At 43.6% G+C, this 288,358-nt stretch overlaps 1 protein-coding gene across 3 annotated transcripts; it reads right to left on the bottom strand.

The window, feature by feature from the left end:
* Window positions 1-126,424: 126,424 nt before the first annotated feature.
* Window positions 126,425-249,675, bottom strand: SCGN (secretagogin, EF-hand calcium binding protein). 3 transcript variants are annotated; one of them, XM_077492301.1, is made up of 12 exons: window positions 249,429-249,660; window positions 247,475-247,542; window positions 219,121-219,213; window positions 210,744-210,833; window positions 202,219-202,275; window positions 178,336-178,413; window positions 174,396-174,451; window positions 173,890-173,935; window positions 151,571-151,630; window positions 141,305-141,373; window positions 128,833-128,951; window positions 126,425-127,025 (listed from the first exon to the last, which is right to left on the bottom strand). In XM_077492301.1, exons 1-12 carry the CDS (start codon window positions 249,496-249,498, stop codon window positions 126,977-126,979), a joined length of 855 nt encoding a protein of 284 aa, XP_077348427.1. In that variant the 5' UTR covers window positions 249,499-249,660; the 3' UTR covers window positions 126,425-126,976. The 3 variants fall into 3 exon arrangements, with proteins under 3 accessions (XP_077348427.1, XP_077348429.1, XP_077348428.1); XM_077492303.1 differs by lacking the exon at window positions 202,219-202,275 and having other exon boundaries at window positions 249,429-249,675; XM_077492302.1 differs by lacking the exon at window positions 128,833-128,951 and having other exon boundaries at window positions 249,429-249,636.
* Window positions 249,676-288,358: the final 38,683 nt, after the last annotated feature.

Raw genomic sequence — 288,358 nt, 5'->3', positions numbered from 1 at the left:
CTGGCAACTATTGATTGAACCTACTCTGCAAACAAGGCGAAAGTGTGTGTGCCTCTGACACGAGGAACAGGACTGGAGGGAGAGTGTCACTGAGAGTCTGGCTGTAGGGTACCATACAGCAGGAGGAGGGGTGAGAGATTTCACTGACACTGCTACTGTGACCAGTATCTACTATAACCACCAATGCCTTAAGAGTGAAGTTTTGCTGATGTGAAGTATTGCAGTGAATTTGGAGTGCTTGTTACAAGTTTTTTACATGTGAGTGCATTACTCAGTGGCTTTTAAGTGTGCTATTAAAGTTGTTTTATAGTATTACACCATGGGAAGCCTATGTTTTTCTTTTTGAGGAACTTGGGGAAATACTTCTATTGGAATCTGCAAAGAGGAATGAATACTCCCTGAATATTGTGTGCTGGACATCTGTGATCCTCAATTAATTAATTTGCAACGCTTGTTGAGCCTGGTGCGAGAGTGCTAGGCATTCCATCTGGTGAGTGCTCCATCCATAGGGGGTCACTGTTGGTGTGGTGAAGGATTTTTATCATCTGGGGACACTCATAAGAAAGCACACAGGAGAAGGATGTGCTGATTGTTGATCCATCACTACCTATTGCTTTTCTTTGGGACACTTGTATTTTGAGGACTTGTTTCTCTGCTTGTTTAGGAAATAATTGTTATTTTTGAGACACAAATAATTATTTTTTTCTTTTATGCTAAAAAACATATGTAAATTTTTGGGACACCTATTTGCATAATATTTTTTGAATACACTGTGTCTTTCAAGGGATATGGACACAATTGAATGTGCTATTTAATAGTATTTATTCTTTGCATATACACTTATTGAGTGATTTAAGGTTATTTGATTTTGTGATTTATATGCTTGTATTTTTCTTTTTTCTTTTTTCACATATATATATATATTTTGTTTGAGAGAAATTGAACAAAAATTGGATAGTTTCCTCTGTGTACCACCATCAGATACGTTTGGAGGTGTCTACAGGGGGACCGATCTTATATATTTATTTAGCGCCACAAGGTGATAGTAATTTGACACAGTGAAGTTGTGAGGTTATATTTTCCTTCTGATTGATTGAGCGATATATACACAAGTGGCAGCTGGGGGAGGGTGGGGGCTGGCGCAGTGTTGACACACATAGGTGGCGATATTTGAGGTGTGTATAGTTTGTTGGCATATCACCTTTACTGCCCACTGGGTGAACCTTCTAACGGCCATCAAGCATGTAACCCGTGGCACCCGTGTAGATTTGGTTTTACCGCCACAGATTGCATGCAGGCCTGCCTCTTCTTCTCCTCCTCCTAATCCATCCTCTTCCCTCTCCTCCTCGGCTGACTCCTCCTTTTCCGCTGCTAGCGTCTCTTCCTCCGCGCCGCCTAAGCTCCCCAGAACCTATTCGACATGCCAGGTGGGACGTTGCCATGCTGTGCTGCGTCTGTTGTGCCTGGAAGCCAAGAGCCACACTGGCCCGGCACTCCTTTCATCTTTGTGTTCACAGGCAGATCAGTGGCTAACACCGCTCAATTTGACAGTTGGTAAAGTGTGTGACAACGGTGCCAATCTGCTTAGCGCATTGAAACAGGGCAAAATTACGCACGTGCCATGTATGGCACACGTATTAAACTTGGTCGTGCAGCGATTCGTTGTCAAATACCCTGGGGTCCAGGACATCTTGCGGCAGGCAAGTGAAATCTCGGCCCATTTCAGAAGATCTTACACGGCCATGGCTCGCCTTGCTGACATTCAGCGGCGACACAATCTGACGGTCAGAAGTCTTATTTGCGATTGCCCGACGCAATGGAACTTAACCTTCTATATGCTTGATAGGCTGCTCCAGCAGAAACGTGCCATTAACATCTACCTGTACGAACTCTGCGGCAGAACAGGTTCTGGGGAGCTGTTTTTTTCCACCGCGCCAGTGGCTGCTCATGCATGATGCATGCAGACTTCTGCAGCCATTAGATGAGATCACCAAACTGGTCAGTCGCAGCCATGGCGTCATCAGTGACATGGTACCTTATGCCTTCTTTATGGAGCGTGCATTGCGTTGTGTCATTGATCAAGCCATGGAGGAGCAGGAGCAGGAAGATGAGGAAGTCGCAATGCTGGATGAATTCCCAGGGGGGGCTACTCTATCTGAGACAAGTGAACAACAGGTGCCTGAAGAGGAGTCAGAGGAGGAGTGCCGGGGCGGATGAGGAGGAGAAAGAAGAGCATGCTTTAAACCTTTCTGGGATCCCTGTTGTTGTGCGTGGATGGGGAGAGGAGAACGAGGAGGATGACATTATCCTGGATGATGAGCAGGAGCCAGGCCACCACACCGCTTTCAGTTTAGTGCAAATGGGGGCCTTCATGCTCCAGTGTTTTAACAGGGACCCCCGTATAAAAAGCATAAGGGTCAAGGACCAGTACTGGGTGGCAACGTACTTAGACCCCCGGTGCAAACACAAAATGGCGTAAATGTTACCACCGTCACAGAGGGCTGTCAGAATGGAGCACTTCCAGGCCTTGCTTCGATAAATGCTGCATTCTGCTCTTGCGTGCGCTGACAGAGGAGGAATTCCCACTCCCAAAGAAAGAGTTGCGGGTACCAATCCAACAGCGCCTACAAGAAGAAGGCGGTTTGAAGATGTGTTGGTGACTTCTGATATGAGGTCATTCTTTCAGCCGACCCATCGACAGGTCTCATCCGGATCCAGCATCAGGGAACGCCTAGACTAACAGGTGTCCGACTACATCGGGTTAACGGCCGATGTGGATGCTCTGAGGAGTGATGAACCCCTGGACTACTGGGTGGGCAGGCTTGACCTCTGGCCAGAGCTTGCCCAATTTGCAATGGAACTGTTGGCTTGCCCCTCGTCCAGTGTCCTGTCCGAAAGGACGTTCAGCGCAGCAGGGGGGGATCATGACCGATAAGTGCACTCGCCTAGCTTACGACAGTGTTGACTTCCTCACATTTCTAAAAATTAATGAGGCATGGATCTCGGAGGAATGCAACACGTGACCAGTAGACCATGTATATCTCTATAAACGATTTATTTAATCAAGCACACAGACCTTTTTTCTACCTTTGGGTCACTTCCTTGTACAAAAAAGCACACCGTACTATATGCCCATACCCTCCTGTTTGAAGGGGATGAGCGGTGTCATATTTTTGGGGCCCAGCAGCGAGTTGCTGGTATCAGTGCTGCTGTCAGTGCTCTCTATCTCGGTGCTGGTGTCAGTGCTCTTTATCACGGTGCTGGTGTCAGTGCTCTCTATCATGTTGCTGGTGTCAGTGCTCTCTCTCTATCTCGGTGCTGGTGTCAGTGCTCTCTCTCTATCTCGGTGCTGGTGTCAGTGCTCTCTATCACGGTGCTGGTGTCAGTGCTCTCTATCACGGTGCTGGTGTCAGTGCTCTCTCTCGGTGCTGGTGTCAGTGCTCTCTATCACAGTGCTGGTGTCAGTGCTCTCTATCCCGGTGCTCGTGTCAGTGCTCTCTATCACGGTGCTGGTGTCAGTGCTCTCTATCACGGTGCTGGTGTCAGTGCTCTCACGGTGCTGGTGTCAGTGCTCTCTATCACGGTGCTGGTGTCAGTGCTCTCTATCACGGTGCTGGTGTCAGTGCTCTCACGGTGCTGGTGTCAGTGCTCTCTATCTCTGTGCTGGTGTCAGTGCTCTATATCATGGTGCTGGTGTCAGTGCTCTATATCACGGTGCTGGTGTCAGTGCACTCTATCATGGTGCTGGTGTCAGTGCTCTCACTGTGTTGGTGTCAGTGCTCTCTATCTCGGTGCTGGTGTCAGTGCTCTCTATCTCAGTGCTGGTGTCAGTGCTCTCTATCTCAGTGCTGGTGTCAGTGCTTTCTATCACGGTGCTGGTGTCAGTGCTCTCACGGTGCTGGTGTCAGTGCTCTCTATCTCGGCGCTGGTGTCAGTGCTCTTTATCACGGTGCTGGTGTCAGTGCTCTATATCATGGTGCTGGTGTCAGTGCTCTCTATCACGGTGCTGTGTCAGTGCTCTATCTCGGTGCTGGTGTCAGTGCTCTCTATCACGGTGCTGGTGTCAGTGCTCTCACGGTGCTGGTGTCAGTGCTCTCAGGGTGCTGGTGTCATTGCTCTCACTTTGCTGGTGTCAGTGCTCTATATCACGGTGCTGGTGTCAGTGCTCTCTATCATGGTGTTGGTGTCAGTGCTCTCTCTCTATCTTGGTGCTGGTGTCAGTGCTCTCTACCACGGTGCTCGTGTCAGTGCTCTCTATCACGGTGCTGGTGTCGGTGCTCTCACAGTGCTGGTGTCAGTTCACTCTATCACGGTGCTTGTGTCAGTGCTCTCACGGTGTTGGTGTCAGTGCACTCTATCACGGTGCTGGTGTCAGTGCTCTCTATCTCGGTGCTGGTGTCAGTGCTCTCTATCTCGGTGCTGGTGTCAGTGCTCTCTATCACAGTGCTGGTGTCAGTGCTCTCTATCTCAGTGCTGGTGTCAGTGCTTTCTATCATGGTGCTGGTGTCAGTGCTCTCACAGTGCTGGTGTCAGTGCTCTCTATCTCGGTGCTGATGTCAGGGCTCTATATCACGGTGCTGGTGTCAGTGCTCTCTCTCTATCTCGGTGCTGGTGTCAGTGCTCTCTATCACGGTGCTGGTGCCAGCGCTCTCATGGTGCTGGTGTCAGTTCTTTCTATCTCAGTGCTGGTGTCAGTGCACTCTATCACGGTGCTGGTGTCAGTGCACTCTATGATGGTGCTGGTGTCAGTGCTCTCTATCTCGGTGCTGGTGTCAGTGCTCTCTATCTCGGTGCTGGTGTCGGTGCTCTCTATCACAGTGCTGGTGTAAGTGCTCTCTATCTCAGTGCTGGTGTCAGTGCTCTCTATCATGGTGCTGGTGTCAGTGCTCTCTCTGTGCTGGTGCCAGTGCTCTCTATCTCGGTGCTGGTGTCAGTGCTCTCTATCACGGTGCTGGTGTCAGTGCTCTATATCACGGTGCTGGTGTCAGTGCTCTCTATCACGGTGCTGGTGTCAGTGCTCTCTATCTCAGTGCTGGTGGCAGTAATCTCTATCATGGTGCTGGTGTCAGTGCTTTCTATCACGGTGCTGGTGTCAGTGCTCTCACGGTGCTGGTGTCAGTGCTCTCTATCTCGGCGCTGGTGTCAGTGCTCTTTATCATGGTGCTGGTGTCAGTGCTCTATATCACGGTGCTGGTGTCAGTGCTCTCTATCACGGTGCTGTGTCAGTGCTCTCTCTCTATCTCGGTGCTGGTGTCAGAGCTCTCTATCACGGTGCTGGTGTCAGTGCTCTCACGGTGCTGGTGTCAGTGCTCTCAGGGTGCTGGTTTCATTGCTCTCACGGTGCTGGTGTCAGTGCTCTATATCACGGTGCTGGTGTCAGTGCTCTCTATCATGGTGTTGGTGTCAGTGCTCTCTCTCTATCTCGGTGCTGGTGTCAGTGCTCTCTACCACGGTGCTCGTGTCAGTGCTCTCTATCACGGCGCTGGTGTCAGTGCTCTCACAGTGCTGGTGTCAGTGCACTCTATCACGGTGCTTGTGTCAGTGCTCTCACGGTGTTGGTGTCAGTGCACTCTATCACGGTGCTGGTGTCAGTGCTCTCTATCTCGGTGCTGGTGTCAGTGCTCTCTATCTCGGTGCTGGTGTCAGTGCTCTCTATCACAGTGCTGGTGTCACTGCTCTCTATCTCAGTGCTGGTGTCAGTGCTTTCTATCATGGTGCTGGTGTCAGTGCTCTCACAGTGCTGGTGTCAGTGCTCTCTATCTCGGTGCTGGTGTCAGTGCTCTATATCACGGTGCTGGTGTCAGTGCTCTCTCTCTATCTCGGTGCTGGTGTCAGTGCTCTCTATCACGGTGCTGGGGCCAGTGCTCTCATGGTGCTGGTGTCAGTTCTTTCTATCTCAGTGCTGGTGTCAGTGCACTCTATGACGGTGCTGGTGTCAGTGCACTCTATGACGGTGCTGGTGTCAGTGCTCTCATGGTGCTGGTGTCAGTGCTCTCTATCTCGGTGCTGGTGTCAGTGCTCTCTATCTCGGTGCTGGTGTAAGTGCTCTCTATCTCAGTGCTGGTGTCAGTGCTTTCTATCTCAGTGCTGGTGTCAGTGCTCTCTATCATGGTGCTGGTGTCAGTGCTCTCTCGGTGCTGGTGTCAGTGCTCTCTATCTCGGTGCTGGTGTCAGTGCTCTATATCACGGTGCTGGTGTCAGTGCTCTCTATCACGGTGCTGGTGTCAGTGCTCTCTATCTCGGTGCTGGTGTCAGTAATCTCTATCATGGTGCTGGTGTCAGTGCTCTATATCACGGTGCTGGTGTCAGTGCACTCTATCACGGTGCTGGTGTCAGTGCTCTCAATCTCGTTGCTGGTGTCAGTGCTCTCAATCTCGGTGCTGGTGTCAGTGCTCTCTATCTCGGTGCTGGTGTCAGTGCTCTCTATCACGGTGCTGGTGTCAGCGCTCTCTATCACGGTGCTGGTGTCAGCGCTCTCTATCACGGTGCTGGTGTCAGCGCTCTCTATCTCGGTGCTGGTGTCAGTAATCTCTATCATGGTGCTGGTGTCAGTGCTCTATCACGGTGCTGGTGTCAGTGCACTCTATCACGGTGCTGGTGTCAGTGCTCTCTATCTCGGTGCTGGTGTCAGTAATCTCTATCATGGTGCTGGTGTCAGTGCTCTATATCACGGTGCTGGTGTCAGTGCACTCTATCACGGTGCTGGTGCCAGTGCACTCTATCACGGTGCTGGTGTCAGTGCTCTCTATCTCGGTGCTGGTGTCAGTGCTCTCTATCTCGGTGCTGGTGTCAGTGCTCTCTATCTCGGTGCTGGTGTCAGTGCTCTATATCTCGGTGCTGGTGTCAGTGCTCTATATCTCGGTGCTGGTATCAGTGCTCTATATCACGGTGCTGGTGTCAGTGCTCTCTATCACGGTGCTGGTGTCAGTGCTCTCTATCATGGTGCTGGTGTCAGTGCTCTCTATCTCAGTGCTGGTGTCAGTGCTCTCTATCACGGTGCTGGTGTCAGTGCTCTCTATCACGGTGCTGGTGTCAGTGCACTCTATCACGGTGCTGGTGTCAGTGCTCTCTATCTCAGTGCTGGTGTCAGTGCTCTCTATCACGGTGCTGGTGTCAGTGGTGCTCTCTATCTCGGTGCTAGCATCAGTGCTCTCTTTCACGGTGCTGGTGTCAGTGCTCTCTATCACGGTGCTGGAGTCAGTGCTCTCACGGTGCTGGGGTCAGTGCACTCTATCACGGTTCTGGTGTCAGTGCTCTCTATCTCGGTGCTGGTGTCAGTGCTCTCTATCTCGGTGCTGGTGTCAGTGCTCTCTATCTCGGTGCTGGTGTCAGTGCTCTCTATCTCGGTGCTGGTGTCAGTGCTCTCTATCACAGTGCTGGTGTCAGTGCTCTCTATCTCGGTGCTGGTGTCAGTGCTCTCAATCTCGGTGCTGGTGTCAGTGCTCTCTATCTCGGTGCTGGTGTCAGTGCTCTCTATCTCGGTGCTGGTGTCAGTGCTCTCTATCTCAGTGCTGGTGTCAGTGCTCTCTATCACGGTGCTGGTGTCAGCGTTCTCTATCACGGTGCTGGTGTCAGCGCTCTCTATCACGGTGCTGGTGTCAGCGCTCTCTATCACGGTGCTGGTGTCAGTAATCTCTATCATGGTGCTGGTGTCAGTGCACTCTATCACGGTGCTGGTGTCAGTGCTCTCTATCTCGGTGCTGGTGTCAGTGCTCTCTATCTCGGTGCTGGTGTCAGTGCTCTCTATCTCGGTGCTGGTGTCAGTGCTCTCTATCTCGGTGCTGGTGTCAGTGCTCTATATCTCGGTGCTGGTGTCAGTGCTCTATATCACGGTGCTGGTGTCAGTGCTCTATATCACGGTGCTGGTGTCAGTGCTCTCTATCACGGTGCTGGTGTCAGTGCTCTCTATCATGGTGCTGGTGTCAGTGCTCTCTATCTCAGTGCTGGTGTCAGTGCTCTCTATCACGGTGCTGGTGTCAGTGCTCTCTATCACGGTGCTGGTGTCAGTGCACTCTATCACGGTGCTGGTGTCAGTGCTCTCTATCTCGGTGCTGGTGTCAGTGCTCTCTATCACGGTGCTGGTGTCAGTGGTGCTCTCTATCTCGGTGCTAGCATCAGTGCTCTCTATCACAGTGCTGGTGTCAGTGCTCTCTATCACAGTGCTGGGGTCAGTGCTCTCACGGTGCTGGGGTCAGTGCACTCTATCACGGTGCTGGTGTCAGTGCTCTCTATCTCGGTGCTGGTGTCAGTGCTCTCTATCATGGTGCTGGTGTCAGTGCTCTCTATCTCAGTGCTGGTGTCAGTGCTCTCTATCACGGTGCTGGTGTCAGTGCTCTCTATCACGGTGCTGGTGTCAGTGCTCTCTATCACGGTGCTGGTGTCAGTGCTCTCTATCTCAGTGCTGGTGTCAGTGCTCTCTATCACGGTGCTGGTGTCAGTGGTGCTCTCTATCTCGGTGCTAGCATCAGTGCTCTCTTTCACGGTGCTGGTGTCAGTGCTCTCTATCACGGTGCTGGAGTCAGTGCTCTCACGGTGCTGGGGTCAGTGCACTCTATCACGGTTCTGGTGTCAGTGCTCTCTATCTCGGTGCTGGTGTCAGTGCTCTCTATCTCGGTGCTGGTGTCAGTGCTCTCTATCTCGGTGCTGGTGTCAGTGCTCTCTATCACAGTGCTGGTGTCAGTGCTCTCTATCTCGGTGCTGGTGTCAGTGCTCTCTATCACGGTGCTGGTGTCAGTGCTCTCAATCTCGGTGCTGGTGTCAGTGCTCTCTATCTCGGTGCTGGTGTCAGTGCTCTCTATCTCAGTGCTGGTGTCAGTGCTCTCTATCACGGTGCTGGTGTCAGCGTTCTCTATCACGGTGCTGGTGTCAGCGCTCTCTATCACGGTGCTGGTGTCAGCGCTCTCTATCTCGGTGCTGGTGTCAGTAATCTCTATCATGGTGCTGGTGTCAGTGCACTCTATCACGGTGCTGGTGTCAGTGCTCTCTATCTCGGTGCTGGTGTCAGTGCTCTCTATCTCGGTGCTGGTGTCAGTGCTCTCTATCTCGGTGCTGGTGTCAGTGCTCTCTATCTCGGTGCTGGTGTCAGTGCTCTATATCTCGGTGCTGGTGTCAGTGCTCTATATCACGGTGCTGGTGTCAGTGCTCTATATCACGGTGCTGGTGTCAGTGCTCTCTATCACGGTTCTGGTGTCAGTGCTCTCTATCTCGGTGCTGGTGTCAGTGCTCTCTATCTCGGTGCTGGTGTCAGTGCTCTCTATCTCGGTGCTGGTGTCAGTGCTCTCTATCACAGTGCTGGTGTCAGTGCTCTCTATCTCGGTGCTGGTGTCAGTGCTCTCTATCACGGTGCTGGTGTCAGTGCTCTCAATCTCGGTGCTGGTGTCAGTGCTCTCTATCTCGGTGCTGGTGTCAGTGCTCTCTATCTCAGTGCTGGTGTCAGTGCTCTCTATCACGGTGCTGGTGTCAGCGTTCTCTATCACGGTGCTGGTGTCAGCGCTCTCTATCACGGTGCTGGTGTCAGCGCTCTCTATCTCGGTGCTGGTGTCAGTAATCTCTATCATGGTGCTGGTGTCAGTGCACTCTATCACGGTGCTGGTGTCAGTGCTCTCTATCTCGGTGCTGGTGTCAGTGCTCTCTATCTCGGTGCTGGTGTCAGTGCTCTCTATCTCGGTGCTGGTGTCAGTGCTCTCTATCTCGGTGCTGGTGTCAGTGCTCTATATCTCGGTGCTGGTGTCAGTGCTCTATATCACGGTGCTGGTGTCAGTGCTCTATATCACGGTGCTGGTGTCAGTGCTCTCTATCACGGTGCTGGTGTCAGTGCTCTCTATCATGGTGCTGGTGTCAGTGCTCTCTATCTCAGTGCTGGTGTCAGTGCTCTCTATCACGGTGCTGGTGTCAGTGCTCTCTATCACGGTGCTGGTGTCAGTGCACTCTATCACGGTGCTGGTGTCAGTGCTCTCTATCTCGGTGCTGGTGTCAGTGCTCTCTATCACGGTGCTGGTGTCAGTGGTGCTCTCTATCTCGGTGCTAGCATCAGTGCTCTCTATCACAGTGCTGGTGTCAGTGCTCTCTATCACGGTGCTGGAGTCAGTGCTCTCACGGTGCTGGGGTCAGTGCACTCTATCACGGTGCTGGTGTCAGTGCTCTCTATCTCGGTGCTGGTGTCAGTGCTCTCTATCTCGGTGCTGGTGTCAGTGCTCTCTATCACAGTGCTGGTGTCAGTGCTCTCTATCACGGTGCTGGTGTCAGTGCTCTCTATCACGGTGCTGGTGTCAGTGCTCTCTATCATGGTGCTGGTGTCAGTGCTCTCACGGTGCTGGTGTCAGTGCACTCTATCACGGTGCGGGTGTCAGTGCACTCTATCACGGTGCTGGTGTCAGTGCTCTCTATCATGGTGCTGGTGTCAGTGCTCTCACGGTGCTGGTGTCAGTGCACTCTATCACGGTGCGGGTGTCAGTGCACTCTATCATGGTGCTGGTGTCAGTGCTCTATATCACGGTGCTGGTGTCAGTGCTCTATATCACGGTGCTGGTGTCAGTGCACTCTATCACGGTGCTGGTGTCAGTGCACTCTATCACGATGCTGGTGTCAGTGCTCTCTATCTCGGTGCTGGTGTCAGTGCTCTCTATCTCGGTGCTGGTGTCAGTGCTCTCTATCACGGTGCTGGTGATCATCTCCTGCACCCTCTTCATAGCCTACCCTGACCTTTCCTCTCCTCCATTGGCTTCATGTGCTCCTGAGTCCTGAATTGTCAAAATTTCACAGATAAAAAAGAATGCTTGTCGTTGTCGATCCCAGATTCACTTCATACTTTTGTTATGCCAGTGGCCATGTGGTGGGAGTATGTGTGCACAGCTAGTAAGTATTTTGTGGCTGAAAATATGACCTGTAGGTTTTTAACGTTCGCCTGCCATTGAAGTCAATGGGGCCCGCCGCAAACTTTGCGTTTCGCAAACTTTTGGCCGCGTTCGCGGTTTGCATTCGCGAAACGTCCCATTGGAAGTTCGTCCATCTCTATTTATAGAGGCTCTGGCCACTGTATGTTCCATTTATGCCCATATACATTTAGCAATGGCCCCGGCCCCTAGAGACCTTATGGTGACCTCCAGAGTCAGGGAGAGCTGACATCCTTCTTTGTAGAGTGGGATACTAGGCATAGTGGGTGTAATGAAAGATGGAAGATTAGGACGCCAGTCACTTTTTGAAACAAAAGAGATTCATTGTCTCTTAACTAGAACTGGGGGAGAGAGGGTTAGGGCCTGAACACCCTTAGGCAGATGCAATAGCAATTAGGGCTGAAACGATTAATTGATAAAATCGATAATAATCGATAATGAAAATCATTGTCAACGATTTTCATTATCGATTAGTTGGTCTGCTAACGGCACGCACCATCTTCCCTGCCTTTCAGTCCCGCGTCCGTCCGAGTGTTACAATCCCCTGTGTAAAAGGCCGACGCCGCTGTATACCTCTCATAGTGGCTCTCACGTAACCAGGCACGTCCGCCTCTCTCCTCCTCTCTCGGAAGTCAGCGTGGTATTCTCAGACCCGCTTGCTTTGCTGCCTCGAGGGAGAAGGAGAGAGAGAGAGAGAGGAGAAAAGCAGCCAGTGACCGCTCACGTGAGCGCCAAGCTGCAATAAGGTAGCAGCTAGCTTTTAAAATATAGTGATCTTTGCAAACCATTCATCTTGATATTTATGGGAGGACAAGTGCCCCATCAGTGTCCTGGGGGGGAGTGCCCCATCATTGCTGTTCCTTGGGGGGGAATAGTGCCCCATCATTGTGCCCCATCATTGCTGTTCCTGGGGGGGAATAGTGCCCCATCATTGGTGTTCCTGGGGGGAGAATAGGGCCTCATCATTGGTGTTCCGGGGGGGGGGGAATATTGCCCCATCATTGGTGTTCCTGGGGGGGGGGGAATATTGCCCCATCATTGGTGTTCCTGGGGGGGGGGAATAGTGTCCCATCATTGGTGTTCCTGGGGGGGGAATAGTGTCCCATCATTGGTGTTCCTGGGGGGGGGATAGTGTCCCATCATTGGTGTTCCTGGGGGAATAGTGCCCCATCATTGGTGTTCCTGGGGGGGAATAGTGCCCCATCATTGGTGTTCCTGGGGGGGAATAGTGCCCCATCATTGGTGTTCCTGGGGGGATAGTGTCCCATCATTGGTGTCCCGGGGGGGGGGGGGGGGATAGTGTCCCATCATTGGTGTTCCTGGGGGGATAGTGTCCCATCATTTGTGTTCCGGGGGGGATAGTGCCCCATCATTGGTGTTCCTGGGGGGTAGTACCCCATCATTGGTGTTTCTGGGGGGGAATAGTGTCCCATCATTGGTGTTCCTGGGGGGGGGCGGGAATAGTGTCTCATCATTGGTGTTCCTGGGGGGGGGAGATAATGCCCCATCATTGGTGTTCTGGGGGGATAGTGCCCCATCATTGGTGTTCCTGTGGGGAATAGTGCCCCATCGGTGTTCCTGGTCCGGTCCCTCTGGCCCACTTTGGTCCGCTCCCTTGCCCCAGCCCACTCCCCACCTTTTGGGTCTGGTTCTTTGTATAACCAAACTCTCTTTCTATCACAACCCCCTCTAGTCCGGTTCCTCTCCCACATGTCTCTCTTCCAAACTCCCTCCCAACCTACTCCATCTAACGCTTGGTCTCCAAACTAGCCAACTCCATTGCACCCTTCATTACGGTCACCTCTCCCATTTAGGGCCAGCCCCCTCACTGCATTGTCAGTAATGAATGAGGAATTGACTTTGTTATTTTGTGATGCAGTTTGAGTGTAACACTCCGTTTTGTCATTATTATTTTAAATAAATAATTTTTTTTAAAATGATTTTATCCAATTAATCGAAAAAATTATCGGACGATTAATCGATTATGAAGATAATCGTTAGTTGCAGCCCTAATAGCAATTGGCAGACTCCGAGACAAAATAGGCAGACAGCTATACAGGTTGAGGACCTTTAAGCTGGTTGCAGCACTGTATTTGTAGAACTGCTGTCTCCTATGGCAACTGAACTTGTAGGCTGATTTCAACACAGATCTGTACACATAGCAGACTTGGTATCCCTATTGCATAGGACCTGGCCTCCATGTCACAGCCTCTCACTGAGCTCCCAGTCTTCTCACCAGACTTTTAGATCCCAGCCAACCTGCTGTACACTCCAGCATCACCCATGCTACCTGCTGGGTCCTTGGCTTAGCTCTCAGCTAACCTGCTGAATCCTCTTCAAGTGTTGCCCACGCTCACCCGCTGGGTCCCTGACTTGAATGCTGAATCTTTCCCAACTTGTTCACTGTCCCTGGCTGGTGAAAAAAGCTGCTCTGATACTACTTCAGACATCACAAACCTGGCCTCCAATAACAGGAGTGGTTGTCCCTTACTGGCGATGGTGTCCCCTTTATCTCTGACCTCTGGTTCTCACTTGCCTCTGGTAACAGAAATGGTTGTCCCATGTGGCAACTGCTTCTCCTTAACCTTGGCCAACACTCGGTTCACCGTCTGGCTGAACCTCTACAACGATCAGGCTCCCCTCGGGCTGGGCTTCTACACACATGGCTAGGCCTCAGGCATAGGCCTAACCTTCATCTGCTGCTTCACACACAGCCCACAGGCCTCAGCCTGGGGCTAAAAGAACACTGATCACATAATTCCCTTTAAATAGACTATCCCAGCATTCCAAGTAGCTTCTCTGATTGGCTGAGAAATGATGTCTATTGACAACCTGAACTCACTGTGGACTTGTAATTCTAATGCCAAAGGCAGCAGTGCCACCTATTGACAGAAGAGAGAAATGCACCAGATTCAGGCTTAGGGCACAAAGTCAGAGGACGCAAATACCAATTAGCCAGACTAGTTACACTTAGCATAACTAAATTTGTTAGCTACCCTGCCTAATACTCGGGTGCTATATGCATAAGCCCTATTGTTGAAATAATGTGTGGTGACCCCAACAATGTAAATTTTTTGTCCTTGTCAACGTGGCCCCCCCCAGACAAGGTACATCTAAATGTTGAGAACATGTGGCCTGGTATGGTGCAGGAAGTGAATGGGGCCAGTGATGTCACTGGTTCTCAAGGGCTCAGACCGGTGTCCTTAACCACTTAAATACTGGACACGCTGCCCCCCCCCCCCCTTCCTGCCCAGGCCAATTTTCAACTTCCAGCGCTGTTACACTTTGAATGCACAATTGCAACACTCTACCCATATGATTTTTTTTTTTTTCGAGACAGATAGAGCTTTCTTTTGGTGGTATTTAATCACCACTAGGTGTTTAATTTTTTGCTAAACAAACAAAAAAAGACTGAAAATTTTGAAAAACAAAAAAGTTTCTGTTATAAAATTTTGCAATTAAGTAATTTTCTTCTTTACTGATGTGCGCTGATGAAGCGGCACTGGTGAGGCTGCACTGATAAGGCTGCATTGATGTGCACTGATGGGCACTAATGAGGCTAGACTGATGAGCACGGATAAGCTGCACTGATGGGGCACTGATAAGGAGGCACTGATGAGGTGTTACTGATGGACGCTGATAACTTCCACTAATCAGTACTGATTGGCACTGATGTGGCTGCACCGCTAACCAGGGCACTGATGATCAGTGCCCTGATTATCAGTGTAAACTATGTATTGTCAACTTTGCTGGTTATCGTTTCTCCTTTCCCCACAGAGACAGCATGTGAGTAAAGGAATGCCGATAACCAACAAGCCAGTTTACTTGTGATCATCTGTGATTGGGCACAGCTGATTACATGGTAAAGGGCAGTTGTGATTGGCCCTTTACTGCGATCTGTGATCAGCTGTGTCCAAAGGACACAGCGGTCACAGAGCACACCCGATGCCTGCCCCAGGGGAGGCATAGTTCTGGGATGACATCCATGGATGCCCTCCCAGAAATGGAGAGCCACGCTGTTCCCGTCTTTCAGCTATAGCACAGACAGAAGGGGGTTAACAACCATTGACAGGAGAAAGCTGTTATGTATTATCAAATTATAAGCTCTTATACAAATGATGCTCGGCTCCCACAGAAAGGGTACGTGTTCCTTGCTGTGTTTGTACTGCAGCTTAAAGTGATTGTAAAATCTATTTTTTTCCCTATAAAAATAACAAACATGTTCGACTTAACTGCTCTGTAGTGGATTTGCACAGAGCAGCCCAGATCCTCCTCTTCTGGGGTCCCTATTTTGTGATCATGGACTCTCCCTCCTGTTCAGTGCCCCCACAGCAAGTCACTCAAGTCGAGTCACAGATCCCTGTGTCTATTCAGACATAGCGACCGACCCAGCTACGCAGCAACAGTCAATGGTGTGTCTCAGCCAATCAGGAGAGAGAATCTCGGATGGCTAACACACTCGTGGACATTGCTGGACAGAGAGGTACACTCAGGTAAGTGTTAGCCCTTGTACACACAGTCGGAGATTCCGACGGAATGTGTCCGATCGGACCTATTTGTCGGATATTCCGACTGTGTGGTCTGCATCGGACTGTTTCCATTTCCATTCCCCTTTTTATTTTGGATAGGGAGAAAGTGGTGTATAGGCCTAGGACTTTTTTTTTGTTAAGGCATATCTCCCAATATTTTGAGATGGGAACGAGGGACACTTATTAACAAAAGTATGTAGGTTTAGGACACAACCCCTGCCGCGCCGCCTTAAAGAAGAATAATAGAAAACAAATTACAAGTTAAACCCACAAGTGCTTTTTTTTTTTTACCTCTACTATTTCTTTATATTGGCTTTTGAAATTTACAAATGCAGCAATTTAGAGGTTGGATGAAAGGTTAAGCACTGGGAAAAACTTTTTGAAAGATGAATAGTACATTTTATATACAGCTATATAGATCAGGCCAAAATGAGGGACAAATGAGGAAGAAAGGAGGAACAGAGGGACTTTGTTCCGAATCAGGGACCGTCCTCAAAATCAGGGACAGTTGGGAGCTATTATGGTTAAGGGAGTGCCCAGGTTGTATTTCCATCCCTGCCTATATATACACAGCTATCTTTTTCAGGTTTCATATTTTTTTGGAAAGGACATAGCAATACATGTCCAAACGCGCAACTACAAGCATATACATTTTTATTAGAACAGGGAGGACATCCAGGCTAAAATTACAGCAATTAACACTCAGATTGGGTGGAGGTTGGAATCACAACCTTTTGGAGTAAAAAACCCTTTCTCAAGGGAGACCCATCTGTCTGCATGTGGCAGACCCCTGACTGAAGTGATGTCATATCCAGTGCAGGAAGTTACACTTAAACATAAACAATTACAAACAATAGATTTATATTTATACCTGGGAGCTCCCCCTACTTTTAAAGATATGCGTGAGATCTCCCTTAAAGTACTTAGTCTTTGATCTTCTTGTCTTCGCTAGCTAAAGTAACTCTTTGTAATCCACAGATTAAAGTAAGTTAAGTTTAATTAAAGATACTCCTGATGTAGCTTCAGTAACTATGCTACAAAACTTAGAAACGTCAGAGTAGATAGGCCTCAAACCTGCTCAGTGTCAGTTACTCGACTCCTCCTTTGTGGAACTATAAATCCCAGGTGAGGCCTGTGTATGAGTGTCTATCTGCGTGTAAAAGTTAACAAACTGTGGGTTGTGACCCGCTCACCAACTGGATCGGAACTCCGTGTGGTAGCTTCGGTCCGGTGACTGTAGCTTGCTCTTCCATCAACTGGCCCCGTCACTCCGTTCCACTATGCTGGGTGAACCCGATCTTCCGATGCTCAAACGAGTGTCTCTGGATGTCTCCAATCCGGTCACTGTGTCTCCTGCACCGTCAGGTCACTCACACAAGCTGTAGAAGTTGCGATCTGTGCTGGCTGTGGGCCCCTTCTAACGGGAGGCCTCAGCACAGATGCTCTCAGGCTGGCCACTCGATCTGAAGAGAGCTAAAATGGGCAGCTCGAGTTCCTTTTATGTCCTACCCAGCATGCACTGCTAGAGAAAGTGTTCATGGGTAGGTCATCAAGCCTCCTGGGTAAAAGGGTCAACCTTCTAAACAAAACAACAGTCACTTCCTGTATTGTGTTTAACACTTAAGAAAAACCAAAGTTATCACAGTCCACTTCCTGTATTTGACCACTAGATGGTGCCAAATACTAAGCCATAGAATTGTCCATAGGCTTGCATTGTAGAATATTTACATCACATTAATAGGTCAAAAATGTGTCAGCACTACATGTATATATCCTATAACCACTGTGTAGCATTTAAAAAGCACATGCCCCAAATACCAGCACTTAGCTTCAAATGATCTTTGTTTGACAATGCCATAAAAATAACCTTAAAAACATTGATTTTCAAGTGGATTTAGATTTAAAGTGTATTTCTACTTTTGCAGTGAGGTTTGAGAAAACCCCAATATCTGTTTATTATGCGTTTCCATTCACACATCATCCCTAAAAATACATTTCAAGAAAATGTTTCTAACTTTTGTGGGTGTTTGTAACACACCTTGGTCAGACTGCAAGCTTCTCTGAAAAATGTTAAATGAGAGGAACTGTGACCGCAAGGGAAGCACTGAGTTTCCCCTCACCCTTTGTCAAGACAGTCAGTGCTCACATCTAAGTTACTACTGATAATGAGATCTGCCAGCACATTACTTACAGGGTCAAATATAGTAAATCTTACCTCCCTAGCCTCCTCTGCAAAGCAGAGGAAAAACTTCAGTTTTGTAATTTTCAGAAAAGAGCAAGTAAAATGTAATCAGCAATTTAAACTTTTTTAAGTTATGATAAGTGAATGAGAACATGCAACAAACATAAAATAAATTTAATCCCAATTTGGCTGCTAAAATTTTCAGCCTTAACAAGGGGTTTGAGGAACTCCCTGCTCATCCCTTCTGGAGGACACTTTCTGTTCTTGTTGCTGTACTGAAGATTTCCCCCTAATAATACAGATACAAGATTGCTTGCTCTGTCACTCTCTATGTTCTGGGAAAACCACTGTAACTCAAAATAGTTGATTTACTAAAACTGGAGAGTGCAAAATCTGATGCAGCTGTGCATGGTAGCCAATCAGATTCACACTTCAGCTTGTTCAATTAAGCTTTGACAAAAAAAACCTGGAAGCTGATTGGTTTCTATGCCGAACTGCACCAGATTTTGCACTCTCCAATTTTAGTAAATCAACCCCAATGAGACAAGTTTCCCCAAACTTGCCAATAAAGCCCACTATTGCAGATACTTTCTGTTTGTTTTGGGGCTTACATAACTGCCCTTAGTCTACCGCATTGTTCCATAATAGTTACTGGTTGGGAATTAAAGGGTGATGGAGGATGGGTGAAGGGTGTAAGCCTCAGCTAAGGTATAACATGACAGTTAAAGCGGATCTTCACTGCATCTGAGTAAAACCAACCAAAAACACTATTGAATTCATTTTTAACATTAAAAGCAAGCCCCTCCCATCCATCCATGTCTCTATGCTTTATTTTGTTAAGAAATTACTTTAACCACTTCAATACAGGGCACTTAAACACCTTCCTGCCCAGACTAATTTTGAGCTTTCAGCGCTGTTGCACTTTGAATGACAATTGCGCGGTCATGCTACACTGTACCCAAATGAAATTTTTATCATTTTTTCCCACAAATAGAGCTTTCTTTTGGTGGTATTTGATCACCTCTATTTTTACCTCTAAAAAAATACCGAAAATTTTGAAAAAAAAAAATTTTTTTTGTTTCAGTTTCAAAACTTTGTAAATAAGTACGTTTTCTCCTTCACTGATGGGCACTGATGGGGCTACACTGATGGGCACTGATAAGGTGGCACTGATGGGCACCAATGTGGCACCAATGAAGTGGCACTGATAGGCGGCACTGATGGGCGACACGGATGGGCGACACGGATGGGCGACACAGACGGACACTGATAGGTGGCACAAATTGGCACTGATAGCTGGCACAGATGGGCGGCACGGATGGGCGGCACGGATGGGCATGGATAGGCGGCACAGGTGGGCATGGATAGGCGGCACAGGTGGGCATGGATAGGCGGCACAGGTGGGCACCCCTAGGCGGCACAGGTGGGCACTCATAGGCGGCACAGGTGGGCACTTATAGGCGGCACAGGTGGGCACTCAGGCAGCACAGGTGGGCACTCAGGCGGCACAGGTGGGCACTCAGGCGGCACAGGTGGGCACTCATAGGCGGCACAGGTGGGCACTCATAGGCGGCATCGGTGTTATAGTAATGGATGCCAATCAGTGCCAAACAATAATGCATGCCAATCAGTGATGCCCATTGTGGCCACTGATTGGCATCCATTATGGGCACTGATTGGCACCCATTGTGCTGACTGGCACCCTGGTGGTCTAGGGAGGATTATGGATTTTTATTACCTTTTCCCTGGTGGTCTAGTGGTGTCCCTGGTGGTCCAGTGTGGGCATCCTCGGGGGGGCTGTGCTGATAATCGATCAGCACAGACCCCCCCTGTCAGAGGAGCAGCCGATCGGCTCTCCTCTACTCGCGTCTGACAGACGCGAGTGAGGGAAAGCCGATCACCGGCTCTTCCCATTTACACTGTGATCAGCCGTGATTGGACACGGCTGATCACATGGTAAAGAGTCTCCGTCGGAGACTCTTTACTGAGATCGTAGTTGCCGGGTGTCAGACTGACACCCCGCAACAACGATCGCCGCGATGCGCGCCCCCGGGGGCGTGCAGCGGCTCATAATCCTAATCACGTCATATGACGTCCGGTTAGGATTATGAAACCACTTTGCCGCCGTCAATTTGTAATAGGGCGGGCGGCAAGTGGTTAAAAGAACCACCCTCTATCAATTCTGGCCGTGGCCATCTTGAGTAAGGGCAGATGATTCATGTAGCATTTACTTCCTGGAATCCAGTTTTCCTTAGCTCAAGCATGCATGCAGGAAAGTGGGCTTAGCTGAGAAGACAAACACTCCTCTTCTCCCCTCCTGAAAACTCCTGGGATGTACAGTATCTCACAAAACTGAGTACACCCTCACATTTTTTGTAAATATTTTAATATATCTTTTTTATGACAACACTGAAGAAATGACACTTTGCTACAATGTAAAGTACTGAATGTATAGCTTGTATAACAGTGTAAATTTGCTGTCCCCTCAAAATAACTCAACACACAGCCATTAATGTCTAAACCGCTGGCAACAAAATTGAGTACAGCCCTAAGTGAAAATGTCCAAATTGAGCCCAATTAGCCATTTTCCCTCCCCGGTGTCATGTGACTCATTAGTGTTACAAGGTCTCAGGTGTGAATGGGGAGCAGGTGTGTTAAATTTGGTGTTATTGCTCTCGCTCTCTCATACTGGTCACTGGAAGTTCAACATGGCACCTCATGGCAAAGAACTCTGAGGATCGGAAAAAAAGAATTATTGCTCTACATAAAGATAGCATAGGCTATAAGAAGATTGCCAAGACCCTGAAACCTAGCTGCAACACAGTGCCAAAGACCATACAGCTGTTTAACAAGACACGTTCCACTCAGAACAGGCCTTGCCATGGTCGACCAAATAAGTTGAGTGCACATGCTAAGCATCATATCCAGAGGTTGTCTTTGGGAAATAGACATATGAGTGCTGCCAGCATTGATGCAGAGGCTGGGGGAGGGGGGGGGGGTCAGCCTGTCAGTGCTCAGACTATATGCCGCAGACTGCATCAAATTGGTCTGCATGGCTGTCGTCCCAGAAGGAAGCCTCTTCCAAAGATGATGCACAAGAAAGCCCATAAACTGAGACTGGGCTTCAGGGTGGTATACTAACATAACGACCCCAAACATACCTCCAAGACGACCACTGCCTTGCTAAAGAAGCTGAGGGTAAATGTGATGGACTGGCCAAGCATGTCTCCAGACCTAAACCCCATTGAGCATCTGTGGGGCATTCTCAAACAGAAGGTGGAGGAGCTCAAGGTCTCTAACATCCACCAGTTCCATGATGTCATCATGGAGGAGTGGAAGAGGACTCAAGTGGCAACCTGTGAAGCTTTGGTGAACTCCATGCCCAAGAGGGTTAAGGTAGTGCTGAAAAAAAGGGTAGCCACACAAAATATTGACACTTGGGGCCAAATTTGGACATTTTCACTTAGGGGTGTACTCCCTTTTGTTGCCAGGAGTTTAGATGTGAATAGCTGTGTGCTGAGTTATTTTGAGGGGGTCAACAAATTTACACTGTTATATGAACTGTACACTCACTACTTTACATTGTAGCAACATGTAATTTCTTCAGTGTTGTCAGATAAACAGATATAAAATATTTACAAAAATGTGAGGGGTGTACTCACTTTTGTGAGATACTGTATCGTGAAATACTGTATCATTTGCCTAGGCAAGAAACCAGGAAGTAACTGAAGAAATGTTTAAAAAAAGTTTAAAACATGTAAATATGATATACTTTCCTATCTATTTACTAATGCTAGCAGCATGATGATTAAAAATGATCAATGTTGATTGGGCACTTTGCCTAATTGACAGGGAACACTAAGCCCCCGTACACACGGTCGGACATTCCGGCAAACAAATCCGTCGGATAAATACCGACGGATTTAGTCTGGAAGTGGTCCGGAAGTGGTGTTGCATACACACGGTCGGACTAAGTTGTCTGAATTTCCGGTTGCCAAGAACGGAGTGACGTAAGCCGCGTATGACAGGACTGGAAAAGGGAAGTTCAGCACCATGTGCTGCACCCTTTGGGCTCCTTCTGCTGATCTCGTGTTTATCGCGTGTTAGTAGAAGTTTAGTGAGAGAGGATTTGCGCTTTTCAGATTTGTGCTTCAGTTCGTTACTGCTCTTCAGTTTGTGCTTGTCGGTGCGTATCTGCTTATCAGTGCGTGTAGTCAGTAAGCATTTGTTGCTCATTGTGGACTATATCTTGGTATAGTACGCTTTGATTTGCATTGCTTATTGTCTGCTCATTTCTGCTTTTCAGGTCGTTCTTTCAGGCATTGCTGTTTATCGGTGCGTTCTGTTGTCCGTTCTGACCAGCCGACCATTTTAAGCCATGTTTCATGTTCGTACTCGTCGTAAAGTTTGTGCTGTGCAGGGGCTTGGTGTTAGGCTTTTAGCTTTGACACAAGCCCGGTCCATGAACAGGGCGAGGAGGAGTTTGTGGACCAAGAATTTGTTGCGCCAGCGTGACCAGTTATCGCACATGCCTTTGCTTCGTGAGATCCGGGAGAATAATCCTGATGATTTCAGGAATTATCTCCGGATGACGGACCCCATTTTTCACCGTCTGCTGGCTTTGCTGTCCCCTTATATCAGCAGGCAGGATACCTGCATGCGGAAAGCCATTACTCCGGAGCAGAGGCTCATCGCCACGTTGCACTACTTGGCGACAGGGAGAAGCCTTCAGGACCTCAAGTTCTCCACAGGCATCTCCCCCAGGCTCTGGGGATCATTATTCCAGAGACCTGTTCTGCCATCATTCAGGTCCTGCAGAAGGACTATATGAAGGTAAGTTTTCTCCTTTAACATTGCATTCTATGTATTTAATGATTGCTAATGTATTGCATTTCTTTCCTCATTCCCTAATTACCATGATTGCAATATGCTCTAATTGATATGCTGTGCCCCTTTGTCCTCATGCATGCTGGAAGCTTTTCAAGTTCCTTTTTTGTCCTTCATGCATATTTGCCTTCACTAACTTCCCCAGCATGCTCTTCTGGGCCCATAAACCTATAGTCTAGTCACTTAGCAATGTATTTTGTCAGCTCCATAGTATTGCTTTCCCCTAAACACCCCCTAAAATGTGTACAAATGTTATGTGTGTGCTTAAATTCATGCAGAGTGCCAGATTTATTTTTTTGGTTGGGCCAAACTCATTAGGAACCCCCCTCCCCCCAACTGCTAGGTCAGCTGATAGCAATCCTCTATCTGCTGACTTTGCCAAACCCAATACACACTATACTTACCTTTTTTTCTGGTCAGATTTATGGACAAATTCACCAAAGCATGTAGTGCAAGGGCCTGCCTCAATACTTTCAAATGCTACAGTTTCAAGTATTTTTTCTCATATTATTATCTTGATAGGTAAGAGCAGAATGTCAAAATGTGCTTCCATTTGTTCCTTTTTTTTTGGTATTATGACACTTCTTACCTGTCCGGTGGGCTGCCAATAGTGTAAGTAAGGAGGGGCTGGCCAAAGTATCACAGATTATTTATGCATTCAGCTCTCAATGAAGGGGAGAGGGTTACCTGTCCAAAACATCCCCTTCTCATTTTTTGCAATGGCCCATCAGATGGGGGGATGGGGGGGGGGGGTGATGAATCTGATAAGGGGACCTTATAATTTAGGCTTTAAATACTAATTTCCCAAAATGTTATACTGATATTGTCCAAAATTGTTTGTGTCTAATCTGCTTACAATGTTGATGTGCAAAATTACTAATTTTTTTCTTGTTTCACTCCACAGTTTCCTTCAACGCCACAGGAATGGCAGACTGTGGCCTCCCACTTTGCCAGCCGTTGGGACTTTCCCAATTGTGGAGGTGTAATTGATGGGAAACACGTCTGCATCCTCCCACCCCCCAACTCAGGGTCCTACTATTATAATTACAAGGGGTTTAATAGTATTTTGATGTTGTCGGTGGTGTCAGCGACCTATGACTTCCTTTATGTGGACGTGGGGAATAATGGCCGAATGTCAGATGGTGGAGTGTTCACACGGACGGAATTCTACTGGCGTCTCCAGAGTGGCAGTCTGGGCTTGCCACCTCCAGAGGAGAATCTGGAAGGACTCCCGTTCATTTTCGCCGTGGATGAGGCGTTTGCTCTGTCAAATCATCTGATGCGGCTTTTCCCGATGAGGACCCTCACCCCGGATCAGAGGATCTTTAATTTCCGGCTGGCCAGAGCCAGAAGAGTTGTGGAGAACACTTTCAGAATACTGGCCAGCCGGTTCCGCCTATTTTTGACGCCAATCCACATGGCGGAATATAAACTAAATCACATTGTGCTTGCCTGCTGCATTCTGCACACTTTTTTGAAAAAACATTCAGCTAACTATGTAGTCTCAGTTGGCCCAGATGCAGACTTGCCGGAAAATGACAACCTCACGGTCCTTGAAGCTGCTCGTCCTGGCTTGCCCCCCCAAAGCGCCCGCGAGGTCAGAAACCAATACATGGAGTACTTTATGGGTAGGGGGGCCATTGATATGCCAGACAATGTCTGAGAGGCATTTTTTAAATACATTTTTCTTTGAAACTGCAATAATCTTTGTTTTCATTTACTGCTTGGCTTTGTTTTAGGTGTCTCAAAGGTATTTTTGCTGTTTTTTTGTGCCTTTTTAACAACAGTGCAAACTCAAGTTCTGAGCAAGATGAGGTGACAGTCTCTTCTTCAGATAATCTTATTATGTTGTGGGTCTGCTACACACACACCTTATTTTTGTTGATAATGTATGTAGTGCATTCCTGACAAAAATATTGCTCATTTTCAGCACCATGGCAAAAATATGTGGGGTCATGAAAATGGCATGATTGGGGAAATTTAAACATCACTGTGGGTGTTTTTTTACTAAAGGCACATCCACTATGCACTACAAGTGCACTGCAAAAGTGCACCTGAAACTGCACTTGGAGTGCAAAGTGGATTTGCATTTAGTAAATAACACCCATTGCCACAGAAACCAACAACTTTACTCCAAATACTGCTTTTAGGCATTGAAAAAGAAGCCACACATCCTTGATAATTTCACTTTTTACTCAAAGCACATTCACATGTGCGTTTAGAAAAGGGTTTTACAACAAAACAACATATTTGGTGTATAGAAAACATTATTTTGGGTAACATTTTTATAACTTGCCGTTTTTGTGTGAACAGGCATGTATCAAAGCATAACATACAGTACACAGGAACTTACAAAGTTCAACTTTGAAAAGTGAAGACAATATCAGACATGAGTATGTACAAACTGTGCTGATATTGCCTTCAGATGGGGTGTCACTCCTGGAAAAGCCAAATTTGGAAGATGCACACACATTGAGAATACAAAAGTGGCCATTTTCCACATCACCTAAAAAATAATAAAACACACCATGTATTATAAATATGCAGACATACATTGATTAGCTTACCGGAAGCTCTGGTCTCCGACACTCACCTATAGTGGTGACAATTTTTCCAACTTCAACAATCTCTCCTTCCTCCTCCTCCTCCTCTGCTTCTGGTTTTGGAATTTCCCCTTCTTTGGGAGGTGTGGGGTCCCTGGTGTCCTCACATGTCTCGAGTCTTCTCTCCCCTATGAGAATGTAAAAAAGGAATACTTGGCAGACAGAGGGCAGAAATAGTAATATGAAACATTGCTTGGAAGTGTCATACAATTGTGTTTTTTGGCCGAGTTCAAAGGTGAGAACATTATTTTGCACACTTTCTAAAGCTGGAATACTTACCTGCAGTGTGAAGAAATGTAATGAAGTGTAAGTTGGTAAAACATCGTTTTGGAGTGGGCTAACGAGCGAAGTTTATTACACATGGAGCAGTATGCAAGCAATAATAATAATATGAACACACGACAACTACTTACTTTTTTGAAGAACTCGCTGGATCCTTCTGTACTGATCATGCTCCCTCAGTTTCAGGTCTGACCAGCGTTTTCTCAGTTGATCCTTGGATCGTCATACCCCAAAATTCTTCTGAAGACTCTTCACAACTTTAGTCATGATCTTGGCCTTTCTGATATTTGGGTTTGGGTAAGGTCCATACTTCCCATCATAGTCGTTCCTCTTCAATATGTCCACCATCTGCAACATCTCTCCAAAAGACATATTTGAGGCCTTAAATCTTCTCCTCCAGGATCGGGATGTTTCAGGCTCCGAGCTTTCCTCGCCCTCCTCCTCGTTAGTGGAACTATTATTAGTGAGCACCTGCGTTGTCTCCGCCATGTGCTCTCCCCACTGCGCTGAAAGAGAAGGGGCGGGGAATAGTCTAGAAAGAACGCCAGGGGCGGGCAGAATACTGCGCACTGTAGATAAAACGCAACACGCGTGTGTCGTACGTACGATCTGTGAGTAGAGGAAGGAGGAACTGAATCACTGATCGTTCAAACGAAGGTACAATTTTAACTTGGTACATCACTAGCCTATACTGCTTCTAGATTGAGACCTATATTGGCACAAGATTATATAGAGTTTAGTCTGACATTATTAGGTTTTGTCTTGTGTTGTGTCTTGCAGACAAGATGGATCCTTTCAAGGAACCCCATTTTCTCGAACTAATCATTGATATGCTCAGGGAGCTGCCCTGCCTGTGGCAGATGAAAAACCCCCTTTCTAAGGACGGAAGAAAGAGGAAGGCAGCACTGGAGAAAGTGCTTGGTTTGGTGAAGATCATGCTTCCCACGGCAGACATGACCTATGTGATGGCCAAAATTGGTGCCCTGAGGAGTACTTATCTCAGGGAGCACAAGAAGTTCCAGGATTTCCTGAGATCGGGAGATCCAGATGCCATTTATATCCCCAGGATGTTGTACTATGAGAGGCTGCATTTTCTGGCAAACCAGGGCGAACCCAGGCCACCACTCTACAGTCCTACTTCAAGGCTTCCTTCACCCCCAGCTGAGGCTTCCTATGTCCAACCTGGGCCTTCCAGGCAGCAACATGTGGAGGGGCCCAGCTTGAGAAGGGTATAGCATTGTTGAACATATTTCTTGTCGTATATTTAATGATGTTAACTAGATGTTATTATTGATTAGTAAGTTGTGATTTAACAAAGTGGTTTACATCTCAATAGACAGTAGTGACGAAAAATGATTGGGACAAGAATGAAAAATGCTGGGCTCAGAATGATAGTCTGTTCTATTTGTTAACATTCAATTTGCAACAGTCATGAGAACAAAATTGTGTGATTGATGACCAAAAATTAAAACTATGTTTATTTGTAAGTAGGCAGGTACATTTCAAAAATACAAAGTCAAATGAATAACAAGGGGCACCAACACCAAACAACCTCCTGTAGATTAAAAAAGAAAACAATAAATTAAAAAGATAATAATGGTGTTGTGGTAAGTTGACACACAAAACACACCAAAAAATGCAAAGATGAGCAAACTGTCAAAAAGGAGATGTTGATTAACCACTTGCCGACCAGCGTACGCCGATGTACGTTGGCAGAATGGCACGGGCAGGCAAATGAGCGTACCTGTACGTCCCTTTAAATTTGCCGCCCTGCCATCGGGAGCGCGCCGCTGGCGGCGCGCTCTTGCGCTGGTCAGGACCCCCGTAAGTCCGGTCGCGGGACCCGCGGACTCGATCGCCGCGGGCATACCCGCGATCGTCTCTCGGAGCGGCCGAATGAAGAAATGCCGTTGTAAACAGCATTTCTCCATTCTGCCTAGCAACTAGTGACGCTGATCTCTGCTCCATGTAATTGGAGCAGAGATCAGTGTTCACTAAATTAAAGCCCAACCCCCCCACAGTTAGTAACACACCCCTAGGAACACTTAACCCCTACACTGCCACCCACTGGTTAACCCTTTCACTGCCAGTGTCATTTACACAGGAATCACTGCATTTATATAGCAGTGATTACTGTATAAATGACAATGGTCCCAAAAATGTGTCAAAAATGTCCGATGTGTCCGCCACAATGTCGCAGTCACAATAAAAATCGCTGATCGTCGCCATTACTAGTAAAAAAAAGAATAATAAAAAATTATTAATAAAAATGCCATAAAACTATCCCTAGTTTGTAAACGCTAAAACTTTTGCGCAAAGCAATCAATCGCTTATTGCGATTTTTTTTACCAAAAATATGTAGAAGAATACGTATCGGCCTAAACTGAGGGAAAAAAATAATTTTTTATATATTTTTGGGGGATATTTATTATAACAAAAAGTAAAAAATAATGCGTTTTTTCAAAATTTTCGCTCTATTTTTGTTTATAGCGCAAAAAATAAAAACCGCAGAGGTGATCAAATACCACCATAAGAAAGCGCTATTTGTGGGAAAAAAAGTACGTCAATTTTGTTTGGGAGCCACGTTGCACGACCGCGCAATTGTCAGTTGAAACGACGCAGTGCCGAATCACAAAAAGTGGTCTGGTCTTTGACCAGCAAAATGGTCCGGTCTGTAAGTGGTTAAAAAAACCAACCACAAAATAAAAAAAAATTAAAAAAAAAAGATTGGGGAGATGTGACGAATTAAAATATTGTATTGAGGAAATGAGTAAAAAGAATAAAGAAATAAGTTTGGGAGAAGTGTGTGTGAATATGAGCAGCAAAACAACTTTGTTCTTGTAGCATTGTAAAGAAAAAGAGAATGCGCTGCATAAAATCATTTTTAACATTGCAGCGTGACGAATGTGCTATATCGATTACTAGTGGTAGTTTTACCTGAGCGAGCGCATCCGTCTCAGAATTTTATTGTGAGCATGCGTGGCCCCTTGTCCGTCGGACTAGGCTACACACGATCGGAACTGACGCGATCGGATCATGTTGTCGGAATTTTTTTTAGCCCAGCTCTAAAACTTGGTCCGTCGCATATTCTGACGTAAACAGTTCGATGGAGCCCACACACAGTCGGATTATCCGACAACATGGTCCTATAGGACATTGTCCATCGGAATATCCGACCGTGTGTACAAGGGCTAAGAGGGGACCCTGGTGAGGTGGATTAAAATCAGGAGGTATGTAAGTATTTTTTAGGCTTCTGAGTTCTTAAAGGCATGTCAGTCTAGCTTAAAGGCTAAGTTCACCTTTGACCTTTTCTTTTTTTCTAAATTCCAGATCCTCTATATACCAATATAAAATTGCAAAAAAAAAACAGCTTTCCATTAATTCAAATCCGGCTTACCTCACTCTTTTCGTAGACATTTGAAAGACATTTGTTAAAGATGCAAAAGGGGCAACTACAAATAGCAATTCAGTGCATTATGGGTGTGAAGGCAACGTGCAAAATACATTCATGCATGTTTTCCCATCCATTGGTTTAAAGTTTCTATTGAGACACTTTTTTAAAGTTCACCTTTGTTCACCTTTTTTTGGTTTCTAAATTCCAGCTCCCCTGTGTACCAATATGCCATTATGGTACTTAATTTGCAAAAATAAAGCAGCTTTCCATTTATTCTATACAGGCTTACCTAACTCTCTTCATAGCTGTTTAAACACACTGCTTGATTACTTTGGCCTTACTTCCTGGTCAGACTTTAGGTCATGACACAGGAAGGAGTTGACCAGCTGAGGGTAGATGATGCAGGATGTGTGACCAGCTAAGATCAGCTGGTCAACTCCTTCCTGTGTCATGACTTAAAGTCTGACCAGGAAGTAAGGCAAAAGTAATCAAGCAGTGTGTTTAAACAGCTATGAAGAGAGTTAGGTAAGCCTGTGTAGAATAAATGGAAAGCTGCTTTATTTTTTCAAAATAAGTACCATAATGGCATATTGGTACACAGGGGAGCTGGAATTTAGAAAACAAAAAAAGGTAAACAAAGGTGAACTTTAAAAAAGTGTCTCAAAAGAAACTTTAAACCAATGGATGGGAAAACATGCATGAATGTATTTTGCACGTTGCCTTCACACCCATAATGCACTGAATGGCTATTTGTAGTTGCCCCTTTTGCATCTTTAACAAATGTCTTTCAAATGTCTTTCATAAAAGCTGGAAAAGCCAGAAGAAGCTAAAGTCCTTGAACATGCAGCTGGCTTGAAATTTCCATATGCTGTTATAATTGCTGACTGAATGTACCATTGTGTACAGCTAACTTTGTAATAGCCAAAAAAGGAACAGATTAACAGAAACACTTTTTATGTGTCACACTCCCCTCTCTGTAGGGAGCCATTGCTTATTAGGGTACTTTATTATGTGTCCCCTGATGTGCATGAGAAGAGAATGGCGGTGGGTGACATTTGTGGACTGCCCAAATTGTCTCTTACTTTGACAGGTTAATATGAGGGTGCGTTGATGTTTCAGTACGGCTGTCATATTCCTCTGCCCTACAGTTTAACTGATTTGGTAGCATAGCCGATCGATTTAAAAGACAAGTCCAAATATGATTAAGAATCTATATAAAACTGCAAATGCTTTACACAATATAGCTTAAAATGATTTGTTCTTTAAGAAAGTTCAATTACTGTAATTAAAGAACAAAGTGTGTCTCTATAGCAAGAATTCTATACAATTAGGAATTAGTCTTCTATACAATTCCATATGCAGTATGTTACTGAATTGAAGGCCGTTGAATTATTTATATGTTGATAAGTGCCGTGACCTTTTATTGAATTTTCAAAACTTTGAGTAGGTCTTGCTGTTTAGTTCTGGAGAAAACTTTAGGGGGGCTATACTTTATGATTTCCACATCATTACTAACCTGCTGTGTTTTCTAAGCCATATTTATATACCATGTGTTCCGGACAGGAGTGTACCATGCTACCACCACATGGTACAAAAGTTTTGAATATTTTTTCCACAGCCTCCCAGTAGTTCATTGACCTTGGCAAGACTTGTAGTAGAATTGCATACTATGTTTTTTCCTGTGAAAACAAAAATCGAAATGTCATGGCGCCTGAAGAAAGTCAGTAACAATACAAACTGTACTTTGTTAGGCTACTAATAGTCATGATAAGATATTAATGGGATGGTTACAGATTATAATAATGAACGATGACAGGAGTACCAGAGGCTTAACCTGGCTGGTAAAACTATGATGTACAATGAAAAATGTCCTTGTAATGTATTTATGTTCTAATACAAATGCATTAATAATTTAGGTTACTTTATCTTTGGTTTTAAAATATTTATTTTAAGACATGTGAAAATTTGTTCATTTATTACCTTCTTTCACATAGTTTCCATGCATTTAGAACTGCTGGTCAATAGCACAACTATATCCAAAATACAGAGCTAAAAGTGGAACACAAGGTAAAAAATGTTGTTTCTGACTTGTGCTGTGTACAAAGAGGCAGTGCCAGAACAAGGTCGTCCAGTGCCCAGGGCAAAGATGCCAAACTGTGCCCCCTCCCATTCATGATGTGCAAGCTTAGGGGCTCCTACACCCAGCAGTCACTCACCTATGAAAATCATTGCTGCTGCCACTACTCCTATCAGTCTTGCAACAAAAGGAAAGCGTCCCATCCCTACAGTAAACCATTGCACTCAGGGAAACCACCTCTCCTGCCTACCCCTTTGTCCCGGGCCTCCAAAGAAGTTTTCTCTAATGATAATTATTCTAAGTCTGAAATGCTTCTGTGAAGGGTAAAAATTCTAGTTTCATTATAGAAAGCACAGCTAGTGCTATACTTTTGTGCTGTAGGTATTAGAGCAATAAGAGTTGTGGCTCTCATACAGTGAAGGATCCTGTCTTTTACCCACATCTCCTCTTACTTGTCGCTGAGGTCGCCATGGTGACCGGGCCCCATTCTGCAGGGAGCCCTTGAGGGCCCCCTGTATACCTTGATAGGAGGAGCGACAAGAGCGGCTGAGACCGAGCTCCCCGATCCTCAGCTGAATGCACAGAGTGTGCTGTGCTTTTTGTCTCCCCCTACAGTGCAGTACCCAGCAGGAAGAGGTAAGGTAAAGCACTGCCATTTTTTTTAAAGGCTATTTATTTACTGTATGTGTTGGTGTATGTAGGTGTTTGTGTGTGCATGTGTTTATATGTGTGTGTGTATTTATACAGTATATGTGTATGTATTATGTGTGTGTGTTAATATATGTGTGTGTGTTTACATGTATGTATGCACATTTTATGTATGCGTGTTTAATCTTGACCACTACATGTGTACAATCAGAACTGATTTTTTTTTTCTTGCTTGTTCATAGTACCAGCAAAAAAATGCTGTTCTTCTGAAAAGCAATCCACGCTCAGATCTCTTTTCAGAGGCATTTGAGAGTCAGTAAAGAGGCAATGTGTTGCCTCCTGACCGCCTGTTTAACTCCTTAAATGCATCATCACTATGCTGCAACTGCATGCAATGTACACCGTTGCAGGGTGCTTGCAGTGCAGCCCCAATCACCTAGGGGTGTACTTCAAGGGTGCCCTGACTGGAAAAAGATTGAGAAACACTGGCATAGAGGAACCGTTCTCTCCATTTTCCTCCTGCAGCCGCTGAATGCCTGTGGTAGGGAGAGGAGGAGAAATTGAGAAATTGGTTCCTTTATATGCAGTCACCTACCTGCAACCGGGCCCTGTTGTTTCGCCACTGGGTTCAGAGGAAAGGGCCCTGTCAGGGGGGCCCTTCATGGTTTCTTGCATCAGGGCCCTGAAGGTTCTAGTTACGCCACTGTTCCTGACACTCATTAGAACTAAAGAAGTTATGCGGCAATGTGTTCAAGACTACACAGCAAGGCCAGTTACAGCAAATGTGACTAACATCTGTCAAGAAAACAAAACGGCCACATGACATATTAAAAATATATTTTTAAACCCAAGACCAAAAATGTAATATATCTCAGATCACCAATCATTGGATGTGGTGGCTGCATCCGCTTTCTTTTCTTTTGCTTTTTTTCTTCTGTTTTCAACTGGTGATCTGGCCAGTAACACAACTCCGGTATTAGTAAAGCCCCATACACACTATCAGATTTTCTACACATTTTTTCCTTCAGATTTACCAAAACCCTATAATATGAGGTAAAACCTTAGGAGTTTCAATTTGTATGCAATCAGGCAGGCCTTGCACTACATCTTTTTGGTAAATCTGAAGACAAAAATCAGCAGAAAATCTGATGGTATGGGGCTCAAGACACAGCTCTGGAGGAATGAGAATAGAAGGTACAGCAGACAGCAGCATTGTCAGTCTGGGGGTAGGGTAGTGTTAAAGCATTAAAAAACCTACTACCCTGCATTCACTATATCTAATCTCCCACAGTACACATAACATGAAAAATGCAATAATTTTACTAAATATAAACTGCTAAATACCTTTTCTCATCAGCAGTATATATCAGTCTTGTGACTTCTATTAGTTCCTAGTAAAGCTTGTAGGAGGATATTTCATTCTGCACTGACTGTCCTATCAGGATAAAGGACCCCTGACCCTCTGTCTGGACAGTGCTGTTTGACCCTGTGCTGATCACATACAGTCTCCCAAGAAAAAATACAACCAAACTGAGCATGTGCAGCCTGACTCTAAAAGATCTGTTCTATCCGGACCTTTTTTGGAGTCAGTGGAAGAAGAGGAGGATCTGTGCATACAGATTCAAACAGCCTTTTTAGACAATATGGAGTATTAACCCCTTATGTTCCACAGTGAGTATAACAAGCATGCTTTACTGCATATACAGACTGATTTTACTGTTGTGGGTTTAGTAACACTTTAAACATATTAGCACAGGGGCCTCCAAACTATGGCCCTCCAGTTGTTCAGGAACTACAATTTCCATCATGGCTAGTCATGTCATGGCTAGTCAAATTTGCTTTGGTACGCGAACACCGCTTCGGTTCACAAATATCTTCCCTGCTCTGACACGTGGTCATGGCTTCCTGTAGGTGAGATTGCGGTCACAGAGAGACACTAAAAGTGTACTGTGAAGACACTTACAGTATTGGGAAGCTTTTTGGTGTGCTTTTTAGCACATACTATACAGTACTGTACTATACACCCCTGTGCACACCTGCTGTAAGTTTTGTTTGTGTGCTTTTTATCACATAATGTACTGTACCAGAAATTTAGAGCAAGCATGGTGGTAAGAAGAAAGTGCAGAGCAGTAATGAAAATGACAAGACTGTTCAGAGCAAGCATGTTATTGAAAAAGTGCGAGTGGTAATGAAGGTGACAAGAATGTGCAGAATGGTAATGCAGGTGACAAGTATGTGCAGAGTGGTAATGCAGGTGACAAGAATGTGCAGAGTGGTAATGCAGGTGACAAGAATGTGCAGAGTGGTAATGCAGGTGACAAGAATGAAGATCTCTTTTCATACTGTACTCTGCTTTGTTTCATTTTTTTGTGCTTCAAAAAAAAAAAAAAGTTCAAAACGGATTAACCTGGGGTAAATTTGCCATGGTTCGCGACTGGAGTCATGGAACGAATTAAGTTTGTGAACCACGCTATCACTGTATTAGCAAACTGGAGTATTCCAGCAAGGACTACGTCATATACAACATACTCTTCAGAGTCGAAATATGTTTTCTATTCATATGCATTCGAGTGGAGAATACAGCTAGTTCAATATTATTCTGAAAACTTCTAACATACTCTCACATTTCCATCCAGTGTGTCAGAAACCATGAATCAGACCGAGACAGAAGTACAGTTAAATCACATTTGTTTAATAATAATAATAATAATAATAATAATAATAAAGGTAAACATAGCCAGAGTTCAGGAACCAGAACGGATAGTCAGATAAGCCAAAACGTCAGGGAGCCAGATATCAGTGTAGTAGAACAGCAAGCGGGATCTGGAGCCATAAGGAATGTCAGCCAATCAAGTCTTTAACAGGAACACAGGAGAGCATCTCTAGAGATGTGACCAAGGCGAAGGCAGAGATCATCTGGGCTGGCTGGCTTAAGTAAGTGTCAGAAAACATGAAATCAGACCAAGACAGAAGTACAGTTAAATCACACTTGTTTAATAATAAAAGTAAAAAGAACAAACGTAGTCAAAACATAGCCAAAGTTCTGTAACTGGAATGGATAGTCAGCCAAGCCAGAAGTCAGGGATCAATGTAATGAAACAGCAAGCAGGATCTGGAGCCAGGAGGGATGTCAGCAAAGAAAGTCTTTAACCACTTTCAGACCGGACCATTTTGCTGGTCAATGACCAGAGGTCTTTTTACAATTTGGCACTGCGCTGCTTTAACTGGTAATTGCGCGGTCATGCAATGTTGTACCCAAACAAAATTTGCGTCCTTTTCTTCCCACAAATAGAGCTTTCTTTTGATGGTATTTGATTGCCTCTGCGATTTTTATTTTTTGCGATATAAACGTAAAAAGACCGCAAATTTTGAAAAAAATGATATTTTCTAGTTTTTGTTATTAGAAAAATCCAATAAACTCAATTTTAGTCATACATTTAGGCCAAAATGTATTCAGCCACATGTCTTTGGTAAAAAAAAGTCAATAACTGTATATTTATTGGTTTGCGCAAAAGTTGTCACATCTACAAACTAAGGTAAGTTTTCTGGAATTTACGCAGCTTTTAATTTACGACTGCCTATCTCATTTCTTGAGGTGCTAAAATGGCAGGGCAGTACAAAACCCCCCCAAATGACCCCATTTTGGAAAGTAGACCCCCTAAGGAAATTGATAAGTGGCATGTTGAGCCCATTGAATATTTTATTTTTTTGCCTCAAGCGATTGAATAATGACAAAAAAAAATTTTTTTTTTTTTTTTACACAAAGTTGTCACTAAATGATATATTGCTCACACATGCTATGGGCATATGTGAAATGACACCCCAAAATAAATTCTGCTGCTTCTCCTGAGTACGGGGATACCACATATGTGGGACTTTTTGGGAGCCTAGCCGCGTACGGGGCCTCGAAAACCAAGCACCGCCATCAGGCTTTCTAAGGGCGTAAATTTTTGATTTCACTTCTCACTACCTATTACAGTTTTGAAGGCCATAAAATGCCAAGATGGCACAAAACCCCCACAAATGACCCCATTTTAGAAAGTAGACACCCCAAGCTATTTGCTGAGAGGCATGTTGAGTCCATGGAATATTTTATATTTTGCCACAAGTTGCGGGAAAATTACAAACTTTAATTTTTTTTTATTTTTTTTTTACAAAGTTGTCACTAAATGATATATTGCTCACACATGCTATGGGCATATGTGAAATGACACCCCAAAATAAATTCTGCTGCTTCTCCTGAGTACGGGGATACCACATGTGTGGGATTTTTTGGGAGCCTAGCCGCGTACGGGGCCCCGAAAGCCAAGAACCGCCTTCAGGTTTTCTAAGGGCGTAAATATTTGACTTCACTCCTCACTACCTATTACAGTTTTGAAGGCCATAAAATGCCAAGATGGCACAAAACCCCCACAAATGACCCCATTTTAGAAAGTAGACACCCCAAGCTATTTGCTGAGAGGCATGTTGAGTCCATGGACTATTTTATATTTTGCCACAAGTTGCGGGAAAATTACAAACTTTTTTTTTTTTTTTCACAAAGTTGTCACTAAATGATATATTGCTCACGCATGCCATGGGCATATGTGAAATGACACCCCAAAATAAATTCTGCTGCTTCTCCTGAGTACGGGGATACCACATATGTGGGACTTTTTGGGAGCCCCGAAAAACTTTTACGGGGCCCCGAAAACCAAGCACCGCCTTCAGGCTTTCTAAGGGCGTTACAGTTTTGAAGGCCATAAAATGCCAAGATGGCACAAACCCCCCCCAAATGACCCCATTTTGGAAAGTAGACACCCCTAAATTTAGGGGTACACTAGTGAGACTAGGTAATAAATGGCGGGTGCCCTGAAACTATAAAAAAATAACTAACCAACCAGCGTCACCTGTAACAGTTATATGGTGATCACTGGTGAAAGGGTTAACTAGGGGGCAATCAGGGGGCTTTATGCGGTAGTATATGGGGGTCCCTGGCGCTATAAAAAGCTGCGGCGAACCTAAATACCTACCTGCCTAACTAGCGTCACCTGTGACACTAATACAGCGATCAGAAAAACGATCGCTTATTAGGCTGGGTTCACACTGGAGCGATGCAGGAACGCCACAAATCCGCGGCGGGTTCCCGCATCGCATGCCTCCCGGCGGCAGTTCACACTGCCCTATGCGAACTGCTGGGAGTGTCAGTGAAATGTTAATGACACCCCCAGATCAGTTCGCATATCGCAGTACGATCTGCAAACTCGGATCGCATGGTGTGAACACCCATGCGATCCGATTCTGCTGCGGACCAAAAAAAGGGACCCGTGCGAATTTGCGGCGGGTGCGGCGCGAATTCAGCCATACTATCTGTATGGCTGAACTCGAATCGCACAGAGATCGGATGTGATTTGCACTGCAGTGCGGTGCGAATCACATCCGTTCTCATAAACCGCTGCAATGTGAACCCAGCCTTAGTGACACTGGCGACGGGGGGTGATCACGGGGTTAAACCTTTATTGGGGGGGTTAGGGGGTACCTTAGAACTAAAGGGGGCTAACCCTAACTGCCCTAACAGTTATTACAGTCACAAATGACACCCGCCGGGTGATCAGGGGGTTAAACCTTTATTAGGTAATAAATGGTGGGTGCCCTGAAACTATAAAAAAATAACTAACCAACCAGCGTCACCTGTAACAGTTATATGGTGATCACTGGTGAAAGGGTTAACTAGGGGGCAATCAGGGGGCTTTATGTGGTAGTATATGGGGGTCCCTGGCGCTATAAAAAGCTGCGGCGAACCTAAATACCTACCTGCCTAACTAGCGTCACCTGTGACACTAATGCAGCGATCAGAAAAATGATCGCTTATTAGGCTGGGTTCACACTGGAGCGATGCAGGAACGCCACGAATCCGCGGCGGGTTCCCGCATCGCATGCCTCCCGGCGGCAGTTCACACTGCCCTATGCGAACTGCTGGGAGTGTCAGTGAAATGTTAATGACACCCCCAGATCAGTTCGCATATCGCAGTGCGATCTGCAAACTCGGATCGCATGGTGTGAACACCCATGCGATCCGATTCTGCTGCGGACCAAAAGAAGGGTCCCGTGCGAATTTGCGGCGGGTGCGGCGGGTGCAACGCAAATTCAGCCATACTATCTGTATGGCTGAACTCGAATCGCACAGAGATCGGATGTGATTTGCACTGCAGTGCGGTGCGAATCACATTCGTTCTCATAAACCGCTGCAATGTGAACCCAGCCTTAGTGACACTGGCGACGGGGGGTGATCACGGGGTTAAACCTTTATTGGGGGGGTTAGGGGGGTACATTAGAACTAAAGGGGGCTAACCCTAACTGCCCTAACAGTTATTACAGTCACAAATGACACCAATGCAAAAAAAAATAAAAATGACATTGGTGTCACTGTGACTGGGGGGCAGGGGTAATTGGGGGGGTGATCGGGGGGTGTGAGTGTGCCTGGCATGTTCTACTGTGTAGTGTCGTGTTGGTGCAACTCACCGATCCTCTCTCCTCGGTGTCGGAACGAAAAATACCGACACGGAGGAGAGATTACATCACTTCCTCTCCTGTGTTTACATTACAGGAGAGGAAGTGATGTCACGGAGCATTTCTATTCGTCGGGAGCGATCGCGAGGGGGTGGCCATGAATGAATGGCCGCCCCCTCATCCCGGATCGCTCCCGAACGAATACCGACCGCCGCAGGCACCGGGGGGGGCCTGATCGGGCCCCCCACCCGCGGGAAGGCAGGGACGTATATATACGCCCATATGCCTGCCCGTGCCATTCTGTCGACGTATATCGTCGTGCGGCGGTCGGCAAGTGGTTAAACAGGAACACAGGCGATAGTCTCTGTGATGTTGACCAAGGCGAAGACAGAGATCCACTGGGCTGAATGGCGTAAGTAGGCAGGACTGATGAGCAGGATATCCTCAACAGCTGAGTAACTGGAGAGATTGGAGCTGGCAATTAGCCGACAGCTTAGTGGCCAGCTCTGAGAAGGAAGGGCTGAGCCAGCCCTGACAGTACCCCCTCAACGAGCCCTCCCCCTTGGAGGATCACCAGGCTTGTGGGGAAAAACATCTATGGAAATCATGGAGGAGAACAGGGGCATGTACGTCTGAGGATGAGACCCAAGAGTGCCTCTGGACCGTACCCCTTCCAATGCACCAGGTACTGTATGCACTCACAGAACCTACGGAAGTCAACAATGTACTGTACTTCATATGCCTCATAGTTCTCGAACTTGTACAGGGTGAGGACAAGGCACTGAGGTGGTAAAGCGGTTGCAGACCAAAGGTTTTAATAAGGAGACATTAAATACATTAGAAATACACATATTAGAAGGAAGGTCTAATGCGTAAGCCACTGGGTTAATCCTGCGAAGAATACGAAAAGGCCCAATAAACCGAGGTGCTAACTTCAGTGAGGGAACACGAAGTTGGAGGTTTCGAGATGACAGCCAGACCCTGTCCCCAACCTGGTAGGAAGGCTCAGACAGGAGTCTGCGGTCAGCATGGAGTCTGTACCTATCATTAGCATGATGCAAAGCCTCCTGGACTTGTGCCTAAGTGGAACGAAGACCACGGAGATGCTCCTCTAACGCGGGAATAAATCTGATTCCTGTTTTGCCTGGCAGTGTTCAGGAACAATATGTTCTGTCTCATAATATAATTTTATTGCTGGGATTGTATTATACAGTACAGTAGCAAGATTTTATACTAGGTTGTCTTTTTATATCTACAGGAGAATAGAAGCAATTTAATAAACGTATACTTAGTGAACTCTTTTCTACCTCTCATGGACATTTTGGATGTTCCAGCATCTGCTATTGCTTTTCCCTTTAGAGTAGAGTAGAGTTCCTAATAATGGGCACAGTAGGTGGCAGTCCCAAGAACTCAAGCACACCTATCTCAGTCGTAAAATCCCAGGAAGTTATTTCTGTCAGATTCCATTATCTACCAAGAACTATCTCTCTTGGTTGTTTGTGAAGGTTCTTATTTATCTAGGTCAGTGTTTCTCAACCATTTTTCAGTCAAGGCACCCTTTAAAATATAAGGACGATCTTGAGGCACCCTCCAAAATGATGTACAGTCTCAAGGCACCCTTTAAAATTATGGACCATCTTGGGGCACCCCATTCTAAAATGTAAAAACTATTCTAATAGGTTTACATAATGCAGCAACATCCACACGCTTAGGACACCCAATGTTAGAGGTGATTTATTCTTTCAAAGCAACTACACTTTTGCAAACTGGTACTGACTAGTATTTCAATGTTTCTCACTTAGCTAATCAGACCCCAAAGTTGATGGAAAGAGGCAAACAAGAATGCTATACAGGTGATTGGCATCCTCATCAACTGATGATGTCATTGATCGTAAGAAGGTCAGCAGCTAAAAGGTTTTAATGGTGCACAATGAAAACCTGTGGCTTTGTATAACTAAAAGGCAAGTTTCATCCACATGCCGGCTTGTATACAATTTTTTAGGAATTTTGTCAAGGCACCCCAGGGTGCCTAGGAACCCTAGTTGAAAAAGGCTGATTAAGGTCATGGTAGACAGAGCACCTGTAAAGAAATCCTGTAACATATTTTCATATCTTCTAATAAAAAGTCAGGGCTGTACAAATGTCATGTAAAACATCCACATTTATATATATTTATAATTAAATGATCAATATGAAGGGCCATGTTTGACAGAGCGTGTTATCCAAACATAAATATTATCAAATTTGCATTTCTTTTCTAATGCAATTGACTGGTAATTTGCTGTACACTGTGGCACATTCAGTTTAAATTGCATGATGTTATAAATAGAAATGTAATTTGTATTTAAATAATATATGCATTGAGACTTCAAACAATTTATTCTCAATTTCTAATGTAAAAGCTAAAGAAACGCAAGTCTAAAAATGCTATTTCAATACTTGTTTATAAAGAGTGGAACACAGACGAAAATGAATTTGAATTACTGGCTAATTAAAAGCTAGAAGGATGTAAAACATAATTCAGATTCTAAGCAGACATGTCTGTCTGTGGTTAGGAGATCAATATCTCATTTATTATATGATAGTTGCCCATTTATTATTTTATGTCAGGCATTAGGTCATTCAGAACCACAAAATTACAATCATAACAAAATAAATATGCAAGCTGCTCTTTAACAAACATATACAGTATAATAATAACAATAATATTTAATCAAACCTCATAACAAACATATACAGTATAATGATAAAAATAATATTTAATCAAACCTCATTTAAAGAAGTTATCTATGTAAAATTATAAAAAATGATATCCTCCCAAAAATTGAAATGATGCATTCATGCTACCCAATAGGGACCCTGCTACTTGAGGTCCACAAAGTAAGACAGCTTACCCTGCAGATAATATAGAAGGCATCCAAGGTTATAGGAATTGCCTATGTGCCCCTCATACTTTATTTGGTTGATCACTAACAAGAAGCTCTAATACTGTGTAGCTCTGACTCCCGAAGGAGGGGCTGATTTTAATGGGCTTACCGTTACCTTCTTCACCTTGATTTGCATCTAGGGGTTTCCCGCGGTAGATGGCCCAAGAACTATAGAGACTTTCGACAGATCCTCTTAAAGGGATTTTTATTTGCAAAAACGTAGTTAACAAACAGTCTTTCAGTATAGGATCAGAGGGTTTAGGTGAAAAGTCCAGGTACTCTTAATGCCACAGAAAGTATAGGAGAACTCTCTTACTTTGAATAAATGCAGAGAATAGTCATTCACAGCTGGATCTTCACCCTAATTGGATAGTCCTTCTCTCACCAGGCCTAGCAGCCAACAGGGTGCTTGAGTCAGGAACAAGTCTCTGCCACAGACTTTAATATAGAACACGTGTAAGGAAACTTGAAAACTTGTAGAACGCTCATGTGGTACCAGTATCTTTCAGCCTGTCCGGCGATACTGCACGAGATTGTATTCACTTAGGTCCTTCAGCTTTACCAGGCTCTTGTTGAGAAGCCCACCCTTGCGTGGCCTTCTCCCGAAGAGTCCTCCCCTGGATAACTTCGAAGTTGCTGGACCTCTCCACAACCTGAGATGGCACCGGACCCCTCTGAATCCTTCCTTTAGTTTCCTCGCCTCGGGCTAGCTAGCCCCAAGATGTAAAGTCGGGTGAATCCGCACCCGAGGCCATAGGTATCCTGGGGACTGGTCAGGAGGACCAGGACCATGCAGTCAGAACATACTTCTGGACCGGAACCCCGAGACACGTGACGCACGATTTTAAGTACCCTCTCCCAGAAGGCACAGCAAGAGTGACACTCCCACTGGGCTGACTCCGAGAGAAAGTAACCTTAAAGCACCCAACCAGACTGTGTTACCATGCCTGCCAGAAGTGACAGTGCCCCCCATGGCCAGGCAGAACACCTTGTAGTCTAGTCAGACTGATGCTAAGGTCAAAATTTTTAGTAATCAAACCCAAACCAAACTGCGATTTATATTAAACATTACATTTCAAAAACACATAGCGTGTGCTCTTCAAGAGCTGGTGCTACAACTGGTACTAAGGGATTTGGAGACTCACACGTCATTAAACTGGCTTGTCTAGCAGCATTTTCTTGAGATGCCCCTTCATACTCTACATTGCCAATGACTATCATAGCAGTGCCAGTATAGAATGAGGAATCAGGAGTGCAGCTGCTCCTTCCCCTTCCCTCCTGAAAGATGTGACCGCAGTGGATGATGGGACATGTAGTCCCAGGGAAAACATGGAGTGAATAGGCTGCAAACTTTACCTCCCTATGATACCTGGGAGAGGAGGCGAGGGCATGGAGTTTCCCTGAAAATGTGTGGAGGTCTACCTGAGTGTGCTGACCAATTGTGGAGAAAGCATGGTGGGAACCAGAACCGTGTGCTGTGTCCATAGAAGCTGAGGACTGAGCCACCGAGGGCCTCTTTTACAGCAGACTATGTGAGGTACACATCTGCTGCTCCTAACTGTCTTTGCCCACCTTCAGAGAGACTGAACTTTAGAGAGCCAGAGGACTGAGTTATAGAAAGGTGCTGGGACCAGTGCTGGGGAGACCTGTTGCTGTGTGAGTGCCTGAGTCCGTGAGAGAACAGAGCATGGTGGGGACCTGATCATGAGGACCGAGCCACCAGGTACAACAGACCACCAAGTGTTTTGGACCAGACTAGTTGGGTAAAAGGAGTGGTGAGCTGAACCAGCTATGCCTATCCCCCTACTACCCGCAGTTAGGACCAGTAGAGCCTATCCTCAGCTGCTTAACAGTCATTCACTGCATTCAGTTTAAAAGAGACAGTAACGTGCACCTTACAGATGGGCCCCAAACATTAGCCAACTTAAATTTGTTAATCGGGCACCAGGTACTTTGCAGCCATCCCCAGGGATACTGCCACTCGGGAACGTATAGACACCCTCACTCTTAAAGATGTATGTGCTGAGTGCACTCTGGGGCACTTTTTGAATATTTTATCCAAATTTACAATGTGACTTTTCTTTGTGCCATTGATGCTTTTCATGGTTGATGTTGTTCTTATCAATGCTGTGTATAACAGTATACTGTGGTTTAGTCTTATTGTCATAATTGAGGCAAGTATTCCCTTCAGTTAATTTAACACATTCAAGTATATTTATTGACTTGTTTATTGCACTGTGCATCATATTTTGCTGCCCTGTAATAATACACTTACTTAATCTACCATCAAGCAGTCTGTAGCCTATTTCTGTATACTAACATTCAAGTTATAACCAGGTGTGTCAGAGGGTACAGGATGGTTTACAGTGTTGTGGCAGAACAGAGGATCCACCATATCAAGCGGCTGCTGTGGGGGTAAGAATTACTCTAGGAAGTAGGAACATTTCCATTTACCATTTCCATTTCTGAGAGCTTGAGTATGGAAATTTTAAATGTATTGGTTGCTGTTGGCAGCACAAATAGTTCTCATTTAGGACATATTTATAAATGAGGATGAGTGTTTTATACATATAAAATCTAGAGCAAAGCAAAGTAGATCCATCTCTTGTTTCAAAAAATCACATCAAGCTGTCTTTTTAGGGATAGATTAAAAAATGAAAGCAAACTGACTGGTTGGGCAACATCACTTTCCATATCCAAACAAAAGAACTCGCTGCTCCAGGTGAGATAGGAAGCCTAATGATATCACAGGTGCCCGCCCCGGCTCGCTTCCGCATACCATCAACACTGAAGAAATGGCTGCACTCCAAGATCCATCAAAATTCTTGTTTAATAAAGAACATCCCAAGTGTTACAGACAGTACAAATGGTAGAAGCGTTTCACACACTAACAGGTGCGCTTATTCATTACCAACAATCACTTTCCATAGATAATCTTAAGTGAGACATGTGCAGTGACGTAATGTGATAGACCAGTATCCAACGATCAATCAATCATAAAACAGTTAAATAAAGTATTCTGACCAGCAGCAAGGAGAACTGTACCCATTTCATAATATGATGGCGTGAACTTGTAGCAACAATTTCTGCAAAACAGTATCAAAAGGTAAAATTGTTACTATAGAGATGGACCACACTTGTAGATGCAATCCATGAAAAAATATGTAAAATATGAAGCAGGCACCAGGTGCATTCAGCAGGACTTACAACAAGAGGAATTTTCCAACAACTGTGTATGGCAAAGCTGTGCAGCAATATCATTCATGTTTATATAGATAAGAGTGCTGTATCATCTGAAAGTTAATTAATTCATGCAGATAGAGACTGCTCAGACTTATGATTTTGGTGCTTCCCCTTGGTAGGGTAAAATGTCTTTTAATTAATCCACTAAGCAGGTAAATCCAGTTAAAAAGTTTACTAATGGAATCTGACATGGTTACAGAGTGTTGCCATGAAACTGCTTACTTGTGACCAGCTAGACAGCATGCCTGAAAGAGAGTCCTGCACATGACTATGCTTGTAATCGGCAATAACCTGGACTGTCAATCAATGTTAGGAGTAGGGATGAGCCGAACACCCCCTTATTTCGGTTCGCACCAGAACTTTCGAACGGACCCCAAATTCGTACGAACGTTAGAACCCCATTGAAGTCTATGGGACTCGAACGTTCGAAATTAAAAGTGCTAATTTTAACTGCTAATATGCAAGATACTGTCCTAAAAAGGGTTTGGGGACCTGGCTCCTGCCCCAGGGGACATGGGTCAATGCCTAAAATGTTTTTAAAAATGGCCGTTTTGGCGGGAGCACTGATTTTAATGACGATTAAAGTGAAAAAAAGTGAAATATTCCTTTAAATATCGTGCCTGGGGGGTGTCTATAGTATGCCTGTGAAGTGCCATTTGTTTCCCGTGTTTAGAACAGTCCCTGCACAAAATGACATTTAACGGAAATAACGTCATTTAAAACTGCTTTCGGTTTTAATGTTATATCTGGTTCCTGCAATATGGTTGAAAATCATTGAGAAAAATGGCATGGGTAGCCCTCCCTGCCCATTACCAGCCCCTTTGGGTCTTGTACGGATATTAAGGGGAACCCCGTACCCATATTAAAAAAAGGAAATACGTGTGGCCCCCAGGCCCTATATACTCAGAACAGCAGTATACAGGCGGTGCAAACAAGACAGGGACTGTGTAGGTTTGTTGTGTTAAGTAGAATCTGTTTGTAATTTTCAACTGGTAAATTTTTAAAGTGTAGCTCCAGTCAAAAAATCTATTTTTAAGCTTTTTGGAAAACATAGGGAAGGGTTATCACCCCTGTATAATTTGTTTTGCCGACCGTCTTTTTTCATCTCACTTGCTGTTGTCTCCTTCCGTTTGCAAGTAGGAGATGTTTGTAAGTTGGATGTTTGAAAGTAGGGGCCTGCCCTATATGCTCTGCAGAAATGGCGGAACAAGGTGTTGGTTTTGCCACAACATTGTAAGCCCTCAAAGTGACTCTTGGTGGGTGCTGGAGCGCCCTGCTGTGAACGATTATATCAAGAAATTGTAATTACATGCCATTGTTGAACAGTGGTAGAAAAAATGACCTTTGGTGGTTGTGGTGCTGGTGCCACAACACTATAAGACCTCACAGTTATTCTGGGTGGGCACAGGAACGGGTCCTCCTGTGAAATATTATATCAAGAATTGTAATTACATGCCCCTGTTAAACAGGGGCTGAAAAATTGGGCTGCTGGCACTGGTGCTGGTGCCACGACACTGCAACCTCTCCCATATACTCTAGTTGTAATGCAGGAATGAGCCCTGCTGCAAAGCATTGCATCAAAAATTGTAATTAAACGCCCCTGTTAAACAGGGGCAGAAAAGTTGGGCCTTAGGCACTGGTGCTGGTGCCACGACACTGCAACCTCTCCCATATACTCTAGTTGTAGTGCAGGAATGAGCCCTGCTGCAAAGCATTGCATCAAAAATTGTAATTAAATGCCCCTGTTAAACAGGGGCAGAAAAATTGGGCTGGTGGCATCACCCAGAACCAAAAATGTTCTTCCAACATATCAGCGGAGGAGGAAGAGGATAGACAATCAACATAACAGGACAGTCACTCAGCATCAGCATAGGCAGTCTTGAAGGGATGTGATATTTCAAAAAAAAATTATTCAGTTACATCAGCTTCAGGTGCTTGGTAGCTGTGGGTGATCCAAGACTGATTCATCTTGATGAAGGTCAGTCGATCAACTGAGTCGGTGGACAAGTGCACCCTGTGATCGGTAACAAAGCCACCAGCAGCACTGAAGGTGCGTTCCGAAAGAACGCTGGATGCAGGACAGGCCAGTAGCTCAATTGCATACTGTGCAAGCTCTGGCCAGTGATCCATCCTCAAGACCCAGTAAACCAGAGGATTTTCAGTTGGAAAGCTGTCCAAGTCTGACCTTGCTCCTAGGTATTCCTGCACCATGTAAATCAGACGCTGGCGATGGTTGCTGGAACCGATCATACCTTGGGGCTGCGGACTAAAAAATTTTCTGAAAGCATCGGTCAGACGGCCACCTTCTCCACCGCTCCTTCTGACCGTTGTCCAGAACCAGGAGTTTGTGACCTCCCAGTCTCTGGGAACGCGTTGCACAGACCTTTCTGCAAGGCCTCCCGGAGATGTCTCATCCTATGCTCCCTCTGCGACGGCAAGATAAGGTCGGCAACCTTACCCTTGTACCGTGGATCAAGGAGAGTGGCCAGCCAGTAATGGTCCCTCTCCTTGATCCGAAGAATACGAGGATCCTTCCGCAGGCTTTGCAGGATCAGGGAGGCCACGCAGCGTAGGTTAGCTGAGGCATTCGGTCCAGAGTCCTCTGGGTCACTAAGGACAACATAATCTGCAGCTACCTCCTCCCAGCCACGTACAAGTCCACGGGTTTCTTGGGACTGTAAATCATCCCTACAAGACTGCTGCTGCTGCTGATGCTGAGTGCCAGCCTCCACCTCCATGCTGACAGAATCATCCTCCTCCTCCTCCTCATCCTCTTCTTGTGTGATGGGTGGCACAGCAGAAACACTGTCTGGATAAAGGGGGCCTTGAGAGGCAAGGAAGTCCTCCTCTTCCTGCCTCTGTTCTGCCTCAAGTGCCCTGTCCATTATTCCACGCAGCGTATGCTCCAAGAGGTGGACAAGAGGTACAGTGTCACTGATGCATGCACTGTCACTGCTCACCATCCTTGTGGCATCCTCAAACGGTGACAGGACAGTGCATGCATCCCTGATCATGCCCCACTGGCGTGGTGAGAAAAAACCGAGCTCCCCTGACCCTGTCCTGGTGCCGTAGTCGCAGAGGTACTCATTGATGGCCCTCTGCTGCGTGTGCAGCCGCTGCAGCATGGCCAATGTTGAGTTCCACCTGGTGGGCATGTCACATATAAGGCGCTTCTTGGGCAGGTTCAACTCCTTTTGGAGCTCAGCCAGTCGAGCACAGGCATTAAATGGTCGGCGGAAATGCACACAGACTTTCCTGGTCTGCTTCAGGACATCCTGTAAGCCCGGGTACCTGTCCAAGAACCGCTGCACCACCAGGTTAAGGACGTGAGCCACACAGGGCACATGGGTCAGTTGTACCTGTCGGAGGGTGGAGAGGAGGTTGGTGCCGTTGTCGCAAACCACCATTCCTGGCTTAAGCTGGCGTGGCGTCAACCACCTCTCGGCCTGCCCCTGCAGAGCTGACAAAACATCCGCCCCAGTGTGGCTCCTGTCCCCCAAACAAACCAGCGCAAGCACGGCATGGCATCGTTTTGCCTGCGTACTTGCGTAGCCCCTGGAACGCCTACGGAGCACCGCTGGTTCTGAGGCCAGAGCACTGCTGGACCATGAGTCAGTGGTAATATGCACCTTACCGCTGACCACCCTGTCCAGCGAGGCAAGGACATTGCCTTCCACATGCCGGTAGAGAGCCGGAATCGCCTTCCCTGAGAAAAATTGGTGTTTGGGGACCTGCCACTGAGGAACCGCACATTGTACAAACTCACGGAAGGGGGCCGAGTCTACCAACTGAAAAGGCAGCAGTTGAAGTGCTAGCAATTTAGCCAAGCTAGCATTCAACCGCTGGGCATGTGGATGGCTGGGAGAGAACTTCTTTAGCAGCTGGGGCAGGGACATTTGCCTGCTATAATCGGACGTGGGTGTACTGCTAGCAGAGTGCCCGGAAGCACTTGGCTGTGACACACCTAATTCTACACCTTTCCTCTCAGAGCAGGTTTCAGAGAGGACTGAAGGTCTAGTGGGACTGGAGATCCCAGCTGATGAGGAGCAAGGAGAGGTCCGCTTTGTTCTTTGGTGTGGGTCTTTGAGGTACGCTTGCCAACGATCTGCATGGCAGGTCAACATATGTCTGGTCAAGCATGTGGTGCCCAAGCGGCTGATGTTTTGGCCACGCGAGATATGCTTGAGACATATGTTGCAAATAGCAGCGGTGCGATCTGATGCACTCGTCTCAAAAAAGGCCCACACCAAAGAACTTTTAGAATAACGCGCAGAAGCAGCGCCCTGCACAGGCGGAGCTCTGCGGTGTGATTCAGTCGGTGTGCTGCCCCTAAGCTGGCCCCCGGAGGGCATCCTGCCTCGTTGGACATGTGCCTCCTCCTCCTCTCTCCTACCAGGCACCCACGTGGAGTCAGTGCCCACATCATCCCCTCCCTCTTCATCGCTGGAGCAAACCTGGCAGTATGCTGCAGCTTGTGGAACATGACTGCCAGATTGCTGTCCTTCTTGAGCATCCCCTCTCTCTGCATTCACGCTACTGCCTTCCTCTAGCTGAGTATCATCATCAGAGCCTACAAAACACTGGGCATCCTCCTGGAGCATGTACCCAACACTGTGCTCAAAGAGTTCAGGAGACTCCTCAGGAGGACATGGTGGGTCTAGGGAAGGAGTCACTGATGATGACATTGAGAGGAGGGAAGACGATGCATTGGCAGCTGCTTTGCTAGTACTCTGAGCCTGGGTGAGAGAGGATGAGGAGGATGAAGAGGGCTTGGTCATCCACTCTACCAAGTCGTTGGCATGTTGCAGCTCAACATGTCCAGCTGCTGAAAAGAAGGACAAGCGTGTCCCATGGCCACGTGCTGATGATGCCGATGCACCGCATCCACGACCAGCACTGTTGTCTTTAGACACAGAGCCTGCTTGCCCTCTTTTATCGGCTCGTGCCTGTCTGCCTCTCCTTGCTGGCCTTCCAGACATGGTAATGGCCTTAAGGGAGATGGGAAAACCAGCAATTGGGTAGTGTATATTGTGCTGGAGGCACACACAACATCCACTAACTCCTGCAGATGGCAGATGGCTCAATTAGAGAAGAGCTATGTAGGTGGATATAACGGTGTATACTGGGTTCAGGGCACGCAGACAGCACGCACAATCTCCTACAACTGACTGCAAGCTCTATTTAAAAAGAGCAAGATAGTTAACTATATAGGTGGATATAGCGGTGTATACTGGGTTCAGAGCATGCAGACAGCACGCACAATCTCCTACAACTGACTGCAAGCTCTATTTAAAAAGAGCAAGATAGCTAGCTATATAGGTGGATATAGTGGTGTATACTGGGTTCAGAGCACGCAGACAGCACGCACAATCTCCTACAACTGACTGCAAGCTCTATTTAAAAAGAGCAAGATAGCTAGCTATATAGGTGGATATAGCGGTGTATACTGGGTTCAGAGCACGCAGACAGCACGCACAATCTCCTACAACTGACTGCAAGCTCTATTTAAAAAGAGCAAGATAGTTAGCTATATAGGTGGATATAGCGGTGTATACTGGGTTCAGAGCACGCAGACAGCACGCACAATCTCCTACAACTGACTGCAAGCTCTATTTAAAACGAGCAAGATAGCTAGCTATATAGGTGGATATAGCGGTGTATACTGGGTTCAGGGCACGTAGACAGCACACACAATCTCCTACAACTGACTGCAAGCTCTATTAAAAAAGAGAAATATAGCTAGCTATATAGGTGGATATAGCGATGTATACTGCGGTCAGGGCACGCAGACAACAACCACTACAGAAGAGCAAGAACGCAAAATCAGCCGATAACGATCGGTGTATACTGTGTTGAAGGTATACAGAACACCCACTAACTCCTACAGACGCCAACACACTACACAAGGCTGCCGCGCTGGCGGCCTTATATAGCGTGGGGCGTGTACTACACAGCCTGAGCTATGATTGGCCAGTGCATTGTGGGCTGTGAGCGCCACACGAATGTGGTGCGAACGGCCCATAACGTTCGGAATTCGCCGAACGGGTGAACAGCCGATGTTCGAGTCGAACGTATGTTCGAGTCGAACGTATGTTCGACTCGAACGTATGTTCGACTCGAACACGAAGCTCATCCCTAGTTAGGAGGGTGTTCACAAGTTTCTCCCCATATGGGCACCTTGGGAGTACTTCAAGCCATGTTAAGGCTCATATGATACTTACTTGATTGCATTAACACTTTCAGGCTAGAAGCTATATTGCACTTAGTAGCACACCCTCAAAGAAGGATTGTGTCTTCCCCTTCATCTTGCCAGCTGGTGACATGCTCTGTTTCTACTTGTCCTGACATATTATTCTGAAGCATTTTAAGAAAGTATTGCTGAACAAGTATATAACTCCGCCAGCATGTCTAACAACTTCATTCTGCTACCTTGATCTATATTCCACCCTTGAGCATATAGGGAAGCCATCATACTTCGCAAGAACACTGTTGTTGTACTTCAGGCTCAGTACCTGGTAGGTCCTTTACCGCTGTGGTATCCAATATGGAAAGTGGGGAACATGAAATACTAACCCAGATAGCAAGGATAACTTGCCAAAAATTTGTGGCAGTGTTGAATTGTAAGTCTGTTAACTTCCTGCACATTTTCGCTGGCAAGTTGTACACCTGCAGAGCACTTGAAGCACATGCTCTAGTTGACACTTTTCCAATTTGTAGAAAATTTGCATGGCAAGTCTCTAGCAAGAGCTAAGTCGCAGTGTTGAGTCTACAGCAAGAGCTCTGAAAGTGTACAGCATGAAAATTTTGTCACAGTGACCTCTGTGCTGGGATGACTATTGCACAACATAACTGAACCAGAACTTGCAGCAGACTTGCAGAATGTTTGCAAAGAAAGTTATGCAATGCAGACTTGCTGCAATTGTGCAACAAACTCGTGAAGCCTGGCAAGTCTAACATAAGCTTAGCAAATCATTTTCAAACGTGCAGCACAATTGCTTGCTATCTGGGAAACTGTTCCCTCACTACCAGGACTTCTGTCCCCTGCCACTGTCATGACTTCGACTGTCAGCTGGCTGTTTCCCCTTCTGTTTGTTTATGCACACCTTAGAACATAACCGTATGCATTGACTAGAACAGGGGTTATTGCGTGTCTCACTCATCTTCCTAAAGACAGGTACACACAGGATGAATGTCAACGGGCAGTTAAAAAAAAACTGTCCGACATTCGGCCCATGTGTATGTCGGACGTGCATGCTGGAAAACCAGCATCTGACACCTGATCAGGGCTCTCAGCCAATGTGAGAGATCTCTGATCTAAGAGTTCTGTCAGAACACAACAGTTCAGTGGGGAGATCGCTGCGCTAATCTCGCATGGTTAGTACAGCGGCTCTGACTGGAGCTAACAGTGTGTACACGGCTTTACCCTGAGGGTATAATGTAGTTTCTCTTCAAGTTTCCAGTTCTTTGTGATACACCATAACAACACCTTACTGTAACACATTAATGTTCTCTTTCCCAATAAATGATATAGACAACTTCTCCTTTGCATTAAGACTCCATTTATTTACTTAACATTACCATGATCGGCTTATACTGTATGTATACATATGCCCTACCACAGCCCTCATTTTCCACACGCCCACTGGAAAATTGTTTCTGGCAAGTGTAGACTGCCTCTAAGTGAGGGTGGGGGGGGGGTGGAGCACTGGCAGGCAGGATTGAGTGGGAGCTGTTCTCCCAGCGATCGCCCCTGGGGGAAGAGAGAGTGGAGGAAGAGGATTGCCCGATGTAACAGCTTACATTTGAATTTCCGTCTGCTCATGGTCATACAGAGCCCCACCTCCTGACCGGGCGGAGGCAGGCAGGCGGGAGAAGGGCTCCCTTGTGGAGACAGGCACTGCGGGCGACCCCCCACAGAACCATACGGGGGAAGCCTGTGGCTGAAACCTCCCTCCCCCTCCCCTCCAGCAGAGGCAGCTGGAGAAGGAGGCAGGCGGGAGAAAGGCTCCCTCGTGGAGACAGGAGCTGCCGGCGAACCCTCCCCCGGGCAGAAGCATACGGAGGAATCCTGTGACCTTCTCCCCTCCAGCAGCGGGAGAAGGAGATGGGCGGGAGAAAGGCTCCCCGTGGAGACAAGCGCTGCAGGCGAACCCCCCCAGCAGAACCACACGGGGGAAGCCTGTGGCAGAAACCTCCCTCCCCCCTCCCCTCCAGCAGAGGCATCCAGAGAAGGAGGCAGGCAGGAGAAAGGCTCCCCCGTGCAGACAGAAGCTGCCAACGGGTGAACCCCCACTTCGGAGGAACACCTGGCAGAAAAAGGGCAGCTGAGATAGACGCCCACGAGCGGAGCCAGTAGGGGCCAAGAACACCCCCATCCATGTGCGCCAGAGCAGCCGAACGTCCTCCTCTGATCCGCCGGAAGTGACGTCAGCGCGAAAGCCAGCGTCCACAAGAGGAGGAGGCAGAGCAGGGCAGGCTATATGCAGCCTGACTCCTCCTACAAATACAGGCTGCCTGCGGTCAGCCTTACACTTGTATGACTGTTCGAGCTGTTCACATAGAGTTGATTGACTCAATGGACACTTCCAGCTTTATCAACGCTCTCAGGTACTCCATTGCCATTAGAGGTCCCGTTAAGCACATCCCCTCTAATAGGGGCACCAACTTTGTTAGAGCAGCCAAGGAACTTCAGATCCTTTCCAATCTAGACAACAACAGCTTGGAAAGGTATCTCAACCAACAGGGATGTACCTGGACATTTAACCCTCCTCATTCTTCCCATATGGGTGGTGTGTGGGAAAGAATGATAGGCGTAGCCCGCAAGATCTTGGATTCTATTTTCCTTCAAATGGGAAATGTCAGACTCACACATGAATGTCTGTCCACCTTCATGGCCGAGGTCTCAGCCATCATAAATGCTAGACCTCTGATCCCAGTTAGTAATGATCCAGAAGATCCCATGTTGCTGACACCTGCAACTCTACTCACTCAAAAAACCAACATGGTCAGTGCTCCAAATGGAGAGTTTACTGATAAAGACCTTTTAGACGTCAATGGAGACAGGTGCAATGCCTAGCCAACACTTTCTGGGACAGATGGAGGAGATATTACATCCAAAAGCTACAACTCAGAAATAAGTGGCAAGTTAACAAACCAGACCTGAAGTCAGGAGATGTGGTGCTTGTTAAAGACTGCCAAGCACACAGGAATGACTGACTGTTGGGACTTATCACACAGACATTCCCAAGCAAAGATGGACATGTCGGGAAGGTTGAAGTTAAGATTTCCAAACAGGGTGAAGTAAAGTCATTTCTCAGACCCATATCGGACTTGATTTTACTTGAGTCCAATGACGCTGTTAGTGGCGTTGGTTAACACCAGACAGGGAGTGTTATGTCTCCAGGATACCTTTCTCTCTCCTGAGGTTCAGAAAAGAGAATTACCTTGTTATTAAATTTATATATTGTGTTCCTGCATTATTAAGCTATAAATTATGTTTGTTCTAGGTTAGCTGTTACGCTTGCGCCACCTACTGGCCAAACATTAATATAGTTTATGAGAGAAATTATCCAGCCACTTAGGAAGTGATGTAAAAATCGTCATATCGTCTTTAGTCAGGAAGTTAAACAGACACTGGGATAAACATGTTTAATCTCATGGCAGCAGCCTAAATGCTATCTCTCCCCATCCATGGCATCGGAGGTAAGTGATATTAACTTTCCTCCTCCACAGGCTATCAGGGAAAGGAGTTAGTCATTTTAGTTATTATTTTATATGATGTTTACTATTGTATGGTAATGTTATATTATTCCTGTTGTTTTCAGTTTTACCGCATATCACATGTGTCATTCATGTGTATATTAACCACTTCAGCTCCGGACCAATAAACACCTTAAGGACCAGAGGTCTTTTTGCAATTTCGCACTGCGCTGCTTTAACTGGTAATTGCGCGGTCATGCAATATTGCACCCAAACGAAATTTGCGTCCTTTTCTTCCCACAAATAGAGCTTTCTTTTGATGGTATTTGATTGCCTCTGCGATTTTTTTTTTTTGCGATATAAATGGAAAAAGAGCGAAAATTTTGAAAAAAAAAGATATTTTCTTCTTTTTGTTATAAGAAAAATCGAATAAACTAAATTTTAGTCATACATTGAGGGCAAAATTTATTCAGCCACATGTCTTTAGTAAAAAAAATGTCAATAAGCGTATATTTTTTGGTTTGCGCAAAAGTTATAGCGTCTACAAACTAGAGTACATTTTCTGGAATTTACACAGCTTTTAATTTATGACTGCCGATCTCATTTCTTGAGGTGCTAAAATGGCAGGGCAGTACAAATCCCCCCCAAATGACCCCATTTTGGAAAGTAGACACCCCAAGGAAATTGCTGATGGGTATGTTGAGCCCATTGAATATTTATTTTTTTTGTCCTAAGGGATTGAATAATGACAAAAAAAAAAAAAAAAAATTTTTTTTACAAAAAGTTGTCACTAAATGATATATTGCTCACACATGCCATGGTTATATGTGAAATGACACCCCAAAATACATTCTGCTGCTTCTCCCGAGTACGGGGATACCACATGTGTGGGACTTTTTGGGAGTCTAGTCGCGCACGGCACCCCGAAAACCAATCACCACCTTCAGGATTTCTAAGGGTGCAAATTTTTGATTTAACTCCTCACTACCTATCACAGTTTCGAAGGCCATAAAATGCCAAAATAGCACAAAACCCCCCCAAATGACCCCATTTTGGAAAGTAGACACCCCAAGCTATTTACTGAGAGGCATGTTGAGTCCATGGAATATTTTATATTTTGCCAAAAGTTGCGGGAATATTACAAACTTTTTTTTTTTTGCACAAAGTTGTCACTAAATGATATATTGCTCACACATGCTATGGGCAGAAGTCAAATTACACCCCAAAATAAATTCTGCTGCTTCTCCCGAGTACGGGGATACCACATGTGGGGGACTTTTTGGGAGCCTAGTTAACTAGCTACCTAGCGACACTAGCGACACTGATGCAGCGTTCAGAAAAATTATCGCTTAGTGACACTGGCAAAAGGGGGTGAAAGGGTTAACTAGCGGAAATCAGGGGGTTAAAACCATTATTGGGTAGTATATCGGGGTACCTAGCGCTATAAAAACCTGGCGGTGAACCTAAAAAAATAACTAGCTACCTAGCGACTGTAGCGACACTAATGCAGCGATCAGAAAAACGATCGCTTAGTGACACTGGCAAAAGGGGGTGAAAGGGTTAACTAGCGGCAATCAGGGGGTTAAAAACATTATTGGGTAGTATATCGGGGAACCTAGCGATATAAAAACCTGGCGGTGAACCTAAAAAAATAACTAGCTACCTAGCGACACATGCAGCGATCAGAAAAATGATCGCTTAGTGACACTGGCAAAAGGGGGTGAAAGGGTTAACTAGCGGCAATCAGGGGGTTAAAAACATTATTGGGTAGTATATCGGGGTACCTAGCGCTATAAAAACCTGGCGGTGAACCTAAAAAAATAACTAGCTACCTAGCGACTGTAGCGACACTAATGCAGCGATCAGAAAAACGATCGCTTAGTGACACTGGCAAAAGGGGGTGAAAGGGTTAACTAGCGGCAATCAGGGGGTTAAAAACATTATTGGGTAGTATATCGGGGTACCTAGCGATATAAAAACCTGGCGGTGAACCTAAAAAAATAACTAGCTACCTAGCGACACTAGCGACACATGCAGCGATCAGAAAAATGATCGCTTAGTGACACTGGCAAAAGGGGGTGAAAGGGTTAACTCTAGGGGCAATCAGGGGGTTAAATCTTTATTGGGGGGTGATAGGGGGCTACCCTGGACCTAACACTAACTGTCCTGACAGTTTTTACTGTCACAACTGACACTGAATGCATTGATCAGTAAAGAAATGATCAATGCAATCAGTGACACTGTGACTGGGGGGGGAGGGGGGGCGGGGGGGGGATCGGGGGGGGGATCGGGGGGGGTTTGTGTGCCTGTGTGTACCTACATGTCAGTGTAGTGTTCGTGCAGACTTACTTTTACTCTTCTCCTCGTAGTCCGGTCAAAAAGACCGCCCCGAGGAGAATGACATCACTTCCTCCTTCCTGTGTAAACAATACACAGGGGAGGAAGCTTCTCATTGGCCAGGAGCGATCCAGAGGGGGTGGCCGAAAACGAACGGCCATCCCCTCATCACGGAGCGCTCCTGGACCGAATCGGACCGCCGTAACCAGCGGGAGGGGGTCCGATGGGACCCCCCACCCGCTGGAAGGCAATCACGTAGATGTACGTGATTATGCCTGCCTGTGCCATTGTGCTGACGTACAATGGCAATACGGCGGTCCTCAAGTGGTTAAAATCTGCAACGTGCCAATAAGAAACAACAGTCAATTATTGAGTGCGCAGAAAAAGGTTATCTGCTTGGATAGCTACCCATAGACTCCGGGAGTATGGGGGGCGAGGCCAGGACACAAGGCGACAAAACCATTATGCAGACTTTGGTCTTAGCTTTGTAGAGACAGACAAAATGTGTATGTCTATTAATATTTGGAATATAATTATATCATGCTGCAGGTAGACATAACACAACTCCAAATGCTAGGCCACAATATTAAATGATTCTGTTTTGTATATGTCAAAACAATTCAATTACCAAAAGGTATAATAGGGAAAGATCAATACTTTACCAAAACTCTAAGCCCTTGTACACGCGGTCGGACATTCCGACGGAAAATGTCCGATCGGACTGTGTTGTTGGATAATCCGACTGTGTGTGGGCTCCATCGGACTCTTTCCGTCGGAATATCTGACGGACAAAGTTTTAGAGCTGGGCTATAAAACTTTCCGACAACATGATCCGATCGGACTTTGTCCGTTTGTGTGTAGAGAATTTCCGATCGGACAATGTGCCACGCATGCTCAGATCAAATTCCTAGACCAAAGCTATTGGCTACTAGCCTGAATGTAGTCCCGTTGTAACGAAATAACTTCACCACGTTCTTTTCCAACAACTTTGTCTGACCATGTGTATGCAACACAAGTTTCGGACAAAATCCAACGGATTTTGTTGTCGGAATGTCCGACCGTGTCTACAAGGGCTAAGAAGTCTGTCATCTTGAGAAGTTTCAATAGGCAAGTCCCAAGGGGACTCCTTCCAATCTCCCTACATCTCTCCATCTTTCAGTGAGCTATAGACTGCTCCCTGGAGATCTTTCCTTCAGCCTCTATAGAGATGGAATCGTTCAGCCATCTTCCAATCTCTCTCCCATCAGACTCCAGATCTGTGATCTGTAGCTACTTTTATCTCACCCTAAAAATGGGCGTGTATGTCATTTATTATTGTCAAATGACGATGGAGATTCCACATCACCATAACATGCATGTGCGGCCATCTTAGATTCTTACTATTTTCCCCTCTAGGGGGCAGTATTCTATCAGAAATTACCTTAAATGTGTTTGGCATGACCTTCTGACCTTGGCTTAGCAAAACACCATTAATTGTCTAATACTGTCCAACATGTGTTAATTTCCTCTAGCCATCCTGGCGCTTTTTAAAATATATGGGTATGAGAACCTGTACCCACACAATTAGTTAATGGTTTGTACATTCCTAGAACCTGAAGTCACCAGAATATAACTCTTAGCCTAAAAAGTTATTCATGAACAAACTCTTCATAGGACGACATATTTGCAACCTTATAATAATAAACAGGTTTATATATGAATAACTAATACAGATATATGTATAATCATATTATAAAAGAAAACATTATTTAAAATACATAATACAACAGCTATTGTGAATAAACCCTCTGGTTTCTGTAGCTTATTCTGAAAATACGATTTAGGTTTGTGATCTGTGTAAGTCTGTACCAACTCCCCTTAGAGACATAACCTTTAAATTATGATCTGGGAAGGTGGTACAGACAAAAATTACAGACTTTGTAAGACATAAAATAACTTTTGTAACAATGCCTATTAATGGGCCATGAACGCCGATTCAACTCCAGAGCCAAAATGGCTCTTCTCATGTCCAATATATATGAATATGAAAAATTATACAATATGTGACTTTATATACATGAATATAAATCATTTTAACCCCAAATGTTCTGACAATATATAATATAAAACTGCAGGCAGGGCACTGGACAAAGCATTAGGGAGGTGAAATGATTTGATACAGTAATAATGTAATCTGTAAGATGTGTTATGTTTTTTTTTTCACCTGTTTGAAATTCCCGCCAGCTCCATCCCCATGCGTCGCAAAGCTCGCAGGGAACGGAGACGGGAATACAGTACATTGGGCAGAGGATCCGGCCGCCAGACACAGCGGGGAGACATCGCAGGATCCTGGGGACAAGGTAAGTAGCCTGTACCAGGATACTGCGATGCAGTCCCAGTTTCTCAGGGTTACCGCTAATGGTACTGAAATTTAACCCCAAGGCACTCTCAGGATTACCACTAGGAAGGTTAAAAAAGGGAATGGCTTCAGGATATCGTGTGGCATATTCCAGTATGTGCTGATGGCCCTGGGCAGAGATTACTACTGGTCCCACCAGATCCATGCCAATTCTTTCAAAAGGTACTTCAATTATTGGTAACGGTACCAGCGGACTACAAAAATGGAGCGATGGTGCGGAGTACTGACACTCTGGGCATGACTCACAATATTCTTTGACATCTGCATGTAACCCAGGCCAAAATAATCTCTGGGTTATTCTCTCCTTGATTTTCTCTATACCCAGATGTCTACCCATTACATGACCATGGGATAAATACTAATTCTAATACCATCCGGCGATACGGTTTGGAGACCACTAGCTGCTCTACCTCCTTCCCCCTTGCTTTACCACCTGATACAGCAAGTTATTTTTAAGAGCCATGTAGGGAAAAGATATCCCTACATTAGGTTCCACAGGTTTCTCATCCATCATTATAACATTTTCTTTGGCTCTTTTGAGTGTGGTGTCTCTAATGCCGCGTACACACGCTCAAACAATCCGGTGGAAAAGTCCAGTGGACAATCCGCCTGTGTGTGGGCTCCGGCTGACTTTTTTTACCCAAAAGTCCGGCGGACTAAGAAAGTAGTTTTGCACCAAAATATGTCCCAGAGGATGCTGGGACTGTGACATCATAATGGGCGGGGACATCATCCGGTGATGTCCCTATATAAGTCACCGCAAGCCGCGTGACTGTCATCGTGGCCAGAGACAGCGACGGGGCAACAGCTCAAGAAGAGAAGAACAGAAGGCCAGAAGACAGCAGCGACAGAAGACCGGGCCACCGCTTGTAAAAGAGCTAGAAGAAGGCGCGGAGGCCCGGCAAGAAGAACTCAAGAGGGGGACAAGACCCCCGAAGTCGAAAAAAGAGGGCGACGATGAAGAAGAAAGCCGGGCTCCTCCACTAGTAAAAGAGCTATCAAAAGAGCAGAAGATAGCGGAGGAGTCCGGCCAGAAGACCCCCGAAGACGGAAGAAGACCCCCCCGAGCTGTGAAATAAACTATTTTTAACCCTTGTGTGTTGTGTTTTTTTTACATTTTTTTCACAGGTGAATGGGTAGAAGTGCATTGTACCCCATACTCATTCACATAGTGTGGGGGGCCGGGATCCGGGGGCCCCCTTATTAAAGGGGCTTACGGATTCCGATAAGCCCCCCACCCGCAGACCCCGACAACCAATGTCCAGAGTTGTCGGGAAGAGGCCCTTGTCCTCATCAACATGTGGACAAGGTGCTTTGGGGTGGGGGGCCGTGCGGCCCCCCTTCCCCAAAGCACCCCCCATGTTGAGGGCACGCGGCCTGGTGCGGCTCAGGAGGGGGGGCGCTCACTCATCCCCACCCCCTTTCCTGACCAGCCGGGTTGCGTGCTCGGATAAGGGTCTGATATGGACCTGGGGGGGACCCCCACGCCGGCGTAGGGCTTCCCCTTTAACTCCATACCAGGTGACGGGGCCAGCGACGCTTCCTTCGCTGGTCCCGGCTACCTGGAGCTGCGCTCAAAATGAACGAACTTTCCTCCATGTGTGTGGGCAAGTCCGTTCATTTCAAAAGTACAACGGATACGACTTAGTCCGCCGGAAAAGTCCCATGTGTGGGCAGGTCTGCTTGCTCGGACAGTCCGGCGGACTTCACGGTGGTTTGTCCACCAGACTAAGTCCGCCGGATAGTCTCATCGTGTGTACGCGGCATTAGTTGTTCCATACAGAAATCATCTTTCATGACTTCTAAGTCAGGCACCACATTCTGCCCACTCTCACTGTTAGCCCTTGTACACACGTTCAGAGATTCCGACGGAATGCGTCCAATTGGACCGTTTTGACGGATATTCCGACTGTGTGTGGTCTACATCGGACTGTTTCCGTCGGAGTATCCGACGGACCAAGTTTTCCAACTTTTTCATAAAATTTTCCGACAAAATGCTTCGATCGGACATACTCCGATCATGTGTAGAGAATTCCGATCGGACAAAGTGCCACGCATGCTCAGATCAAATTCCTACACCAAAGCTATTGGCTACTAGCGTGAACGTAGTCCAGTCGTAACGAAATAACGTCATCACGTCGGATTTTCCGACAACTTTGTCCAACCGTGTGTATGCAACAGTTTCGGACAAAATCCGTCGGACAAAATCAGACGGACAAAATCTGACGGATTTGGTTGTCGGAATCTCCGACCGTGTGTACAAGGGCTTAGAGTCCGAGAAAAATTCTTGTTCATTATCCTCAAGCTGGGGGCGGCATTCTAGCTCCCTGACCCTTTTTGTTTTCCCACAAACTCCAAAAGTGTGGAAAATCTCTCCCCACTAGGGCTTCATGAAGCAGTGAGGGTACTACCCCCACTTAATGTGTCACTGTGCCCCAAGGGGTATCAACTTCAACCACAACAGTCTGGTAGTCACGTGTGTCACCATCTATCTATTTACACAATCCCCTTTAACTAATGTCACAACACTACCAGAATCTAACAGAGCAGTGACTGGCATTCCATCAACTGAAATCACACACATTTGTTTTTCCATGCATCCCTGACATGATGCAGTACACACCATCTGTACAAAAAGAGACATGCGTTTTTTCAAATTATCACATTGCATTGGTTTAACAGTTAGGGAACAGTTAGTAGCAATATGACCTAACTCATGGCAGGGGTAACATTTTGGTGTTCTGTACCCAGTCCTCTAAACGGCCTTAGAGACCGTCCTAACCAATTTGACCGGTCTCCAGGTCCTAAGCCCATAGTCTCATTATCTGTAGCCACAGTCTTGTAATTTTTCCCCAAGCACTTAAACCCTGGAACAGTCTTACTGGATCCCCTGGGTGGTATTTCACCCTTAGAGACATTGAGCTGGGTCACAGATGAGTTCAACAAGTCCCCAGCAATCGTATATATCTCTCAACCAGGTCCGCCAGTTGATTTGCAGAATTAGGGTCCCCATTGCTGACCCACTTCTTCAAAGTGACAGGGAGCACATGCAAGTAATGGTCCATTAACCGCACGCTCTACAATCTTGGGGCCTGACAAAGTCTCTGGCTGCAGCCACTTTTTGGTGAGGTGTACCAAGTCATACATCTGGGTGTGGGGTGGTTTGTCATTACTCTATGCCCACCGATAAACCTACTGAGCCTGGACTGCAATGGTGACACCCAGGTGTGCAAGTATCTCAGCTTTCAGTGTCTCATAGTCCAGGACGGCATCTGGTTCTAGGTCAAAATAGGCCTTTTGGGGTTCTCCAGTCAGAAAGGGCACCTGCAATTCTGCCCATTGCTCTTTTTGCTATCCTTCCCAAACAGCGACTCTTTCAAACGTTGCAAGATAAGCTTCCACATCATCTACAGGTGTCATCTTCTGCAGGAAATAGCTGGCACGCATCATTTTCTATTCCACTGGCAAAGGACCTGTGGATCCCTTCTTTAATTCAACCAAGGCCTCCGCAAACTGGTGATTCACCTCCTGCTGTGCTGCAGTGGCCTGCGATCTGGCGGTTGGCTTCCTGCTGGGTCTCCGCAAACTGGCGATTCACGGTCTGCTGTTGGCGGTTTGCTTCCTGCTGCTGGTGATTGGTTTCCTGCTGGTTTATAGTGGCCTGCAGCAGGGCTTTTAACACATCCTCCATCTTGTTCAGGAAGATGCCTGCCCAAATCCACCATATGTCAGGGTTTAGCTCAAAGGGGGTCATCTTCCTTGGGAAAAAGGTAGTCCAAATATATATATATATATATATATATATATACAGTGCCTTGCGAAAGTATTCGGCCCCCTTGAACTTTTCAACCTTTTGCCACATTTCAGGTTTCAAACATAAAGATATACAATTTTTATTTTTTGTGAAGAATCACCAACAAGTGGGACACAATTGTGAAGTGGAACGAAATCTATTTGATTTTTGAAACTTTTTTAACTAATAAAAAAATGAAAAGTGGGGCGTGCAAAATTATTCGGACCCCTTGCGTTAATACTTTGTAGAGCCACCTTTTGCTGCGATTACAGCTGCAAGTCGCTTGGGGTATGTCTCTATCAGTTTTGCACATCGAGAGACTGAAATTCTTGCCCATTCTTTCTTGCAAAACAGCTCAAGCTCAGTAAGGTTGGATGGAGAGCGTTTGTGAACAGCAGTTTTCAGCTCTTTCCACAGATTCTCAATTGGATTCAGGTCTGGACTTTGACTTGGCCATTCTAACACCTGGATACATTTATTTGTGAACCATTCCTTTGTAGATTTTGCTGTATGTTTGGGATCATTGTCTTGTTGGAAGATAAATCTCCGTCCCAGTTTCAGGTCTTTTGCAGACTCCAACAGGTTTTCATCCAGAATGGTCCTGTATTTGGCTGCATCCATCTTCCCCTCAATTTTAACCATCTTCCCTGTCCCTGCTGAAGAAAAGCAGGCCCAAACCATGATGCTGCCACCACCATGTTTGACAGTGGGGATGGTGTGTTGAGGGTGATGAGCTGTGTTGCTTTTACTCCAAACATATCATTTCGCATTGTGGGCAAAAAGTTCGATTTTGGTTTCATCTGACCAGAGCACCTTCTTCCACATGTTTGGTGTGTCTCCCAGGTGGCTTGTGGCAAACTTTAGATGAGACTTTTTATGGATATCTTTGAGAAATTACTTTCTTCTTGCCACTCTTCCATAAAGGCCAGATTTGTGCAGTGTACAACTGATTGTTGTCCTATGGACAGACTCTCCCACCTCAGCTGTAGTTCTCTGCAGTTCATCCAGAGTGATCATGGGCCTCTTGGCTGCATCTCTGATCAGTCTTCTTCTTGTCTGAGCTGAAAGTTTAGAGGGACGGCCAGGTCTTGGTAGATTTGCAGTGGTCTGATACTCCTTCCATTTCAAAATGATCGCACAGTGCTCCTTGGGATGTTTAAAGCTTGGGAAATCTTTTTGTATCCAAATCCGGCTTTAAACTTCTCCACAACAGTATTACGGACCTGCCTGGTGTGTTCCTTGGTCTTCATGATGCTCTCTGCGCTTTCAACAGAACCCTGAGACTATCACAGAGCAGGTGCATTTATACAGAGATTTGATTATACACAGGTGGATTCTATTTATCACCATCAGTCATTTAGGACAACATTGGATCATTCAGAGATCCTCGCTGAACTTCTGGAGTGAGTTTGCTGCACTGAAAGTAAAGGGGCCGAATAATTTTGCACACACCACTTTTCAGTTTTTTATTTGCTAAAAAAGTTTAAAATATCCAATAGATTTCGTTCCACTTCACAATTGTGTCCCACTTGTTGGTGATTCTTCACCAAAAATTAAAATTTTATATCTTTATGTTTGAAGCCTGAAATGTGCTAAAAGGTTGAAAAGTTCAAGGGGGCCGAATACTTTCACAAGGCACTGTATATATATATATATATATATATATATATATATATATATATATATATATATATATATATATACAGTGGTGTGAAAAAGTGTTTGCCCCCTTCCTCATTTCCTGTTCCTTTGCATGTTTGTCACACTTAAGTGTTTCGGAACATCAAACCAATTTAAACAATAGTCAAGGACAACACAAGTAAACACAAAATGCAATTTGTAAATGAAGGTGTTTATTATTAAAGGTGAAAAAAAATCCAAACCATCATGGCCCTGTGTGAAAAAGTGATTGCCCCCCTTGTTAAAACATACTATAACTGTGGTTGTCCACACCTGAGTTCAATTTCTCTAGCCACACCCAGGCCTGATTATTGCCACACCTGTTCACAATCAAGGCATCACTTAAATAGGAGCTGCTTGACACAGTAAGGTCCACCAGAAGATCCTTAAAAGCTACACATCATGCCGAGACCCAAAGAAATTCAGGAACAATTGAGAAAGAAAGTAATTGAGATCTATCAGTCTGGAAAGGGTTATAAAGCCATTTCCAAAGCTTTGGGAATCCAGCGAACCACAGTGAGAGCCATTATCCACAAATGGCGAAGACATGGAACAGTGGTGAACCTTCCCAGGAGTGGCCGGCCGCCCAAAATTACCCCAAGAGCGCAGCGACGACTCATCCAAGAGGTCACAAAAGACCCCACAACAACGTCCAAGGAACTGCAGGCCTCACTTGCCTCAGTTAAGGTCAGCGTTCATGCCTCCACCATCAGGAAAAGACTGGGCAAAAATGGCCTGCATGGCAGAGTTCCAAGGAGAAAACCACTGCTGAGCAAAAAGAACATCAAAGCTCGTCTCAATTTCTCCACAACACATCTTGATGATCCCCAAGACTTTTGGGACAACATTCTGTGGACCGATGAGACAAAAGTGGAACTCTTTGGAAGGTGTGTGTCCAAGTATATCTGGCGTAGAAGGAACACTGCATTTCATAAAAAGAACATTATACCAACAGTAAAATATGGTGGTGGTAGTGTGATGGTCTGGGGCTGTTTTGCTGCTTCAGGACCTGGAAGACTTGCCGTGATAAAAGGAACTATGAATTCTGCTGTCTACCAAGAGATCCTGAAGGAGAATGTCCGACCATCTGTTCGTGTACTCAAGCTGAAACGAACTTGGGTTCTGCAGCAGGACAATGATCCTAAACACCCCAGCAAGTCCACCACCGAAAGGCTGAAGAAAAACAAAATGAAGACTTTGGAGTGGCCTAGCCAAAGTCCTGACCTGAATCCTATTGAGATGTTGTGGTATGACCTTAAAAAGGCCGTTCATGCTCGAAAACCCTCTAATGTAACTGAATTAGGACAATTCTGCAAAGATGAGTGGGCCAAAATTCCTCCAGGACGCTGTAAAAGCCTCATTGCACGTTATCGCAAACGCTTGGTTGCAGTTGTTGCTGCTAAGGGTGGCCCAACCAGTTATTAGGTTTAGGGGGCAATCACTTTTTCACACAGGGCCATGATGGTTTGGATTTTTTTTCACCTTTAATAATAAACACCTTCATTTACAAATTGCATTTTGTGTTTACTTATGTTGTCCTTGACTATTGTTTAAATTGGTTTGATGTTCCGAAACACTTAAGTGTGACAAACATGCAAAGGAACAGGAAATGAGGAAGGGGGCAAACACTTTTTCACACCACTGTATATATATATATACATATACATATACACAGATACATTGAGGGAAGTACAAAAAGGTAAATGGTAAATGTCTTACTTGCGGAACATCAGTGTTCTGGCATTGGGCTGCACCACAGTGCTTTTGCTCTCTGAAAAAGTAGTCTCTTTACAGTGGTCCCACCTATCCATTGCTTAGTCAGATTTACATATCTGCACAGAGCGAGAATAAAGTAGATATAAACCTTAATTGCATTACATTAATGCTTGGTTCACACCTACAGGTGCAACCGTGTGTACACCTCTCTGAGTTTTTCCACACGTTCCCGCGTGTTGCACGTGGGGTAGCCCACACATTTCAATGGGCTGTCTACATGTGAACGACATAGAAAAGAAGTCCCGGACTCTTTTCCAAAAAAGTACCACACTGAACCGCATGGTGCTGTGGCACCACGCAGTTTACCATGTGTGAAAACACATGCATTTGCAGATGTATGTGTTCTCTGCATGTCAGGAAAGTACGTGATTTTGCCCAAAATTCTGAAATGTAAAGGTCTGACCCTAGCATTAGTTTGCTAAACGCTATGTATCCCAAACTGTAACTATTATTTAAAACATAAAATATTTGTTTTGACCCTCTTTAGTTCTTGCTTCTCAGTGCTACTCAGTGCTTCATTTATTGCAACCACTTTTCATTATTTGTCTTAAAAATGGCAACTTATTGTCTCCATCAGAGGCCAGAGTGACAGGCTAACAATGTAATAGTACAACTGGGAGAACAGGATATTGTCTCCTTACAACAGGAAATTACTGAACAAGGGCTTTCATGGGAGGATTACTTGGTATGCAAAACACAGTGGTTGCATTTTATGATTGTATTACTTTGATTACACCTCATTTATGACAAAATAATGTTATTCATTTACTAATAAAAAATAAAAAAATAACATTTTTCAACGGTAGAGTTTTATGTTAGCAAGACTTATTCTATTTTAAACTCAATATTTAAATATGAAAATGTACGGTGCATGTTAAGTGTTAAGAATTGCTTCATTTTATCGATAAACTCTTTATTTAACCATATGGAAATAGATGACAATTGTATTATTATAATATCATATATTATTTTAAATAGTTAAAAAATATGTTTCCATTCTGTAAACTAGTATTAGGATTAGAGACAGAATTAATAAGCATTTGTTCTGTGAAACCGATAGTTTAGGTGCACCCTGTGGTTAGTTTGAGAATTTCTGAGAAAACTGCATCTGCAGATGGTCACTTTGAGTTCTGTTACACTGATAATGAACCTCCCATGTCCTTTGTATGTATGTACTTTATTTGATTGTATGCTGTCTGGGTTGTTCTTCTCTGTGGCAGCTTTTATTCTATCCAAATGTGCAGCCTGGCTAATTATCTGCTTAAACTGGGGAACCACAATGCCAGTATCTCTGATGAAGAGAAAACACAGATCCTGTCTACTCATAACGTAAAGCAAAATTAGTAGATGTATTAAACAACTTGTACAGATTACTGTAATTTCATTTGCCACCACATCTTGTGTACATTTAGTGTATTAAATGGAAGCAAGTTTGTACTGTAAAGTTTAAAATTATTCCAAAACCAAATGTATTTATGCAATAAAAAGTTTGTAATCTGGGCCTGATTTACCAAACAATATCTTTGTACATGAGTCCGCAAAGCAGGCAGATTAACCAAATCATATTCTCTTTGTATTTTTTTTTTTTTACAGTTATATGAGGCTATGTTCATTAACAAATATGGTTTGTTAATGAGCAGTTAACTCTCTAGTGTCCAAATATACACAAGATAAGTGGAGGCGTACCTAAAATAAAAATGTGACTTTCTCTAATATTTATGGGACTATTTAACATCTGTTTACTATTTTTTCATTACTGTGTGTTTTTATCCAGCCTTTACAAGGGTTACATGGTTACATTGGTACCCTCAAACAGAAATCGTATTTGTGACTTTAGGTTTGGCTATATGAAGAATAAAGAAGCTCTATGGTGGATGTACGTTGTAGAAGAGCATATACCGGTACACTTGTACACTTTAAGCAGCTCTCCAGGGGAAGCAGTACAACTGAATAGGCAATTTCAGTATGAATTGGGGCCACTACCCCACAAAGCATCACTCATTGACCAACATTGTGTACTGAGTCATTTAGTTCAGTATGCTCCTTTACATCTAGCATTTAGAGGGCTTTCAGCAGAGGTCAGAGGTGCCTGCAGAGTGTGAAATCAGCCTTAGGGCCAGTGTTGTCAATTTTCTGTTCATGGTAGAACTGCTTCTTTCCCTTTACAAGTCTATAGGAGTTAAAAAACTGCTTGAAGCAGGTCAATGCAGGTTGGTAAAACATCAACTGCAAGTCAAATGCACCTACTGATGAATTTTGAATTCTCAGAGACATCTTAACCACTCCAGATTTGGCTGCTCAATGACCAGGCCATTTTTTGCGATACGGCACTGCGTCGCTTTAACTTACAGTTGCACGGTCCTGCGATGCTGTACCCAAACACAATTGATGTCTTCTTTCCCCCACAAATAGAGATTTCTTTTGGTGGTATTTGATCATCTCTGCAGTTTTTATTTTTTGTCCTATAAACAAAAAAATGGCAACAATTTTGAAAAAAACACAATATTTTCTTCTTTTTGCTATAAGAAATATCCCCAATTTTTTTTTTAAAAAGCACATTTTTCCTAAGTTTAGACTGATATGTATTCTTTTACATATTTTTGGTAATAAAAATTGCAATAAGCCTATATTGATTGGTTTACGCAAAAGTTATAGCGTCCACAAAATAGAGGAAAGATTTATTACATTTTTATAATTTTTTTTTTTTTTACTAGTAATGGTGGCGGTCTGCATTTTTTATCGGGACTGCAACATTATGGCAGACAGATTGGACACTTTTGACATATTTTTGGGACCTTTGACAATTATACAGCGATCAGTGCTATAAAAATGCACTGATTACTGTTTAAATGTCACTGGCAGGGAAGGGGTTAACACTAGGGGGTGATCAAGGGGTTAAATGTGTTCCCTAGTGTGTGTGTTCTAACTGTAGGGGGATGGGAGGGACTTAAGGAAATTACAGATCGTTGTTCCTAGCTAGTAGGAACTCACAATCTCTCCTCTGGCTCTCGTGCCCACGATCATGTGTGGCCTGCTGTCATCACGACCGCTGGTCATACGCATCGGCAGTGCAGCAGGTGGGCTCCTGCTCTCCCACTTAAAGGGATCGATGTACAGCTACGACGGTTTGCAAGATCGTGTCCACCTGCTGCAGTATAATGACAATGGCTGGTCGGCAATCGGTTAAACTGATGTCAAACTAATCCCATTGGCACATACCCAAAGCCTGTCCACAAAGGCCATTTAGGCTGGGTTCAGACTGGAGAACGCAGGGGCTCACAGCAGGAGTCCGGTGCATTTCCATTCACTATCTCTGGTCCAAATTGAGCCTGAGTTTTTGGCTGCATTCGGACCTGAAAGGGACCAAAAGAGGCACAGGGCTCCTGTGCCATTCACCCTGGAGCCACTGCGGAGATGTGTGAACTTGTTCCATAGAGAGCTGATCAAAATCTCCTGCTATACGAATTGGATGCGGAGAAACCAGCATCCAATTCGCAATAGTGTGAACCCAGGCTAATGAAGAAGGTGGAAAGCATAGTAAGGTAAACACTATATGAACTGAAAGCCAATTTGGTGCCATGGTTTAAAGCCCAATTCCAAGTTCATTTCAACCTTGGCTTATAGGAAGTGGATTGAACCTAGAATAGGACCAGTGCTGGATCTTGGAGACATGAGTTTGAGGGTAGCAGAACTGAAGATGGGGTAGGAATTGCTAGAAAAGTTTTTTTTAAATATTAAAAAAGCTGGGGATTATAAAAAATATATATATTTTTTTTAAATTGGGCATTAAAGTCTACATATAGAATTATTGATTGGTTTCATAATGCGAAATACAAACAGTGGGTAACCCTTGAAGAAGATATTATTTCTTTACAGCTTAGATTACTTCCATGGATGAAAACCTCAGTATCAACCGGGGGAAAAAAGATCTAAAATTTTTGTCACATCAACACTAAAGATATGGGACACCGTGATGAAAAAAGAAATGTCTGTCCACATTGGATGGACCAATGATCCCATTATTTTCTAATCCTGAATTTCCACCTGCACTTGAAGCCATACAAAGCTATACTTTGTTAAATGGAAGAGGTCAGAGAATACAAGGATAGTGCAGACCTTAATGGAGGGCTAGATTCCTCGATTAGATGAATTGGGTTTTGAACAGGGAAAAAAAATGGATACAATATTTCCAACTGTATACATATATTGGAACAAGGCTACAAATTCATGCAATAGTTAGACCATTGAAGGATTTTGAGCAAATTCTAATACAGGAACAGAAACCAATACATTATTTATCAGTTATTTAAAAGCTTCTACTTCCTTCTGGGGCGATGGGAGAAATAATATATATGAAAAAAATGGGAAACCGAAATATAAAGGCCAATCTTGTTGTCAGAGTAGAAGAAAGCATTTCAGGTAATACACAAGCTATAGGTAGTGATTAAACATAAGGAAAGAAATGATAAAACTATGATGAGATGGTATTGGGGCCCAGTTGATTTACATAAAATAAATGGAGAAAATTCGTAAATATGTTGGAGATGTCTTAAAGAAAACGGTACAATGATACATATATGGTATGGGTGTCCACTGGTGAAGGATTTCTGGTTGAAAGTATTTAATATATACCAGCGGGTATCAGGAAAAGAGGTACAACTAAGTATAGGAATCTCAATATTATCAATTTTTCCTGGGTCAAGTAAAACCATGGGAGCAGATATTCTTCGCCATATGATCAGACCTGCTAGAACGATAATAGCTTGTAATTGGAGAAAAGCAAAAAGTCCAACAATTATAGAATGAGTATGCAAGATGAATGAAATGCAATCAATGGAGCAAATGTATAACTTTGAAGGGAACCTAAATAATTTAAATTCAAAAACATGGCAACAATGGGAAAAATTTCAGGCCTCATTATCTAGCAAACGATATTTATAGATGGGACTGTATCTTTCCAGTCCCCCCCCCCCCTCTTTTTTTTTGAAAGAGTAGTTGAAGTGTATAGACCATATGAATGTGAGTAAATATGGGTAAAATTAAATAGAGAGGGAAACAGATATGAAAAGTAAAAAGTAAGATGAATAAGTCATGAATAATTTTAAATTGGATATATAGAGTGATATCGTAATTTTTTGCTTGTGTAGGATTTTTTATGTACTGTATGTATTTGTATACACATCCCCATTTTGTCAGGAAAGGAGAGACAGATTGTCTGTTCCTACTAATCAGGTCAATGGTCCCAAAAATGTGTCAAAAGTGTCCGATCTGTCCGCCACAATATCACAGTCCTGCTAAAAATCGCAGATCGCCACCATTACTAGTAAAAAAAAAAAAAACAATAAAAATGCAATAAATCTATTTCCTATTTTGTAGACGCTGTAACTTTTGTGCAAACCAATCAATATACGCTAACTGCATTTTTTTTTAACCAAAAGTATGTAGAAGAATACTGTATAAATTGGCCTAAACTTATGAAGAAATTTTCATTTTTTAATTTTTTTGGGGGGATATTTATTATAGCAAAAAGTATAAAAATTAATTTTTTTCGAAATTGTTTATTTTTGTTTATAGCGCAAAAAATAATAACCGTACAGGTGATCAAATACCACCAAAAGAAAGCTCTATTTGTGGGAAAAAAGGACGTAAATGCCAGCTCTTTTAGTAGCGTTGGCCCAGTCTGCTCGTTCGTCGCTGTCGCGGCCTTCTTCTTCTTCTTCTCTTCTTCTGATGTTGACACAATGCTCTGTCTCGCTGTAATGCCAGGGATGCGTTGCACGGGGACTTAGATATACCCATAAGGGGTGATGTCACATGGTGACCCCGCCACTTATGATGTCACAGTCCCGGCATCCCCTGGGACTGTGACATGCAACGCGTCCCTGCCATTACAGTGAGAGAGAGTGTTGTGTCAACATCAGAAGAAGAAGAAGGTGGCGACAGCAACGAATGCGAAGGCCGGGCCAACGCTAGTAAAAGAGCTGGAAGAAGATAGCGGAGGAACCCGTCAGAAGAACCAAAGAGCGGGAGAAGTGGGACGAAGACCCCTGAAGTGGAAGAAGACCCCCGGAGTGGGAAGAAGACCCACGGACGATGACGAAGGAGAATGCTGGGCTCCTCCGCTAGTAAAAGAGTGGTAAAAGAGCAGACGATAGCTGAGGAGCCCGGAGAGAAGCCCCCCAAAGTTGTAAGAAGACCCCCAGAGCTGTCTAATAAACTACTTTAAAAACCTTTGTTGTTTTTTTTATTGACACTTTTTCCCTCAGGTGAATGGGTAGGGGTACGATGTACCCCATACTCATTCACATAGGATGGGGGCCGGGATCTGGGGGCCCCCTTATTAAAGGGGGGCTCCCAGATTCTGATAAGCCCCCCACCCGCAGACCCTGACAACCAATGGCCAGGGTTGTTGGGAAGAGACCCTTGTCCTCATCAACGTGGGGACAAGGTGCTTTGGGGTGGGGGGCCGCAGGGCGCCCCTTCCCCAAAGCACCCCCCCATGTTGAGGGCACGTGGCATGGTACGGTTCAGGAGGGGGAGCTCGCTCGTCCCCACTGCCTTTCCTGACCGGCCGGGCTACATACTCAGATAAGGGTCTGGTATGGACTTTGGGGGGACCCCATGCCATTTTCAGCATAGGGGTTCCCCTTAAAATCCATACCAGGTGACGGGGCTAGCAAGGTGCCAATCTCTCCGATGGAGGCGGCGACATTGACGTCCTTCACTAGTTCTATCTACCTGGAGTCATATTCAAAATGAACGGACTTTACTCCGTGTATGGGCAAGTCCATTCATTTGAAAAGTCCGGTCGTGTGTGGGAAAGTCCGCTCATTCGGAAAGTTTGGCGGACCTCCGCTGCAAAGTCCGGCGCATTGTCAGCCGGATAGTCTGATCGTGTGTACGCCGCATTAGGCACGCTGAATTTTGTTTAATCCCAGGGAGAAGAATAGCAACTGGGTGAAGCAAAATGTAACCATGACAATTGCTAGTTTCTGAAGATTGATTAATGGGGATGTCTGCTAACCCTTGCACTCAAATCTAAAGTCTGGACATAGAAATTTTAAGTGATATATATTTATTTTGTTAGGGTTGACAAATACTTTAACCCTTCACTCACTCGAGGCATAACTGTCAGAGTTTAGTAGACTCCAATGCTGATTGTCAACTAACAGGTAAGACAGATGCTAGAGTGATGTAAGTCTTCAGACCAGGGCCAGATTTAGCATGTCTGATGTGGGGGTGGCAGAGGATAGGAGGTCATCAGGGAAGTGTACAGGGGGTCAGCAGGGCCCACAAAATACTCCTACTTAATATGTCACAAATGACGGTCTCACAGATACACATAAACCTTAAAACAAAGGATCATTTTAAAAAATGTTCATCACATATGCTTTTCTGTACACAAAAAGTAATTACTTTGTCTGTCTAAGCCTACCTTAAAGAAGAACTTCATTAAAACCAGCAACTGTTGAGACAATGAAGACTTTGGTTAGGACTATGTCATGTACAAAACAACATATACAGTGCAGCATCAGGACAAGCCCAACTGTTCACATCAGATTCCTCCCTTACATCAATAATCCCCATCAGAGTTCCCCCTCAAACCGAGTCCCCAGAATCCCCCATGTCAGAGTCCTCTCCCTTTCATCAGGGTCCCCAGAGTCCCTCCCAACATCAGGGTCCCCAGAGTCACTTCCCTTATGCCAGGATCCCCAGTCACTCCCTAACATCAGGGTCCCTAGAATCCCCCACTTACATCAAGGTCCCCTGACTTTCTCACCCTTATCTCAGGGTTCCAAGAGCCCCCCTTACCTCAGGGTCCCCAGAGTCCCCCCTTATTTCATCAGTGTCCCAAGTGCCATTCACCTTTAGTCAGAGTTCCCACAGACACCCGACAAACAAACAAAAGGTTTCCCAGCACACTTATCAGCTAGCCTGCAAAACAACCAAATTTACCCTGTTAAGAACAGAGGGTTTTGTTTTCACATATTTGCAAATATATGCGTAAATTTAAGTGCCCACATCAATGCTTCTCTGTAAACTACAGTCATAACTCTACAACTGTCTCCTAAGTAGGAGCAAATATAGCAGCAGTATGGATTAATGTAAACAGACAAGGTCAATTTGGTTGTTTTGCAGGCTGGCTGGCAAGTGTGCTGGGAAACCTTTTGTTTGTTTGTGACTTGTGCTACCCTTCAATGTTCACCTTACTACCAAACAGTGGCGGAATTATCAGGGTCGCAACAGTCGCAAGTGCGACTGGGCCCTGTAATTCTCAGCCACTTCAGGGGGCCCACCGGCAGCCCGCCCGCCGCCCGAGGGGCCCACCTGACTGTCCGGCCGGGGGTGTGCGTGTGCAATGTTATTAATGTCAGGTTCATGCCGTCCTTCACCAGCGTGAGAGAAGTGCTCGGTTGGCTCCGCCCCCGCCTCCCTTACAGTCGCTCTGGATAGGCGGGGGCGGAGCCAACCGAGCACTTCTCTCACGCTGGTGAAGGACGGCATGAACCTGACATTAATAACATCGCACACGCACACCCCCGGCCGGACAGTCAGGTGGGCCCCTCGGGCGGCGGGCGGGCTGCCGGTGGGCCCCCTGAAGTGGGCGAAAATTACAGGGCCCAGTCGCACTTGCGACTCTGCGACACAAAAAAACCTTCAGCCAATGCAGTGAAGGCACTCTCTGAAGCAAGGAGCAGCGGAGGCACGCTTCGTGGAGGAACTTTACGTCACTCTGCAGGATTCTGAGGAGGGGGAATCGAGGGGGAATCGATCATCATCATCGACTGATTGGCGGTAAGTCACCACCCCCCCTTCAGATTGTGCCAGCCCGCCACCCCCCTCCAGTGCCACCACCTGCCCTCCATTGCCACCAGCCCACCATCGCCCCTCCAGTACCACCCCTCCAGACTGTGCCACCCCCTGCCCTCCAGTGCCACCAGCCCACTACCCCCCCCTCCAGTGTCACCAGCCCCCCCCCTCCAGACTGTTCTACCACACCCCCCAGACTGTTCCACCCCATCCCCCCCCCAGACTGTTCCACCCCATCCCCCCCTCCAGACTGTTCCACCCCATCCCCTCCTCCAGACTGTTCCACCCCCCCCCCCCCCCCGACTGTCCCACCCCATCCCCCCCCGACTGTCCCACCCCATCCCCCCCTCCAGACTGTTCCACCCCATCCCCTCCTCCAGACTGTTCCACCCCATCCCCCTCCAGACTGTTCGCCACCACCGCCCCTCCAGACTGTGCCACCCCCCCCCCCCTCCAGTGCCACCACCCCCCCTCCAGTGCCACCAGCCCACCACCCCCTCTCCAGTGCCACCACCCCCTCCAGTGCCACCAGCCCACAACCCCCTCCAGTGCCACCACCACCCCTCCAGACTGTGCCACCCGCCCTCCAGTGCCATCACCACCCCTCCAGACTGTTTCACCACCCCCCTCCAGACTGCCACCACCGCCCCTCCAGACTGTGCCACCACCTCCCTGCAGTGCCACCCCTCCCTCCAATGCCACCACCACCCCTCCAGTGCCACCATAGTGCCACCAGCCCACCACCCCCCCTCCTCTGCCACCACCCCCCTCCAGTGCCACCACCACCCCCCTCCAGTGCCGCTACCCCCACCTCCCTCCAGTGCCACCACCCCCCCTCCAGACTGTGCCACCACCACCCCTCGAGTGCCACTAGCCCACCACCCCCTTCCAGTGCCACCATCACCCCCTTCCAGTGCCACCACCCCTCCAGACTGTGCCACCACCCCTCCAGTGCCACCACCCGCCCTCCAGTGCCACCAGCCCTCCACCCCCCCCTCCAGACTGTGCCACCACCACCCCCCCTCCAGACTGTGCCACCACCACCCCCCCTCCAGACTGTTACACCACCACCCCCCCTCCAGACTGTTCCACCACCCCCCCTCCAGACTGCCACCACCGCCCCTCCAGACTGTGCCACCACCTCCCTGCAGTGCCACCCCTCCCTCCAATGCCACCACCACCCCTCCAGTGCCACCATAGTGCCACCAGCCCACCACCCCCCCTCCTGTGCCACCACCACCCCTCCAGACTGTGCCACCCCCCTCCTGTGCCACCACCACCCCCCTCCAGTGCCGCTACCCCTACCTCCCTCCAGTGCCACCACCCCCCCTCCAGATTGTGCCACCACCACCCCTCGAGTGCCACTAGCCCACCACCCCCTTCCAGTGCCACCACCACCCCCTTCCAGTGCCACCACCCCTCCAGACTGTGCCACCACCCCTCCAGTGCCACCATCCGCCCTCCAGTGCCACCAGCCCTCCACCCCCCTCCAGACTGTGCCACCACCACCCCCCCTCCAGACTGTGCCACCACCACCCCCCCTCCAGTGCCACCAGCCCACCACCCCCTCTCCAGTGCCACCACCCCCCTCCAGTGCCAACAGCCCACAACCTCCTCCAGTGCCACCACCACCCCTCCAGACTGTGCCCCCCGCCCTCCAGTGCCATCACCACCCCTCCAGACTGTTTCACCACCCCCCTCCAGACTGCCACCACCGCCCCTCCAGACTGTGCCACCCCTCCCTCCAATGCCACCACCACCCCTCCAGTGCTACCATAGTGCAACCAGCCCACCACCCCCCCCCTCCTGTGCCACCACCACCCCTCCAGACTGTGCCACCCCCCTCCAGTGCCACCACCACCCCCCTCCAGTGCCGCTACCCCCACCTCCCTCCAGTGCCACCACCCCCCCTCCAGACTGTGCCACCACCACCCCTCGAGTGCCACTAGCCCACCACCCCCTTCCAGTGCCACCACCCCTCCAGACTGTGCCACCACCCCTCCAGTGCCACCACCCGCCCTCCAGTGCCACCAGCCCTCCACCCCCCCTCCAGACTGTGCCACCACCACCCCCCCTCCAGACTGTGACACCACCACCCCCCCTCCATACTGTGACACCACCACCACCCCTCCAGACTGTTCCACCACCCCCCCTCCAGACTGCCACCACCGCCCTCCAGTGCCACCCCTCCCTCCAATGCCACCATCCCCCCTCCAGTGCCACCACCCCCCCTCCAGTACCACCAGCCCACCACCCCCCCTCCAGACTGCCAACACCACCCCTCCAGACTGTGCCACCACCACCCCCCCTCTAGTGCCTCCACCACCCCTCCAGACTGCCACTAGCCCCCTCTAGTGCCACCACCACCCCTCTAGTGCCACCACCACCCCTCCAGACCCCTCCAGACTGTGCCACCACCCTTCCAGACTGTGCCACCACCACCACCCTTCCAGACTGTGCCACCACCACCATCCCTCCAGACTGTGCCACCACCACCACCCCTCCAGACTGCCGCCACCCCTCCCTCCAATGCCACCATCCCCCCCTCCAGACTGTGCCACCACCACCACTCCTCCAGACTGTGCCACCACCACCACTCCTCCAGACTGTGCCACCACCACCACTCCTCCAGACTGTGCCACCACTACCACCCCCCCCAGACTGTTCCACCACCCCCCTCCAGACTGTTCCACCACCGCCCTCCAGTGCCACCCCTCCCTCCAATGCCACCATCCCCTCTCCAGTGCCACCACCCCCCCTCCAGTACCACCAGCCCACCACCCTCCCTCCAGACTGCCACCACCCCTCCAGACTGTGCCACCACCACCCACTCCAGTACCACCGCCACCCCCTCTCCAGTACCACCACCATGCCACCCACCTCCAGTACCACCGCCACCCACCTCCAGGACAACCATGCCTCTCCAGTACCATCGCCACCCTCCTCCAGTACCACCACCCACCCTCCGGTACCACCGCCACCCCTCTCCAGGACCGCCACCCCCCTTCAGTACCACCACCGCCACCCACCTCCAGTACCACCGCCACCCCCTCTCCAGTACCACCACCATGCCACCCACCTCCAGTACCACCGCCACCCCTCTCCAGGACCATCATGCCTCTCCAGTACCATCACCACCCTCCTCCAGTACCACCGCCACCCACCTCCGGTACCACCGCCACCCCTCTCCAGGACCGCTACCACCTTCAGTACCACCATCAGCCCCCCTCCAGTACCACCACCACCACCCACCTCCAGTACCACTGCCACCACCTCCAGTACCACTGCCACCCCTCTCCAGGACCACCACCGCCACCCACCTCCAGGACCACCATCCCCCTCCAGTACCACTGCCACCCCCCTCCAGTACCACCACTGCACTGGTGACACAGGTTTCACTCGGGACACAGGCTGCACAGAAATGTTTTACTTTGTTCTACAGTGGAAAAAAATATAGTATCAAAATCATGCTTTTCGGGGGGGGGGGCCCTTCCTGATTTCTTGCATCGGGGCCCTGAGGTTTCTAGTTACGCCTCTGCTACCAAAGTTAGTTATAGGTTGGGATGGTTGGCTTTTTTTGTACAGTTGGTCGAATTGGATGCAGGGGGTGCAGTGGATGCCTTCACTGCCATTGTGGACTTGCTGGTCATGTGCATCCCTGTGGCTTTAGGGAGGAGAGGGCTCCCTCCAGGCAAACCTGTCTTTAATCTACACTATTGTGGTAGTGAGCTAAAATGGCTGAATTTGAACAAAATGGTTGCTTCTGATAAAATGTTCTTGCTTGTAAAAAGTTCTGATTAAGATTTTGTACATTTTAAAGTGATTGTAAAGTCTTGTTTTAAAAAAAAAAAAATAGCAAACATGCTATACTTACCTCCTCTGTGTAGTTGGTTTTGCACAGAGCAGCCTGGATCCTCCTCTTCTCGGGTCCCTCTTTGTGGCTCCTGGCCCCCTTCCTCCTATCGAGTGCCCCCTCAGCCAGCAGTTCTCTATGGGGGCACCCAAGTTGAGTCAGAGCTCCATGTATCCATTCAAACACATAGCCTGATCTGGCCCCACCCCTCTCTCCCCTGATTGGCTGACTGACTTTGATTGACAGCCGTGGGAGTCAACGGCACCAGTGCTGTGTCTCAGCCAATCAGGAGGAGTGTCCCAGACAGCTTAGACATTCCTGGACATCGCTGGAGAAAGATGGGGCTCAGTTAAGCAAAGGGGGGGTGGGTGGTTGCTGGGGGGCTGCTAAACACAAAAGTTTTTTTAGCTTAATGCATAGAATTCATTAAGACAAAAAACCTTCTGCTTTTACAACTCCTTTAAGTGTGACTAGCAAATAGTTATGAGATTCCAGACGCTTGCATCTAACTCCCCCTTCTTCTCTCTTGAGAAGCCAGGATACACAGCAACTCTATTAGTGGCTGATAAATTAGGCAGATAGTTGAAAGACTGCAAATGATACTCACTAACAAGCTTTTTAGAGGCTTACCACAGGTTTTAGGGATGTCTATGCAATGGTTGAAATATATCTACAGTATGCTGTAACTGCTCATGAGAGCACACAGTTCTTTGGCATGAGCGGGAGTTGAGTGTCTGTTGCTGGCAAAAATAAAAAGTTTGTTTTTTTAGAGTCTGTTGTCCAGACTTACCACTGATTTCCCAAATCATTTTTTTCCGCTACATTTCTCTGGTGCATTAGCCGGGAAACCAGGTGTGACTGCTGTGACAGGTGGCATTCCACCAGGATCCGTAGACATTGGACGGGAGCCAGCGTCTTGGATTGCTACACTATCTCAGGAGCCACTGGACCACATTTGTCTGGGAGACTGCATTACATCTTGCACGCCTGCTTCGGGACAACCATTGGCGTCTCAAACCCAGACTCAAGAACCACAGTTGGAGCTCCAAACTTCAGGAACAGGTGAGATCTATGCTTTATGATTTGGGATATCCTTCAGACAGGGCCTCTCGACGATATTCAAGGGAAGGATAGCCTGATCACTTCCAGAGGAAAACCCATTGCATGATAGAGCATCCTGGGCAGACCTCAGTCAGTCAATAATAATAGGGTGGTAGAGTTAGGTGTGAATTGTGTCTGTATAAGATGTTGCTCAGCAATGAAGTGAGTGTGGACCCCGTGTAAGTGCATTTCTCAACTGGGAGATGGCGCCTGAGTCACTGATAGGGGAAAGTGTTGTCTATTAACCCTATTTGTGCCAAGGATTCGGACCTCCTTACCAGATTCTCAAAACCTTACCCTACGCCCTGTGTCTGTCTTGGTGTCACTAGGCTACATAACTGGTGGGAACCAGTCATTAGTCTTGTCCCCCTTACAGTGATGGATCGCTAATTTTAGGAAGGGTTTCTGCAAAGGTTGCAAGCTGAAACTTAGTCCTAAAAGAGTAGTTCTGTAAAAATGATTGGCCCTGCCATGGGCCAAAGGGAACATTTGACCTAGAGATTATAAACCGACTTTCAAGAACATGTTGGGTCTGACTCACAGTAGTATGATTAGATCCCATACACAGCCCCGCCCACTCAACATGTAGAACAACAACTCTCAGATAGCCAGCAGTACGGTGTGGGAGGGGAACAGGGAGCAGGAAGAGAAGAAGTTCCAAGCGAAAATGAGGGTGTAGCAAGTACCTCATTACCTGATTCCACAGTGGTGTATTCCATTATTACTTTACGATCAGGGCAGAAAGTAGGACCAGTGATGCAACTCCCATATATTATAATGGAAAATTATGTTGTAACACCTGAACTAAACGATAAAATAAAAAGCAGTTCCGAACCCAGAAAGAATCCAACCGCCTGTATTAATTATTTAAAAAGAGCCACACGAGGTAGACAGTGCTCACAATAGGACATGAGATTAATAATTGAAGGACTCTTGGACTCAGGGTTTGACTTGACAAAGGTGCCCTTGACTGGACACCGACTTGTGATTTTGTTTTTGTTTGATAAATTGAGCGAGAGACTGATATTCAAATGAAATTGTTGTATCTTCAGGAAGTCTCAATTTGTAATAGTAAACAGCATTGTTTTTTAAATAGTACGTGGTACTTGTTTGTATTTTTATTAAATGACAATGTTACCTGAATTAAGACAGAAAGGTAATGCTAAGTATGGATCATTTGTAAAATGACTTTTGCTACTGATGTTTGAGGGTCATTCTGTGTGAAAAAGTATTTGGGATTTGGAGAAGAGCACCTGGCTTGCATCTCCAGATTCCTCACCCCTACCTTTACATGCTTATGTGTTTCTGTTTAAAACCTGTGTCTTTTGTGTGTGAGTTTGTAGACACCCCCCTCTCCAGAAGGATACCCAGACTCTGTCAATGTCTAATCTCAGCAAACACACTCTAAGCCCTTGTACAAGCGGTCAGACATTCCGACGGAAAATATCCGATCGGACCATGTTGTCGGATAATCCGACCGTGTGTGGGCTCCATCAGACTGTTTCCGTTGGAATATCCAACGACAAAGTTTTAGAGCTGGGCTATAAAACTTTCCGACAACATGATCTGATCGGACTTTGTCCGATCGTTTGTAGAGAATTCCGATCGGACAAAGTGCCACGCATGCTCAGATCAAATTCCTAGACCAAAGCTATTGGCTACTAGCCTGAACGTAGTCCCGTCATAACTAAATTAAGTCATCACGTAACGGACGATCGGATTTTCTGACAACTTTGTGTGACCGTGTGTATGCAACACAAGTTTCGGACAAAATCTGATGGATTTTGTTGTTGGAATGTCCGATCGTGTGTACAAGGGCTAAGAGGTACACCCAGTCCTGATACTCTCAGCATAAGTAGGATGGAAGCTGGGATAACGGAAGCAAGCAATAGGCGCACAGGTCATGTGTCCACTTTCACCCCAAATAATCCCAATGTCAGTAACCAGACTCTTGCCCCATCTTTCAACTTAGTTATGCAAATTGCCCTAAGGGGATTTTCACCACAATGGACCTACTGAACTGGATAAGAGACAAAGGATAAGCCAGGCAGCTTCAAAGCATATTGAGAAGTTAGGAGAATATGATTGTGAACCCCTGGCTGGGTTGACATTCATTATCCAAAGGCAGACCCCCATTGGGATCCGAGCAGTAAGGAAGATATGGACAGTGTTAGAATGTATCAGACAGCTATTTTAGAGAGGATGAAATCAGCTGGCATGAGACTCACTGACCTTAGTAAAATTGTGGCGGTCCTCTATCAGCCCTTTGAGAGTCCAAGACAGTTTTATAAGAGACCATGTGAAGTTTTGAGATTGTATAACCCCTTCGATCTAGCAGCAAATGATAATATGAATTTATTGAACACGGCCTTTGTTAGCCAGTCTGTAAGAGACATTAAAAGGAAATTACAGAAGTAGGCCTGGGACTTTAAATGAGGTGGTCACAGTTAGCCAATGAGTAACAAGATTAATAACAGTATAAATATTTATTTAAATTAATGTACTTACATGGATAATATAGCATATTCGCTCAGCCAATGGATTTGCACATAATAAAGAGAATAAATAAAGTTGATACAAACATTATACAATGCAGTATATACAAATGCGCGCATCAGAAAACCCGACGCATGTTTCGTGAGATCATTGCTCGCTCATCAGTGGTGGATGCGCATGAGATGTATCTAAAATAGACAAAAAAAAGATGCCACAGTGGTAAATGTAAGAATAATGGCAGAATGGGCCAGAGCAAAACGGCCCAATGCTTACCAATGAACTAAACCAGAGTTTCCATCGATGAACCCCCAAATCGACGGCAGCAGCCAGACTATGGCACGGGAGCTGAGGGGGAGAAGGCGGCACGGGTACCCCCAGGGGGATGCCAGGAGGCAGACATGGCATGGGTGAAGGTGAATGGTCCTAATTGTCTCAGTATGTAACTTGATAGATATCAGCTGTAAACATAGATGTATATGTCTCAATGATTTGCCAAATTTAGTAAGATTAGCATCAAATTTATAATGTAATAATATTTTTGTATGAGAGCATGTATACTCTAGCATAAGTATATATGTAAAGCCATACTAAATAAATAAATTTAGACAAAAGTTGTACAATTGTTTGTATAGAAACATATGTGAACTAACCTGATCCAATAATGGAACAGAGATAGAGACTATGAATAAGAAAGTGAATCCTGTAAAAAATGTGTTTTAAATGAAACAAAAAAGTGCAGGAAATGCAGGTGAAGCACCAGGTATATGTATATAGGGATGGAGGTATATCATGGTTGACTGGTTTATTTTATTTTGCTATTACAGAAGTAGGAGGGGTTAAACAAAACTGGAAGAAGATCAGAGAATGAAAAAGAAAGTTGATTTATTGGCAGAAGCCTTGACAGAAACAGTTCAGAGAAATGGAGAACGCTCAGACAGGGGCCCGAGAAAATTATGTGCATGTTGCAAAGAGAGGAAAAAGTATGTGTTGAAACTAGAAATAAGTTTATTTGTAGTCAGAGCCCTCCTAGACACATGACCTGCATTGTGCCTTGGCCTGATAGGTCGGTATACCTGAAAAGAGGGCAAAAGACACATGAGTAGGTAAAGAAACAGAATGTTTACTAGAACTGAAATAACCAAGATTAATTCAACAAAGAGGCATACGCCCTGCTGACCTCCTCATGCGGATTGGGGATGTACCTGCTAAAACAGGAGGATCTCCATTGCCCCATGTGCTTGATGATGAAAGGGGTCACCCCTGTTTAGACGTGGCAGATGCCGCCCCAATTCTGAAAGAATGGCCAGTGAATAGTTTTGGGTTCAAGTCTAACTTTGCGATTAGGCTCCTAACCAGGGGCGTAACTAGAAATCACAGGGCCCCATAGCAAAATGTTGTATGGGCCCCCCCCCCCCCCCCACCAAAAAAAATGAACTAATGCCATTAAACAACAGACTACCACACCCATGTGGCATAGTACCCAGGCAACGGCTTATATTAATTTTGAACAACAAAGTATGCAGTATACTGTATGCAGCCCCTGAAGGGAACACATTGCTGACCTCCAGGCCTTTTAACCAATTTCTGTTCTGTTATATAAAATGAAATAGTTCAACTCACCATAATGCAAAATCAGTGGGATCCCTGAGCGTGTCACTAGCCATCATCGCCTGCCACCAGATGCAGATTGTAACTTGTCAAACGTTGCGGAATGTCACCTACCACATGTTGCGGATTGTCACTTGTCAAGTCACCTGCCACACATTATGGATTGTCACTTGCCACGTCCTGGATTGTCACTTGCCACACATTATGGATTGTCACATGCCACGTCCTGGATTGTCACTTGCCACGTCACTTGCCACACATTATGGATTGTAACTTGCCACGTCCTGGATTGTCACTTGCCACACATTAAGGATTGTCACTTGTCACATCACCTGCTACACATTGCAGATTGTCCACTTGCCACGTCGCCTGCCACCAGATGCAGATTGTCACTTGTCACACGTTGCAGAATGTCACCTGCCACATGTTGCGGATTGTCCACTTGCCAAGTCCCGGATTGTCACTTGCCACATTACCTGCCACACATTACAGATTGTCACTTACCATGTCCTAGATTGTCACTTGCCACATCTCGGGTTGTCACTTGCCACGTCACCTGCCACACATTACGGATTGTCACTTGCCACGTCACCTGCCACACATTACGGATTGTCACTTGTCACATCACGGATTTTCACTTGCCACGTCACCTGCCACATGTTACGGATTGTCACTTGCCACATCCAGGTTGTCACTTGCCACGTCACCTGCCACACATTACGGATTGTCACTTGCCACGTCCTAGATTGCCACACATTACAGATTGTCACTTACCACATCCTAGATTGTCACTTGCTACACATTATGGATTGTCACTTGCACGTCCCGGGTTGTCACTTGCCACGTCACCTGCCACACATTACGGATTGTCACGTCACGGATTTTCACTTGCCACGTCACCTGCCACATGTTACAGATTGTCACTTGCCACATCCAGGTCGTCACTTGCCACGTCACCTGCCACACATTACGGATTGTCACTTGCCACGTCCTAGATTGCCACACATTACAGATTGTCACTTACCACATCCTAGATTGTCACTTGCCACACATTATGGATTGTCACTTGCACGTCCCGGGTTGTCACTTGCCACGTCACCTGCCACACATTACGGATTGTCACTTGTCACGTCACGGATTTTCACTTGCCACGTCACCTGCCACATGTTACGGATTGTCACTTGCCACATCCAGGTTGTCACTTGCCATGTCACCTGCCACACGTTACGGATTGTCACTTGCTACGTCCCTGGTTGTCACTTGCCACGTTGCCTGCCACACATTATGGATTGTCATTTGCCACGTCATGGATTTTCACTTGTCACGTCACCTGCCACACGTTACGGATTGTCACTTGCCACGTCCTGGGTTGTCACTTGCCACGTTGCCTGCCACACATTATGGATTGTCACTTGCTCTGCCACTTTCCTGCTGTGTCACAGAGTCAGCCAGCAGATTATCAGTCAGGCAGCAGAGAGATAATGTCATCTCTCTGCTTCCTGGCTGCCTGCACAGTGAGGGGGGAACTGCACTGCAGGGATGAGAGGGCGGCGAGAGATGATGTCATCTCTATGCTCCCTCGCCCGTCAGCTCCCTAAATGGCCAGCCCGCTCACGCCCACTCTCTCACCAGCGGACCGGCCACTCTCATCTGCCTCCCACTATCACCCGCGGAGCCCCCCGCGGACCCGCGGACTGCCCGCTCTCACCCGCGGAGCCGCCCGCGGTCCACCCGCGGACCGCCAGCTCTCACCCGCGGAGCCGCCTGCGGACCACCCGCGGGCCACCCGCAGAGCCGCCCGCTATCTCCCGCGGAGCCATAGCGCCTGTCCTCACCGGGCCCCATTTGACTGCGGGCCCCATAGCGCCCGCATGTGCTGCTATGGCGGTAGTTCCGCCACTGCTCCTAACCTGTGCCATGAACTGTTTGGACGTCAGAGGATCGGAGGGAAATGGTAACAAAGGGCTGTCTGGGGGGATGCAGCCAAAAATGTGACAAGTGAATCAAGTACCTGGAGTGGACTCCACCTGCTATTGGTACCGTAAAACTTGACCACGTAACCCTGACCCACCTGTCTAGTTTTGTTGTTGTTGAGCTGCATAGCGAAATGATCTGGGAACCTGCTTAGACTCTTCTTGGACAGGAAAGGTGCATGATTATTTACCCGTGAAACCTCCCTTGGTCTGAGGAACCCAAAGAAACTTAAGTATACTACTGCCTTGCGCGCACCAGACTGGGACCTACACCAAAAGGGGATGAGGACTGCAAATCTGAAATATCCCGTACCATCTGACCAGATATGGGCAGCCTGGAAGCCTGAGCTTGACCCTGAGATTTCAGAATACCCCTCAGCAAGGCTTTGAGAGGGTGAGCAGCAAAAATGGACGGACTAGAAGGGTCTTGGAGGGTCCTGAAGTGCTGTACGCCTGCGATATATGACTTAATGGTACAGACGGACAAAGCCAACTCACTGTGGCAATAGGCCACAAACGCCATAACAGATTTGATATCACAATGCCCGCTGGCAGAATGATGCCTCAAAAATCTAAGAAATCTCCTCCACTGCGTAGAGTAGGCTTTGAATGTGTTGCTGGATAATGATGTGTTAGCCAAACCGATTGCCTGTGTCCAGAACCTTGTCAGTTCATGGTGAGCAGGGAAAATGGAGGGACCAGCTTGCCCACCCGCTCTGCTTCCGGGTGCTGCAAGAAAAGTTGATCGAATTTAAAACGTAATAATGCATCGGCAGCCCTGTTGAAATCCCCGCTGATAAATTCCCCCTGAAAATGGAACCTGTGAGTCAAACCCAACCAAGTCAATCTGCGCATGAAGGTCATGATGACCAGGGACCCTTACCTGCCTTTGTTGATGATATTGGCAGTGGCCAGATTATCCGTGAAAAAAATGACTGAACTTCCTGCCCAGACTGATTTCAAACAATGCTGAAGTCTGCGCAAATTTAGGCAACTGGAACAAGTCCCAGGGGCCAATGGCCGGCCAACCTTTTCGACCCCACACATTGCCGCAAACCCCCCTGATGCCGCTGCATCAGTGAATACCCTGGGTGAAGAGCTGGAAGGCTGAGGCACGAGCAACAAAATGCCATTCCAGTCCCACAGGAACTGGTCCCACATGACCAAGTCTGCGCATGCGTCAGCTTGCAAGCTGACACACGCGTCCACATCCTGAACAAGGGGCAAGAGGGCCAATAATCTGGAGACAAAAGCCCTGCCTTGCGGAATGATTCTCATCGCATGATTAAGCATGCCCAAGAGTGACTGCAACTCCCTTTTCGAGTGGATGGGGGACCGAACGAACGCATGGACAGGCAGACGAATTCTGTCCAGCTTCTCCTTGGGCAAACTTACAATCATGGACTGGAATCAAGCGTGATGCCTAAAAAATTGATGGTATTGGCGGGACCTTCCACTTTGCGAACAGCCAGTGGCACATTTAATTCCGTAAACAAATCTGTGAGACGCTGCAGATCCCTAGGTGGCCGACAGGGATCCTCTACGAGCAAAAAATCGTCAAGGTAGTGCACCACCCCACGACAGCCTTTCTGATGACCCAGGATCCAATGGAGAGCCTGGGCGAAAATGTCAAACAAACAGGGACTGCTTTTGGACCCAAAGGTTACTTTTGTGGCAAAATAGTAACAATCCCGCCACATGATGCCATGGCATTGCCAAAGCGCCGCCCTGATAGGCAGTAGCTTGAACACATTGGCAATGTCCACCTTAGACAACCAAGGCCCTTTACCTGACTGAAGAATGAGCTGAATGACTGAATCCACGGAAGAATATTTCAAAGAAAACTCTTCTGAAGGAATCAGTGAATTGAGACTCGGGACATGTGAAAAATGAGGTGCGGATAAATCATAAATGAGACGATGTTTATTAGAAAATTTACCACACACAACCCCAATAGGGCTGTCCCTCCGCATACCGAAAGGTGAGGATGTGAATGGCCGGATTACAAAACCTTTGGCTACCTCTATTTCCAACAAATTGTCTACTAACGAGGCATGGTGGTCAGCAGACAAAAGATTCCTACATTCAAATGTCTCCGTAGGCAATGTGATCAACCCTGTGTGGAACCCAAATGTGAAGCCATCTATCAGGAATTGCCTGACATCTGAGGATGGGTGACCCTCTAAACAGACCCCTAAGGCAGAAATATTAACTTGGCGTAGTCATGCAGCCCCCGAATGGTTTGACCAGACAGGAAGATTTAGGGTGAGCACGGAAACAGTTGGAACAAATGTGCAGAAGTCTACACTGGTTGTAATTGCAGCCAGCATGATTAAAGTTGTTGCATACCTGTGATTTCCCTAAAAAATTAATGGTCCTACCCAGCTTGTCCACCTGGCCTGAAGGTCCTGTAGATGAGACACCAACCCCCTGCTTACTAACCCCTGACAGGCCCGGGGCCTCAACCACGGACACCAAGATATGCGCCGAGGACTGGCAGGAGAAAAGTTCCATATCCACATTGCTCCAACACATGACCACCTGGAACTGGGCTCAAGTGGCTGCCACCTTGGGCGAAAAAGACCGGTGGTAATCATAAAAACTGAATCCTCCATACTTGTGTGCCAGATCCACTACCTTGTGTAGATATAGTTCTAACTCCACCCTCCTGTCCGGACTGACCGCACAAATAATGTCACAGAAAATGTCGGAAGCCAGCACAAACTCAGCCACGTTAAATTTGCGATTGAGTCTGGTATCCTTGACTTTCAGTACAACCGATACTTCACCGCAAGCATAGGATTTGTTTTCTGTGATATCTTGCGAAGCTATCAGTAAGGAAGCTGCTAACGGAGACAGAGCTGCCACAGGCAGGGAAATGGCCATTTACCTGCAGGAGCACTGGGAAGGACTGGAGCTGGGGGCATGGGTGGCGCCTGCACTCTGGCCGCATGTGCTTCCGCCACCTCCATTTTGTCCTGCATCTGCGACATGGAAGTGGGTAATGTGTTTAACAATGCATGGATCTGCGTGAGCGAATTTTGCACCGATACCTGCGACATACTGTTAGAAGGGAGTGGCTGAGCCTGGCTAGAGCACAATATTTTAAAAAGTTCAGCCTTCCTGGCCATAGCTGGAAAATAAATTCCCCTGCGACGAAGCTCTGCCGTGAGCCTGGGCACAGTCCAGCTCCTCAATGATGGGGTGCTGCCGTGCACCGACCCCCCGGTGACGGATGGAGGAATAAACGCAAATTCGTCACTCTCCAATATGGGTGACATGGTGAATCTGTGGTGAAAAAACACAAGAAACATACGGCGCTACGTACCGACCCCCCCACCCCCCACCTAAATGAACGCACCTAACCATAACATGGGTGCAGTAGCATATCAAAACAGCGCGTGAATGAAAAAACCTGATGCGCAAACCTCCTGTATGTATGTACTGAGTGAGTCGGAGCAACCTGCAGCGCCAAGATAGGCAATTAATAACGAACACTCAGGGCTAAAATACCCACAGAGCGTCGTGGGTACGGAAATAAGAGTAGGAAGTGAAGTGCAACGTATGACGTATGAAATATTGGCCGAGAACCTGTATTTGACATTAAAATAAGTGAATCCTGGCCCATAAGGATCTAAAGTCATGATAGACCCTGACCTGAAACATAGATTTGAACCCCTGAAGCCAGAAAAGTAGACACACGCACCTGCCGGTTTTGCGCAAAGCTGGGACAAGATGACCGAATCCCCCGCGAGGTGATGTACCTAACACATGTTAACATGACAGACAAAGAAAACCAAGAACATCACTTACCCTGCAGCAGGAATGTAATCAAAGAAAAAACCTCTGGCAAGCAAACGCCCCCCCCCCCCCCCACCACATCCCTGAAACACACCCGGCATTGAGAAAATGCACGGATCCCTGAGAGACCAGACAAACACCTGAACTAGGAACAGAACCTGTAATAAAACGTGAAAAAATAAAATGACAGATCAAACCATGAGATTCACCCAACATCCGACATGGCAAACCCCTCCCCAATCTGAGCAGAGCGAGCCCCAGAACGACAGGAGAGCTGTCCTGTGACCTGTGCAACGGAGCCTGAGCATGCCTGCAGCCCCACCAACACAGCCCCCTGACAGAATGATCCCTGCTGTGTAACACCTCCCCCCTCTTGTCCAACCCCCCCCCCCCCGGATGCTGGACAACAGAAAAACAATCCCTCCTCCGAACCCATATCTGCGACATACTGCCTGCGCCCAGACGACCCCTGGCGCTCCTAAATTGCACCGTATGACCCCCCAGAGCTTCCTCCAGCATGCCGCCGAGATGACCGCCCCCCCCCATCTGCGCAGCCCCCCCATTCCTACCTACCTCCCGCCCTCCCGACTGTAGCCACAATGCACCAAGGAGTACACGGATGTCTCCTGGAATTCAAACCGGAAGTACGAGCAACAGGGAATGGCGACGCTGACCTGTAAACTCGAGCAGACGCTGCCCCTGACAGGGGAGAAGGGCTAAATAGAGCCGGGCTCCATCCACAAATTCACAATTCCAACGTGTATGTTGCAGGTAGAGGAAGCAGGTGCCGAAGATGACAAGTTGTCACTGTGTCAGGAGATGTACAGTATGTCACAAAAGTGAGTAAACCCTCAAATGTTTGTAAATATTTGATTATACCTTTTCATGTGACAACACTGAAGAAATGCCACTTTGCTACAATATAAAGTACTGAGTGTACAGTCAGCTTGTAGAACAGTGTAAATTTGCTGTCCCCTCAAAATAACTCAACACACAGCCATTAATGTCTAAACTGCTGGCAACAAAAGTGAATACACACCTAAAGTGAAAATGTCCAATTTGGGCCCAAAGTGTAAATATTTTGTGTGGCCACCATTATTTTCCATCATTGCCTTAACTGCATTGGGCATGGAGTTCACCAGAGCTTCACAGGTTGCCACTGGAGTCCTCTTCCACTCCTCCAAGACGACATCACGGAGCTGGAAAATCCTCAAATCCATTTAGAGACGGTTAACACCCTAAACCCAGCCACCTTGCTTCCCTCCTCACAAGAACTCCTAGAACATGCCATGACAGACTGCCTCCAGGTAATGGATGAAGTTTATGCAAGCCAGACATGAAAGACAGTCCCTTGGGAAAGCCAGATGTTGAATACTTAATTAATGGCAGCAGCTTTGTAAAAGATGGGGACGGCTATGCTGGCTATGCAGTGGTTACACAGGAGAAAGTGATAGAGGTAGTAGCTTTACAACAGGGAACCTCCGCACAGAAAGCAGAATTAACCGCATTGACCAGAGTATTACAACTGGCTGCAAGATTAGGACTCAATGTTTATAAAGACTCTAAATAGACTTTCCTGACTCTCCATGCTCACGGAGCCCTGTATAAGGAAAGAGGATTAAATACGGGACAGAAATACTGGAGTTTTTGGAAGCAGTATGGGCCTCTTCTGAAGTTGCAGTGATCTACTGTAGGGGCCATCAGAAGGGAGATTGCCAAGTGGCTAGGGGAAATAGGAAAGCAGATCAAGCAGCCAGTCATGCAGCATTCCAGTGGCCCCCACAACAGATAATGCCCCCCCCCCTTTTCCCAGTGCCACTCTCTGAATGGGAAGCCAGTCAATACAAAGGCAGAACACAAATGGATAGAGACTGAACCTGGAAAGTAAAGGGAAGACCGGTGGTACCAAACTGCAGGATGGCAGAATTGTCATCCCAACTGCTGTAGCAACCAAATTAGTGACAGAATTCCACAATGGTACACAAATGGGAAAAACAGCCATTGAAGGCCCCGGAGATACATTTTTACATCCCCGGCTACCTACACTGGCACAAGCCGCAGCCAGCAGATGTGTAAAATGCACCCATAACAACCCAAGACAAGGGCCTGTACTGGTTCCTGGAATACAGGCTATAGGAGCTTCACCAGTGGAAGAATTACTGGTTGACTTCACTGTCATGCCCCCCCTCAGTAGTGTACAAATATTTGCTGGTGGCAGTTTATACCTATTCAGGCTGGGTAGAGGCATTACCTACACGGACTGAGACTACAAAAAGAGGTGGTCAGGTGACTGATCCAGGGGATCATCCCCAGATATGAAATCCCCTCTGCCATAGGCTTGGACAACAGCCCTGCCTTTGTTCACAACTGCCTCCAGGAATTAGCAACAGCACTCAAGATTAATTGGAAACTACACACTGCATATAGGCCTCAAAGCTCTGGAAAAGTGGAACGAGTGAACCGTACTCTTGAACTGCAACTGCCCAAACTATAACAGGAAACCCAAATGAAATGGACCTTGATGTTGCCCATTGTTTTGCTGAGAATTCTGAGCACTCCAACTAAGAGGACAAATTTGTCCCCTTTTGAAATACTATATGGCAGGCCCCCACCCATCATAAAAGGTATCAATGGAGATTTACAATGGATGGGGGGTGGCAAACCTTCAACTGTTACAGAAACTAGGGAAGAATATACAGGACATAGGGAAATGGGTTCAGGAGAAACTCCCCAGAAGTCTGCCCAACCCAGTCCACCCCTTTGTAACAGGAGATGCAGTGTGGGTAAAAGAGTGGGACCTAACCGCCTTAGGGCCCAGATTGAGAAGTCCTTACATTGTTCTGCTGTCTTCCTCCACAAGCCACAAAGGAGCTGCTGACCACACAGACTCCTGGCAGGGTGCAGTAGACTTTCAAGACGCCTTATAGCTAAAACTGACCAGAGAAATCAGAGGGAAAAACCCCAGCCCTGCATCCAGCACATCCTTGGAAGTTGCTGGGTCGATGCAAGGTAGAAGATAGTTGGACTGCAGCCCTAATCCCAGCACATTCCTGGAAGCTGCTGGGTGGAAGAAAAAGGATACATCTGAGATCTGCTAACTCTGCACCAGTCACATCCGGAAGCCGACTGGATGCACAGTCGAAGCTTGAGGATATTCTCCGATATGATGTTTACTAAAAATGTTTTACTAAGATTACTGGTAGCCATAGTTATGATACTGGCCATGCCCATGAGGAGGGGCAAATCATGTGACCCATGTATCAAAACCCCTTTAAGTAGGGCCCACGCCCACCAAAATGTTACAATACCATTCCTATTACCAATGCGAAGGCATAGTAATTGGCACTTGTGTACATAATGAAGCTGCATGATGCTTTGTCTTCGCTCAAGTTTTCGCTATGACAGCATCAAAGGGGGGAATGTGGTAGTGAGCTAAAAATAGCTGATTTTGAACAAAATGGTTGCTTCTGATAAAATGTTCTAGAGTAGTTAGGAAATTCTAAACATTTGCAACTAGTGATGGCCGAACGGTTCGCCCGGCGGTCGTTTCGCGGCGAATTTCCGACTTTCGCCGTCCGCGGGTTCGAACGCCTTTTTCCGTCGTTCGCCCCGGCGGACTTACGTGTTTAATGTATACAAGAACTTTAACCTTTCGTGACACGTTTATCATGTGTTACAGGACAACCAATTGAGACATGACAGCTCATGGACACTTGGACATTCCCCCTAACCTATAAATACACCCGATCCGGTGGCCATTTTACATTCTTTCTTCTGTCACTGTAGGGAAAGGATCCTGTGTGGAGTAGGGACAGAGAAAACGCTAGCTATTTGGTACACAAAAGTTCTTTTCAGGACTGGTATAGGTGTTAGGTCAGCAGCCTGAGTTTCTTTTGTCAGTTTAGATAAAGGGACAGAGCGCTGTATGCTGCTATTTTAGGGACAGCTCAGCCAGATTAGTCTTTCTTCATCATCATCATCATCATCATCATTAGCTGTTACTATCAGGTCCACAAAAGAGCTGTTCCAGCTAATCGTTCCAGCCTACTCTTTTTTGCCAATTTGTATAGGGACAGGCAGGAAGCAGTGTTGTCAGGCAGTGAGGATAATTTTAAAGACTTGCTGTTACTATTAGTTCCACAAAGGTTCTTTTCAGGACTGGTATCAGTGGTACGGTAATAGGCTTGTACACGTATAATATTCTTTCTTCCAAATATAGAAAGAATATTATACTTGACTGCTGCCCTTCTGCTGCAGTCTGCTAATCATTCACAACTCACTTGTTCCACAAAAGTTCTTATAAGGACTGGTAACTTGGTCTGTCTAGGGTGCTACGGTACATAGGCTTGGGTGCGGTACAGTCTGCTGTTCTGTAAGGACCGCTATCGGTCCACAATAGATAGGGTTGCCGTGCACTACTGCTGACCGCTGCCCTATACTGCAGCAGTCCTTCAGCGGTATAGGGACTGACGCACAGTCTGCTAAACACTAATACACAACCTGCTTGGTCCACAAAAGTTCTTATAAGGACTGGTAACTTGGTATAGGGTGCTACGGTACATAGGCCTGAGTGCGTTACAGTCTGCTGTTCTGTAAGGACCGCTATCGGTCCACAATACATAGGGTTGCCGTGCACTACTGCTGACCGCTGCCCTATACTGCAGCAGTCCTTCATTGGTATAGGGACTGACGTACAGTCTGCTAATCACTAACACACAACCTGCTTGGTCCACAAAAGTTCTTATAAGGACTGGTAACTTGGTATAGGGTGCTACGGTACATAGGCCTGAGTGCGTTACAGTCTGCTGTTCTGTAAGGACCGCTATCGGTCCACAATACATAGGGTTGCCGTGCACTACTGCTGACCGCTGCCCTATACTGCAGCAGTCCTTCAGCGGTATAGGGACTGACGCACAGTCTGCTAAACACTAATACACAACCTGCTTGGTCCACAAAAGTTCTTATAAGGACTGGTAACTTGGTATAGGGTGCTACGGTACATAGGCCTGAGTGCGTTACAGTCTGCTGTTCTGTAAGGACCGCTATCGGTCCACAATACATAGGGTTGCCGTGCACTACTGCTGACCGCTGCCCTATACTGCAGCAGTCCTTCATTGGTATAGGGACTGACGTACAGTCTGCTAATCACTAACACACAACCTGCTTGGTCCACAAAAGTTCTTATAAGGACTGGTAACTTGGTATAGGGTGCTACGGTACATAGGCCTGAGTGCGTTACAGTCTGCTGTTCTGTAAGGACCGCTATCGGTCCACAATACATAGGGTTGCCGTGCACTACTGCTGACCGCTGCCCTATACTGCAGCAGTCCTTCAGCGGTATAGGGACTGACGCACAGTCTGCTAAACACTAACACACAACCTGCTTGGTCCACAAAAGTTCTTATAAGGACTGGTAACTTGGTATAGGGTGCTACGGTACATAGGCCTGAGTGCGTTACAGTCTGCTGTTCTGTAAGGACCGCTATCGGTCCACAATACATAGGGTTGCCGTGCACTACTGCTGACCGCTGCCCTATACTGCAGCAGTCCTTCATTGGTATAGGGACTGACGTACAGTCTGCTAATCACTAACACACAACCTGCTTGGTCCACAAAAGTTCTTATAAGGACTGGTAACTTGGTATAGGGTGCTACGGTACATAGGCCTGAGTGCGTTACAGTCTGCTGTTCTGTAAGGACCGCTATCGGTCCACAATACATAGGGTTGCCGTGCACTACTGCTGACCGCTGCCCTATACTGCAGCAGTCCTTCAGCGGTATAGGGACTGACGCACAGTCTGCTAAACACTAACACACAACCTGCTTGGTCCACAAAAGTTCTTATAAGGACTGGTAACTTGGTATAGGGTGCTACGGTACATAGGCCTGAGTGCAGTACAGTCTGCTGTTCTGTAAGGACCGCTATCGGTCCACAATACATAGGGTTGCCGTGCACTACTGCTGACCGCTGCCCTATACTGCAGCAGTCCTTCATTGGTATAGGGACTGACGTACAGTCTGCTAATCACTAACACACAACCTGCTTGGTCCACAAAAGTTCTTATAAGGACTGGTAACTTGGTATAGGGTGCTACGGTACATAGGCCTGAGTGCAGTACAGTCTGCTGTTCTGTAAGGACCGCTATCGGTCCACAATACATAGGGTTGCCGTGCACTACTGCTGACCGCTGCCCTATACTGCAGCAGTCCTTCATTGGTATAGGGACTGACGTACAGTCTGCTAATCACTAACACACAACCTGCTTGGTCCACAAAAGTTTTTATAAGGACTGGTAACTTGGTATAGGGTGCTACGGTACATAGGCCTGAGTGCAGTACAGTCTGCTGTTCTGTAAGGACCGCTATCGGTCCACAATACATAGGGTTGACGTGCACTACTGCTGACCGCTGCCCTATACTGCAGCAGTCCTTCAGCGGTATAGGGACTAAGAGTTTTGTCACAGGGTGATTTAAAAAATGACAGGCAGAGGAAGAGGCAGGCCCTTCCGCAGGGGTGGTAGGGGTAGGGCAGGAGCAACAGCCTTGAGCCAAAGTGGGAAGTTGCAGAAGGTGCGTTCAATTACTTTAAAGGACGCACCAGACTTGGTTGAGTGGCTCACTCAGCCTTATTCTTCTGCACCCTCCTCATCCTCTCGATCTGCACCCTCTTCTTCACTCTCTGCTATGTGCACCCCCAAAGACACTACCACCAACAACACGACCACCACCACCACCACCACATACCTTCCGCTTGAGTCACTGGAATTATTTTCCGATCCATATCAAGAGGACATTTCTGATGCGCAGCCACTCTTGGTATTGGATCAGGAAGAGGAGGCAGCAACAAGCGCTACTCAGCAGTCTGACGCCAGTACCCAGATCAGCCCAAGGAGGAGGTTGGTCCCCGGTGTTGCTGCCTACTCTACTTATAGCGGTGGGGAAGGTGACGTTGATGATGACGTGTCTAGTGATGTCACGTGGGTGCCCACAAGAGAGGAAGAGGAGGGGAGTTCAGAGGGAGATATGGACCAGCAGATAGGGAGGAGAAGCAGCAATGACTTACATTGCACAGCAGGGACAAAGCAGACTGCAAATGTATCAGGAGCGAGTCATCGACCATGTACGGTCACATCTGGCGCTCCCAGGACACCGGCACATGGCTCCGCAGTGTGGGCTTTTTTTAACGTGTCCGCTGCTGACAATAGCGTTGCCATCTGCAATCTTTGCAGTCAACGCGTTAGTCGCGGTAAGCCCAATACTCACCTAGGGACGACCGCCTTAAGAAGGCACATGAGCAGCCATCACCGAGCCCAGTGGGAGCAACGGAACACACAAAGCCACACTGCAGGCTCTCACCGTCCAGCCTCGTCTTCTACTTCTCCTTCTCCTCTCTCCTCACAATTGTCCTCCACTCCACCTTCCATCACGCCAAGCTCACATTTTTCTGCAAAAAGGCAGGCTTCCGTGGGCCTAATGTTTGAGCGTAAAAAAATGATGACGCCGGATAACCCTCTTGCCCAACGGTTGGCGGCTGGCTTGTCAGAACTCATAGCCCGCCAACTACTGCCATATAAACTGGTGGACTCGGAGGCCTTTCGCAAATTTGTGGCCATTGGAACACCACAATGGAAGGTCCCAGGAAGGAAGTATTTCTCAGAGAAGGGCATCCCAGAGCTATATGGCCATGTTCAGCGGCAAGTGAATGTATCTCTGGCACACAGTGTCGGTGCCAAGATACATCTGACCACAGACACGTGGTCTAGCAAACACGGGCAGGGAAGGTATATCAGTTTTACTGCCCACTGGGTGAACCTTCTGACGGCCGTCAAGCATGTAACCCGTGGCACCCGTGTAGATTTGGTTTTACCGCCACGGATTGCATGCAGGCCTGACTCTTCTTCTCCTCCTCCTACTCCATCCTCCTCCCTCTCCTCCTCAGCTGCCTCCTCCTTTTCCGCTGCTAGCGTCTCTTCCACTGCACCGCCCAAGCTCCCCAGAACCTATTCCACATGCCAGGTGAGACGTTGCCATGCCGTGCTGCGTCTGTTGTGCCTGGAAGCAAAGAGCCACACTGGCCCGGCACTCCTTTCAGCTTTGCGTTCACAGGCAGATGAGTGGCTAACACCGCTCAATTTGACAGTTGGTAAAGTGGTGTGTGACAACGGTGCCAATCTGCTTAGCGCATTGAAACAGGGCAAAATCACGCACGTGCCGTGCATGGCACACGTCTTAAACTTGGTCGTGCAGCGATTCCTTGTCAAATACCCTGGGGTCCAGGACATCTTGCGGCAGGCAAGGAAAATCTCGGCCCATTTCAGAAGATCTTACACGGCCATGGCTCGCCTTGCTGACATTCAGCGGCGACACCATCTGCCGGTCAGACGTCTTATTTGCGATTGCCCGACGCGATGGAACTCAACCTTCTATATGCTTGATAGGCTGCTCCAGCAGAAACGTGCAGTTAACGTCTACCTGTATGAACTCTGCGAAAGAAACGGTTCTGGGGAGCTGGGTTTTTTTTCACCGCGCCAGTGGCTGCTCATGCGCGACACATGCAGACTTCTGCGGCCATTTGAGGAGATCACCAAACTGGTCAGTCGCAGCCATGGCGCCATCAGTGACATGGTACCTTATGCCTTCTTTCTGGAGCGTGCATTGCGTCGTGTCATTGATCAGGCTGTGGAGGAGCAGGAGCGGGAAGATGAGGAAGTCGCAATGCTGGATGAATTCCCAGGGGGGGCTACTCTATCTGAGACAAGTCAACAACAGGAGTCTGATGAGGAGTCAGAGGAGGATGGTGCCGGGGCGGATGAGCAGGAGCAAGAAGAGCATGCTTTAAACCTTTCTGGGATCCCTGTTGTGCGAGGATGGGGAGAGGAGAATGAAGAGGACGACATTATCCTGGATGATGAGCAGGAGCCAGGCCACCACACCGCTTCCACTTTAGTGCAAATGGGGGCCTTCATGCTCCAGTGTTTTAATAGGGACCCCCGTATAAAAAGCATGAGGGTCAAGGACCAGTACTGGGTGGCAACGTACTTAGACCCCCGGTACAAACACAAAATGGCGGAAATGTTACCGCCGTCGCAGAGGGCTGTCAGAATGCAGCACTTCCAGGCCTTGCTTCGAGAAATGCTGCATTCTGCTTTTGCGTGCGCTGGCAGAGGAGCAATTCCCACTCCCAGAGAAGGATTTGCGGGTACCAATCCAACAGCGCCTGCAAGAAGAGGCCGGTTTGAAGATGTGTTGGTGACTTCGGATATGAGGTCATTCTTTCAGCCGACCCATCGACAGGTGTCATCCGGATCCAGCATCAGGGAACGCCTAGACCGTCAGGTGTCCGACTACATTGGGTTAACGGCCGATGTGGACGCTCTGAGGAGTGATGAACCCCTAGACTACTGGGTGGGCAGGCTTGACCTCTGGCCAGAGCTTGCCCAATTTGCAATCGAACTGTTGGCTTGCCCCTCATCCAGTGTCCTGTCCGAAAGGACGTTCAGCGCAGCAGGGGGGATTGTGACCGATAAGCGTACTCGCCTAGCTCACCACAGTGTTAACTACCTCACATTTCTAAAAATGAATGAGGCATGGATCTCGGAGGAATTCAACACATGTGATCAGTAGACCATGTATATGTCTATAAACAATTTTTGGAATCAAGCACACAGACCTTCTTAATTCATTTGGCTCACTTCCCTGACCCAAAAAAGCACACCGTACTATATGCCCCTACCCTCCTCTTTGAAGAGGTTGAGCGGTGTCATATTTCTACTGGGGCTGCTTATTATGAGGGGTTCCCACCATCCCTGTGCTGTGCTGACTTCCTCCTGGGTGTTCTTATTATGAGGGGCTCCCACCATCCCTGTGCTGTGCTGACTTCCTCCTGGGGGTTCTTATTATGAGGGGATCACACCATCCCTGTGCTGTGCTGACTTCCTCCTGGGGGTTCTTATTATGAGGGGATCACACCATCCCTGTGCTGTGCTGACTTCCTCCTGGGGCTGCTTACGGTGCTGCTGTCAGCGCTGTATGTCACGGAGCTGCTGTCAGCGCTGTATGTCACGGAGCTGCTGTCAGCGCTGTATGTCACGGAGCTGCTGTCAGCGCTGTATGTCACGGAGCTGCTGTCAGCGCTGTATGTCACGGAGCTGCTGTCAGCGCTGTATGTCACGGAGCTGCTGTCAGCGCTGTATGTCACGGAGCTGCTGTCAGCGCTGTATGTCACGGAGCTGCTGTCAGCGCTGTATGTCACGGAGCTGCTGTCAGCGCTGTATGTCACGGTGCTGCTGTCAGCGCTGTATGTCACGGAGCTGCTGTCAGCGCTGTATGTCACGGAGCTGCTGTCAGTGCTGTATGTCACGGAGCTGCTGTCAGCGCTGTATGTCACGGAGCTGCTGTCAGCGCTGTATGTCACGGAGCTGCTGTCAGCGCTGTATGTCACGGTGCTGCTGTCAGCGCTGTATGTCACGGAGCTGCTGTCAGCGCTGTATGTCACGGAGCTGCTGTCAGTGCTGTATGTCACGGAGCTGCTGTCAGCGCTGTATGTCACGGAGCTGCTGTCAGCGCTGTATGTCACGGAGCTGCTGTCAGTGCTGTATGTCACGGAGCTGCTGTCAGCGCTGTATGTCACGGAGCTGCTGTCAGCGCTGTATGTCACGGAGCTGCTGTCAGCGCTGTATGTCACGGTGCTGCTGTCAGCGCTGTATGTCACGGAGCTGCTGTCAGCGCTGTATGTCACGGAGCTGCTGTCAGCGCTGTATGTCACGGTGCTGCTGTCAGCGCTGTATGTCACGGAGCTGCTGTCAGCGCTGTATGTCACGGTGCTGATGTCAGTGCTCTGTATTACGGTGCTGCTGTCAGTGCTCTGTATCTCCTGCACCCTCTTGTTTGCCTACCCTGGTCCCTGACCTTCCCTCTCCTCCATTGCCTTCATTAGCTCCATAGTCCTGAATTGTCAGAACAATTTCCCAAATAAAAAAAAAATGCTTGTAGTTATCGATCCCAAATTCACCTCATACATGTATTATGCTATTGTCCAGGTGGTGGGACTACGTGCTACCCCCTAATAATTACCACGTGGCCGCAAATTCGACCTAAAGGTTTGCGAAATTCGCCTCCCATTGAAGTCAATGGAGCCCGCGGCGAACGGTCGTTTTCGCGAACGTTTGTGCCCGTTCGCGTTTCGCGTTCGCGAAACGTCCCGTCGGAAGTTCGTCCATCACTATTTGCAACTCTATTAGTAGCGGATAAATTAGGCAGATAGCTGAAAGACTGCAAATGATACTCACTAACAAGCTTTTTAGAGGCTTACGAGAGGTTTTACGAATGTAATTGCTGAAATATATCTACAGTATGCTGTAACTGCTCACGAGAGCACACTTGGCTCCTTGGCGTGAGAGGGAGTTGAGTGTCTATTGCTGGCAAAAAATAGGATTTTTATAACAGCTTACCTGTAAAATCCTTTTCTTTGAAGTACATCACGGGACACAGAGCCGTAGTAGTTACTATGTGGGTTATAGGCCACCTTCAGGTGATGGACACTGGCACACCCTGAGACAGGAAGTCCACTCCCTATATAACCCCTCCCACTACTGGGAGTACCTCAGTTTTTGTAGCAGAAACCAGGGAGGGACCACTGTGTCCTGTGATGTACTTCAACGAAAAGGATTTTACAGGTAAGCTGTTATGAAAATCCTATTTTCTTTAATTGTACACGGAACACAGAGCCATAGTAGTTACTATGTGGGGTGTCCCATAGCAATGCCAACTGAAGGGAGGGAGACACAACAAAAGTAGGGCACCATGAGACCAGATGACTTATACTGCTGCCTGCAGCACACTGCACCCAAAGGCGATATCCTCATGATCTTTTACATCTACTAGATAGAATCGGGGTTGCTATTCACACGGCTCTGAGCAGAGAGCATGTCTCTCATGTAACATCAGCATAGAGACACCAGCACTGATGTTTTATTTCCCCCTCATCTGTCCTCTCTCACACGGGATGACACAGGGCACACTCTGCCCCCCCTTCTCCCCCCTCTTCTCTCCTCCCTCCCCTCTCCTGTGTGCTCCGCAGGTAGTCAAATGTGAAGCTAAGGAGCTCACATTTCCTGCGGAGCACACAGGAGAGGGGAGGGGGGAGAGGGGGGGCAGATCAGCTGTGTGTCCTGTGTCATCCCATGCGAGAGAGGACGGACGAGGGGGAAATAAAACATCAATGCCAGTGTCTCTGTACTGATGTTACATGAGAGACATGCTCTCTTCTCAAAGCCGTGCTGTCCTGAGAAGACAGAGGACTCTGATGGGCACTGATAGGGGGCATGGGGACGCTGATGGGGACGCTGATGAGCACTTAAGGGAGGCACTGATAGGCAGCACTGATAAGGCACTAGGGGGCACTGATAGGGGGCACTGAGAAGGCATTAGGGACACTGACAGGAGGCACTGAGAAGGCACCAGGGGCACTGAGGGGGGCACTGATGGGAGGCACTGGTGGGCACTGATAGGAGGCATTGATAGGATTTACTGATGAGCCCTGATAGGGCAGCATTGAAGAGTACTGATAGGTGGCATGGATGGACGCTGTTAGGTGGCATTAATGAACACTGATAGGTGGTGCCGATAGGCAGATTTAATGGGCACTAATAAGCAGCATTCATGAGTACTGATAGGTAAAACTTGTAGGCGGCATTGATGGCACTGATAGGCGGCATTGATGAGCACTGATAGGCAGATTTGATGGGTACTGATAGATGGCACTGATGATTAGGGCACTGATTATCAGTGTAAACTATTTACTGACATTCTTGACAGTTAATGGCAGTCCTTTCCTAACATAGACACAGCATGGGAGGAAAGGGCTGCGGATAACTGGCAAGTCTGTTTTCATGTGATCAGCTGACATCACATGGTAAAGGGCCACTGTGATTGCGCTGGATGCATGCCCCAGGGGGCATGCAGGAAGCATGGTTTTGGAAGGATGTACATGGACACCCTCCCAAAATTGGAAGCCCGGAGATCGGATAGAAGGGGGACCCATCATGGTTTCTGGCACTGGGGCCGTGAAGGTTCTAGTTACGCCTCTGCCCTGCAGCTATTGAGGAAGTTCCTCATCTGTCTTGACACTCTTCCTGTCAGATCCTTGAGAACTGCAGAAGTATTCCTCCTACTCGAGCGAGCAGGGGAACATCCTCATAACGAGGCTTTAGTACTTTGTAGGTTTCCTCCCGCAAGACCCTGGGGTTGACCCTGAGGATTACCTTTTGAACTTGACGGCGGAGGTAGTCGTGACTGCTTGGAGGCTGATGTCCCTGGTACAGGAGAAAGGAGCTTGTTAAAATTAGAGATATGTTTACTCCTTTTATTAAATGGCAAAGGGGCACTTTCCACTAGAATTTCTTTGGATGTATTCCCCAAATCATCCCCAAATAGCCGTTTCACTGCAAAAAGGAAGACTAGCCAGGAGCTTCTTGTATGGCGCTTAGTGAAGGGCGCAAGGCCTGAAGGATAGAATCTCTCATAGCAACTATTGCAAACATAAAGCTGCTAGTAGCTTGCCAGATCCTGGGCTTGAACACCTGTTTAAACTAGTCTCTCAACAATTAGCCAATTACTGTCAGCTCAGGCTGAGACAATCAATCTGGCAGAGAAAAAAGTGTTTATTTATTTTAATAGGAATTTTAACTTTTTTATCCATTGGATCCCTAAGAATTTGAGCATTGTCTCCCGGAAAAGTCAAAATCGTATTCACAGAGGATATAGCAGCGTTAATTGCTGGTATACCCCACTTTTAGTGAATTTTCTCCTCCATAGGATAAAGTGTGAAAACTTTTTAGGAGGGAAGAAAATGCTTATCTGAGTGGATCAGAAAAGCTTTTCCAGCAATGAATGGACAGGAAAGGCATGCACAGCTTGAGGAGGCTTTAGCGAACCCAAACAATCAGTTAAAGGTACATAAATGTGGAGCGGACCATTCAGCAAGAATTTGCACCATCAATCTTACAGATTGTGAAAGCTGATCCCCCCGCATTTGACACCTCAGAAGAGGAGTCATCAGCCTCACCACAGTCCCCCGAGGGAATTAATCTTCTCCCGCCCCAAGTTTCTCAGTTTGAGGGTCCTGGGTAATGGAAGAGAACCTGTCACATTTTGTCCCACACTGGGAATGCGATTAAAGCTGCTAACCTTTTTTTTTTTCAATTCTATCATGGCTGAGGAGAAAATACCTTTTTAGTAACATAAACAGGGGCTGCAGCGTTGAAAACAGTTGCAAACATTTCATGGCCCTGATGCTCACTCTGACCAGCCACCGCCTCTCAGGGGAGAATGCCATTGTAGAGATGAGTAGGCTTTCCAGAGCTTGAGGGAGACCCTTTTAGCCTTGTTTTGGGGTGCTTCAGGGGGGAGGGGGGTGCAAATACCTGTATCGCGTAGATTCACGGTGGTATAAGCCACTTTCCCCGCTGTCTACTGGGAAACACATGGGTCCCAGAGACAGCAGGAACCATTCAGATTGCGTAGCGCGACTCGCACATGCACAGCAGGGAACCAGGAAGTGAAGCTGCAAGGCTTCACTTCCTTATTCCCTTACCGAAGAAGGCGGCGGCAGCATCCGAGGACCGAGAGACATGCCGGCTTCAGCTTGCCAACATCGCAGGCGCCCTGGACATGTAAGTGTCCTTATTTTAAAGGTCAGCAGCTGCAGTATTTGTAGCTGCTGACTTAAAAAAAAAAAAAAAAGTTGGCGGACTTACGCTTTAAAAACATATTTTTAAAAGCCCAAGTTAATGTTAAAAAAAAACTTGTTATTCTGTTTGTAATCTACATTTTACATTGGTGTCTTTTTAATGCATTGAGTGCTAAGAGTCTTAATCGTTCATGTTTTCACTAAGAAAGCTTGTTTAGACGTATTAATTGGAAGTTGGTAGACTAGACATCTGTTTGGATACTAAAGTATTTGGTAATTATGGTGGATTGATGGATCTATTGCAGACCTAACTGGCAATAAAGAACAAGGCTTCTTGTATTTCAGAAATTTAATCAAGATAATCTCAAGGACAGTTATATAACAAGTCCAGATTTACATGGTGTTTAATAAGGTTCTTTTCCATTTTTAAACACTTAATTGATTTGACTGAATTGATCAGGAGACTGAGCTTCTTAAAAAAGATTCTTGTGATTTCAGTCAGCCTTGGTTTAAAAGTAGATGCTTGGAACAGGATGCTCTGTTATCAGCTTTGTGTAAATAAGAGTACCATGTACAGTATCTCACAAAAGTGAGAATTTTAATTTTAGGTCTGTTTTAATTTTATCCCCACCTAAGACACCATAAGAAGATTGCTACCTCTCTTTGTTATACATTGCAGGAGAGTAACCTCCAGGATTGGAGGAAAGGCCAATGACCCAGATTTTACATTGGCTTTCCTCCCTGTTTTTTTCTTTTTCTTGTATTGTCTGCCTATGCTTTATAAATGTATGTTGTTTTTTACTTTTTAGTATCAATAGATCTTTATTAAGGATTTAAAGTATATAGAAAGACATCACAATGTGTTGGGGAAGGCTATTGACATACAAGTTAATGAAAAAGGTTATCAAAAAGGTTAGAAAAAGAAAAATAATACTTAAGGAGGTATTGCACTTTCGTCTGTATCCCACATTGAGAACGGTGGTATTGGCCTATTTCTGACAAAATTCAGAAAACAGAAAACAAGTAGCCCAGTCAAGATTCACATGACATGTATTAATAAATGGATAGCAAATGGGCCTAAACCTGTTTAAGTGGGCTTTACTATTAGGTATGTGAGGAACTGTCATACCATTCTGTCCATGGCTTCCAAGAAGTTATTAAAAGTCAGCAGCTACACTATGACTGACATTTCACTATAACATACCTATCATGACACTATTGTTTATTGTGAACCTATGCTAAAAGTATGATCAACAAAGTATGTAGAAAGGAAGAGTTTGTGGGACTTTAAATGAAGGAATGCCATGTCAGGAGAAAATAACAACATAGAAATTAAGTTACAATACATGATTTATTTATTACAATCTAGAATACATATCAGATATTTTGTATCAAATAGATAGGTAGTCAGAAGATGCATGCATATATGATTGCATATGTCTTTCAATTGATTTATTATACCATGTATATTTGCCATGTCTATTTTTTTATCTGTATTGCATGCTATGCCCAGCATAGTTAGTGTAAGTCTTACTACCTATCTATTTGATACAAAATATCTGATATGTATTCTAGATTGTAATAAAGAAATCATGTACTGTATCTTCATTTCTATGTTGTTATTTTCTCCTGACATTGCGTTCCCTCATTTAAAGTCCCACAAACGCTTCCTTTCTACCTACCTAATCAGGGATGGAGGCCGCCATGTGTTTTATATAGTATGTGTGTCAGGTCACGTCCATTTACTGTATATGATCAACAAAGTATTTACATACTCCAGACAAGCAAAAAAAGCACTTTAAAACAAGCCATGACTCATCCCTGTAGCTATAGTTATTGTGGAGAAATCCATCTTCAAATTCACAACAGAAACCCTGAAATCTTATCTCCTGTCCTATTTATTTCCATTAAAATGTTGGCATTCTATTAGACCTGTAAGCTTTTAGACTAAAAGGTGGCTTTAGTGTGTGTTGTGATCTGTTGGAGGATATTTAAGATTACATTACTACAAGCAACTGCAGAGGTCAGAAGTGGCTTGCTTTGGGACTCTTTTGCTGCTTGTTAAGAATATGTAAATACTTATGTCAATACTATTGTCCATAACCTGTGCATGGGTGCACTTTCAGCCTTAAAGTGAACCCTTTCTTCAAGATCATTTAGATTAATAAGATTAGTCTATAAAATGGAGGTGGGAGTAGATTTAGCCTTAACTAGAATTTGAATACAATTCCACTTTAATTGTAAGTTTAGGAAAACAAAACGAAAAATACTAAGCCGTGCTAAATCATATAGACAGCAAATTGTGCAACAATTGAAAAAATCATGAACAGTTAGTATCCTCTGCACGTAAATTAGTGTACACTTGTGTCATAAATAACAAAATACATATATAAATTATAAATGCAAATCACTCATTCCTTGCGGTATAAAGTCACATAACATATGCCTATAATAATATAGGCACTAAAAAAACTCTACACAAAACACACACCCAGTGTATGAACAATAAGTCCGAGTGTATAAATCACAGCAGACTACTTATTTTTATAAAAAACTGTGAACAAAAGTCCTCCACAAATAAACCATAAAGAATCAAAAAAGATCCATTGCTGGGTCCATTTCAATAGTGCTTGATCCACCACCGAAACACAATTAAATTTGCCGCTTACCAGAAGGGCATGATCCCCCACTACAGAAAGTCAGAAAAGGCCTTTAGATATGAACACGTCTTCCAGCCTGGCGGGGTCCTTAGTGTTCTCCCTGCATCACCACTCCAAATAAGGGTTGTAAAGTAAACACTCCCAGGGGTCTTTCTTAAAGATCCAAAAGGACTCGGGGTGGAGACATCAAAGCCATAAAAGAAAGATAGAACTCCAAATAGTGTAAAACCCTTTACTACCAGAGATAAAAAAGTAAAATTGCACTTACAGTGTATAAAAGATCAGAAAGCCTTGAGTCCGTTGCGCCGGCCGGACGCACACAGACAGACCGTTCTCCTGGAACCGTTACAAACACAAGGTGACGTTTAGCGTATCGCTCATCCCTACGCGTTTCGCAACAAAATTGTGTCATCCAGGGGCACTTAATTGTAAGTTTCCCTTTAATTGTTTTGACTCTTCCCTGATTTGTCATATCTTCTAAGTTGGCCCTGCTTTCTGCATTTTGGAACGTCAGCAGAGTGAGGAGTTGAAGCGTGTTTTTCCTCACAGGATGGCACCACCTGCGCCTTGGTGGAAGCCAGGAAAGGGCCAGTGGAGGCTTCTGGCCTATTGGAATTTAAGCAGTGGGCCCTGATCAATAAGTAGCACTGCAGCACCCCTCTTCTGAATTGTATTAATGTTACAGAGAAACCCTCATCCAAAACTATGTAAAGTGTTAAATAACTCAGTGTTCTGTGCTATGAAAGAGACACCACTGTCTCTATATTGCCAATTGTTCTAGACTATTCTAAGTGATGGTACACTGAGGAAATGCCAAATTGTACATAATAATTGTAGTATATTTATTGACATAAGTTAAGTAAAGTTGAAGTTAGTCAGTTAACAATGGGGTAGAGTTAAACTTTGAAGTATTTGTGAAAACCTGATCGGCTCAGGAGCTGGTATTGCTTAAGGGACCTGAATCACCCTCCTGATGGTGAGAGAAGACACCCTTCTGGTATCATGCGTCAGGTGACACCTAGGTGTTTGGTAAGATTCCCAAAGTCTTAACCTGGACCACAAGAGAGACATAGACTTATGCAAGAAGGTGCTTTGGGCACTGGGGGGGTTAATAGACTTTGACCAGGAGGATGAGAGAGAGTGTGGCCTATGGCCTGCATGTGTGCACATGAACAAGAGGTGAGTTCGCGAATTGCATTAAGGTGAAAAATGCATTAAGGGGAAAAACCTCCTGTGGTGCTGCAGCCCCCCCCCCCCCAAGCCCCCGTTCTACTTACCTGACCCCGAACCTTGCCGGCCAGGAACAAGCACACCAGCTCTAGCTAGTCTCTCATGTCCTGATTGGATAGATTGATAGCAGCGCAGCCATTGGCCCCCAGCTGCTGTCAATCAAATCAGATGCAGGACTCGAGAGTGCGCCCGCATGGGTGTCCGCCATAGGAGAGAGCTTCTCCAACGTGGACACGGGATGCGGGGAGGAGCCAGGAGTGCCACTGAGGGACCCCAGAAGAGGATGTTTGGGGGCCACTCTGTACAAAACAAGCTGCACAGTGGAGGTAAGTATGACATGTTTGTTATTTAAAAAAAAAAAAAAAAACAAAGCGTTACAATACCTTTTAAATCAACTGTAATCCTGAACCGTTAGCCCATAACTTACTGTAACTCCTAATTTTAAAGTTCACCAGCCAGTTTTTTATTTTAGACAGAGTAGGGAAAGCATAGAACCCCTGACAGATGCGCACAGAAGGTATTTTAAATTCATGTATAGAAGGTAAAAAACCTTCAGCCTTTAGAACCCCTTTAATGCTGCTGGCAAGGTCACCAAGAATACATTGAAACATAGCTGTGCACCCTGCACATTACTTAAAACCAGATCTTTTTCTTTGCTATAAAATCAAAATGCTTTAACCACTTGCCAACCAGCCACCGTCATTATACTGCGGCAGGTTGGCTCTAGTACGTGAATCGCCGTAGCTGTACGTCGGTTCGTGTAATAGATAGTGTGCGCACGCTCACAGCAGAGCCGGTGAGCATGACTGACAGCCACAATCGCTCCACAGAGAGCCAGAACGGGGATCTATCAATGTAAACAAACAGATCCCCTTTCTGACAGGGGAGTAGAGAGAGATAGATCATCTGTTCCTAGTGATCAGGAACAGTGATCCCTCTCCTCCTCCCAGGGAATCACCTCCCATGGAACTCATTTAACCCTTTTATCACCACTAGTGTTAACCCCTTCCTTTTTAGTGTCATTTATACAGTAATCAGTGCATTTTCATAGCACTGATCACTGCATAAATGTCAGTGGTCCCAAAAAAGTGACAAAAATGTCCAATCTGTTCGTCGCAATGTCGCAATCCTGCTAAAAATTGCTGATCAGCGTCATTACTAGTAAAAAAATAATATATTGCGCTTCTTTTTGCCAAAAATATGTAAAAGAATACATATTGGCCTAAGCTGAGGAAGAATTTTTTTTACATATATATACTTTTTGGGGATATTTATAATAGCAAAAAGTAAAAAAAATTGCTTTTTTTCATAAAATAAAAACCGCAGATGTGATCAAATACCACAAAAATAAAGCTCTAGGAAAAAAAGGGACATAAATTTTGTTTGGGTACAGTGTTGCAAGACCGCTCAATTGTCAGTTAAAGCGATGCAATGCCATATTGCAAAAAATGGCCTGGTCTTTAAGGGGGTTAATCCTTCCGGTCCTCAAGTGGTTAAATATGTATGGGATTTCTTTCTTTTACACCCCTCCAGTTTAAGTGCTTCACAGATTTTCCTATGGCTTTAAAATAACATATTTTTTTGGAAGGAAATAATATATTTGCACAAATTATATGGCACTGGCACATATGGACTGTGGGAAGATATTTCTCCTATTGTGTTATTTTTATGTGCCCTGTATATTTAATTGTTAACTCTACAATGCGCACAAAGAGGTCATGTCCCTTGCTGAGACTTATAATGCCACATGAAAATTTAGCAATTGCAGGTGCAGTGAAGACTTCAAAAATTATAGTGCGTGGCTATAAGTTGGCACAATCTATGTAAAGTGTCTTTTTATAGCTGAACTTTTAAAAGCCATATAATTACATGGCAGAGTCCCATTCAGTGTGTGTGTGTGTGCGCGAAGGGTTTATCAGAAGAACCTGCCTAGGATCAGCCATGCGCAACAAGTTGTTAATGAATGCTGAATAATCCTTTACGCTTGTATTAAAGAAAACAGCTCTTTCATATGGCGGCAGATGGTGAACTAATATTTACTTTATTGTGGATAATGGTGGCAACAAAGATTACACTGATCAAAACATTGTGTTAAAAGCAGAATTCATTCTCCATGCCAAAGGCACTCAAGCATGTAAATGTGAATTCTCATCTGAAAATCCAATATGACTTTTGAATGCTGCCTAGCATGCCATGTAGAAGAGAAGCCATCTGCTAAACAAAAATTGTAATTCAAGTGTCAAAAATGTAGACATTGTTAACCCCTTCATCAATGCTTATGTGATACAATTGCAGTAATATATAGCACATTTCCACATCATGACAATAATAATTTATCATGTCATCCAATTCAGGAACTACACATTTCTAAAACATATTGCCTTTTGAGACTGATGTTACAGTGAGCCTGCCCTGGCCATACCTCCCAACTTTTTGAGATGGGAACAAGGGACACTTATTAGCAAAAGTATGTAGGCATAGGACGCGCCTCCTTCCCTACTTAATGACTGAGCCTCTTTCTGAGATTTGGTGTTTCAAAGTTAAAAACATTTTTTTTTGCTAGAAAATTACTTAGAACCCCCAAACACTATATATTTTTTCTAACACCCTAGAGAATAAAATGGCGGTTGTTGCAATAATTTCTGTCACACCGTATTTGCTCAGCGGTCTTACAAGCACACTTTTTTGGGAAAAAATACTATTTTTTGAATAAAAAAATATGACAATGGTAAAGTTAGCCCAATTTTTTTTATATTGTGAAAAATAATGTTACGCCGAGTAAATTGATACTCAACATGTCACGCTTCAAAATTGCATCTGCTCATGGAATGGCGGCAAACTTTTACCTTTAAAAATCTCTATAGGTGACGTTTAAAAAATTCTACAGGTTGCATGTTTTGAATTACAGAGGAGGTCTAGGACAAGAATTTTTGCTCTTACTCTACTGATCGTGGTGATACCTCACATGTGAACACTGTTTTTATATACTATTCTATTTGGAGTGTAGGAATGAGCCCTGCTGCAAAGCATTGCATCAAAAATTGTAATTACACGCCCCTGTTAAACAGGGGCTGAAAAATTGGGCCTTAGCCACTGGTGGCTTCACCCAGAACTAAAAATGTTCTTCCAAGCTATCAGCGGGATCATTGAGGAGGAAGAGGATAGTCAGTCAACATAACAAGACAGTCACTCAGCATCAGCATAGGCAGGCAGTCTTGAAGGGATGTGACATTTCAAAAAAATTATTCGGTTACATCAGCTTCAGGTGCTTGGTAGCTGGTGGTGATCCAAGACTGATTCATCTTTATGAAGGTCAGTCAATCAACTGAGTCGGTGGACAGGTGCACCCTGTGATCGGTTACAAAGCCTCCAGCAGCACTGAAGTTGCTTTCCGAAAGAACGCTGGATGCAGGACAGGCCAGAAGCTCAATTGCAAATTGTGCTCTGGCCAATGATCCATCTGGCCAGAGCTCTGGCCAGTGATCCATCCTCAAGACCAGAGGATTTTCAGTGGGAAAGGTGTCCAAGTCTGACCTTGCCCCTAGGTATTCCTGCACCATGTAAATCAGAAGCTGGCGATGGTTGCTGGAACTGATCATACCTTGGGGCTGCGGACTAAAAAATTGTCTGAACGCATCGGTCAGATGGCCACCTTCTCCACCTCTCCTTCTGTGACTGACCGAAGCCTCAGCAACACGTTGTCCAAGGCCTCCCGGAGATGTCTCATCCTCTGCTCCCTCTGCGATGGCAAGATAAGGTCTGCAACCTTACCCTTGTACCGTGGATCAAGGAGAGTGGCCAGCCAGTAATGGTTTCCTCTCCTTGATCTGAAGAATACGAGGATCCTTCCACAGGCTTTGCAGGATCAGGGAGGCCATGCAGCATAGGTTAGCTGAGGCATTCGGTCCGGAGTCCTCTGGGTCACTAAGGACAATATGATCTGCAGCCACCTCCTCCCAGCCACGTACAAGTTCACAGGTTTCTTGGGACTGTAAATCATCCCTAAAAGACTGCTGCTGCTGATGCTGAGTGCCAGTCGACAACTCCCCTCAGTGGCATGTTGCCTCAGCTTATATAGGAGGCCCGTCCCCTGCCAATTCCAGTGGGGGATTGGTGAGGGCTCCTACGTGAGCTGCCTGCCACTCCAGTTCCAGGCCCTGACCCTCTTCCAGAAAATTCTCCCTAGAAGCAGAGGAGGTGCCTCAAAACCAGAGTATGGGTGGCCACACCCACTGCTACTCTAACCACTCCCAGCCCCCAGATCAAAACAGACAGGCCTAGCTTGCAGCATAGGCCTGCCTAAATTTATCTGTGCTGACAGTCTGTTTAACAAAAATCCTATTCCTAGCACCTACCTATCAGTAGAGGGTGCTACAGAGACATTACAGAGAAGCATATGGCATTGGTATGTTATATAGAGGTATGCCACTCTGCATGTAACTGAGGACTGAGACACTGCAAATAATAGAGGTGTATAATAGCTGAGCTGATCTCGTTGGCATTATGGATGACAGAGAGTGAGCTGTGTATACTGGGAAGCAGAGCTACTTGGTCTATTTTTCTGCACTGTAGTTCCTCTGTGTGCAAGAAATTAAAGGTTTCCCTTCTCAAAATGTGTGTACAAGAAGTCTGTGACTTTACACCAATGTTTTACTTTCTGTGTGTGCCAGAAATCACTTAATTGACTGTAGTCTTTTATTAGTGACTGGAAATACAAAATGTTGTGGATGTCAATTCTCCTCACTTGCCCACGTACATGCATGTAGGCATGTAGGCCCTATATATGGTGGGTGGAGTTTTGGGTTTGGAGCCTCTGGCTGGGAGATATAAAGAGAAAATGGGTCATGTTCCAGGGCTTGTGCTCTCCACATCAGGATAGGGGCTGAGGTTGGTTCCCTTCTTTTAAGCTCACTAAAAGGTGAATGGGTTGGGCATTAGGAACAAGAGGCTTGGAGCAGGGACATTATTATGAGGAAGAAATTGGTGCATACCCTAGTTCTTCCCTATCTGGCCTATGGACACTGAGGTCAAGCATTCCATCTGAGCCAAAACCCACAAGTTGAATTATGTTTCTTCTTCATTGTTTCAAGCCAGTATTTGAACTTTGCTGATGCCACTATTCAATTCAATGTTCAATTAAAGAATTATTCAAGTGAAATAATTTGTCTGAACAAGAAACCTCTGTGTGATATTCTAATGATGTTCAACATAGGCAATGTCTGAAAGTGGAGGGAGAGGTGTATTTATTTGTGCAAACTTGGCTATCCGAGTCCTGGAAGCTTGTGTGTTGGCCATGTGTGTGAGTACTCTCGGAGAGGTGGTGGTTAGGTGAGGCTGGGCCAGGAGGATAGGAAGTCTAGGCCCAAGGCTATCATCCTACCATTAGACAGCATTGGCTTGAGCTGAGCAATTTGTGACACCATGCAACCTGTATGTAGTGGCTGCTACTCGACTTGCAAGGCCAGGTGGAAATTGGCCAGGTATCACCCTACACATGCACCACACCAAACAAGTCATTGCCACTCAACTTTCTTCTCCCCCCCCCCCCCCCTTCCTTACCACTCCCTTCACTCTCCCTCAATACTGAAGGGGAATAAGAAAAAATTCAATAAATGTACATTACGTTTATTTGACATTAAAGAGGAAGTAAAGGCAGTTAACAAAAAAAAAATGCAACCTGCAAGGCAAAGGCATAATGAGCTAGTTTGCATAGCATACTAAAAGGAGAAAAAGGAGAGAAAGGGGCGCCTCTGGGTGCAGATTTTTTTAAAAGGTTTTATTTTTCAGTGTAAAAAACATAAAATTTTGCACTCACATTTAGTAGGCAAAAAGTAAGCATTAAACACCAGGGGTCATCTGGTATATCTGATTTTTGGGACGTCAGCCAGTGGTCCGGTCCACATCTGTCATCTCATCGCGTTGTTCCTGTTCCTCTCACATGCTGTCCACTGCAGGTGTTTTGTATGAAGCAGCCGGCTTGTGGTGGACACGAGATGTGCGGTCTTCAAAACGAGGCTTGGGAGGCAGAGACGACCAGGGCGCGGGGCTGTGACGTCAGCGGGTATGCGACGCGTTTCTTGAGCGTGCGGGTCGAGATTGTCGGACGACCGCGCTCTTTCATCAGGCAGAATCAGAAAAAAATGCAGGGGACTCAGGATATAAATAGGGGCAGGCTAAGGGCAGTGGGCGGGGCTACAATCGAGTATGAGAAGGAAAACAATGAGTAATGAGGGGAGAGGGAAGTGGGATGAGTAATGAGGGGAGAGGGAAGTGGGAGAGAGAGGGAGCTGGAGCGGCTTAGTATAAGGAGGAAGTCAACGTCTATGGTGAAATCTTATGTACATATCGGTAAAGATATCTATGGGATAAAATCCTATTTGGAAAAAATCAAAGAATGGATGGAAGAATGAGTAAACAAAGGGGGATGGAAGGAAGATAAAAAATTTATATTAAAAATGGGTAAAAAGGCTTAAAAAACTTAGAAAGGAAGGTAAAAAGAGAGGAGCATACATGGAGTGTGTAGATATAATTATATTGGAGATTGGACGTGCAGGACATATGTGTTATAAAGGAATAAAAATAAAAAATAGTGTATGTGTATAGACACATACACGTGTAGATCCGTACGCTTATCAGTGTTTTAATGTAATTAATAATGTTATTCTAAGCGTATTGTATACAATAAAATGAGAATTAAAAAACAGAAGTATAATCAGGAAAGCACACATATATGCCTACATGGACACATGTGTGTATGTGTGTGAGCACATACATGAGTGTGGGGCGCGGAGATAGGAAAAAAAGGGGTACGAGGGAGTGGATTACGGGGGGGGGGAGGGGAGGAAATAAAAATGGGGGGGAGGGGGAAAGGGAAAGGGGGGGGAAAGGGGGGAAAAAGGGGGGGGGGAAAGGGAAAGGGAAAGGGAGGGGGGGGCCTGGGGAGAGGGGGGGGGCAGCAAAAAGAGGGGGGGTGGACGGGGAATTGGTCAATGTATAAACTGAAGCCTGTGGTGACACTATCCATAGCAGCCACAATTGGTCGGCCAGGAGGGTGGTGGAGATTTTTGTGTACTTTGGGTAGATGGTAGAAGTAGGGGATTTGGTAGAAATTTTTTTGTAGGAAGGCGGCTTCTGTTTTTGTAAGGATCCCTTCTTGGAGGGCAAATTTGGTTAAAGCCTCGGCTTCATTTGCAAAAATATTGGTTGGGTCATAGGTCAGTTTTTTGTAGGTAGAATCATCAGCAAGGAGGCGGAGAGACTCCGCCACATAGTCGGATCGGTCTAGGAGGACTATTCCGCCCCCTTTGTCGGCAGGCTTGATTACTAGGTCTTCTTTATGTATTAGCTTGTTTAAGGCTAAAATTTCGGAGCGGGTTAGATTGTTTTTATATTTTAGATTTTTTTGGGATTTTGAAGTGGTGGTACATAGTTTGATTACCGTATATACTCGAGTATAAGCCGAGATTTCCAGCCTCTTTTTTGAGGCTGAAAGTGCCCCCTCGGCTTATACTCGAGTCACCGCTGTCTGACTGCTCGATCAGCGTATCGAGCAGACAGACGGCGGACATTCTAAAATTCAAAAGCCGCGCCTCCGTCTCCGCCTCCGCCTGTGATAGGCGGAACACTGAATTTCCCAGCAGTCAGTGTTCCGCCTATCACGGACATCCGCTCATCCTCGTACTACGGACGAGGATGAGAGGATGTCCGTGATAGGCGGAACACAGGCTGCTGGGAAATTGAGTGTTCCGCCTATCACAGGCGGAGGCGGAGGCGCGGCTTTTGAATTGTAGAATGGCCGCCGAGAAGAGCGGCGATCCTGGAGCGGCGATCCATCGGCACGACACGGGACGGAGGAGGCACGGGACGACGGAGGCTCGGGACGACGGCTCGGGACGGAGGAGGCTCGGGACGACGGCGGCTCGGGACGGAGGCTCGGGACACAGGTAGGCTGGACACACACACAAGGCTGCACGGACACACACACAGGGATGGATGGACGGACACACACACACACACACACACACACACACACACACACACAGGGATGGATGGACGGACACACACACAGGGATGGATGGACGGACACACACACAGGGATGGACGGACACACAGGGATGGACAGCCATGTCTCACCCTCGGCTTATACACGAGTCAATAAGTTTTCCAGTTTTTTGGGGGTAAATTGGGGGCCTCGGCTTATATTCGGGTCGGCCTATACTCGAGTATATACGGTATGTCCGCATAGACTACTCGACCTTCTGGATCTACACTCTCGACGCACTCTCCCCAGGGGGAATCAACGAGTGTATCGAAATTGCCACCATCCTCTGATATAACCAACCCGTTATCTGTTGTAGAGCTCAAACTGCCCCATACCAGACACCCCTTGTCCATAGTGCGGTCTCTATCATACAACATGATTCCACAAAAAAATATCCTTCTATCTATATAGATATCCTCTCAATCTATTCGCTTGCTCTAGCTACCGATATTTATGGAAAATATATTAGTATACATATTGTTTCCAACGTTACTGCATCTCTCAAGCGATTATACTCTGTCTTCTCCTTGCAAAGAATCATGCACTGATATTGGCTTGTATATGTACCCATGCATTTCTTTTAGAAAATTATTGTTATGATTTTGTATTTGTGTAATACTCCCCCCCCCCCGTCCACCCCCCCTCTTTTTGCTGCCCCCCCCCTCTCCCCAGGCCCCCCCTCCCTCTCCCTTTCCCTTTCCCCCCCCTTTTTCCCCCCTTTCCCCCCCCTTTCCCTTTCCCCCTCCCCCCCATTTTTATTTCCTCCCCCCCCCCCCCCCGTAATCCACTCCCTCGTACCCCTTTTTTTCCTATCTCCGCGCCCCACACTCATGTATGTGCTCACACACATACACACATGTGTCCATGTAGGCATATATGTGTGCTTTCCTGATTATACTTCTGTTTTTTAATTCTCATTTTATTGTATACAATACGCTTAGAATAACATTATTAATTACATTAAAACACTGATAAGCGTACGGATCTACACGTGTATGTGTGTATGTGTCTATACACATACACTATTTTTTATTTTTATTCCCTTATAACACATATGTCCTGCACGTCCAATCTCCAATATAATTATATCTACACACTCCATGTATGCTCCTCTCTTTTTACCTTCCTTTCTAAGTTTTTTAAGCCTTTTTACCCATTTTTAATATAAATTTTTTATCTTCCTTCCATCCCCCTTTGTTTACTCATTCTTCCATCCATTCTTTGATTTTTTCCAAATAGGATTTTATCCCATAGATATCTTTACCGATATGTACATAAGATTTCACCATAGACGTTGACTTCCTCCTTATACTAAGCCGCTCCAGCTCCCTCTCTCTCCCACTTCCCTCTCCCCTCATTACTCATCCCACTTCCCTCTCCCCTCATTACTCATTGTTTTCCTTCTCATACTCGATTGTAGCCCCGCCCACTGCCCTTAGCCTGCCCCTATTTATATCCTGAGTCCCCTGCATTTTTTTCTGATTCTGCCTGATGAAAGAGCGCGGTCGTCCGACAATCTCGACCCGCACGCTCAAGAAACGCGTCGCATACCCGCTGACGTCACAGCCCCGCGCCCTGGTCGTCTCTGCCTCCCAAGCCTCGTTTTGAAGACCGCACATCTCGTGTCCACCACAAGCCGGCTGCTTCATACAAAACACCTGCAGTGGACAGCATGTGAGAGGAACAGGAACAACGCGATGAGATGACAGATGTGGACCGGACCACTGGCTGACGTCCCAAAAATCAGATATACCAGATGACCCCTGGTGTTTAATGCTTACTTTTTGCCTACTAAATGTGAGTGCAAAATTTTATGTTTTTTACACTGAAAAATAAAACCTTTTAAAAAAATCTGCACCCAGAGGCGCCCCTTTCTCTCCTTTTTCTCCTTTATCTACAGCAATCCAGGAGCTCAAGTTTCAGCTCTTTTAAGGTGGCAGCCCTGCATGCGGATCCATCCCCCCCTCCCCATCCCTTTTCCCCTCCCCCTCTCCATGAACTAAAGAACATTTATTCCCTCCTTTTTTTGGTCTGGACAAAGTAGTGCATTCCCTGCACTCACCATATGTAACCTTATAGACTCCTTTTTTTCAAGTGGGAACCTAATATCTTTGATTTGCGCCAAATACTTGTCTTATGCATAGCATACTAGCTCATTATGAATAACTTACCTGAGAACGAAGCCCCCGAAGCGGTCCTCCGTCTTCATGTTCGCCACTGCCATGTATCCCGGAGTGACTTCCGGGTCTCGCTGCTCTGGCACTGTGATTCGCTGGAGCCGCGATGAGGTCACTCCCGCGCATGCGATCTGCGGCCTGTCTTTTTGTAAATATCTCCTAAACCATGTAGGTTTAGGAGATATTTCTTGGACCTACAGGTAAGCCTTAATCTAGGCTTACCTGTAGGTCAAAGTGGTTTGTAAGGGTTTACAACCACTTTAAAAAACAGAAAAGATTTCTGGACAATCCACAACATATTAAGATAGACATATGCAGCCAGGTGCTGAAATGTAAGTTATAATTTGTGCCTGTTTTGGTAAATTCAGGCTAAGGCTGCAGGGGTTAGCAATTTTTGTGATATCTTTTCCCCTATGTATGAATCACTTCTCCTAGTGAAGGGCATATATGCCAGGAAGGCAGCCTCGGGTATGCAGTTTGGGCATGGGAGTGGTTTTGTGAGGACCTGTGTCAAGATATGATCATCTTTATCATTCAGCCACACAATGGGATCTGATCCCTGGTTCCACTTGTATAGACTGACAATTGTTGAGATTCTTTGTTTGAACTAAAGTATGGGCAGCGCCACAAGAAGGGAAAGAGGGCAGCCAGTAGCAGCACAGCCAAATAAAATAAAACTGTACAGCAAGGAGAGAATCTGTTTTGTCTAAAGATGTTATACCATTTTATATAAAAGTGTTTCAACCTGTAAAGAAGTTTTATTCATAAACACCTTATTTAAAGAGGAGTTGCCTGATCTGAATTACTTATAAAGAATTTAAATGTATTACTATGGGTGTATTCATGGTGCATTCATAAAAACTGGGAGTTGTGAGCAAGCCATGTTTCACTCTCTTGGTTAAGAAGAGAACTGTGCACAACAAGTGTAACTAAGAGGTTATGCAGTTATATGTGAACATTCTGATCAGCCTGTATGGTTCTGAAGCATACTCTAGGTGTGTAACAAGAAGGAGAAGCAGCCAACTTACTTCGTTGTTCCCCACTTAGTAGCAGGGTCTCAATTCTGGAACCTGCTGTGGTACAAGTCTTCCCCAAGGACCAAACCCATGGTCAAGGTGTGCAAGACTTTGTGAAGAGAAGTACAGTGGCTTCCCTGTGTGCCCATGAGCAGAATCCAAGCATGTACCGGCCTGCGGGACTACTGGGAGTTTCTTGGTGGGCCGATGGCTCAGTGGGCCGGTTTCAGTGACGGCCTGTCGCCAAGGGTGCGCTGCTGCCTAGCCTAGCTGGGAGGGTGCAGGCCAGCCAAGCTGGATCAGTTTGCCAGGCTGGGCGGCCAGTGCGACTCTGCTGGAATAGTGCTGAGTGACTCTGACGGCCTGGAGTGTCACTCACTGTGTGCACGCCTATGCATAATGTACTGCTGTTCAGTCTGCAGGCCCCACGGTCCGTCTGGGCAGCGCCGCCTGTATGCATTATTTGGATTGGTGGTGATGGTGAGTTGCTGCCGCCTGCCAGACCCCGCTGGCACTTTGTGGCCAAGATAGGTGCTGTACCAGCCAATGAAGTGCTGAGCGCAGGTGCGGCGCTCCGCCCACCTTAACAAGACGTTATCCCCTCCCCCAGGCTCCAGTCCCACCCTCGACAGATCAGAGGAGCCCAAGCAGTCCCTGGCTGTCTGGACTGTCCCACACGGACATGGAGGCTGCAGCATTTCAAAAGGAGAGAAAGAAGGAAGCACAGGGCTCTGGAGAGGTAAGCACACAACCTTTACTTTTGAAGGGAACTGTTCTGGGCAAATTATAGAGTGGGCGACTGACAACAGAGTTCCTAAAAGCAAAATCCCATATTTCAATCCCAACAGGCTACCTTTAAAGATGTCCTAATAACTATTCTCCATAGATTTTGTCTGTCATCTTCACCCCCCCCCCCCCCCCAGCTTCCTACCACTCCAACCCTGTCATCTTCACCCCCCGTCACCTTCCTACCACCCCACCCCTGTCATCTTTATCCCCATTGCCAGCTTCATACCACACCACCCCTGTCATCTTCATCCCCATTGTTAGCTTTCTATCACCCCCAACCCTTTCACCTTCATCCCCACTTCCAGCTTCCTACCATCCCGCCCCTGTCATCTTCATCCCCTGTCAGCTTCCTGCCACCCCACCCCTTGTCATCTTCATCCCCATCACCAGTTTCCTACCACCCCACTTTTGTCATCTTCACCCCCTGTCAGCTTCTTACCACCCCACCTCTTGTCATCTTCATCCCCATTGTTAGCTTCCTACCACCCACACCCTTTTCATCTTCACCCGCACTGCCAGCTTCCTACCATCCCACTCCTGTCATCCTCATCCCCTGTCAATTTCCTGCCACTCCACCCCTTGTCATCTTCATCTCCATCGCCAGCTACCTACCACCCCCACCCTTGTCATCTTCACCCCCTGTCAGCTTCTTACAACCCCACCTCTTGTCATCTTCACCCCCATTGCCAGCTTCTTACCAACCCACCCCTGTCATCTTCATCCCCCTGGCGACAAAAAGAGGGAGGGGGATTTGTGGGACTTTAATTGAGGCAACGAATGGATAAGTTCTTCTGCCTCCATCCCTGGTATATGTGAAAGCATCAAAAAGAAAAGGTTTGGGACTTTACATGAAGCACAGCTAAGAACGTATAAGGATAAAAATCATATGATCATGGATTCCAAAAGCATTAACATTGATTCACACAAAAGACATAATAGAAATAAATAAAATCTTAACAATTTATTATGCATGATAATGATATAATCCATAAGTAATCTATGGGTAATATTGGTACACGGTAATATGTTAATTCGTGGAAAACATGATAGTGTTGATAATGACATAATTCGTAAAAAATCTATAGAAAATAAATAAAATGGTACACGATAGTGTGATTATGCTAATTCATAGACAACATGATCATGTTAATGGTAATAGAATTAAAAAACATATTGAAATTGTAAACATTAAAGGTTAGATTAATATCACTTATTACGGAATCTAAGCTAAGCCCTTGTACACACGATCGGAGATTCAGTCGGAATGTGTCGGATCGGAGAGGTTTGTCGGATATTCCAACTGTGTGTGGTATGCATCGGACTGTTTCCGTCGGAATATCCGTCGGAATATCCGTCGGACCAAATTTTCCAACTTGCTGGAAATATTTTCCGACAAACTGCTCCGATCGGACATACTCCGATCATGTGTAGAGAATTCCGATTGGACAAAGTGCCACGCATGCTCAGATCAAATTCCTACATCAAAGCTATTGGCTACTAGCCTGAACGTAGTCCCATCGTAACGAAATAACGTCATCACGTTCCAAACGTTCGGATTTTCCAACAACTTTGTCCGACCGTGTGTATGCAACAGTTTCGGACAAGATCCGTCGGACAAAATCCGACGGATTTGGTTGTCGGAATCTCCGACCGTGTGTACAAGGGCTTAGGCTCTACGCGTTTTGTGGTAATTCCCACTCATCAGGAGCAGTTGCATGTGTAATGGTCTATAATAGAAAAAGGAAGGATTACAAAGTGAACAAATGCTAAACACTCTTACTTACAAGTAAATATAGATAGTTGAATAATCTTATTAAAAGCTGAAGACGTTATGGGGATACCAGATATCCCATGGGAGCTGAGGCTGCAAAAAACGCAGCCACACCGAGGCCCAGGACTGCAGCATGAGGAACATCAGTGATGGTGTGATTCCTTGTCTGTGACTGAATGTTGGTGCAAAATATACGCCATTTCCCATGAATGTGCTGTGAAATAAAATACTATGAGTATGTTGTGTCTGAGAGGACCCCTTGGGCAAGATCTGCCCAAGCCAAGTGAGAAGCTGTATTGAATATTATATCACATCAATCCAGCCAGGGTTGGTGGAAATGTGAAAAACAAATAACTCAGTGAGGAACTGCACTAGCAAAACTAATGAAAAAAAGGTGAATACCTTAAATCCCTGAAAGGGGATCGTGGAGACCAGTGTGTGCGGGTCTGGAGAGTGGAGTGAGGTGTGTGCGCGACCAGCATGCAGCTCTAATGGCCAAGGATAGCCACGGTATGCCGCCAAGGCCACGCTGCGCCATAAGGGGAGGTGGCATCACCACCCAGACATCTAACGTCACTCAGCAGCTTGTGCTCAAAGCTCTCCCCTGTGTATAATGCTGTTGGAAGAAAGAGGCACAATGACACACGGCGTCATCACGTCCCAAACCTTTTCTTTTTGATGCTTTCGCATCTTCATCTTCATCCCCCTGTCAGCTTCCTACCACCCCACCCCTTGTCATCTTCATCCCCACTGCCAGCTTCCTACCACCCCACCCTGTCATCTCCATCCCCATGTCAGCTTCCTACCACTCCACCCCCTGTCATCTTTACCCCTGTTAGCTTCCTACCACTCCACCCCTTGTCATCTTCATCCCCATTGCCAGCTTCCTACCACCCCACCCCTGTCATCTTCATTCCCCTGCCAGCTTACTACCACCCCACCCCCTGTCAGCTTCCTACCACCCCATCCCTTGTCATCTTCAACCCCACTGCCTGCTTTCTACCACCCCATCCTTGTCATCTTCACCCTCGTGAGCTTCCTACCAGCCCACCCCTTGTCATCTTCATCCCCATTGTCAGCTTCCTACCACCCCACCCCTGTCATCTTCACACCCACTGTCATCTTCATCCCCACTGCCAGCTTCCTACCACCCCACCCATGTCATCTTCATCCCCACTGTCAGCTTGCTACGACCCCACCCCTTGCCATCTTTATCCCGACTGCCAGCTTCCTACCACCCCACCCCTTGTCATCTTCACCCCCATTGTCAACTTCCTACCACCCCACCCCTTGTCATCTTCATCCCCATTGCCAACTTCCTACCACCCCACCCCTTTTCATCTCCATCCCCATTGCCAGCTTCCTACCACCCCACCCTGGTCATCTTCATCTCCATTGCCAGCTTCCTACCACCCCACACCTGTCATCTTCATCCCCATTGCCAGCATCCTACCACCCCCACCCCTGTCATATTCATCCCCACTGCCAGCTACCTATCACCCCACCTCCTTAAATGTACTGGTTATGATGGATGCAGGGACAATTTTATTTCTTCCAGTGACAACACGGACAGAGGGACATTTGTCCTTCCAGTGAAACCACCAATGCAGGGACTTTTTTTCTTTCAGTGACACCACAGATACCCAAGTCCCTGCTCACCCATAGTGCAGTGCCCTGTGTTTTTTTTACTTACAGTGGAATGTTTTTACTTTTTTTTGCGCAATTGCGTATAGTTTATGTACTGTTTTTGTGCGTGTTTGCAAAGTGAAAGTGGACCGGTCTGGATAAAGTCCAGGGCCAAATTTTTGTCCCAGTCCAGCCCTGGTGGAATCTAATCAAAGGCACGGAGTTTAAATGTGAGACAAGCTGGTGAGGTTAAGGCCTGGTTCACACCTATGAAGGTTGCAGTTTGCATATTCCAGGTGCATTTTGAGTTTTTCAATACACGTTTTTAATCCATTGAAGTCTATAGAACCATGGTCCTTTCCATAAAATGCATATATGTGAACATGACCCATATGAAACCATGTTAAACGGACTGGAGCGTGTTTCTGAAAAACTGAACATGTACTAAAAAATGCATAGGTGTGAACCAGGCCTTAGTACTTGCTCAGTGATACTTTCCTAAAATGTTTCAGAGTCATGTGTTGGAGCAGGTAGAAACAGACCTAGACACCGGCTGAAGTAGAGACGCAATCCTTCTGTATGTGTGGGGGGCTGGCCTTCGGCCTGAAAGTGTTACTGCCTACACAAAGTAAGTTAATTAAATGTAAACTCTGAGGATGTTAATAGCTTGAAATTCTTCAGCGGCCCCCAGGGGATGATTCCCTAACTACCTTGCAACACATAGGCTGTTTGAAATGTTGAAATTGATAAGCAAACATGTGGAAAATCTGAGTTATAGGGATAACAGGGTAGGGAGGGATAAAAAAATAAAAATAGAATGAAGGATAGGTGAGGCAAGTGTCATGTATGGGTCTATTACTCTTAAATAGTGCTTTAGAGTTAGAGAAATTACTTATCTATTCCTTCTGCAAAGGTTTCTTTTGTCTATTCAGACCTTATATTGAGGAACTTTTAGTAACAATTCAGTATCATACCTGCCATATTTTCACTTAACAAGTGATGGTAATTCTCTGTCATACTTATTTGAGGGTGGAGATTCTCTAGACTTCAGCAATAGTTTGCTTTACCATGACAATGTTGAAAGTAACCAATATGCATTCCCTTTTAGGCTGGATTCATACCTATGCAGTTTTAGTGCTTTTTGCATTTTGCAGATTTGCACTACTGAACGAGTTCCATAGGAAACCATGTTAAATGGACTGTAGTGCAAATGCAAAAAGCACTAAAACTGCATAGGTGTGAATCCAGCCTTAGAGAGCGGTGGGTTTTCTTTGTGTATTAGGGCTTCCCAGTGGCTTCTGATCAGTTTGCGCAGCACCAATCCAGTAATAGGCCTTCATCCAAAGGCACTGGGGGTGGGACAGAAACACTATATTTGAGCCATTGTACCTTCAGTAGTGCAATTTTGAAAGCATGTTGACCAATATGTAGGGATTTTGCTGTTCTTACCAAGGGAAGTTACCAACTGCAGGGGACTGTTTAGGTATTTTCAAGTAAAATATGTGTTTTTGGATACATAGCTTCATAGATCTCCCCAGATTTCTTATCAGGCTTTCTCCAATTCTGCTTCTGGTTTTATAATGTATGAGTGGTTTTTACTTACAAGAGATAAATATAGGGAATTTTTTTGGAGCATGAGAATCTCACAAAAACATTTACAAAAACCTTAAAAAAGATAATAACAACATGTTGAGCTAAAGCTACCTAAAAAATGTCACTGTTAAGTATGTTATATTTTTCCTATAAATCCTGGAAAGATTTTACATCACCCCAGTAATCAAAATTCTTAAAACTATTGGAAAGATAACTATTGCAGGCTAAGGGGTCCTCTTGTGTTGAGGGGGGAAATCAGGCACTGTAGTCACCATGCTCACCTGTGTACTCACTGTGTGCTCCCTCCAGGCTCGCGTGCCCTCTGCCTATTCATTATAATGCTTGTATTTCTACTGTGGAGGCTCCCAAAATGTAGAGTTAGGACCACAGAAAATACTGGGGTGCCTTGACATGGCTCTGTAGCTTATGCATGTATTTACAAATGTGTGCATGCTAAACCCCTGTTTTTAACGCATACTGTTAGACAGGATAATTCGGTTGGTTGCAGGCTGGTCGTTAAGTTGAGCTGGGGATTTCTTTGGTTTTGTTTTACTGTACTAAATCTGACAATGTTTATTAAGATAAATGGCATGAGTCTCAGTGTAGAAGGGAGTAAAATTCATGAAAAGATATGAGTTTAATGACAGTTCATAATGTACAAAAAAAGCCAAATGAGAAACAAAAAAATACATGCATATATGTGTAAAAAACAAAACAAAAAAAAAGAAGATAAGTCTTTAAGGGAGTCTCAAATTGTTTCCTTGCCCAATGGCCATTGAGCCATAGCACAATTAGGCCTTGCACACATAAATGCTGGATATACAGGAGTGAAGCAAAAACTTTTTCCAATAAGCTTTGTTTTCCTGGATTTCGCTCCAAAGGATTTTGACCCTAATATGCAAAAGGTGGTTTGAACTTTCATTAGTTTCTCTTAGGCCCAATTCACACCTGAGCAATTTTCTGCTTGAAGCTTGTATCTCTAAATCATCAAGCCAAATCTCATCAATTTCAATGGCCCCTGTTTACATCTGAGCATTCTGTCACCTGAAGCAAAACACCTGAAGCTCAAAAAGGGTACATGAGCTTCTTTTTGGCAGGTTACAAGCGTTTTTTGGCCCCATTGGACTTCAGTAGAAATGCCTGACTTAAGTGTTTTACGAGCGTTTTGTAGCTCGTTTTCTGCTCAAACGGCAGCTCTCCACCCCTAATTTCCTCTGCCCCCCCCCCCCCCCCGCCCAGTGCTTTCTATTGGCTAAACAAAAAGGGCTAAGCAGTAAATCGCTAGGCTCAGGTGTGAATGGTGCTCTAGGGTTCCAGAAATTAATTTTAAACAAGCCAATAATAACAAACTGGTCAGCATGTCAGATAATCTTTATTGTGAAAGGCCAGGTAGCCAACAACTCACAGTTAGATTGCTGTTTATTAAAAGAGCATAAAACTTTATTGTTCCACAACAGTGCAAATGGCAAAAAGCACAGTGCTGTAATTAACTAAAACTGTTACTTGCAACAAATATTACAGTTAGGTTTAAATTAAATATATATTTTTTTTATTACTTTCACTAGATCGTCATTGAGGAAAAAAATTATTCTTTTAAAGAACTACATTTTTAATCATAGAAGTAAACAATTTTGCTGGAAAAATTGGTATTCATCAAAAGCCTTTCATGCACTCAAAATGTGTCTACTCATGCATTTAATCATGTATTTGCTCCTAACTCCACAATCACCAAGTGTGACAAGTATCTGTAGCAGAACATGGTTACTCCTAAACCAGCAAGTTCTGACATAAGAAGAGGCACAAAAAGGCAGATTTTTCCATGACTTCATGGGCTTATTTTCAGACCAAGACATAAAGCCAACTCAGACCTCTGGATTTTACCATCTCTGTTGACATCGCAATGGTTTAGTAGAATCTTACGGAATTTATCCAGGTCCACGCCAGTGATACTTGGCTGTTAACAAAAATATACAAATATAAAATTAGAAAATGTGAAAAGTTAAAATAAGATTCACACGTTGACTGTCCCTAAATTTGTGTGCGATTGCTTCACTCCAAGTTTGACTGTGCTTTACAACAGTGTAACTTGTATATGTACCATTCAGCAAGTGAACTTTATTTGTGGGCGCCACATTCTGTAGATGTGCTCCTGTGTTTGTGCTGGAAGCACTAAGAATGGACTGTTACTGACAGCTCCGGGTCTCGTTCTAAGGATCACAATCTGGGAGAACTGGCTCTCAATTGTGCGAATCACAGTGATCATTACTGTGAAGACCCACCCACCCCACAATTGTTTCTCCTCTGTTATGCACTGTATATTTTCCCCCTGGCTAGAGCAGAAATCTATAAAAAATGTTAATGAATAAAAAAAAATCTAATAAATAAATAAAGATTAACTATATCAGAGCATGATCTAGTTTAGCGAGTGTCAGTGTTAGTATAAGGATTAGTTAGTGTCATGCCACGTACACACGACCGGACTTTCCGGCAGAAAAGGTCGAACGGTCTTGTTTTAGGTGCAAGTGCAAGTTCTAGTGTCAAAGTGTGTTTTAGGTAGGAAAAAAAAGTCCTACGTTTAGTGTCAGTGTGTTTAGGTAGGACAAAAAAACAAAATGCATACTATTGTTTCTTGGCCCTATTACTGGTACAAGGAACCAACAGCAACACACATGCGGTATTGCTACGATTGTCAGGAGTAGGAGAATTTATTTTTTGTATTTTCTTTGGTAGAGCATCATTTTAATGTCATACAAATATACATCTAAATTTTAAAAACAAGGTATAATACATCTGGATACACCAAGTAGTTGTAATATTTACAGTTTTACTAACAATGTTAAAGTTGCAAAATTGGGTTTGGGAATTAAGATTTGTTTTGACCTTGGTCATGAAGTGGTTAAGCCTTACACAAAATTGTATCTTTATATCTCATTGGTTGGTTTCACACGGGTGGTCCATCAGGACATGTGTCTGCTGACAACCGCTGGCATCCGATCCTGTCCACCAATCAGGCCCATCTGTCAACTTTTGAGGTGGACCGGATTGGACCAGCCTTTGTTCTTTTTCAGAGGACATGTGTCTGCTGACACCTACTGGCATCCGATCCTGTCCACCAAAACACAAATGGATGGGGATTCATTCCCCATCTGTCTGGTAAATCAGATCAGATCAGTCAGGTCGAAACAGACAGATGGTCCTTTTCCATTCAACTGTCCCATAGAGAACAGCGGGGCTGTGTCTGCGTCCGCTTTGCTTAGTGGAGCAGACACACAGACCTGTCATACGCCTGCTCATCAGGGATCAGCGGAGAGACCCCCTGCTGTGCAGGCAGATGCTCCTTACAGATGCACATCCGTCCATTTTTTAGTGACCAATACTTGCTCCCAATATAGTATTGCTCACTATATTAAGTTGTATACAGTTTACCTTCCAGATCTTTCCAAATTTTGATATTCAAGAACAGAATCCTTTCATTCAAAAAACTCAAAATAATATTTAAATTGTACTCATTGGTGTTCCGTACTGACACTAACTTCTCTAGCTTGTGTTCAGTCCAGGACCAAAAGATGATATGTCTTCTATGTACCTGTGCCATGGCTATCTCTCTGGCAGAAGAAGAAATTAAGCTTGCTTGATGAATGTATATGTGAGTGTGAACTTATATTGCAATGAAGTGGGTTATACCCAAGGGGCATTAACTAATGAAGATTACGCTTGAATAAATGATGAGGTAAATTGAACTAAATTGTGATAACACTCACGTTTTATCACGGGGCAACCAAATAGCATTTGAGATGGGTTTGTATGATATTCTATCCACATTATTGTCAGTGTTCTGCCAGCCTGCAGACAGTTGAATCAACTTTGTTTGTAGGGGTTTCTGGGAAATGATATAAGGAAAAATATCATTTTTTTTTGCCTTGAGCAGAGCATTTTGAGAACTAGGAATTATTACCCCATGTCATTATCTTAGGAAAACTTTCTGACAAATTAGATTTTCTCTAAAGAAGCACAACATCAGATTATAATAATGAGTAAGGAGGGTGAAAGTATTTTTTATATATTTGTGTATGTGATTATCTGCACACAAGTGTATGATTTATTAAAGCTGAAAGCATGAAGTGAAAAAACCCTGAATGTGTATAAAATAATAAATGTTGCATTATCGATATTGGTGATATCACAGCATTTATATTTTTATATATTTGTCAAATTGTCAAATTTTCAATCATTAAATATATTTGTGTTTGGTAGGTAATAGAATTTAGAATAGAATAGAATATAATAGAATTTTGTGGATAAACACTGATTTTAGTGAATAACTCCCCCAGGGAAAAAAGTCTAAAGCCCCATACACACTATCAGTTTTTCCTTCAGATTTACCAAAACCATATAATATGAGGTCAAACTTTAAGAGTTTCAATTTGTATGCAATCAGGCATGCCCTTGCACTATATGGTTTTGGTATACCTGAAGGAAAAAATCTGCAGAAAATCCGATAGTGTGTATGGGGCATAATTGTGGGTGGATAGCTTTGCTTGATTTATTATATTTAATTATACTTACCTGCTCTGTACAATAGTACAGAGCAGCTCATTACCTCTGCTTCTGGAGTCCCCCGCCAGAGCTATCTGTTTCTCCTTTCCCACAGGTGCCACCTCAGCAAGCCATATGCTGAGGGGGCACCTGAATGGGCACACTCCTGTGCCAGGCTGTGTGCATCCATAAACACACACAGCGTGACTCAGCCACACCCCCCAATTTCCTCTCACAGTATTTGACTAACTGTAGCAGAAGCCAATGGCTCCCACTGCTCGCAGAGTCTCAAGTGAGGCAAGGAAGAGGGAGACACAGTACTGCAGATGGGGACAGCACTGGATCGAGAGAGGACTCAGGTAAGTGTTTACCTTAATGCAGAGAATGCATAAAAGTAAAAAAAAAAACCTTGCGTTTATAACCGTTTTAACTACTTCATCTCTCACACCTGTATACGCCCTATCAACCCCAACAATTTCTACATTTCTGCTAGGAACCTGCTGTTCAAAAATAACTTTATCATTACTTAATCACTTGCAGATGACCTCACATAGGAGTACAGCGGAAGAGCGGCTCTCCTGTGATGGATCACGTATCTAATACGAGATCCAGCACTTCCGAGTAGGGGGCGCGTGCGTGCACCTGCCGGCTGTGCTGTGATTAGTCACAGCACAAGCTGATCAGTGGGTGCTGGCCAATGATTGACCGCCGACACATGCTGATTGGCGAGGAGGAAGACAGGACAGAGCTCTGTCCTGTCCATGGGGATATGATGTTTTTTTTTTCCCCAAAGTAGGGAATGAAAACTGGCACATCCCTTAGTAAAAGCAACTCACAGTACACACACACTGGTTAGGCACATATTTAACCCATCCATCACCCTAGATCATGGGTGCTCAACCTCAAGCTTCTGCCTTTGGAAGTCATGCTTGTTTAATTGACAGCCTTGCAATGCCTCATGGGGTTTGTAGTTCATCAACAGCTGGAGGGCCACAGGTTGAGCACCCAAGCCCTAGATGTTAACTCCTTTCCAGCCAGTGTCATTTGTACAGTGACAATGTATATTTTTACCACCGATCGCTGTACTAATATTAGTCACTGGTTCCCACAAAGTGTCAAAAGTGTTTGTTAGTGTCAGATTGTCCACCATAATATGGCAGACCCACTAAAAATCCCTGATCACCGCCATTACTAGTATAAAAAAAATTCCAGTACTGTATATATACCATAGATTGTAGACGCTATAGCTTTCACACAAATCAATCAATATACGCTTACTAGGATTTTTTTCATTATGTTTCAAAAATATATGTCAGAATACATATTGGCCTAGATTTATGAAGAAATTCAATTTTTTAAGTTTTATTATGCCACGTACACACGTAGCGGACTATCCGGCGGACTTCCCACGCGGCCCCCCCACCCTAAAGCACCTTGTCCCCATGTTGAGGAGGACAAGGCCCTCTTCCCGACAACCCTGGCCGTTGGTTGTCGGGGTCTGCGGGTGGGGGGCTTATCGGAATCCGGGAGTCCCCTTTAATAAGGGGGCCCCCGGATACTGGCCCCCCACACTATGTGTTAAAAGGGTTAAAATAGTTTATTGCACAGCTCCGGGGGTCTTCCGTCTTCGGGGTTCTTCTCGCCGGACTCCTCCGCTTCTCTGGGACTGTGACACCATAATGAGCGGGGACATCATCCGGTGATGTCCCTATATAAGTCGCCGCACGCCTGGTCCCTGTCATTGTGAGCAGAGAGAGCGACGAGGCAACATCTGAAGAGAAGAACAGAAGAACAGAAGACGGCGACAGCGGCGACAGAAGACTGGGCCACCGCCTGTAAAAGAGCTAGAAGAAGGTGCGGTGGCCTGGCAAGAAGAACCGAAGAGGGGGACAAGACCCCCGAAGTCGGAAGAAGAGGGCGGCGGCGAGGAAGAAAGCCGGGCTCCTCCGCTAGCAAAAGAGCTAGAAGAAGATAGCGGAGGAGTCCGGCGAGAAGACCCCCGAAGACGGAAGACCCCCGGAGCTGTGCAATAAACTATTTTAACCCTTGTGTGTTGTGTTTTTTTTAAACTTTTTTTTTTACAGGTGAATGGGTAGGGGTACATTGTACCCCATACTCATTCACATAGGGTGGGGGGCGGTATCCGGGGGCCTCCTTATTAAAGGGGGCTCCCGGATTCCGATAAGCCCCCCGCCCGCAGACCCCGACAACCAGCGGCCAGGGTTGTCGGGAAGAGGCCCTTGTCCTCATCAACATGGGGACAAGGTGCTTTAGGGTGGGGGGGGCGCGTGGCCTGGTACAGCTCAGGAGGGGGGACGCTCGCTCGTCCCCCCCTTTCCTGGCCGGCCAGGTAGCGTGCTCGGACAAAGGTCTGATGTGGACCTGGGGGGGACCCCACGCCGATTTTTTCCACGTTGGGGTTCCCCTTTAAGCCCATACCAGGTGACGGGGCCAGTGACGCCTCCATCGCTGGCCCCGTCTACCTGGAGACGCGCTCAAAATGAGCGGACTTTTCTCTGCGCTGGAAAAGTCCGCTCATTTCAAAAGTACGGCGGACTTGCATACCAACGGCCGGATTGTCCGCCGAAATGCGAGTTACGCGGGAAGATTGGAGTGCAAAAATACTTTCTAAGTCCACCGTAGTTTCGGGGAAAAAAAGTCAGCCGGAGGCTACACACGGGGGATTGTCCGGCGGACTTGATGTTGCCGAACTTTTGCACCCGATTGTTTGATCGTGTGTACGCGGCATTACTGGATGTGTTTTATAGCAGAAAGTAAAAAAATATATATTTTTTCAAAATGATCAGTCTTTCATTCTTCATAGCACAAAAAAAATAAAAAACCCAGTGGTGTTCAAATACCACCAAAATAAATTTCTATTTGTGTGAAAAATTTGGGTACAGTGTTGTATGACTGAAAAATTGTCAGTAAAAGTAACGCAGTGCCACAAAGCATAAAATGGCCTGGTCATGAAGGGGGTGTAAATCTTCTGGAGCTGAAGTGGTTAAAGTGTTTGTTACCCCAACATTCCATATTCCTGATATGTGCCTGTATCCTATTATCTTTGTATTGCTTCCTTTGTGTTAAATCCATGGTATTCCTGCCAGTCCCTCAGTTTTCCTATTAAAAACTGATCACAGTAAGCAGGAGAGCACACCATGGTCAGTTCTCTAGCTGTGCTGGGAACTCAGCCTGCTCTCCTCCAATGATCAGACTTGTCCTGACACCCCTTCCCCTTCACGGCCATTCACTGGAAAGCTCAGTGTACTGTTGCCTCTCCTCCCCCAGCTATTATGCAGCTGAGAACAGAGGGCATGTGATCACGTATAAGGAAAAACAGTATTCATAATGTTTTATTAATATCTATACACAAATGTTTTGCCTTTCATTTCTATTTTAACTACTTCCCACCCGGCCAATGTACATATATGGCTGGGTGGGAGCCGCCTCCTTCTGACTGGACGTTCAGGAACGTCCTTCAGAAGGAGGGGGATCGCACACGCACACCGGCGCAGCGGCGCGATCTCGATGCACTCCTGTCAGCCGGATCGCATCTCGGATCGGCAGGAGGGCTCTGTGATTGGCCCTCCTGATCACATGACGGCCGTGTCCAATCACAGCTGTCATGTGATCTAAACAAACAGCCAGTTGCTAGGCAATCAGCTCTCCTCTCCTCACACAGAAGTCCTCACCGATCACTAGTCTAATGTAAACCTACAGTGTAAACACACGTCCCAAAAATGTCCCCCACATATGTCCCACTACAATCACATGTCCCAATGATTATCTGCACACATTTGTACGTGATCACCTGCACACATCTGTACATGATCATTTGCGTACATATGTCCTTGATCACACAAACCAATTATTATACACTTAACTGAATTTTTTTTCCCAAAAACATGTAGCAGAATACATTTTGGCTTAAATTTATGACACAATTTGATTTCATTGGATTTCTTTTAAAATAGAAAAAAGAAAATATTGTTTTTTTTCCAAATTTCTGCTTTTTTTGCGCTTAGATCGCAAAAAATAAAAAACGGAGTCTTGAATAAATACCACCAAAATAAAGCTCTATTTGTGCGAACAAAGTGATAAAAATTTCATTTGGGTACAGTGTAGCATGACCGCGCAATTGTCATTGAAAGTGCGAGAGCGATGAAAGCTGAAAATTGGGCTGGGAAGGAAGAAGGCGAAAGAGCCCTCTATTGTAGTGGTTAAACTGAGTGGGTTGTTTTACAAGGTGATCATTCACAATCACAAAAACAATGTAATACATATATAGTTTTTAAGGAGAAAACAAGGCTTTTCTTTCATATTGTCTTGTAATATAGTTACAGTTCCTTGAAAAAGTATTCATACCCATTTACATTTTCCACATTTTGTCATGTTACAACCAAAAATGTAAATGTATTTTATTGGGATTGTATGTGATAGCCCAACACAAAGTGGCACATAATCATGAAGTAAAGTAAAATGATAAATGGATTTCCAAATTCTTTACAAATAAATATCTGAAAAGTGTGGTGTGAATTCAGCCCCCTTGAGTCAATACTTTGTAGAATCACCTTTCACTGCAATTACAGCTGCATTTTGTTTGGGGATGTCTCTACCAGCTTTGCACATATAGAGAGTGACATTTTTACCCATTCTTCTTTGCAACATAGCTCAAGCTCTGTCAATTGGATGGAGAACATCTGTGAACAGCAATTTCCAAGTCTTGCCACAGATTCCAAGTTGGATTTTGGTCTGGACAAGTATTCAGACCCTTTGCTGTGACACTCATATATTTAACTCAGGTGCTGTCCATTTCTTCTGATCGCCCTTGAGATGGTTCTACACCCTCATTTGAGTCCAGCTGTGTATGATTATACTGATTGGACTTGATTAGGAAAGCCACACACTTGTCTATATAAGACCTTACAGCTTACTGTGCATGTCAGAGCAAATGAGAATCATGAGGTCAAAGGGACTGTCTGAAGAGCTCAGAGACAGAATTGTGGCAAGGCACAGGATCTGGCTAAGGTTGCAAAAAAAATTCTGCTGCACTTAAGGTTCCTAAGAGCACAGTGGCCTCCATAATCCTTAAATGGAAGATGTTTGGGGCGACCAGAACCCTTCCTAGAGCTGGCCTTCCGGCCAAACTGAGCTATCAGGGGAGAAGAGCCTTGGTGAGAGAGGTAAAGAAGAACCCAAAGATCACTGTGGCAGAGCTCCAGAGATGCAGTCAGTAGATGGGAGAAAGTTGTAGAAAGTCAACCATCACTGTAGCCCTCCACCAGTTGGGGCTTTATGGCAGAGTGGCCCGACAGAAGCCTCTCCTCAGTGCAAGACACATGAAATCCCACATGGAGTTTGCTAAAAAAAAACACCTGAAGGACTCCAAGATGGTGAGAAATAAGATTCTCTGGTCTGATGAGACCAAGATAGAACTTTTTGGCCTTAATTCTAAGGTATGTGTGGAGAAAACCAGGCACTGCTAATCACCTGTCCAATACAGTCCCAACAGTGAAGCATGGTGGGGGCAGCATCATGCTGTCCCCTACAGCTGTTTTTCAGCTTCAGGGACAGGAAAACTGGTTGCAATCGAGGGAAAAATAAATGTGGCCAAGTACAGGGATATCCTGGACAAAAACCTTCTGCAGAGTGCTCAGGACCTCAGACTGAGATGAAGGTTTACCTTCCAACAAGACAATAACCCTAAGCACATGGCTAAAATAACAAAGGAGTAAGCGGGGATAGCTCTGGACGTTACACAAATTCTGGACATTGTTCTTTGTCTATGTCTGGATATACTGTGACATGTGAGATTTGCCCCGTTTGTTGTAATTGTACTTAACCCAAGCTGTGACATTATGCATACTCTTTCTGTAATGTGGGGACCCTTTTTCCCTTTGTTTGGAGTTGAATAAAATTTATATTTGAAAAAAAACTAAAAAATGAAGGACTGGCTTCACAACAACTCAGTGACTGTTCTTGAATGGCCCAGCCAGAGCCCTGACTTGAACCCAATTGAGCATCTCTGGAGAGACCTAAAAATGGCTGTCCACCAATGTTTACCATCCAACCTGACAGAACTGGAGAGGATCTGCAAGGAGGAATGGCAGAGGATGCCCACATCCAGGTGTGAAAAACTTGTTGCATCTTTCCCAAAGAGACTCATGGCTGTATTAGATCAAAAGGATGCTTCTACTAAATACTGAGCAAAGGGTCTGAATATTCAGGACCATGTGATATTTCAGTTTTTCTTTTTTAATAAATCTGCAAAAATTTTAACAATTCTGTGTTTTTCTGTTAATATGGGGTGCTGTGTGTACATTAATGAGGAAAAGAAATGAACATAAATTATTTTAGCAAACGGCTGTAATATAGCAAAGAGTGAAAAATTTAAGAGGGTCTGAATACTTTCCATCCATATATACATACACACACAACTTGCATATTTTAGTTTGGTATACTAGCAGCTCAGATAGATATAGGGATAGTAAAGTGCTTTAATTAGAAATTCAAAAGTTAACCACATGGATGGAGAAAAAATGTGTAATGTTGCTGTTAGTTAATCCTATATTTATTATTTATCCTATAATTTATCTTATTTATACAAAAATTATGTTTCTGGTATAGAGCAATGAAAATTTATTACCGGTAGCTAATGATAAAATGGCTGTCTAAAGAAAATGTGTGTATATTTTTGTGTCACTACAAAAACAAACAACACAAGTGAAAAAAAAAAAAGTTGTAAAAATAATAAAGAAATGTAGCTAAGGGGGAAGCGTATTAACTAGAGCGATTAAGGTAATAAATCACTGTGAAAAAAAAAAAGGTTTATTAAACCGAAATTAGTGCAGATCGTAGGAGGTTCCTTTGGGATTGTAATAACAAAATACATTGTAACTGTGTTTATAGGAAAAACCCTTCCTTCAGGGCTTCAGACAACAAAACCCAGAACACAGCTGTCACAAAATCTACAGTTTTTTTTTTAATAAATATATTTTTTTATGCTTATACAATAAGAAAGTGCCTCTTGTATAAATGAAGCTTGCAATGTAGAATTTTTGTAAATACAAAACCTGCTGCAACACAGACCAGGACTCAACTGTTAAAATTAGATTTGGCCCTGATGATTTCAAGCGCCTTGCCAGAGGGCCACCCAAGGGGATACGCCTTTTGTGTCTTATTAAATATACTTCCCTGCCTAGAGCACTACACTTTTGCTTCTTGCACTGACAAAATGGTTGGTCCCTATTTGGGTATATTGTTTGAAATAAAAACCATATGGCTACCACTAAAGCTGTGCAACATTAAAATATATTTGCAGATTTGTTTTGAAATGTGAAAAGGATAAGATAGGTCCTCTTTGCAGATTACTGTGGCTTATCCTGGAACAATTTTTTTTTATATATATATATATTTGATCTTCTTTATATAACCAAGTGTTAAGTGCATCATAATTAAATTGAAATACACATCAGTTATACCCTACTAAAATGTCAAAGTCAACTTGTTCTATAATCTTTTCCAGCAAAATAATGATTTAACCATCCATTATGGCCTTTGCAAGGTCAGTCAGTAATCTACTTGTAATAGAAAATCACATTTTAATCAGCTTTAATCATAGTGTGGCTTCAATACAAAGAGAGGAACCCAGCATCTTAAGGTTTATAATGCACTGCATGAAAATGTGTAGTGCTTTTGTCCATACTTTATTTTGATTTTTTTAGTCAGGTAAATATGAATTATTGCAAATTAATATGTTGCATTCTTATATACAGACAGCAGATGGAGCTTTTCACATGATTTCTAAAGTGTATAAATTGGCCCTTACAGTTACGTTCCTGGAACAGGAAGTAAGGGTAAATTTTCTGAAGGGGACACCTGTTCTGGTGCAACTGTCTGATAAGAAATTCATACTATTTTGGAGGCATGTCCCTTCACTTCCTTTTGCATCACTAAGCCCTTGTACACACGGTCGGAGATTCCGACAACCAAATCCATCGGATATTGTCCGTCGGATTTTGTCTGATGGATTTTGTCCGAAACTGTTGCATACACACGGTCGGACAAAGTTGTCGGAAAATCCGACGTGATGACGTTATTTTGTTACGACGGGACTACGTTCACGCTAGTAGCCAATAGCTTTGGTGTAGGAATTTGATCTGAGCATGCGTGGCACTTTGTCCGATCGGAATTCTCTACACATGATCGGAGTATGTCCGATCGGAGCATTTTGTCAGAAAATTTTACCAGCAAGTTGGAAAACTTGGTCCGTCGGATACTCTGACGGAAACAGTCCGATGTAGACCACACACAGTCGGAATATCCGACAAAACTGTCCGATCGGACACATTCCGTCAGAATCTCCGAACGTGTGTACAAGGGCTAAGACAGGAAATTAAGGGAAATCTCCCAAACATAACACAGATGGGATAAAATGAACTAACAGGAGTTTTAATACTTTCCCACTTTATCCAAAACTATAAAATGAAAGTACTGGCTACACATACACTTTAACAAGCAGCAGGGCTGGACTGGGACAGAAATTTGGCCCTGGACTTCATCCAGACGGGCCCACTTACATTTTGAGTGTCCCATCAGCACTCCCTTACATCAGAGTGTCCCATCACCAGCCCCCTTACAACAGAGTGTCCCATCAGCACTCCCTTACATCAGAGTGTCCCATTACCAGCCCCCTTACATCAGAGTGTCCCATCAGCACCCCCTTACGTCAGAGTGTCCCATGAGCAGCCCCCTTACATCAGAGTGTCCCATCAGCACCCCCTTACATCAGAGTGTCCCATCAGCACCCCCTTACATCAGAGTGTCCCATCAGCACCCCCTTACATCAGAGTGTCCCATCAGCACCCCCTTACATCAGAGTGTCCCATCAGCACCCCCTTACATCACAGTGTCCCATCACCAGCCCCCTTACATCACAGTGTCCCATCACCAGCCCCCTTACATCAGAGTGGCCCATCACCAGCCCCCTTACATCAGAGTGGCCCATCACCAGCCCCCTTACATCAGAGTGGCCCACTGAGCCATCAGCCCTCCGGGAAACTCCCAGTAGTCCCGATGGCCAGTACATGCCTGACAAGCAGTAAATGATCTTTAGAATATTCCCTCATTGACACTGCACAGCAAAATGCCCACTCCAATCAGTAAAGTCCTTCAACTCAGGTGGTAGCACTATAGTCTCCCCCCTTACTGTACACCTGTTTACATTCAATATTAAAGGACTTGAAGCAGGGAGCAGAATGAGCTGCTGAAAGTGATATGACTGTATACTTTGAGGATGAATTACTCCACACTACTCTAAAAAGGCAAACAGCAGCCTGCTTTTTGACACTGCATTGTTTATCTTCAAACCATTTATTATCAGGTCAACTGAGAAAAAAAAAAGTGATCAAAGTGTCTCGATGTGATCTGGTGATTATGAATGACCTGCTGATTCAGAATAACCATTGATTGCAAAACAGGGTGATCATCAAAGGCTTTTTTTTAATCAAACAGATAAAAAAAATACAGTATGTGTTAAAAACAAAATTAAAAAAACAAAAAATATACCAAAAGAAAGGGGAAAAACCTAAGGGACTATTTGTATTTTTCAATGTTTTATTGATTAATGGTGGAATAGTTATCGTTTAATAGTTGAACATAAACACTAAGCAAGCACTAATATCAAGCAATAATAAATACATAAAAAGTTAAAACTTTTTTTTTTTTTTAACCAACAAAGCCATGTAATTAGTAGGTCAAGTATCTTTGTATACAAACAGACACATAAGCAAAAGGTTGCTCAACCTACTATTCATGCTTTTTGCTATGCAAACAAATATTATGTCATACAGCAAAAGGGTTTAAAAATACAGGTACAAGATTAGCAGATTCCGGCAGAGCATGTCAATCACATGACTTTTTTTTTTTTTTCTTTTACATCTTATAAGAGGACAATAATTTCACTTTTTCCAATATCTGAGGAGAGAAATTTTGTCTAAATTTTGGTGAAGGGAAAATTGTCTTATTCACTCATCTCTACAGTTAAAGCAGAACAAGTTTGTGAACAAAATAATAATTGTGTTTGTAATTTCCTCCTAAACGGAGTCCTGCTGTTCCTTTTTGTTCACATGTTGCCAGACTGCCTGAAATTGCTAAGTAAATAATATTTTTGGCTGCAGATAAATGCCCTACTTCTAGATGTGCCACAGTAAAGCTGGCCATATACCTATAGATTATCTGCAGATTTTCTATGGTTAGATGGAAAAAGTGGGAGATTCCTCCATCCACACAGTTTAGTGAATATGGAGAAATCTGTTGCACTTTTTCCATCTAACCATAGAAAATCTACAGATAATCTATAGGTGTATGGGCAGCTTAAGCATCACAGAGCCACTTCTTGTCAGTATCACTGTTGTTTGGAACCCCTCTATAGTTCCAGAGACTACAGAAGTGAAATCACAATGTTATCAGCAATGATGGTGTATGGGAAAGAATGGATTGCAATTTATACACAATTCTGCCAAGGTATTCCTACCCACTGAACCCTTCTTGCAGCTTGCATTGGGCAACAATGGGTTGTGGGCAATGATCACTTTAAACAGTACTCTCCTTTCATCACCCGCAGAATTGCCCATAACTTAGTTCCAAAAATCATGAGACTTATGCAGCGTACACGCGATCAGACTTTTCGACGGACTAGGTCCGGCGAACCGGAAACCGTCGGACAATTCGATCGTGTGTGGGCTCCAGCGGACTTTTCTTTCCCAAAAGTCCAACGAACCTAGAAATAAAACATGTTTTAAATCTTTCCAACGGACTCGAGTCAGGTCGAAAAATCTACTAGTCTGTGTGCTAGTCCGACGGATGAAAATCGACGCTATGGCAGCTATTGGCTACTGGCTATGAACTTCCTTATTCTAGTCCAGTCGTACGTCATCACGTTCGAATCCGGTGGACTTTTGGAGTGATAGTGTGTGGGCAAATCCGTTCGTTTGAAAGTCCGGTGAATCTCAGCTGCAAAGTCCGTCGGATAGTACACCGGACCTAGTCCATCGCAAAGTCAGATCGTGTGTACGCGGCATTAAAGTAGAACTATAGGCAAAACTTTTTTTTTGAGGGTTATAACTTCTGTCAGATTTTTGTCACCATCTTGGCTCCCTTAACGGAGATTTCCTTTTACTTCCTGTTCCATAGCCAAACAGGATGTAAGAGGAAATCCCTGCAAATTAAGGGAATACTTTGGGGACCCCCAGGTCACCAGAACTAGTGTACCCATTGAAAGATTTCCCCTCTATTACTTTTCTGGGGACAACCCAACATTTGGGATTTTCTTTTACTTTCACTTTCAATTATAATGGTAAACAGGACAAATAAAGGAGGTAAATCTCCCTAATGGGGACATAGAGAGCAATACAAACTGACAGGGGTTCTAACCCCTTTCCCCTCCATACAAAAAAAAAAAAAGTTTTACCAACACTACCTTCTGTTTCCATAGACTTTCAGGGGGCTCATGCGAGGCACAATATTTAACAAGTAATATTTTGAGTGTAGTGGTAGATATGAGAGACAACATATTTGAGGGAGGTGAGTAAGTTGGGAAAGATGCAAATAATAATAAATCATTAAATTATGCTGCTATTTTGGAAGGCTAGGCATATCAAAGCATTTTTCATGTTAATATTTGGCTAGAAAACTCACCTTCACTAGTTCCATCATGTCTTTGACAAATCCATCAACTTCAGGACCTTCAAGGGCTCCTGTTTTACTCTGGAAAAATATCATAAATAGTTAGTCAGCATGTCTAAGGGCCCCAAACCCCTCATATCTACTTTGAATATTTTTGTTAATCAAAAAATGTTATTCTAGTTTATTCTAGTTTATAGTTTATATACTGACTTTGTGATGGAGCTGTGCTCAGACTCTTGAGTGGATAATTATTACGGACAGCTCTTCTTCATATCTCCTAGTAGTGTCCTGTAAGGGACTGTGGTTACCAACATTAGGTCTTTAATAGTAGCCACTCTGGGACCCCATGAACAAGCATGCAATCTTATTTTGCTCTGATGTAATAAAGCTTGATGATGTCATAACATTGTGGCTAGGAAGTGCTGTGAAAGTGGCCAACAACACTGAGGGAGACAGAGGCAGGCTCTGGTTTTTATGCTTGTGTACAAGTCCTGTGTGCCTTTTAAATGGGATCTCCATAGGCTATTCCCTCTTCAGTCTATCATGAATGCTGCTGCCAGACTCATCTACCTTACCAACTGCTCAGTGTCTGCCACCCCACTCCGCCAATCCCTACACTGGCTTCTGATCGCCCAGCGAATTAAAATTTTAAATACTAACAACAACATACAAAGCTGTTCACACCTCTGTCCTGAGCTACATCTGCAACCTTTTCTACAAGTATTACCCAAACTATCCTTTCTGCTTCCTCTCGAAAACTTCCTGCTCTCAATCTCCCTTGTCTCCTCCTCCCATGCTTGTCTCAAGGACTTCTCCAGAGCCTCTCCCATCCTCTGAAACCCTCTACCTCAATCTGTCTGGATATCTCCTACTCTGGCTGCCTTTAGGCAATCCTTGAAAACGCATCTCTTCCGGGAAGCCTATCACACCTCCAACCAAACTTTTATCCCTTTTATCTGCTCATCCCCCCACAATTACAATCCTTTGTACCACTTGCCCTTGTACGCTCTTACGATCAGGGCCCTCTTAACCCTCTTGTGTTTTTTTTGTATTGTAACTTTACGTTTTTCTCTTTTATATTGTAATGCACTGCGAGAACTGTGGCTCTATATAAATCCTGTATGATAATATGAACTACTTGCCGACAAGCCACCGCAAATATACTGCGGCAAGGCGGCTCGGCTGCTCGAACCGACATACCCGTACAGGGGAGTGCGTGCACGGGTCCAGCGGACTGGATGTCTGATCCAGAACCTGCGATCGTTCCTCAGAGGCAGAAATTGTTTGTTTTAAAAAAAAAATAAAAATTTTGTTGTTTATAGCGCAAAAAATAAAAACCACAGAGGTGATCAAATACCACCAAAACAAAGCTATATTTGTGGAAAAAAAAGGACATCAATTTTGTTTGGGTACAGCATCGCATGACTGTGCAAATTGTCAGTTAAAGCGACACAGTGCCGTAACAAAAAAAAATGGCCTGGTCATTAAAGGGGTTAAATCCTTCCGGGCTGATAATAGTAATGGTGGACAGTAGATTTATAATAGTAATAACTTTTTTTGTAAATAAACATTTTAAACAAAGAGAACTATTCGTTTTCATTTAACTTTGGAGAATATATATATATATGGAGTGGAGGAGACAGAGTGGTGTTATTTCTGGTATCTTTAAAAAAAGAGGGGCCCTAATAGGACCTAGTTTGCAGTGGAAGAGACAAGGTAGTGCTATTAACCACTTGACCACTGGGCACTTAAACACCCTTAATAACCAGACCAATTTTCAGCTTTTGGTGCTCTCACATTTTGAATGACAATTACTCAGTCATGCAACACTGGACCTATATGAATTTTTGGCCTTTTTTTCACACAAATAGAGCTTTCTTTTGGTGGTATTTAATCACCTCTCAGTTTTTTATTTTTTGTGCTATAAAAGAAAAAAGACCGAAAATTCTGCGAAAAAATTAATTTTTCTTTGTTTCTGTAATAAAATTTAGCAGATTAGTAATTTTTTCTTCATAAATTTTGGCCAAAATTTATACTACTACATATCTTTGGTAAAAATAAGTAGATATGTGCAGAGTAAAATATTTCTTTTTGGAATTTCGTTTTCGTCTGAAAACTTAATTTATTTAGTTACTCCCGAAATTCGTTTTTATTTATTTCGTTTTTCGTTCAAAAATTGCATTCGTCCGAAAATCCACATGAATTACGGTCGAATCTGTCTTTGAAGGCTTAGGCCGCGTACACACGCGGGGACTGTTCGCGCAACTTTGTCCGTCAAACAGTTTCGGCAAACAGTCCGCTCAAAATTAGCATGGACGGACATGGCCACACACGACGGACGAACAGTTTGCTGAAACCGTGCGCGATGACGTGAACGGCACGTACGACGGGACGAAAAATACGACGTCCTATACACTGCATTATAACTTTCGGCGTGTAAATCCTTTCTGAGCATGCGCGGAACTTAGTTTGACGAACAAGCCTACACACGAGCGGACTGTTCGCTGAAACAAGGTTTCAGCGGACAGTTTTTCGGAAATTCCGAAAAACCTTGTTCGTCAAACTGTCCGCTGAAAGCCCACACACGAGCGGACTGTCCGCCCAAACACTGTTCAGCGGACAAAGTTGGGCGAACAGTCCGCCCGTGTGTACGCGGCCTTATGGTGTCTGTCGAATGTATAAAGAAGATTCGACGGAGCTAGTATATAGCATACTTTAGAACCCTATTAAAGTCTATGGGACTCCAACGTTCAAAATCTAAAGTGCTAATTTTAAAGGCTAATTTGCAAGTTACTGTCCTAAAAAGTGTTTGGGGACCCGGGTCCTGCCCCAGGGGACATGTATCAATGCAAAAAAAAAGTTTTAAAAAGGCCGTTTTTTTCGGGAGCAGCGATTTTAATAATGATTAAAGTGAAACAATAAAAGTGTAATATTCCTTTAAATTTCGTAGGGGGGGGGGGGGTTGTCTATAGTATGCCTGTGAAGGGGCTCATGTTTCCCGTGCTTAGAACTGTCCCTGCACAAAGTGTCATTTATGCAGGAAAAAAAGTCCTTTAAAATCACTCGCAGCTATTATGAATTGTCGGCTCCCGTAATACAGAGAACACTCATTGAAAGTCATTGATAAAAAAATAAATAAATAAATAAATAAAAAAGCGTGGGGGTCCCCCAAATTCAATTACCAGGCCCTTCAGGTCTGGTATGGATATTAAGGGGAACCCTGCCTCAAATTTAAGAAAAAATTTGACGTGGGGTTCCCCCTAAATATCCATAACCAGACCCTTCAGGTCTGGTATGGATATTAAGGGGAACCCCGCGTCAAATTTAAAAAAAAAATTGACGTGGGGTTCCCCCTAAAAATCCATACCAGACCCTTTATCCGAGCACGCAACCTGGCAGGCCGCAGGAAAAGAGGGGGGGACGAGAGAGCGGCCCCCCTCCCTCCTGAACCGTACCAGGCCACATGCCCTCAACATTGGGAGGATGCTTTGGGGGTCTGTGACCCCTCAAAGCACCTTGTCCCCATGTTGATGAGGACAAGGGCCTCATCCCCACAACCCTGGCCGGTGGTTGTGGAGGTCTGCGGGCGGGGGGCTTATCAGAATCTGGAAGCCCCCTTTAACAAGGGGACCCCCAGATCCCGCCCCCCCCCCTGTTTGAAATGGTAAGGGGGTACAAAAGTACCCCTACCATTTCACAAAGAAAGTGTAAAAAATGGTTAAATAAAACAAACACACTTTTGAAAAATTCCTTTATTAAAAAAAAAAAAAAAAAAAAAGATTCCAGCGGCGGTAATCCACTCTTGCTATCCAGCGACGGACGGTCATCTCTCCAGCGATGTCTCATCTCATCCAGCGCAGCGATCCATCCTTCTTCTGTCTCCGTGGAGGAGACACTGCAAGGATTCCGGCGGCTGACGTTTCTTATATACGGAGGGTGGGGCCACCCGTCACCTGACCCCGCCCCCTCTGACGCAAGGGGAAACCCGGGGTTCCCCGTGACGTATGGGTGACCCCGCCCCCCTCTGATGTAACGGAAACCTGCCTGTGTTACATCAGAGGGGTGCGGGGTCACCCATACGTCACAGGGAACCCCGGGTTTCCCCTTGCGTCAGAGGGGGGCGGGGTCAGGTGACGGGTGGCCCCGCCCTCCGTATATAAGAAACGTCAGCCGCCGGAATGCCTGCAGTGTTTTTGAAGTTGTAATTTTTTCCCACAATTCTTTGCAAAATCAAGATTTTTTTTTCCTTTTTTTTTTTTCCACAAAATTGTCATATTATCAGGTTATTTCTCACACACAGCATATGCCTACCACAAATTACACCCCAAAACACATTCTGCTATTACTCCCGAGTACGGCGATACCACATGTGTGAGACTTTTACACAGTGTGGCCACATACAGAGGCCCAAAATGCAGGGAGCGCCATCAGGCGTTCTGGAGCACCCAGGACAATTCTGACATTTCTCTCCTACATGTAAAAATCATCATTTATTTGCTAGAAAATTACAGAGAACCCCAAAATATTATTATTATTATATTCGCTTCTGCATGCAAGCACATGGGGACAGGGGCGCTTTACATTTTTTTTTTTTTTTATTGTTCGTTTGACATTTTTTTCCCCAAAAATAAATTTTTGATCACTTTTATTCCTATAACAAGGAATGTAAACATCCCTTGTAATAGGAATATGGGGTGACAGGTCCTCTTTACAGTGAAATCTGGGGGTCAATATGACCCCACATCTCACCTCTAGGCTGGGAAGCCTGAAATAAAAAAAAAAAAAAAACTGGCTTTGATCGTACTGGTGAGTTGGTAGAAGCACCGGAGGGCGGTGAGGGGTGGGGGGGCGTCTATGGCTGGGTATTGCAGGGTATCACCGAGTATGGCTGGGTATCTCCGAGTATGGCTGGGTATGGCAATATATGGCGGGGTATTGCAGAGTATTGGCGGGGTATTGGCAGGTATTGGCGGGGTATTGGGGGGTATTGCAGAGTATTGGGGGGTATTGCAGAGTATTGGGGGGTATTGCAGAGTATTGGGGGGTATTGCAGAGTATTGCAGAGTATTGGGGGGTATTGCAGAGTATTGGGGGTATTGCAGAGTATTGGGGGGTACTGCAGAGTAATGGCAGGGTACTGCAGAGTAATGGGGGGTACTGCAGAGTAATGGGGGGTACTGCAGAGTAATGGCAGGGTACTGCAGAGTATTGGGGGTACTGCAGAGTAATGGCAGGGTACTGTAGAGTATTGGGGGGTACTGCAGAGTATTGGGGGGTACTGCAGAGTATTGGGGGGTACTGCAGAGTATTGGGGGGTGCTGCAGAGTATTGGGGGGTGCTGCAGAGTATTGGGGGGTACTGCAGAGTATTGGGGGGTGCTGCAGAGTAATGGCAGGATACTGCAGAGTAATGGCGGGGTACTGCAGAGTAATGGGGGGTACTGCAGAGTAATGGCAGGGTACTGCAGAGTAATGGCAGGGTACTGCAGAGTAATGGCAGGGTACTGCAGAGTAATAGGGGGTACTGCAGAGTAATAGGGGGTACTGCAGAGTAATAGGGGGTACTGCAGAGTAATAGGGGGTACTGCAGAGTAATAGGGGGTACTGCAGAGTAATGGCAGGGTATTGCAGAGTAATGGGGGGTACTGCAGAGTAATGGCAGGGTACTGCAGAGTATTGCAGGGTATTGCAGGGAATTGAGGGGTTAAATTCAGTGAGCAGCGATGTGGGCACTGCAGATGCAGCCCACAGCGCTGCTAACACCGATCTCTTTCCCCTCCGCTGTACCGATCGGTACAGAGAGGGGGAGGGAGGAACCGGCGTCATAACATGACGCCGGTTTGTTTACAAGTGATCACTCCGTCATTTGACGGAGCGATCACGTGGTAAACGGCCGCGACGAGCTCCGTGATCCCGGCAGTGGACCCGGCGGTCCCGGATGATCTCGTGTGCGCGCCCCAGGGGCCGCGCGAGAGCAGAGTTCTGGGAGGCCGTTAATTAACGGCCTCTCAGAGTTAAACAACCGCCCTGAAGCCGTTAATCGGCAATGGGCGGTTGTTAAGTGGTTAAATACTGTATATCCCATTAAAGAAGAAAGGTGCAGTATGGTTCTATGGTAACCAAGTTCCACCATATAGGGTGAGAGCCAATCTTATTTATAGATTGGGGAGGCAACATAAAGTCTTGATGTGTGTCAATGTTTTTCAATGTAGGATTCACGTGCAACAGCATGTCACAATTGAAGTCTGAAGAGCACATTGCATACTTTTGGGTCACATTTTAAAAAGGGACAGTATTGTATAATTCTGAAGTGTAGGACTTTTATAGTTTTCACTTATTATTGTGATATGATGGCACCGGAGTACGATTCTCACTACAGTGATTGTTTGTTGGGTACATATTATAATTTCAACACTATTGAGTGCTGTACTTAAAGGGGTTGTAAACCCTCACGTTTTTTCACCTTAATGCATTCTATGCAGCGTGTGCCCGTAGCCAATGCGATTGCAAGGCAGGTGCGATGCGGGCACCCGCGATTGCTCATGACAGAGCAAGAACTGGGATCCGTGTGTGTCGTTGTCAATGGTCCCAAAAAGGTGTCAAAAGTGTTCAATTTGTCCACCGCAATATCACAGTCCAAATAAAAATCACAGCTCACCACCATTACTAGTGAAAAAAATTAAAATAAAAATGCCATAAATCTATCCACTATTTTGTAGACGCTATAACTTTTGCGCAAACCAATCAATATACGCTTATTGTGATTTTTTTTACCAAAAATATGTAGAAGAATATATATCGTCCTAAACTGAGGAAATTTTTTTTAAAATGTGGACTATTTATTATAGCAAAAAGTAAAAGATATTGGGGCTGATTTACAAAGCATTTGCGCTATGAGTAGCGGTGCACGCCGACGCGCAATGGGTGTTTTTGTATTCACAAAGCATTTGTGCCTGAAGCAGTGCGATTCCCCATTTACCATCATGTTGCCGGCGCACGGACGGCCGCGATCTGTGCGCCGCTATAGACCTGGCGCATGGCATCTTCAACTCAGAATTAAAAGAAGCTGGTAGTGCGAATATTATGCGGGTGATGTGAGGAATTATAGATATGACTGTCCAAGTAACAAATATGGCCAAAATAGGACGGAATATAAACTTTCTCTGAGCAAGCCTGCTGCGCCTGCAAATACACTCGGAACTGCGTGAGATCATTTTATGCACTGCACATGTGCAACCAGCATTTGCGCCCATTCAAGTGCTCTGGATCACTGCGCCGGCAAAATCTTAGTAAATGTCAAGTCACGTAGGTTCATTTGCATAAGTTAAACAGGCGCACCTCTCAACTTGACTTTTTTTTTGCGCTGGTTCACTTCTATGGGTTTTTTTAAGGCTATTTGCACACAGGTCATGTTAGCATAAAGAAAAAAAAAATTAAGAAAAAAAATGCGTGGGGGTCCCCACGAAATTCCATACCAGGCCCTTCAAGTCTGGTATGGATATTAAGGGGAACCCGGCACCAAAAAAAAAGCACCCAATCTGGCAGGCCGCAGGAAAAGAGGAGGGGACGAGAGAGCACCCCCCTCCTGAACCGTACCAGGCCACATGCCCTCAACATTGGAAGGATGCTTTGGGGTCCCCCCAAAGCACCTTGTCCCCTCTGACACATGGAACCATACATCAGAGGGGGGCGGGGTCACCGGGTGGCTCCGCCCTCCGTTATATAAGACCTGTCAGAAGAAGAGAAGCGTCACACAGCGGGAGCCTCCCATTGCGCGGAGCGGCCCGAGAACAAAGAAGAGATGCCGTGGAGGAAGATGCCGGATGAGAACACCGGAGCAAGAAGAAGCGGATCGGAGGAAGAAGAAGATGGAGGAAGAAGATGAAGAAAACGAAGGATGAAGAAAGGAAGAAGACCAGAAGAAAGAAGATGAAAGAAGAATTTAATAAAGGACTTGTCAAAGACCGTCTTCTGTAATTTTTAACACTTTTGTCACTATTTTGATGAAATGGTAGGGGTACTTTTGTACCCCCTTATCATTTCACACAGGGGGGAGGCCAGGATCTGGGGGTCCCCTTGTTAAAGGGGGCTTCCAGATTCCGATAAGCCCCCCGCCCGCAGACCCTCACAACCACCGGCCAGGGACCCCAAAGCATCCTCCCAATGTTGAGGGCATGTGGCCTGGTACGGTTCAGGGGGGGCGCCCTCTCGCCCCCCTCTTTTCCTGCGGCCTGCCAGGTTGCGTGCTCGGATAAGGGTCTGGTATGGATTTTGAGGGGGACCCCCACGTCATTTTTTTTGCCGCGGGGTACCCCTTAAAATCCATGCCAGACCTGAAGGGTCTGGTATGGATTTTGAGAGGGACCCCCATGTCTTTTTTTTTGGGAGCGGGTCCTCCTTAATATCCATGCCAAACCTGAAGGGCCTGGTATAGATTTTGAGGGGGACCCCCACGCCATTTATTTTTGGCGTGGGGTTCCCCTTAATATCCATACCAGACCTGAAGGACCTGGTATGCTCTTGGAGGGGAACCCATGCCGTTTTTTTTTTATTAAAGTCGCCTGGCCTGGGGGCGACTTAAAATCGTGTTGTCATTCGCCGCAAGTCGCGCTCTGATTCACACTCAAGTTGTGCCCAAGTTGTCTGCCAAAGTCGCGCTGGAAGTTGTGTTGCCCCTGTGTGAATGGACTGTTAATGATACGGCACTCACTATTATGAATTGCGCCGGCATATTATGTGTTGCGCTTATGCATGCGGCGGTTCATACGCTCACTCGAAAATGTATCTGGCGCACAAATGGAGGTATGAACCGGCGCAGCGCATTCATCTTAGTAAATCAGCCCCATTGTGTTTTTCAAAATTGTCGCTCTTTTGTTTATAGCGCAAAAAATAAGAAAGCTCTATTTGTGGGAAAAACGGATGGCAATTTTGTTTGGGTATAGCATCGCACGACCACGCAATTGACAGTTAAAGCGACGCAGTGCCGTATTGGAAAAAATGGCCTGGTCATTGAGCAGCCAAATCCAGGGCTGAAGTGGTTAAGGTGAAAAACCTTTTGTGCTGCAGCACCCCCCAGACCCCCCTTTTCCTTACCTAAGCCTGATCATTCCAGCGATGGGGACAAGCACAGCAGCTCCAGCCGCTGTCTCGGGTCCTCATTGGATATATTGATAGCAGCATGCGCCATTGGCTCCCACTGCTATCAATCAATTCCAGTGACATGGGAGCCAGGGGTGGGGCCGAGTCCTGTAGTTTGTGTCAATGGATGTAGCAGCAAGAATTGGGAGCGCGTCCGCACCAGTACTCCCATGGAACCCATGCCCATAGGGGCACTCAAGAAGAGGAGGAGCCAGGACCGCCACGGGAGGACCCCAGAAAAAGAGGATCGGGGCCACTCTGTGCAAAACCCTGGTACAGAGGAGGTAAGTATAAAATGTTGTTTGATTTATATGGTTCAATAAAGCTGTGCAGCTTGGTCAAGGACCAACATTGCCTATTTACCAGACCACAATATAACCACAAAACATGGATGAGACATTGCTGGGTTCTCCCCCACCATTAACAAATGAATAGTGTTATGGTAGTCATACACATAACAATCTGATTCTACACAGATTCGGACTATATGATCAAATCTTTGAATTATCAAAAATACACAGACCCTGTCATGAGACTGTTTTTGAGCAAAACCAAGGAATTTAATCAAAAATGCACTGATGAGTTTGGATTCAGAGTCGGATCATAGGAAAGTAGATAGATTGTTAAGCGTATGGTGAATTAAATTAATTTTGGGATCTTCTGATTCTATTTTTCTTTTGGATTCTATATAAATATATTCCCTGTAAGGCAGGGATCCTCAAACTACGGCCCTCCAGCTGTTGCGAAACGACATATCCCATGAGGCATTGTAAAACTCTGGCATTCACAGACATGACTAGGCATAATGGGAATTGTAGTTCCTGAACAACTGGAGGGCCATAGTTTGAAGGCCTATGCTGTAAGGACAACATTAGATTGACAGCACAGTGTGAAGAACTAGAGTCCTGACCGGCTTTCCAGTCTGTGTTAATATGCACATAAATACAGAAAGCTAAAATAAAAACATATTCAGGTACTCATATTAGCTGTTTTTCAAAATGCATGCAATTGTTTATAATTATTGCATACATTGTTTGTTTTACATTTGCCAGGGGTTTAAGATTAACCACAAATCTAAAATTTTATATTTTAGCAATACACAGTTATATTGTTTAAAAAATGAGTAGTTGATGTTACTTACTACATCATAGTGCGCAAAAATAGTTTCAAAGTCCCTTTTTCTTTCATCTTGACTGCTTGCCTAAGAAAGAAAGAATGGCTATTAGGCATCTGAGTTTGAATGTTATTGTGCTTCTGTGCGTTCAAGCTCATTGCATGATAGCGTGGTGTAAAGCATAGACTTGCTTATGCAAAAGAAAGGCCTTGTACACATGCCTTCTATTTAATGCTGCACAAAAAATTTATATATAAAATCTTTATTTTTCAAAGGTTTTATTCAGATTTTTTCAAATAAAGAATGTACAAATAATGATTTTCATTAAATAGTACACCAAGATTACACTACCCAATAGACTTTACAAATATATTGTATATACAGAAAAAGAATAACTGAAAGTCAAATCCACATACAGATTTTCAACATTTGCAAGTATAATAATAAATATCAATATGTAACTCTAAGGGCCGGTGCACACAGCGATGCGCGGCGAGGCGTCTCCGACTTGCCTCGCCGCGACTTGCACGGACCTCAGCGGCGACTTGCAGAGGACTTCTGTATAGAAGTCAATGCAAGTCGCCCCCGAAGTCGCCCCAAAGTAGTACAGGAACCTTTTTTCTGAGTCGGAGCGACTCGAGTCGCTCCTCTCAGAACGGTTCCATTGTACAGAATGGGGGCGACTTGCGGGAGCGAGGCGAGGCGAGCCGTGTCGCCTCGCCTCGCGCCGCAGTGTGAACCGGCCCTTATAGATATATTTCCATTACATTATTTATATAGATTACGTTTTCAAAATATATTAAAAAAAAGTACCCTTAAGACTTTAGAATTAGACTTTTGTAAATAAACGAGGATTAGTCTGTCATCTTAGGATTGTAGGTGAATATTACAATGGGTCCAACAGAGACATTATGTAGCCAAAATAATGATCATAAAATAGAAACTAAAGACTGAAAAAAAGATAAGAAAGGAAAAAGGTTAAAGATACAAAGTATCTTGTGCCGACTTTTCTATTTTTGAAGTAATATTCAAGTGGAAACAGTACTAGAATCATCAATCTAATATTAAGTCCATAGATCCCAGGACTTCTCAAATAATTGAACTTCATCATTTAATATGGCTGTAAGATGTTCGCTAATCATAATCAAGGACAATTTAGCCTTTAGGATGTTAAAGGTAGGATTGTTGTTTTCTAAGATCTAGCTATAGTCATTTTGACAGCTACAAATATAAAATGTATCAATCTTCTTAAGTGTTTAGGGATCTTCTCCATATGCCTGCAAAGTAGTGCTTGTTTCTGGGATTTGTTTAGATCAATATTAGTGATGGAATAAATAAGATCATAAACTCGATTCCCAAAACTTTTTACTTCGGGGCATAGCCACCATATGTGAAACATTGGTTGTAAAATCTTCTTTCCACACCAATTTTTTACCAGCTATGGTTTTCTAAGTGTGCCAAAATTCTAATCTTGCACCCTTGTATCTATGCTATTCATGTAATGTTCTACTATTATTTTGTTCTTATTACAAGACTGGAACTGATCATGAAATTCTAGCAGACAGACTCTCCCACTTGGCACTCCAGAAGTGGGAAATGATGGAAACCCAATGGAAGTAATAAAATAGTGTAGGGGAGGGATTTAACCCCTCTCAGTTTTTTCTTGCCATCTGTGCTCCAATGGGGGAGATTTACCTTCACTTCCTGTTCCATTGCCAAAACAAGAACTGGGAGGAAATCCTGCAAATGGATGCAATCCCTTGGGGCCCACCAGCTCACAGAACTAGTCTCCCCACTGGAAGATTTTCTCTCTGTTATTTTTCTAGGGACAATTCAAAATTTGGGATTTTCTTTTACTTTAGTTTTTCAATATATATATATATATATATGATGCCACTTTATTTGGTTATTTAAACACAGTCTAATCTATGGTAGACAGCTTCTGCCTCCTTGTGTCAATTATTACCAACGAAGGATCCAGCAGTCAAGAAACACTAAGGCCGCGTACACACGGGCGGACTGTTCGCCCAACTTTGTCCGCTGAACAGTGTTTCAGCGGACAGTCCGCTCGTGTGTGGGCTTCAGCGGACAGTTTCAGCGGACAGTCTGACGAACAAAGTTTTTCGGAATTTCCGTAAAACTGTCCGCTGAAACTTGGTTTGAGCGGACAGTCCGCTCGTGTGTAGGCTTGTTCGTCAAACTAAGTTCCGCGCATACTCAGAAAGGATTTACACGCCGAAGGTTGCATTGCAGTGTATAGGACGTCGTTTTCTAGTCCCGTCGTACGTGCCGTTCACGTCATCGCGCACGGTTTCAGCGGACTGTTCGTTCATCGTGTGTGGTCAAGTCCGTTCATGCTAATTTTGAGCGGACTGTTTGTCAAACTGTTTGACGAACAAGGTTGGGCGAACAGTCCGCGCGTGTGTACGCGGCCTAAGCAGAATGGCCTTTGGAAATGCAAGTGGGAAAGACTTAGCAAAGGTCTTCAAATGTATTGAGGTGCTTAGAGGTACAACAATCAGAACTGGCTTAGGCTGGGTTAGCACAAACTGGGTGACACTGGCAATTATTCATTTTGGATAAAGTATTTCCTTGGATTAAGTATTGCACTTCTGCTCTGCATCACCTGAACATCTCTTCTCTGTTCCCTGCTTTAAACATCCACCTCTAACTGAAATTGACTCATTACTATCAATGTGCTTCATGGTAACCTATGCTGCTTTCAACATCTGTAGCCCTGTCCATATTATTACAATATTTATTTTGTTCTCTTACTGTCTCACTGTTTCCTATGGAACATGTTCTGTAGTGCAAATCTTCAAAATGCAAAAAGCACTAAAACTGCAAAGGTGTGAATCCAGCCATAATCTTTATAACTCTGAACTCTGCCCACTTTATTCCCTCTTGTAGTCTGACTTTGGTGTGAGAAGTTTGAATGTTAGTCATGTGTCTTTTATGAATTACTGATTGATTATTACACCAGTACTACCCCCACCCATCCCATTATAAATTTAGTTTCATAAAGATTTATTAGGAAAAAGAATATATAACAGTCATTATGGATACAGGTGATAACATTTTGGTGTATGTGTCAATTAAGGATGAGCTCGGTGTTCAACTCGAACGCATGTTCGACTTGAACATGGGCCGTTCGTCTGTTCGGCGAATTCAGAACTTTGTGGACCGTTCCCACCAAATTTGTGTGGCACGAACGGCCCACAATGCACTACGCAATCGCAGTGCATTGCTGGCTCATAATTGGCCAAGCATGCACTGTGACCCTGTATGCTTTGCCAATCACAGCGCTGGCAGCAAGGAGAGCTGTAATTGGCCCCAGGCAGGATGCCTGTGGCCAATTATAGCTCAGGGGGTTTAGTACACGCCCCACACTATATAAGGCCGCCAGCGCGGCGGCCTTGTGTAGTGTGTTCTGGCGTGCAGGGAAAGAGCAAGATAGGCAGGGACAGTGTTCTTTTCTCAGGCATCTGCAGGAGTTAAAGTTGGTGTTGTGTGCCTCCAGCACAGCATACACCTGTATCTACCCTTTTTTGCTGGTGTTCTCTAATACAGGCATCTGCAGTAGTTAGTGGGTGTTGTGTGCCTCCAGCACAGCACAGTATATACCTGTATCTACCCTTTATTGCTGGTGTTCTCTAATACAGGCATCTGCAAGCGTTAAAGTGGGTGTTGTGTGCCTCGACTCGAACGTTGGCCGTTCGTCTGTTCGGCAAATTCAGAACTTTGTGGTATACACTTGAAGATACCCCTTATTGCCGGTGTTGTCTGTTGCATATCACATATGTTGCATATTAGCCTTTAAAATTAGCACTTTTGATTTCGAACTTTCGAGTCCCATAGACTTTAATAGGGTTCTAAAGTTTGTACGAATTTTTTGTCCGTTCGAAGATTCTGGTGCGAACCGAACCAGGGGGTGTTCGGCTCATCCCTAGTGTCAATACATAGCACTGTAGATAGAAATTTTCACAACATGAACAATTACACTACTATAGTCATTCTGTGTATATAAAAAGATGGATGAGAAATCACATACAAATAAAGTCAAACAGTTTAAGGCTATTGACTATTATATAGCAAAATAGACTAATGGGAAAAATATGTGTGAGACCAATATAAATGTAGACCGTCTTTTTGTGGCTAACACAGGCTGAAGTGGCACTGGCAATTATGCTTGATTACACATTTTATTGGATTAGGTATTGCACTTTCCCACTGCACAAAGGCACAAAGAGAAAATGAGCATCAAACTACTTTGACAAACAATAAACCGACTGCAGATGACCCTATTTCCCCATCCAGCTCTTTCATCTCTTAACCAGTCTGTTTCTTAAGCCCCTTACACATTGGCTGAATGTTGTCGGATGAGCATGCTAGAAAACCAGCTGGGTTGAATAAAAAGTATAGTAGTGTGTTCCAGCCATTAATCTCTCCACTCTGTAACATGTACCCTCTATCTCTCCTTCTCACAGCTGTGTCCTTTCTCCCTAAACTCTTTCCTTCACACCTCTTCTCCAGCCCATAACTTATATATATATATATATATATATATATATATATATATATATTTCCCTTACTCCTGCCCTCTCCTTATTACTGCGTTCATCAACTCCTGCTAATTCTGAACCCACATGCTAACATAACCTCCAGGTCACTGGTGTATGCCATAAATTTCATGCCCATATTACTTTCTCACTGTTCTGTTTCTCCTAACTTCTGGAGATATGTCCCCATAGCCTGGGCCTCCGTCACTTAACTTTGACCAACACAAGCAGCATCCCCCATGCTCTGTCAGCAGCTTCTTTCCAGAACTAGCCCTCCCTTTTTATGTGTCTTTTGTCTGTTAAAAACTCATCTCTGTCCATTTCCTTTTTATCACTAATTCCTTTAACCTACTTGATGTTGTACTATTTTACTGAAACATAACTTCAAGAATTTGACTCTGCCTCTCCTACTACCCACTCCCATGGTAACCTCCTCTGTATCCACTCTCCCAGACCCAGTGGATGTAAAGGAGGTAAGATTGGAATCCTATCTCCACATAGCACTTTTCAGGTTCTTCACTCACCTTCCTCTCTGTCCCTCTCCTCATTTGAGGGGCTCACTATATTTTTACATTTTCTCCAGTATCTTTGAGAATTTCTGTGATTTACATGGAATACACAGTCAAAGGTGTTGCCTTAAGAGTGAGTAGAAACATGTGTATTGGTTTAGGTCAAAAGTGGAGGTTAGTGGCATGTTAACGTCAAGGTGAATGATTGTATAAATTTCATTAGAGACAAAATAGGATAGTCAGGCAGAGAAGTCATTCTGCCTGACTATCCTATTTTCTCACTTCTGAAATTTATACAATCATTCTCCCTCACTATAACATACCACTAACCTCCTCTTTTGACTGAAAACAATAGACACATGCTTCTACTCACTCTTATGGCAACTCCTTTGACTGTGTATTTCCCTACCTATCCACTCCTTGCAACCTGTCCAACAATCCCCTTTCCCTTTCTGATCACTACCTTATTAGCTTCACTCTCTCTTTCATCTCCTTTACCCCCAACCGCATAACAGTTACCCGTAGAAACCTTTGCCACTTTAACCTTTTTTTTAATTGTGCAACAGACTACCTCTATCACAAAATCTTACCCCTGTCCCGCCCTAACCTATCCACTTATGTCTACAACAGTCCACTGTCATCCTTCCTGGACACACTTGCTTCCCCTTAACATACAGAAAATCAGGCCCCAACTTTGGCAAACAGATGACACTAGAAGTCTCAAAAGACTCTTGAGCATCTGTAGTATAAGACTAAGTGCAAGCATGACTTCACCCAGTATAAATCTGCCCTCGAAAAATATAATTCCTTCCTCTGTGATGTCAAATAGACCTTTTCACTGATTTCATTTACACCCTTCCATGCAGTCCACATTAAATCTTTTCTACCCTTAACTGTCTACTTTGTCCTTCACTGCCTCCACCCTGTCGAAAACCATGAATCAGACTGATACAGAAGTACAGTTAAATCACACTTGTTTAATAATAATAATAATAATAAGGGAAACAGAGTAAAACGTAGTCAAAACGGAATGAATAATCAGACAAGCCAAAAAGTCAGGGAGCCAGAGATGAGCGTAGTAGAACAGCAAGCAGGATCTGGAGCCAGAAGGAATGTCAGCCAAGAAAGTCTAAGCCCCTGTACACACGGTCGGAGATTCTGCCAACCAAATCCGTCGGATTTTGTCCGTCAGATTTAGTCTGACGGATTGTGTCCGAAACTGTTGCATACACACGGTCGGACTAAGTTGTCGAAAAATCCGATCTTTCAGAACGTGATGACGTAATTTCGCTACGATGGGACTAGATTCAGGCTAGTAGCCAATAGCTTTGATGTAGGAATTTGATCTGAGCATGCGTGGCACTTGGTCCGATCCAAATTCTCTACACATGATCGGATTACGTCTGACCGGCCCAGTTGGTCGGGAAATATTTCCAACATGTTGGAGAATTGGGTCCGACGGAATCAGTCCGATGCATACCACACACAGTCAGATTATCTGACGACACGGTCCAATAAGATGCATTCCGACGGATTCTCCGACCGTGTGTACGCGGCATAACAGAAACACAGGAGAGCGTTTTTAGAGATGTGACCAAGGCGAAGGTAGTGATCATCTGGGCTGGACAGCAGGATATCATCAACAGGTGAGTCACTGTGGAGAGAAAGGAGCTGGCAATTAGCCAACAGCTGAGCAGCCAGCTTTGAGAAGAAAAGGCTGAGCCTAGCCCTGACAGTACCTGGTAGGAAGGTGCAGGCAGGCGTCTGCGGTCAGCATGGAGTCTGTACCTATCATTAGCATGTCGCAAAGCCTCCTGGACTTGTGCCCAAGTGGAACGAAGACCACGGAGATGCTCCTCTAATGCAGGAATACTCTGCGGAACAAACGAATCAGGCAACATGGAAGGTTGGAAACCATAGTTCGCCATAAACGGGGACAATCAGGAGGCAGAATTCAAGGCACTATTGTGAGCAAACTCCACACACAGTAAAAGGTCTGACCAGTTGTTATGATGGTCAGAAATATAGCAAAGTAGGAATTGCTCCAAGGACTGATTGGCTCGTTCTGCAGTCCCATTAGACTGTGGGTGACACACAGAGGAGAAAGCAAGCTGAATTCCCAACTGTGCACAAAAGGCTCACCAGAACAGGGACACAAACTGACTACCCCTGTCTGAGACAATCACCGTGGGTAGCCCATGTACGCGAAAGATCTCCAGAGCAAAAATGGAAGCCAGTTCCTTGGAAGTGGGCAACTTTTAAATGGAATACAATGGGACATTTTTGAAAACTGGTCAACCACCATAAGGATAACTGTGTTGCCCTGGGAGTTGGGTAACTCCACAATGAAATCCATAGACAGGTGGGTCCAGGGCCTCTCTCCATTGGGTATGGATTGTAGGAGGCCCACTGTAAGGTGTCGTGGAGTCTTACACTGACTAGGCCACCAGAATTGTTGGGAAATGGCCCAAAAGAGTTGATTCCTCCCAGGGTGGCCAGCAGCCTTGAGAGAATGGTAAGTCTGGAGCACAGCAGTATGGAGACTCTCTGGGACAAAGCAAATGTCACAAGGTTTCTCAAGAGGAGCATGGACCTGAGCGTCAAGAATTTTGTCACCCAAAGGAGAAGTGAGACTGGTGTGAACCATAGCCAGAATAGGTTCAGGAGGAATCAAAGGAACCGGAACCGACTCCATCTTGGAAGCGTAGGAAAATTGTTGGGACAAAGCGTCAGCCCTTACATTCTTAGTACTGGGTAAGAATGAGGCAATGTAATTGAAACTAGACAAGAAAAGAGCCCTTCTGGGAGTGAGGCGTTTAGTCTCAGACAAGATTGTGAGATTCTTATGGTCAGTAAGATTGAGAATCGGCAAAGTGGTACCTTCGAGGAGATGTCTCCATTCTTTTAGGGCTAAAATGATCACTAACAGCTCTCTGTCACCAATCTCGCAATTGCACTCAGCAGTTGACAATTTCTTGGAAAAGTAGCCACAAGGATGCATAGCGCTCTCAGAGGTAGGACATTGAGACAGAAGGACTCCAACTCCAGTCTCAGAAACATCAACCTCAAGGATAAAAGGTAATGTTGGATCAGGATGTGCCAACACAGGAGCAGAAACAAAGGCAGCCTTGAGACTCTCAAAGGCCTTAATGGACTCTGGAGACCAATGGACTCCAGTTACCTTCCTTTCTGTTCATATCAGTCAGGGGCTTGACCAGAGACAAGAAGTTACGAATAAACTTCTTATAAAAGTTGGCAAAGCCAAAAAAACGCTGCAGGGGACATAAACCCATGGGTCAGGGCCACTGTAGGACTGCTGAAAGTTTCCTTGGGTCTATCGAAAAACCAACAGTGGAAATGCATAACCCAGGAATTTAACCTGTTCACAATGGAATTCACACTTCTCCAATTTAAAATAGAGATTGTGCTCTCTTAGTTTCTGAAGCACACGACAGACATCTGTGTGGTGGCTCTCCAGGGACTTGGAAAATATGAGGATATCGTCGAGATAAACCACCACACATAACTGCAACAAATATCGGAGGACACGATTAATAAATTCCTGGAAAACTGCCGGAGCATTACAAAGGCCAAAAGGCATTATGAGGTACTCATAATGGCCTGTTCTGGTATTAAAGGCAGTTGACAGAGGTTTTTCACCTTAATAGATAGGATGCATTAAGGTGAAACCACATGAGGATTTACAACCCCTTTAAGATCGACTCCGCGTATAATGTGGAAGAAAAGAAAGTGAAGGACCTCCTGGTATTGCAAGTACATACAGCCAGCGGTGTGGACATCTAACAGTCCGATTCATGTGCCAAAGGCACTCTCCAGCAGGATTATTCCATAACCACTTGCACTAGCAGCCCTGATGAAGGGGCAGTACCTAGGTCGACTCCACGTATAATGTGGAAGAAAAGAAAGTGAAGGACCTCCTGGTATTGCAAGTACATACAGCCAGCGGTGTGGACATCTAACAGTCCGATTCATGTGCCAAAGGCACTCTCCAGCAGGATTATTCCATAACCACTTCCACTAGCAGCCCTGATGAAGGGGCAGTACCTAGTCCCCCGAAACGTGTTGGCCTTTTTTTTTACTGCTGAATCTTCAAATAAAATACAAATATACTTACCTGTGTTGGATAACGGGTGCTCCTTTACTTTCTTTTCTTCCCCTTTCCAATGAAGTCACCTGTCCACTGTCCTCCATGTGCATCAGTGTTCCTCCCTTACATTGAAATCCCCCCTTTCCCCTTTACATCGCAGTCCCCAATTGCATCGGAGCCCCACCCACTTCTTATATAGAAGTCCCCCCTTACTTAGGAGTCCCTTGTACCCCCTTATATTGGTGTCACCCCTTACATAGGAGTCCACTGCCCCCACTTACCTCAAGTCACTACCTTACATAGGAGTCCCCACCCCCCTCAGCTACTTTTCCTTTTTTCAGTCAAACTCTGTTTGTTGTCCCTTAGAGTCGCCACAAAGAACAACCTGCTCTCACCCCATTTGTATTTGAGTGAATTCAAGAGCTCATCTTCAAAGTTAATGACCTTTGTAGCTAGCAGGCATCTGTTTATCAGACTGTACAGCTGTCATTTGATCTTCTGTTCACGTTTTTTTAGTTTTACCAGATGGATATTCAGGTCTCATCTGATACTAATTTCAGGCATAGAGGCCTTCAAGCTTCTTTCTCCCAAGTCCTTCTATTGACCCATTGTTTCATGGGCCTGTTAGCATTAATTTGCTGTGTTGTCCACTCGTTTGGACGGCTTTTAGATTTCCACCGGTTAAGATTAAAGATCCTATGTCCTATGGAATTATTAAGAAAGTAGCATTTTTATCTTATTTATAAAATCTGTTTCTTGGACTACAATACATGACACCATTATTATGGGAAAAGTAAGTGTGGGGAAAAAAATGTAATTGTCACAAAGCCCTTGTCAAGTTTTTTGAAGCTGCTCTTACATGACCAGGTTGGGCAGAATTTCTTTTGCCAGCTACGGGTAGGTCAATCTGCAATGATTTTTTGTTTACGGTGTGAAACAGATGTTGGTTGATAGAAAAGCTCTACAGGAACTGAATGCATGTGCCAGTATTGCCTTAAAATAACCATATATTCCATACCAGATTTTCGAGATTTAAAGGAATATCTGGGAGCCTTAAACATATTTTTTCTCTATACAGGGACTATTTATTTGCAGGGCACCAGAAACAGTTTTTATAGCACATATTTGCCAGTAGAATAGATTTTTCTGCTTGTATAATTATTTTGACTTACACAGAGCAACATCCCAATTGGACTAATATTGCTGATGCAAAACGAATCTGTTGCTGGAAATTTCTATCAAACGCTCATTAAGAATTCCTGACTTTGCCAAAAAGCAAACCATGAACTGTAGAAATGTTGTAGAAAGAAGAGAAAACCTGTGGGATGGCCGAGGTTAGTAAATAACGTATCTTACCCCTACCTTCATATTGCAGGGGTCATGTCACTATTCTTACCAGCAAGATCTCGGGCATTACTAAGTGCCTGAAATGTTGTGAAAAAACAGTGCAGTATCATCTTCTTGCTAGATTTTGTGTATTCATCAATGCTCAAGATCTCCCTGAGGGGTTAGTGATGTCACCTTTGCCTATATAGTGCAGGCTAACCAAATAAAGGTACAGGAAGTATATTCACTTAACATGGAAAAATAAGAAGAGAAACTGCACTACGGTATAAAATTACTACATAAATTGCATGATAGGTGGTCACTATGAGGACCTCTTACAGCTGCAGGCTTTTGGGAAGGGCTATACAGTGGGGGGAGTGGTTGTTGTTTAGATCAAGGGGGGGCCACTTTGAGTTATCTGAGGATCCCCCTGTTTCTAGCAGTTCATGGCCTATGGTTTAGTTTGGCCCCTCTTTGGTTTTAGTCCTTTGGAGTCATATCTTTATACCTCGTACCTCCCCTGTTACATTGTTCCTTGGAATGGGGTGACTAGTGGCTGGTTACCATATTTTCCATTTGCTAGTATAGAGGTGACCAGCACTCACATACCCTCTTCAATTGGTCACAATGTCCCTATTGGACAGTGAGACAAGTCATTATAGCTGCCATTTGATACTGTTAGGATGATCATCAGGGAGTATAAACCAGTTAGTATATATCATCACCAATTGTCCATTCGATTATGACACATCAGTTAGCATAAATTATTATCAATTGTTCATTTAATTATGGATCGGGTTTGTCAGAGATCTGGATCCCCGCAATGGATTGCTGACTTCCCTGGTATTGGGGTCATTGGGTTTGTATGTATGGTAACATCTAGGGAGTACCGTTTATGGCAGCTGGATGGCCATTGATGGTGGTTATATTTAGGTCATGATGAAACTTGTTTGCACTGACTGTGGGATCAGGGATATAACATGCCCGTGACTTTCGATGACTGTACCCCATGTCGTATTTTTCTTTTTGTCTCCTCCTTTTTTGTCTAGGTTTTGTTAGCACAATGTTAAGAATTATTGGCTCATGATTTTAATTACTTTAACTATTTTATTTAATTTTTATTTATCTCCTATGCCTTACATATGGTTGGATAAGGGAGATGGGGATCTGAGGGTGTTGTCTCCCGATCTCTATTGTATCCGTCTTTCGTCAGTGTTGGACTGTCGATTACTTTTGTTCAGTTACATGATGGATTTCCATCTGAAAATGTATTGGTTTTTGCAAGTGTTTTTAAATAGTTTTAACCTATACTTTAATGCGGATATATGTATATGTCTGTATTGTATGTGGCCGATCAGCAGTGATAGTGCCTTAGCGATAAGCATTGTTAAAGTCTCGCGATTATTACATCGTGCAGGGTGGAGAGGGAGCTTGTTTACAATCAAGAGTGAGGCTTGGTTAGAGTGGAACCCGCCGGTGGCTCAGAGCGAGGCTTTGTTGGGCAGTGACCGCATAAAGGGAGGTGACGCAGCGCGCCGCCCGTGCCCCTGGATGACGTAATTCTATTACGAAACGCGTATGGCAGAGCAACGCGTTGACGTCACCTCGTGTGGATCCAGGAAGGACGGGTTTGTCCGCATGTGTCCGGTGCACCGGACTTAAGGCTCATAGTAAGTGTATTTTTATATTTTATTGGAACAAATTAAAAAGGTTTTACACTATTGGAGCCATTATTTTTCTTCTATATCATCTATGCGCACTTATGAGTTCTAAGTATATGAGGGATAAACTGAAGAGGTCCAGCCTAACAATCTACTCGGTGGAGAGGGTGGTCTAAGGAGATCAGCAGGATCTGTTCCAGATCGGGGGAAACACTTAAATTTGCACGCTTTCTGTGACCCTCTGTAGTGGGGGGTCACGAACTTCTGGTAAGAAGTAAATCTCTACACTTTGGTGGTGGATTGTGCACTGTTTATAAGTGGAAGAACCTGCTCTTCAGTTTATTAATCTACTTGAAAAGACTTTTTCAACTTTTTTTGTATTTTAATCATTTATAATTTTTTAGCACACATGGGTGTTAATCACATTGATGTTTAATTAGCAATTGGATTGTACTGTAATAAGTGATGTTCAATTGTGCTGTTTGTTTGGATTTTTTATGTTTGTATATAATATTACACATGTGCAAGGGGTCATTCTAGAGAGTATATGTGATATTTGCATCATTTTTGCTACTTGATTCAGCCTTTATAAACACATACACGCAGGTGATTTTTCACGTTTTTGATACGGGTGTAGCGCAGCTTATTTATTATTTTTCTTTTATTCACTTAACATACACACACACACACTTCTTTGAGCAAAACAGCATCTAAAAATGACCGCTGCTCTCAAATCAAGCACATACTAAGTAAATACAAAAAAAAGACCTCAATAATAAAAATAAAAAGAGAAGGCAGTAGTGTGTGGGGGTGAGTGTCCAAAGAGCTAGCAATCAGAAGTAAAGTTCAGTTTCCTACCTGACCCTAATTCCCCCCCCCCCCTCATGCAGTTTGTCAGTTTTTCTTATCCACTATCCTATGACAACTTTAATAACACTGACTAAACCTGCTCTGAACAAAAGAATAATATGGCACCCTCTGGATACAGCAATATCATATACAAGGGGTATGGGTGGGATAGGGGAATGGATCAGTTACTTTTGGGGGGATTTGTCCATGTAAGGAAAATTATATGAAATAGAAATAGTAGTAACTGTCCATGAAGGGCTGGCAGTTCCAGAATTTAGAAGGTAAAAAACTCTGATACATACAAAGGACAGGAGAACAGCGCCCTCTAAGTGCAGTAAACAAATATTTTTTATGTATATATTGTCAATAATAAGATTAAAATCCACTCACAAAGGTGTCGTAAGGATAGGCATATAGTGTCATCAGCTTCGACTACGGGGTGGAGAAAAAGTGTCCAATGCTGATGTTGTACTGGCTGTGACTCCGCTGTGTTGTCATTGTCCGGTCACATTGCTGGTTCGCAATGCCTTCGGATCGTGGGGACTAGACAAGCGGGCATCACTTCCGGGTCAGGTCAGTGGGCAGTGCTCATGCTCGGGACATGCGTGTCCATTCCTCAGGCTTCAGTAACCCTGCTCTGAGCCCCCCTTTTGTAGTGAGGGGGCTGATATATCCAAAAGCTCCTTTATTGGCCTTAACAAACCCGCTGATCATGGTCTAAAGGCCAAACAAAGCATTCTAGTTTTAAAAAAAAATCCCCAAATTCTGAAAAAACAGGATTCACAGGTCAAAGAATTCAAACCTCATCCCTTTCTCACAGTGTGGCCCTAGCTACCCTGAAATTTGTAGGCAAATACACATTTTCTAAAATTTAATTGCCATGCCTTCCACCTCTTATGTGGCAATGCTTGGTTCTGACAATAAGGCTTTGAGGTATTGTGCACTGCATGGGGACGTAGAGTAGAAGGTGTGCATACTTACCACATGCCGAGAAGTCCGGATTTTTAGCATCATGCAAACTTTTACACTAACAGTACACGTAAGATTTTGCACTTAATGGAAACTTCTATTCAGCAGTAACCTTAGTTTAGAGGTTTTTAGTACAGCAGAGGCCCACTTCTGGGCTGCCTCATGTAGCTTTACTGCTACAATGCGGCCCACTATATATATATATATATATATATATATATATATATATATATATATATATAGATATGTGTGTGTGTGTGTGTGTGTGTGTGTGTGTGTGTGTGTGTGTGTGTGTGTGTGTGTGTGATTCAACATTTCTGGGTTGGCGGGCGCATAAGTGCCTGGCTGTGTTGTCATTCGTTATAACATAAGCCAATCAGTGGGTCCTGGCCAATGATTTATGGTCGGGACCTGCTGATTGGCTGAGTGAATTACAGAACAGAGCCTTGTGTTGGTAAACAACACAGGGCTCTATACGGAGAGCAGCAATGTAGCTTTTTTTTTATCCCTGCAAAGCAAGGAGATAAAACAGTCACATCGCTTAGCATATGCTGCACACACTACACACATTATACATTGTTGGGCACACAGTTAACCCTTTGATTGTCCCTAGATGTTAACCCCTTCCCAGCCAGTGTCATTAGTACAGTGACAGCGTATAGTATTAGCACTGATCACTGAATTAGTGTCACTGGTGATGTCTGTATCATTTAGTCAGCCACCCAGTATCCGATTGCCCGCTACACTCACACAGTCCAACTATAAGTTGCTGATCACCGCTATAACTAGTATAAAAAAAAAAAGAAATAAATAATCCAGTATATATACCAAATAATATACGCTTATTGGGATTTTTTTACTAAAGGCATGTAGCAGAATACATTTTGGCCTAAATTTATGAATACATTAGCTGTTTAAAAAATTATTAGATATGTTTTATAGCAGAAAGTAAAAAAAAATATTGTAAGCTGTGATCAAATATTACCAAAAGAAATTCTATTTGTGTGAAAAAAATCATAAACATTTTATTTAGGTACAGCGTTACATGACTGTACAGTTACTAGTTAAAGTAGCACAATGCTGAATAGCAAAAAATGGCCAGGTCATGAAAGGGGTATAACCTTCCAGAGCTGAAATAGTTAAATAAACTGTTAAATTAATATGCTTTATCTCTAAGAAATACCTTTTCAGGAAAGACTGCAGATAACATATTGATTGACTTTTGCAAACAACATTTTCCTTTCAGTGTAAACATTACTGAGAGGCCCTTATGTAGGTCATCAGGCTGTAAAATGTTTAAAGCTGTACTCTACAGCACATACAGTCCAGTTCATTTAACACAAGTGAACAGTAAAGGCAATCATGTGTATCAGGGATAAATCCAAGGAAAAAACCTAAGTTAACTTACCACCAGCCCGCAGACAAGCAAATAACCTGTCTAACAGTATGCGTTAAAAGCAGGAGTTTAGTCTGCACACATTTGCAAATGCATGCTTAAGCCACAGAGCCTCATCAAGGCACCCTGGTATCTGTGGTACCTAACACCAACTTATAAGTGCCCCCACATTGGAGACACATGCATTCTGATGGATAGGTGAGAGCAGATATACCTTTAAGAAGGGGGGGCTCCCCTTCAGTCTCCACTGTGGGGACACTTATAAGTTAGTGTTAGGTACCACAGATACCAGGGTGCCCTGACGAGGCTCTGTGGCTTACGCATGCATTTGCAAATGTGTGCAGACTTAACCCCTGCTTTTAACGCATACTGTTAGACAGGTTATTCGGTTGTCTATGAGCTGGTGGTAAGTTAAGCTTGGTTTTTTCCTTGGATTTATCCTTGGCCTTGTTTGTACCTGTTGTTAGCCTTCCAATGCTTCTTACTGCGATAGCCAGCTATAGATGGGAGCACGTGGTGTTTTTTTTGTATCACAATCATGTGTATCAGGCCTCATATATAATATTGGAAATCTGGAGTTATAGTTTTTCTCTGGAACTAAAACACATTATGGGCCGGATGCATTAAATATCTAAAAGCAAACCTATATCGTTGATCGTCAAGCAAAATCACATGTACATTCATTTGTGAGAATTAACCAGCATTTGCTTATTTATTTATTTTTTCCATGCAATGTATAAAGCTGTGGCAGTTGTGCAAATAAGGCAAAATCATGCTCTTAGGGAATATTTTCTTCATATTAAATGTTCTTACGCTATTTCTCTTAGGTTCGAATGTCCCTAGGGTATATTTTCTTCTTATTAAATGCTCTTAGGCTATTTTCTCTTAGGATCTAATGTTCTTAGAACAAGCCAACTATACATGTTGCATCCATTACTGTTTTATTTCATAGAGAAAGCCATAGGGTAAGATGTATAATAGTTTAAACATTCTGATCACATTTGACTTGACAACATTGGAACAAATACGATTTGCCAAATGAATGTTGTCTTCGAAAGACAACATAAATATCAGAAAATAAAATTTTGTACATTATGTAAACATTTGCAAGGGTATCTTTTGTGACTTTTTGCGAATGCTGATGCATTCACAAATTTTCTATAAGTTGCTCCTTTAGTGTATTGTTAGGTTTTTGTCTTTATGCTGTATCTGTGAAAGAATTGCTATTGTCTGCCTACTGGGCACTTTTACCCCCTTGCTTCCCAGGCTTTCAGCGCTGTCCCACTTTAAATGAAAATTGCGTGGTCATGCAACACTGTACTCATGTGAAATTTTCATAATTTCTTTCACACAAATCTAGCTTTCATTTGGCTGTATTTAATCACCACTGGGTCTTTTATTTTTTGCTAAACAAACTCAAATAAACCAAAAATATAACATATTAATAATAAAAAGGTCAGGTCTGAGCATATAGGCCCTTTACAAAATAATCTAGAGGGGGTGACTGGCGACAAAGAGAAGGGTAATTTATTAAATAGTTTCTTCGGCTCTCTGTATACAAAGGAGCATGGGAGAGCTCATGTCCATAATGGGGTTGGTAGTGACACAGCCCCCAATGATCCACAATGTCTCAAAAGTGATATGGTCCAGAAATATTTAGACAGAATAAAGGTGGATAAAGCACCTGGACCAGATGGCATCCACCCATATTTAGGGACTCGTTAATAACTGGAATGGTAACACTGGATTGGCGCAAGGCCAAAGTGGTGCCCAAAGGGATCAAAGTCTTTACCAAATGACTATAGACCTGTTAGTTTAACTTCTATAGTCGGGAAGATACTGGAGAGTTTAACAAAAGACCACATAGACGAGTTCTTGCTGGAAAAAATATTTTAAGCACCAGACAGCATGGATTCATGAAAGACAGAGGTTGTCAAACAAACCTAATTCGATACCATTATAAGTGGCGCTTATTCAATAAACAATGAATGATGTAATAAATCCTCAAGTACAATAAAGTGCAAAATTCCAAAGTGACAGTGCAACATTTTTTTTTATAAATGGCTTTTCTTCACACACAATAAAAAAATGAAATTTTCTTCATGTACCATAAAGGTGCCACAGTGTTTAAAGTGACAATACAGTAAATGAATAGACATGCCCAGTCCAAAAGTTCATAAATAAAAGTGCTTGTGCAAAATGAGTAGAATCCAAATCATGTATGCTTCCACCATTTGTAGTGCACCAGTGGTTTGCCCCAGCCTCTCACCTCAGATAAAGACCCCTACAGGTCTAGTTTTCCAATGAAAACTGGCTAAAAGACAGTATTCAGAGAGTAGTGGTTAATGAATCTTATTCTGAATGGTCTAAGGTTATCAGTGGTGTACCCCAAGGCTCAGTGTTGGGACCCTTACTTTTTAATATCTTAATAAATTAAATGGGGTCTGGGATTAAAAGTACAATTTCTGTCTTTGCAGATGACACTAAGCTATGCAGTGGAATAACGTCCTACAGGATGTCTCCAATTTACAAGCCGACCTCAATGCACTGTCTAACTGGGCAACTAAGTGGCAAATGAGGTTTAATGTTGATAAATGTAAAGTTATGCACTTGGGGGGTAGGAATAAGCAAGCATCATACATACTAGGGGGAGTACAACTGGGGGAATTAATAGTGGAGAAGGATCTGGGGTTTTTGGTGATCATAAGCTCAATAATAGCATGCAATGCCAAGCTGCGGTTTCCAAAGCGAGCAAGTTCCTTTCTTGTATTAAGAGAGGTCTGGACTCCAGAGAGAAAGTTATCATTTTGCCCCTGTACAAATCATTAGTAAGACCTTATCTGGAATATGCATTTCAGTTTTGAGCACCAGGTCCCAAAAAGGATATCAGGGAACTGGAGAAAGTGCAGAGAAGGGCAACCAAACTGATAAGAGGCATGGAGGAGCTCAGTTATGAGGAAAGATTAGAGGAACTGAATTTATTCCCTCTTGAGAAGAGGAGATTAGGGGGGCATATGATCAACATGTACAAATACATAAGTGGTCCATATAGTGAACTTGGTGTTGAGTTATTCACTTTAAGGTCATCACAGAGGACAAGGGGCACTCTTTACGTTTCATCTCCAAATATGAAAGGGTTTCTTCACAGTACAGCTGTGAAAATGTGGAAAAGACTCCCTCCAAATGTTGTTATGGCAAGCTCAGTAGATTGCTTTAAAAAAGGCCTGGATTTTTCCTAAATGTACATAATATACAGTAGATAACAAAAGTGAGTATACCCCCTGACATTTTTGTAAATATTTTATTATATCTTTTCATGTGACAACACTGAAGAAATGAATATTTTCTACAATGTAAAGTAGTAATTGTACAGCTTGTATAACAGTTTAATTTTTTGTCCCCTTAAAATAACTCAACACACAGCCAATGTCTAATCGTTGGCAACAAAAGTGAATACACCCTAAGTTAAAATGTCCAAATTGGGCCCAAACTGTCAATATTTTGTGTGGCCACCATTATTTTCCAGCACTGCCTTAACCCTCTTAGGCATGGAGTTCAACAGAGCTTCACAGGTTGCCAACTGGAGTCCTCTTCCACTCCTCCATGACAACATAATGGAACTGGTGGATGTTAGAGAACTTGCGCTCCTCCACCTTCCATTTGAGGATGTCCCACAGATGCTCAATAGGATTTAGGTCTGGAGACGTACTTGGCCAGTCCATGACCTTTACCCTCAGCTTCTTTAGCAAGGCAGTGACAGTTGAATACTTCCCTGTGGCCCAGTCTCCGAAGGGAGGGGGTCATGCTCTGCTTCAGTATGTCACAGTACATGTTGGCATTCATGGTTCCCTCAATTAATTGTAGCTCCCCAGTTTTGGCAGCACTCCTGCAGCCCCAGACAATGACACTCCTACCACCATGCTTGACTGTAGGCAAGACACACTTGTCTTTGTACATCCTTACCTGGTTGCCACCACACACGCTTGACACCATCTGAACCAAATAAGTTTATCTTGTTCTCATCAAACCACAGAACATGGTTCCAGTAATCCATATCCTTAGTCTGCTTGTCTTCAGTAAACTGTTTGAGGGCCTTCTTGTGCATCATCTTTAGAAGAGACTTCCTTCTGGAATGACAGCCATGCAGACCAACTTGATGCAGTGTGCGGCGTATGGTCTGAGCACTGACAGGCTGACCCCCCACCCTTCAACCTCTGCAGCAATGCTGGTAGCACTCATACGTCTATTTCCTAAAGAAAACCTCTGTATATGATGCTGAGCATGTGCACTCAATGACCATGGCGAGGCCTGTTCTGAGTGGAACCTGTCCTGTTAAACCTCTGTATGGTCTTGGCCATCCTGCAGCTCAGTTTCAGGGTCTTGTAAATCTTCTTATAGCCTAGGCCATCTTTATGTAGAGCAAAAATTCTTTTTTTCATATCCTCAGAGAGTTCTTTGCCATGATGTGCCATGTTGAACTTCCACTGACCAGTATGAGTGAGAGTGCTAACACCAAATTTAACACACCTGCTCCTCATTCACACCTTAGACCTTGTAACACTAATGAGTCACATGACAACAGCAAGGGAAAATGGCTAATTTGACCCAATTTGGACATTTTCACTTAGGGGGGTACTGGATCAACTGTGGGTATAGGATTGTGCATATGGGATTGTATCTTTTTTTTTGGTTGAACTAGTTGACTTGTGTCTTTTTTCAACCTGACTAACTATGTTTTTTTTAGTTTCTGTAATAAAATTTAGCAAACAGGTAATTTTTCTCCTTTATTGATGTGCGCTGATGAGGCTGCACTGATGGCAACACTGATGGGTACGATGAGCTGCACTGATGGGCACTGAAGAGGAAGCAAAGGTGGGCACTGATGAGGAGGCACTGATGAGGCTGCACTGATATTCTGCACTGATGGACACTGATTGGCAGCACTGGTGTGCTGCATTGATCATCACTGATCATCAGTGTCCTGGTTATCAATGCAGATGTTCCCTTTCAAACTAGCCATTTACCAGCTCTCTCCTCTCCTCATGCTGTGCATGAGGAAAGGAATGCCACTAACTGGCAAATCTGTTACATCATGATCAGCTGATCATGTGGTAAAGAGCCGCTGTCATTGGCTCTTTACCCTGATCGCTGATGCACTGGGTCTTACGCTAACCATCAATCCCCACACTGCACACCCTGAGGGTGAGCATGCGCGCGATGAATGGGAGGATGTCATATGACGTCCTCCTAGAACTAGAGCAGTTCTGTCCAGCTGTCATTTGACTATACGGTGGGGGGGGGGGACCAGTTCATATTTTGTCTTATTGTTTTGTTTTTACACAAATATCATAACACAATTTTTCATAACTGTACGACTACCTCTTCAAGATAATTTTCAGTCAAACATCGGGGTGGGACCGCTCAGCACGGGTAACGGGGGGGGGGGGGGGCAAGCCATTGCCCAGGTGCACATTGTGCAGCCACATAAAGGTGTCTTACAAGAGTACGAGTGGGAGGAGAAGAGAATCCTGCCAACTCCATGGCAGAAGCTCCTTCTTATCTATACAGGCTGCAGACAGGGGTGGGTAAGTTGTATCTTCTCTTTTGCAACAGCCCCACTCTTTCAGAGGATGTGTGGGGAAGAGAACTCTGTACTGGAATGGGGGAAGGATGAGCTCTGTACTGGGGGAGAACTTGGGAGTCCACAGCACATGCCTCAGCACTGCACTCCGTACATAGTGCACCCCACAAGCCTGAACTCGGTACATAGTGCACCTATCAACCCTGCACACGGTGCATAGTGCATCTCTCAAACCTGCATTCGGTACGTAGTGCACATCTCAACCCTGCATTCAGTACGTAGAGCATATTTACTTAACAAGGCAGTAATGATGTGTACAGTGCCTTTAGTAGTCAATCATATTTTATCCTTATTTTATTTATCACAGCCAGATCAATAAAATTTGCTATATGTTAATATTGTTATAAAGTTGCTGTTGTTGTTAACATTTCTTTTTGTAACTTAATTCTGCATAAAACATTTAACAGTGTCATTGCATGAGATTACTTATGAGAGCATGTTTAGGGGTGGGGCAGGTTAGGGGTTGGGTGGGGTAACTGATGGCGAGTAACTCCTAAGGCCTGGATAGTAGCCCAGGACTTGAAATTTTGAGCCCTGCTATGTATGTATAACTACAATGTAAATACACATATGAAAAAATACAGACATGGCTACATTTGTATTACTGTAGATCAGATGCAGTTTCATGAATGTGTCTACATAATATTTGCTGTTGAAAAATCTAGTGATCACTATACAAAATATTTATCCAGTTTTATGATACCCACACACATCACTTACTAGCCATAAAAAATAATAAAGTATTCTTAGCAGTCGGTATTGCAGAAACTGGTTATGTTTTTGGCAAATAGAAGCCATTGAATGGCATCATGATTAAAATGATACAAAAGCCTTCGTCGATATTTTTTTTTACCTAAAATTAAAAAAAAGTCCCCTCCTCCGCTCCTGTGTGTGCCCTCATAGCAAGCTGTGTGCTATGGAGGCACACATTTCTGAGCCAGGCTGTGTGCGTTCATAGACATACACAGTGCAACTCCCTCCTAACTAGATTTGAATGACAGCAGCAATAGTCAATGGCTCCAACTGCTATCAGTCTGTCTTATGAGAGCAGGGAGAAAGACCAGCGCTGCTGGAGGTGGGCACAGTGCTGGATTGAGAGGGGAAAGAGGGGTAACCAACAGTAAGGTGAAGTTTACTTTTTTTACCTTAAAGCAGGTATTGCATTCAGGTAAAAAATTAAAAATAAACATTTGACTTTAGAACCACTTTAAATGCTGAGAATTGACATGTCTGAATTCATTCAATATCTGTCAATAGTTTAATATAATAAGTTGGATAATGTAATGTCATATATACCAGTAATATGTTGTTGCTTCTGCTGTACTTACATCCATTTTAAACTGGAGCAGAAAATTTTCTTGAAGTGCTAAAATCCTTGAGATAAAACATAAATAAACAATCAAACTGAATAAATTGATATAAAAAGTCTTTGAAACAGCCTAGTACAATAGTAAATCACAATTTATTTACATGTACATTTTGAAAAGTCTGTACTGCCAACGGTTTGCTAATATTTTATATGATATGCAACATATTAAAATGCATTTATAAATGACAAATCTAGATTTGTTTTTATAGTAGCACGGATGAAGGCTACAGTCAGTCTGTAATAGCTATTCTAATCACTCACCAACCATAGATTGAAAAGAAATATGAATAAGCAAGGTTATGGCATGCAGCAAAAAAATGTTCTATGTTAATTTTACTGCTTTTATTGTGATTGTATTAATATTTCTCAATGCTTTATTTTCCATATAACATTAAAAATGTTCTGTAAGATGAGATATTTAGAGTACATTTAACGGATTGGGACTCGATACATTGAAAAACTTACTTTGCTAAGTCATTTAGATCCAAACGACCATCTTTATTCTTATCAAACAGATTCATCTAAAAAAAAGGCACAAATGATACAGTCAGTACGTGAAGAAAGTTATATATGCAATGTGATAGTATATCCATCTTAAAAAGTGCCTTACTGTTTATTATCAATATCAAGTAAACATCACCAGTGTGAGAACTGTCAAAAGGTAGTATTGCTACTCTCTTACCCCCTATATACAGCTGTGACTTTTACTAAACAAGATCTGCTGTCCACTGTATGTGCTTCTTTTTCTCATAAAGGCTTTTGATACCCCAACTATGATCTAAGACTATCGGAAGCCACCTCATGTATAATTATTGCAAAAGGAATTAATTAAAAAAAAAATAATTAAATCAAGGAAATACTGACATGAATACCTAACACAACTTTTTAAGGCCATTGCGGACTCTTGTCCCTTCCCAAAGCAATCGTAGGGAGCGTACTCAGTGTTTTAGTTACAGACCAATCACAATGAGTAATGATTATTTAATGATCTATGCAATGACTACCCAACTACAGCCATATAATGCTTCTCATTAAATATAATCTACACAGAACAGTTTGATTTGCTCCACCATGTAAAGCACAAAAACACCCAACAGCCATCGCCCTCATAAATTATTTCCAAAAAACATAAGCAATCCCTTTGCCTATTGTCTTTAGATGCAGAGAAGTGGCTTGATCGTCTAGACTGGGGTTTTCTTATTGCCACTGTAACGCAAATAGCCTTGCTTGCTGCCTTCACAAACAAAATAATGGTGCTGTACTCCTCTCCCAACACCAGGATCAGAGTAAATGGACTACTCTTCCATTGGGTAATCATGTCTAATGGGACCTGTCTGGGCTGCTCCCAATCCCTGTACCTGTACATTTTAACAAAGGAACATCTGGCCAATGTTCTGAGAGCAAGCAGCCAACTCCAGGAACTTGAGGTATTCAGTCACCTTAGTAACTTCAATATTAAAACCATCAAATCAAGATGCTTGGACATTTCCCTACCTCCCCACAATCAATCCATTCTGCCAGACACATGAGACGCACCCAACCATTGAGTGTCCTATTCAAATACATTGGAGTACATATCTCAGCCAAGTTATTTGATCTTGTAGCATCTGTACAACACTGATTGACCTTCTGGTCCTGCTGAAAGCATGCCTGGCATGGTAGAATGTCCTTCCACTAGATAGAAATACTGCCATATTTTCTTTACCTGTTTCAGACCCCACTATTTCTTTCACACCTTGTGCTTATATTTACTTGACCCTCAGCCCACTTAAGACATGATATCTTGTCTAAATGTAAATGACATGGTAGGACTGCCTCATCTTGAAGTTTATTATATTGTAGCCATTCTTGGCGGAAAACTGGATCAATTTTCCATAGCCATACAAAACTGTGGCTATCTATAGAGCAGCACTCCACATGCATACTACTCACATCTCTTCCTTGGGCTCAACCAAAACTTCCACTACATTTCCTGCCCTACTATGTAATCTCTCAGCTGGAAACCTTGGATTTAGCATTATGTGCATATAAAATCGAATCTAATGTCTGCCCACTGACCTCTCTCCTAGAAAACCAGAATTCACCCTTGGTCTACATTTCCCCAAATTCCTGTGATAGCACCAATCAAAACCCTCCCCAATTATTCAAGCTGTAAATGCTGCAGGCTTGAAACCACTAAAGGGGTCTGAAGACTCCTAGTGATGGGCGAACCTGCTTGAGTTCAATATGTGGGCACATTTTGCAAACATGTCCAAAAATCCACAAACTGCAAACTCCTAATGAAGTCAATGGAAAGCAAACAATCAGTTCTCTCCATTCAAGCCTATTAAGCAAGGTATTGTTAAAAAAAAGGACATGAGTAAATGGGCACTGCCAGAGGGGGTGGGGGATGCCTTAAACCTGTCTGTGAGGTGGCATAGCAAAACTGACAATTAGAAAGAAAAAAAAAAATGATATTTCCCAGTTTTTTGGGAAAAAAACTGAATGGGGATCCCACAAAATCAAACAAATGCAGTGCCTCCTAACAGGTAACCAAGGAAAAAACAATTTGATAGGCATTAAAAGTCAATGATGTCACTTCCTGTGGCAGTAGCAGCCAGAGGTTTGTGTGGGTGAACAGACCAAATCTGACCATTAATTTGCCAGGTCTGTGAATTGAGAACATACTGTACAATCTCAAGGTCCATGTTCGGTGAAATCCCTACATGGCTGCAAATGCAAATCCCTCTTTTTCCAACATAGACACTTCCATGCTCATCCCAGCTCCTTTGGTTCATTGTCATTACCCTTTGAGAAGCTATACATAAACAATAGTGAATGCCCACAAATTATTCCTCAACTCTACAACATGGAGAATGGTCATGCTTTCCTAAAATGACCCTCTTATGCTAGGGACTAAGAGAGGGAACTGGGACATTCTATCTCAGATTTAGACTAGAATAATTTATTTTTCCTGCTGACCTTTAAATCTAGCATAGTCAGCCAAGCACTAGAGAGAAATTAATAGATATTACCCAGGCGGTACCGGTGCCTGTACATTTGAGTTTTTGGATGCTGTTGGAGATGCAGAGATACAGAGGGCACTATGCTTCATATCTGGTGGACCTGCCCTCACATTCAACCCTTCTGGGGTTGATTTCATCTTTCAACTATGCAACCAAATCATGCAAATGACCAGAGACCCCTGCCATAACCTACTTTCCATAATCCCAGGACTTCTAAAGGCAGTGAAAAAAGGTTCTCCCCTCTGCGGGGAAACCTTTGATTCCAAACCTTTACAGAACAACCACCATTCCATGTGCTAAGAGTATAGGTTAATGAACGGAATCTCATATCGAGAATGGAAGAATTAACAACCCATCAACATAATTGCTACCCAGGCTTTAATGTGACATGGAGCACCTGAATCAAATTCTCCAACTGCACACATCTTCAATCCTTTTTATAACTTAACATTATTATACCACAATAATAACACACATGCTTTTAGGTTCACTCCTGCTGAACCCCTACTCCTTCCTCTCTATTTCCTCCCCAAACATATTAAGTACTTTGATCGCCCTGCTTATTTTCTAGCACATGGTCTCCCCATTCTCCATGCTTCTTTTGATACACCATAGCCATCTCCATTGCACTCTGTAACTGTATGTACTTTGTATTGAACTGTCTCATATGTTTTTGAAGGGGTGAGTCTGTCTACCACCCCTGAGCACATTATATGTATTTATGTTGATAATGTTGTTGCTCCATTGAGACAACACAAATAATTTTATACACTTGGGTATCACTAATGCATTCATTGGTAACTTTTGCGTGCTCTTCACAAAATGAAATCAGACTCCAGTGTAAGCTTTATGTTTTCTATAACTTTGGTGCTAATAAGACTGAAAAGGTTTAAAAAAAAAAAAAACTCTAATAAAAAAAAAAAAAAAAAACGGATGTAGGTACATAAAGCATACCTGCAGCAGCCTCCAAAAGCTTTCAGTTACGTCTGCATGCCAGGCTGCTCTGATAAATTAAGCTTCGACACTTCAGGATAAAGTCACGCTTGCTGCCATCTCTCACTTTCAAGACTGATACTGGCTCGTCACTATAATAAGGGCCTCACTTGGCAAAGGAAGGATGGGCATGTGAGCTCTTACACAGCCAAAACTTTGCCTGTTAGGACAGGCAGGCATAACTGCAGACTTTTGGAGGCTGCATTGAATATATCTGCATGTACTTTATACCCAAAGCAGATTTTTTTAACTGACTGATTCTCTTTGTAACCAAGTAGAAAGGCAGACACATATGATAGTTTTGCAAACCTTGTCTGTAAGTGGTTTTTACTTTGAACATACACAAATATGAACAATAAAGAAAACTATATGTCTACGAAGCTGCAAAAAACTGTATTGCAACTTACCATAGTATCAGTGTACTCATCCAGTTTGTCAGGAGTTACACGTTTTTTGTGTTGTGAAAAAAGATCCTGTAGGAAATTCTGTGGTAAAAAGAAGAATTAGAATTTCCCTTTTAGTATTCTAGGTTTCAATACAAAATGTTAACTTGCTTATCACAAATGGTGCATTTTTATATTTTCCTATGAAATGTAAGAACATAGCTTAGCTTTAAAGAGATGTATGGTGTTGAACAGGTTATAAAAAACACACTTTGATCATAATAAGCTGTACCCTCTTTCAAATATTCTGTAACAAGTTACTAAAGACATGTAAGGTTAAGGTGGATTGAGGCTGGATTCACACCTATGCATTTTTTGTGCTTTTTGCATTTTGCAGATTTGCTCTACAGAACGTGTTCCATAAGAAACCATGTTAAATGGACTGGAGTGCAAATCTGCAAAATGCAAAAAGCACTAAAACTGCATAGGTGTGAATCCAGCCTAAGGTGACTGAGTTACCCTTGTAGCTATAAATACTGGTTATTGTTCCCAGCACTCCTTAGATATGAGGAAGCTACTTAGATGAATCGTGAAATGTCTTAAAAATGACAGAATAAGTTCAGATAAATGTAACTATTGTTAGCTATACAATATACTACACTACATGCTTTAAATTCTTGGACGTGTAACATACATGCTTTAGATATACAATAATTACTTCTCTTGGTACAACACCACAGATATTTAATATTCTGTTTATTCATTGTACTATGGATTATGCCAGAAGCAAACATTTTAACAATGACGGGTGTTTTCTCAACATTGTAAAAAAATGGGTTAAACTTCTTAAAGCACCAATGCTGAAAAGTACTAGGTTCTTTGGCATCCACAATGTCCAAAAGGGAGTGCTAGCACTGTGCTCCTTTTTTTGTTTGGTGGGGTTTATGTACACAGAAAGTTAAGTTGTTATCCAGCATCCTTTTTTTGGAGGAATCTTTGGATCTATTGCCTTTTCATTAGGGGTGTTGAATTTGACCTCTAAAAATCGATTTTGGGGTGACCTCATCTATCTGCGCGCCATGCTCCTCCCCGCCCCGTCCTTCTGAACAGAGCTGAAAGCGCTGTGCACTGCCTCTCCACACTGAGCTGTGGGCATTAGCTGCACCCTCCTTCTGCTGATGTCATCCTGAGCCACGTCGGGAAACACTGTGTACGCTGGAGCCTGTGTGAGGTGTGATGTGGCTGGTCAGGTGACAGTAGCTCCTGGAACCTGGAAGTCAATCCGTGAGAGGTTTCCTCTGCTCTTTCTGGCCAACTGCAGCAGCACCAGTGCTATAGCATCAAGGCTACATGGTTGGCCCCCCTTGTTCCATCCCCTGGCGTTCTGTGCTGTGAGGCTGGGGGACACCGCAGTCCCCCCACACCCCTGACACTTAGATCCAGTGCTACTTTCCTGAGCACCCCCAGGTTCTGCCACTCCACTGGCATTGTTTTTTCCCCCATTGAGGCAGGTAGTCTCCTCTCTGGCTCCAGTGTGCTTCTGCAGCAATTGTAAGTTACTTTAAAATAAATAAACTTGATGGTGGACCTATGTATGTCTTAGTGATTGATTCACATCACAACTTCATGAATACCTTTTTTTCGTATGATTTATGGTTTCACTTATCACTGACCGCACATATGCAGCATTGCATGTGTGGGATCTGTGATGAGTGAAACCATAAATCATACAAAAAAAAAAAAAAGGTTATAATGAAGTTGTAATGGGAATCAATCACTAAGACATACATAAACCATAATTAATGAAATGGCATACATTATCGTTTGGGGGGACGTTATGGGGGCATTGTCTGCAGTCTCTGACCCTCTCTTGTATAATGTCCACAGTCTTTGGCCCTCTCTTGTATCATGTCTGCAGTCTCTGACCCTCTCTTGTATCATGTCCACAGTCCCTGACCCTCTCTTGTATCATTTCCACAGTCTCTGACCCTCTCTTGTATCATGTCCGCAGTCTCTGACCCTCTCTTGTATCATGTCCGCAGTCCCTGACCCTCTCTTGTATCATGTCCACAGTCTCTAACTCTCTCTTGTATCATGTCCGCAGTCTCTGACCCTCTCTTGTATCATGTCTGCAGTCTCTGACCCTCTCTTGTATCATGTCCACAGTCTCTGACCCTCTCTTGTATCATGTCCACAGTCTCTGACCCTCTCTTGTATCATGTCCACAGTCTCCGATCATCTCCTGTACTATGTCTGCAGTCTCTGACCCTCTCTTGTATCATGTCTGCAGTCTCTGACCATCTCCTCTGTCATGTCTACAGTCTCTGACCATCTCCTGTATCATCATCTGCAGTCTCTGACCTCTCTTGTAGTATTTTGGGGCAGTCTGGAGCTCCTCTTTAAGTTGCCTGCTGTAATTGACACTTTTCTACATGCAGGCAGTGTTGTCTTTTTTTTTTTTTTTAAGAACAGATAAAATAAAAAAAATTGACTTCTTCTGACTGCTTGAATTTTTTGGATGAAAACCGAGCGCAGTAATCGTGATGCATCGTGGAATCAAAACGAATCGTGGACAGGATAATCATAATCGAATTGCGAGGTCAGTGAAGATGTGCACCCCTACTGTTCATCCTGCATCCAAGCATAATCTATTTTTTTTTAAAGGCATACATACCTGGTGCGGGAGAGAAAATAAAGACTACCTGTTAATAACACTTTATTTTAAATTAAGAACAATAAGTTGGTGATCAAATTGGGGAGGCTAACACTTGTGCACTCATTGTGAATGGGTAAGGGTTCCAACTGACCTATTTATCAATATATAGGGACTGAAACCTATCTTCTCCAGCTGTTGTATACAACCCCCCCCCCAAATCCTAATGCCAACATTCCCTGCTGAGTATCTAGGTATTTTAGATTGACCATTGTTCATCAGCAAAAGCACCCTTTCATGGAGAAAGGTAGAAAGGTGCAGCAAAATAACCTCACAACCTTCACAATCTTGTGTGTGCGCGTGTGTGTGTGCGCGCGCGCGCGTGTGTGTGTGTGTGTGGGGGGGGGTTGCACTTCCTTATCCATCATGCTTACCTTTGCCTCACTTATTTTATTGTAGGCTTTCACCTTTTTGAGCCCTTTTCTGTGTCCTGGCCCTTGGCCTGCCCCTCTATCAGCTCCCAGACAGAGCTTACCCTGTTGGATTTACTCACAATCTGTGGTGATCCTATATATTTACCCTGCTTGGGTTTGTTATGCATGGGTTTTATTTGCACTTCATCTCATATGTATGTCCATACCAATTATGTAATTACTATATATATTTATATATCGCCTTTTTATGACATGGTTTTCCCACAGATACCAAAAATATATGGCTGTCTCCTGATGAAGTGGGTGTTGCTCCAGGAAATGCATAGAGATTACAGTCCAAAGATGCATCAATTCAATTGTTTTTCATAATATTGTATATATGTCTTTTTCAGTAATATGTGTACATTGTGCTTACTTTTATGACACATGTAATGTCTACTTTACTTGATTTTAAAACTTTATATGGAATAAATTGTATATTTTCTGATACACTGATATTTACTTTATTTGGCACAATTCTTAAAAGTCCCACGAGCAAACAATTGTCCTCTGTTAATACCATTATAAAGTAATCATTTTATATAAGTTTTTTTTTTTTTTTTTTACTTCAGGGCCCCCAAGGAGCTTCACAATGTGTGAAACAAAATGTACTGACACTTGCTATAGATGCCTATATTATGTGGCAGCCTGTGGTTTAGTACATTTGTATTTCATCCATTTATTGAGTTTTGCATTGATACAAAGGAAGGAAAGAATCCGTTTAAAACACCAAAAGTTCTCGTAAAAAAAAAGTACTGTACTAAGAAAAAGCAATAAACTGCCACTATCAATACAACAATCTGGCTCATTACACAGATATTAGTATTCTCTGACCATTCAGATCCAAGAGAATAAGTAAAAGGCTGAGCGGACTACCATCCAGATCACCAGATTACTTTCAGGGAATAGAGATTTTTGCATGACAGGGAATACAAAACTGGTTATCAAACATTACCAGCACACAAGAGGAATTGTAGATTTGTCCTTTGAAAGGCACAATTATCTTAGGTCACAAATATTATTTTACTATTGTACCAGTTGAAACTTACTAGGGTAAGGATAGATAAGACAGAGAGAAAAGAGAAGTAGTTCAATTATCATGATAGGTAAGGAGGTCTACTCCCAGGTCCCATCAGTCGGGGGAAATACTGTATATTTGATCCAGAGGTTCCAAGTCAAATTTTGTTTTGTTGTTCTGGAGAATACATGAGTTTGTTGTTGACCATATTCTTATTCAATTTTTGCTTGTTAACCCCTCATTGAGTCAAACAGGCTCACTAAACAGCACAAAAAGAAAAACAATCTGTATATAGCATTAATCTGGGACAAATATATCTCCCATCCTGGACACAACCCATAGTGTTTCCTGGCTTCCTGTAACATACCCCACTCTTGTTTCTTTTACAAGAATTTTATTGGAGAATTGAATACAACAAGAATATGCAAGTAATTGCTGGTTACAGTGGACATAAAATAAAAGGAAAATCCAGACAGCGGGATGTTACATATATAGTACAGTATATAACGATGCAAATACTTAAGGAATTTGAAGAGAAGGTAGATGTAAAAAAGGCACAATCAGTTATGATATTTCCTCAAAACGTTCATACCTTCTACCAAAATATGTTGTTTCTTATGTGTATCTATAGGGTGAGTAACAAAGAGTGCAACATAGGAGAGTACATGTTGTCATATAGCAACCTCTGAAAAATAGGATTTTTAAAACTGCTTACCTGTAAAATCCTTTTCTTTGATGTACATCAGGGGACACAGAGCCATAGTAATAACTATGTGTGTTATAGTGGCATATCAGGTGCTGGACACTGGCACGCCTTAAGGCGTGAACTTCCCCCATATAACCCCTCCCATTACTGGGAGTCCTCAGTTTTGTAGCCAAGCAATCAAAGTGTATAAGAAGAAGAACAGAGGGACCTCTGTGTCCCCTGATGTACATCAAAGAAAAGGATTTTACAGGTAAGCCGTTTTAAAAATCCTATTTTCTTTTCTTACATCAGGGGACACAGAGCCATAGTAATAACTATGTGGGATGTCCCATAGCAATGGCAACTGAAGGGGGGGGGGGGCAGAATAAAGGAAACAGGAGGCCAGATGACTTATACTGCAGCCTACAGTGTATTCTGTGCCCAAAGGTAATCTCCTCATGACCTTTAATATCGATTTGAAAAAAAAAAAAAATCGGATAAACTTCTGAACCAAAGACCAATGTTGCAGTCTTACAGATCAGAGCCATAGAGGCCTGATGATGCATCACCCAAGAGGCACTAATCGTCCTGGATGAATGTGCTCTTAATATGAGAAGGAAGAATTTTCTTCTTTAATCTGAAGTTTGATCAATCACTTGACAAACCCATTTGGAAAATAGTGGATCTTGACGCTGCCTGTCCATATCTTGGACCCTCTGGCAGTACAAGCAAAACCTGTGTTTTGCGAACATGAGCGGTCACCCTTAAATAGATTCTGATCGCTCTTACTACATCAAGAGACTGTAGTGCTTTCTCTTCCCCAGATTAAGGCTTGTGATGAGAAAGAAGGAAGAATAATATCTTGGTTTAAATGAAAACCTGTTACCACTTTTGGTAAGAGTTCAGGATGAGGACATCAAATCACCTCGTCCCTATACATGATGAAATATGGCTATTACAAGACAGAGCCATTAGTTCCAATACTCTTCTAGCAGAAGAAATGATAAGCAAAAAAGATTATCTTTCTTGTCAAAGAACCAAGAGATATTCTCATAAGGTTCAAACGGCTGATTTAATATAGCCGACAAGACCAATTTTAAATCCTAAGGATTTAGAGGTGCCTTGAGAGGGGGAATAAACTGTGTTACCCCCTGAATAAGCTACACACCAAGAGAGGGAAGCAAGAGGCCGTAGGAAAAGACATTGACACGGCCTGGATCTGGCTCTTGATAAAAGTCAAGGCCAGCTTCATTTCAGATCTCATATGCAGGAATCCTGCCTATTGACATACCTCCAGGGGTGCCAACCCCTGGATCCATACCAAGAAACCTATGCCTTCCAGATTCTATAGTAAGTGATTCTGGAAGTCAAAGTAGACACTACTGAAGGAGATCACCCACAATCTTTTATAGAGTGGGATTCAACAGTCAACCCTGTTAAACTCCTTGTCCGTAGAGTAGGATGAAATACCGGACCCTGTGCAATAAGGTCTGGCTATAATGAGTCCAAAGGACTTCAACTGCCCTCCTTATGATCTCAATAAATTCTGATCTTCTGGGAGCCACTGGGGCCACCAGAATCACTGCCTTCTGTTCCTGCTTAATCCTGCGGAGAAGGCGCGGAAGTAGCAGAGCTGGAGGGAATGCATATATCAGTGAAAACTGATCCCCTGGGAAGACTAATGCGTCTGTTCCGCCAGCTAGCGGACCCCTTGTTTGACAAAGTTGTCGACCTAACTAATGAATGTGGACGCGAATGGGTCCATGTCCGGAGTACCCCATCTGACATATTGCTAGGAAGATACTCATGGGGGCGGCTCTTTAGAGGGTGTGGTCACTCAAGGCTTTTTATACACCAGATCACATGCAGTCTTTTAATTAAATCTTTCACTCCTTCACTGCATTCTTATGGCTAACAGCCCTATGTTTGGTCCCCTCACTTTTTTGCTCGGTGAGCCCTAACTTTTTTATATTCTCTCTTTCTTCTTAACATTCAGCTCCCCTTACTATCTTTCTTAATCCTTCACCATCTTCACACCTTGCATATCTCCTAATGGTTCTAATCTTTCACTCTCTATAGAAGTGCCTCGTGGTGATTCCATGCCTGCCTGTGCTGCGGCCTTGTGGCTATCTCCATTGAGTTACCCACCACGGCTCCCGGTTGGGGGTGTATTTTGGACGACTTGCGGCACCCACCTACTAGACTATCAGTGCACTTACCTAAGTGAGTAAGCATGTATTAGGTGTGGGTGACTCGTTTACCCCAACCTTTTTTCATGCGTTTTCATTACTATTTTTATTTTTCATTTACCTTACTTCTGAATATCATATTACTCTTTATTATAGATTGAACACGTGCTCTGCTCCTGATGAGTGGTATAAAGGCCACGAAACGTGCGTAGAGCTATCATATGCCGTGCTTCTTTGGAATACATTCAGATTTTGATATTACCCTAATCGGTGCACAAAGACCTTGGTCCTGCAGACATTATCTTACATATGCTTTTATTCAATCTTGCTGCGGTGAACTTTGGAGTTTTATTATTATGATACTTTGTAATATTTATGTTATTATCATGCTGTATTATTATTATCATTATTACCATTATCATGCATTGTTTATTACTTTGTTTATCATTGTATTTATTTATTTCTTGTAAATCTAATTGCAACGATCAATAAAATTCCTATTAGTTCACCTTGTACTCTCTTGCTACCACATACTTCATGTAAAGTCCCAATGTCCCCCTTGTTTCCCCCCCCCCCTCTTTTTTTGAATACAATAGGGATGGAAACGCATGACCTTACCAGGCCATAGTTTCATTTAAAGTCCCGTGGGATGGAAGCACATGACCTTACCAGGCCATAGCTTCGCTAAAAGTCCCAATCAATGTCCATTATGTATCACATGAATTCAGGGATGGAAGTATGTGGTAATGCTCTATCAGCTTAAGTATCAGTACTTCTCTGCTACTATTGACCTTGGCCAGCCCCTTTCATCTATATGTAATTATCTTGTTTACCTTTTGTATCAATTTTTTTTTTTTGTTTACTACCTCATTTATAGTTTTAAATCATGTGCAATATATATTCCATTTTGGACCTGCCAGTCTTGTCTGCTGCTCTGCTGGTGCCTTGTGGGGATGTGCTGCTATGACGTCCGGCTTCCATCTCCATTTCCGGGAGCTGTGACGCACACTGATAGTCTCCTCCCATCCTTTGCGTCATTGGACGCCTGATGGGTGGATGCGTCTCACTGTGCGTCGACGTCACGCAATTCACGCAGGATGTGCAGCGTTCTTTTATTGCTGCTACGTTCTTGCAGTTGAGTTTTACACACTGCTGGCACTATGGGGGCAGTTCGGAGCCGCCAGACTGGAGATATATACTATCCGGCTGGCGGAAGCCCTCTTCTCCCCCCATTTCGCCATGCGGCGTGACGGTGGTGGGATGACTTGTGGTGATACTCATGGGGGCGGCTCTTTAGAGGGTGTGGTCACTCAAGGCTTTTTATACACCAGATCACATGCAGTCTTTTAATTAAATCTTTCACTCCTTCACTGCATTCTTAAGGCTAACAGCCCTATGTTTGGTCCCCTCACTTTTTTGCTCGGTGAGCCCTAACTTTTTTATATTCTCTCTTTCTTCTTAACATTCAGCTCCCCTTACTATCTTTCTTAATCCTTCACCATCTTCACACCTTGCATATCTCCTAATGGTTCTAATCTTTCACTCTCTATAGAAGTGCCTCGTGGTGATTCCATGCCTGCCTGTGCTGCGGCCTTGTGGCTATCTCCATTGAGTTACCCACCACGGCTCCCGGTTGGGGGTGTATTTTGGACGACTTGCGGCACCCACCTACTAGACTATCAGTGCACTTACCTAAGTGAGTAAGCATGTATTAGGTGTGGGTGACTCGTTTACCCCAACCTTTTTTCATGCGTTTTCATTACTATTTTTATTTTTCATTTACCTTACTTCTGAATATCATATTACTCTTTATTATAGATTGAACACGTGCTCTGCTCCTGATGAGTGGTATAAAGGCCACGAAACGTGCGTAGAGCTATCATATGCCGTGCTTCTTTGGAATACATTCAGATTTTGATATTACCCTAATCGGTGCACAAAGACCTTGGTCCTGCAGACATTATCTTACATATGCTTTTATTCAATCTTGCTGCGGTGAACTTTGGAGTTTTATTATTATGATACTTTGTAATATTTATGTTATTATCATGCTGTATTATTATTATCATTATTACCATTATCATGCATTGTTTATTACTTTGTTTATCATTGTATTTATTTATTTCTTGTAAATCTAATTGCAACGATCAATAAAATTCCTATTAGTTCACCTTGTACTCTCTTGCTACCACATACTTCATGTAAAGTCCCAATGTCCCCCTTGTTTCCCCCCCCCCTCTTTTTTTGAATACAATAGGGATGGAAACGCATGACCTTACCAGGCCATAGTTTCATTTAAAGTCCCGTGGGATGGAAGCACATGACCTTACCAGGCCATAGCTTCGCTAAAAGTCCCAATCAATGTCCATTATGTATCACATGAATTCAGGGATGGAAGTATGTGGTAATGCTCTATCAGCTTAAGTATCAGTACTTCTCTGCTACTATTGACCTTGGCCAGCCCCTTTCATCTATATGTAATTATCTTGTTTACCTTTTGTATCAATTTTTTTTTTTTGTTTACTACCTCATTTATAGTTTTAAATCATGTGCAATATATATTCCATTTTGGACCTGCCAGTCTTGTCTGCTGCTCTGCTGGTGCCTTGTGGGGATGTGCTGCTATGATGTCCGGCTTCCATCTCCATTTCCGGGAGCTGTGACGCACACTGATAGTCTCCTCCCATCCTTTGCGTCATTGGACGCCTGATGGGTGGATGCGTCTCACTGTGCGTCGACGTCACGCAATTCACGCAGGATGTGCAGCGTTCTTTTATTGCTGCTACGTCCTTGCAGTTGAGTTTTACACACTGCTGGCACTATGGGGGCAGTTCGGAGCCGCCAGACTGGAGATATATACTATCCGGCTGGCGGAAGCCCTCTTCTCCCCCCATTTCGCCATGCGGCGTGACGGTGGTGGGATGACTTGTGGTGATACTCATGGGGGCGGCTCTTTAGAGGGTGTGGTCACTCAAGGCTTTTTATACACCAGATCACATGCAGTCTTTTAATTAAATCTTTCACTCCTTCACTGCATTCTTATGGCTAACAGCCCTATGTTTGGTCCCCTCACTTTTTTGCTCGGTGAGCCCTAACTTTTTTATATTCTCTCTTTCTTCTTAACATTCAGCTCCCCTTACTATCTTTCTTAATCCTTCACCATCTTCACACCTTGCATATCTCCTAATGGTTCTAATCTTTCACTCTCTATAGAAGTGCCTCGTGGTGATTCCATGCCTGCCTGTGCTGCGGCCTTGTGGCTATCTCCATTGAGTTACCCACCACGGCTCCCGGTTGGGGGTGTATTTTGGACGACTTGCGGCACCCACCTACTAGACTATCAGTGCACTTACCTAAGTGAGTAAGCATGTATTAGGTGTGGGTGACTCGTTTACCCCAACCTTTTTTCATGCGTTTTCATTACTATTTTTATTTTTCATTTACCTTACTTCTGAATATCATATTACTCTTTATTATAGATTGAACACGTGCTCTGCTCCTGATGAGTGGTATAAAGGCCACGAAACGTGCGTAGAGCTATCATATGCCGTGCTTCTTTGGAATACATTCAGATTTTGATATTACCCTAATCGGTGCACAAAGACCTTGGTCCTGCAGACATTATCTTACATATGCTTTTATTCAATCTTGCTGCGGTGAACTTTGGAGTTTTATTATTATGATACTTTGTAATATTTATGTTATTATCATGCTGTATTATTATTATCATTATTACCATTATCATGCATTGTTTATTACTTTGTTTATCATTGTATTTATTTATTTCTTGTAAATCTAATTGCAACGATCAATAAAATTCCTATTAGTTCACCTTGTACTCTCTTGCTACCACATACTTCATGTAAAGTCCCAATGTCCCCCTTGTTTCCCCCCCCCCCCTCTTTTTTTGAATACAATAGGGATGGAAACGCATGACCTTACCAGGCCATAGTTTCATTTAAAGTCCCGTGGGATGGAAGCACATGACCTTACCAGGCCATAGCTTCGCTAAAAGTCCCAATCAATGTCCATTATGTATCATAGGAAGATGTCGGGGTGAAGAGATCATTCTCCTGGAAATAATTGTTGGCGTCTTGAGAAGTACGCCTGAAATATTAAAATTGCCAATAGGCAAGGAGTGTTGTGTTCTGCCAAAGCTAAAACATTATTCACCTTTTTTATTTATTTATTTATTTATTTATTGATGTAAGCCACCACTGTGGCTCTGTCAGACTGAATCCTGTCAGGACAGTCCTGTAATCTGACCACCAAGATTCTATGGCCAGATATACTGCCTGAATCTTCCAACAAAGTTGATAGGCAAGGTCCTCTAACCTGGACCATCTCCCCTGGACAGAATCTTCTTCCAGGGCTGCTCCCCAGCCTAGAAGGCTGGCATCTGTTGTTGACATCTTGCAGGATAAAGATTTTCCCTCCTCCTGGATAACAACCACCAATTTAGGCTCTGACCTATGTCGGGAGCCAAGCGTATTGGAAACACACAAGGTCTGAACCCTCTTTATTCCAGACCAACAGGATGGTGTCTTGAAGCAGTCTTTGAATAAAACTGCGCGTAAGGGACGGCCTTGAAGGAGGCCACCATTTCCCCTAAAAATCTCCTGCAGCCAAAATGAAGGAATTTTCCTTCCTGATAAGTTGAATTAGTCCTACAATGGAACTGATTCACGTCTGGGGTAAGAATACCCTCTTCTGTATGGTCTTTATAACCAACCCCCAAGTAACCTCCTTGATGGTTTTAAGGAGAATCTTCCTAGGCTAAGAATCCAACCTAGAGATTTCAGCAATCTACAGCTGAGATCAGACTCTGGTTTTAGACCTGAGACTGAATGATCTATTCAAAGTAGATCTTCTAATAGGCTAGGACCGCTATGCCTTGAGCCTTTTACCTGGCTAAAAGAGGTGCCAGAATCCTTCAGAACACTCGTAGTGCTGTGGCTAAGCCGAATGGCAGTGCCACGATTGATAAAAATAATTTTATATATATATATATACACACACTTTATATAGCAGAGATTTCTGGTAAGCGGGAAACTTTGGCACATGGAGATATGCAACTCCCCTCCTTGCAGGATGAACACAGCCGATCAACTTATGAAAGGATCGGATGTTTAAGTGCCAATTCAGATCTCTGAGATCTAGAATGGGTCTTACCTCTCTGCTTGGCTCTGGGACCTTAAAAGGTTTGAGCCAAAAACCCCAGTTCCACTAAGGGAAACTCTGATATCACTGACTGGGATACAGGCCCGGACTGGCCATAGGGCACACCGGGCACTGCGCGGCTGTGCCTGTGTCTCCTCTCCAGGCTCTCCTGCCCTGTCGACAATGTAATCTATTAGCAGAGCAGGGGCGGGAGGAGCCGGAGACACTGAACAGTGTGAGTGCAGGGATCCGTGGTTGCTAGGCAGCAGGTCGGATCCAATCAAAACAGCGATTGCTCTCCACGCTGCGCCGGCGATAGCTAGGTAACGGCGACGCTGCCAGGGCTGGGGCCGCTGATGTCATGGAAACGTATGACATCTGGAGACCCCGCCCACCCAGGCAGATTACGTCCATTCAAAAAACCAACAGGAGTGAGAAGACAGTAAACGTGAGAAGCAAGTGTAAGTGCATAGAGAGAAGTGAAGCCATCAGATAGGGAGACAAGGAAAAGGAGACACACAAGGAAAACAGGTAAACCAGAAAAGGAGTAATGGAGGACACAGGAAAGTGTAAATAGATGAAAATGAATGCCGGCAAAAAGGAGATGAACAGATATAAAAAAAAAGGGGGATATATATAAAGAGAAAGAGGAAAAACAAGGAAAAAAGAAACAGAAAAAGGAGAGGAAAATTAGAGAAAAATACGAGTGAAAAATAAAAAAAGGATAAAGATGATAGAGAAATTAAAATAGGAAAAAAGGAATAAATGAGTCGGAAAAGGAGACAATTTAAGAGGATAAGGTACAACTGAGAAAAATGTATGAAAATAAACTTAAAAAAAAACAAAAAAACAAGAAAATTACCTAAGTAATAAAAAATAAAGTGTGAAAAAAATAAAACATAAATATAAAAATATAAATAATAATAAAAGAAAAGGAAAAAAAGGAGAAATAAAAAATAAAGGATAAAAATGAAAGAACACGAAGAGTAAGAAACCGGAATAAGAAAAAAAAGAAAAATAGAAAATGGGAAAACCTAAAATATTATAGGTGAAAAAAGAAGAGAACAAAACCTTGGTGCAGAAAGACCTAATCATTGGTAATACAGGTTCAATAAAGTGGGAGTCTTTTAATAACAACAAGCAGGTAATCACCCGTTTGTTAATATAATCCTGATCTACAGCTCCTCCCGCCCCCTACTCTGCTTATAGGATGACATTGTTGGACGGGTGGGAGAGATGGTAGAGGACACGCAGGCTGAGTCCTGCCTCTGCCCTGCCAAAGGTAGGACTGTGCAGGGGAGGCAGAGAGTAACAGGGGCCACTGCGATTACAGAGAAAAATGAGGGGGCATGACTGCAAGGGGCACTGTAATGGAAGGCTGCGATTGGTAGGGGCACTGTGATGAAAAGGGAACTGCACTGTAAAGGGGGACTGTAATCATTACAGTTTCATTTACAGTGCAGTCCCCTTTATATCACAGTGCCCCCATTACATTACAGAGGACTGACTCCGTGATTATCCAATCACCAACTGCCCTTACGAACGAGCGGTTTCTGGAAAATTGGCTGCTCAGTCTAAATTGCCCGGGCCTATTTTTTGTCCCAGTCCAGGCCTGCTGGGATAACAGCTGATCCAGAGACCAGAAAGAGACACTTCTCTTCTTTCTCTTTTTTTTTTCTCTGGAACCTTAGGAGCATTCTTTGAGGAGATGGACACTCTTGCATAAGACTGCCGCATCAGCAGCCCCAAGGATTCCACAGGCAGCACCCAAACAGGACCCGAACCCTCAGATCGAAAGCCGATTGAGTCATCCAGGCTCTTGAAACTCTAGATGTAACCTAGAGAAGAAAATCGCAGAAATCACTCTGCTCTTAACATTGTTCCTGCCAGACTGAGAATCACAGGACTTTTCCCCTCACTCAAACAAATGGGGGTGCTCCTTCATGAGAAGGCCTTAGCATTGTGCTTGATGGGCTTTCTGCCCCCAATATCCTAGTGCTGCCCTGGGAACTTTCTCCTGAACCTGACGATTGAGACCGTCGAGACTGCCTAAAGGCAGATACCCCAGGCATAGGGGAGGCTGCATGATTAAGGGACACAGACTGGCTAAGGATTTTCAACTGGTGCTTCGGCCAATATCTCAGCCTCTGCAAAAATGCACTAGTCCAAGGATAAGCCATAGGGCTTAAAGGATTGAGTCCTTCATAACATCTGTGAGACACTGTGCGTCAAATACACCAGCCCCCTGCCGGGTCTGCTGGTCAGGCAGAACTTTCAGGTATCTCACACCTGTTCCTTAAAGTGGAAGTAAACCCTTCTATTGTTTTCAGTCAAGGAAGCTGCCATCTTGGCCTCTAATGATTCTTCAACTGCCATAATGCTGCACATGTGATCAGTTATGAAAACAGCCATTGGATGGTTTGAAAGTTTGGTTGAGAGCACAACCAATGTGTAAGTTAGCATTTCTTGCATCCTGGGAATGTAAGTGTTTTTTGAAACTGGGTTTACTCCCGCTTTAACCCCTTGGAGTCCACATTCCAATGCATTGGCTTGACTCAAAATGTGCTCCACCACAATAGTGGAGCAGACGTTAAGGGGTTAATGGACTGAACTACTTCAATTGCAGCCAGAACTGTAAAAGACATCTGGTCTTTAAAAGGAAAATCCAACCTTAACTTGCTGGATCCTTTACCATCAGTGCATTATCCACTGGACATGTAAGACTCTGCTCACTGGGGTGCGGCATTAATAGCTGGAACCCCTCATTTCTTTCAGAAAAATGTTCCCATTCAGAATACATAGCTATGCATTTTTAGTGCTTTTTGCATCTTGAAGATTTGCACTACAGAACTTGTTCCATAGGACACCATGTTGAATGGACTCCCAGGTGATACCTCAAGAGCCTGTGGCAGGCAACAAAAGGGTTAAGTATGGGAGTAGACTAACACCTGACTTGTGCAGCTACTCCCTGTTAGGATCCTCTGAAGAGGAATTTGAACATTTTCTCATCCTGAGAAGCTGAAGAGGGCCCTTCTCCACTAGATTCCTCAAAAGTGGAATCATCAGTTTCCTCCCGATCCTCTGAGGATTCCTCTCCTTTATCCCAGAGTTCCTCACTCTGAGGGTCCTAGGTGACAGAGGGGGGCCTAGTGCGTTTTCTTCCACTGAGTGAAGGTGCGATTAAGGCCACTAATCTTTCCTCTAAACCGTTTATGGTTGAGGATAAAACCTCCTGTGTAATGTACACAGGGGCTGAAGTGCCAGAAGCAGCTGCAGCCCCTGACCCCGACGGCTCTCCCTGGCCAGCCTCCCCGGGTCCTACAGGGGGTAAGGTGCTTCAGAGGGGGGGTCCCCAGAGCCCCTATTCTTCGGGGTACTTGTACCTCTTTTACCCATAGTGAAAAGCAACAAAAGGTAGGGGTACCACACAAAAAATGCACTGACTGCTGAGCCCTGTAGTTCAGCAACTGCCGCTGCTACTTAAGACACAGTCTGGTGCCTAAGTAAATGCTGCCTGGGAATGCCTGTGTCTCCCACACTCACATGCGCCTGTCAGCTCTGTGTCGCTCCATAGGCTGTGTGCATCTGAAAAAGAGTGCACTTTAAAGCCTGTGTAGCCTAGTGCTCCGCCCTCCTCCTCCGACCACTTCCGCCCCCCCGCTCGCTTTTAAAAACGAGCATTTCCCACGCGAGCAGAGGCTCCAACCTTGCTGACAAGCATGGAGGGGAGGCTGGGACAGAGAAGAGGGGAAGGGGGTGCATACCGAGCCTTTAGATTGATAAAAGCTGACTATGGAACCTGGGTGGTTGACTATAAGTTATCCAAGGTCGCCAGATTCTAAGGAATTTGCTATGCGTGTCAGAAGCCAGGGACGTTAGTATCTCATTGATCATTACGTCATTCATGCGGGTTTTAACTGCCTCAAAGCTGAGTACAGGAGTTTTCCAAGACCGCGCAATAGTGAGTTTTGTTGCATTAAAAAGGTGTTGGGCTAATTGACGTTCCGAGTGGAGGAATTCATGGATGTGTTTGCATAGCAAGGCTTCATATGGGTCTCTTTTCAGGTTAGTGTGGAACATATTCCGTAAAAAGAGCACAGACCCTGACCCATAGTCTACAAACCTTTGGACATGTCCACCAAATATGGGCCAATATGGCAACCCCTGGGCAACCCCTGTAGCAATTAGGAGAGTAGGAGGGAATGAATCGCGCTAGCCTTTCGGGCGTATAATACCACCTATAAAAGACCTTATATGCATTTTCTAGAATAAGAACATTCCTTGAGCTTTTTGTGAGGGATATCGTCATAGTCTGCCAGTCCTCTGGGTCCAACTGTTTCCCTAGGTCTTTTTCCCATTGGAGGTGATATTTTCTCACTGGGGGTTTTCTAATGGAAATGATGGAGGAATATAGTACTCCCGTGGAGTGAGGAGTAGCCCTGCATATTCTTTCAAAGGGAGTCAAAGTGTAAGGGGTTGGTTGAGCCTGAATGAGTTGTTGGAGAAAATGTTTGATTTGAAGATAGGCCTTTCAAAAATTTGTGGCCATTGGAACACCACAATGGAAGGTCCCAGGAAGGAAGTACTGGAGAAGAGACCGAGGTGGAATTAAGATGGAAGTATTCAGTTGATACATCTAGTAGGTTTTCTTGAATGTCTCGCAAGGATAACAGCGAGTCCTTCATGATCCGGGGGAGGGTTTTGAATTACGCATTAGGGACCAGCAGACTACTAGAAGGGGTTCATGGTCTGTCCAGGGGGCCGCTAAGATGGAAACTGACTCTATTAAAGGGAGATGTTTTCTATGCATTATGACATGATCTATTCTAGAGTGTGAATGATGCGGGTGGGAGTAATACATATAATCTTTGCTTGACGGGTGTAATTCTCTCCAGAGATCTACCAGGTCCTAGGAACGTAGGTAATGGGAAAATGTTTTTGCAGAGGAGGCGGCTACCCTTTAAGAAGGGTATTTGTCCAATACTGGGTCTAGGGCCACATTTGAATCCCCTGCTAGCAACAGGGTTCCCTTCTGGTGCGATGTCAGCAGAGCGCAGATGTGTGACAAGAAAGGACCCGGGTTAGAGTTGGGGGCATAATAGGTCAGAATGGTGACCTCTGTGTACTGAAAATTGCCTGAAAGCAGAAGATCTCTGCCATCAGGGTCTTCTATCTGTTTGTCGCACTGGAAAGTCCATTTTATCTCTAAACATTCTTTCTTTTTAGTGGCATAGTTTTCTTCATGGGCTTCAAGGCAACACAGCTCCTAACCCAACATCTAATGCATCCGTCTGGACCACAAAGTCCCTTGAGAAGTCAGGGGAGTGCAATGCTGGTCAAGGATTCCCTATGCTTACATGGTTTTTAACAAATTCACATGATATACCGTCTCAGGTTTCTGTCTTCCTGGTTGGCTAATTTTATAATTCAAGTCACCCATTTTTCCTAACACTTCATAGGGGCTCTACCATTTGGCTAGGAATTTACTTTTGAGTAGGGACCAACACCAACATCCTATCACCAGGTGACAAAGAACTGATCTGGGCCGAACAATTGTAAATCCTCTGCTGAGCCAACTGGGCTTGAGCCAAATGTTCTTATACAATAGGCATCACCTGTGCAATTTTGTCTTTCATTTGTGCCAGATGTTCAATTACACTACTATGAGGTGAAATCTCACTCTCCCATGTTTCCCTGACAATATCCAATAGCTCCCGTGGGTGACTCCCATAGGGTAGCTCAAAAGGAGAGAACCCTAGGGGAACCTTTCTGATAGCAGACATCAAATAAGAAAGTAGACAATCCCAATTCCTTATGTCTTTATTCACTACCTTCCATTTGTTTTAATGTTTTGTTATGTCTTTCCACCAGCCCATCTGTCTGAGAGTGATACACTGAAGTACGTAACTGTGTCACCTTAAGAAGCTTGCAAAGCTCTTTAGTTATTCTTGACATAAACGGGGTGCCCTGTATTTCTTTAGGAATGCCCACAGCGCTGAAGACCTGAAATAGCTTTTTGGTAGAGGTGTTTTTCAGAGAGCAATTGCTTCTGGGTAACAGGTGACATAGTCCATTATCACCAAGATGTTCTGGCGCCCTCTAGTGGACCTTAGCAATTAGCCAATCAAATCCATGGCAATCCTCTCAAAAGGGAACTCAATGATGGGCAGGGGAACCAAAGCATTATGAAAATGTGGCACGGGTACAGAAATCTGCCACACTGGGCAGGACAAACAGTACATTTCCACTTCCTTAGGGATTCCAGGTCAATAGAACCTCTGCGTGATTTTTTTTTGGATCTTTGCAAATAGGCACTGACGCCTCTCTAAAAAAGTCACAGTGCATTGGCTCATCAACAACTGGGCAATTTGCTGCTACATGTCCCTCTTCCCAGCAATGGTAACAAATGATCCTCCTAGTCAGCCTCTATGGGTTTGGCATTCCATGCCTCTCTCGCCAGACATTAGACGCAGTCCCAAAAGTACATTTAGTTCCCCCTTTTCCACTCTCTCCACCCCCTTTCCTTGGTGCAGTCTCACCCAAAACTGGGGATGGTCTGTGGTCTGGTCATGGGGTGAAAAGTCCATGAGTCTTTGAGGGAAGACATCAGATTCTTGGTCGCTAGGTAGCTTTCTACAAGGTCCACAAGTTTGTCTACTGTTTCTGGATCTCCATGGCTCACCCACTTTCGCAAGGTAGTAGGAAAAGACCTCAGAAGTTTGTCCCTGACTACCCACTCCACAATTATGTCCAGACAGAGTTTCTGGCTGCAGCCATTTTCTGGCCAGATGAATAAGGTCAAATGTGATCAGGGGGGCTTTCCCAGCCAATAACTCTAATTGTGTACACACTGAGCCCAGACAGCCAGTGTTACACCTAGGTGTGCCAGTGTTTCTGTCTTAAAATGATCATAGTGCTTCCACAGGCTCCAAGTCATAATAAGCCTATTGAGACTCTATATATAGTAGTGAGGGGGCCACCAGCCCAGCCCAGTGCTCTTTAGGCCAGCTCTATTTTTCTATCCTTTCAAACGTGGTCAAAAACATCTCAGGTTCATCATCCGCAGTAATTTTTGCCAACAGGTATCTTACCCCGAAAAGACGGTATGTTACCAGCATCTCTCCCAGCTTCGGTCTGCTGCCTCTGTTGAAGCTGTTTCATGATGGCCTCAATTTTCTGCTGGTGTCACTGTTCCTGCTGTGCCAGCAATTCCCTATGGCAGGCTTCCACCTGTTCAGGGCTAGCTGCTTGGCTGCTATGCTCTGTTGATGTGACTCTTGTTGAACTGCAAGGCTTTGTTGCAGAGTTGCAAGGCTCTGTTTGACCTTTTGTTGGGCTGCAGGGCTCTGTTGCAAACTTGCATTTGTCTTCTGTTGATTTGCATTTGCCAGAGTTAGATGTCTCAGTATCTCCTCCATGCTGGCCTTACTTCACCTACCTGCAAACCTCCACCATATGTGAGGGATTAGCTCAGTGGGTTGTGTGTGACTCCCTGGATGAGTTGTGGCATGGTGAAAAGGCACAGCAAGACAGGAAACTCAGGTGAAGGTGGAAGCACCTACATCGGTCACAGCGTGCTGCTGGAGGATTTCAATTTTAGGTGAGTTTGTCATAATGTGCTAGTATGTGGTGCATACTAGCACATTATGACAGACTACCTTGTCCTCATTTTTTTTTCTGCTGTGGTTTACTACCACTTTAAAGAGGTTGTAAACCTCTGTGTGAAAGTTGTACCTATAGGTAAGGCTATAATAGGGCTTACTTATAGGTACTGTAAATATCTCCTAAACGTGGGCCGTTTAGGAGATATTTACTCTTTTTTGCGCCGATGATGTCATCGCTGCATGCGCTGTGAAGAAACAGCCCCCATGCCGTTTTTTAATGAGTAAGTGCCATGACTGGCGGCTCCCGTGCGCATGCATGGGAGTGACGTCACGCAGCTCCGTACAGTCACAGAGCCCGAGTTCGGGGCCCCGGAAGGAAGTGGTGCAAACATGGATGCGGCCTGCAGCGGGGATGGTGCAGGCTTCATTTGCAGGTAAGTGTTGCATAATGTGCTAGTATGAGATGCATACAAGCACATTATGCTTTTAGTTTGCAGGGGCAAAGGAAGGAAGTAAAACCCATCAGGGTTTATTTCCTCTTTAAAGCATTGCTTTATAGTAATAATTTAGTAGGATGTAGAGTAGAAAGAGCTGCATTACTGTGACAAGAAGCCTGATTTCATTGTGTCTGAGTGGGATAATACATTTACTACTGTTTAGATCTAAAACCTTGTAATCTGTCTCTTAGGGGCATGACATTTACTGAATATCCAAAGCTCTACAATTGAATGTGTCAACCATAATATCTATTAGGGCAAAGTCAATGAGGGTTATTTCATATTCACTTAGCAGATGAGTGACTAAATGACACAGCTTAGTTCCACGCCATTATGTTCATAGAACACTATATCTCGACAAATCTATTGTAGTAACAGTCCACTGGGTCAAAGCTGGCTCATTTCCACCTCTGATCTGCAACATTCTCAAATACAATTTATTTTCATTTTGCTAATGGCTTTACACAGCCAGTCACTAAGTGGACGGTAATGGTTCCTCTGGGCAATCTGTTTCCTTTCCAACAAATAACTGTTGTTGTTGTCCACTGTAATCTTTAAACACTGTGCTATGCTTTATAAAAGACAATAATTAAATACTAAAGTACCATTAGAATTATAAGGTCTGAATATATATATATATATATATATATATATGTATATATATATATGTAACTGAAATCATAATGGACTTAACTGGGATTTTATGTTACTGATCTACATATAATAATCTGTAATGTGGAAGTGGGAAAATCCATTTTTGTTCCCAGACAAGCTGTGATAAAACTAACTTCCTTCAGAAGTTATATAATTAGCTAAAAAGAGCATCACACAGCATTGGATTATTAAAAAAAATACAAACTTTGGACGTTGGTCCCTTATCAAAAAATGATAACAATATGGCACAACCATTATTCTGTGTTCATAAGGCCACCATCCAGAACTGGACCCGGGACAGAATGGTATTAGTCATATTTTGCTGAAGGACGTGTGGGGGACACAACAAGCAGGTGTAAAAAAGGTTGTGATCTGAGAATATGAAAACCAAACCTTGCAGAAAGACAACACCCTGATTACACCTTCCCATGGTAAGGCATGGTGGTGGTAGCATCTTATTGTGGAGATGCTTTTCATCAATTGGGTCTGGAATATTGGACTGAACTAAGGGCATAAAGGATTTAACATACAGAGCAATGGTAGGGTAAAAGCCAAACCAGTCTGAAATTGGCAGGAGACTAGGATGAGATTTACCTTCTAACAGTATATTGACTATAAACAGAAAGCCAAAGCTCTAAACAGAAAGGTTGGATCAGTTTAACAAGAACTTGAATGTTTAGAAAAGATCCAGTGATTCCCATACTTCAATCAAGTTGAGAATCTGTCACAAGACTTAAAAATAGATTTTGCAAACAGCTCCCATTGAACCTGCCAGAGTAGTAGCACTAAAATTATGTAAAAAAAAACCTGCACTTGGACTATTACATAAAAAGTCACTAACATAATTTGCTGGTCAAAAACATATGCAAAATGAAAACAAAGAAGTGCACTGCTCTTTAAAAGTCACGGCAAGTGAATGTAAAGTACTTTTCCCTTCTCCACAAACAATCCCTGATATGGTGAGTGGGGCTATAACCCAAAAAGGAATAACCACTACCTCCAGTAGAAGCACACATAGCATTTTACCAAATGTAATTGACCACTCTATTGCAAGTGGTCAAAACACGCAGTAATGCTCCAGAGATGGCTCACAATATGACCCGATCCATCAGCTGTTGCATCCGGCTTTAAGCACTTCCAGACCAGAATGGTCAGATTGCATACAGAGATAATTTCCCAATAAGCGACACACAGAAGTGGATCCACAGTATATGCATCTCAAGGGAAGAAAAATAGCCTCCTCATAGTGCAGTATATTTATAAACTTCAATTTATTAAAAAAAACACAAAACCACCCACATAAATCCAATTTAAAACAGCATGATATTTCGATTGTAGAAGTTTCAAACCAAGAAAATGGCCGCACTCCACTCCGGTACGCAATTACGTCATGCGCCGAGGGTCCATCCTACGCGTTTCATCATAAAAAGATGTCATCGTGGTGATCAATTACATTTGGTAAGATTCTGTGTGTGCTTCTGCTGGAGGTGGTGGTTTTCCTTCTTGGATTATATCCCCACTCACCCTATCAAGGATTTTTTTTGTGGAGAAGGGAAAAGGACTTTACATTCAATCTGGTGTGACATTTAAAAAGAGCGCTACACTTTGTTTTAGGAGTAATAGCACTAAGTAAATTGTGGGCATGCCCCCAGCTCCAGCCATATAAAATCCTGGAGAAGCATTATAATATTCCTCACTGCTCTAATTAAATTCTCCAGCACTTGCATCATTATCATGTTAAAACACCTAGGGGTCCATCAATGTCCCCCCCGTCCCCCCCCCCCCCGAGGTTCACACAACCCATGGCTTACCCATTTTCTATTTAAATCTTATGGGGAAATGGATGAATCTTGGGTGAAAGTTGTGCAATTCTTGGGTGAAAATGTTGATAATTAAAACCCCTAGAATTATGATCTCAGTCACCATTACAAAGTAACAAAGTAATTACAAAGTAAACCAGAGGGGGTTATCCAGTATACTGAGTGCTATATGTCCCGGTCCTTAAATTAAACATATAGAAAACAAAAGGTGGTAGTAGCCAGGGGATTTTTGAGGAACATATACATATATGTATATGTTATGTATATAGATCCAATACACTTCACAAACAGACTTGATGAGTTTCAATAAACAGGCCTTCTTCAGGAGTACATGTAAGCAATCAGCACGATGAAACCCATGATTTTCATTATGATAAAACCCATATATTCACTGGAATTCTCCCCCCCTCCCATTTTCTCTTCCCTCTCTCTTCCCCCTCTTCCTCCCTCATCCTCTCCCCCAATCTCTCACTTACCGTCCTCTTCCCCCACCCTCTGCCTCTTCCTCCCCATTACACTCTCTCTCTCTCTCTACCTTTCCCTTACCCACCACTGACCAGAGTGCACTACACAGAATGTAGAACTTGATTTTGCACTGTATCCCACAGTGCAGCAGATATTTCATGATCCATCCATGCTCACATTTTGGGCAGATTACCACTATTAATATAGTTAACATTTATATATGGTTCATACTGTGGAAATATTGATTGAAATTAGCCTGAATGCTGGATGGGGGGCCAATGGTTAATCTTACACACAGGCCCACTGCATTCAGAAAATGCCCCTGTAAAGACATTTTTCTTTGTTTTGTATCTAAAAAGGCTATTATAACTTGCAAAATTGTAGTATGTGGCAAAGGTTCACTTCAGTATTCAACATAAAACCTCAGTTTTGGCTTTTTATCATTTACCATGCTCTATATGAGGTCACTTTCTTAAGGACATGGGAAGAGCTCCAGCGCACTATAAATTCAAACTATAAACACTTTCTTTAAAACTGAGAATAAGAATGATCATTTAGATGTAATGATTACCAAAAAACAAATTCTACTATTAAACACTTAATCTGAAATTTTCATTTTTTAAAGTTCAGTAACACTTTCAGCAATGACAGTTTCTGAATGGAACTGATAAAAAAAGCTGAAACATTACCCTAAGTTCCACTGCAGAGATAAATCCACTGCTGTCCTCATCGTATTTCCGCCAAATCTGAAAATAAAAATTCAACTGTATAATTAAAAAAATGTGATAACATATGAAGTGCCCTAACACACATAGGGGTCTATTTATGAAGGTTTTTACACCTGATTCTCATAGCTTCCTCCCTAGACTCCTATTTTTCTAATTTGATTCAATTGGAATAATGTGAGAATCCTGGGACATTGTTACGTGAAAACATGTATAAATAGACCGAAAAGTGCAATGTACCATATATACTCAAGTATAGGCCAACCCAAATATAAGCCGAGGCACCTAATTTTACCACAAAAAAATGGGAAAACGTATTGACTCGAGTATAGGGTGGGAAATGCAGCAGCTACTGGGTAAAAATGCCTATCTGCAGCATCACTCTGCCCATCTGCAGCCTTACTGTGCCTACCTGTATCATCGGTGCCCATCTGCAGCCTCACTGTGCCCATCTGCAGCCTCACTGTGCCTATCTGCAGCTGTACCTTTGATAACCAAAACAGCGGGTGTCTCCAGCTGTGTCATGCAGTCTGTTTGGTGCCCATCTACTGTAACAAAGCCCCGCCTTCTCCTCGTCCGTGACGGAACACCTATTTCAGTTTCCCAGCATTGTCTCAGTGTTCAGTCTATCATGGACAAGGAGGAGGCGGAGCTTTGTTACAGTGGACGGCCACCAGACAGACTGCATGACACAGCAGGAGACACCCGCTGTTTTAGTTATCAAAGGTACAGCTGCAGATGGGCACAGTGAGGCTGCACCCTCACTCGAGACCCTCACTCGAGTATAATCCAAGGGGGCTTTTTCAGCCTAAACAATGTGCTGAAAAACCTGGCTTATACTCGAGTATATACAGTATATAGAGATCACCTCAAACCAGACACATTGAGGCCATGTACACACGGGCGGATTGTCTGTCCAACTTAGTCCGCTGAACCGTGTTTCAGCGGACAATCCGCTCGTGTGTGGGCTTCAGCTGACTTTTTCAGCGGACAATCTGACGAACAAAGTCTTACGGAATTTCCGTAAGACAGTCCGTTCAAACTTGGTTTTGTCCGTCCAAACTTGGTTTCAGCGGACAGTCCGCTCGTGTGTAGGCAAGTTGGACGGACTAAGTATGGCGCATGCTCAGAAAGGATTTACACGGCCGAAGGTTGCATTGCAGTGTATAGGACGTCGTTTTTCTAGTCCCGTCGTACGTGCTGTAGACGTCATCGCGCACGCTTTCAGCGGACTGTCTGCTCATCGTGTGTGGTCAAGTCCGTTCATGCTAATTTTGAACGGACTGTCTGTCGGATTGTCTGACGAACTTAGTTGGCCAGACAATCTGCCCGTGTGTACGCGGCCTGAGTTGACAGCATGATATACCTGTCTACTCACTAAAGTTAGTCTCAATTACTGTTGACAGTTGCAGAGTTTCATTGTTAAATGCAGTCTGTGTTGCTCATAACCTCTAATCATGTTCTTGCTTTTAATGTCCATGCTCTATGCACCTACTGTTATTTGTCACATTTCAAAAGTATGAGCTTTTGAAAGCGATTTTGGAGCATTATTTAATTTATATATTTTTAGCTTTTTTTCAGGCATATTTAGGCTTCAGAGTTTTTCTCTAAGCCAATGGAAAACTAGCTACCAGGAGGATGAAATGGTTATTTAGGTCAATTTCAAGCATTTTTCAGACCTTTCCATTGAAGTCTATGGGTCTGAAAATGTCCCATTCAGCTCCGTATATGTGAACAGGCACAATTTAAAAGCATAGGATTTTGGTTGTTGAGCATTTTGGGGCTTTGTGCTCCAAGCTACAAATTGCTCAGGTGCGAATGGAGCCTTACTTCTCAATTAAATTATCTGCTATGCCCTATTTGCACAGTGCTTAAAAGTTCAGGCTCAAAGGAAACACTTGTTTGTATGCAATATATATATTTACTCTGTCAAAGTTTTAGGCAGGTGTGAAGAAATACTGTAAAGTAAGAATGCTTTAAAAATATGTATTTTTATTTGTATCAATTTACAAAATGCAAAGCGGATGAACAGAAGCAAAATCTAAATCAATCTATATCAATATTTGGTGTGGCTATCCTTTGGCTTTAAACCAGCATCAATTCTTACACTTGCACACTTTGTACACCTGCACAAAGTCAGGGATTTGCAGGATTAGATTCAGGAATATGATTAACCATGTATACCAAGAAGGTGCTAATGATCATTAATTGTAGGTAGAAACACAGTCATTAACTGAAACAGAAACTGCTATGTAGGAACCTTAAAACTTAGTGAGGAACAGCCAAACTCTGCTACTAAGGTGACGTTTTGGAAGACAGTTGTATGTTACAGGTCATACACCATGGGAAGACTTAGCACAGCAAGAAGACACAAAGTAGTTATACTGCATTAGCAAGGTCTTTCCTAAGATTTCCAAAGATTTCAAAGCAATTGAGGTTTTCAAAATGTGCTGTTAAAGTTCTTTTGAAGACGCACAAAGAAATGGGCAATGTTAAGGACTGTAGATGCAGTAGTTGGCAAAGGAAACATAATGCAGCAGATCAAAAGGCACATTGTGACAGACCTAGCTGGGACAGAGGCTTTTGGAGGGGACTGAATGCAGGCCTACCGATCATGGGCCCTGGCATTTGGGGAAACGGTGATCTTTGTGTGTTGTATGCCTGGGGACCCTTGAGGTGGTTTTACTTTGGATTTAGGTCCATATCCCCCCAAGACACATAGACTCTGGGAATCCTGTATATGCCATATTAGAAATACATCACTTACTTACCTTGGACATCAAAAGATTTCTGCTATCAACACAAAACTGATGGAAACCAGTGGGACCCAGGTACACCCATCAACTATCCTGAGAAGTCTGGCCAAAAGCGGTCTTCATGGAAGCTTTACATCCAAAAATCCATACCTCCGAGGTGGAAACAAGGCTAAATGACTCAACTATGCAGAAAAACATCGGAACTAGGGTGCAGAAAAAAGGCAGCAGGTGCTCTGGACTGCCGAGTCAAAAATGTAAATATTTGGCTGTAGCAGGCAGGCAGTTTGTTCTCCAAAAGGCTGGAGAGTGGTACAATAATAAGTGTCTTTAGATAACAGTGAAACATGGTGGAGGTTCCTTGCACATTTAGAGCTACATTTCTGCAAATGGATTTGGAGATTTGGCCAGGATCAACAGTATCCTTAATGCTGAGAAATATAGGCAGATACTTATCCATCATACCATACCATCAGGGAGGTGTGCGATAACCCCCAAATGTATTCTGCAACAGGACATCGACCCCAAACATACAGCCAATGTCATTAGAAACTATCCTAAGCATAAAGAATCCTGAAAGTGATGGTTTGGCCCCAACAGAGCCCTGATATAACCATCAGCAAGTCTGAGATTACATGAGGAGACAGAAAGATTTGAGGCAGTCTACATTCACAGAAGATCTGTGGTAAGTTCTTCAAGATGTTTGGAACAACCTACCTGCTAAGTTCTTTCCAAAACTGTGTGCAAGTGTACCTAGAAGAATTGAAGCTGTATGGAAGGCAAGGGGTAGTCACACTAAGTATTGATTTAATATGGGTTTCTCTACTGTTAATTTACTTTACATTTTGTTAATTGATACAAATAAACTATTAGCACTTCTATTTCTGAAAGCATTCTTAATTTATAGCATGTTTCCACACTTGCCTAAAATGTTTGCACATACTGTATATGTACACACATACACACACACACACATATTTCTATATATTTGTTACTTGCAATTAGCTCTAAAATGTCCAATCACATTTACCCAAGACAGTGTAAGGTTTTATCCCCCCCCCCCCCCCCCCGGCCCCACTACTTGTCTCAATGTTTCAATTAGTTAAAATAAAGTAAATTATAAGGCACAACACAATATATAATTAATTTAACCTCTTGAGATCCGCGCTATAGACAAATGACGGCTACAGCGCGGATCTCCTTTTCCGGGACTACGTCTATTGACGTAGTCCCGTGTACGAGCGGTCTGCGCGCCCCCTGAGGGGCGCGCGCGGCGCGCTCTGTGATCGGCGAGTCCATGAGACTCGCCTGATCGCTGATCCGTGCAAGGGGTCGATCCCGACCCCTTATCACGTGATCAGCTGTCAGCCAATGACAGCTGATCAGGTGACATAACGGAGCCGGTAAACGGCTAGTATTCCTCCTCGTGCTGACAGCGCGAGGAGAAAAAAAAAAAGCCGATCACCGGCGGCCGTGATCGGGACATCAGTCCCGATCACGGCCAGCAATGCAAGCGCCCACCTGCCCCCTGCCAGTGCCCACCTGCCCCCTGCAGTGCCACCCTAATAAAAAGTAAGTGCCCCCCGTCAGTGCCACCCAGCAGTGCCCATAGTGCCACCCAGCAGTGCCCACAGTGCCACCCAGCAGTGCCACCCACAGTGCCACCCACAGTGCCCACAATCTGCCTCAAAGGTGCTGCACCCCAGTGCCGCCCATCAGTGCCCAGCAGTGCCGCCCATCAGTGCCCAGCAGTGCCACCTATCAGAGCCACCTATCAGAGCCACCTATCAGTGTCCATCAGTCCCATCTATCAGTAGTACCTATCAGTGCCCATCCGTGCCACCCATCCGTGCCACCCATCCATGCCATCTTATCTGTGCCCATCTTTGCCCATCAGTGCCACCTTATCTGTGCCCATCGGTGCCACCTTATCTGTGCCTATTAGTGCCGCCTTAACTATGCCTATCAGTGCCCACCAGTGCAGCCTATCAGTGCCCACCAATGCAGCCTATCAGTGCCCACCAATGCAGCCCATCAGTGCCCACCAATGCAGCCTATCAGTGCCGCCTAATCAGCGCACTTCAATGAAGGAGAAAAATGACCCGTTTGCAAAATTTTATAACAAACTATTAAAACATTATTTATTTTTTTATTTTTTTTTTGCATCTTTTTTTGTTTGTTTAGCAAAAAATAAAACTCCGAGCTGTAACTAAATACCACCAAAAGAAAGCTCTATTTGTGGGAAAAAAATGATAAAAATTTCATTTGGGTACAGTGTTGTATGCCCGCGCAATTGTCATTCAAAGTGCATCAGCGCTGAAAGCTGAAAATTGGTCTGGGACTGAGGGGGGTTTAAGTGCCCAGTAAGCAAGTGGTTAAGAAAGGATTGTTAATGGAAAAATGAGCACTGGGCACATTAACATAAATATTTATGATCTATTCAGAAAATTAGCTCAGCTACTAGGGAGTAGTTTTGAATTTACCAGCACAGAGCAAAACATAATAAGTACTAATATTTCAAATTTACCTAGTTTAAAAAAGAGAAATATATTTTTTACATTTTATTTTTTTAGTCCTTGCCATAATACAGATATAATACATAATACAATATTTAATATTTTTATATAAAAACCTTGAAACATTCATTCACATATAAATCTTCCAAAAAGAGAAACTCACCATAACAGCCAATATAGATTTATTTTGAAGACGAAGGATGCAACATACAAAGTCCACCTGGTGCTAGAGCAAACTAACGCATTTCCCTCCATCACTGCAGCTTAATCATAGAATAAGCACATAAACAATAGGCAGTCCTTATATCCAGATCTAATACTCACAAATGTTTCTAATAAACACCCACTACAGTCTTTAAAACAGCAATAAAACTGATTATACCATCCTACATCCTAAAAGATGCCATTTGTATTGATACCATCCTACATCCTAAAAGATGCCATTGGTATTGTCAAACATACACCAGAACTTGCAAGCTAAATAAATCCAAAATAAAGCCATCATAGCAAATCATATTAAAATAATTCACCTTAAAAGCACATATGAGTAGAAAATAAGAAAATGATAACTGATGCTTACTAATCTATCCTGTTACAAGAGTGCAAAAAGCTTCATAATGTTAGTATGTGAATATCAAAGAGTCCTTGTGGGGAAGGATAAACATAATGAGATTACATCCTCAACTATAATAGTGGGAGACGTCCTATTCAAAATTCAGGCCAACTAGTAAATGGGTGTCTAAAGTAAAAATTCAATACACCTCCCAGTGACACAACTTAGAAAACATATCCTCTCCCCTCACTGGCTTTTTGTTTTGTGTTCAATAACATGTATTTTTAAACTTTTTACATTTCTGGCAGATACATACATTGAGCAAAATTATAAATGCAACACTTTTGTGTTTGCCCCTATTTATCATGAGCTGAACTCAAAGATCTACGACTTTCTTTATGTAAACAAAGGGCCTATTTCTCTCAAATATTGTTCACAAATCTATCTAAATTTGTGTTAGCGAACAATTCCCCTTTGCCGAGATAATCCATGTACCTCACAGGTGTGGCATATCAAGGTGGCATATCAAGATGCTGATTAGACAGCATGATTATTGCACAGGTGTGCCTTAGGCTGGCTACAATAAAAGGTCACTCTAAAACATGTAGTTTTATCACACAGCACAACGCCACAGATGTCGCAGTTTTGAGGGAGCATGCAATTGGCATGCTGACTGCAGGAATGTCCACCAGAGCTGTTGCTCTTGAATTGAATGTTCCTTTCTTTACCATAAGCTGTCTCCAAAGGTGTTTCAGAGAATTTAACAGTACATCCAACCAGCCTCACAACCGCAGACCACGTGTAACCACACCAGCCCAGGACCTCAACGTATAGCATCTTCACTTCCAAGATCATCTGAGACCTGCCACCCGGACAGCTGCTGTAACAATCAGTTTGCATAACTAAAGAATTTCTGCACAAACTGTGAGAAACAGTCTCAGGGAAGCTCATCTGCAACTGACTTGAGTGGGCAAATACTCACATACAGTACGATGACGTCTTGCACTTTGGAGATTTAGACACTACCTCATGAGGATGTCACAGGTGACCACAGCAAGAAAACCTAGTTCCTCCAACTCTAAAGAGTTCCTGAGTTCTCAGTCAACTACTTCCATATATTTGGGATCTGGTTAATAGGCTAGATGACACCTTAGTTTTAGTATTCCTCACTATACCACATTTGTTTTAGGTCTCATTTACACTTGCTTCAAAATGTAGCATTGGATACATCTTTTTTAAAGCACTCTATATGCTAATCAAAGCACCCGTCACTAAATAACATTACCTTACAGTCCTTTTCACACTGTGTGTTTGCTTTGCTTCCCTTCAAAAATTATCCCTCATGTTGTTTTCTTAGTGCTTCAAAGCTTCTCCAAAGCCTCCTCAGAGGTCCCTGACAACGCTTGCTTAAGCACCTGAAGCTTTTGAGGGCTTTTATTCAGCTTTAGCTTCACTTTGTTTTGTAGGCATGAGATATCCCAGAATGCACTAGGAAACCAACAAGGGAACTGTAAAGACATCATCAGCAGTCTTTTTCGGTTCATGGGTATATATATTCTGAGAGTGTATGTTGCAGACATCACATCTGGTGTGCAGTGCGGAGCAGCAGAAATGTGAGTGTGGTCTGGACTGGAGTGCAGCAACAAGCAGACGGCACATGTGCTATGGCAAAAAATGAGCAGGGATGGTAAACAGAGGAATAAATAGCAGAGGATCAGCAGAGCTGGAAGACTGGGGCAGGAGAAACTAGCAGATGTCACATGGGGCAGCACAGTGGTGTAGTGGTTAGCACTTTCACCTAGCAGTAATAGGGTTGCTGGTTCAAATCCCAACCATGACACTATCTGCCTGGAGTTTGCATGTTCTCCCTGTGCCTGCGTGGGTTTCCTCCAGGTACTCTGGTTTCCTCCCACACTCCAAAGACATGCTGGTAGGTTAATTAGACCCTGTCCAAATAAATTGGCCATAATATGTGTATGTGTATGTGTTGTAAATGTGTTGGGACCCTACAGGTTAAAGGACCGCGTAAAAGCTACAGATGGACACCAGTGGCAAGAAAGCGCCCTGAGGCAATTCAGTTCGCATAGGTAGTGCTATACAAGCCATTCAAGCTATTCATTCATTCATTCACATGTGGTGAGCAGCGCAGGAACAATATAGCAGGAGGCGAGCAGGGACCAGAGAGGAGGATCAGCAGAGCTGGGGGTTACCACTGAGCAGTGGATGAGCAAGGCTGGGGGGTACTACTGAGCAGGGTAGCTGCTGAACGAGGGTACTAATAAGCTGGGGATCTGTTGAACAGGGGTACTAATTAGCTGGGGATCTGCTAATTAGGGGTACTACTGAGCTGGGGTTCTACTAAGCCCCTTTGAAACAAACAGAAAATCTGGGCACTTGCTAAGCTTCAAAAAAGCATCACCAAAGCATCATTCAAACATTGCCGAAGCATCACAAAACCATAAAAAACACATCAAAAAAGCATGTTGAAGCACTTCCATGTGCATGAAAGTCAAAGCAAGTGCAAATAAACATTTTCATTTCTGATAACCTACTAAACCTTATACTTATGAATCCTTTAGTCCTGGTAAAAAGCTATTTTACATAAACTTGTATAGCTAAATTATAAATGTTATATCACTCTGAGTAGAGGCCCTTAGTCTCACTTACTCGCATAAATTCCACACTGTTATCCAAAGGAGTTTCTCTGCGAAAAAGTAACAGAAAGTTTTCATCCTCTGGCAAAATCATATTTGCAAGCTGCAAGACAAAAACAGTATAAATGCTTTAGAATAATCTGAGAATAATCTATATGACCAAAATGTAATAATCCCATAAGGGTATATAACATTTGAATCCTATGCAAAAACTAAGAGTAACCTATATAAAATATTATTTGCACTTACCGTAACTATTAGTATATTCTTTAGATAGTCTATAAGTAAATCAAAGCTAAAAATACATACAGCTAAAATAATCATTGCTTTAAATACAAAAAAAAAAATTCTATCAATTTTGCTGCTGAATATTATTAACAGCAACTATTGATGTTATTATTATAACGAATCATTCCAAATACAGTATTCTATACTCAGTTTTAAATTTAAGGCTGCATTTCTAGGTAATGCACTGTACATTGTTTTAGTCCTACCAACCCAGGTATAAGGTGTCCTGAGAATTCAAAATGTTTTCTGTGGCTTTAGTTAATGTTGCTTTGATGTCAGAAAAGGGGAATGTTGGTCCCCAAGAGCATTTCACATATTAAGTAAAGGTTCCTGAGTACGACTTCTCTAAATGGTTGGGTGGATATGGAACACACATGCTGTCTCTCTCTTGTCAAATCCACAGCTAAAACTGTTCTGCATTACTTACCTTTTGACAGATCCATGATAATACCTATATGAATTTTATACTGCTAAATGTGTCAATGGGTCAAAACGAAATAGCAGAACACTTGCTACAAATCTTGAAAGTGCAATCCATAAACAGGGGTATTTTTATATTTGTATTTCAAAAATATTTCAACATTTGAGCGGTGGATTTGAGCATTACTTCTGCTTCCAATCTCTGTGGGCCCAATTATAGGGAAGGTTTATTAATTCTGGCGCACAGCAAGGTGATGCTAAGTAGTGGTTGGAAGGCTCATCTCAACCATCAGGTTTTTACTATACTCCAAACTCATGTGTGAATGAGCCCTAAGGACTCATTCACATAGGTAATCTGACCGAGTGAATGCGTGGATTGCTCATGTGACTAAAGCTATCTGTTACTATAAGGCAGTGATGGGGAACCTTGGCACCCCAGATGTTTTGGAAGTACATTTGCCATGATGCTCATGCACTCTGCAGTGGTAAATGTAGTTCCAAAACATCTGGGATGCCAAGTTTCGCCATCACTGCTATAAGGGAATGCAACAGCTGTATGAACACAGCTGCAGGTCCTAATTTTGTAGGTTTGCAGGCGTGGTGAGCATCTAGACCAGCCCACTTTAATTTTGCAAACAAGCACAAAAACAGTATATAAAACTATAAGTAATTGTGCAAAAAAACATAAGTAGCAAAACATAAGGAGTCCTCGCTAACCTCTTATTATTTCACTTATTCTCTTCTGTAGTTTTCTCATCCTTCTCACATCACTGCATGAAGTTGAGGGAAAGCCATGCATCCATTACTTTTTCACTGAAACCGGCCCACCGGGAAACTCCCTGTAGTCTCAATGGCCAGTACATGCCTGGTGGTGAGTGACTCTGAATGCACATTATCTGTATTCAGGACTGTACCATCTGTACCCACACATCCGTCAAATTAGGACCTGTGGCTGTGTTCGTACAGCTGCTGTGTCCCCATAGAGTAACACAGGCTGCCTGCACACAGCTGCTAGGCGGCTCCAGCCACATAAACAAACTACTGATTCACACTGTACAGGCCACAGCACCCATGTGAATGAGCCCCAATACTTGTTTCACACACAGAGCTATAAAAAGACTTTTGTTGTGTTTGTGTCCCCAATTATTTTAGTGTATTTGATTTTTTTTGAGGGGATGGTGGGCTGTCGGGAAGGCTGTACAAGGCCCAGTGATTTCTAACAGTAGCTATGGGTGCAGGAGTTGCAAATACACTGCTGCATATGCTCTGTGAAATGAAAGGCAACTGGACTGCTTGATATATATTTGTCTCATTATAGTTACAGAAGTGCTACAATTCCCTTTAAGTCTTCATGGACCGCCTTAAAATTTTATTAAACACTATTACAAATCATATAGTGCTGATGATCTCAGCACTTGCAATGGGGTTGATTTACTAAAGGCACATTGACTGTGCCTATCGCAAAGTGCAGTTGCACTCTGTAAGGGCAGTTTCTCTGGAGCTTAGTAAATGAGGTAAAGCTTCACTTTGCAAATAACACACAATCATGTGCAAGGAAAAAAAAACAGTTTCTGTTCATTTACTAAGCTCTGGAGCCGCTGCTCTTACAGAGTGCAACCGCACTTTTGCAAAGTGCACAGTCTATTTGCCTTTAGTAAATCAACCCCAATGTTTGATGTCTGCCTTCTTTGTAAAGTTTGACATTGTAATCAATCACCTTCTTAAAATCTTCCCTCCTTTGTTTCCTGTATTAGGGCTCATGCAGCCAGGCATAAATATAGGTATTTTGGGCATACAGAATAAAATACGCCTGTATTTGCAGTACCCAGGAACCCCAGCTGGTGCATAATTATGGCCATAGGAACGTATTGACAGAATATGCTTTACATACTGCAGGCATATGCCTGTAAACACCAGGACATGTATGGGCGTAATTTCCCAAACATGAAAGTTTAACATTCGTGTGCCTGTATTGTTTTGCAGAGGCCCTTGGAGCCACCTTTGCCTGTAGTCCCAAAAGGGTCATCATGTGATGTACTTAGTATGCCCTGGACAGAGCCAGCAGTTATAATAACCTTAGTGTTATCATTTTAATTTGTTAAAGCTAAAAAACATGCAGACCATTTGGGCAGATTGATCCCCCACCAACGTTGCATAATTCTGCCACTTCTCCACTAATCACCAGTGTATAGAATACTGACCAACAATATAGGGAACTTTTTTACTGACCACCAATGTAAGGGGCAATACACTGATCACCAATGTAAGAGGAGACTACACTGACTCTAAATATAAGAGGAGACTACACTGACTACCAACGTAAGAGAACACTACACTAACTACCAATGTAAAAGGATACAACACTGACCATCACTAAAAGAGGAGACTAAATTGACTACCAATATAGGGGGACTACCCTGATCGCCAATGTAAGGGAGACTGCCTTGACCAACAATATAAGAGGACACTACAGTACACTGATCACCACTATGAGAGGAGAGTACATTGACTACCAATGTAAGAGACCACTACACTGATCACAAATGTAAGTTGTTATTTTTCCACAGACCACTAATGAAAAGGGGAATGACAGTTTTCCTTGTTTGCATATCTTTCACATTATTTTTAATTGTTTTAAAAAAAAAAAAAGGAGTATTGAAATACAATGGAGTGTAATAGGTTTCCATTCAAAGGTTTTAGGTAACAGTCAGATGTTATGTAAGAGGCATCAAATAAAATTCCTAAAACATTTGTAAGGGGTACAGGGGATAGGGGAGGGAGGAAGTAAGGGGTGGGTTTATGTAAGGTATTGATGACATACATGGACTTGCAAATCTTTTGTTAATGCATCTTGTAGGGCTAGAGAGGGTAGGTCTATTTGTGATAAAGCAATATATGGGAGAATATGAAACTGAACATAATAACATCTTTAGTATTCAAAGAGAGAATTTGAAGTTCAGGAGCAGAGGGAGGAAAGCCCAAAGCTTGAGTATAAAGTGTGGAGAAGTGGGAAGTGGGGAGGAGAAAAATTAAGAGTGGGAACACTATGGAAGAGGGAGCAGGGGGTAGCCTTGGGAGAGACACAGAGGTTGCCTAGCCAGGAGAAGACCTAGCTAGGGAGACATGAGCTCTGCAGGGTATTTAAAAGTATAGTAGTTGAGTCCACTGTAAGTAGTTTGGGGCATCTGGTGGATTTAAAGAGGGATTTCTGTCATTCTCCTGTATCATGGTGTCTCTTAGTGCCTCTTATTTTCGTACCGTTTAATTTCCAAAAAGCATGCAGATGGTTGGTGCCAGGCTTTTGTGATTGTTTGTCTAGTAGCCAGGAATATAACAGATGCAAGCTTTCATCTAAATTTAGTTGGGTTTTATGTGAGTCTATAACATAGAGCTTCCCAGGGGTTCATAGGGTGTATTTAGTGCACATCATATAAGGTTATAAACCCATATCCATAACTTATTGACTTTTGGGCATTCCCATCAGTTGTGGGGAAGGGAACCAGAGGTGTTCTAAAACAGTCCAGGGAGGCCAAGGTGCAAATTTGCCTTACATGTTGGAGATAAGCACCAGCAGAAGAGTACTTTATGGGTGCTATCTGCGTCAATGCAAAGTAGTGACTTAGGTTGAGGACACTAAGGTCTCCAGCCAATCTACACCAGTACAGAATGTTACTAGCTATTTTGGGTCTATAAGGGTGCCAGATAAATTTATGGATTTTCTTCCATTTGATTTGTAGGTTGTGACTGTGACTAGAGAGTGTTAGGACCCAAAAATAATAACGCAGTTTGGGCAGTTATGTCATTGATTGCATATATCTTGCCAAATGAGGAGATCATGGAAAACTGCCAGGATGAGAGTAAGCCAATTAGCTCTTTAAAAGAGAGGGATAATTGTTGTTTTTTTCATAAAGGCTTGTAAGTCGGGATAACATGAATTCCCAAACATGGCAGATCATCCAAAACAATTTGAATTTTATGTGGCTGCAGGGTAATATTCAAATAGAAAAAATACCACCTTGGAGCGTTAAAGGTAATCACAAATGTATTGTTTGATTAAAAAGGTTGTTAATATTTTATTGAGCGCAATAAAGGTATAGTAAATTAAAATAAATCCCAGCTTATTGATATGATTGCTATCAATAAAAAACCTTTTTAATCAAACAATGTATACATTTAGTGCATGACTAAATAATGTCATAATGTCTAAATAATAGTATAGCATGACTAAATAATAGTATAATGTCACTCCTTACTTTTACTATACGCCAATAAACTGTACACCTTTATTCTATGATTGCTCTCAGTAAAATGTTAACAACCTTTTTAATCAAGCAATACGTTGTGTTTAACTTTGTTAAGTCTCAAGGGAGTATTTTGTCAATTTACAAATTGTATCAGGGATGATGGCAAACCGTTATTTTAAGTGAACATCTCCTCTTCTTGTAATTCTAGGCTAATATTCATGGCTTTGGACTTGGGTTCATTAATATGTTTGCCTGAATATCCACAAAGTCCTTGCAAGTATGCATTAGATTGGGTAGGGTTATATAAGGAGAAGCAGTATCTAATAAGAGGTTAAGAAGGTAGCCTTAGAATGTTCCTTGTTGTATAGGACAGGGTTGGGGTTCAAAGCTCATGTATTTAATAGAAGCCAAAGGGTGGACATAATGGACAAAAACCCAAGGTAAAATGTAAGTTCTGAAGCAGCATTTTCAAAAAGCAAAAGAAAATATATTAAGAGTGTATCAAAAGCCTTGCAAACATCAAGCGATAGCAGCATTGTCTCTACAGAACTGGAAACGGAAAGATGCAAGGCTCTTTTTATATTATCTCCTGCCTGCCTTGAAGGTTTGATGCTGACCTGATTCTTGTGAATAAGTAATCTCAAGAAATGATTTATTCTAGCAGCCAAGATCTTTGCAAGAATCTGTACATCAGTATTAAGAAACAAAATTCCAATGTAATTTGACTATATGTGCAGGTCTGTGGAGATTTGGGAGGCATTACAATATTTGCCCTTGATGACTCTCCAGAGAATGAGCTGCCATGTATCATGGAGGTAATGGCAGTGGTTAGATAGACAACATGAGGTTGGAGCACTAACTTTAATTGCCTGTCAAATATCCAATTTGTGATGTCTGTGTAGGAATGAGATGCAGAGCTCTGGGATAGTGGTAAGTTCCCTTGTTTGTATTTCTTTTTGGCATATTAATATTGTTTATTTACTTGCATGATTATCACTGAAATTATTTTGTAATATAGGGGCAGGGGAGTTAATAAATCTTTCCTGGTGTCCAATAAATGAAGAAAGCCATTATTTGAGCCTCATGCATTGTTTGCTAATGTTGTGTTACTAAACTATTAACCCTATGGAATAGTGTGTATTTTATGAGCAATCTGTAAACAGCTATAGGCAACAGAAAATAACTTTTATAAATTCAGTTTGGCAGCAAGAGAAAATGCAAACAATTCCAAATTTTCCACAATAAATATTTCACCAGCTCGTCCAAGCATAATATAATCAAACTAGCAGTAAGTTAAAGTTGTAAAAATGATTTCATACTCATGCATTACATTTATAAAAAATATGGAATTGTGTTGTTAATATGTAGGTGAGATTTTTTTTATTTTTAATGACAGTTTACTTATACTATAAATAGTCTGATGTTTTATGTATTTGTTAATATTACATATTTGAATATTTATTGAATGTTTTGATATTGACGTGGTGATGTGTTGGGCTCTGCTGAGAGATTTTAGCACCTGTTGTGAAAGCGGAGACTTTCAGGATTGACTGCTTAGCAATCAAGAGCTGTAGGTTCAGAGCGTGAAAAGCCCATGCAGAAATTGTCCTAGATCAATGAGCAGCCATTGATACGCTTTAAATGAAATAGCTCCATGTTGAGACAGAGAGTTTTCAGATGACAGATTCTGGATGAGGAAGTTTACCTTGAACAATAAAAGGGGACTGCTTTGAAAGTCATGCCAGGGTGTAGTAAATAAGACTCTGGGTGGATCATGGGTTTGAAGGGGTGCCATTTTTACCAACAGCCAGGGACCTAATTAGTTTACAACAGCCAAATTACCACAGAAGTAGCAATTTGACAGGTATTTAACCCCAGAAAGTATTTACTATTATCCAACACAAGCATAGATTGGTGGCCAGTGTATTAGGTTGGTGGTGAGTGGCAATGCCTTCATAACATTGATGGTCAACACCCCAATTACATTGGTGGCTAATGTTAATACCACCATTACATTGGAACTCTGGAAATATTAATGTCTGCATTATAATGGAGGTAAGTGCTAATGATTCTGTTTCTCGTGTTATACTGTTACATTGTGATCCCCCCATTACAGTGATGTCAATAAGAATTGAAGTGTAACTCTGTGCTCAGGGCAAAAACTATATAAGAGAAAAGCAGTCAGCACAATAATCTGATATATATATATTTACACAATGTTAATACAATTGCAGCACTAAGCTTCACCAAGGAAATGTAAACAATTAGTGCAATGCAGTGCAGTATATTGCTGTAAAGATATGGAAATCAGAACTCCGACAGTGGCTGCAGACATGTGCGTCTAGCGTCTAGCTCCACCAAACACATTTAATCAGAATATGATGCCACCAAGGGCCACTGAGTGATTTATGGAAATACTGGAAGAGTCCTGCATTTCCTTTGTGTTCCTGGTGATGATACATTCTCTATGCCATTTGAGGATACTTGCGGAGCCCTGTATCTTACCGCTGGGTCCTATGTGAGGACATACCTCCTAAAACTGTTTTTTTTTTCCACTCATATATTGGGGGGTCAGTACCATTTTACTGTTTACTGTGATCACAGAACTGATGTCGATATCACTTGAAGGCATTCAGTGCCTTGAAGATAATTTTTTTGCACATATTTGTGCATGAATTGGGACTTTTGGTCTGTGTTAATGCCTACTTAAAATTTGTGGCTAAGGGGAGTTAACATGCCCTATTGCATTGGTATTCCGTGGGAAGAAAAATGCCCACTCTTACATTGGTGGCCTTAAGGAAAAAAAGCCCCCTCTTACATCATTAGTCAGTGGGAAAAAGTACCCCCCTTCTTACATTGGTGATCAGTTGGAAGAAGGCCTCTGCTATCATTGGTGGTCAGTGGGAAGAATCTCCCCTCTTTTATTGATCAACAATATGAGCAATACCCCCTCACATATTGGTGATCAATGGACAGAATGCTACCTCGTTTATTAGTTGTCAATAGGAAGAATGCCCCTCCTTGATGGTCAGTGTAACTCAACCATTGGCAGCCAGTGGGAATATTAAATGCACTCCCTGGTATATGTAATATCAGATAATCAACAATGTAGAAATGTGTCCAAGTCTCTTTTCATAGTTTTAGATGAAGTGGAACAGGGTTTGAGCATACCAGAGTTTCAGCCACCACAACACCAATTTTTTTCATATATTTCTATGGAAACCTCAATATTCTGGGGAAGTGATAGACCTCTTTTAGGGTCTTAAATTATTAATGTAAACCTGTTGTGTAGGAACTGTTATCACTGACGTTCAGTAAATACTTGTTTCCAGGCTACTGTGCCTCCCCCATTGACTTCAACTTTAACACTTTACATGTCATTGTGCTTTTAAAATACTCCATTATTTCATCAGTTAACACCGATTGCTGATTACATACCTCTTGTATTTGCAGGCGGCCATCTGAAGCGACATCATATGCAGACATGAATCGATCCTTCACTCTTTGGACTTTGTCTGCAGTAATTGCATTCTAGATTTAAACACATAATTGAATTTGAAAGGATAAATAAGGCATTTAAATTGTCCCTGTATAACAGCTGTAGACAACATTTATGAAGATTCTTATTTATTTTGATCATAGTATAGCTTGTAGTGGTTGACCACATTCACCTGGACTTGTTTTATAATCCAAGTGGCTTTCTCATTTCATTTTAGAAGGTATCCAGTCAAATGTGACTACACACTATAGCTGAAGGAAATGTAATTCTGCATGTACTACACGTGGAATCAATAGTTGGGTTATACACAAAATAAACCTATTATAGTTTGCAATAGAGAATACAATCAAAATACATTAACTAATGCTATCTACAAATTAATAATAACAAACATATATACTGTTCTATGACATAAAATGGAGCTGGCTCAATGCAACCCGACATGTTTCATCCACAAGGACATCATCCACCCCAGATGACGTCCTTGCGGACGAAACATGTTGGATTGCATTGAGCCAGCTCCATAACATTGCGCTATTTGGATTTCTCTTATGATCACATTGATTGTATGCTTGAATACGTCAGCATTGATGTAAGTGTTCTATGTTTTTTAATAAACCAATTTACAATAGTTTTACACTGTGTGGAGGTCTTTTTTTCTTTTATGAATGGTGTTGCCTACGATAAGTTTTGATGATAAGACGCTGGGATACACTGTATAACCCTCTCCAGTGACGGTCCTTTAGAGCTTCAACCTACTGTTCCATCTGTTCCATCTTTATGTGTGTTTGACTCTTTGCCGCTGGCAATAGAGTCCACATTTTATGATAAGAGTATTTACTCTCCTCCCTGGGTGGAGGATGCACAAATACTGGGTGGCTCCTTTAGCAGATGATGGTGTATTTCCATTCTCACTGAACAGACTTCCATCTTCAGTCTTCTGTTTTTTTGACTGCTTAGTGTGGATAGTGGTCAATTCCCACCCACATCCAATAGATCCACACTTTCAGCATGCATCTATTTTGAACTGCTTAAATATATAGCGGCTGTTTGCACTTGTACTATGTCGAATATTCACTGATGTATGGTTGTTTCAGCACTTTGCACTTTTTCATTGGTATATGTCAATATTACCAGTCACATAGTTTACACTGTACTTGTATGTACTTGTTTTGCACATTTACTTGTTTTATATTTGTAATTGTATATATGCACTCTTGATCAATTTTGTTGGTTTTACACTTGCAATAGGGTTCATTAATGTAATGTAACCAGTAACGACTTAAAGTATATAAACTATAGACATCAGGTTCATATTAAAGTTTCTTAAACTCATCTTCTTTCAGCTGTCAGTTTGTAAAAAATGTTGGTGCAACCTACATATGTATAATGTACAGTAGTGATGGTCATCTCCATCTAGCAGCCGATGTGCACACTACTCAGTTCAATGTTATCCCACTGGGGCAAGCGCACAAGAAACCTAACTAAATTCGCAAAGCAGGCCCCAAGGTTTCAAGTGCCTGGGGGCCTCCACAGAGATTTAGTCTGATACAGGGTATGCTAGGCAACAATACTCATTCAACCATTGCAGTGCAAGGGAAGACCCATTGCAGAGGTAGCATTAAAGCAGAATTACAGGCAATTATTTTTTTTCCATTTTGGATAGAGCAAGGGGGGTTATAACCTCTGTCAGATTTTCTTTCGCCATCTGTGTCCCATTGCGGAAATTTCCCTTCACTTCCTGTCCCATAGCCAAACAAGAAATGAGGGGAAATCCCTGAAAATTCAGGGAATTTCTTCTGGACTCCCAGATCACCAGAACTAGTGTCCCCCACTGGAAGATTTCTCCTCTATTACTTTTCTGGGGACAACCCAAAATTTGGCGATTTTCTTTTAATTTCACTTTTAATGATAACGGTAAACAGGACAAATAGAGAGAGCGAATCTCCCTAATGGAGAGATAGACAGCAATAATAACTGATCAGGTGTTGTTATTCCTCTGCACTCTATCCAAAACTAAAAAGTTTGCCTTTAGTTGTACTTTAATTATTCCTGGAATGTAACTATAAGCAAATTGGTGGCTTGGAAAACTTCTTGCTATGCAACATCAGCATTTAGGGTATTTTTGCTCCTACTGGCAAACACGCAATAGTAATTTAGAGGAATTACTGCCAACCTTGATGTGATGAAAGCTGCTATTCTCTGACTTCTCTGACTAGCACATCTAGGATTGGTTGTGATTAGGCTTTTGCAGGAATTTGAATACTCAGCTTTAAAATATTGTAGTTGTGCCGGTAAAATTATGAAATATGCAGCTTACTTAGCTTTACCTACTTTGTGTGAGCTTGACATTTCAGCTTGAGTGTCAGCTGCCTGAACTTTACATGCTCTCTCCTAACTGCAGAGAATGTGTCAGGATAATCAAGAATAATGTAAAAAAAAACTTCAGGGCTTTGCTGTTTAACACAGTTAAACCTCAAGATCTGGGAACTAATTTAATAAGTCAGACAGGTAACAAAGGACCTCTGCATTCTGACTCTTAAGCTGGCCATACACCATACAATTTTCCTATTCAATTTCCTTTAGATTTACCTTCAACTGTGTAGTAGAAGAGCCTGCCTGATTGCACACAAATTGAAAGTGTTTAGATTTGACCTCATATCATATGGTTTTGGTAAATCTAAAGGAAATCTATAGAAGAAAATTGTATAATGTATGGCCAGCCTTAGGCTGAAATGTGTGGCCCAGGAATTAGCCACTTAACCACTTCAGCCCTGGAAGATTTTACCCCTTAATGACCAGGCCATTTTTTGCGATACCGCACTGTGTTGCTTTGACTTTAAATTGCGTGGTTGTGCAATGCGTTACCCAAATAAAATTGACTCCCTTTTTTCCCCACAAATAGAGTTTTCTTTTGGTGGTATTTGATCACCTGTGTGGTTTTTATTTTTTGCACTATATACAAAAAAATGCCGACAATTTAAAAAAAAAGGAAACAATATTTTCTACTTTTTTGTAATAATAAATATCCCAAAAAAAAGTCTTCATCAGTTTAGGCCAACATGTGTTCTTCTACATATTTTTGGTAAAAAAATAGCAATAAGTGTATATTGATTGCTTTGCGCAAAAGTTATAATGTCTACAAAAAAATACCAGATTTATGGTATTTTTATTATTTATTTTAATTTTTTTACTAGAAATGGCGATGATCAGAGATTTTTAGCGGGACTGCGACATTGCAGTGGAGAGATCGGACACTTTTGACACTTTTCTGGGACCACTGACATTTATACAGCGATCAGAGCTAAAAATAGGCACTGATTATTATATAAATGTCACTGGCAGGGAAGGGGATAACACTAGGGGGCGATCAAGGGGTTAAATGTGTTCCCTCATTAGTGTTTCTAACTGTGGGAGGATGGTACTGATCCTAATTACTAGGAACAGCAGATCTGTCTCTCCCCCCTGTCAGAACAGGGATTTTTGAGTTTACATACACAGATCACCGTTCCAGTGATCGCAGGTGGCTGGCAGATATCGTGGCTACCGGCCACGAGCATCAGGTCCCCTACCCTGCAGCCGGTGTGCATGCCTGCTATGGCTCTTAAAGGAGCCGATGTACAGGTACGGCGTTTCATAGCAACGAGCCAACCTGCCGCCGTAAATGTGCGTGAGCTGGTCGGCAAGTGGTTAAGTAAGATGACAAATGTATTTTTTTTCAGAAGTAAACCTGTTGTGAAAATATAAAGGAATGTTAAGATTAATGCATAAGCCCAGCTATGACTGCTTCTCTTTAGCATGTGCAACATATGAATTGTATGTGTAGCACCATGGTGGTTCTCTCAGAGACAGGATGGGCTGACATTTCACCTCAGGGTGTAATTCTCACGCAATAATGGGAAATGAGACTAGATGAGTGACAGTCACTTTTAGCCGAAACAAAAAGAAATTAGATTTTGTGGAAGCAATGATGAATCGTCAGACAGGCATGTACTGGCCATTGGGACTACAGGGAGGCTCAGTGGGCCGGTTTCAGTGACAAAGTAATGGCTGCGCGACTTGCCCATCAACTTCACGCAGTGATGTGAGAAAGATGAGAAAAATACAGAGGAGAATACTTGAAATAATAGAAGAGGTTAGTGAGGACGCCTTATGTTATGCTACTTAGGTTTTTTTTGCACAATTACGTATAGTTTTATATACTGTTTTTGTGCTTGTTTGCAAAATTTAAAGTGGGCTGGTCTGGATGAAGTCCAGGGCCAAATTTTTGTCCCAGTCCAGCCCTGTCGCCAGATGAACCTTGTAAAGAACTTGTTTATTTCCAGCCATCAGTGAGCTGCATGGGAGCTTTTTTTAGTTTTACTTCATAACTTCCTACTTCCTGTTCCCACCCCTAGATCCTTAGACCTCTATGTAAATCTGCAGCACATACATATTCTACACTCACGACAACATGGGAGAGAGGGTTAGGTTTACAGATGCTACATGTTAAAGCAGAACTTCCATACTTCACACATCACTGCACAGGAAAAAGAACCCTTAAAGTGTAACTCCACTTTTATTGAGAAAAAAAAACATTCCCCTCTGGGTGATCTATGTACATTACAAGGATTATAACAAACCTTGTTGCAGATTCCTACGTTTTGTTATTCTAAAGAAATCAATGTGTGTTTCTCTGTACCGCAATGGGAGTGGTTTCATAATTAATGGTCACATGCAGGCCTGGACTGGGACAACAAATAGTATATAAAGTGAGAAAAAAATGCGCTATCCACAGACAACAAATAAATAATAGCTGCCAGCACCGCAGACTTACTGCAACAAACAAAATGGTGAAATAATAAAAAAGGTGCAGCGCCTAGATTATGACAATATCTATATAATCTTTTACCAGTGTAAATAATATAATAAACTTTAATAGTAAAAAAAACTCTGCATAAATTAACACTATTAATGATTCTATGTTTTAGACAACACTATATCCAAATATACAAAAAAAATTAATTAATTGATATACGTATATCCACCAAGGTGAACGTGTTAAGAGTCCATAAGTGAAACAATATGGTGACAAAGTGCAATATCTTGAGAAGTTATAGTGACTTCAGTGAATACTTTGCAGAAATCCACCACCACTTGAGAGGAGGCTTACCAGATGTAATGGACCCAGTTATGTATATACCTAGTGAGTCACACGAGTTTTTTGATGTAAATCCACACGAAAAAACAGCTGGCAAAACTTGTAACTTCTCATGGGTACCAGATTAGACAGAGAGATGACCCAAAAATAGATGAAATGGCTATCCACCTTTTGGGGTGACTGAGGACAGAGATTCTTCCACGTATATTATAGGCCAAAAAGAAGAAAATACAGCCTCATAGTGAAATACCGTTTAAAACTTTTATTAACATTAAAAGCGTAAATGGGTACTCACATATTACAGGCAAATACAAGCATGGAAATAAAATCTGGCAACGCAGTGGCATCAACGAGCCCTTCCCGACGCGTTTCTCCTAAACAGGCATCATCTGGGGATCACTGGACATGTGCACACTGAAATATTTTGTTTCAGAATTTCATTTTCGTCCGAATACTCCTGAAATTCGTTTTTATTTATTTTGTTTTTCGTTAAAAATTTGTCAGAAAATCCAATTGAATTAAGGTTGAATCTGTCATTATGGTGTCTGTCGAATGTTCAAAGAAGATTCGATGTAGCAGCTGAACTGTATGACTCCGTATAGTTTAGCTGCTCCGTCAAATCTTCTTTTCAACAGACACCACAAGCCAAAGATTCAACGTTTGTATGTTTTTCGCTGCTTTGCCGAATCTTTGTGATTTGATTTGTGGACTGGTGATAGTGATCACTGATCAGACAGGTAACAAGATAGGGTATATAAAATCTATATAGAATCTCAATCTATAATAATAAATCACCTCCCCACAACACGGGCAGCCTCTGAGGCTATCGCAACACTAGCAACACTAGTATCACTATCAAGTTCACAACACTAACACAATAGCAGCAGATTATTATGAAAAAGTTAAGTTGAACTGTAGCTTGCTTCACTATTGTTCTGCTTCTGTGCCAATGCTTAATTGCTAAATAATTTAGGTTCTCTGACAAACGGACCAGCTAAGATTGACTGTCTTCTGAAATGATTCGTTGTGTGTGTCTCTCTCTGCTAGCAATCGTAAGTAAGTTGGCTGTACGTGTGTACTTAGTTCTAGCTATTTTACTGCTCCTCCTCTTTGGTTACAGTCAGTCAATAACATTCATCATCATCATTATTTTTCTTTTACTTCCCCCACCCAATTCCAGCAGCAATCTTTTCTCTCTATGTCGAATCTTTTCTCTCTATGTAGAATATTCCTGGACTAATAGAGTTAAGGTTAGGCACATTCGACCACAGGTTCAATGGACACAGATTGTTATTGTCAGTGTCATGTCGAATCTCCTATCTATATCAAAATGTTGTCACACCGAAAACGAAAATAAAGCATTTATTTATGTCAGATCTTTCGTTTTTCGGATTCTGCACTTTCGTTATCATTTGTTAAAACAATAACGAAAATACCTGAAATTCGGACGAAAATGCATTCGGACAAAAACAAATGCACATGTCTACCAATCGCACCAGCAGGTAATGATGTTTCTTGGGAGTGGTCAGTATACACACTTTGTACAGAACAGCCCCAGGTAGCCATATTGCAATGCATTCTCAGAAAATTACAGAGCTGAGGATTGTAAAGGAAAGGTAATTTTTAATAACATTCAATTGCAATATGATTAATATCGCAATTATATGCGCTATAATAATTTACTTTATTTGCTACTTTTTTTCCCCCACAAAAGTGGAGTTACACTTTAAGTCAAGGCCAGCAATCTTCAGTAGACATCACCACAAGCAACCGCATTCTATTATGAGAGTTGACTAGCACCCAGCGAGACTCCATCCTATGCCCTTTCTTCTGCAGGAAAGTCCAGCAGCACCCTGTAGGACTCCATCCTGCCTCCACACACAGACAGTTATAAATCCACTTACATACAAGCCTTAGCTCCAAGCCTAGTCACATCCAGGCAAGCAGGTTTAAAGAAGCAGCTCTAGCAAGGCTGCAACCCAGGGAGGAAGAGAGCTTGCATCAGCTCATTCCAAAAATGTATACCCTTTCCCGTTATGCACCCCTGGAAAAGAAACTCATATGGGTTGGCTGAAAAAGGATGTAAATATTCATAACCCAAGCCCCTTGTGTTATCTATACCAGGGGTTGCCAAACTTTCTAAACAAAGGGCCAGTTTACTGTCCTTCAGACGTCAGGAGGGCCGGCCTGTTACAACCAAAGATTTTTGGGGGAGTTTATGTGATACACCAACACAAAGTGACACATAATTGTGAAGTGGAAGGAAAATGATAAATGGTTTTCAAATTTTTTTTGACAAATAAATATCTCAAAAGTGTGGCTTGCATTTGGTATTCAGTCCCCTTCACTCTTATACCCGTAACTAAAATCAAGTTAAACCAATTGCCTTCGGAAGTCACCTAATTAGTAAATAGAGTCCAATAGAGTGTAATTTACCCACTTAAGGACCAGCCGCAGCAGTTATTACTGTGGCAGGTTGGCTCCCCTGGGCAAATTGTTGTAGCTGTACATCGGCAGCTTAAAGACCACTAGGGGGTGTGCGTGCAGCGCAACGATGGAGCCGATGTGTGTGCCTGGCGGCCGCTATTGTTCCTGAAAGAGTCAAGGTAAACAGACAGCTCTCCGTTCTGTCAGGAGAGAGGAGACAGATCTGCTGTTAATACTGGTTATGAACAGCGATATGTCTCCTCCTCCAGGCAGTCCCATCCCCCCACAGTAAGGCCTCGTACACACGGTTCAATTGTTGTATGACCGAGCATCTGATTTTTGTCAAAAGCACATGTGCAGGATTTTGTCTAGCATACTAACTATCCTTAAATTGTCATTTGACAAACGCAAAACGTAGTGATGTACTATGAGAGCATAAAGAGAAAGTTCATTTCGTAGAAGTTTGGTGAGCATTGATTCATGATTTTCAGATCGTACAAAACAAATGCCTTTTAAAATATGTTTGGCATAACTACATCAGTATCACCAGCAAAGCAGCTTCATTATTACCCCATTAAAAGAGGATGAGAATGTGCGCTGCATTTTGACATTTCATCAACTGCCAGGTCGCGAAAGTTAATTCTAGATTACAAACAGTACTTTACAAGACCGAACTCTTCCCAGACGTTCCTTGATTCCGGCATGCGTGTTTGTACTTTCGACTTTTGTGCGACAATTTCTGTACTGACCATCCGAAAATCAGACATTGAGTTCACATCTGACAAAATTTTTATAGCCTGCACATCCAGTTTTTGCCTGCCGAAAAAGTCAAATAGTCTGTTGAAAGCACCGTACTAACAATCCAAAAATCCATCTTAACAAACTTTCCCTACTGATTTTCATATCATGTGTACAAGGCCTTAGAATCACTCCCTAGGACACACATTTAACCCCTTGACCGCCCCCTAATGTTAGCCTCTTCCCTGCCAATGACATTTATACAGTTTCAGTGACTATCTTTAGCTCTGATCGTTGTATAAATGTCAATGATCCCAAAAAAGTGTCAAAAGTGTTTGATCTGTCCGCTTCAATGTCACAGTCTCACTAAAAATCACAGATCACCGCCATTACTAGTGAAAAAAATATTCATAGTAAAAATGCCATAAATATATCCTCTATTTTGTATACGCTATAATATTTGTGCAAACCAATCAATATACGCTTATTGCAGGTTTTTTTTTTACCAAAAATATTTACACATTGGCCTAAACTGATGAAGAAATGTGTTGTTTTATGTTTTTTGGGGGGGATATTTATTATAGCAAAAAGTAAAAAAATATAGCTTCTTTTTCAAAATTGTGGCTCTTTTTTTGTTTATAGTGCAAAAAATAAAAAATGTACAGGTGATCAAATACCACCAAAAGAAAGCTCTATCTGTGGGAAAAAAGGACATCAATTTTGTTTGGCCACAGCATTGCACGACCGCGCAACTGTCAGTTAAAGAGACGCAATGCCTTATCGCAAAAAATGGCCTGGTTATCAAGGGGGCAAATCATTCCGGGCTTAAGTGGTTAATCTCAGTATAAATACAGCTGTTCCATGAAGCCCATGAAGCTCTCAGAGGTTTGTTAGAGAACCTTAGTGAACGAACAGCATCATAAAGGCCAAAAAACACACCAGACAGGTCAGGGGAGCAGTTTAAAGCAGGGTTGGTTTATAAAAAAATATCCCAAGCTTTGAACAGCTCACGGAGCACTGTTCAATCCATTATCAGAAAATGGAAAGAGTATGGCACAACCGCAAACTTACCTTGACATGGCTGTCCACCTTAACTGACAGGCCAGATAAGGAGAGCATTAATCAGAGAAGCAGCCAAGAGGCCCATGGTAACTCTGGAGGAGCTACAGAGATCCACAGCTCAGATGGGAGAATCTGTCCACAGGACAACTATTAGTCGTGTACTCCACAAATCTGGCCTTTAAGGAAGAGTGGCAAGAACTTTGTGTGACAGAAAACTAGCACTGCACATCACCCTAAATACACCATCCCCACCATGAAACATGGAGGTGGCAGCATCATGTTGTGGGGATGCTTTCCTTCAGCAGGGACAGGGAAGTTGGTCAGAGTTAATGGGAAGATGGATGGAGCCAAATACAATCTTAGAAGAAAACATGTCTGCAAAAGACTTGAGACTGGAGCGGAGGTTCACCTTCCAGCAGGACAACAACCCTAAACATACAGCCAGAGCTACAATAGACTGGTTTAGATTAAAGCATATTCATATGTTAGAATGGCCCTGTCAAAGTCCAGGCCTAAATCCAATTGCGAATCTGTGGCACAACTTTAAAATTGCTGTTAACAGACTGTCTCCATCCAATCTGACAGAACTTGAGCTATTTTGCAAAGAAGAATGGGAAAATGTCACTCTCTAGATGTGCAAAGCTGATAGAGACATCCCCAAAAAGACTTGCAGCTGTAATTGCAACGAAAGGTGGTTTTACAAAGTATTGACACGGGGGGCTGAATACCCCACACTTTTCACATATTTATTTGTAAAAAAAATTGAAAACCATTTATCATTTTCCTTCCACTTCACAATTATGTGCCACTTTGTGTTGGTCTATCACATAAAATACCAATAAAATACATTTACATTTTGTAACATGACAAAATGTGGAAAATGTCAAGGGGTATGAATACTTTTTCAAGGCACTGTACATAGTCCTCCAATGCCCTGCTTTACCCAATGACACATGCAAAATCTTTATTAATGGTTGTGTTTAAAGACAATTAAATTTTGGAGCTTTGTAACTTATTTATCTGTTCAATAATGACGTATAGATTTGTACAGCATGAGTGATAATTATCACAAAGCTCCTTCTGCACCACATGCAGACTGCAAACTATGACATGTTGTCTCCACATACTGTCAAATCAAAAGGACTGCCAAGATGATCCTTGTCTCAGTAGTTTGTATTTTTTTTCACTATCATGTCACCATAGCTATTTTCTAATATACTTTGTGCTGTGAGTGACACATATTTGACAATACAAATCAGAGACTGTCATTTGAAAGAGCAGGGTTATTGCTATCCATCCAGGAAAAAAAGCTTATCTAGATTTAAGACAGGGACTGCTATTGTCATCTCCTAATGAGAGGGTACCATAGATTTAATATAATGACAGTCTCTTAAAATAGCAAGGCATGTGGAGTGTACATAACCTATTCTGTATACTTAACATTTGTTTCCTTTACCACATCAACAGACTTGTACACTTCTTTAGTGTTATGTGATCACTAATGCTTTATACTAAACCTTCACGTAACAATACTGATGTGTATACATTTCACATATTAAAACCTAAAAATAATTTTAGTATATAAATATAAAGTATACACCTGTTACTTGCTGCTGCTGCTGCTCATTGCACCATGTCAAAATCAGAATAAACCATCCAACACAACGCAAACGAGTACAAAAAAAATGCAAGTTCAAACAAAAGTGCAAAAAGTGCAAATTCAATAAAAGCGCATACACCAACAATACATCAAGAAAAAATATTTCTAGAAATAATCACATTTGAAAGTGAACTAACAAGTATGTGACCAGTGAAAGTCTGTGTTATAAATGTGTTTTGAAAGTTCAAAAAAAAAACAATTTTCTTCAATAAGTGCTCCTGTGCAAACGTTATGCAAACGTGGTGTGGTGATCCAAAGAATATCACATGGTGATCAGTGCTTCACACTTCCCCCTTTGTGCTCTAACTCACCAGATAATATGGACCCCTTATCAGTATTGGGTCAGTCAGGCTGGATTTGTGAGCAGGGAGATGACACTTCGTATGAATCCTACGGAGTGGAGAGAATCCAATATGGTGTAGTACCGTCTTGTTTATTAGCATAAGAAAATTAAAATCACACTTACAATTTTCCAGAGAAAATAGCACATTGGGCATTAATCCCAGAAAAATTAAAAGATATACCTTTTGTATCATTTTAATTCCGGTCTAGATTTCCCATATATGGCTTCATGTTTTCATTTGCTCATAAAAATGTTTGCCACTGAGGGCGCATATTTGGCCCCCATGGCAACACCCCTTCTTCTGCCTATAATGGTTACCATCATGCCAGAAGAAATTATCACTCATGGAAAAATCTAGTTTGACCATGGGTGATATCAAAAATTATTTTTGTTTTCTTTTTAGATCTGTCCTTTGTAAGGCCCATGATATTGCCTCTAAAGCCCCGTACACACGAGAGGACTTATGTCCGACAGACTTCCGAAGGAGTTCTGCCGGAGTTCCGACAGAGTTCTGACAGACTTTTCGACTGAGCGGACTTGGCCACACACAATCACACCAAACTCCGACGGATTCGAACGTGATGACGTACGACTGGACTCGAATAAGGAAGTTCATAGCCAGTAGCCAATAGCTGCCCTAGCGTCGGTTTTAGTCCGTCGGAATAGCATACACACGAGCAAATTTTTCGGTAGGAACTGGGTCCGGCGGAGTTCCGTCTGAAAAATTTGAAGCATGTTCCATTTTCTAAAGTCTGTCAGACTTTTGCGAATCAAAAGTCCGTTGCAGCCCACACACGATCGAATAGTCTGACGGAATCATTCCGTCGGACTTTGGATGTTGAAAAGTCCGCTCGTGTGTACGGGGCTTAAGGCGTAGCTTTGCTTGATGTTTGTATATAGAGAATTCACATCAATACTCTGAAGAATTCAATCATCTGTCATTTCTATTTTTTTTAGCAGATTTATCAAATCCTTACTATCTTTCAGATAGGCCGGAAATTCTTGGGACAATGGTTTGAATAAAAAATCCAAATATTCTCCCAATCTACTAAAGAGAGAGTCAATGTTACTATTGGTCTACCCGGGGGTTTAACCCTGAATTTACTAATTTTAGGTATTTTGTATATAACCGGCATCCTAGGGGCATCAGGTATTAAGAGGAAGAGGCAGGAGGCACATCTGCCTCCTCTGTGCCAATCAGTACCCCTTGCCAGTGCCACCTGCCATTGCCACCTGCCAGTGCCCACCAGTGCCACCTATCAATGCCCATGCGTGCCACCTATAAATGCCCACAAGTGCACAGCGCTGAAAGCTGAAAATTGGTCTGGACAGGAGGGGGGTTTAAGTGCCCATTAAGTAAGTGGTTAATTAGATGACATTAAATTAAAAGTAAATTATAAAATGGCTTGGATAATAGGTTTATATGTTATATAATGTTTAACCTCCCTGGTGGTATGATCATTTCAGATTTTAGGTGCTGAAAGCGGTACCATTATTTTGCACGGAAATTTGGCATTTTATATTGTAGGCCTGTAATTCTTAGAAATAATTCACCTAAATCCGTCCAAACAAGAGTCTAATAGACATCCCACATATGATACAATTTTTAAATATGAAATCATAAATTATAACGTGTATGTATATATATATATATATATATATATATATATATATATATATATATATATAAAATAACTATAAATAATTATAACAAATAATAATATAATAATAATAAAAATTATTCAATAATGTAATCAAATTAAAAACACTGAAATATGCTGAGTTGCAGAATTGTCGCTGTCATTACTTTTATAATTTCCCCACAAATTACTATCGCTCAATTCTGCGAGTGATTCTAATTTATTATCGCTGTTTTCTAGCTGGTCTATAACCACTTTTGATGTAAACTGACATTTTTTGGTTGCTATGGACAATCTCCAGTTTCCTGGCATAAAGAACAGTATTTATAATATAAAACTGCATGCAGGACACTGGACAAACCACTAGGGACAAAAGGGATGTGTAATTATTTGATACAGTACTATAATCTGTAAGATTACAGTATACTGTATCTATACTGTGTTTTTTTACTTTTTGAATTTGGCGCCGAACTCCATCCCCGTGCGTCGCAATGCTCACAGGGAACAGAGCTCAGCACTGTGACAGATTGAGCGAGAAACGGCGGCTCAATGATCACAGCAGGGAGATATCGCTGGATCCAGGGGACAAGGTAAGTAACCCCCTACATGGATCCTGCGATGGGATCCCAAGTCTGGCTCAGGAATACTGCTTATGGTAATGAAATCTCACCCCGAGCCAGATTCGGGAATACCGCCAGGGAGCCTACGTGAAACTGAGCAAGTTTTTCTATGAAGTGGAACTGAACTCTGGAAGCTGTGTCAAAAAAAAGTCAGTCAGAAGGCAAAGAACTAGTCAGCAGTATTGCCTGTGGCCTCCCTACAGTTGATCTTTCCTCCATTACAGACTTATCTTGCCTTGTTCTGCACTGTGTCTTTGGGTGGAGGCGGCCATCTTGGTATAGGTTTCTTCCTGTCAGAGCCTCCAGCAAGGAGAACAGTGAGTGAAACTGTAGTGACAATACCAATTTGAATTCCAAATCTCTTGAGACAAGCAGCCAGAGGCAGCAGAGCCATAGATCTCACATTGCAGATACACAGCAATAAGGCTGTAGGCACAGGAGTACATAGGTGCCCTCACATACCAGAAAGTGCATTGTTATTAGCTAGGTCCGCATAGGCTGAGCACAAATACGCTAAGAGAACATTTCATTAAGCATTTAAATGTTAGGGCTGCCATACTTTATCAATGCATTTTCAACAATAACTAAGCCACTGTGGAGAAATGCATGTGATAAAGTACATCAAATTATACTGCTCCACCTTTAAATAATTATACATAAAGGGGTTCCTCAGTTCCCCCACAAAACATTAACAGTCAGCAGCTACAAATAGGGATCTAGCGTTGTCATTGTCCGGTTTGTTTCCCAGCTGGACTTCAGGTCCCCGGCGCTGCCATGCTAACTCTGCGAAGCCAGCTGTGACTTCATATGGCTTCACTACCAGTTTCCCACTGCACATACATAGGCCGCACTGCACTGTGTGAATAATTCCACAGCATTCTGAGCCCTGTGATGTGCAACAAGAGGCCGCGGGCCAAACTTCTGCTCAGATCCCCTTCGTAGACAATCTGGGAAGAAGAGGGACAGGGTACCTGTCAAAACCAGGTACCCACACTCCCCGACCCCCCTAAAAAAAATTTAAAAAATCCAAAACTTGAAGAGGATGGAGGGAGGAAGTACTTCCCACTGTGGGTACTGTTTTGCTTTAATTTAATTTGCCTTTTTGAATGTGTCAGTTTGCCACATATTACTTCAGCAATTTTGCCCAACTTCTTTTTATGATACACCTTCAAGTAATGTTTAAAAGCATTGCTATATGCACAAATCAGGTATAACAATTGCAATGATTTTAACAATGTTTGTGGTAGATCTGCCTTTCTTCTGAAGTTATATTCTGCAGATATAGGTAAGTTATGCCAGTACGCTGGTGGAATGTGCTAAGCGGAAGGGTAAACCTATATAAATATTCACACCATTGGTCTCAATGCTATAATAAGAAACAGTATTGTGTTAATTCGTCACCATCACTTTATATGTGTAAGTATTGATGAACTCTTAGTGCTCATTTACATCAAAAACACATGGTTAACATGCATTATCACAATGTATGTTAACACACTGTATGTGTACATTGTGGTGTGTTGTAATACATTGTTAATTGCACCCCGAATATACCCTTCATATACACTATAGCACATCAAAATGCAAAGTTGCAATTGATGTGTGCATTGTAGTGCACTGCATTGTAAAATAAATAGTGCAGGACCTACTTTTAAGCCATCCATAGATGGTTCAAGCAGGTTTGGTTCAGTAAGAACTGGCTAAAATTCGAACCATGTACGGCTGGCTAAATGTACCCAAGTTGATCAATCAATTAACTTGGGTACAACCAGTCTGCCAGATTTGAGATGTGATTATTGGTAGCGACTGTAATAGCCACTAACAAGAATCACTGTTCGCACACAATGGCTCCATGGGAGGGATTGCCCTGTCAACACTGTCTTTGTTGATGGGGAAATTGAGCAAATTTGTATAGCCCTTTACACATGGGCTGATTATCGAGCAGTATCGGCCAGTTCAGACATTCAGCCCATGAGTACAGGGCCGTTAGGCCGGCTTCTGTCGAAGTGGCATGACTGAAAAAAGGTCTGCCACTGGGAGCGCTGTCCAGTCTGTTCTGGCGGGGCGGGGGGGGGATTGCTGTGCCAACATTGGATTGTTAGTACAGCGGCTCCTCCTAAGCTGAGTTGAACGAAAAAAAAACTCACAGTGTGTATAAGGCTTTAAGCTTAGTACACATTAGCCGAATGTCGGGCAGCATCGGCCGGTTCAATAGAAACCGGCCGACATGTGGAGTCGGACATTTGGCTAGCTTCTGTTGAAGGGGCATGACCGAAAAAGGTCTGCTGATCGGCTCCTGATGAGTGTTCTGGTGGGTCTCCCCCCCTGCCAGAACACAATAGCACAGCAGGGGAGATCACTGTATTAATGTCGAATAGTTAGTACAGTGGCTCCTCCTGAGCAGTCAGGGGTTATCATTTACATATTAGTCACAGTATTTTAGAGCAGATTCAAAAGCTATATTTTTTTTTAAATCACTCATGGGTTTTTCCTGATCTGGTCTTGTCTTATTATTTGGTTTTAACCAATCTTTAAATGGAACATATTTTATAAAAAAAATAGCTTTTTTTGAATAAAGAAGAGCTTGTGGTGGATTTAACACCACAATGCATAATGTTATATATGAAGTCCTTAATGATGATGCAGCAAGGTCCCAGGCCTCCTTTAATCTAATGAGAACCACCAGAGCCAGGAACAGCTGATATCCTTCTGTATAGAGTGGGTTGCAAGGCATAGTGGGTGTGATGTAAGGTAGATTCATGGGTGCCAGACACTTCTTGAATGCAAAGAGATTTATTTTCTCTTGAATAGACCTGTAGGAGAGAGGGTTTAGGGCCATGACACCCTCAGGCAATTGCAATGTCAATTGGCAGACTCTGAGACTTCTACAGGTAGACAGCCATGCAGGGAAAGGCACCCAGCAAGGCACCACATCTGCATGTGTAGGAGTGCTGTCTCCTATGGCAACAGTCTTAGAACACAAATTGTAAAAAACTCCATTACTTTTATACAATCACTTCTTGTAGATTCTCAGCCTACTGAGCTCCCAGTCTCTCTCACTAGACTAGGCTGATTCACTGCCACTGAATCCCGTGAGCTCTTCTAATCTTCTCACTTTAGTATCTTCCTCAAGCGTCACTCCCGCTTCCCTGCTGGGTCCCTGGCTTGGCACTTCAGATACTCCTCAAGTGTCATCCTACTGGCTGGGTCCCTGGCTTGGCACCTGCAGAAGTTTCCAGATTCTTCACCGTCTCCGGTTGGTGATAATACTGCACCTGTACTTGCTTCAGCTACTCATTGTGGTCCCTGGTAACAAGGGGGATGGTCCCTTAGTGGCAACAGCTTCCCCTCTACCTCCGACTACGACAGGTTTTCGGGCCGGCAGAACTGTCTCTTCTGGTTGGATTGCAAGCCGCAATCCCAACCCTGTGCTGTTCTCTTGCTTTTGGATACGCCCTTAAACAGCCTAGCAGCCAGATGTGTCCGGGATAAGCCTAAACTATGGCATAGCAGCCCGGGCAACACAACACACGTTCACCCAGACAGTCGTCCAGGTGGCACAAAACCTCAATCACCTGACTCCACCCAAATATATATGTTCTGTTTTCGAGGCCAATAGGCCAAGAAAACCCCTGCCTATTGACTGAGACACCCCATATATTCCTAATCTGTCCTTGCATCGCCCTTATCTTATCCAATGTCACCAGGTACCTGGTCACCCAGCAACAGAAGTGAGAAGTGCAGAAATTCCACTCTTAGGGTGAAATCAATTGATCCCTAACAATTGGCCAAGGCGACTATACCTGGCAGGTAAATTTAGGAGCAACCCTGACTAGACACCAGGGTGCTACATCGATAAATTGTGTTATACAGTGATACCTTGGTTCACAAACGCTTCTGTTCACAAACAACTCGGTTCACAAACATAAGCCGCAGCCATCTTCCCTGCTCTGACACGTGTTCGCGACTTCCTGTAGGTGAGATTGTGGTCACAGAGAGACACTGAGAATTGTACTGCATTGAGAAGCTTTTTGGTGTGCTTTTTAGCACATACTGTACAGTACTGTACTGTACATCCCTGTGCACACTTGCTGTAAAGCTTTTTTGTGTGCTTTTTTATCATATACTGTACTGTACCGGATCATCCAGTATGGCTCCAAAGAAAATTGAGAGCAAGCTTGGTAGTAAGAAGAAAGTGTGGGGCAGTAATGAAGGTGACAAGACTGTTCAGAGCCAGGCCAGAAGTCATCTCAAACAAGGTTAGTGTTCTCTCTCTTCATACTGTACTTTTGTTTCATATTTTTGTGGTTCAAAAACCCAAAAAAAGTTTAGAACGTATTACCCTTTTTACATTAAACCCTATGGGAAAATTTGCCTCAGTTCACGACCAGAGTCGTGGAATTAAGTTTGTGAACCGAGGTATCACTGTATATTAAGGTGGTGGCAACAAAACCAAGCAAAACTACTTTCATTTTTTTTGTTACCAAGACATCCGTGTCTTGCAAAGTCCCTATGCTGGCAGTAACCTCCAGATACCTTACAGTATACACTATATTGTCAAAAGTATAGGAACACCTGCCTTTACATGCACATGGAATTTAATGGCATTCCAGTTTTAGACCGTAGGGCTCAGTATTGAGTTGGCTGAACCTTTGCAGCTATAACAGCTTCAGCTCTTCAGAGAACACTGTCTACAGGGTTTAGGAGTGTGTCTATGGGAATGTTTAACCATTTTTCCAGAAGAGCATTTGTGAGGTCAGGCACTGATGTTGGACGAGAAAGCCTGGCTCTCAGTATCCACTCTAATTCATCCCAAAGGTGTTCTATCGGGTTAAGGTCGAGACTTTGTGCAGGCCAGTCAGGTTCCTCCACCCCAAACTCGCTCATCCATGTCTTTATGGACCTTGCTTTGTGCACTGGTGTGCAGTCATGTTGGAAGGGGCCCTCCCAAACTGTTACCACAAAGTTGGGAAACAAGAAATTGTCCAAAATGTCTTGGTATGCTGACGCCTTAAGCCCTTGTACACACGGTCGGAGAATCTGTCGGAATGTGTCCTATCGGACCGTTTTGTCGGATAATCCGACTGTGTGTGGTATGCATCGGACTGTTTCCGTCGGAATATCCGTCGGACCAAATTTTCCAACTTGCTGGAAATATTTTCCAACAAACTGGTCCAATCGGACATACTCCGATCATGTGTAGAGATCTCCGATCGTACCAAGTGCCACGCATGCTCAGATCAAATTCCTACATCAAAGCTATTGGCTACTAGCCTGAACGTAGTCCCATCGTAACAAAATTACGCCATCACGTTCCGAACGATCGGATTTTCCGACAACTTTGTCCGACCGAGTGTATGCAACAGTTTCGGACAAGATCCGTGTGTACAAGGGCTAAGAGTTCCCTTTGCTGGAACTAAGGGGCCAAGCCCAACCCCTGAAACACAACCCCACACCATAATCCCCCCTCCACCAAATGATTTGGACCAGTGCACAAAGCAAGGTCCATAAAGACTTGGATGAGTGAGTTTGGGGTGGAGGAACTTGACTGGTCTGCACAGAGTCCTTACCTCAACCCAACAGAACACATTTGAGATGAATTAGAGCAGAGACTGTGAGCCAGGCCTTCTAGTCCAACATCAGTGCCTGACCTTACAAATGCGCTTCTGGAAGAATGGTCAAACATTCCTATAGACACACTCCTATACCTTGTGGACAGCCTTCCCAGAAGAGTTTAAGCTGTTATAGCTGCAGGGTGTGCCAACTCACTATTGCACCCTGCGGACTAAGACTGGGATGCCATTAAAGTTCATGTGCGTGTAAAGGCAATACCTTTGACAATATAGTGTATGTGTAACTAAAACTTTTTTTATGTTTTGGATAGAGTAGGGGATAGTTAAAACTTCTACCATTTATTCTGTCTGTGTATCATTGGGGAATTTACCTTTACTTCCTGTCCCAGAGAGGTAAAAGGAAGTTAGAGGAAATCTCCTAGTGACAGTGATCTTTTGAACAGTTATCCTCATTAGAAGATTAAGGCCTCTTTCACACTAACGTCCCGTTCAGGCCCGCCTGTCAGTTTTTCAGGCGGACCTGAACGGGTGCTCCATAGAGCTCTATGGAGCGTCGGATGTCAGCGGTGACATGTCCGGTGACATCCGACCCGCTCCGATCCGAAAAAGTGTAACGGAGGAAAAAGCTATTTTTCCATCCGTCTGCGGATCGGATCGGGTGACGACGGGCACTGCGGTCCGTCGTCATCCGATCTCCCATAGGGGAGAGCGGCGCTGTGACAGATCCGTCCCTGCGCAGTGTGCAGAGACGGAGCTGTCATCTCCCTGCTCAGCGGGGATCGGCGGAGTGATCCCCGCTGAGCAAACGGACATCCACGGGGCGGATCAGAACTGATCCGCCCCGTGTGAAAGGACCCTTACACTTATTGTTCTTGGGACAGCTCTTAATTTTGGATATCATTTCACTTTCATTTCACCTTCACTCCACAGTGGTCGCCAGTACAAACAGATGGGGGAACCTTGCCACAAGGGGACCAGGTAGCAAGAAAAACATGATAGAATATCTAATAGAATATCTAATTGGGCACTCTGCTACAGATACACTTTAAGATCCCTTAGGTCTGGACAATTTAGTAAATACCACCTGAAAAGATTGATAAGTGCCTTGCACGAGCCCCTTTTGTAAATTTGTTTTATTGATGAAGAAAGAAGGACTTCAGATTGATTGGACTCATAATTCTAGTCAGATCAACAAGGTGCAGCAGCAGCTTTTCTAAGATGACTGAAGACACATAGGGGGAGATTTACTAAAACTAGAGAGTGCAAAATCTGGTGCAACTCTGCATAGAAACCAGTCAGCTTCCAGATTTTATTGCCAAATGTTAATTATACAAGCTGAAGTTAGAAGCCAATTTGCTACCATGCACAGCTGCACCAAATTTTGCACTCTCCAGTTTTAGTAAATCTCCCCCTATACTCGCTTGCACAAAAATAAGTATATACTTACCACTTTCACAGATGTGTTAGCACCTTCTGTGATCACTGCACTTGAATAACACCTACCTTCACCGTCTTCAATGATATGGAAGCAGCAGGTCTGTGCTTACTTTTTTCCACATTGTTTTATTAAATATTCTAATGTAGTGATAAAGACAGATGGTACTCATAACTGTTTTATCACACAATCAAAGCAAGATGGGTGAATCATAATAGAAACCACAACTGTTATGTTACAGACACTTGTCTGTTCATAGCTTTCCTATAGTCAACAGGTCCTCAACAGTTTAGTCATTTTAATCTCTATCATTAAAGAGGAAGTAAACCCTGATGGGTTTACTTATTCTTTGTTTCCTTGCAAAGGTAAAGCATAATGGACTACTATGCATCGCATAGTAGCCCATTATGTGTCACTTACCTGACACAGGAGCCACCGATGTCACCACTGTCCCCTGTAGTCCGGAGCGTCCATCTTCTTCCGGGTATCGCTGCTCAGGGCACTCACAGCCCCGGAACAGCGATGACGTCACTCCGAAGCATGCGCACGGGAGCCGCCACTAACGGCATATTGCCATTAGCAGCGGCATGCTGTTAACTGCGATAGTGTGCCTGGGTGCCGCTGTCTACGGCGCATGCGCCGTAGACAGCGGTGCCTCTCTTTTTGGAAATATGTCATAAACTGTGTAGGTTTAGGAGATATTTCTTGGACCTACATATAAGCCTTAATCTAGGCTTACCTGTAGGTCAAAGTGGTTTGTAAGGGTTTACAACCACTTTAAAGCTGCATTCACACTTCAGCGTTTTGAATCGCAGGCAGATTTGACACAATTCTGCCCGAAATTTCAAAGCGACAATATGTGAATGACAAATCGCGGGACTCACATTTGAGATGACATTTATTTGAATGACACCTAAAATCGTGGTGTGGGCCTGCTGCGATCGCAGCGCAATTTATCATCACTTGAAGCATGTCGCCCAAAAGTAGCTCCTGAACTTTTTTGGGCGACAAGCTTCATGTGAAGCTTCATCACCAGGTAAAAATAAAGAAAAAAGGGCTTACAACTAATACTAAGGCATCCACCACATCTAGAACTGGTAAACTGAAATGTATTGTTTGTTTGGTTTTGGGTCTTATACCGTTTTAAATTGATGACATTTGCATTATTCCTGTTGTGTTTTTGTGTAGCATTGGAATGGTGTTTAGTTTCTGCATTGTTTGAAGCATCCCAGTACCCATTAATGGACCTGTTTTCTTTCCATCAATACATCAAGCTGTTCACTGTATAAAGCTAAAGGAGTGTAGCTAATTTATAATTTCATTAACTCATAATGTCATCTATGGACCATGATGGTATCTTCTATTCAGCCTGTTTGTTCCATTTAATAAAAAAAAAACGACTACTACAAATTTTAAAGAGCAATTCAAGGAAAACATGAGCTGCCAATGCTAGCAAACCAACGCTGCCAAAGTCAGAAAGTCTACTCTACTCTATTTATTCAAGTTGCCTGCAATCCCCTAAATCAAGATTTTATAAAGCCCCTCACACGGTCAGTAGAAGGAAAGGAAAAGTTCACTTCCTGGAAGCTGTGCTTGGGTAACTTCCACTTTCCTTGCATAGCACATCATCACAAGGCCTCATCCACACTGGTTTATTGTAAAACGCTGTTTCTCCTGACAGGGAGAAAATCAGCATAAAAACTTCACCAAAGCTGTGATTTTTCAAACCAGGTTAGCAGTGTTTGGCTTTATGCGTTTATTTCACTGGCCAGAATTTTTATGTATTCTGGCCATTGAAATGAATAAACACTAAAGTTCTAAACACACGTTTAGGCGTGTTTAGCAGCGACAAGTATTTTTTCAGCCCAAACTCTGCTGCTCCTGGATGGCCTGGCAGTGTTATTCTTTCCTGCCTCTAATAGCACCTGCTGCTAAACGCTGCTAAAATCACACATAGGCTAACATGCAGAGGAGTTTAGAGACAGGAAAAATAAAAACACCAGACGCTCCTAGAAATAGCTTTAACCAGAGTTTGGCGATCTGGGTGGACATCATATGACGACCTCCTGGACTGCACCGTAGCATGGTGCAGTGCTATCTGTCACTGGCTATGTCCATTAGACACAGCCAATGACTGATCAGTGTACCGGCCCTCTGTGGGGTACCATGTGACCACTGTGACCAATCACAGCAGATCATATGACAATTGTAAACAATGGATGGCTTCTTTTCATGCCATCCATTGTGTAGAATTGTGTTGCTAGTTGTGATTGGTCACAGTGATCATATGGTACAGACAGGGCCAATCACAGCCCATCTATACCATGTAACTAGCTGTGGCCAGGATGAAATTCATTGCTATAAGCAATCATAATGTGTAAAAAGTACAACGTTACTATGATGACATTATATTGCTCTGGTCACAGTGTGTTAAAAAAAAAAAAAGAAAACAAAATGAAACCATATCTTTGCCACATCAGTTATATGATGAGGCTGTAGTCAGTACTACACTGGTGACAGTATGTAAAAAAAAAAAAAAGAATTTTTTTTAATTTTCCAAAAGATGATGACAAAAACATCAAAACAACTCACCATGCCACTTACTAAATACATTGGACTGTTTACTCTCCAAAAAGGGGTCATTTGGAGTAAATTTCTACCGTGCTGGCATTTTTTTCAGCTCAAGAAATTAGATAAGGATTGATCGATTTTCAGATATATACCATAGTTTATGGACTCTATAACCTTCCTACAGACTAAATAATATACTGTACACTGATTTGAGTTATTTTCACCAAAGAAATGTAATACAATATATTTTGGCCTAATTTGTGAAGAACAATTACTTATTTGCAAAAGTTTAGAACAGAAACAAAGAAAAAGTTTTTTCCCCAAAATTATCGCTCTATTTTGTTCATTTAGCAAAAGATTTAAAAAAAACGGTGGTGATTAAATATCACCAAAATAAAGCTCTAGATGTGTGAACAAAATGATAAAAATTTAGTTTGGGTATAGTGTTGCGTGACCACGCAATTGTCATTCAAAGTGCGACAGCACTGAAAGCTGGAAATTAGCCTGGACAGGAAGGGGGTAAAAGTGCCAAGTATTCAAGTGGTTAAAATGTCCGGTGTGCATGAGGCCTTAAACTTCCAGAGCAGGTTGGAATCTTGTTTGTGGGTAAAAGAATCTTCTTAACATTGGCACTCTTTTACATCCAATTTTTTGAGAGGCATGAAAGTGATACTAAAGGCCATTTTTTTTTCTTTAAAAATAACAAACATGTTATACTTCCCTGCTCTGTGAAATGGTTTTGCTCAGAGAAGCCCCAATCCTCCTCGTCTCGAGATCCCTCTTGGTGCTCCTGGCCCCTCCCTCCCGTCGAGTGCCCCCACAGCAAGCAGCTTGTTATGGGGAATGCATGGCGAGCCGCAGCTCCAGGTTTCCATTCATACACAGAGCCATGGTTCGGGCCCCTCCTCCTCTCTCTACTGATTGGCTAACTGAATTTGATTGACTGCAGTGGGAGCCAGTGGTTCCGCTGCTGTGTCTCAGCCAATCGAAAGGGAGAGTCCCAGGCAGCCGAGGCTTTCATGCACATCGCTGGATAGAGATGGGGCTCAGGTTTGTATTAGGAGTCTGCTGCACACAGAACGTTTTTTATCTTAATTCAAAGATTGCATTAAGGTAAAAAAAACAATGCCTTTACAACCACTTGAAGTAGCCTGTAGTGAATGTGTTAGCTTTGCAGCCAAGGTGGATCCAGTGTGACCAAGTTACTAACAAAAGGAACTAGCATAGACTGGTACAGTGCACATGTGTCTGGATGGTCCACTGAGGTACTAAACATTCTCTCTGTATGAAAATCATTGTTCAATCACTTGCCGACCAGCCACCATCATTATACTGCAGCAGGTCGGCTGGTTTCCACAAATCACTGTAGGTGCACTTCAGCTCCTTTAAGAGCCACAGCAGGCACACACCTGCACTCACTGCACTCGATGCATGTGGCCGGCAGCTGCGATATCTGCCAGCCACCCACGATGGCAGGAAAGAGAGCCAGGATGGGGATCTGTCAATGTAAACAGACAGATCCCCATTCTGACAGGTGAGGAGAGAGAGATTTGCTGTTCCTAGTGATTAGGAACAGTGATCTCTCTCCTCCTCCAGTCAGCCCCACCTTCCAGGGAACACATTTTAACACCTTGATCGCCCCCCCTATTAACCCCTCCCCTGCCAGTGAAATTTACAAAGTAATCAGTCCATTTTTATAGCACTGATCGCTGTATGAATGTCAATGGTCCGAAAAAAGTATCAAAAGTGTCCGATCTGTCTGCCGCAATGTCGCAGTCCCGCTAAAAAATCGCAGATCGCCGCCATTACTAGTAAAAAAAAGAAATAATAAAAATGCATAAATCTATACCTTATTTTGTAGACACTATACCTTTTGCGCAAACCAATCAATATATGCTTATTGCGATTTTTTTTACCAAAAATATGTAGAAGAATATATATTGGCCTAAACTGATGAAGAATTTTTTTATTATTTTTTTATATTTTTTTGGATATTTATTATAGAAAAAAGTAAAAAAAATATATATTTATTTTTTCAAAATTTTCTGTTTATAGCGCAAAATATAAAAAACGCAATGGTGATCAAATACCTTCAAAAGAAAGCTCAATTTGTGGAAAAAAAGGACGTCAATTGTTTGGTTACAGCGCCGCATGACCGTGCAATTGTCAAAGGAGTTTAGCGGCGTTACAGCAACGCAGTGCCGTATCGAAAAAAATGGCCTGGTCATTAAGGGGAAAATCTTCTGGTCTGTAAGTGGTCAATTTTAATTTTTGTAATGTTAATGCAACCAAACTATCAAAAATACACATGAAAACATTAGTAGGGCTGCAAAGTGATTGTGTTTTACCACTTTTGATACATCCAAATCAATACATGAACTTCTACCTGAAAAGATTCACCAGACACAAGGCAGTGTCTTAGGGGCTTATCTTGTAACAGGTTTTATCTCAGTGGCCACTTAGCAAGGATGGTTTTTGCACCATCATCCCAATAGCCACTTGAAGAGAATTGATAATTTCTATAAGAAAATAAGGCAATGCCAGGCAGTGCAACAACTCTGCAAATAATGTCACCAAAAGCATTTAGTATAATTGGAATAAATCAAAATGTGTACACATTGAAAATAAACAGTAACATATCATACATCCCTTCTGTTAATAGGTACTATATTCAATGAGATCCCCATGTGCATTTACTCCAGTGTGAATTCAGATATGCACACAAAGCAATATAGTGCTAGTAAAGATGGACCAACTCATGGCTAAACCGCAGCTTCATCCAAACTGGGCTATTGTTCCTAATGGCAAAAGGGTGTGGCAAGCCTTTGTGCTTCACCTTAGAGGAGGCTGGTAAAAGCTATACTAATATCTGAGCTCCTATTTAAGGAAATCTGACTTGATTTTTGTTTTTCCTTTGATGTTTATAGTACCCGAGTGCTATTAACATCATCCTAATAAATGATCCTCTCTATTTATGTTCCTGAGTTTGAGACTTTTATAGAATGATTCTAATTTATGATTGTTTGTCCTTTTTTACATCTGTACAATAAGTATATAAGGACTCTACCAGCACAGAGAAACCATAAACCTAAATCAACAAAAGGTGTTTGTTGCCTTAACAAGCAGTTTTAGATGACAGGTGACAGGTTATCTACTAATACTATCAAGATATACTGCCAGCTGCAGCCGGAATCCAGAATGCCCATTAAATGTGTGTCTGCTTTCTGGTCTGTGCTAATTCCTGTTCTTCTGTTAATTTATCATTAATCAAGTTTTTAATATCAAGGCAGGCTTAAGGCTTCGTTCACACATGCTGCAGCCGCAGTACACAGCATGGGGTCTGGTGTGTCCCTGGTCACTGATTCAGGTGCGAATCAAGTCCAGATGTTTGCCTGAATTCGCACCTACATCGGACCAGAAGATGCACAGGACCCTTTTTCAATGCAGACTGAGGCCGCCCCAGAGCTGTGTGAGCCAGCTCCATTGAGAGCTGGTCACACTCTCCTATCATACGTATTGGATGCGGGGAAAGCTGCACCCAATTTGCATGTGTGAACAGAGTCTGAAACTGTTTGTATGCAATGAGGAACTTTTGGCTTTCTTCAAGTGAGAAGCTGTCTGCCACAGAACAGCCCTTGGTGTACATGCTCACCTTAAGACTTGCTGAAAAGTTACAATGTTAGGCCTCTTTCACACGGGGTGGAGCCGCTGGACAGGCTCCGCTAACTCAGCGGGGGTGAGATCGTATGAAAAGGGACAGCCTGTCCATTTTCATCCAATCCCATCCGCTGGACAGATGGAGAATGTATCCTCAGCCATCTATTTTGAGTGGATTGGATGACATCCGCCTGTCCTTAGAAGTCGATGGATAGCCCGATCAGATCTGCTTGAAAAACGGACAGGCGGATCCCAGCGGGCCGATCACGTGAAAGGGGCCTTACAGTCTGTTCATTGGTGAGAGGGGACTGAGAAAATGCTTACTCCTGCCTGCAGCTGATTGATGAAATCCTCTCAATCTAGACAAAGTCATTGAGTGGAGCACAACATAGATTTTTAATAAGTTTTAATTTTTAACTATAAAGTTGCTGTACAATGAGACTTACTAATAGGTTCATTTTAAGTGTGGTCATTTATATCTATTCTATTAAATGCAATCTGCTAGGATAGAAATATGAGAGCAGCAATCACTGAATTGAAGGTAAATATTTCCAGGCTGTCATTCTTATCTTTACTTCAATACATGGCAAATCAGTGACTGGGAACAAATATGTGCATGACAGGTGTCCAACATCTAATATCATATGCATGTTCTTTTTCTGGATTAGTGACTTACCAGGTAGAAAAAGAAGGATAAGGATGACAGTCCTTGTATACTGCACCATCATAAACAAGTCATCAGTGGCCATTCCTATTTATCTTTATACATGTGCCCATTTATCTTTTCTAGTTGTAGGTAATTTGTGGTCACAGAAACCACTGTAACAAGTAGGTAGGCACCAAGTTATTTATACTATGGTAAAAATAGATAATACAATAGGTAACTTTACTACTAACATGCAATCTCTTTCAAGTTTTTCAAATGCATATTATAACAAAGCAATCATTTAAATAGCAATATATTCTGACTATATCTCATAAGTCAACATTTAAGCAATATATCAAATCAAGCAGTAATTAAGAAAACATATAATTCTGCATTCTTAACACTCTGCTAGCCAAAGCTTATTATTGGTAACTAGTAACACGTTCATCTTTTGTCAAGCAATGCAAAGAAGATATATACTGAATAACGTCCTTCAGTATTATTAAGCCTGCACTGTATTTTACACTGTTGATAATATGTGAAATAAATATGCACAATACCCACATACATACAGTAGATGTTTAATGTATATAGCCATATGAATGCAGCTCCTCTCTTATAATTATCTTTTATGCACAATTATATGCTACCATTATTTATGCACAGACTGCATATGCTTAGGCAAATATACATTTGCAAATGTATTTAAAATTGTAGTTATCAATAAAATCTTGAGTTATTATTAAATATAAACAAATAATAGAAGATATAAGTTACTTACCGTGCCTAGCTTCTTAAGAAGGTGGCAAAAGAAGTCATCAAGCTCTTTACCTTCAATGTAACCATTGTCTAAATACATAGAAAGTATATTTTAATTCCAAAAAAATGTAAGTCCCAAACTAGTACCTACAAGCATAGAATTTATCCAACACTATTATATATATATATATTATAGAATCAATTATTTGGCTCCTTAAATAAGAATATGCCAGATGCAATAATGCATGTAAACCAATCAACAATCATTTGTTATTGTTCTGATTGCTCTAAATAATTAAAGTTGAAATACATTTGTCTGCTTTGTTTTACTGCAGTTTCACATTACTGTTTCAACTGCCTTATTAAGTAAGCTGTATTCTGCATGTCCTTAATGTGAAAAAATAAAATAATAGTAGACTGATCTGGAGGGTGAGGCCAGGTCAACAATAATGGGATATACAAGGTATTTTACACTGTTGATATTTCCGATGATTGGAAGTCTTTTACTAAGTAAATTACATCCTATTTCCTCTGAAATGGAAAATACTTTGCCTTCATAATCTACTTAGTGAAGTTCTACTGTCAACTACTAGAGGAATGTGAACTGACAGCTGTAAAAATGTTGCAATAATTATGTTTATAATTGTTATTACTGAGCAAGTACAGAACCTTCAGTATATACCATTGTGTTGTGTATGATATAAATACATATAGTGAAGGAAAAAAGTATTTGATCCCCTGCTGATTTTGTATGTTTGCCCACTGGCAAAACCTTGTGTAGGTCTACAATCTTGTCCCCGTCATCCTTGGACAGCTCTTTGGTCTTGACCATGGTAAAAAGATTGGAATCTGATTGATTGCTTCTGTGGACAGGTGTCTTTTATACAGGTAACAATCTGAGATTAGTAGTGCTCCCTTTAAGAGAGTGCTCCAAATCTCAGCTCATTACATGTATAGAAGACACCTGGGAGGCAGAAATCTTGCTGATTCAAGGGGATCAAATACTTATTTCACTCATTAAAATGCAAATCAATTTATAACTTTTTTGAAATGCGTTTTTCTGAATATTTTTGTTGTTATTCTGTCTCTCACTGTTAAAATAAACCTACCATTAAAATTATAGACTGATTATTTCTTTGTCAGTGGGCAAACGTACAAAATCAGCAGGGCATCAAATACCTTTTCCCCTCACTGTACATACAGTATCTATTATTAATCTACACATATAGTGTGCGTGTGTGTGTATATATATATATATATATATATATATATATATATATATATATATATAACATATTTTTTTTATTTTTTATTATTACAAATATTTTTATAGTACCAACAGTTTATGTTTTTACATACTGTACATACACATCAGCCCCTACTCTCAAGGAGCTTACAATCTATGGTCCCTATCCCATATGCATACATATCCCTATTTCACATTCATACTCACCCCATAGTAGAACAAAAGTTGACAAAAGCTAATTAACCTACTAGCATGTTTTTAAAATGAAATGCATATTGTCGTTCTCATATCGTTTGCATTACTTATAAAATACATTACTTTGCATACTTTGAATACTATTAGGACATACATGGCTGACTTTTTCTGTATGTGACTGGAGTTTTATTTATGCTTCAATCACAGGGCTACAGATTTCTAATTACTTTTGTAATATGGATGACTATTATGAGGCTGTTTTAAGACCTGCTTCATGTTTTTTTTTTTTGTATACATCACTATTAAAATCTATTCGTGTTACAGCCAAAAGCAGGTCTAATACCCCTGCCCCCAAACGCTAAAAACTTAATACAAAGTCTATCCAAGCCTTTATATAGGTAGGCATCATTTTATACATTCTGTACACTGCTACACAGTATTATTTGTGTGCTTAGATTAAATCTTTTTTTTTTTTCTGTGTGTTTTATTAACCTAGTTCAAACAGATTTAAAGAAATATAATATAATTTGCTTACCATCAGAGTCAAAACGCTGCCAAATCTCCAAGAACTCTGCAGCATCCAGCTTGAGAAAGCCGCTGTCCATGGTGCTAATGGTTATTACAGTGCTGAAGGGAGAGAGCAGAGCAGAGCAAATACTAGGGCTGAACCTTCTATTCCAATTCAGCTCTCAGCTTTATTTATGGTTAGCAGCTATCTCCTCCCATTAAGCACTTGTTGAATTGCCTGAACAGGAGGCAGGGTCATTTGCAGCACTAATGTATCACATATGCTCCAGTGAAGGCTAAAGTCCAATAAGCCTTATCACAAGTTCTATTGTTCTGCTAGGTGTCTTGCGTCACTGCTATGTTTCACATGACGGTGACAGTGGCATGTGCATAAAACATATTGTCTAGGCAGATGCATAGACATATTATACACTATGCATAATATGCATAGACATATTATACACTATGCATTCTAAGATCTCTCTCTCTCTCTCTCTGCACTATGCATAATAAAACAATAATCTCCTGCATGCCGGTGTTTTGCTTAACGTGGGTGATAAGGTCCACTCTGGGATTTAAGGCAAGTCTAGAATCTTGCAACCCTCCTCAGAACAATGGGTATTCACACAACTAAAGAGAAAAAATAAAAAAGGAGGATGCACCGACCTATTGCATTACTGATAAAAACGTTTTATCAAAAATATATAAAAGCAATGGTACTACTCACAAACGAGCATGAGTGAAGGCTTTTCTTAACAGTCAAACTTCAGCCCTTGGCAACTGCAGACAAGACCTGATGACAGGCGGTATCAGATGGTACCCCAGACGGCTAAACGGCTGACGCATTTTGGGGGCATACCCCTTTCCTCAGAGCCCAGGCCCCCTGGAAGAAAGAGGGGCAAATCTGGATGCTTCCACCAGTGGGGACATTGCGGGCTTCGTTTGCAGGTAAGTGCCACAAAATGGGCTTGTATGCGATACATACCAGCCCATTATGCTTTTACTTTGCAGGGGAACAAAGAGAAAGTAAAACCCATCAGTGTTTACTTCCTCTTTAATACGTAACATTGACTGCCCAGACTGCAGAACACTCTCTCACCGATTCTAGGATTGTTGTTCCAGTGAGATTCCAACAATCCTAGGATTGGGGAGAGAGTGTTGTGCAAACTTTCAGGTAAGCGGTATCACGAGGTGTGTTGAAGGATCTGTATATCTATATACCTGATATATCCCTTAGGAAACATTAAGTGATTAAAGCTTCATTTTGGACTCACCTTTTAGGGTGTAAATAAATGTGGACTATTTGGAAACAAGTGGTTTCTCATACTGAAGAGCCCTGCTTTTTCTTTTTATGGATTCTAATACATTTTTTGTTCGTTTAAAGTATATGAGACCTTTATTGATTTTTTTATGTTGTAGTAGCAGCTCACATGTTCATATATGTTAGAGCAGAAGTAAATCCATCTATAAAATGTTTTCATTTCCAGCACGTGCCAGAAATGTAACACTTCCATTGGTCGTGCTCTCAACCAAACTGTCAAACCATCCAATGGCTGGTGTCATAACTGATCACATGTGCAGCATCATGGCAGTTGTAGATTAAACAGAGGCCAAAAAGGCAGCTTCCTTGGCTGAAAAAGATAGGAGGGTTTACTTACACTTTAATTTAAATTCGTTGAGTGTCGAGTTAGCGATTTATTTTGCTTTTAGGTTATTGCAATATATTTTGCTTTTAGGTCATTATAGTCTCACATACTAACTCAGGCTGTTGGCCCTGCATTGTACTTGAGGTCAGAGTGCCTGCAATTGCTGAAGTGCCTTGGGCTACATGCACACCAGTGATTCAAGCCAGTGCGAACTGCAAAGGCAGGAATCTTCTGTTGTGAGCAACTAGCCCTGTTCACTAAAATTACAGGTTGCCAGTGGCCACAAAGTGCGTCTAGCAGTGTCCACTGCGGGTAATCGCTGGCTGTGCGTATAGCTGCAGCTGCCAGTGACCTTACATTATAATGGATGGAGCTGGCGGCTGCAATTCGTACCAGCCTGAATTGCAGGTGCGAATGTAGCCTTATGCCGCGTACACACGAGCGGATTGTATGGCGTACTTAGTCCGTCATACAATCCGACGGACAGTCCGTCGTACTTTCCACTGAACGGACTTGACCACACACGGATACCCAAACAGTCCGACGAAAGCTTGCGCGATGACGTACAGCACGTACGACGGGACTAGAAATGGGAAGTCCAAGACACAGCAAAGCCCTGTAAATCCTTTCTGGGCATGCGTCATTCTTAGTCCGTCCGACTAGCATACTGACGACCGTATTGTCCGCTAAAACCAAAGTACGACGGACAGAATTTCGGAAAAACCGAAATTCTTAGTACTCCGGACTGCACGCTGAAAAAGTCAGCTGAAGCCCACACACGAGCGGATTGTCCGCTGAAATGTGTTTCGACGGACTAAGTACACCATACAATCCGCTCGTGTGTACGCGGCATTAGAGAAGAGGCTGTGGGGGTCAGTTGTATAGCATGGAGGAAACCTGTGGGAGTGAGGGATTAGTTAAGTAAAAGTCATTTTTATTGGCATAAATGAGCATGCAAGGGAGAATTTTTTTTCCCTGGAGTTCAACGTTAAGCATGAAGGTATTACAGAACAGAAACATGTTGTGTATTTCCTGTGAGTCTGGCAGGAGGTATATATTATATTATATCCTGTGATGGGTTTCAGGATGGCAGGATAATAGAAGTTATGGCTTAGTGCAGTGCTGTTTATAATGAAATGCAATTGTTACTATGTGAGTGCCATCATTTCAGTGTCAGTAGGAAGAGGATTCTAATGATAATACCATATGCCACAGCTGAAACCAATGGATTAATTGATGGTTTCTTTTATCAACAATTTCTTATTCCGGTAGTCCCTTTTACAGCAGAATGTATAGTTAGTTTACAGCTGTGGTGCATTCAGTAAATATATACATGAGTACATTTCTAACACAACAGAAAAAGCCAAGTCCGTTTTTCTTACCATATTTCATTTTACACTAAGCCAAAGCTCAAACTATCCCGTCCTCTCCCACTTACAGAATCATTGCCTTACTGACTCCTGTCATTTTATTAATCCAACTTGTCATCGATTCACAGAAATTTGTGAATGAGAAAAATACAAGTCTCATCTGCCACTGTGTCAGAAGGACTAGTAGTTCTTAGTGGAGCACCAGTGCTGTGACGTCACCACACTTATAGTCCATTGATACTTTCCCCAGCTCCTTAAGTAAAGCTCTGTAATGAGGTACCTGAGCTGGAGATATCATCTGCAGGAGCCCACCTGAATTGTAAAACGTTTACACAGGTTGATCTAAATCTAGCAATCGCTAGTAATATAGTGTGCGCACTATGAGGACTTAGGAGGTTTCCCAAAATGGCAGGCAGTATGGAATTCTAATATATTTTATAAAACGTATAACTTATTACATTTAAGCTGCTTTATTATGTTTAAGATAATAGCAAATAAGTATTTTAGAGTTTAATATGTTGGGCTCTTTTTGTCCTGAAATACGTGAAAAAACACATGTGTGAAACCTAACCATAGACTGATCCGTTTCCCAGCCCCAAAGAAATCTATGGGGTTCTACTGCTAGTGTGCAGGCAGCGGGGCCCATACCCAACATTTATTGACAATGCTGCTGATCACTAACCTGCAGCAATCTCTGCACATATTAGCAGTCAGCTCCTGTCACAGGAAGCCTGCCATTACGAATAACTTATTTGTGGATCTCTCCATGTGACATGCATATGACTTAAATAGGTAATTAGTGCCATGAGATTTCTTGTGCTGGTAGCTAATTGCAGGTATTTACAGAAAAAGCTGTAGGTTAGAGGAGAGTAGCAGTACTGTCACTAAATGCAGGGTTCACTCTAAAGATAGTGCAGCATTTCTAAAATTGTGTTGCTTCATCACATATGCCATGTTTCACCACCATTTTCACTTATCCCAAAGATCCTACCCTACATGTAACATTGACATTTAAATGTAGGCCATCACCATCTACAACAGTCATACCCAGTGGGAAGCATATCATGAGTAGTCCTTGCAGCAGGTCAGTTTGTGATGTAATGGGGCCCGTATTTCAAGTGCAATCAGCTCACACCACCTTCCTACACCTTGGCTTCTATTGCAGCTCACACAGGCACTATAATCTCTGGCCTGGCAGCTCACACCACTAACCCCTTGTATGACTTTCCCTGCTGGTTGGGAGGACTACTACCAGTATTTAAACCTAAAATTGAAAGCATATGTGGAGGAACCTTTAACCACCACCAAGCCAGCACCACCCATCACCACTGTACCAATGCCCACTTCTGTGATCACTACTGCAGTGACGGGCCAATTCATATTCAGACTGTTCAACTAATGGGCACACTTTGGCTAGTATGTGGTTATCACATACCTTGTAGTAGAGCGTGAAATGATGAGAAAGGCCTCTTCTACACCTCTGACTCAGGGCCCCGGTAGTGTGAACAGAAGGTACAGGTGTATAGAGTGGTAGGTCTTGTCAGTTGCAGAGCCGGTATCCATGGCAGGCAAGAGATGTCAGTAGTCTTGCGGGCTGGTAGACATCTGATGTATGGCAGACTGAAGCAGGCTGGTACTGACGACAGCGGGCAGGTAAGGCATGTCAGTCATATACTAGCAAGACAGATCAAAGACAGAGGAGCAGGCAAGAGTGTGGTCTGGGTACAAGCGAGATCAGGAACCAATCGGTGGATGAGAAGCAAATAGAGCAGATAGAAGTGGAGGTCAAGGAAAAACTGGGGTTGATGCAGGCAGACTTCAGAGACTGGTCAGATAGCCAGGTAAGCAACTGGAATCAGGATACAGAATAATGGGTTCACAGGATACAAAGAAGACTGGAAGGCAAAGTAACATTGACCCTGAGCATTGACACAGTTAAAATAGCTCATTTGGCGACATTATCTGTCACCTGTGCAAGTGAGCACACTGATGCGCACATGTACACTCACCTCTGCACGTGCACATAAGTATGCGCTCATACGCATAAGAATTAGCAAAATTCCTAAGTGTACGAGAAGAAACAGGAATTAGCCTATGAAGAGGCACAGAAGTCCATCTAAAGGAACCTTGTTGTCTCCTAGCATGCCCTTCTGACATTTGTATGTTATATAGTTACATAGTAGGAGAGGTTGAAAAAATACACAAGTCCAACCTATGTGTGTGCTTTTATGTCAGTATTACATGGTATATCCTGTATGTTGTGGTCGCTCAGGTGCTTATCTAATAGTTTTTTTAAATTATTGATGCTCCCCGCTGAAACCACTGCCTGAGGAAGAGAATTTCACATCCTTACACCTCTTACAGTTAACAACCCTCTACGCAGTTTAAGATAAACCGCTTTTATTGTAATTTTATTGAATGGCCGCATGTCTTCTTAAATTCCCTTTCGCAGAACGATTTTATCTTTATTGTGGGGTCACCAGTACGGTATCATACCCCCGCTCAAGCGTCTCTTCTCCAGAGAAGTTCAGTGCTGGTAACCTTTCCTCATAACTAATGTCCTCCAGTCCCGTTATTTGTTTTTTTGCCTTTCTCTGGACTCTCTCCAGTTCCAGCACATACCTCCTGAGGACTGGTCCCCGGAACTGGACAGCATACTCCAAGTGCAGCCGGACCAGAGTCTTGTAGAGTGGGAGAATTCTCATTTTATCTCTGGAGTTAATCCCCTTTTTCATGCATGCCAATATTCTGTTTGCTTTGCTTGCGGCAGCTTGGCATTGCATGCCATTGCTGAGCCTGTCATCTACTAGGACCCCCAGGTCCTTTTTCCATCCTAGATTCCCCCAGAGGTTCTCTCCCTAGTGAGTAAATTGCATTCCTATTTTTACCATCCAAATGCATTATTTTACACTTTTCTACATTAAACCTCATTTGCCATATAGTTGCCCACCCCAATAATTTGTTCAGATCTTCTTGCAAGGTTTCCACATCTGGCAGGGAAGTTATTGCCCTGCTTAGCTTAGTATCGTCTGCAAATACTGAGATTGAGCTGTTTATCCCATCCTCCAATTCGCTTATGAATAAGTTAAATAGGACTGGTCCCAGGACAGAACCCCGGGGGACCCCGCTTTCCACTCAGACCATTACGAGCAGGACTTTTTTTTCTGCCGGAACTTGCCGGAACTTGCCGGAACACAGTTCCGGCACCTCAGGCAGCCCTCTCCTCTGCAGCATGTTACATAAAACAGAAGCTGGTAGAGGAAGTTTTCTATACCATTCACTTCCACCACCAGCTTCTGTATGCTAGGCATCCAGGAAATCCGCTCCACAGCTGACTGATCTGATTTCAGAGGCAGCTATCCTCGCCTGCTGTCTGTCAGATCAGTGTATCATGGAGCCTGAAGCCCTCTGAAACTCCTCCTCAGTTCTTTGCTATACTGATCTCACAGGCAGAACTGCACAGAGGAGACCGCATAGTAAGCTGTGGGGGAAAATAAAGCTTTATTTGACAGAAGGGAAGTCACCGCTCAAATGAAGGTGAGATAACTGTGGAGAGAAAGGGGAGAAAGGGGGGGCTGGTTGTGCAGAAAGAGTACAGACTGCAGAGATCAGAGCTGGGGGGTTAGATTGTGCAAAGTGAGAGTTGTGAGCAGGGGAAATGTGTACAGGGTCAAGAGTGCGAGAGGGGGGGGGGCTTGGGGTGCAGATGTGGAAGATGGGGGGTTCATTGTACAGAGTTAGAGCTGTAAATGGGGGCGCAGAAGTGAAATGTGGAGGGGGGATAGGCTGTGGATGGGAGTCCAGAGGTGATTTTGGACTGGGGGTGTAAACTGTGGATGGGGGGTGTGCAGAGATGACATGCTGACAGAAGTTAAAAGGGGAATTGCAGATGGGGGACGGTACTGTGCATGGTAATGTGAATTGTAAAATATGGGGGCAGAGGGGGTGAGCTGGCTGTGGATGGAGGGTGGGTGAACTGTGGAGGGGAGGAGAGGGTGAGCTGTGAGGTGAACTGTTGAGAGGGTGAGCTGTGAGGGGGGAGGCGAACTGTGGAGAGGGGGGAGATTGTGAGCTGTGAGGGGGTAGCTGAACTGTGGAGAGGGTGAGCTGTGAGGGGGAGGTAAACTGTGGAGAGTGTAAGGTGGTAGGTGAACTGTGAAGAGGGTGAACTGTGAGGGGGTAGGTGAACTGTGGAGAGGGGGGAGAGGGTGAGCTGTGAGGGGGTAGGTGAACGGTGGAGAGGGTGAGCTGTGAGGGGGTAGGTGAACTGTGGAGAGGGGGGAGAGGGTGAGCTGTGAGGGGGTTGGTGAACTGTGGAGAGGGTGAGCTGTGAGGGGGTAGGTGAACTGTGGAGAGGGGGGAGAGGGTGAGCTGTGAGGGGGTAGGTGAACTGTGGAGAGGGTGAGCTGTGAGGTGGTAGGTGAACTGTGGAGAGGGTGATCTGTGAGGGGGTAGGTGAACTGTGGAGAGGGTGAGCTGTGAGGGGGTAGGTGAACTGTGGAAAGGGTGAGATTTGAAGGGGTAGGGGAACTGTGGAGAGGGTGAGCTGTGAGGGGGGATGAACTGTGGAGAGGGCTGAGTGGAGCTGTGGGGGGGGGGGGGGGCTGAACTGAGAAGAGAAGGTAAGCTGTGCGTGGAGGGAAAAGTAACCTGTGTGCGGGTGGGGGGGAGGAGGGGGGGGAGCACTTTACTTCTCTTTCCCAAGGAATGGAGATATTGGGGGCGGGAATAGGGGGGAGGTTGGGGGGGGGGGGGTGAGGGGGCGAGGAATTGACTGGGGAGGGTGGGTTCCTGCACCTATTCTCTGAGAAAAAAAGCCTCTGAACTCGCCCCTGTAGCCAGTTTTCAATCCATGTACTCACCCTACGGTCCATGCCAACAGACCATACTTTGTACAATAAATGTTTATGGGAAACTGTATCAAATGCTTTTGCAAAATCCAGATACACCACGTCTATGGACCTTCCTTTATCTAGATAGCAGCTCACCTCCTCATAGAAGGTTAAAAGCTGCTACCATAACAACAATATTCCTCTTCAAAGTAGCGACGTAAAACGTGGTTAAGGACCCTCGGGTGCATGCCATCTGGTCCTGGCAACTTATTAATGTTATATTTTTCAAGTCTATTTCTCATTCTGTCCTCTGTGCTTCCTGTGATGTGTCATGAAGATAAACATTGCAGTTTTGGTTACTGAAGCCTCCCGATTCCCTTGTGAAGTCTGAAGAGAAGAATAAATTCAATACCTTCGCCATCTCTCCATCCTTAGTAACCAGATTCCCTTCATCATTCTTTATGGGATCAATATGATCTGACCTCCTTTTCTTACTATTTATGTACTTTGTGTTCTATCTTATCCACCCTGATTGCACCCTTACATTTCTTGTTGCATTCTTTGTAAAGTTGGAATGCTGATGATGATCCCTCAGCTTTGTATTTTTTGAAGGCCTTCGCCTTTGCTTTTATATGCATTTTTACATTGGAGTCAAGCCAGCCAGGACTTTTATTAGCTCTTTTACATTTATTTCCAGTTGGGATGCACTGGCTGATACTCCTATTTAATATGCTCTTAAAGCATACCCATTTTTCCTCCATGTTCTTTGTTCCTAAAATTTTATCCCATTTAGTATCTTCTAGTTTAGTTTAAGTTTAAGGAAGTTGGCTCTTTTGATATTGTGATAGGAGGTCCGCCTCTGCCTCCTCCCTTAGGTTAGGGGCCTATAGCATACTCCCAATATTACTTTAGCCTTATTTTCCTCCCTTTTTAGCTCTACCTATAAGGATTCCACCTCCTCCCTTTCTCCCTTAGTGATGTCTCTCTCACATTCACTTGTACTTCATTCTTGATATACAGGCATACCACTCCCCTTTTTACCCTCCCTGTCCCTGTGATATAGGAAATACCCTTGAATCATGAGAGCTCTGGAACCAAGTCTCTGATATTCCTACAAGATACAACAGCTACTCATACAACAGTAGCTCTAGTTCTTCCATCGTGTCCCCCAGACTCCTGGCATATGTCATGTGGTTTATACTGGTCGCATTCCACCTCCCCATTGGGTGTTCTGAGGTTTCAAATAGGACTTGTTACTGTACTTACCTCGGGTTTAGGTGCTTTAGTTAACCTACCACTAATGCCCTCAATACGACCCTCTGGAATTTGTTCCATGCTGACTATCTCTACCTCAAGACCCTCCCCCCGTCGCCTATGTTTAAACGCCCCTCTAACTTGTCGGCCATCTTCACTCCCAGCCGATCCTCACCTTCCCCATTTAGATGCAGTGCGTCTCTGCTAAAGAGCTGGTAACCGAGAAGTCAGCCCAGTTCTCCAAGAACCCAAACCCCTCCTTTCTACACCAGCTCCTCAGCCACTTGTTTAATTCCCTAATCTCCCTCTGCCTTTCTGGTGTGGTTCAAGGTACCGTTAGTATTTCTGAGAACACTACCTTGGAGGTCCTTTTCCTCAATTTAGCCCCTAAGTCCCTAAAATCATTTTTTAGGACACTCCATCTTGCTCTGACTTTGTCATTGATGCCAATGTGCACCATGACAGCCAAGTCTTCCCCAGCCCCTCCCAGTAATCTGTCCACCAGATCTGTGATGTGCCGAACCCGAGCGCCCAGTAGACAACATACAGTCTGGCGCTTCAGGTCTTTGTTACGGATTGCTCTCTCTGTATTTCTAAGAACTGAGTCCCCTACCACCAGAATCTGTCTTTCCTTTCCTTTGGCTTTACTCCCATCCTCGCTGGAGGAGTTATTCCCCTGGCAGCTAGGGGAGTCACTCAGCTCCAGCAGTGCTGATCCCTGACTGCTTTCACTAATGTCACTCAACTGGGTGTACTTATTGGGATGTTCTAGCCTAGGACTGGCATCTCTGGCACTTTCCCCTCTACCCTTCCTTACTGTCACCCATCTACTCTGCTTTGGTGCCTGTCCCTCATCTCCACCCACCTCTGTACTGGCCCCTGCCAGGTATGATCCCAACTCTCCTTTAGTATAGAGTATTCTCAGTGTTGAGTCAGTATGAATCAGATGTTACTTCTCTTATTCTACTCAGTTCTAAAAGGAAATGTGCTATTTCTGAACAGTACCTGAGACATCTCACAGACCACCAGGGGCTTCTGCAAACATCAGGTTTGCCTCCAAACCTTCCTTACAATATCTGGCTCTGCAAGGTCACAAAAATGCAAACAAAAAGTTGCAGACCACCAACTATTCATAAAATAAATGTGTGTTGTGTACACACAACATCTTAAAAAGAAATGTACATTAGACAAATCCCAACCAAGATTTTTGTGATTCCTGACTTTGTCAAGGGATATATTCCATGCAATACATTCATACAATACATGCATACATGTCTACGAACAGATCATTTAAAAATACATTGTAAAGGCCCCAGGTCTTGCTTGAAACCTACAGTAAAATATTTAGCCTTTCGCTACCAGGAAGGTCAATGCTACACTGGCACAAGTAAAAGTATGGGTGTAGTTACAGAGACTCTGTATACTATTGATATTAGATTTGTGGGAAGTGGTATAGTCTGTTTTCGGTAGAACAGACTGTCATCTAGACATACACAGGCTTAAGAGTTTATAATTTGCTAATAATACATTATTATACTTCAAATTGAAAGCACATCTAAAATAAAAATAATCTGCATTATTGCTGTGACTTGGAGCTAAATTAAAAGATTTCTTACTAGTACAGTCTTCTAAACATTGCTTTACAGACAGCATGAGTTTATTTCATGTCTGTCAATGTGTTTCAGGAAGTAGACTAAGAAAGAACTGAGCCACATGTTTTGTCCACTGAGTTTTGTTGTCGTATTTTCATCCAGACCAAAATTGACTATTATAAACTTCTAGGGAGGGACTAAAGTGCAGAGTCGATAGGCTGAGTACCAGCGCCCCACCACAGATTTGGCTGGTTAGAAGTCTTACTCCAGGCTGGTCGGAAAACATTTTTCTATGGGGGCACCCTTAGTTTGCTCCTGAGTCACCCTGTCTGTGGCTATTGCCACAAACCAGGCGATTCAGCCTAACACACCCCCCCCCCCGCGCCCTCTCATCATTTGATTGACAGCAATGGGAGCCGATCCACCAATGAGGAGGGAGACAGTGGCGAGAGCTGCTGCTATCTTTCACATCGCTGAATCAAGTCGGGATCATATGGGGGGCTGGGGGAATCCTGCAGCACAGAAGGTTTTTTTACCTTAAAATGGAGGTCTACCCACCCCTGCAAAAATTAAAATCCAGCAGCTACACATACTGTAGCTACTGACTCTTAATAATAGGACACTTAACTGTCCTGGAGTCCAGTGATGTCGGCACCGCAGCTGATGTTTCCATCAGCTGTCGGGTGCTGCCACTGCCATTGCCGGTAAGGGAACCCGGTAGTGAAGCATTACGGCTTCACACTGGGTCCCTACTGCACATGCACAAGGCACCGCTACTACTGGCCCAGGGGGAAAGGAGGAGGGAGCCGAGCTGCTGATGTAATTCGCCGCAGCCCGGTCTCCCGGAAGTGGGGACAGGGTACCTGTCAAAGACAGGTATCCGCTCCCCCTGAAAAGGTGGCAAATGTGGCACCAGAGGGGGGGGGAGACAAATGAGCGGAAGTTCCACTTTTGGGTGGAACTCCGCTTTAATGCATAGAATGTATTGAAGTAGAAAAACTTGCTTCAGAGCCACTAGGCTATTTTGGGGAGCTGGGTCTCAGCCACCCGACTTCTAAAAGTAAAATAAGTTGCCTAATAAATTGTAAATTTAAATTGCAAATGTATTGAATACATTAAAAGTGGTGGGAGGTAATGATTATTATAGTAGATATGCAAGATGATCAGAGTTATATGGTGTTGTATAGAAACCAGAGAAAGGAGTATTTCTGTACTATATAAAAAAAAAAGACAAAATACATACTAGTGACAAAACTTGCCTTACAGCTTAACTTTGTTCCTCCGATGTTGCTGTGTTCAACTGCAGAATACGCCAAACACTCTGTAGTTGTTACATTATTAAATTTAGATTTTAATTCTTTCTCACACTAACCAGACCCATCTAAACATTATTGGATAGTTCCTGAAACTATGGCATAGCTGTTTGTACATGTTCATAAATATTTTTAGAGCAGCAGTGTGCCTACACTCCAAATGGTCCAGTTGTGGTGTTGACTATTATGAACATATATCATGAGTTAGTGTCCCTATGAATATAAGGAGCCCATATTCACACATTACAAAGATGTCCAGTGAATATCACTAAGCAGTTGATCACCAAATCTAACAAAAGCACTGGAATACCAAGTGGAGGTGTCTTTATGTCTTACACTGGTACAAGGATGGGGCACCTCCAAGACCACCTCTTTTATGTATTATTTTTAATATGCATTACTATATGGGCTTCTACATTGTCGAATAAAGTATTAAACATGCCCAGTGAATATGAGAACAATTCACATTTTAAGACAGGAAAACATACACATTATAGAATGAGATATTATTTTAATTTATCTTCCTTTGGGTTCTGAAGGTTTAGTAAATAATGGCAGCCTCCAAAAATCTTCCTTTTGTATATGTCAAAAAGTATTTGCATGTCTGTTCCTGTGCTATGCTTAAAGTCCAACTCTGAGAAAAATATTTTTAACCCCCCCACAACTTTCTTTCTCACACCCTCTAACCCATCCTTCATGGTGTTTAACTTTCCTTACCAAGTGAAGTCAGTTAAACTTACCTGAGAACCCCCATCCAAGTCCCTTGCTAATGCCATTTCAGCTTGACCACTAGTCCAGAGGCACACCTGACAAAATAAATGGGTCTAAATAAAGCTATGACTAAATCTTTTAATAGTAAATTACAATTGTAAACAGGCTGCTTATTGCTGCACTAGTTAGTTAGTGGCTGGCTCAGGCTGAGGGGGTAAAGAATTACGTGTGTGCGCTCAGTTCAGGGCAAGACATGATGTGAATTTTGTAAAAGAGGGACCGGGGTTCTGGAGAACATCCAGGCATGGGAAATGCCTAGATTACTACTACCCTGCAAAGGTAAGCCTGGGCATCCATTCTGTTGTAGTTAGGGTTAGTAAATGGACTCTGTTTACCTTGAACTGTAATGTCAAAAGACCTTTAGTCCTCGTTAACATTGAGGGCGGGTTTGAAATCATGCAAATTCAGCTGAACTTGCACAATTTCAAAACAGCTTTTAAGTCTGACATCGGGGGCGATTTGACAGATATCTGTGCGGGTTCATGCACAGATGTCTTTTGAAATCGCCCCCGAAGTCGCTAAAAGTAGTGCAATAACTACTTTTGGGAATCAGTGTGGCGCCGCAAAGTTGGAGTCACACCGATTCAGACGATGCCATTGCCGGCAATAGGATCTGATTTGGCATGCAATTTGACATGTCAAGTCGCATGTCAAATCGGCCTGGTGTGAACGAGGGCTTAAGTAAAGTTGCATCAACTTTCTTGAATCTGGTCTGAAGTTATTTAAAGCTGTGTATGTTCATTCAAGTGTATCAAATGAACCCCAGTCTTTAAACACGTAAGGACCGGAAGATTTTCCCCTTTAATGACCAGGCCATTTTTTGAGATACGGCACTGTGTCGATTTAACTAATAATTGCATGGTTGTACGACACTGCACCCAAGCAAAATTGACATCCTTTTTTTCCCCACAAATAGAGCTTTCTTTTGGTGGTATTTTATCACCTCTGTGATTTTTATTTTTTGCGCTATAAACTATAAAATAGCTATAAAAAAATAGCAAAAATTGTGAAAAAACTCTATAATTTTTACTTTTTGCTATAATAAATATCCTAAAAAAAGTTTGTTTGCACAAAAGTTATAGCATCTACAAAATAGGGGATATATTTACAGTTGTGCTCATAAGTTTTAGCCATAAATGCTACATTTGGAGAGGAGTCAACAAGGCCTATGATCAAAGTTACACCATTCCTACTGTGAAACACGGATCGCTGATGTTTTGGGGATATGTGAGCTACAAAGGCACAGGAAATTTGGTCAAATCTCAGTCTCCTGACCTCAATATCACGTGCAGTTCATGCAAGACAGCCCAAGAATTGACAGGAACTGGAGGCTTTTTGCCAAGAGGAATGTGCAGCTTTACCATTTGAGAAGATAAAGAGCCTCATCCACAAATACCACAAAAGACTTCAAGCTGACAAGATCGGGGACTTTTGACACTTTTTTGGGACCATTGACATTTATACAGCGATCATAGCTAAAAATAGCCACTGATTGCTGTATAAATGTCACTGGCAGGGAAGGGGTTAACACCAGGGGGCGATCAAGGGGTTAGGTGTGTCCTAGGGAGGTGTTTTCTAACTGTGGGGGCAGTGTACTGACTTGGAGCATAGAGAGATTGCTGTTCCTGATCACTAGGAACAGCAGATCTCTCTCTACTTCCCTGTCAGAACAGGGATCCATGTTTTTACACACACAGATCCCGTTCTGGCTCTCTGAGGAGCGATCACAGGTGGTCGGCAGACATCGTGGCCGCCTGCCACATGCATCAGCTCCATGGGCGCCCCCGCAACCCCCCTATACCGCTTAAAGCACCCGCCATACAGCTATGGTGATTCACACAGGGGAGCCATCCTCAGCTACTACAAAGGGTTAAAATGGTGGAGGAGGAATGCAGTTGCTAGGAGTAACCAAGCACTAACTCAAGACTAGGGATGAGCCGAACACCCCCCTGTTCGGTTCGCACCAGAACCTGCGAACAGACCTAAACTTCGTGTGAACTTTAGAACCCTATTAAAGTCTATGGGACTCGAACGTTCACAATCTAAAGTGCTCATTTTAAAGGGTAATATGCAAGTTACTGTCCTAAAAAGTGTTTGGGGACCAGGGTCCTGCCCCAGGGGACATGGATCAATGCAAAAAAAAGTTTTAAAAACGGCAGTTTTTTCAGGAGCAGTGATTTTAATAATGATTAAAGTGAAACAATAAAAGTGTAATATTCCTTTAAATTTCGTAGCTGGGGGGTATCTATAGTATGCCTGTGAAGGGGCGCATGTTTCTGGTGCTTAGAACTGTCGCTGCACAAAGTGTCATTTGTGCAGGAAAAAAAGTCCTTTAAAATCACTTGCGGCTAAATTGTCGGGTCTCCGTAATACAGAGAACACTCAATGAGTGTTCTCTGTATTAGCCGACAATTCATTCATTCATTGATTAAAAAAAAAAAAAAAAAGCATGGGGGTTCCCCTAAATTCAATTACCAGGCCCTTCCGGTCTGACATGGATATTAAGGGGAACCCCGTGTCAAATTTTAAAAAAAAATTGACGTGGGGGTCCCCCCAAATATCCATACCAGAACCTTCAGGTCTGATATGGATATTAAGGGGAACCCCGCATCAAATTTTTAAAAAAAATTGACGTGGGGGTCCCCCTAAAAATCCATATCAGACCCTTTATCCGAGCACGCAACCTGGCAGGCCGCAGGAAAAGAGGGGGGGACGAGAGAGCGGCCCCCCCTCCCTCCTGAACCGTACCAGGCCACATACCCTCAACATTGGGAGGATGCTTTGGGGGTCTGTGACCCCTCAAAGCACCTTGTCCCCATGTTGATAAGGACAAGGGCCTCATCCTCGCAACCCTGGCCGTTGGTTGTGAGGGTCTGCGGGCGGGGGGCTTATCAGAATCTGGAAGCCCCCTTTAACAAGGGGACCCCCAGATCCCGGCCCCCCCCTGTTTGAAATGGTAAGGGGGTACAAAAGTACCCCTACCATTTCACAAAGAAAGTGTCAAAATGGTTAAATAAGACAAACACACTTTTGAAAAATTCCTTTATTAAAAATGAAAAAAAAAAAAAAAGATTCCAGCGGTGCTAATCCACTCTTGCTATCCAGCGACGGATCTCCGGGGTCCAGCGATGGATGATCATATCCAGCGACGGGGGATCTCTCAGTCCAGCGCTGCCCATACATCCGTCTTCTGTCTCCTCTCCGGAGACACTGCAGAGAGCACAGCGCTGACGTTTCTTATATTGGGAGGGCGGGGCCACCCGTCACCTGACCCCGCCCCTCTGACGCTGGAGAGGGAAGCCAGGGGTTCCCCAGTGACGTGTGGGTGACCCCGCCCCCTCTGATGTAACGCAGGTTTCCGTTACATCAGAGGGGGCGGGGTCACCCACACGCCCCAAACACTTTTTAGGACAGTAATCTGCATATCACCCTTTAAAATGAGCACTTTAGATTTCTCCCATAGACTTGTATAGGGTGTTCCGGCTTTTTGAATTTGCTGCGAACAGCCCAAATTGTTCACTGTTCGCTGAACAGGCGAACAGGCAATGTTCGAGTAGAACATGAGTTCGACTCGAACTCGAAGCTCATCCCTACTCAAGACATAAGCAACCGGCCGTGGTACCTGGTAAAGGTGATAGATCCTTGGGTAACAAAGGGGTCAATGTTCTGGTTCCCTCCCTAGTGATCCAATAGCAACCGGAATCAAACCCGCAATACATAATGTGATCCGCGTTATGTGCATAGTGATCCCTCATTCTGTTACTGGGAGTGAGGTAACAGAGGTACGCTGAACTAGTGGAGAGGGCGCAGGTTCAGCATGTCCCTCCTAATGCAACATACAAGTTACAGTGTGTAGTGACATGGGACAGAACGTTTCAGAAGAATTCTGCACTTTTACTGCACACAGTGTTATAGCTCTTATAGCTCATCTCTAAGTCAGGGAACTGCCTTAATATTAGCTTTTTCACATGGCCAGTGTCTCCAGCTTGTCCCAGGCATTGATGAGTGAAAGGTACTCCTGTGTGCAGGGTGAAGTGACCCATCCCACATAATAACCAATGTGTTTTTCCTTCCTGTGTTGTTCAATTCCATTACTTTATGCTTACGCTATCAAAAACCCTGGTTCCTCACAAGATACAAGAGGTAACTGCGGACACTAGCCTACAACATTGAACAAAGAAAAAGTAAGTGATTCCGAAAGGAAACAGTATACCTTATAAACAAAGGTAAATGTTTTAATACCTGGACTCAACTAACTAGGCTTTATGCAATTTGCTGTTTGTAAGTTTGCTGATATATAAACTTCAAACTATGTTTTATGATGATATAAAAATTTGTGGGTGTGTTGTCCTAAATTATTTAGCATGGCAAAATGTGCTATGTTTTTTTCAGTATCATTTGATTCAGTCATCATCCCCTGAGTTTAAATTATTCATGCGCAGCATACTGAATTCACAGAACTGTCCTTCAAAGCCCATTCTTAATTCTTTAGAAAACCCTTCAGGTTTAAATGTTGAACATCTGTTATAAAACTCAGTTAGACCTTGTGGCAAACCTGTCACATTTCTATGCATCATAGCTTACAAAATTCAGCACAATATATATATATATATATATATATATATATATATATATATATATATATATATATATATATTGGCCAGTTGTTGGCGGCGAGTTTGATATCCATTTCTGCAATATGAGTTTACGGCTATATATATTTATATATATTGAGCAGTTGTTGGCAGAGAGTTTGATATCCAATTCTGCAATATGAGTTTACGGGCTATATACATAGACCGCAACCACATCACATGCATTTCGGATTGAAAAGTATCTTCAGATATAATCCCTAGCAAAGCTATTATTTGGTCAGAATGGACATGTGTAGAGCATAGAGTATTTAAGGTATCAAATATATACTACCAGTATTGATGTTGTTTAGGGAAATGGCACATATGTATTAGTGTTCCCCTGGCAGTAGCACACCTTGGACAGTTTGGTGTATCTGCTTTACCCCAGAAATGTAACTTTAGAGGAGTGTAGTGAGACCTTTGAATAATAAATAAGCGAGTCAGACACTAAGGAGGATAAGGAGACTATGGTCAAGTTCTCCAAAGCTTGCTTCCATTCCTCAGCAGTAAGAGTCTCCAGGTCCCTGCGCCACTGCCCAAGACTACCAACCTGCGTATTAGTGCTGACTGTTGTTTGTAGTGGTACACATATGTCACCAATAGGTCCCTGTTTGGAACAACTTGTAGATACTGTCTTAGCTAAGATTGGGGAAGGATTGGGGAAGGAGCTGACTCTGCAGAGCATGCCGTAGCTGCAAGTACTAAAAAAATTATTTATTAGACAAATGATATTTCTCTGCCAGTTTGTCTAATGAGTGTAGAACCTAATTATCAAAAAGCTGATAAAGAAATATGCCAGCCCTTTTCCATTAATCAAGATTTATAAGCTTCGCTCTCTCTGGTAATTTTGGGTTATTCCATATAGGCATATATTGGGTACATCCCTCATGAGAGGTGAGTTGTTGAACACAGTAGTCCAAACTTTATGAATTAAATGAAATGTAGGGAAATAACATTTACGATAAAAAAGAAAACAAACAAATATACTTATGCTGAAAGTGATTTGTGAAAAAATCGAATAATAATATTGATAGTTGCAGCTGTTGTACAGAAAGTGCTGTTTACTTGACTGAAAACGTAAAAATAAGATAACTACAGCCCTCACAAAAATACAAATATAATAAATATAAATCGAATGGGTGTGAAAAAAAAAAGATCAAATAGTGATGTAAAACGTCCCATGCTTCTGTGCTCCAATCGTTATATGTGCAGTAGTGCTCCAAACTTCAAGGTGTGACCCACGCCCCTCCTGTATCCCCCTCCTGTATCCCCCACTCACCGAATGAAATGGACCTCTGGATTTTCAGTCCAGGGGTCATTCAAGCTGAATCGCTGGCCAGAAATGGCAATCCACAGTGGGATCCAATGGAGAACTCCCCCAATGTGATGGTCATATAAAGGTATAAACACCAAAAATAGAAAAAAAGGGACTAATAGTGAAGGTGTTTATTGCGCAAAAGTTAGGCTGATATTTACAAGACAGAGAAGTAAAACAGGCATATCACAATGCAAGGATCAGCTCCAGGAAAAGCAGCGCATCCAGCACGCGTTCCACCAAATCCTGAAACAACGTTGTTTGGACTCGGCACTGGAAAATAAATTATGCATGTATTTTTGTGAGCACTGTAGTTATTACTTTTTTTTATATAAAAATTATAAGCTACTATTAATTGCACTGGTGGCACCACCGGAAGCTGGGAAAATACAACTGACTGTATAGGGTCCTCAAGATCTATGATATTCCAGCCTTATAGATGCTGATGTTGTGATGCTAGATAATATAGTCTAGCATTAGGGACAGCTAGACCCCCTCCATCCTTGGGCAACATCAGGACTCCCAATCTAATCCGTGGGTACTTGTATCTCCAGATAAGGTCTCTGAAAATGGTGTCCTACCTGCTGGAAAAATCTGAGGTAGCCATATAGGGCAATTATGTAGGAGATACAACAATCGTGGCATCCAAACCATCTTTACCAGATTGGCCCTGCCAACTACCATTAACCCCCCTGACGGTATTCCCGAGTCTGGCTCGGGGTGGAATTTTTATACCAAGAGCGGTAACCCCGAGCCAGACTCGGGACTGCATCGCTGGTTCCAGGAGGAGGTTTACTTACCTTCTCCCTCGGATCCAGCGTTGTCTCCCCGCTGTACGAGCGAGCCGTGTCTCGCTCGATCTATCACGGAGCCCATCTCCGTGCCCTGCGAGCGTTGCGACGCACGGGGACGGAGATCGATGCCAAATTCAAAAAGTGAAACACACAGTATACATACAGTATAATGTAATCTAACAGATTACATTGCTGTATGTAAATATTTCACATCCCCTTTGTCCCTAGTGGTCTGTCCAGTGCTCTGCATGCAGTTTTATATAATAAAATATGTTCTTTATGCCTGGAGACTGTCCATAGCAACCAAACTGTCACTTTACATCAAAAATGATTTGAGACCAGCTAGAAAACAGCGATAATAAATTGGAATCACTCGCAGAATTGAGCGATGGTGATTTGTGGGGAGATCCGTCATCAAATACTGAAAAGTAATGACAGTGACAATTCTGCAACTGAGCAAATTTCAGTGTTTTTGATTTGATTACATTATTGAATAATTGTTATTATTGTTATATTATTATTTGGTACAATTATTTATAGTTATTTATTATATTATAATTTATGATTTCATTTTTCAAACTTTATCATACCTGGGATGTCTGCTAGACTCTGGTTTGGACAGATTTAAGAGAGTTATTCCTAAGAATTACAGGACTACAATATAAAACGCAAAATTTTCATGAAAAATAATGGTACCCCTTTTAGCACCTAAAATCCGAAATAATCGTACCACCAGGGAGGTTAAAGGTAGCCTGCTCCATATTTTCCACATTTGTTTAAGGCACTTAAAGCGGACCTTCAGTAATTATTTTATCTTTCTCTTAAATCTTCTGCCCTTGTAGTTTTAACTTTGGATAGTGAAACATTTTATTTCTGCCAGTAAATACCTTATAAAACCCACTTCATGTTTCTTGTATAGTAAAAAGCCTAGGCTTATGACATCATGCACAGCTCTCTCTCACTCTCGTGAGAGTTTGCCAGGAAGTGAGGGAAGTGAGTCATAAGAGGGCCAACAAGAGCTGCAGTGCCTCTGTGTATTTGTAAATCCAGGAAGTAAACAGGCAGAAGCTTCATCTGCCCACAGTTAAAATGGATGCAGTCGGACTTAGTAGAGGGAGATTTCTGCAGCATATTTGGCAAGTGCAGAATCACAATACAGTATACATAAAATAATATGCAAAGTGGTTGGAGGGAAGCTTCAGAATGGCAAAGATGTTTTTATTACAAATTATGTGAGTAGACTGTAGTTCCTCTTTAATCAACGGATTTAGATTGTTCTCTACATACTCATTCACATGTGATGTAACTTGGACACCTAAATATTTGAATGCAGAAACTACAACTATTTGGGATGCAGAAATTGGCAAACTAGCCACCAGATGGTCAGGGTGGCAGCAGCGGCCTGGAGTTCCTCTAAAGTCAGAGGTTTATCCAACACTTCCCTGTCATCTACAGACATTTCTGGTAACCTAATAGAGTCAAGGAAAAGTTGCAGTTCAACCTCTTCATAAGATACTTTGCTACAATATACATTTTCAAAGAAACCACCAAAAACTGATGAGATTTCCAAAGTAGTACGTGCCATTTTAGGTGGAGATTCTTGCAATTCTACCACATGGGCCAGAGATTTTTTGTCTTTTACAGTTGTAGCTAAGAGGTGACCCGTATTTTCTTCCTCCTCAAAATAGGGTTTTTGAAGGAAAAAACATTTCTGGTCCAGTTTTTTATGGGACGGTTCTGCATAAAACTGTTGTTTTTGTCTCCATTTTTGCTGTGCTTTTTCAGTAGTATTTGTTATATATTGACGTTATGCCTGCAGAACAGCTTTGGCTACAGAACATTCCCAGGCCCTAGATTTCTTTTAGATTTTTTAAATTTGAGCAATGAGCCTCTTATATAGGCTTTTAAGGAATCCCAATAAATCTGTAATGACACAGATGGCTTATTAGCGACACTGTAAGCAGATATATCTAACAGGATATCCTCTGTTGAAGGAAAAAGGTCAGACAAAAGGGGTTCAACTTCCAATATGTACATTTCTGGACAGAATGCAGTGTTAACTTAAGAACCAGTGGAGAATGATCAAATAACCTCCTAGCTGCATATGTCACCTCAGATATCATAGGTAGCATTGTGGATATAGCCAGATCCAAGTCTATTCTTGAGAAGGTCCTGTGGGTACTGGAGAAGCAGGAAAAACCTTTATCATATGGGTGTAATGTTCTCCAGATATCCATCAGGCCAATCTCCCAAACAAAACAAGCAAAAGAGGTACATATGGAGGTCTGATGACCCCCAGTAGCAGCATGTTTATCCAAGGAGGAGTCAAGGTAATTATTAAAGTCTCCAAATAAAAGCCAGGGGGCATCAGATTTATCAGAGGTGAAATGCAGAAAGTCTTTAAATACCTCAGATGAGTATGGAGGAGGTATGTAAATATTGGCTATCACATATGGTTTTCTGTACATTGTACAGTACAAAAAAAATAGCGACCCCTAGTGTCCGTTTGTACTTGCCTGTAGGTGAAATCAACATCATTTGCTATCAATATAGGTCTCAGTAGTCACTTTAGATATCTGGTGAAAAAAACATCGGAAAAAATAAAATAAAATTAAAAAAATACAAAAACATATGCAGAACTCACATAAAACCATGAAGGGAAAAAACTACACACAGGAGATACTACCAAGGGGACCTGGTGGAAAAAATAACACTATAGGCATACAGTACCTTAACTCCAATTCTGCTAGCCACAGGAAAAACAAGAATAACCTGTAATCTAACCATAATAGGAGACACAACCTAGAAGAAAAAGAAGAAAAAAAGAGAAACAAAGCAAACGTTCCCCGCGGGGAAATGATGGAGAGGATCCATTCTGTAACTGACTCATGGCTCTATATATAAAAAAAAAAAAAAAAACACACAAAAATAGATCCAAATAACTCCCAGTTATATAAGTAGATAAGCAACCTGTAAGAGAAGAGGACTTTTTATTATAATTGATCTAGTCAGTGGCAGCATGCGGAGTATCAAAGTAATGAACAGCTTAATTTGCTACCACTCTAAGCTTGGCAGGTTATAGCATTGAATATTGCAATTGCAGTCTTTGTAATCTTTTCTTTACATCCTGAAATTTAGCACGTTGTTTTTCAACGTCTGGGGAAAAGTCAGGAAAAAACATGACCTTAGCTCCATTGAAAAAAAACTCTTTAAATAATCAGCCTCTTTGGAGGATAAGATCCCTATCACGTTGATTACATAGTAGGTGAGGTTGAAAAAAGACACAAGTCCATCAAGTCCAAACTATGTGTGTGATTATGTCAGTATTACCTTGTATATCCCTGTATGTTGTGGTTGTTCAGGTGATTATCTAATAGTTTCTTGAAACTATCGATGCCCCCCACTGCCCCCCCCCCCCCCCCCCCCCGCTGAGACCACTGCCCGTGGAAGGGAATTCCATATCCTTGCCGCTATGACAGTAAAGAACTCTCTACATAGTTTAAGGTTAAACCTCTTTTCTTCTAATTTTAATGAGTGGCCACGAGTCTCGTTAAACTCCCTTCCATGAAAAAGTTGTATCCCTATTGTGGGGTCACCAGTATGGTATTTGTAAATTTAAATCATATCTCCTCTCAAGCATCTCTTCTCCAGAGAGAATAAGTTCAGTGCTCGCAACCTTTCCTCATAACTAATATCCTCCAGACCCTTTATTAGCTTTGTTGCCCTTCTTTGGACTCGCTCCATTTCCAGTACATCCTTCCTGAGGACTGGTGCCCAGAACTGGACAGCATACTCTAGGTGCGGCCGAACCAGAGTCTTGTAGAGCAGGAGAATTATTGTTTTACCTCTGAAATTAATCCCCTTTTTAATGCATGCCAATATTCTGTTTGCTTTGTAAGCAGCAGCTTGAGCCTATCATCTACTAGGACCCCCAGGTCCTTTTCCATCCTAGATTCCCCCAGAGGTTCTCCCCCCAGTGTATAGATTGCATTCATATTTTTGCAACCCAAATGCATTATTTTAAATTTTTCTATATTGAACCTCATTTTCCATGTAGTTGTCCACCTCACTTAGAATGGATTCAGGGGGATTCCTGATGGCAAAAGCCTAGTAGATAGTCAATGTGCCCTTTCTACCAAAAAAGTCATAGAAATATGATTTTCCCCAATGATCTTCCACAACCATGTTGCTGCAAACTCTGTAGGGTGAGACTTCAGCATGCTCTGGGAGGCCCACCATTCTGATATTATTGCGTCAAAGCTGATTTTCCAGGTCTTCTAACTTACGAGTGTTAGTATCAGTTTTTTTCATTGCCTCTTTAACATCTGTGCACATTGGCTGAAAAGTGTCTTCTATCTCTCCTGACATCCTGATAAAGAAAAGTCAATTCTTCTTGAAGTCCTTGCATTTACCAGTTAAATTACAAAAAGAGTTTTGACATTGTTGTACTGTCCGAGCACATCTAGTAGTGTGGGTTCTGCTGGCACTGGTAATGTTGATGATATGTATAGAACATTAGGCCGTTTATCAACCGGCTGGCCTGTGTTCTTACCGATGGCTTCTTCCACTTTGCATATCCCTTGGTCCAAAAGCTTATGTAAAGTATTATTATCTGTTCTAGTACAAGAGTAATGGTAGCATACTGAGAGATTACATTTTCATTATCCTTAGAAGTCAAGGCATACTTTGCAAGTTTAACATCTGCAGATTCTCTAACCTTCTCTTTTGCAGACTTACGGTCATGTATTTGTTGAGAGAGTCCACCAGCATCTTGTATAGGAACCATTGCAGCAGAAGCTCCTTGTCCCTCGTTTCTCCTCGTCATAGCTCAAAGTTAACTGGCTGTAAAAAAAAATAAGCCTTTTTCCCATCTCCTTTCTCCTTCTTTCCTCTCTTATGAAATTGAATTAATTTTTCTCCCTTTCTCTTCTCTTCCACTTTTCCTCTCCTTCTCTCCACTTTAAGAATAGTTAAAGTATGATAGATAGTTTTCAATTATTGTTCTTCAGTACTGCTCTCCTAGGCTCCTGTGTTTCTAGATATACCAAACAGCCAGGCATCTCCACTCTAAATTCAGCCAGGCCTCCACAATCACTGCCAACCCCAGTTCTGACACTACTGTCCTGTAGCGGGAGCTCCAGCGTAACCAGCATATCCTTGGACCTCGCTGAAACCTCCCAAGGCTCCCCAGGACACTCACGAGGACCACTGGTACCATCCGACACCAGCAGATCCCCATCCGAACACCGCTGGTTCGCCAACCGCGATCCCACACACAACCAAGCGGTGTCGAAGATGAGAGGCTGGGGAGAAAATGGCAGCACATGAGGACACACAAAGGCACAAGAGGGTGGGGGGAACAGGCTGGCAGGAAGACTCCACAAACAGCCCAAACAGCAACACGGGCAGCAACACAGATGTACCATGATGGTATCAGAAGGCAACGTGGGGTAGTAGGAAATAGCAGGACTACTGTTGTTCAGGGTTGTACACACTGTTGCAAGGTCCAGAAGATCGAGGAAGGGCAAGAGAGGCAGTAACACAGGTTGCAGTGGATCATGCAAGCCCAGACACACCACACTTAAAGCACACCCATCAAACGTCCGCTCACAAGATTATGTGCAAGATAAACATCAGATATACACTGCTTAAAAAAAATGTAAGGAACACTTTGAAAACATATCAGATCTCAATGAGGAAAAATATAATGCTGGATATCTATACTATTATGGACTGGGTAATGTGTTAGGAATGAAAGGATGCCACATTGTTTGATGGAAATGAAAATTATCAACTAACAGAGGGTTGAATTCAAAGACACCCTGAAAACTAAAATGAAAAAATGATGCAGCAGGCTAGTCCATTTTGCTGAAATTTAATTGCAGCAATTCAAAATGGTACTCAGTAGTTTGTCGGGCCCCACATGCTTGTATGCATGCCTGACAACTCTGGGGCATGCTCCTAATGACACAACGGATAATGTCCTGGGGTATTTCCTCCCAAATCTGAAAAAGGGCATCATTGAGCTCCTGAACAGACTGAGGTGCAAACTGGCAGCATTGGATGGACCGAAACATAATGTTCCAGAGGGGGTTCTATTGGATTTAGATCAGGCGAGCATGGGGGCCATTCAATGGTACTTGCCACATGAGACCGGGCATTGTCGTGCACCTGGAGGAACCCAGGACCCACTGCACCAGGGTAGGGTCTGACAGTGGGTCCAAGGATTTCATTCGGATACCTAATGGCAGTCAGGGTGCCATTGTCTAGCTTGTAGAGGTCTGTGTGTCCCTCCATGGATATGCCTCCCCAGACCATCACTGACCAACCACCAAGCTAGTCACGTTGAAAGTTGTTACAGGCAGCATAACATTCTCCATAGCTTCTCCAGACCCTCTTATGTCTGTCATATGTGCTCAGGGTGAACCTGCTGTCATCTGTGAAAAGCACAGGGTGCCAGTGGTGGACTTGCCAGTTCTGGTGTTCAAAGGCAAATGCCAATTTAGCTCTAAGGTTCCGGACAGTGAGCACAGGGCCCACTAGAGGACATTGGGCCCTTAGGCCACCCTCATGAAGTCTGTTTCTGATTGTTTGGTCAAATACATTCACACCTGTTGCCTGCTGGAGGTCATTTTGTAGGGCTCTGGCTGTGCTCAGCCTGTTCTACCTTGCACAAAGTTACATATACCGGTCCTGCTGATGGGTTAAGGACCTTCTACGGCCCTGTCCAGCTCTCCTCGAATAACTGCCTGTCTCCTGGAATCTACTCCATGCTCTTGAAACTGTGCTGAGAGAAAAAGCAAACCTTTTGGCAATGGCACGTATTGCTGTGCCAACCTGGAGGAGTTGGACTGCCTGTGTAACTTCTATAGGGTCCAGGTATGCTACCAGTAGTGACACTGACCCTAGCCAAATGCAAAACTAGTGAAAAACAGTCAGAAAAGATGAGTAGAAAAAAAATAACTGTGGCCTCCACCTGTAAAACCATTCCTGTTTCAGAGGCTGCCTCATTGTTGCCTATCTAGTGCATTGATCATTAACACCAAAGCAGCTGAAACTCATTAACAACCCCCTCTGCTACTTAACTGACCAGCTCAATATCCAAGAAGTTTAATTAACTTGATGCTTTACTCTGATTAAAAAGTGTTCCTTTAATTTTTTTGAGCAGTGTATAAAGATGACTGCAGAACCATTTGTTTGTGATGTTAACCCATTATGCTCTATGTGTCATAATCCATCTACTATATCTTTTAAACAAAATAGCTTTTACAGCACAAATATCTTTAAATGGTCAGATCTTGTAAATTTTAATGATAGATGCAGGTGGATTGATTCATTTATTGGTGTGTTGATTTTGTATTTTAGCCAGTGCATATTCATGCTAGATTTCTGACCCTTCCACCACACCACCAAATTATTTAACTTGACAGAGCATAAAATATATATCAAGTTAAATACTTTTTTCTAGTTTTAGATAAAGTCAGGTTTTGGCTGGTCTCCATGGCTTTGTTAGAGAGATTCCTGCCGTGCTGACAACTGTATCTGGAGCGTATGGACTCTTTTCTTGCCAGGCATTACTGTGTGGATTAGTGTGCAAACTCAGATCAGCTCCCATGTGATCCTAGCTGACGATCCTAGTCCAATCTTCAAGTGTCTTATCTTGCTTTCTATAGTAGTGTTTCTCAACTCCAGTCCTCCAGGCGCCCCAACAGGTCATGTTTTCAGGATTTCCCTCAGATGAAACAGCTGTGGTAATTACTAAGGCAGTGAAACTAATCAAATCACATGTGCAAAATTATGGAAAACCTGAAAACATGACCTGTTGGGGTGCCTTGAGGATTGGAGTTGAGAAATACTATTCTATAGCTTAGACTAGGGTCAGGCAACCTTCGAGAGGTGGAGACCTACCATGACAACATGGATAACAGCAAAGATCATTGGGGTGTCCTGGTCTTTTATTTATTTATTTTGTTAATTAGAAAGCTCCCAGAGGTTAGCAGCAGATAGGGAAATGTGCAGAGGTCAGTAGTAGGTTGGGCAGAGTACAGAGGTCAGTAGTATGAAGAGCAGTGTACAGAGATTAGTAAGGCAGGTGAGAGGAGTTAGCATGGCAAAGGGCAGGGTTAGAAAGGCACAGTACAGAGCGGGCCTGGTACGGGGAGAGGGAGGGGTCTGAAAAGCGCGCAGGGGGGGTCTGGATGGCATGGAACTGGGGGGTCATGAGGGCACATAGAGGTGTAAGAGGACATGGTACTGGGGGTCAGGAGGGCATGCAGAGGGAGGGGTAAGGAAGGCTCACAGAGGGGTAAGGAAGACTGGGGGTCATGCGGGCACACATAGGGGTTAGGAGGGTACAAGTGTTTTCCTGATGCAGAGCTGCACAGGAAATCTGCTGAGGCACAGGTACCAGTCATGGTGTGCCTGTCCTCCTCTCTCCACACGTCACCCATGAGCACACCGACTTGAATGAACTGGTCAGGGCCTTGTCCTCTTTTGTCTCATCTTTTGCTCTTTTGCTTTCCACTCTCAGCCCGGTTTGCCTGTGATTTATTTTTCCCATCTTGTGTTTGACTTATTCTCCACCTTCTTTATATCAATTATGTATCCAGCCTGATGTTTATGGTTCGGTCTGTCTGTTTGGCTTAAGGCATTGCTTGATTTTGCATATGAACAGTGCATCTTTCTTTGTTTTTCCTTTTGTTGAATGTCTAGCCTGAGAACCGGGTTATCAATGTAGTAGCGCATGATGCTTTAAGGGAAATGGTAGAAAAGCTAATTAAAACTGTGAACCTTATTCTAGGTACATGCTTAGGTGGTAAGCATGCCTGTATGTTGTGTTTCTCTGACTCAGTTTCCTGACTTCTTCTTTAAATCCCCTGCCATGCTAATGTCTGAACGGTTCCTCACCTTGGCTCTTGATGCCCCTTACTACTCAGTCCTTGACCAGAAGTTCTCTCCTGCTTGTGACAGGTATTATTTCATTGCTAAAAAGGAAGAGAAGCGCCAGGCAAATCCTAGTGCAGTATTTTATTTGATTGAAATACAAATTGTTGACAATATAAGGTGCACTTATGCTAGTGGGGGCAGATGCTTTCCAGATCCAGCATTACAGAAGACTCGCCAGGGTGTACTTTTAGAAAAGTCCTCAAGCGCCGTGTGTCAGCGGGAAGCTGAAGCCTCGCAGGACCTGGGGAGGACATCAGCTGTGTAGCTCTGTGTAGGAGTGTTCCAGAGCTGTCAGAGTGGGGAGCCGCATACCACTGTGTCCGGCCAATCATAACGCATTTCAAAGGCATGGCCAAGCCTCCTTCATCAGCTCCCATTTCATTGCTATATCAATCTGTACTGAGTTCTCCTGACAATGCTAATTCTGTAAATGCCCTGTTAAGACAATAAAACTGCCAATGCCCCTATGTAACTATAATACATTCTTTACTCTTTCATGGAGTCTGGTGTTTTTTGTAATTGACTACTGGGTGAAGTTTGTGTTCAGTTCAATAACCATCACTGGGTATTATTTCTCTTTCGCTTCTGTCAAACTTTATGTGTTACTTGTCAGGTATCCGTCACTCTCCTGGATATAATGACCCACCACAGTTCTTTTTTTAGGCCAATCTGGGTGCAGTTGTATTAGTCAGTACCAGTCCTGCAAAGATTACTACTTGCTGGATGAAGGAGTAGTAGATTTAATATAGACAGCTTGAGACACTAACAGACATTAGAATCTGTCATTAATATTTTTTTAAACTAAGCTTGCATAGCAGAAATGGCATCAAGTTGGGAAATCATCGTTGCTAGGAAGTGTTTATAAGTATCTAGTAAACACCCACCTTGTAAGTGTTTTTTTTTAATGATGGACACATAAGTGCAATTACAACAATTGCCTGCAGATCCTTAGCTGCCATTAAAGCTATTTCCTGTTACCTGTTTCAAAATAGTACTGTCTCTTCATACAGTATTTTAGAGTAGAGTTATTTAATGTTAACTTTATTCTATTAGCAAATAATCTGACTTTGTAGAGCCAGGGGACCGCACCTTTATTAATTATTTTGTGAGACAAAGCAGTCTTACGAACTAAATTTTTTTTGAAGGTTCCCTGAAATCTCTTGAATGTTCAATATTGCAGTTCAAAATAATTATTTCACAAGGCAGGTGAGCTGATTAACCAATTATATTATTTTCTAAATGTTATATATTTACCCATTAATTCCCCCCCCCCCATTTGTTTAAGCCAGTATTCAATAAAATAGACATGCAAAATGTTGTGTACTTTGTGAAATAAGAAATCACGTATACGATCTTATAAAGCACATCAAAAGGACCAGGCAATTCAAAAAAATCCCAAACCTGCAAATAATAAAGGGGAATACTCAGCTCACAACCTGTCTATGCCACCAGAACTGACCAGAACTTGCTCTTTTAGGGATGTGTAGGTCAGCAGAAGGAACCACTAACTAGAAATATGTATTTTAAATTATTTAATGATACTTCATACATGTTATATTATAAACTCAAAGTGTGTAAATATGGCTTTATCACAGGTTACATTGTGAGGGATTAACAGTTGGCGGTTAACTAAAAATTATGTATTTTTTTGGAGTTGCTATGTAAATATATTATATTTAAAATGAGAAAAGATGATGTCTAAAGCCACTTACATTTTAGGGTATCTGACCACTACATAGGCTAATATTAAGCTGAATGAGGCTTGTAAATCCCAGATGGTGCTGTAGTAGAATACGCTTGAACGAGTCAATTCAAATGAACCGCCAACACATTGGCTCTCAATGATCATAATTTTTTATTGCAGCCAAGCTTCCTCTGATGCATTTAAAACAGATGGCAATTAATAATACAGTGGAGAGTACCAGAACAGTGTACATATATATATATATTGTATATAATTATGGTAATTATAAATCTAAAAAGGTTCTATAATCATAAAAATGTAATGAATCATATTCATAGTTCTTTCCAAAGTTTTATGAGTTTTTATACTCTTTTCATCTGCATAGACATATGCATGTATTCCCACATCTAGTGGCTTTTGCTGCTTTTATTCAGACAAAAAAAAAAAAAGAGGGGACTCGTGCCCTTTAACAAAATATTTATTGAATGTTTCTTTTTTATGATATCATATAGATAGCCTCTAATTTGATCGCATGTATCACTATTAATAGTATTCATACCCCTTGAAATTTTCCACATTTTGTCATATTACAGCCAAAAACTTAAAATGTATTTTATTGGAATTTGATGTGATAGAGTAGACCAACTCAAAGTGGCACATAATTGTCAAGTGGAATGAAAATGGTAAATGATTTTCAACATTTTTTTACAAATAAATATCTGAAAAGCGTGACGTGCATTTGTATTCAGCTCCCTTTATTCTGATATCCCTAACTAAAATCTAGTGGAACCAATTGCCTTCAGAAGTCACCTAATTAGTATATAGAGTCCAGCTGTGTATAATTTCATCTCAGTATAAATACAGTTGTTCTGTGAAGCCCTCAGACATTTGATAGAGAACCTTAGTGAACAAACAGCATCATGTAGGTCAATGAAAACAGCAGACAGGTCAGGGATAAAGTTGTGGAGAAGTTTAAAGCAGGGTTAAATTATAAAAAAAAAAAAATCCCAAGCTTTGAACATCTCACGGAGCACTGTTCAATCCATCATCCAAAAATGTAACGAGTATGGCACAACTGCAAACCAAGACATGGCTGTCCACCTAAACTGACAAACCAGGGCAAGGAGAGCATTAATCAGAGAAGCAGCCAAGAGGTCCATGGTAACTCTGGAGGAGCTGCAGAGATCCACAGCTCAGGTGGGAGAATCTGTCCACAGGACAACTATTATGCCCTGAACATGCGACTGGTTTTCCCATCGGAATAAACTCTGAAGGTTTTTCCAACGGAGTTCCACTGAAACGGTCTTGCGTACACACGATCACACCAAAGTTTGATCGCCAAGAATGCGGTGATGTACAACAATACGAATGGACTAGAAAAAGGAAGTTCAATACCCAGTGCATCCACCCTTTGGGCTCCTTCTGCTAATCTCGTGTTACCCAAAGTTTGGTTAGAGACGATTCGCCCTTTTCAGACTCCAGCTTTTTCAGATCGTTTTACTGCTGTTCAGTTTGTGCTTGTGGGTTTGTATCTGATCTTCAGTGCGTGCAGTCAATTCATATCTGTTTTTCAGTGCGTTCTTGTCCGCTCGTTCTTCAGTGCGTTCGGTTAAGTTCATTCTGACCAGCTGACCATTTTGAAACCATGGTGCGGGTACGTACTCGGCTTGGTGTTGGGGTTTATACTTTGACCCAAGCTCAGTCCATGAACAGGACGAGGAGGAGTTCATGGACCAAGAATTGTTTCCTCCAGTGTGACCAATTCTTGCACATGCCTTTGCTTCGTGAGATCCAGGAGAATAATCCTGACGATTTCAGGAATTATCTCAGGATTACGGACCCTGTTTTTCACCGTCTGTTGGCTTTGCTGACCCCTTATATCAGCAGGCAGGATACCTGCATGAGGCAAGCCATTACTCCGGAGCAGAGGCTAGTTGCCACGTTGCAGTACTTGGCAACTGGGAGAAGCCTGCAGGACCTGCAGTAGGACTATATTAGGGTAAGTTTTCTCCTTTAACATCACATTATATGTATTTAATGCTTGCTAATGTATTTTATTTATTTCATCATTCCCCAATTACTATGATTGGAATATACTGTGAATGTCCCCTTTATCCTCATGCATGCTGGAAGCTTTTAATGCTCCTTTTTTGGCCTACATGCATATTTTCTTTCACTAACCTCCCCAGCATGCTATCCTGGTCCTATACACACCTATAGCCTAGTCACTTAATGTATTTTGTCAGCTCCATTGTAGTGCTTTACCTTAAACACTCCCTAAAATGTGTCCAAATGTTATTTGTGTCCTTAAATTCATTTATAATCCCTCCCCCCCCCCCCCCCCTAAAATGTGTACAAATGTTATGTATGTCCTTAAATTCAGGCAAAGTGCTGGAGGCTTTTTTTTGGCTCCCAAAGTCCCCTCAAACCCCTCCCCCCCATACAATTTTATCAATGGGCCATCAGAGGGGGTGAGGAATCTGATAAGTTGGCCTTATATTTTTGTCTTTAAATACAATAATAAATAAAATAAATATTATACTGATGTTGTACAAGAATGTTTTTTGTGTAATCTGCTTGCAATGTTATGTGCAAAAGTACTTATATTTTTTTCCTTGTTTGACTTCACAGTTTTCTTCAACTCCACAAGAATGGCAGACTGTGGCCTCCCATTTTGCTGACCGTTGGGACTTTCCCAACTGTGGAGGGGCTATAGATGGGAAGCATGACCACATTGTGCCCCCACCCCATTCGGGGTCTTACTATTATAACTATAAGGAGTTTAATAGTGTAGTGTTAATGTCAGTGGTGTCGGCACACTACGAGTTCCACTATGAATGGCCGGATGTCAGATGGAGGAGTCTTCGCTCAGACGGAGTTTTACCAGCATCTCCAGACTGATGGCCTGGTGTTGCCACCCGATGCGGATAACTAGAAGGACTCCCCTTCGTCTTTGTTGCAGATTGAAGCCCTCGGTCTGGGAAAGCACCTGATGAGGCCTTTCCCCCAAAGGACTCTCACCCCGGAGAAGAGGGTTTTTAACTACCGGCTGGCCAGAGCGAGAAGAGTCATTGAAAATACCTTCGGGATAATGGCCAGCCGGTTCCGCCTGTTTCTGACAGCAATTCATATGGCGGACTACAAAATTAACCATATCATCCTATGCTGCTGCATACTACACAATTATTTAAGAAAAAAATCACATCATTCTATAGTCTCAGTTGAGCCTGAGGCCGGACTTATTACAGAGAATCCCCTGACGGGCCTGGATACTGGCTTGGTCCCCCAAAGTGCCTGTGAAGTTAGGGAGAAATATGTAAATTATTTTATGGGTAGGGGGGCCATTGCTATGCCAGACAACGTCTAAAAAAAAAATTTAATAAAAAAAATATTATCTGATAAAATCTTGAAATTTCTTTATTACTTTTTTTTTTTTTTTTAGCTGTCTCCTAGGTTCTCCTAGTGCACTTGTAATGCTAAGTGTATTTTCCTTTAGTAAATGAGCCCTGTTGTCACTGTAAACACAAAATTACAAAACTGGTATTGAGCATTGAAAGAAGAAGCCACACATTGTTGATTCTCAAAATTTGTACTCATTGTGCACATTCACATATGCGTTAGAATTTTTTTTAAAAAAATATTAGGCTTTTTTTTCTCAATTTTTATTTTTATTTTTTATTTTTTAGAAACAGGCATGTTTTAAAACATACCAAACAATTTTGGAACTTACAAAGTTCAACATATAAAAACTGAAGGCAATAGCAGACATTATAGTGTCAAAATGTCTTGATATTGCCTTCATCAGATGGGGTGATGTCCACAATGTAAAAGCCAAATTTTGAAGATGCACCCAGTCTATATAAAGCTAACACACGTGTCATACGTACTATCTGTGTGTGGAGGAAGGACAAAAGGAAGTGGCAAGCGTCCTAAAAGAAGGTAACATTTTAACTTGGCCCATTGCAGTGACCTATACTGCTTCAAGATTGAGGCCTATATTGGGATATGATAATGAGAGTTTAGGTCGACATTAGTGTTTTTGTCTTGTGTATCGTCCTACAGCAAAGATGAAATCACTTTAAGGACCCAGAATTCACAGCCAGTTTCATAGACAGATACAGGGAGATGAGGAATTTCTGGGAGGCGAAACAAAGCTTGTATTATAATAAAAAAGCTAGGAGGTCATCGTTGGAGAAACTCCTGGAATTTGTGAAACATGACCTTTTTGGAAACTAAAATTGGGATCTTGAGGAACATGTATAAGAAGAAGCATAATAAGATCCAGAAATCACTCCGATCAGGAGCATCAGCAGAGAATGTTTATGTCCCCAGGCTGTGGTACTTGGAAGAAGTGGATGTGCCCAGCTGGAGTCAGGTATATTATTTTTTTACATATTTATTGTCCTAATATTAATGATGTTAACTAGATGTTATAATTGATTACAAATCAATGATTTTATCCAAAAATTGATGTATACATATCACTAGACAGTAGTGGCCAAAAATGTTTGGGACCAGCTTGAAAAATGCTGGGGTCAGAATAAGTTTTTCCTATTTATTAACATTCAATTTACAAGTCATGAGCAGAAAATTGTGTGTGATTGACGAAGCAAAAACTAAAACTAAGTCTCTTTTTTATACACAGAATGAGCTCAGCCAGGAGAAGGGTCTTGAATGCGTCAGCCAGGAGGGGGCCGTGCCCAGTGGCAGCCAGGAGGAAGCTGGGCCCAGTAGGAGCCTCACCCAATCCCAGGTGCCTCTCCTCTGCCTTACCAACAAAAGGCTCAGGAAGGGGACAATGACAGAGGAGGCAGCACTGGGCCTCATTAGGGAAGCCAGCGATTTCCTCAGGAGCCCCCCCCCCCAATGCCGAAGAGGCCTATGGCTGCTATCTAGCCACCAGGTTTCTAGAATTGGAGAAGGGCCAACGCTTCCTCTGTGAGGGATTTTTTTTTGATGCCCTTCAGAAGGGGTTGAGGGGCCAGCTGACTGAGAACAGCCACATATATGAGCAAGCCCATTCCTCCTCCTCCAAGTCCACCACCAGAGTCACAGCATCCAGGGAAGGCTGCAGGGAAGACAAGAAAGTGATGGCCTGTGTTCAGTCTGGTCTGACAGAATATGCAGGCTGGTGTAGTACCACAGGCTGGGACAGATATGTCATCTGCTGCTGGTCCTGATCTCTGGGATTCCTGGACCAGATTGTGCTCCCTATTATATGGACTCCTCAAGCTTCCACAAACTTGATGTGTGCCCTGGGGGCCAAAAAGCTTTACAAATTCCAAACGTTTCTCCAGCTATGAATGCCTCTTTATTTTGTTAACCAGAATAATTGGATAGTTTGTGAGTAGGCAGGAACATGTAAAAAAGACAATGTCAAATTAACAAGGGACACCAACCTCCTTGAGGTTAATAAAAAATACAAGATAATAATGTTATTGTGGTAACTTGACACTCAAAAATCAAATTATATGGAGATCACAAGAAAATAATTTTTAAGTAATCCTAAAATAAATCTTGATGAAATAAAAAAATGATAAAAGGTGACTTTAACCACTTGCTTACTGGGCACTTAAACACCCTTCCTGCCCAGACCAATTTTCAGCTTTCGGTGCTCTCACACTTTGAATGACAATTACTCAGTCATGCAACACTGTACCCAAATGAATTTTTTGTCCTTTTTTTCCCCACAAATATAGCTTTCTTTTGGTGGTATTTGATCACCTCTGGGGTTTTTATTTTTTGCGCTATAAATGAAAAAAGACCGAAAATTTTGAAAAAAAACGCATATTTCTTTCTATGTTTCTGTGACAAAATTATGCAAATTATTAATTTTTCTTCATAAATTTCGGCCACAATTTATACTGCTACATGTCTTTGGTAAAAAATAACCCAAAATTAGTGGATATTATTTGGTCGTTGTGAAAGTTAGAGAGTCTACAAGCTGTGGTGCGAATCATACAAAATTGATCACATCTGATGTACTGGTGGCCTATCTCATTTCTTGCGACCTGAACAAGCCAGGAAAGTACAAATACCCCCCAAATTACCCCTTTTTGGAAAGTAGACATTCCAAGGTATTTAGTAAGAGGTATAGTGAGCTTTTTGATGTCATTTTTTTCCCACAATTCTTTGCAAAATTAAGATTAATTTTTATTTTTTTTTCCACAAAATTGTCATTGTAATAGGTTATTTCTCTCACATGGAATGTGTATACCACAAATGACACCCTCAAAAAAATTCTGCTACTCCTCCTGAGTATTACAATACCACATGCGTGGGACTTTTTCACAGCCTGGCCACATAGAGAGGCCCAACATGCAGGGAGCGCCATCACGTGTTCTGGCACTTATACGTGTCACTAATACGTGGCACTGATGACAGATGGCACTAATACGTGGCACCGATGAAAGATGGCACTAACACGTGACACTGACAACAACTGGCATGTGACACTGATACGTGGCACTGATGACAGATGGTACTAATATGTGGCACTGATGACAGATGGCATTATGTGGCACTGATGACACGTGGCACTTATACGTGGCACTGATGACAGATGGCACTGGGGACAAATGGCACTGGGGACAGATAGTGCTATCTGTCCCCAGTGCCACCTGTTAGTGCTATCTGTCCCCAGTGCCACCTGTTAGTGCTAACAGGTGGCACTGGGGGCAGGTAGCACTGGGGAGGATGGCACTGGGGCGGATGGCACTGGGGGCAGGTAGCACTGGGGAGGATGGCACTGGGGTTGGATGGCACTGGGGGGGAGGGTGGCACTTTTTTTTTACTTTTATTTATTTTATTTTTTTTTATTTTTTTTTTACTTACGGCCGCTGCAGCCATTCATCTGTTCCTTCTCACACGCTGTCTGTGTGGAGGAGGGAGAGAGGCACTGAGAGATGATCTCATATGTTTACATATGAGATCATCTCTCATTGGATAGGCCAATCGCGTTGTAAACGGCCACTGTGATTGGCCGTTTACAGCGATCTGTGACTGGCTGTGTCCGAGGGACACAGCCAGCACAGAACTTACCTGATGCGCGCTCGCGGGAACGCGCATTGCGGAAGTAAACAGGAGGCCGTCCAGGGACAGCCTCCCCAGCAGTTAGCGTCTGCTCTGTAGCCGTCTTTCGGCTATAGGGCGGGCGCGAAGTTGTTAAAAAATAATTGTAAACATCATTATGGAGATCAGGCTTTTAAAAAATAGATTAGTATTCATGAGATCAGGATAAATAATGAAGAAATACGTTTGTGAGAACTGTGACTCATCATCATAGACAGAAAATACTGAGGCATACACAGTGAAGCACCACAGGTAACAGCAAGACTCAGGAGGAGCATTTTTATATATAATAATACATTGTTTTGCTTGGAAAGTGGGACACCTGCGCTGAGCTTTAATTCCAGTTTGCTGGAAAGTACAGTTGTGTGTACAGTTTAAGAGATAATTAATCTTATCACTTTGTATTGGATTGAAAGCATGGGCATCCACAATGTTACTCAGGCGGCTGCGTACCATGCCCATATAGCTAGAGATTGTACATCTTTTTACATTGCAATACATCTGTTGTGGCCATATTTTGATCTTGATAAAAACAGCTATACAGTGACAATATGAAGCTCAAAATATGGCCACAACAGCCATATTGCAATGTAAAAAGATGCACATTCTCTAGGCTATATGGGCATGGCACGCAGCTGTCTGAGTAACTTCCAATACAAAGTGAAGCTGAATTCTCTTATATAACACACATATCTTTCCAGTAAAAAGATTTTCATGAGATTGTTGAAAAGGGGCGGAGCATGGGTGGCCTTAAAACAATGCCCCCCTGGGAAAACATGAACGTCCACAGATGCTTTCCATCCAATCTGACAGAGCTTGAGCTATTTTGAAAAATGGGCAAAAATGGTACTCTAGATCAGTGATGGAGAACCTTGGCACTCCAGATGATTTGGAACTCAATTTCCCATGATGCTCAACTACACTACAGAGTGCAGGAGCATCATGGGAAATGTAGTTCCAAAACATCTGGGGTGTCAAGGTTTGCCGTCACTGTTCTAGATGGTAGAGACATACCCAAAAAGACTTGCATTTGTAATCGCAGTGAAAGGTGGTTCTACAAAGTATTGACTCAGGGGGGGGGTGAATACAAATGCACAGCACACACTTCAGATATTTGTAAAAAAAATGGAAAACCATTTATCATTTTCCTTCCACTTCACAATTATGTGCATCTTTGTGTTGGTCTATCACATAAAATCCCAATAAAATCAATTCACATCTTTGGTAGTAACATGACAAAAAGTTAAAATGTCAAGGGGTATGAATACTTTTTCAAGACACTGTATATATTTGTTTTGAAAATACTGGCTGATAACAAAGGCTTCCTTGAACACTCTGGATTTCTTAATGAGAAAAACAGAAGTTATTTGCTTTCAGACACCCTATTCCTTTTGAAACCTTGTACAGAGGCATTTGTAAAGGCATCCTGAGCTTTGATCTCATGGTTGGAAAATCATATTGGATTATTGGAAGTGTCCCATGTTCAGCTTATTTTAGACCCAGCAATGTCATCATTGATTCTCTGTAGTTCTTTATGCAAGGTAGGCAGATCATAGGTGTTGGGATTGGCTGCACATGGCTTCCTAAAATCATCACAGCACCTTGCCTCAGTGTTACTCTTAAAGAACCTCAGCCCTGATGCAAGCCGTGGTCTGTCACTGGGAAATAGTAATGCAAATATTACAATTATATGATAGTTGGGTGTCAGTCTGGAAGAGTAAGAATTCCTAGGCACG

This window comes from Lithobates pipiens, unplaced genomic scaffold (assembly GCF_037356315.1).
Source record: "Lithobates pipiens isolate NorthernLeopardFrog02 unplaced genomic scaffold, aLitPip1_a1.2 Scaffold_19, whole genome shotgun sequence".
NCBI classification, from domain to species: Eukaryota; Metazoa; Chordata; class Amphibia; order Anura; family Ranidae; genus Lithobates; species Lithobates pipiens.
The sequence above is the reverse complement of the archived record's forward strand: the minus strand, read 5'-3'. Positions and strand labels throughout refer to the sequence as shown.

Coding starts and splice junctions, on each gene's coding strand:
- SCGN (XM_077492301.1), bottom strand. CDS start 249,498: ATGGACAGCGGCTTTCTCAAGCTGGATGCTGCAGAGTTCTTGGAGATT. Junction 219,214..247,474: donor TTCTTAAGAAGCTAGGCACG/GTAAGTAACTTA, acceptor GTTTAAATCTAG/AATGCAATTACTGCAGACAA. Junction 174,452..178,335: donor ATGAGTACACTGATACTATG/GTAAGTTGCAAT, acceptor CCTTTTTTTTAG/ATGAATCTGTTTGATAAGAA.